The sequence below is a fragment of the Excalfactoria chinensis genome, chromosome 1 (assembly GCF_039878825.1).
Source record: "Excalfactoria chinensis isolate bCotChi1 chromosome 1, bCotChi1.hap2, whole genome shotgun sequence".
In the NCBI taxonomy this organism is placed as follows: domain Eukaryota; kingdom Metazoa; phylum Chordata; class Aves; order Galliformes; family Phasianidae; genus Excalfactoria; species Excalfactoria chinensis.
In genome coordinates this window covers 99052518-99308086 of record NC_092825.1, presented here as the reverse complement: position 1 = coordinate 99308086, position 255569 = coordinate 99052518, and the positions used below count along the sequence as shown (strand labels likewise).

At 44.0% G+C, this 255569-nt stretch overlaps 3 protein-coding genes across 10 annotated transcripts; 2 read left to right on the top strand and 1 right to left on the bottom strand.

Moving 5' to 3' along the window:
- Window positions 1-16857: 16857 nt before the first annotated feature.
- Window positions 16858-59859, top strand: SCAF4 (SR-related CTD associated factor 4). 3 transcript variants are annotated; one of them, XM_072340631.1, is made up of 21 exons: window positions 16866-17134; window positions 27918-28001; window positions 28611-28655; window positions 29670-29831; window positions 30855-30990; window positions 32973-33112; window positions 33579-33755; window positions 34093-34199; window positions 34702-34749; window positions 35857-35968; window positions 36294-36461; window positions 37725-37810; window positions 38645-38835; window positions 40743-40843; window positions 41699-41812; window positions 42504-42660; window positions 43984-44138; window positions 49522-49684; window positions 49809-49889; window positions 49989-50177; window positions 57381-59859. In XM_072340631.1, the coding sequence occupies exons 1-21, from the start codon at window positions 17105-17107 to the stop codon at window positions 58220-58222; spliced, it is 3288 nt and encodes a 1095-aa protein (XP_072196732.1). In that variant the 5' UTR covers window positions 16866-17104; the 3' UTR covers window positions 58223-59859. The 3 variants fall into 3 exon arrangements, with proteins under 3 accessions (XP_072196745.1, XP_072196732.1, XP_072196739.1); XM_072340638.1 differs by having other exon boundaries at window positions 16965-17134; window positions 37725-37798; XM_072340644.1 differs by lacking the exon at window positions 34702-34749 and having other exon boundaries at window positions 16858-17134.
- Window positions 59860-61288: 1429 nt separating this feature from the next.
- SOD1 (superoxide dismutase 1) lies at window positions 61289-65969 on the bottom strand. Its single transcript, XM_072340650.1, has 5 exons — window positions 65778-65969; window positions 65229-65322; window positions 64687-64756; window positions 62466-62580; window positions 61289-61859 (listed from the first exon to the last, which is right to left on the bottom strand). Exons 1-5 carry the CDS (start codon window positions 65850-65852, stop codon window positions 61749-61751), a joined length of 465 nt encoding a protein of 154 aa, XP_072196751.1. The 5' UTR covers window positions 65853-65969; the 3' UTR covers window positions 61289-61748.
- A 14447-nt stretch (window positions 65970-80416) lies between these two features.
- On the top strand, window positions 80417-250435 carry TIAM1 (TIAM Rac1 associated GEF 1). 6 transcript variants are annotated; one of them, XM_072327268.1, is made up of 28 exons: window positions 80417-80524; window positions 108773-109033; window positions 124383-124435; window positions 169289-170268; window positions 183795-184242; window positions 186483-186655; window positions 190477-190701; window positions 192126-192311; window positions 194839-194985; window positions 196905-196979; window positions 198019-198189; window positions 203945-204049; window positions 207313-207394; window positions 212418-212504; window positions 215967-216191; window positions 226525-226628; window positions 234426-234605; window positions 235038-235106; window positions 235412-235537; window positions 237680-237788; window positions 239901-240080; window positions 240191-240309; window positions 242016-242124; window positions 243231-243289; window positions 244142-244244; window positions 245006-245093; window positions 245912-246084; window positions 248020-250429. In XM_072327268.1, the coding sequence occupies exons 4-28, from the start codon at window positions 169300-169302 to the stop codon at window positions 248490-248492; spliced, it is 4785 nt and encodes a 1594-aa protein (XP_072183369.1). In that variant the 5' UTR covers window positions 80417-80524; window positions 108773-109033; window positions 124383-124435; window positions 169289-169299; the 3' UTR covers window positions 248493-250429. The 6 variants fall into 6 exon arrangements, with proteins under 6 accessions (XP_072183369.1, XP_072183378.1, XP_072183360.1 ...); XM_072327277.1 differs by lacking the exon at window positions 80417-80524 and adding an exon at window positions 164319-164497; XM_072327284.1 differs by lacking the exons at window positions 80417-80524; window positions 108773-109033; window positions 124383-124435 and adding exons at window positions 137314-137428; window positions 164319-164497.
- Window positions 250436-255569: the final 5134 nt, after the last annotated feature.

The following is a 255569-nucleotide window of genomic DNA, read 5'->3' as shown; positions in this document are numbered from 1 at the left end:
CAGAGAGGTTGTGGATGCCCCATCCCTGGAGGTGTTCAAGGCCAGGTTGGATGGGGCCCTGGGCAGCCTGGCCTAGTATTAGATATGGAGGTTGGTGGCCCTGCCTGCAGCAGGGAATGTGGAGCTTCATGATCCTTGAGATTCCTTCCAACACAAGCCCTTCTATGATTCTGTTTCTTTGATTCTGTGATTTGCTTTTTCCTTCTCCATGGACAAAGACATCAAGCTGCCTTTATGTAGCCAGATAAGCTCAAAGAACTTTGCTGTGCTTCTTCCTTTAAGTGAGGTGCTGGAACAAGCCAAGTTAAAGACAGGACTTTACATAGAGCAACTCTGTGCTTCTCAGCTGTGGCATGGGGCTTCTCAGTTCCTAGTAGATGCAGGTTCCCATAGGCTAAAGATATATTAGGTATGCAGCCTGTGAACCACACAAGACTTCATCTCTGAAAGATAAAAAAGGAGTGACACATCTCCCCGATGGCACGGTGTGTGAAGGAAAAGCAAAACAAGTTCAGACTGCCACCATTCTAACTGCTGGTCACACAGATCGCACCATAAACCTGCAATCAATACAAACCTTAGTATAGTTCATGTAAATTAGAATTTGGATAACCTCACGTATTTAGTCAGTTTTAAAATGTTGGCAAGAATACAGTCTTGTACTGAGCAACAAAAATTCATCTTGATGAAAACATTAATTTTCCGAGTGTCTTCCTTTGTATACAGAGAAACTTCAAGACTACTGCAAATCTCACCTGCAGGCCATGGGTTGTGCCACTCTGTATGCCACTTTCAAACTTCAGAGTTGGGCAGTCCAATTAGGAAGTGCTCATTTTCTCAAAGGTAAATACACTGATATATATTCAGGGCTTGACACAGTCCTGAAATATTTCCAATGTGATACTAGTTTATATGAAGAAAAACACAAGTTGTGAATCCTGTTGGTATGATTTTACCTAAATGGGACTCGCTTGTTAGAAACTGGGAAACTTTAAACAGTTCTCAATTAGCATAAGTAATTGGTATGGTTCTACTTTTAACTAACAAAGAGAAAGGGGTGCACACTGCTCTGTGAACATGAAAATAAGCATGAGACCAATTCCCAATTTCTTTATGAGATTCATGTTTTAGTAGGACAGCTTACGCAAGTAAGGAGAAAATCTTGCTTTTGAACCTTGCTCTAGAGTTCTTTGAGCACTGAAAGGCTGCAGCAGGTGTAGAGGAAGAAATAACATAAGGACAGACCTGACGATACTGCACAGGAAACGAAAGGCTGCACTGAGCATAGATGAATGGAGGTGAACTTGGAAGAATGTCTGATTTTGAGTGGAAACAGGTGACTATGCAGAGTCAGAGGCTCTGCAAGAGGTTGCATCTATGGTACTTGGGACTTTCTAACAGGTTTTTTACATTTACTGATTCCTCCCTGATTGTAAATCTATGACAAAAGCCTCCAGGAGTTAATCAGTACCTGTTTGCCACCCTCCATTTAGTCTACAGGTATTTCAGTCAATAGGAAATGCAGCTGGATTCCAGGCTTGCAGTATTTTCCTTTGTATACTTACGAGAAGGACTAGCTAACTGAACTGAAGAAAAAAATAATAATAAAAGAAGAGAGAGAAGAAATGCATTTCTCTGTTACTCTGAAATATTTAAAGTTTTAATTAGGGCTTTCTGTTTAATGATTCAGTGCTGGTTTAATCCTGAACGCCCTATCCCAGTTTGTTGTTACGGAAGTGGCTGTGATGTGCTTTCTTTCTGGGACCAAAGAAGAGCAGTGAAGGAGTGTTCACAACACTTGGTCACACATAAGGAACCCTAGCAGCACAGGCAGCAAAAATCTGACGGGGTCCTTTCAGTGAATCTATTTACTATAAACTGCCCGTGAAGTAAAATTATTTTATTTTCCTTGCAAATGTTAACTTGCAGACAGCCTGCATGCATAGAGATTGTTTAGGGAAAAAAAAATACCAGACACATAGCGTGCTGGCCACTGTTCTTCTTGCACAGACTCTCAGGGGACAAGTTAACCATAAGCCTCACTGCCAGAGCCTCAGGCACAGCTCTGAGCAAACAGATGGGCCTTACATCGTGCCCCAAAGGTCAGCGGACCTCGGCTCTGCTAGGCCGCTGGGAGAAGTAAATTCCTGAGCTGAGGATGTTTCACAAGGAAAGCAGAGCTTACACTCTCCAGATGTGAACATTCGGGGTGTGCTGGCAGGAGTGCTCTGGCTGCTCTCAGCTGTCAAGATAGAGTTTGGAGGAGGAGAGGAGGAAATTCCTCGGGCAGCCCCAGTCCCAGCCGTGCCATTTCACTGGTCCGAAGGGGTCATTGCAAATCCACAGGCCCAGAATCGGTGCAGGAAGCAGTGCCTGGAAAGAAACATAGCATGAAGGCAGTGTTTATTTAATGAGAAACTTCCTCTTGATAGTGTAGCTCATACATGGTATTCTGGTTAATTCTTTTGTAAATCATCTGGAAGTTTCCTGCAGTATATACATTTTCTCTGTTAGCCTTGTTCTTTTGGTTTTCCTTAGGAAAGTTTGTGGACTCTGTGCAAACTCCTCTCCTTTCAGGGCTTACTCATGTCCCACTCACATCTCAGCCCACAACAGAATCCCTACAGTGCCCTTGAAAGTACACAGAGTGTTTGCTGCTGTTTATGTTCAGGTTATTGCTCTTCCCTTGCACAGTTTTCTCAGAAGCACTAGCTATGAGCTATAATGATGTTTCAGGAAAAGAACACAAAAAATGCAAAGCTCTGGGACAAGGTGTCCAACATCCCCCTCCGAAGGACAGAAAATGATGCTGGTGAATGAACCTTTCTCACTGGACTCTGCTGCACCATCCCTCATGGGTGCCCAGAAATCATGAACATGAATCATGCTAGCTCATACTTTCCTCTCCTTTAACATATAACTCGTTTTATTTTCTCACCCTTATTTCCTGACTTTCCCATCCCTGCAGGCTTCCAAATCTTTGTTTTCTGATCTGGTCCTCCACACTCAATGCCAACATTTGCATCATATTTTTCTGTTTTCCGGCACATCCATCTTCATCATCATCTTTCCCCTTTTCTGCAAAGCCTTCCTTTCTCCCCCTCCAGTTCCTCTTAGTTACCAGTCCTCCATACTCCCATTCTTCCTCCAGCTCAGAGCCCAGCAAGGGGGGTGGGACCACCAAGACCAGCAGTGAAGATGCTCAGTGCCTGGTTCCTGCTGGAAAGTAGGGCGAATGCCACCGATTTGTGTTTCACATGGTTCCCATTTGTCATTGTTAGTCCTTCCTTGCTCATTAGATAATTTTCATCCATGCCACCTTCCTTTTCTAATCATCCTTGCATGCTTGAATTGCCACTACATCATTCAGATGCATCTTTGATCTCCTCAGCATGACTTTATGTTCCTTTCTGCAGGTAGGATGGTTATTGCTGTGCCCTTTCATGCCTTCATGTTCGCTTTTTAAATCTAAAAGCAAAGTACATTGCTATGTTGCATTTAACAAGCTATACTTAAAAAGCATAATTCAAATACCTGCATTCAATATTATTTTGTGTTGAATTAAATGCATGAAAAAAATATATATTGGAAAGAAGAGTGAAAAACAAAAGATGGAGAAAAATCAAGAAATAAGTCAAGACATTTGCTTTTTTCACACAGAAAAGCTGGCCAGAACTAGCAGCATGAGTCTCTCTTGCTGGAACATTTCTATACATTCCTTTTTGATATTGTATTCAGACTTTTTGAGTTAAATTTAAACACGATAGCTCCAATGTGAACCAATAACCATTTCTTAGTTCATTCGTTTACGTGTTGTTTTATGAGCCTTTATTGTTTAGGTAAATATCAAACATCTCTGCCTGAAAGGTCTAGGTATGCAAATGCTTCAATAGTAAGATCTAAATGCACACATTTATTACGTTTTATAAATACCAGATACATATTTAGACACAGTTGCTTTATTGCTTTTTTAACTGCACTTGAAAAACGTGGCTGTAAAGCTGCAGATCTATCCATCTTTGGAAGTCTTGGTATCATTCAGACCATGCTACTCCCCGCTTGCTCTTAACTTGAATGAAACCAAGAGATAAGGTGACTCAGGCACTGGGTAGATAGTTCTGCCTATCAAAAATAACATCTTATTTAAGGTGTGGCTCATAAAAATAAGTAGGAGTAAAGAAAAACATAAATGTTGAAGTATCAGAATATTCTGCACTCACGTAACCCCATCTGGAAAACTGCATCTGGTTCTGCTCTCCACAGCTCAAGATTAAGCGGGTAATGTTGAGAAAATTCTGAGGAGAGCTATGAGAGTGACTGAAGATCTAAATACTTGTAGTACACTTCTCAGTGGAAGGACTCAGCCCTTTTAAGCCTGCTAAAGGAGACAGTGATTTCTCATGGTCTCTATTTCCAAGAAGAAACAATGTATGCTCACTGACAAAACTATAATTCACTGACAAAACTATAATGAGATCCAGTGGTTAGGAGCTGAATCTAGACAAATTTAAGCTATAAAGATGCATGTTTTTAACAGTGAGGGTAATTAACCTCTACAGCAACCTAGTGAGGTGTTACAGCAAGTTCTCTTTCTTTGGAACTTTCAAAATCACAATCAGATGCTTTTCCTAAAAGACTTTCTAACAGGAAGAAGCCTGATGCTGTGTGTCAAACAGGAAGGTGGGCTGGAGCACCACAGTAGCCCATCCGGTGTTACAATCCACAAACTGGAATTGCTCCTTTGTAATGAAGAAGATTTTCTGGGAAGAAGCGGGAGGAAGCTCTGCCTTTGGAATTACAAGTTATGTTGCTGGGAGAGTGTCAGTAGAAAAGGTGAAGCAAGGCACTGCTCATAGGAAGAGATGCTATCTTTTACTCAATCAACCAGTACAGTTTGATTGGCTTTCACTGGATTGCTTGGAGTTTTTTCTAGCTATATGCATTCATCCAATACAGTACTCTATCTTCTGACAAACCCAGTATCACTTTTCATAGATGATTGAATGTTGACTAGTCACAAGATAGTCAGTAGGAAATTCAAAGGGAGAGCTAAGCAGGCTTACAGTGAGGATGAGAAGCATCTCATTAGACATAAGACGTGAAAGGGACAAAGCTGTGTTTAGGCAAAAACTGACAGATTTAAATACATAGTGACTAGGTACACAGTCAAAATCCAGAAATGCTTGGTTTCTGCTATTGAGTTCCTGAGTGTGTAAGGAATTTAGTGCAAAATGTTAGAAAAGTGACGATGACTCAACTGCTTCGTCTTCATTTCAATCTGTTATATCCATCTCGTAGGAAATAAGAGCCCTAAACTCTGAAAACCTTGTGCTCCTCTACTTTTTACTTACATGTATTTTGTAAGGCATTGGAAGGAGCCTGGTAAATTAGCTGGTTTATCTGCTCCCCCTCTTGGTCAAGGAAGTGAAATCGCACATCTCCTGAGATGGAGTGACTTCTGTAGTACAACCCATGTGAGCATGACAAAGTGTTAGTTGCGTGTGCAGTTACACAATAAATGATTTACCAAAAAACTAACTATAGATGGCTGCATCTAACATAGAGAACAACCCTTTTGTTTGTTTGTTTCTTTGAATGGTAGACCTTTCCCAAACCTGCAGTACATTGTTTGAAACTCCTAACCCTTCAGAACTGAGACTATCACAACTTAAAATTACCACTATAGCCATATGTAACAAGCTCAATTTTGTATGAATGTTCAGTTGAAGGACTGGGGAACCCTAAGCTGCTTTCTGGCACTTAAAAGGATCTGAGATAGGAAAACTAAGTGTTGACTGCCCAGACACGCTTCTTACCATAAGCGTGTTTCTGATGCCAATAAATCTGCAAGCCCCTCAATGAAAACAGTGTTTTACTGTGCCAAACAGTCAAAGTGAGCATGAAAACCCAATCAGCTGGCTGACAGTGAAGATTATGCAGCAGGAAGATTACAATGAAAAACCTAGTTATTAAGTGCATTGCAGAATTCTGAATCACTTACAACTATGATATAATAAATGTGTTCCTTTTGTGGAGAGCCTGTTTGCTGAAACACAGTAATACAGGATAAGGAATAAAACAAAAACAAAATAAGAAAAAAAATATTCACCTCGAAATAAATAGTTTTACGTGGATCAAAGTCACGCACAAATATATTTAAAGCATAATATTCAGAATGAGTCAATTCTTGCAAAAGCTCATTTCTAGAAGCAACCCTACTGATATATCAATATGAAGGCCAATGGCATCTCAGCTTGTAACAGAAACAGTGCAGCCAGCAGTAGCAGGGAGGTGATTGCCTCTCTGTACATCACATTGCCACATGAGGTGTTGAAGAGCGTAAATGTAGTACTTAGGGACATGGCCTAGTGGGCAATATTGGTAGTAGATGGACGGTTGGAATAGATGATCTTAGGGGTCTTTTCCAACCTTAATGATTCCATAATTCTATGTTTCTATAGTATTCATATATATGGATTAGTGCTTAGGAGAGTTAAGATGTATGGGGTCTCAACAGACATGTTTTGTCCTATCAGTCAAGCCTGGCAGCTCCAACCAAACAAAAATGTGCACAAAGATCATAATGACATGAGCTTCATTTCCTTAGTATCCTAAGGAAAGAGAAACAAAACAAAACAAAAGCTAACAAATGTCATGCTAATTCAGAGCTTAATGTGTGCGTCTTCACCATAAATGCAAAACGTATTTCATTTCCAGCTGATCAATTTCCAAATGGTGTCAATACCAAAAATACAGAACAGTTCTAAGAATCCTTCCAAGATGTCAGAAATAATTCCTTCTGAAGTATGTCTCAATCACTACATTCAAGTAAAATATCTAAATAAAGCTCTTATTTAGAACTACGTGTTCAACATCAATACGTTTCTAACTATATTTTTGTGCTTACAAGACATATTTCCTAGAATCCACTATAAACTTATGTACGTTGTTACAGCATACCTCAGACTTGTAGATGCAGACTAATTATAGGGAAACAGAATAAAGTAATGAATACATCAGAAAATACATTGGTTTCAATGTACATTTCTCATCACAAAGAAAGCCACAATCTTCTTTTCATTAGGAAAATGAAGCACTTGCATGCCTGCATGCAGGACAAGGACCACACTGATGAAGGCAGCGTGACTGCAATTAACTTGTCAGTGGAGTTTTTGCAAAGATATTAAAGTTAAAAGACAGAAGTGATCAATTTATTCTTGTTTAACTTTAGGATAACATATTTTACATATTATGCTTCTACTTATACATCCGCTTACTGGCACGTCAATAGAAAGTAATGTAGCGATCTCTAATAAGTTATTCACTTTACATCTTTTAAGAATGCCCCTTAGTTACGCTACAGAATACATAGAACACCTTGAGAGGCACAGGGAGTACCACAGAGTCATAAAAAATGTCATTAAGGTTGGAAAAGAGCACTAAGTGCAACCACCAACCCACTACCATCAACTCAGGTTTGCATACTACTTCTCCATACCAAATCACACACTGTGTGTCTCAGAGGCAAAACTTAGGTGAGGAGGAGGAGGCTGGCTGTGAATGGCCACATTACTAGCTTTGGATGGCACTAATTCCTGCATATTAATATCATCCAAAGAAAGGTCAGTCACTATTAGTGTTTCATCTCCTAGCAACAGTAGAGCGTGTGCAGAAAACAAAGTACTGCCAGACTATATAGCTACAGCAAGCTCTTAGAAGGCAAAATATTACACATACACAATGAGTCTGTATGGTAACAGAAAAAAATAGAGAAATGTTGCTGCTCTTTTTAACATGAAATTAAAACAGAAAAATCCTGAAAAACTCGAGTGACTTAGTTTCCCTGTGATGCAGGAAAATTTGGGGCTCAAAAATGTTGACCCTCCAGCAGTTTTACCTTAAGTTGCCCTGCTGTCTTCCCTCCTTTTGCTACCTCTGCCATTTGCAGTAAAGCTAAGAGAGGCCTGCCTCTCTGCTTTACACTCACTGCTGTCATGGTGGGTGTGTATTCCTACAAACAGAAACTGTAGGTATCTGGATGTCTCAAGGAAGAATAAATCCACTGCTTAATTTTCACTTCCCAGATCACAGTTATCTAATAAAGCAGGCCTGTTCTGTACATGTTGGCCACTCAAGAATACCAATAGACTACCCAGGAGCTGTGCTAGTTGGCAGCTAATCTGTTCACATCATGGCCTTCTTGATGGTGCTTGTGTAATTAATAGGACACTGCTCAACTATTGATAGATCTTATTCTCAGAAGAGTCTGAAAGTCTCGCGAGACAAAATTATGCCTTCCAAACTGCAGGAATCTATCTGGGGAGGTGGCACTGGGAAATGTAAAAAGGGTCCTTGCCTTGGATATCTGTCACGCTTCCCTGGGCACAGAAACATCACATCACATGGCCATCAAGTTATACTGCCACCATTCTACTACTTGTCTGCAGAAAAATGAAGGGTTTCCACCAGACCCAACTAACACTCTGCATGAGTGCTAACTTCACATGCACACAACGTGATTTGTGTGTTAAAGAGCCTATGTATGTTTTGTAGGAGGCTATGCAATTAGCTGAAAAATTCACCTCAACAGAATATTGCTGTTTCAATAGACTTAATTTCAGTTAATGAATTCAGCAGCTGCTTTTAAGCTCTACTCAGTGAAATGTAAATACAACTCATATCACATTAAGGAGAGTCAAATATACACTGGTATGTACTGATGCTTCATATTTTAATATTTTGCAATGGAGTACATACAGTCCTTTACTTCACAAATGATGACCCCTTTAAAATTGTCAGAGGGAGTAATTAATTTACCCGAGAGGAACTGTCTGTCACCTATATTTTATGGAGAGGTTGCCAGGACTGAGAGACTGAGTAGTAACTTGAGGACTCTTTAGCATGGCTACAAAAGGATACCTGGTCTCCTGGATGCCAGAGAACCCTAACCTCCACATCTCCATTACATACAGTGCAGGCTGCTATAGCAGCCACTTCTTTGTAGTATTTGAGTTTTTCAGAGTAGCAAGTCAAACCATATTCCCACCATGTCATTTCTTTCTCTCCGTTTAAGTAGTGGAAGAGTCACACACACAGAGTAACATTTATTTTGGCAGTGTTCTTTTGGATAACTAGGTGTAGTTGAAATGACTATTTCTATTTTGGCAAAAAAACAGTGAGTTTTGCAAATGAAGTAACAGTTGAGCTGTACATGGTCACAGAAGGCACTGTATTGCACATGAATTTAGTAGCAGGTACACTAACACTGCCAAGTTCTGACTGAATCCTATGACCTGTGCAGTTGGACAGAACAAAACAGCAGTAAAAAGCTCATTTGTCACTGCCAAACACACCCATCCAGTCAAAGTACTGAGACCTGGTTTACACACACACACACACCACCACCACCACCACCACCACCAACAACAACACTAAAAGAAAACATGCAACATAGATTACTACTGTGCCTCATTCCAACTAAGACCTTGCTTGGGATCATCAGTGAGCCAGGACTCCAGCACTTGCACTGCAACCTCCCAGAAGCTGATTTGGACACAGCCAGCCAGCCCACCCATAGTGCTTCTCACACTTCTTCCTGCTTTCTCAGATCATGATCTTTTATCTCCTGCCAGTGGTCAAGTATTTGACACTGGCATACAGCTGACAACAAACATGTTTTTCAACTGCTTTCCTTTTCCTTTTCCAGTCTGTTGATTACAGTTTTCAAACCTCCTAAGGCCTAGGAGCCCTTTCAATTGCTTGGGGACTTAGTACTTGGATGTGGCTCTTCAAAGGGGTTCCACATGGTTTAATTCTGGGGTTCCACTTGGCTTAATTTGGCATTGAATCACAGAAACTAACCCCATAGCCAGTTGATAATTCATCTTCTGAAATAATCTTTCTGCACGTCACAGAAAACAAGCTGGCTGTTAGTGGCTGTGGTGCAATATATATGCAAAATATGGGTTCTCCTGAGTTGTTTAGCTATTATTCATGGGCTGGGTAAGCTTGGAGGCAAATTGGCACTCTCCGTTACAGTGCTTATTACTTTCAAACAGAACAAAGCAAAAGGTATGAAAGTGAATTCTAAAAATAAAGCAGTGATAAAATTGTTAGGGGGAAGAAGGTTATGATGGACAGCAGGTGATAGGGGCAGTAGGTCACAAGGGGTGTTGGTGTGAACTGACATCAGTGAGCCCCTGACAGACCCTGATAAAAGGTTTATTCAAAGAGCAGGGATATGGGGAGGTGGGTCACAACCCTGTGAGACTGCCACAGGCAGAAGTCCAGGGATTCCATTGCACCATGCAGAGCAGGTGAGACAAGCCACTCTGATACCTGCACTGTGGGGTCCCATGATCCTCACAAAAATACACTGACAGCTCTGGGAAGCTGCCTAGATGGGTTATGACAACTTTATATCCTTCTCCTGCTCTGGCCCATCTCCTAAGTGCAACTTCAGTTGGAAACTGTTTTTAGGCTCTTCTAAATTCTCCTTAAATAACAATAACAAGCAAGATTTGCTTGATGGCTGCTTTCTGAATTCAGTGGCAAATCAGATCCTTATTGCTGAATAAGGAAATAAGACGTTTCCAAGTGCAGTAACAAGTTCCTGGACTTTGTTCTTAATTTGTGTTCTGCTACACGATCAAAGTCATCTTTTATCTTGTGAGTTACCATTTGCCTAGGACACCTACTGAGAAGTGTGAGCAACAATACTTGTGAACATGTTCTCTGTGCAGACAGTATGCAGTGTTGTGACCACGTATACAGATGTATACATGCCTTAACCCTTCATTCAGGCCTGTGTGCAATCATTTATACTTGGATAAATGTCAACAGCACCTCATGCATAAGGTCAGACATAAGGCCATGCAGATGAAGTACCAAAATCTATAACTATATTTAAAAAATAACAACAGCAACACAAAACAAAAACAAACAAACAAACAAACCCAAACCAATAACACAGATTCGTGCTAAGTGCACGACAAAACAAAAACAGACGCTTTAACTCCTTCTTAGTGTGTACATAAGTGCCATCTTCTGGCCACAACAGGGACTGTAGAAGCAGTGGTAAAACGGATTGTCAAATCATAGGGACGAACATCCCGAGTTGGAAGGTGCCCATATGGACCACCAAGTTCAACTCCGAGCTCCACACAGCACCTCCCGAAGTTCAAATCCTGTATCTGACAGTGTTGTCCAAACTCTCCTTGAACTCCAGCACTGGGGGCCGTGCCCACAGCCCTGTGCATCCCGTTCCATGCCCACCGCCCTGTGGTGCAGCCCCTTTCCCTGCCCCCCATCTTCCCCTCCCCTGGCACAGCTCCATGCCGTTCCCTCTGGCCCTGTCGCTGTCACACAGAGCAGAGCTCAGCGCTGCCCCTCCGCTCCCTGTGAGGGGCTGCAGCCGCCATCAGGCCTCCCCTCAGCTCCGCTGCTCTGCACTTAGCACACCCATGGACAACACTCTCCAGCTGACTGCTGGGCCTGGTGCACTCGGATTAAATCTGCCATCAGACAAACTGTCAGATCCCTCTCCGTGAGGCTTTGCAGCCCCTCAGCCCCCACTCTGTGCACACAGCCAGGTTTACCCCATCCCAGAGGCAGACTGGCACTTATTCCTGTTCAACTCCATGTGGTCTGTGATTGCCCAGCACTCCCATTTGTCCAGGTCACCCTTTGAGGCCACTCTAGCTTGAGGTGATAGAGCTCCTCTAATTTTGTGTTGCTGAGTTTTAACCAACACACCTCCAAGTCCTACATCCAAGTGTTTTATGAAGTCATTAACAAGAACCGGCCCTAAAATGGGGCCCTGATGGAACCCCCACTAGTGGCCAGCTGTCAGTCTGATGTAATCCCATCTACTACAACCTTTTGAGCCCCACCCATCAGCCAGCTGTTCGCTCATTCACTCACTCACATTGCTTTTGTCTAGCTGTCCAGGAGCATAATGTGAGAAACAGTATTGAAATATTTGCAGAAATCCAAAAAGGTTACATCTGCTGGCTTACCACGGTCAACTAGGTTGGTAATCTTATATAAAAAGGTTGGCCATTTAGTCGATTAAACAAAACTTTCCCCTTGTGGACCTGCGCTGGCTGTGACCAATGACTGAATTGTTTTTCAGGCATTTCTCAATAACACCCAGAATAATCTTCTCCATGACTTTACCGGGCACTGAAGTGAGACAGGCAGGCCTGTAATTACCAGTGTAATCTCTCTTTCCTTTCTTGAAACAATAAAAATCCAGTGAATAGAAAGAACGATTTGCTCTAAAGTTAGTAGTGGAGATAGAACGAATGCATATGGATTTAATGTGAAGAAATTCCACCTGGATGTTCTTCCTATAGTTCAAGCTGCCATGTTCACAAGCATCCTTCCAATGTTGTTAGACTGGGAAGGCATAAAAGCAAGGCTCTGCTTTTAGAAAGATCTTAACTAATGTTGTTTGCCTCAGTTGGAAGCAGCTGCAACGGGTGCCCCAGAACCCTGTCTTCCCTAAACCAACACAATGAAGCCCAAAAAGTAGATGTAACAAAAAGGGATTGTGTCACTGGTACTTCTCAACAGTATCAGAGAAATGTGTTCAAATCTTTTAGGGCACTTCAGCAGAATTTCACAGAGCCTGGTGTTTTTGTTACCCAGTATTGTGTTGCTGGACTGCAGAAGCAACAGAAAACCCTAACACAAATAGGTACTCGAAGCAAGTACATCTCAGCAAGAAATACAATTCCTTTCCAGATAAACAAGAACAGTGTTTTGCTGCTTCTTGTTGGGGACTGGAGGAAGAAACACTTTTAAGTCAAATTTTTCTTAAAATGTGTAAAGAAATAGGACCAGAAGGCTGCCAGAGAAGGAAGCAGAGGCTGTACTACTGGTAAATGAATTCACATTTCCAAACCTGTTGTTGCTATTGGCTTACATACATGCCTAGAAGCTCGGAATGTTGGCTGTCCTAGAATTGCCACAGTGTTGAGTTTTTCAGTTTGTTCTTTTTCCAAATAAATGATCCATTAATAAAAATAGTGACTATAATTCCTAAGAAGAGATTCACTTTCAACTGTTTCAACAAGTTTCTGAAAGCACCGAATCATTTATTTTAATGTGACAACCTGAACACATTTGTTACAAACATTTGTTCTCAGAAACCCTATACTGTCCCAGACAAACCATTAAATAATGACATATAATGCATATTTATGTGTGTTTCCTTTCCCTTTAACTATAAATTCTGCATTTTCTCATCCTCTCCTAAAACACAGCTAAACACTGAATTTTCCAAGAGAACCCATCCATCTTTGTTTAATGGTTCTTAGTTTCACTAGTCCTTGTGCCTCTGATGAACAGCAGAACAACAGTACAACAGAATTTCTACAGAAGGAAGCAATTTCTGACATCTTTTGATCTTCAGTTTTACACCTACAATAAAATGTTGTCTAGCTTCATCACCTTGCCAGCCTGCACATCATAATAGAAGAGGCTAGTGAAAAAACTGTGGAGGAGCAAAGTTTGGAAATCTGTTCATACGTGTCTGCTGGCAAAAGCAAAATAAGTCCAGATTCCACAGAAAACATAAGTGGTAGATTGTCTTATACCAAGTTAATACTCTATCCCATAGGCTTTCATGTGAAAAACCTTCATTTATTTAACAAGAAGTCACACAGAGATCTTGCAAGGCAAGCTCATTATTATTACCTTGTTAAACAACTTGGAATCTTCATTAATACTGGGCTAATATTCAAGATCTACTGGAGGTTGTAGAGACCAGCTCTCAACCATTTACAGGATTTCTAGGTTGAAATTAAGGACCGTGAACTATACACAGATACTCACAATGTACCCAAACCTTATGCACGCTGATTCACCCCAGTAAGGAGGCAAGTAAAACACTGCCTGTGCCATGAGGCCAAAAGGCCCTTAGGAACAGATCCAATACAGTCTGCCTGTCAATATTAATCAAGTTTACAAATAGTAAAAGAGCAAAATATCAACATCAAGAAACACTGACTCAAGTATGCAGACACAGTGACAGCCCTACAAGCCTAATCCTTACAGAGCACAGATAAACCATAAGGGGGATACATTCTCTTCCCTCAAGGACCTGTTGATTTCAGGGATCTGATTTCAGTGTGGCTTATATTTGGAGCCAACATTTGGAGAACAAGGAAATAGCTCCTTGTGATGAGAGGGAGCTACAGTAATATATTGAACATAGCAAGAAGATCAGTGTTGTCCTTCTGTAGAATACAAGACTTCAGGAAATTCTGATCAAATCAGTAGTCGATAACCTAAATTATATCATCAGGTTAGAGATTGATAATGGACAAAAATGCAAAGTAGTAACTAATTCTTATTGAATGAGTTGGAGTAACACAGTCAGACACAGACAAATATTACATTTTGCATGGACAATTGGTGTCAATCATTTTGACAGTAACAATGCAGAATGCTAGTAATTTAGGAGACAGAGCAAAGCTGGGCTCCTTAACACTTTGAAAGATCAAAATAATACTACCACAAGAAAAAGAACTGTATCATTATGTAAAACTCTGAATTCTCAAGCTAACTTAAATTCAGTTAAACTTGAGCTTCCTTTTGTGTAGAATAACGAGGACTATACTGAATTCAAAACATTTCAGATCAACAGCCTTGAATAGGACACCATCTGATGAAATTTATGCGCAAAAGACAGAAAGAATCATCACATCAAGCAACCATAATTTGTCCTCAACAGCAATTTCCATACGTTGTTGTACACGCTTATTGCCCATCTGTCAAAAACAAGAGTAAGCTGAACATAACTAAACTCACACATCAACACAAATCAAAACTGCTAAACTTACTTAAGACACACGGAATTATACAGAACAATATTTAAAATCATATATTATATAAACAGTGCTATGAAATACTCTGTGAGTCATGTCTGACTGCATGGTCCTTGAGGCAAGAATCATTCTTTATACTGTATAAATATATAATACAATGCTAGACATCATGCACCATGTATTTGTACAATGCCTACTGTTGTTATAAAAGCAGTTTAAATAATAAAGCTGCTGTAAGTTGAAGTATCCACAAGTGTAAAACCGACAAAGGCATAATCAAAAGAATGTATTTTTTATTAAAAAATTACAGAATTGTCTCTTTTGTCTCTATAGGTATTCATAACACAAGCAATGGTAAATTTTACTTCAAAATTACTAAGCCTATTATCTCTGTGAAGCAGATCTGCTTTGAACAACAGTCTGGGTTTTACTGGACTAAGTCTAAACCCTGAGACATTAACCTGCTTTACCCTTTCCTACCCCCAAATCCTAACACCCAGCCCCTAAGGAATCCAAGTTTCACTCTGAGCAAATGAAAGGAGCCAAGGATACTTCTACAGAATCCAACGATTTCTCTATACTGTAAGCAGAACTGGGACTATGTTATAGCACAGAGAAACCAAAACAGATTTTAACTTGGTGGTGGAATGAGCATGGAGCTCAGCATTGCAAGGTAAGAACTAACACAGTGGGCACATTCAGCACAAGGCACTGCAGCTACCAGTGCTTGTACTAGGCACTTTTGAAACGCACTGAAGTATACCCAGACTCTTCTTCCCCTGAGGATTACAAAAGCCAATTATGCATGAAGTCTGATTATTAACACACCACAAAAGTAGGTGTTTTATAAAGAAGATACGTGACAAGACAATGCCAAACACATAAATAGTCATGAGGAAACCTGAAAGTATTTAAGACTCCGTTTTAGAGGAGCCACCTCTAGAACCTCTACTGATATCCTCTGAAAGGCAATGTAAGCAGTTCTAATAGGCAAAAGAATTAGAAAATCCAATGTTACTTTCCAGAACCACTTGATCTGAAAATAATTTGCCAGTTCCATCTCATTCACGCACTCTTTCTAAGCCAAGAAGTTCCAAAGTGATCATTCTTACTTCCTGAACTCCTGCAACCTTGGGTCCCATTGCTTTAACCAGAGTAGAGCTCAGCTGCCCCAGTGGAGGAGCTGCAGGCCAACCATGAGGCCTCCCCACAGCCTCCTCTGCTCTGGGTTGCGTACACCAAGGGATCTCAGCCACTCCTCACACCTCTTCTCCACTCTTCATCATCTTCAAAACTCTCCTTTGGACACTGTCTCGTAGTTTCATATCCTGCTTATATTGTTGAAACCAAAACCTGCACACGATGCTCAAGGTGACATAGAACCAGCACAGAGCAGAGCAGGACAACTCCTTTCCTCTCTCAGAAAGCCTATTTTAGAGATTTCTCTGAGTAAGAGCTGTACCCAAACACTTGTTTTACACATCTCATCATCTGAGAAACAAGAGGTCTTATTCCTGTGTCAGCTTCCTTAACTTGAATTTTAAGACTTGTTTTTAAAGAAGTGCAATTTCTGGACAACCATCTATTGAAGGAGGGGAGAGGAGACTCTTCAAGGCTATTTGCATTTGATTAACAACTGCAATGCAAGGCACAGCTCATTTGCAGAACAGTAAATAAAGCCAACTACACTCTGTGATGTCTGTAACACCCTTTAATAGGTGCCGCAGACAGTCAGCATCCTTGAAATCCCGCATTTTGCAGGATAAACGCGTTCTTCTCTCAAACTCCAGCTCGCATCGACCCGATCGTCCCCCTACGACGACTCTCAGCTCGCCTCAGCGAAGAGAGAAAAATCACCGCCCGGCCCGGCAACGCGCCGCCATTTCCCCTCCCCGGGGGCGGGGCGGCGCTGACATGGCGGGGCGCTGGGACTCACCCGGCCCCGGGTCACGTGACGCCACAGTCGCGCGCGTTCCCCCCCCCCCCACCCGCCCCGTTCTCTCCTGTGGGTGGCGCGGGGCCGGGAGGCCTGCGCGATCCCAGGGTGCTGTGCGCGGCGTGGGCTCCGCCATCCCGCTGGGAGAGACGGCCTGCGCCGGGATCCTGCCAGCGAGACGCCGCGGACAGAAAGAGAGCGAGCGAGGCAGGCAGGGAGAAGAGAGAGCGTCGGCCTCCGCCGTCGCCGCCAAACGGCCATGTCCGCGCGCAGCCCCTGAGCGGTACCGAGCCGCCCCTCCCCCGCGCGGACGCCCGCCTCAGCCGCCGCCAACATGGAGGCCGTGAACGCCTTCAACCAGGAGGTGGGAACGCGGGGCGGCGGGGACTGCGGGCACCAGGGGGTCACCGCGGCCGCCATCGCCTCACCCCCGCCCCCAGCGCTCGGCTTCCGGCTGTGGGCCGCGCGGGCCCGGCGCGGAGGCCTACGCTGGGGAAGGGCCCGGGCCTGCTGAGCTCAGCCTGCGGCATGAGGCCTGCCTGGGGTGGGGGGTACGGCGGGGCTCCTCGGGAAGATGGAGGCGGCGGGGGCTCGGCGGTTGTAACGGCCTGGAACGCGGACCAGGCGGGGTGGAAGGGAGGTCCGGGGGCTATTCTCAGCCTCTCTAGTGGCTTCCTCGTCCCGGGAGCCTTGTAGCGAGGCGTGCCCGGAGCGGGCCGGTGGTTGAGGGGAAGGAAGGGAATGAGAGACGTGTTTGGGAGCGCGGGGCGCTGCCATGTGAACGGCGGCGAGAGAGGCGGGACGTTGGACGGAGAGGGAACGGAGCGAGGGTGCCCGACTCTGCGTGGGGCTGGGGCTGGAGGAGCCGTCCGGCGCTAACCCTACCCAGCTCCCCGCAGGCAGGTGGGAGAGGGGTGAGTGTCCAGCTCTTGACACGCAGGGAGGCCCTCCTTTCTTTTGATCCCTTCATCAGCCAATCAGAATTTGAAACAAGATGGGCAACGGCTGCTTTTTTCGCATCACGTATTGAAAAAGAAACATCCAACTTGTATTTTATAAAGTTTTTGACACGTGGCTTGAAACGATTCTTACACTGAGTTCAGTTTAATGATTTGGCTTTTTCAGGTCATGTACGGGCTACAGAACAGTCACACTTTCATGCAGATAATGATTTAAAACTAAGTTAGAACCCATTCTGGCATGTTTAATGCGTTTTGATGGCTGCTGTGTGCGTTTGCTGAGCAGAAAGAGGAAAAATGGCAGGCCGCTCTCATGTGATGAAGTCATGCTGTGTAAAGTTCACTCCCTGCAACTGCTTGTCGCGTGCATGCACAACTGAAAACCTGAGCTTCCTTAAGAAAATACAAAAGCTCCAAGTGAGAGGCTGGATCTGTCCTGTTAACAGGGATTTGTTTTTCTTCTTCTTTTATTTGTGTCTCTTATGGCTGCATGTTACATTGTTTTGAACCAGACGCATGAAAGGGTACAAAACAACCTCCCCAAACACATAAGAATACACTGGTGCATTCTGCATTAATGCAGAAGACAGAAATACTCTTACCTGACTACACAGAAATAAAAGCAGTCATCTGCTAGAACTTCTACTTGGTTTGCTTCAGTACTTTGCTACCTGATACACTTAATTGTACGGACATTGCTTAGTGTTCCCCATACAAAAAATAAAACACTTCATTTCTTGCTGATCTGGTGCTGAAAGCATGTGTGACTTCAGAGTGTTTTGATACAGTCAGAAGTATTGCATGGTATTCTGGTGACTGTAAGCTGAAGTGCATTAAACCACTGGATTTCATTTGAGTGTGAGTTACGGGGAAGAAATACAATTGTTAATATCCCTGTCCTGTGGTCATTTGTATGTCTGAGTAGTTCCTTGGGACTGCCTAGCATAAAGTTAGCGTGTTGATAGGTTTGGGATTTGTGTCATAACTGTGCTGTCCTTAGAAGGTATACCTGTGATAGCAGTTAAGAACGTAGAGGTCTTAAGCTGTTCTGTTAGCTTTACAAAGTGCGTTGCCTGGATCTGTGCACAAAACCCAACGCATATGAAGTTTTGAAACACTTCAGCTTTTCTCAGGAGGGGAAGATGGTGTATCTTTCAGTTGTGTAGCATTCTATTTCTGATCTTTCACAGGGAGAGTGGAGAAAGAGAGCTCTTTTACAAATGGTGTCCATGTTATTTGCACAGTAGTAGGGCAGGGTGGTGACTGTGAGAGCTCATCTTGTCCTTAAGATTGTCTTAAAATGTATAGACATGTTAAGGACTACAGAGGTATCTGCATCTGCTGATTGAATAGAAAATTGATTTATTGAGAGTAAATAGCTTCAACAAGGAAGATTGGGGTTATCCCAGTCTACCCTTTAGATCAAGAATTGCTCAGCGTACTGGCTGACAGCTGTACAGTACTACTGTAGAAAGAGAACTGGGGTTTTGTGATGGCAAATCTAACTTTGGCAGCAGTGAGTTTTGTTCTGGACTTCCCATGTATGCCAGGGCTGTGCTGTCTCTTCTGGTGTGGAGGTGGCAGCTGTCATTTCCTCAGCCATCTACATGTACAAGGAACACGACTTGCTGCTTCAGGTGACTGTATGATCATTTGGGAGTTCCAGTTTCTCTCGGGAGTTCCAGTTTTGACCTATGGGTTCTGACTGTATATGATCATGTTGCAGCAAAGTAACAAGTTCCTGCCTGTCAGCTAATTGTGATAACTGTGTGATCTTAACTGCCCATCTGAATTGGGAGGTGAGACTTTAAATATAGAGGTCTGAGCTAACACGTTCTACTTAGCAATTGTGGCGGGCTATGGAAGAACACTTAGGTTAATTTGGCTCTGGTGACGGGTGGTACCTTAGACGAGTTGCATAATTGGATCATGTTTGACTGCGTTGCCCACTCCTTTAAGTCCTGTTTTTTCTACCTATATTCTGACTGCAAGTTTGCTCTTAAATGTGCCTCTTTGAAATTCTCGTTTTTCTGAAGAAACAGGCGCATTTTTTTTTTCTATTCACTAAACATATTTACTGCTTTATTTTTATCCAGCTGCGCTCTGAGCAGATATTACTAACTGAATATGTAGGGTTTGACACTTATGTGATGTAGTATATTCTCCCTGAGGAAATTATTTCAAACTATATCTTGAGGGAAGGACTTACAATTTGTGTATTGTTTGGTGCACTTGGTTTGTTACATTAACTATTCATACAGTGTAAATAAATCACAACATGTAATTCGATAATGGCGCAAAACTTAGATGCGCCTTGAAGGAAGGAAGGAAATACTATTCCAGAACAAAAATACCCCGCATGTTTACAATTTGTAAAGTTTTTAAGCCTTGTTATGTTTTAATGTAGGGAAGGTATATTTTCTTTTTGTTGACCTGAAAAATCTGAGGGATGGCTTAAAGGTTATAAAAGCCTGAGACCAGAAATGAGGACTTCTGTACAGTCTGCCTGGAAGTGGAAACAAATTGGGTTTGCTGTTTTGTAATCTTACCTTTCTGTGTAGTAATGCAGCATGTCAATTTAATCATATGTCTCAGGTTGACAGTAGATAATCTGTACCATTAAAACAGTTGATATCTCCCTACATCACAAGTAGAACAGATATTTTGTAGGCTGTTTATTTAAAGTTACAGCTGCAGCTTCATTGCCATTTATCCATATTGAGTGAACCAGTCAATCGTTTTTTTGCTCTATATAGCTGTTTTTTTACTAAGGGTCGACTGCATTTTGCTTGTTGTATTATGTAGGTTGCTCTGAAAGTAATACCTCGTATTTATTTCCATGGAAACTACAGTAGATACAGACAGAACAGTAACACTATTTGATAGAACAAATTCATAGCTACAAAACTGTGCTCGGTGTAGTCACCACACTTAACTGTGCTTTTTCACTAGTGATGAGCACAAGCCTGCATCCTATGCTTGCAAAAAGCAAAGCCAAACAAAAAACATGCGCCAAAGGAGGTAAACCACTGTTGCTGTCGCCAGTGCTGAGATGCACCACTTGTACCTCATTGTGCTCACATCCGTTGTTGGGTCTCCAGAAATGTTCAGAAAGCATCAGTGATGTCAGTGGGTGCCATATCTGTCTTCATGGGAGGAGTTTATGACCCACCTTTCCTTTACGTACACCTACATGTTAGATATGACTTTGTCAGTCCGCCCCTTTGTTGCCATCTGCCATGTGACAACAAAATGTAACTGAATATTGTCAGGAAAGTTCAACCTCTACTGCCAGAGCGCTGCCATCTGCCTCTAGTGTCATGGACCAACGTCATGAAATGGGAGGCATTACTTCCAGAGCAGTCTTTCTACAATCCGTCCCCTAATCTCTCAGTCCTTCTCTTTGTTGTTTTGTTCTTGCTAGCAAGTTTCAGATCCTTCTGTAGAGAGAGTGGCATTCAGAGGTTTTTGATAAAGGAAACACAGGTAATCTGTACTCTCTGCTCCCCGTTCTTCCCCTTCCCACTACAAGGCCTATAAATAGAGTTTAGCAGGATATCCTTCACAGCAGTTCTTCAACAATTCACCGAAACTCACAAATCTCACTTAGATTCCCTTGGATATATGGCAAAACAACAAGAACACAACAGTGGTGCCTTTGTCAGAGGAAAGATACATCACAATCTGCATATTAGTGCCCTTTGTTTCCTTCAGAAAACAGTGAGACTGGTTGCAGATGCCTAAAATCTCTCCCAGGAGGCACTGTGAGGGTGTATTTTTAAGTGAGTGCTGCCTCCCACGTGTCCTGGGAGAGTTGCTCAAGCAGCATCTCTACTAGTGTTTGGGTGGTGTAGGGAAGGATAAGAGAGTGCTGCTGAAGTTTCAGACTGAATTTAGTAATTCTTTACTCTGTGAAGACTGAAATTGCAGAAGTAGCGTGAGCCCTTTTGGGACAGAAGTTGCTTTATCGCTGCGTTCCCATTAATTAACAGGTCATCATCATTATGATAGTGAAAAAACTGTGTGCTTCTTCTAGACTGAACTGTTTCCAGGAACGTGGATAGCTCTGGAGTCCTATGAGAGATTCTTGGTAAGAGAAGAAATGAGGTGAGAAGCTTTTCAGGAAGCGTTTCTGCTGGATTCATGAGTGTAACACTGACCGTAGGAGGCAGATGAGTTTCAAAAACATTTGTGTAGGAAACAAAGTTCTGGTCCTGGTGCTTTTGTGCTCTCATTTTAATTTGTTCTAGGGAGAAAAATCTTTACCAAGTGATTCTGAATTTGTAAATAGTCCTTATAGGCCTCAGAAATGGCTCAGTGGATCAAGTACTCTTTTTCACTGAGGTGTCTGGTCAAATTGAAATCTCAATGTGTTTTCCAAAGCCTTGAGTTTTTGTGGTGATCTTTTGCAGCACCTTGGTGTGTTTCACAGTTGATGGCCAAGAACTTCAGATCCTCATCAGAGGATCAGTGTAAGTCTTAGCAGCAAAAGCTTTGGGGCACACATTATCTTCCTGCCTTTCCTAGCAGATCAAGGAAGAATGGAGATGTAAAAGAAGAAAGGAAGCAGTGAGTTTCACTGGGAAAGGAAAATACAGCTTAACAGTTTTCTTATACCTGTGTGTACATCAGGCTTAAAAATCCGTTCTTGCATTAATAGTACAGTGCTTTTGTTAACAAAACAGCATGCTGTTGGTGCATGATAGTCACACCTTCTGTTATCCTTTCCTCCTCTTTTTCCTTAAGTACATGAACAGATTGCTGCAATGATACCTATATAAATGGCTTGCAGTTTGGCTTTTTTCTTATGTACTTCCAAATGCATAAATGTATTTAAAAAATGAGTGAATATGCAGAATATTGACTGTCATTCGTGTATATGAAGCCCTGCTTAAATAAATGCCCCTGGACACATGAGACTTCCTGAAATTGTTAAGGGCTTGTTAGATTACTGTATGAACACTGTAGAGAGAAGATTGAATGAGGGTGTTGTAACAGTGATCTGAGTGCTCAGTGCCCACTAAACACTGCTTTTCTTTCGGTATGTTATGCATCAGCCCTGTTCCTTTTCTGTAGGTTTTATTTAATGTGTGTATAAAACAGCCGTATCTCTCTATTGGCAAATAGAGATCTCTTTATAGCACAAGAAGCTTAAGCAGGAGAGTAAAGGCAGCAAAGTAAGTTCATTGCTTCGTGTGTCAAGTACAAGATACAGGAAAAAGTCATAAGCCTAATCATTTTCCTTCTGTGCCAATGGGATAAGTCTCATGGATGTCACTGTCTCTCTTCTTTCCTAGTACTTTCAGTGTTTGGAAATGTAGGTGCTACCTTCTTCCTCTGGCTGTTTGCCTTAGAGTATAATAAAATGATCCAGAGATACCTACAGAAATCAAATAGAACTGCTTGACCACTTCAGGACTAACCAAAAGTTATTGGTGGCATTACTGAAATGGGTCCTTAGTGCTCTCAGTCATGGGACATCAACCACCCCTCTAGGAAACCTGTTCCAGTGTCTGGCCACCATCATAGTGAAGAAATTTCTGTCATGTCAAGTTGAGCCTCCTGTTGAACAGCTCCGTACCATTCCAACATGCCTAGCCATCAATGACCGGGATGAAGAGATCATTGCTCCCCTCTCTGCAGGTTGCTACAGAGATCATGGGGTTGCCTCTTAACCTCCTCTTCTCCAAACTGGACAACCCAAGCGCCCTCAGCCTCTCTTCACAGGACATGCCTTCAGGCCCCATTTACCTGTTCTGCTGCCCTCCTCTGGATGCATCCAAGTACCTTTTTATACTGTGGAGCCCAGAACTGCACACAGTATTCAAAGTGAGGCCCCAACAATGTTAAATACAGGAGGAGAATAGCCTCTTTGGCTGTGCTGTGTTTCATGCACCCCAGGGTGCAATTTGTCCTCTTGGCAGCCGATGCATTCTGCTGACTTGTGCTGAGCCTTCTCTCACCAGTACCCCCAGTTCCTCCTGTGCTGAGTTGCTCCAGCAACTCATCTCCCAGTCTGTGCCTGCATCCACCATCATCCCTCCCTCATGCAGCACTCAGCATTTCTCTGTGTTGAACTTCCTGTTGTTCTGTGCCTGGTGCCCCAGTCTATCTAAATAATTCTGCAAGACCTCTTGTCCCTCCAGATGTCTCTTTGCTCTCTTCTTTCATGCACATGCTACTGCATGATTTTGCTTTCCTTTTAATAATAATAAAACTGATAGCGTTCCCACATTTCGTCTCTCTTGTTTTTAAGACATTCTGTGCCCATGTGTGCTGTCTTTAGGGTTCAAGGGTAAGGCTGTGGGTGAACTTGAAAGTAGCCATTCTTTCCTGTGCTTCCAAACCTCGTCATTTCTGCTTCTTGTAAAACAGACCCTCAAAGGGCGTGAAATGGAAGAAGGGAGCAATGAATAATCTGCTTTTTTGGAAGACTAAAGCTTGTCATCCAGTCCTTTTCCCGTTACCCACCTTGCCCAGGGCTTTGGTATGGACTGAAGCAGGTGCTACAGTTCGAATTGGAAGGCTATGTTATTTCCCTCATTTATCTCCTATTGTGTGTTTTCTATAGTACTTCTGTATTTTCCATTGATCTTTGGGGATGATTACTTGCTTACTCATTAAGTAGCATGTGGTACCTTTGGTCTCCCATTTAATATCTGGTAAGGGTTAAAGACCATTTCAGTGCTGTTATTTACTTGCATTTATTAGCCTGACAATGAGTGAGTGATTCTCTTCCCTTTGAGATTCTTTACTTCAAAGGTACAAAAAAGGATTGGGGTCTAGTTGAATGTACGCAGATGTTCAGTCCAGTGCCTGTGTACCTCATGATTTCTCCTTCTAGTAGTGAAAATTTGCAAGGATCTAGTAACGTATTTTAGATTTACTCTTCTTTTCAACATGGTTTTGACACATGTAACTATGGTAATGAAAACTTAATAAAAATCAGTTTCACAATAGTCATTTGGTTTTGTAACGTCTCAGGAAAATCTAGAAAAGGCAACAATGATTTGGTGTGCCATTCAAAAAGTTAGCAATGGGGTGAGTGTGGAGATATTTAATGCATGTATGTTTATATATGTGGAAATAGTTTCATCTTAATTCGTGGATGTTTCAGCTGTAGTCGATCCTCCTGAGTTGCACTCTGGAAGTATCTGCATGTACTGACCTCGTGGCTTTTACTGTGTTTTTGTTGCTGTTGCACAGAATGCTATCTGTAGCAGCAAATGAACAATTTAGAGTCATCTGCTCTGTCCTGTTCTTCCCAAGCTCCTGTTTGTTCCTGCCTTATTAGCCTCAGATCCAGCCTCTCATGTTCTTTAATTAATGACTTCTTCAAGCTACCATATTCTTTATTGCACTCTCCCTGGCTACTTCATCTAGCTTGTTTCCCTTCTTGCCCTCCAGCTGTTTTGCTTTCCTTCTATTTTCTTTTTTCCCCAGTTATAAAGTCACTCCTGGGATACATTTTTCAGGCACCTTTTTTTTTCTTTTTTGGCTGTAACTTGTTCTTATCTGCCTTGCTAAGAGCTCCTCAGTTTCCTGATTCTCTCCTTCTCGCCCATTGTGTTGCTGAAGTGCTGCTTCACACTGGCTGCTTTGTTCTTGTGTGGAGCTGGCTCCTTTATCTGCAGGGCCAGTTGCTTCCTGGTGTCTCCCATTAAGGGCATAGAGTACCTGTCTTAAAAGGCTGGATCCTTTTTGCCTGCTGTACTTCATGTTTGAAGCCTTTCGGTGTCTTATTTGTGGGTACCGTGGTTGGTTGGTTTGTTTTTTGGATCCATTACATCTCAAAACAGATTTTCCTCAGCTTTAAGGTTAGCATTGACTTTGTCCGCCATGAGTCATTGCACTCATGCTAAAGAAATAATTCAGGATCAAACTCATACTTTTTTGAAAGAACAAGTTGACTCACAGGCACATCTGGTGTGTGTCTTACAGCTTGAATGACTTAAAAATCAAATATATGGTATTGCTACTTGCCTTTCATGGAGATTATAATGAAAAGTCATCATCTCAGCTTGGTGTTGGAAAGGTTATCTGGATATCACTCACTTTTTCTTGTTTGATTCTTGCTTTATCCTTTATTAGTGCAAAGCTCACATTTTGGTTTGCTGAATGCGCTATTGACGCTTCGCTTGCCTTCAGGCAGTTGGCGGTAATGTTGTTTTTATCTTCTGCATAAACATGCCTACATTTTTTTGCCTTAACTAAGACAGAAAGGCACATCAATGTAAGTTGGTCACTTCCAAAACATCTTGGAACTTTCAACTCATAGAAAAAAAATAAATCAATTTTTAAATGACTTTATATCTACCGCTATACTGTCAAATGGAGATACTTTCGTTCTCTTCTTTGTTTTGTGGTGGGCAATTTATTACATTTATTTATTATTTTGTTTTAAATTATAATGCCATGACAATATAAGGATTCTGCTATTAGTAAGCCATAACTTAAGTAGCAAGTTAAGTTTATGGGAAGAATAGAAAATACTTAGGTGCTCTGCTCCACTGAATACTATGAGGTATGATATAGGAGGCATAATAGCGAAGTACCGGAACATCTTGGCTTCTATTTCTGCCTGGCAGATGGGAAGAAGATTGGAAAAAAACTGTTTTGACAAGCCAATGTGAATTGTGTTTCCAGGTGTACAGGCCAGCAGGATAGAAGTATTTGCACACACCTTAAAAACGTGGAGTAGCATTTGGTGTAGTTTCTAGGATTGGCCATTTTTATGATGTGAAATTACAACAGCAGTGTATGGAGTACGTAGGGTTCACTGTAGATCCGGAGTCTGGTCTGGAAGGGGGTGAAATATGCATGGGATTTTGGTGTGACAGGTGTGTGCAGTGCCTGCTTCTGAGTGCCTGACTGTAGAACTGCTACTGGAAAGCAAATCTTCACATTTGTTATTTCCTTATTCTTTTAAAATGCTCTTCACGCATCAGGTTATGATAGGAAAATCAAACCGTTGGGGTAGTACTGGGGATCTGAGAGCTTAGTGCTCTTTCCTCAGTGCTGTGTGCTGCCATCGTGGATGTGTTATTGGCTCTGACAATTCTACATGCACATTTTAGTTTCTGTCAGTTTCTGAAGTGTGAATTGAGTACTTTTCAGGATCATGGTTAACACTGTGAGACAGTGGCATAAACTCTCAATGCCTGGAAACTGTTTCGTGATGGAACGAGACAAAAGTTGTACTGATGCAGTTTGTGAACATAAAGTTTGTTTGGAGTTTCACTTGTGGATAGAAAGAGATCTACGTCCTATGTGTACTGTATCTATTTTGAATATAGCATAGGCTTTCTGCGAATTCAGACTTAAAAAATAATAATAATTCATATTTAAATCTAGTACTGCAGGACCCTTTTGTTTTGTGCTTAATGATCTTAACTGAACTCAAGACTCTTAACTTTTTAAACGATGGCAGCTTTTTGATACAGAGTATTCTATGTATTAGAGGCTATAAGGCTATGCTTAAATTATTTTAAGTCGAGGCAGGTTCATGTTGTCATCTATAAAGACCAGTCACTTCTGAAAGCTTTGTCCTTGAGGAAATGATTTTTCCACTTGGTATATGAGTTTGGAGAACAGCGCAGAGCATTCTCTGCAACAGTTGTTGCAATTAAATTTAATAATAATATGGTATGTTTGTAGCAAGCCAAATATCTCTGTTAAAGACACTTGCAGCGTTTATATATAGCAGGATAATTTTGAAACTTTGTGCTGATTTGATAGCCTTGATGGATGAAAGTTGGCATACTTTTAAGCAAATTATTTTAAGATGAAAGGATTATGTCAGTCTGTAGGGGTGTCCTAACGATTCTGTTTCTGAAGGAGGTATTTGGGCTAGTTTAAATCAAGGTACAGGTAATTCTGCTGTATGTATTTATTTTTGTGAAATAGTTATTGCACCCTAAGTTAAATACCTGTGTTTAGACACAAATAAGACATTGACAGAAGCCTCATCAAAATCTTGTAAATTTCTACATATGTGTTAGTTCAGAAGGAAGTCAGCTTTGAACTTTGCCTAGAACGGTCTGCTTGGTTGTACCATTGTTTCACGGGCCAACTAGCATCATAGTGATACATAATGCAGAACTTCTGCAGTCAGTCGTTTGTAGGAAGTGTTGTTAACTACTTAAACCTCAGCATACATTTTTAATATTTGTTTTTGTTTCTGTTCAGCTCTTTTCACTGATGGAGATGAAACCTCCTATTTCCCGAGCAAAAATGATTCTCATCACAAAAGCCGCCATTAAAGCTATTAAGGTAAAGTACAACAGAAGGAAAATGAAACTGTAATACAAGCAATCTGTTATTATTTTGATTCCAAGTAAGTGCATCAGTGGGTTTGCCAGTCTTAGCTTCATGGATGTTTTATTTTAGTTGGCATTAAGAATGTTATTTAGAAACAGGTGGGTGGTGAACATCAGCTCGTGGTTTTAGACTAGTAACATAATGCCGGCTTCGTTTTTTCAGTTACTGCTTTTTAATGCCACCCACTATGGTGTTATGATTTCTATGTAATAAAATTTTAAACATTGCAGCGTGCAGAAACATCATAACATATTAATACATACTGAAATTGCTCATAAAATAAATCCAGAAAGTTCTCACTAATAGTCTAAAAGCAGTATGTTTTGTGTACACGTTGAAACGCTTCTGACAGAAAGGATGGCTTGTGTCCATCTGATCTACGCTTGACATCTTTTTCTCCATTAGCTGTACAGCTTAATAAGCACTGACATGCATTTTTCTTGAGTACGACTACAATATTTTGTGAGTAGTCCATACTATGTGGTCATGAGCATTAAGAGTTAAAAACCTTGTACAGTGGTGCCATTGTTAAGTTAATGGATTTATGTATTTCTTCTCCAGCTCTACAAGCACGTTGTCCAGATTGTAGAGAAGTTTATCAAAAAGGTAATTAAAAAAAGACCATGAAAAATACTATCTGCATCTTGTTACTACTGGTGTTATTCAGAAATCGAAGGACTGTTTTGTTAAGATTGTATGTATTTTTTATCTCTTTGATAAAATCCTGGTAATGTCCTTATTTGAACTTTCGTGCTATGTTAGGAAGGGATAGAAAAAAATGAAGTGTAAAATTCCCCCCTCTGTAGTTTCCAGGTGTTGTTGATGTTCAGACCGATTTTCAGTGTTGTGGTTGAACCCAGCAGGTGGTTCAGCACCATGCCATTATTTACTCACTCCCCTCTTTCCTAGTGGGATGGAGGAGAGAACAGGATAAAAAAAGAAAGTTGAACTCATGGATTTATAGAAAAAAATGTACTGAGATAGAGGGGGAAAAAAAAGAGGGGAAAAAGGATAATTGCTGTTACATACATGTGTATATAAAAATTGTATTTTATAGATGTATATTTTGTTGTATGCACACACAACCCTGTCTTGCATTTCTGTAAAAATGTTCGTGGTTCCTTTCTCTAACTTGATGAAAATACTACATTGCCTAGAAAGTTACTGTTATGTAAATTGAAAGTGCTTTTTATATTAAGGTTCTTAAACCTTTTCATACCTACTGGTCATTTTAGCTCATTAGTGATGCGTGATACCAACTTCTTTTGTTGGTGTAAAATTGAGCTTTTTGTGGAAATTTGCATTTGAGCATAGTATTATTTTTCCCTCTTTGTTGTCCTTGATAACGGTTACTTATTGTTGAATGTATTTCACTTTTTGTTTTCATACAGAAGATATTAAAAATTTGCAAAAGGGTAATTTTTTTTGACAGTGATGTTTGATTTTATACCATCTGTGGTTTTCTCTGGAGCTCATGTAATTCTAGAAACAAATGTTTGTGTTGGGCTTTTTTTTTCCTACTCTACTATACTGTTAAAGTGTAGATTTCTTATAGGAAAGTAATGAAAGATTGTTACCATGTTATCATCAATGTATAACAGAAAATTGTTTTGTTTTCAGTGCAAACCAGAATATAAAGTCCCTGGATTGTATGTTATTGACTCTATTGTTCGTCAGTCTCGTCACCAGTTTGGAACGGATAAGGATGTCTTTGGGCCAAGATTCTCTAAAAATATTACTGCCACATTCCAGTATTTGTATCTCTGTCCATCCGAAGACAAGGTACAACTGTGATTTCTTAAGTGTTGTGAATTGGTAACACTATTACTTTGACATTTCCATATACAAGTGAGCTAATTTGGTGATACTTGATGTCCTTGTGAATATTACTATATGAGATAGTCATAGAATCGTTAGGGTTGGAAAAGACCTGTGAGATCACCGAGGCCAACCCCATCCAACCCACCATGCTCACTGACCACATCCCCTATATGGCACACCTCCCTGGCAGCCCATACCAATGCACTGTCAGTAAGACATACTGAGAAAGATATCAGCAGTAACAGTTAAATGGAAGTTATAGCTAAATGAAATACTTCTGTCTGAATTCATCAGTTCTATTCTGTGTATACAGACGTGTGAATAGTGTGTGTGTGTGACCCTGCCAAAACTTATCTTCTTGAGACTTCTTCACGGCAACTTACTAGTGAAGGTGGTGTCTCCCACAGAAGGAAAGTGTTAGAAGTGCCAGAGCTGTAATCAGTGAAGGTTCTGTTCATTTTCTAAGACTTTCAGAGTGATGTTTGTCAAGGCCAAAGATGATGCTGTCCTAAAATTGTTTTTCAGACCAAAATCTTGTTCAAAGATAATAATTGTAAGTTTCTATCTAATGGATAGTATCGTAGAAAACATTTTGTGAAATTGTTTTATCATTTAGCTTTAAATTCCTGCAGCAATCAGTGATTTTTCTATCTGCTTTCCTGGTCTTTTGAATAATGATGGAGTAGGATTTTCAATCGTCAGTGTAAGATTGGTTGGATCAGTAGAAGAAAATTTGAACAGTCTTTGCTAACTTTAGAACTTTATTCTAGTATTTCATTCTAGTTTTATGGCTAACCTCTTCATGGCTTTTTCTAGCTCATCTTCATTTTTCCTGTCTATCTTATCACATTTGTCTGCCCAATTCTGTTGTACTCCTCTGTTGTTACATCTGTTCTTCTCAATCCTTAAAAAAATAGAATAAAAATGGGGTTGGTGTATTAGGAAAGCTATATTTAGTATTGATGTCTGCTTTTGTTTTAACAGAGTAAAATAGTCCGTGTCCTGAACCTTTGGCAGAAAAATGGTGTCTTCAAAATTGAAATCATTCAGCCACTTTTAGACATGGCAGCAGGAACTAGTACAGCTGCTCCAGTGACAGAAAATGCTACTAATAATGAAGGTATGAATGACATGAGTGATAGCATTGGTGGACAAAGGGAGGGCAATTGCTGTCATCTACCCAGACTTCTGCAAGGCATTAGCTGTGGTCCCCCACCACGTCCTTATGTCTGAATTGGGAAGAAATGGATTTGAAGGGTGGACTATTTAGTGGATAAGGAATTGACTGGAAGGTCACAGCCTGAATTTTTACTGACCATTTTTATGCTATGTGAAATGCTGGTAGTGAGGTTACTGAATTGTGGAGGAGAAAATGCATACCACAGTTCTCTTCCTCTGGAAGGCCTTCTTTTTGAGCTTCTGTGTTTGTCTTTGCTCTGCTAGACTTTGTTGCACTCGCCTATGTTGCGAGTGAAGTGTGATGGCAGACGACAAAATAAGGATGCACAGGAGCATTAATAGAGTCTCCTCCAGTGGTGATATGGAAAGTTTATCTATTGATAGTCTATACATGGCAAGGTGGGGGGTGAGCATCTTTGCATCTGAACACAAGTGCAGACTGGTGGTTATACAATTTCATTCTGATATGACAGTTGAGTGACACTATTTTTACTGTCTGTTTCATCACTGGCTGCCAACATTTTTTGCCTGAATATTCCTTCTGATTTTAGTCAGATTATTCACATGCACCTGAGGGGATAATTTGGCCCTGAAATAAACTTATTAATGATTAATATAGATATATTATGAAAGAAAATCTGTTTCACTCATAATGATACAGCCTATTTAGCCAAAAAAGGAGGAAAATAAATGCAAATTTTACTCCCTTGAGTAAACAGATATCATTCCGAATATATACAGGAAGTAATTTGGGAGTGGAGTTATATTTCAAAACAATGCAGTATTTTAGCATCTGTGTGCTGGGAAAGTATTATTCAGCGTGTTTGCATCGGCTTGCTGCGCATCAACATTGCAGTAATTTAAACTGCAAATAGATGAATGGGTTTAAATAAATTGGTGTTGTGAAGCAAGAATATTTGCTCAGTTTCTCAAACCAAACAATATTTATGTGAGTTTTTTTGTTTGTTTGTTTTTGTTTTTTAACTTTATTCTATTGAACAGTTTCACAGTATTCCAATGAAATTTATTTGCTGGAGAATAGTTACTTGCTCACGGCATGGAGAAGCTGGTGGCATTGCTTCTATTTACACTGTAATTTAAAGCAAAGAGAATGGGAAAGCTGCATGTATAGACTGAGCTAATAGCATGTCTTAAAATGTGATTGTGGTTTTAGTAGGGCTCAGTGGAAATAAGTCTTTTTCTGGCAGAGTTAGGATGTGGTGATTTGTACAGTACGAGGTGGGATTTATCAGGCAGATGCAGGTTTGGCTTTTGCTTATGCAAGAGTGGCATGTGAACAAGCCTTGCCAAAGGAATGAGATGCTTATGAAATAAATAGAAACCTTTAATTATTACCAGACTTCTCAGCAGTAGTTCAGTTAATGCTAGAAAATATATTCTGTTGTCTCTAGTTCATGTATTTCAAGTTAAATGAAGGAATATGATTATAAAAATTCAGCTTCTCTTAAAGTGAACCGTTAGACGATTTGTTTGAAATATTCATTAAAAAGTATGAGTGTAGATTTTCAGGCTTTGAAAATGGAACTCTGATTTTGAGAGTACTGATGTGCATTGCTTGACACTGTGTTGAGTGATAGTCTTTCTTTTAACTATCCTGCAATTGTAAATACCTAAACATCATGTTATCATCTAAAATACTGTGCTGGGATCACTTTCAGATAGTCTATCTATCTAAAAATTTCTGCACTATAGTAATGTAAGCAATGAATGGAGCCAGTCATAGGAAGAAAGGAATAGAATGTGCAATTGGTGTAGTTAATATGGGAGTTCAGACTTGCTTCTTGTGTTAAATAAGCTAGTGTGGATAGACAGTTGTTTTGGGGAGGTGGATGTGTGCAATGAAGAGTATAGTGAATGTTTTGGAGTAACGTAGTTCTTTCTCCATTCCAACGGAACTCATAGGTTCGCCACCCCCTCCAGCAAAGGTTGCTTCTGAGCCCCCTCAAGTCACTGCTAACTCAGTACCTACTATGCCGCAGTTGCCCAGTTCTGATGCCTTTGCAGCTGTAGCTCAGTTGTTTCAAACAACGCAAGGACAACAGGTAACCTGTTTGTATGCAAACTGGGGGAACTGGGGAAACGGTAGCATCAATATCCTTATTTCAAGCAAAATAAGAGACACCCCTGTATTAAGACAGTATTTGAATAGTGTGTGACCTTTCTAACCAGAAATCGTGGTATTTGAGGAAAATTCAGTTGTGTGTTACTAAAGAATTAGTTCTTAATAAAGTCATGAAATGTAGAAACTAGATTTAATGTATAAAATATTGAGATTTAATGTTGGTACGTGTGATTAAAAAGTTGCACTGTTGGAAGACTTGAATACTTGAATCTTAGGATGTGCTGGATTTTGTCACTGAAGTATTTTAAACTAATTCATAATTCAGTCGTGCTATTGGTGATGATCATCTTGTGCTGTAGTCTGATTTGATACAGAATTTATACCCTACAATTCTTCTCATGCTGTATAAAATATATTTATTTAACGCTATATATGTTTTTCTGTAGCTTCAGCAAATTCTTCAGACTTTTCAGCAGCCTCAAAAAGCTCAGTCTCCGGTCATAGACAACACTGTGATGGCTCAGGTTCAAGCTATTACTGCTCAGTTGAAAACTACAGCATCACAACCGCCAGAACAAAAAGCTGTTTTTCCACAACCTGAGCAAAAAACATCATTTGACAAAGTACGTTTTCTTTTGTTCCTTGTATATAGTATCATCAATTCAGCAGAAGGCTGCTTAATGGATATTTCAGCATCTTTGACTTGTTAGGGGGAGAGTGGCACAAGCTGTGTTTCTTTCTTTTGATCAGTTGTCCTCCCATTTTTATAGCCTTTGCATTTTCTAAAACTTAATAAAATTGGTTTTGATCAGCTGACTTAATTTCAATATATTTGTCCTGCTTCTAACCTTTAATTCCATAGTAGTTAGTTGTATAGGAAGACAAAAGTCTTAAGGACATCTTGTTTTCCAGTTGTGTAAACTATTGAAAAAATATCTGACTCAGTATCAATTCTTTTAGAAGCTGCTAGATCGGTTTGACTATGATGATGAGCCAGAAGCAGTGGAAGACTCAAAGAAAGAAGATTCAGCTCCTTCTCCTTCCGTTTCCGTTTCTCAGCCTGCCTTGTGAGTTTTCTTCGTCATAATAAACGAAATTATTTGTTATAAAATATCTTTCATTTTCAAAGCTTACTAAAATTCCAAGTTATCAGTCTTTCGCTTTCAGCAGTCAAAAGTTAATATATTGTTGTTAATGCTTTCTGTTCCTTACTTTGGTGATTCATTGTAGATTTTGCATGTGGCATCACTGATTGAGGAATGTGTTTAGTAGAAAAAAGCTCAGTCTTGGTTTCAGGATGAATTCTCTGCTTTTTCTTGCACTACTGAGTGTGTCACAGCATTGTTAGTAATGATTTGAATTGCTTTGCCATCTGGGGGGAAAAAGAGCTATTCTAAACATGGTAATAATGTTATGTATTAACTACTAAAAAAATTAAGTTTGGCTTTGCAGCTTTAAGATAGCAAAGTCTGAATACCCATGCAAACTAACTCAGGCTCCTCCTTCTCTTTTGATGTGCGTTTTGGTGAAGTCTTGAACTACATGATCACATACTAGTTTTTCCCACAGGACCTCTCTCTCATTCAGTGCACAGGCTGGATGGTGCTCAATACCTGGGTTAGTCAATATTTCTTCTTTCCCCTGCTTCAGTGTGTGGCCTCATGTTTTTCTTTCTGTATATGCCAACAAAACCCTGCTCTAAAAAACAGCATCACTAACATTGTCGTTAATTTTTTTACTGTGTTTATCACTTTAAGCACTTTAATGTTATGTATATTAGTTAATTAAAATGCCTTTTGAATAAGTTGGCAGAGTTTTCCCTATAATGCAGATAGGATCTCTGCAGTACAGAAATATTTTAGGTAGGTCCAGTGCCTGCTACTTGTGTACACCTAACCTAGAGGTCATTGGGCTAGGCTTTTCAGCATGTTTGTATTCTATGTGTAACACTTCTAAGCCTCTGCCCTTATTACCTTATAGTTGTGTAAAGTGCTTCTGAAAACTGGGTTCCAGTAGTCTCATTTTGGGCACACAGAATCAGAAGTATTCTATACGATTTGTCCAGGATCATGTGTAAGAATTATGTCATGCCCATGTTTTAAAATACAACAAAGTTCACATCACCATGAACTTTCTCTATCTTCCTGAAATCCTATTTGGTTTTGTACACAAACTGTATCCTATAAACAGGTTGAATTAACTGCACATACGTCATTAATTCCGTGAGCACTGTCCATTCTGTGTGTTGAATCAGGAAGTGGATGGCATCACTCTGATCCTTGTGTGCATACACATTCCTGTCTCCTCTGCCCTAAATTCTATGCAAAGTACATTTTTTTTCCAGTGGAAGTATGGCTGCTATCTGCTGTACACCCACAAATTGGAAAAGAGGATAATTAAGCTAAGGCAGACAAGTTTAATGAAAAATTTACGTAATCTTTGGGCCTTAGTAAGGCCGTATTAGTACAGGGGAAGAAAGAGGCTAACTTTTATGTAGCATTTCCTCAAATATAAAAGGGCTGCTCTTATAATGGAGAAAAGGAAGACAGTTTTTATTCTTGTTGGCTTTGTTCTTACTTTCTAGAGTGAAAATAGTATCATAATATAATTTTGTTGTCAAAGTTTAAAGCAAGAATGTGTAAACGTACGTAGAAATATGTGAAAGAAAAACAAAGAAGTCTGTATGTCTACTGACTTGTCTCACCAAAATATTATTGTTTTTAGTGGATTTGCAGGAGAAGGTTTACAACAACAGCCAGTATTTCCTCAGCTCCCAAATATGGATCCTTTTCAACAACGAATGATGGGAATGCAACAGGATCCAATGCGCCATCAGGTAACTTAAGGGTTTGTTTAATTGCTTCTTCATCTGTTACGTCTTATGTTTTGTCATTTTCTTTGATGAAGGGGCAAAGAAGTCACGCTTCTGTTAGTGAAAAGTGAATGTGAATTAATCTTCCAACAGTTCTGGAAAATATAATTTTGTTGTCTGTTCTAGTCAAGAATTGGAGAATTTTATATATGACCTACTTCATCTTTCTCAGGCTTCTGGTCTTCTGTTGTGACTTCAGAACAGAGAGACAGTTTTACTTCTAGCAGACTAGAAAAGCTAATATAATTTTTTCCTAACTGGAGGTATTTGTGTATTTTGTTCTTCCAAGGTCCCACTTCCTCCTAACGGACAAATGCCAGGTTTTGGTCTCCTTCCTACCCCTCAGTTTCCACCCATGGCTCAGCCTGTGATTCCACCAACAGCTCCTGTGCAGCAAACTTTTCAGACTCCTTTCCCTGTGCAGAGTGAATCGCACATGCAAAAAACACATCAGCAGGTGAGAACCCTCTGTAATAATGAAGTTCTTAACTTACAACACTCTAATACTTGTCCTTACTCATGTTAGGTAAAGGAGATTTCTGTCTAGAGGTGGCTATGAGGGTTGCTTATCTGAGAGAAATTTGGATAGCAGTAGTGCTACATGATGAGTTTGGTATTTCAGGAATCTAGCAAAAACAGCATACGTGTACGGTATGTTTCTCTGAGAGATTTGGGTTTGTGTTTTGTTGGCTGTCTTTTTGCTTCTCCTCATTTCTTTTTTTCCTGTTCATGCTTCAAGAGTTCTAACGATGCAGTCCCATTTGGGAGAGAAACCACTTGAAAAATGTAATTTTTAGAGACTCTGTAGATCTCGCAAATAGAGAAAATGAATTCAGAAGTCTGTAGAAGTTCTAATAAATAAATGCAAATTATATGTCTACACCTCCCCTGCTTTGAAGATAGGGAAGATACTGCTGGAAAATGAGGAAATAATACCAAGCTGTACTTCTGCGTGTCTTGCGACACAACAAGTTCTATAAGTAATTCTTGCTTACCACTTGGAGTAAAGGGATAATTCTCAAGATAATCATCATAGCTTGCTAGTCTTGGGTGTGTTGATTCAGTAAATTCTAAGAGGTTACCAGGTTACTTTTTAAGATGTTCCCTGCCAGGCTTGCATCATGAAGGCTATTTGAAGTTTAAGCAGGATGCAGTATCTTTGGGAATGGGAAGGTATAGAGGACTTAAAGTGGAAAGGAAGAGCTGTGCTGAGGATTGTTTTTTTTTTTCTTTATACACATGCATTTTAAGCATGTTCTTACATTTTGAGTATTGTTTTGGTGTCTTTATATATGACTTCAAGTACTCTCCTGTAACATCATGGGGAAAAGTTTTCCAACAGGTGTTACGTTACCTGTAAATTTGAACATAGAGTAGAATCGGCTGACTGACCTTATCATATTCTTTGGGCATCTGTACATTGCTGAAAGGAACAAAAATGTGGAAAAAAAACAGTTTACACATTGAAGATGTGAAATTTTCCCAGATTATTTTTCTGTGTTTTCACAGTGATCCTGTTAAATTTATTTACTATCAGAGTTTGTCTGTTGGTGACTACACTAGTGGTGAAGGGTCTGAGATGAATTGCATTCCGTTTTAATTTCACATACATGACTATTCAGTATAATTTTAATGCCCTTACATAACTCAGTCTAGGCACAAAATGAAATGAAATAATTGCAATGCTCACCCCTAACATCAGTCAAACTTAATTTTTTAGAACATGGAAGTGGAACAGCCACCTATTCAAGAAAGAAAACGACATGTTTCTGACAACAGAAAGTCAAGATCAAGGTCTGCATCAAGGTAAAATAGTGGAATCTCACTAGATTTGGTGAGGTAATATGTCAAGTATTAGATTTGACATGTAAGTGTATCGTGTCCAAAAATGTGGAAGTGTTTTATGCATTCTGAGTGCTGAGAAGTGTAAGGCTGATAGGAGCTCAGAGAATCTTTTTCTGTGCTGCCAGATCTGCTGTATGGGGTTGGAATTTCTGTGAGACAGCAATAAATAGCTTGGAGGCAAGATAATTCCTCAAACTGTTGCTGGAGTTTGTTTTCAGTGCCATAGAACTTGGAAGTCTTTATTACCCATACTTTGTATTGGCTTTGTGAGTGCCCTACTCAGCATGCTTACTTTTGAGGCTACTTCTTGGAAGTGCCTATTTGCTGCATTGGTTGAATTCCATTAGCAAATGCCAAAAGACATTTAGCAGCAGAATCCTTTTTTGACTTAATTTCAGGATTACTTAAAAGAAATTGCTGTGTTTGTTTCCACGTGTGGACAGCACTTGTGAAATTTCTTGGTAGAGGCAAATCCCTCAAAGATTATAAGGGCCTTCTTCTTTCCCCTTGTGGAAAGGCAATAAGGACAAACAAAGAAGACCTTTCCAAATTAAGACTTCTCAGGGAAGTCCCATGTATAAGTAGAGCTTAATATTGAATGTACTTCCATGTAGAGGTAATGACAAGCAGGTAATGCCTGTCACAGGGCCAGAATTTTCCACATCTGAGCATATCTGGCTCTGGTACATCACTGAACTCATGCCTGGTTACTTAAATTGATATATGAAGTAGTTATTCATCTGTAAATGTGTGGGTCAGAAAGACTGAAGGTAAATTGTTTCTGGTTTAAACCAGGTCACCTAAAAGGAGACGTTCAAGGTCTGGCTCCCGCTCACGAAGGTCACGTCATCGTCGGTCTCGGTCACGATCCAGGGATAGACGCCGACACTCTCCTAAGTCTCGATCACAAGAAAGACGTGAACGTGAGAGGGAGAGAGAACGCAGGTCAAAAGGCCTTCCTCAGATCAAATCAGAAACAGTTAGTGGTAAGTTCTCCTTTTCTGTTTGATGTTGCTGTAACCTTGAAAATTCTCATAGTAACCTTTTTCAGATGCTCAAGATCTCCATGGTTCACGCACGGATATATTTTTTTTCATGTGTGTCCAGTATTTTCTTTACTGAATTTTAGAAGCTGTAGAGTTGAGGATTCTGTAGTAGATACTATGCCTATATAAAATGGAATATTAGCTGGACAAACCTGGTTATTTTAGTAAAATTGCAAATGGCTGAAGAAGCTACTCTGCTTAGACTTGTTTGTTTAACTTAATGTTGACCAATCCATTTATCTTATATTGTACATCTTTCCCAAAAACGCACCAGAGGTGGCTCAACTAAGATGTGAAGAGTCGTATCTTAGCTCCTCCCTCTTGGCTCCTTGGTCAGATGTAGGCAATAGGTGGCTTATTGTTACTTAGAGTATTTTATCTGATTCCAATCCATCTTCTCCACTCTGTCTTTTTTTCTTGTTCTTGATGCTATTTGATATGCTCTCCAAGACTCATCCATACAAAGGAGAAAAAACTTATACTGCATTATTTTTCTGAACTATTTTATTTTGCCCATAAGGGGCAGTTGGGCCTTCTTGGAATAACTCTGAAGTCAGAAATATTTTGTTTGTAGAACAGAAAAAAAAAAATCTTAAACACTGTGTTCTTCCTTTCTTCAAGACGTACAAAGTAAGGCAAGTTGAACAGGAGGGGGCTGAGCACATGATTATGGTTTTTACTAGTGTTGTGCATCTCTCAGATCTGAATGGGAGCTTTGACCTGGAAACACGTAGGCTAATGTTATTCCTGAAGTATCTTGGCTATGTGGAAGTTCACAGACAATATCTAGTAGCTGTCTTCTAAATATTCTTGGAGGCATCAAATAGAATTAAAGTGTTCTTTTTGACATAAAAGGGATGAAATATAAGAATCTGTAACGAGTCAAAACCTTGTGTATGACAATAACATTAAAGTGCCGCATAGAGTCAATAGATATTATTTTAAAGGATTTAATGGCAATGTTGTAAGATACCATTTTGCCAACCAGATTGCTAACCTAAAAAGCATTATATGACAATTTTGTATCACACAGAGGGAAAGTGTAGGTGAGTACTGAATGTTGCTGTAGTACTCTTGAAATGTGTTTCTTTATGCTCCTCTGCTGCTTTATTACCTTGAAGAATGAAGCAAAATAAGCACATTGCTTGCTTTTCTCCAGGGGCTGGGGAGGAAGCTTCTGTTGGTTAATTTTTCACTTAGCCGTTAAGAGATATGAGAGTGAATTGGTTGCTAAAGAGGGTAAAAATTCCACTGCTTGTGGTAGTTTGTCACAGCATTCTGGAGGAAAACCTCCACAGCTGCGAGTGTATCACTGTAAATAAGTATCACTGTAAATAACAGTCGCGTTGCTGGTTAAGTACCATCCATAACTTGGGATGCCGGCCCAAAGCCAGAGTTTCATGCTAAGCAGCATGAGTTACCTTGTTGTGAAATATTCATAGCAGGTGTGAGGATATTTCATGGAGCAGTCTTAGCAACAAAGCATATTTTTCCTTTTTATAATTATTTGCAGAGCTTACACTCATCAGAATTTGTAAGTCATCTTAATAGAGGTTAACTGAGCAGCTTTTGAGTGTGTGCATCCTAACAGTGGTTTTGGTGCTGTGGTTAATTCAGCTCTGGGCAGGCAGAGAAAGAGACCTTTCAAATACTCCTAAAGATAATATCTTATACTAGTATAAGATATATAGTAGTATACTATATAGTAAACTACTTATATATACAGTATACTACTATACCTTTGGATGTTATAACTGACTATTTTAGCACAACTGTTATGACATTTTGGCTTGTGAAATCTGTATTTCCAAGCATTCTTACAGTCTTTGTTAACTCTTTGATTGTAGTTTGTAGTACTACGCTTTGGGTAGGTCAACTTGACAAAAGGACTACGCAACAGGATGTTGGAAGTCTCTTGGAGGAGTTTGGCCCAATAGAATCAATAAATGTAAGTATAAATGGTACAGTGCAAACCTAGGCTTCAAAAAAGCTTTTCAGATTGTTTCAGGTTAGCCTTATATTTAATACATTACAAACATTGAAAGGCTGTCATTTCCTTTGTGATTGTGTTTTCTGATGTGAAAACTCAATCCATTTGGCCTCTGTTTTGGAAAGATAAAAGGCAGTTGCTTACTATTTAGGGTATTAAAAACACCTTTGGGATAATGAAAACTCCCATTTTCATAAAACCCTTTTACTAGAGGGAATGGAATAAGAAAGAGTCATCAAGTTCCTTGTCTGTTCTCTTGTCGTTTTGGGCATAAGCATAGAAAACAAGCATTATATGGCTGTTGTAAGGATGAATATGTATATCTATCAATCATATATGTGTGTGTGTGTATATATATATATATATATGATTGTGGAATTTTATTTAAATAGAATATTTGACTGATTTTCTTGCTATTCTCAAATTTTGTAAAGCAGAATCAAAGCCTTTTTTTCCTCAAATTCTTTGCACATAATCAGAATGATTAGAAAACTGTAGATAAAACAGTGTGAAGGTACAGATGACTATGTGTGGTATTTGGAATAAAGCAGAGGTATTGGTGTTTCATATTTCTTCCAATAGATAAGTAATTCTGAGGCCATAGTGCTTCTGTGTTCATGTCCTCACGTTTATTAGAAGCATTTATTTCTGGAAGGAGATGCTGGTTGTTTTAGCCTTTTAAAGTAACATTCTCATTCAAACCTAGTAACACTTTTTTAACACCAATTCATGTTCCAATTTTCTGTAATTTAATGTTTGTATGTTGCTACCTGGTTACCGTTAACACATCTTTTTTTCTTAAAATACAAACAGATGATACCACCGAGAGGATGTGCCTATATTGTAATGGTTCACAGGCAAGACGCTTATCGTGCCCTACAAAAACTGAGCAGAGGCAACTTCAAAGTCAATCAAAAATCTATAAAGGTACTTCTTGGATAATGTCAAACTGTTGCAATTACTGTAATTCTTTTTTATCTATTCTAGATTTGTTGATATTTCAGACTTCTGTATAGTCTGGATGTGGTATTCTGTAAATTTATGTGAATGAACCACTTTATTATTATGTATTCTGCCTTTTCTGTCATTTGATTAAAGGAACTTGTGTCAGTTTCTTTGCAGAACTGCCAGTAGCTGTATAACGGGTGTGGTTGAGTAAATGGTTTTCTTCTGGTCATTCTGGTGGACAGTAACTGTGGTTTTCTTGCTGCTGCTTAATTGCCTTATTTATAATTAAACACAGTTACAATTCTACAAAGAGTACTAATAATTAAGGAAGAACACACTCATTAGTCAGGTTTTTCCTTTTGTGGAATATCATATTTGAGAGTGATGCTGTCTCCTGATGGGAAATAAAATTAATTATAATGAATGGGGAACACTGGAAAAAGCTGCCTGTATGCTTGTTTGCAGATCATGTGCCAGAGTCAAGCAGAGACATGAGAACTAATTGTGCCTTAAATAAAACCCTCCTATTTTCAGAGTGTTTCCCTGCTGTTTTAGTTAGAATATACTGGTTTGCTTTGTAGCCTCTTCCTGGATGTGCTATTTTGTCATAACTGATAATTTAAACCATTAAAATGACAACAGTACTAACTGCGTATGTTTCTTCCTCAAGATTGCGTGGGCTTTGAATAAAGGAATAAAGCCAGATTACAAGCAGTATTGGGATGTAGAATTAGGTGTTACTTACATACCATGGGACAAAGTGAAGCCTGAAGATCTTGAAAGCTTCTGTGAAGGCGGAATGTTGGACAATGAAACTCTTAGTCCGGGTAAAGTATTGCTACTTCTTTAAATGCTTTTTAAGAAGTTGTCCTTTATACTGATAGGGTGAAATCGGTATGGCTGACTTTCCTGACTCTGAGGTGCATATAAAGTGCTTGAAATGGCTGAGAAGTGTAGGATGTGCAAACCATGGATGAGAGATAGTTTGCAGGCAGTTAATAGCAGTCCCCATCAGAGGTTAAGTATCTGGATTACCAGAGATTGATCTGAAGTTGCACTTGGACACCAGAGAATCTGTGAGTTGCTTGGACATTGCCACTGATAGTAATCAATGTTGGAAGTGCTCAGCAGTCCCTGATTCCCCTCTGGGATTGTGTGAGCTACCTGGAGCAAAGGAGCTTGTCTTTGGAGAAGATGTATAGGAACTGATCTGACAGCAACTTTATAATTTCCTTTATAAAGTGCCTTTTGTTTTCATACTCAGAATCAGTTCCATTACTGAATCTTGTACTTATCTTGACCTCAATGGAAATCTTGTTGTTTTATTGTAAGCATCCTGGGCTTCTGTGATTGTATTAAGAAAATTATACCTTCTCAGTATCAACAATTTCAGTCACTGACAGGTTCAAAATCGGCACCAGAATTGCTAGTCTGCTGGCTGTTGTGATTTCTAAAAGTAGCATTAAATGAAAACAATACTTAAAAGATTTATTGAAATTGCCTTAGACGACCGTGTTGGTTTTAACAGTGCAACCGTTGTGTGGTGTTACACCTAACAACTGAAATGTTACTTCAGGTTTATGTCATTGTGTCAAATAAGCCCTCAGTTTAGATAGTTACTACTTTAAATAGCTTTCATGATAAATAGGCGTGAGTGGTGTTTTAAATTGAAGTCTTGACTGATTTTAAACACAACCTCAGGTGTTCCAGTGTTCTCTTTCTCATAATACCTGTTCTCCAATCCCTTTTTTCTGCTTCACTGTCTTTTCCTAAGAAGTACAGGCAAGCGAGTAACCCGAAACAGCCTTACTGGTTTTGTTAATGTGTTAGAACCTGTGAATGTTGACAGTGCAAGGAACTGTGAGGTACAATGAATAACTGATAAAATGAATAAACTTAGTTGCCATTTTTCAGTGATTTGCTGTAGTTGTGCTCAAAAACACTTTGATGGTTTCTTTTTCCTAGAAATGTGTTAAAACGTCTCATATCTCTGCGTTTCATGGCTCTTCTCATTTTCCAAGAAATGGTTGTAGTTAGGTCATCTCTGTTAACATCACAAAGCCTATGGATCTTACAAGGTAATATTCGACTACTTGTCAGCTTTTTCAGAACTGATGCATATATGTTGTTGGTTTCTTCTTTTTCTATAGAGTGGAAGGGGATTCCCAAGAAGGCTGAAAATGAAGTAGCTCAGAATGGTGGTGCAGAAGCTATGCATAACGAACCAGTGTCACCTATACCTAAAGCTTTGCCTGTTCCAATTCCTGTGCCCATGCCTGCGCCAATTACAGTACCTCCTCCGCAGGTGAGAGTTGTTTCCCATTTACTGTAGGTAACTGAACAAAAACTTGAATAGTTATTCAGCGTGGCAATACATACATTAACAGAAGGGAGAAAATATGGTGGATTATGACTAGATCATCTTGTGTGTGTGTCCCTTCTTGTTGTGCCTGCTTAAAAGCAATACCTGACTCTCTTTACTTAGAGGAGCAACACAGTCTAGTAGGAGAATGTCCCTTTTCTGCTGAGTTGCAGTGGGAATGGAGGACTTGTAAACCATAACATCCATTAAGGTTTGGATTGTGTTTTGTGCCCAGCAGGAACAGGGAGTCTGGTTTGCTCTTCTTGAAGAAGGATGTAGTTTGCATGTACTAGGACGGCCCTGGGAACTGAATCGGCATGTGCTTGGTGGGAATGATGGAGAATTTGCTCCAAAACCTCACTGTTGCCTTAATACTAATATAGACAAGAGCATGTGTGTCTGTCAAATGCATACCTCTAATACTTATTGTTGCAACCTAGATAAATTATTCCAGCAGTTTATTAATAGGATGAAGTACATCCATTCTCTTTTATGACTGCATTTTTTGTGTGTGTTTTCCAGATTAGTTTTTCTTACTACTGATTTAACTCAGCTACAGATGTAAAATAGCATATTGCTGTTGTGTTGTTCATATTGTGTATGCTCTCTTTGAACAGCCCTTGGGATTTCCATGTGAAAAAATTCATATTCTGCCCTTGTTGTTAGAGTGGTTCTTTAGTCAGAATTGATGTTTGTTTGTTAAGAGGATGCTGTTGGAAACTTGCCACTAGTTTAAGTAGCATGTGTTAACAGTTATTCCCTTCAGTGCTTTACAGTCTATTTCTTCTAGCTTTACTTATTGACAGAGGAGTGTTACTAGCTGTATAGTAGTAGTTTACTTCCTATCACTGTTGATAGTATGCTTTCTTCCGAATGGGAGGAAGTTTGACTAAAACTACTTTAAATCTTGAGAAATGTTATGGGCTGCAACATGGCAGACCCTCAGAGAAGGCCAAGAACTCATGTTATTTGAAGATGTGTGTAATTTACCAGTTACTTGATTAGAGAACATAAGTGTGCTGAGTTCTGTGTTGTTTTGACACAAAATTTCTTAAATGCTCCAAGACATTCTTAGTAAATGAATATATGACTTAAATCTCATATTTCAGAAAGATTTAATAGCCATTAGCAGTAATCAGCTTTAATTAGAATTATCTGTATCAAACACTATTGTTTTTTTTTTGTATTTCCTTTAAATCTATGCTGGAAAAGGAAGTGTAAAGAAAAAGCCACGCAGTTCTAGAATATGAGTGTGTCATGGTAGTTCATTTACACCTCACAAGCTTCAGTGTTCTTTACCATGGCGAAGATACTTGCACCTTTACGAATTCAGGCTAGGACTGAAGAACTGTTTTTGGCCTTCACCTCTGCTGCATTTGCTTTGAACTGTTCTTCAGGCTGTATTATACTTAACAATTCATCTGTCTTTCAAGCAAGCCTTAAAATTAAAACAATCAATTTGTAAACAGTTCTAAAAACTTACTAAAGTTCAGCTGTGATGATAGTAGTGAGGTTAGTGGTAAAAGTAATGTGTTTAGGACTTAAAGGTGCGGGGAGGCTTTTAAGAATGTTTGTTAGCTGTTTCTGTCCAGCCTGGAAATGCACATCAACATAGTGGTACTCAGATGCTCAATTGGTCTGATAGGTTGTGCTCCTTTTAGCCAGGGAAAGCACCCAGTCCACCCTTGTTGCTTTGATCAGAAAAGCAGATTTGATTCCTGTGTTACATCAGAACAGGTTTGATGCATTGTCTTTATTTTGGGCTGTGGTAATGAAATGCAGGGCAGCCTGGTAGATACACCCAAACAACTCTGGCGGAGTAATTCCCATACCTTATCTTCCCCTTTTCTCACTCAATCCTCTTTTTGGTTATAGTCATTGCTCTTTTTCTCTGCCCTAGGGTTGCAAGGACTATAGGCTAATTGATTCTCTATGTTGGTCCCTGATCTACATCTTATAGATGCAGATCTGCAACTTCTGATGCCGCTACCTAAGTAATACTAAATCCTTTATGCTGTTCTAGGGAATTGTTCCTTATGCAACATCGGCTTTGCCAAAGGCCTGTTCCCTCTAAGATTCCTCTTTCTGATTGTGAAGCATGGTTGTTGTTTACAAAGTAACCAACTTCATGTCCAGCCATTCCTTATGGCACTGCTGGTAATTTTTGCCAGCCTCTCATGCTGTTACCTGTTGTGTCCAGCAGCTTCTCGTGCTATCCAGTAGTATCTTCTATCCTGGTTACTGAGCTCAACTTGAGGCCAGGGCCTGGTTAGCAGCTCTGTACTCTGCCTGCAGCCCTAACATTGTCCCACTAAATCACTGGGATCTGAAGGAGCTTCATCACTCCTTTCTCTGCTAGAACCCAAACAGGCCTCGTGTGCGTGGGCTATGCACGTAGAAGCCCTGCTGTGATGGATGTTGCCTGTGAGGGGTATACTGTGGCCTTCTGCCGTCAGTATCACTGAAACCCATTAATGTACATAGTAGTAGACTACTTAAAACCAGCAGTGTATTTTATGAGTAGGTAGCCCCCATAGGTAAGTTTAGTTGTTTGGCCTGATAGCACACGCAGCATTTTTTGGCTACAGTATCCCGGGTTGCTGGCAAGATAGGTGGAATATTGTTGTGTTGTGCCCCTGGCCTGAGCCCCTTTCTTGCATGTAGATTCAGATCCTTGAGATGTTGCTGAATCTGGTCCCACTCCTGCAGGTCTGAGTAATCCACCTCAGTGGTCCACTTTGAGGGTAGGGTCTTGTTTATTTTTGAGTCATGTTGCGGTGTTGAAGATGAATTCTACTGTCAACAGCCAAGAGAGAGAGTTGTGTTAGTTAATAGCACTTGTGATACCAGTTGTGTTATGCATTCCTTAATAATTGGTGTTCCATTTTCTTAGCAAAGCTTGGTGGTTCCCTACCAAAACTGCCATTCTTTTACAGTGAAGAATGGCTCAGACTATGCTAGGGTGATAAACTGAAGTTTATTGTGGCTGTCCTTGCTGTAATTTTCCCAGTCCAGACTGAATGCATTTTCTTTACTTAATGGGTTGCCATCCAGAAACCACAATCCAAAATGTGCATACCTCCCTAATTTCCTGGCATGGTACCAAGTACCACATGCTCCTCCTCCCTACAACTAGGTGGGTTTTGAATAGCTCCTCCATCATACATCATCCTTTACATTGAAACTGGCAGGCTTCTCTTTGCCTGTCTTCCCAATGGAGACTCCAAGTGCTCCTAAACAGATACTTATTTGTCTAGGAGCATGGATGTAGCTTGTGCTGGGCTGGTGTGCTGGGCTCTCCTTCATTTCTCAGCCTGAGAGGTGTACTTTAAAAAACAGTTGTATCTGGACACAAACTAAACCCCAAGGCATGTTTGTTGAGATGCAGCATGATCTGTGTTACTGCTATTGGGGGCTCAGTCACTCCAGTTTCTAATGCTGTGAATAAAATACCATTTTTTCCTCCCATTAGTAAGAGGTTTCCTATGTAGCATTTGTTACTCTTTATTTGTTCCTGTCCATTGGCTATTGTTAAGAAATTGTTCAGCAGTCCTCTGTCATTCTTGTCTCTCAGTGTTTATTAGCCAGTGGTTCCATCTCTTTAACAGAGAAACATTTAAATTACATATGGTGTTTTTGCACAGTTTTCTACCACCTTTGGGTTTTTGTTTTTTTTGTGTGTGCGTGTGTTTTTGCTTAAGGATTTTTGCCATGTTACATAAAATCATGTTTTAGAGGGTTAATTTTTTGAGGAGGAGGGGAATAAGTAGAACAGTTAAGCTTTAATAATTAGGTGTGAATATCCTCTAGTATCTACCTAAATGATTTTCCTTTGATGTTACTTTTGTTCGCCTTCAGTCACAATTTTATTATTCTTAACCCTTCTGAAGCCATTCACAGAGTTTTCTGAGCCTTTCACTGCATTTACCTTTACCTTGCTCCATTCCTTCAGTTAAGTACATATGTTATATAAACACATTTGTGCAGTCAGCAGTTGTGTTACAGTGCCTATAAACAATTTTTTTCAAGTTGTTTTTTTTCTGCAGGAGTGCCTGCAAACAAACAAAAGGACCTACAAAGACTTAAGTCATTATGGTTTTGGAGTACTTTTGCTATACCTTTAATAATGATCGAATGCAAGCACCTCTAGAATTACTCCATCCTCATGTTCATTTAAGTAATATCAACCCTCTATGTTATTCCTGAGTTGTGCTTGTTTACCCATTCAGTGTTGGCCTCGGAAGGTCCTACAACCTAGCAGATCCCCAGTAGAAGTTTCTGGTTATCTGTGCAGTTTACCTGTTGTTCATGTAATATACTCTATACCACCTGCACAGTCCAACCAGCTATCCTACATGGGACTACCTGTAACTTTTGTCAACCTCTCAAGTATTTTCTGGCTGGTGTTTTCTCCTGTCACGTGCAGTGGTGTCTCAGGTCCCGTTCATTTAACTTAACTTCAAGCCAGGGCTTAATCAGCACATTACTGTAAAATAAAAATAATTAATTAAAAAGTGTCTCTTCTATATTGAAGCTTGATAATCAGTTAATTCGGGTCTCATAATAAGTTGATTTAATAATTCCAATAGTAAAAGTTCTAATGTGCTTCAGCTCACCAACAGCTGAGAAGTCTGAAGTGCTATTAGCTGCCTGGCAACTTTAAACATCTTTGCAGGTTTAAGACTATTTTACTTAGTTCACTTCAGTGTTCAGCTCTGAGAATAAAATAAAAAAGGCTTTCCCCTTTACACCATAAATATGTAAGGTAGGATGGATGGGCCTTTGTGTACAAGTTCTGAAGTTTGATGCAGGCAGGTTAGTTATGGTTGCTTAACTACACAGCTCTCCTTCACTTCAGTAGTCAAATGTAAAATGCAAAACATATTTTGATTTTCCTTTTGATTCCTTCACATCAGCTGTAGCTTTTATAGTAAATTCATTTATATACAAACTCAGGTAGCAAAATGGAAAAAAAAAAAAAATAGGAAGGCTTTTAATTGATTCCCATTTGTAGTTTAATAGTGCTTTGTGCCAGATGGCAAAATGAATTTCAGCTACTGTGTAAAATGACTTGTCATCACGCATTAATAATGATTTAGCACAGGGAATCATTTTGTTTTATTTAAGAGCGGAAGCAAATGAGATCAGAGTTGATACTTTTAAGTTGTAGTCCTTTGCTGTTACGTAAGCCACCTTGCTGCAGTGTGATCTAAGGTAGCTTAAACTGTTTTAGTTTAACAGTCTAAACACGGAAGAGAGTCTTCATCTGAACAAGGAGTAATGCATTCAGTCTTGAGATGACACGGTTCCCCTTTTTTTTCCTTAGGTTCCACCGCATCCGTCAGGTCCTCCTGTGGTTGGTGCACTCCAGCCACCTGCTTTCACAGCGCCTTTAGGAATTCCGCCTCCTGGATTTGCTCCTGGAGTGCCACCGCCACCACCTCCTCCATTTTTACGACCTGGTTTCAACCCAATGCATTTGCCTCCAGGTATATTTGTAGGGGTGTTAAGTATTTCTTCTAACCTTCTACCAAGTAATAGCATTTGCCATATAAACAGCACGTCTACGTGTTGGCAAATGGTGTGTAGTGTTAATGCATAGGTTTCTTATAGGTTTTCTTCCTCCTGGACCACCACCACCTATAACTCCTCCAGTATCTGTTCCTCACACTCCAGCAGTAAACATCCCAAACTGTAAGTGCTTAAATTCTGAGCAAGCAGCGGTAGAAGGAAGCTACCATGCAAGCAGAAAAGCTGACTTATTTTTTAATATGTCACTGCGTTGTTCCTTAGCTACAGCAGCTGGAGTAAATGAAGACACTACGAAAGATGCATCTGTAGGAAATCCCATCCCAACAGTGGTTTCTGGATCCAGAGGGAATGCTGAAACTACTGATAGTTCCAAAATATATGCGACCGTTCCGCCTCCTGTAGCACCTACTAATGTACCTGCTCCTGTCACCCAAGCTATTCCGCATCTTGGTAAGTTCAGTTTGTGTATATTCTTCTGTTTTATTGTTCTCTGAATTTATAGTACAATTTTGATTTTGCTACTGATGTAGTTAATTGGGAAGCAGAGCAGATTTCTTAAAACTGTTGAAATTTCTGTCCTTTTTGGCTTTGAGATATTTATAAATATCTGATCTTACAAGAAGCAGTGGAACTTTATTAGTCAGGATTTCATTTATAAACAAAGAAAAAAGCCAAAACATTTAACTTAGAGGACAGAGTGCCATGTTGTCTCCTTTAACAAATGGAGGTTTTTACAACATAGAAAATGAATTAAAAACATTGGTATGGCACATGAGCTGAGTTTTAGACTCAACTATTACATGCATAGAGGTTACGAGAAATTTATCTTCACAGGAGAACAGTATTATTTTAGTGTATTTTTTTTTAAGTCTATGAAAATATGGTATGCTTTTTATGTATGGAATGAATGATTTTAATAAAATGGTTAAAAAAAAAACAACTACAAAGAACAAGTTTTATTCAGTCCTGTCTGTAGATTTTGAAACCTCCTACTGAGCTGTTACCTTAGAAGTGTCTCTTCGTGTATCACTGTCAAAAATACATACACTCAGAAAACATTTCCTACTGAGGTTGTTGTATTTATGGTATTTTAGATCTCTAACAGAGAGCCTGACAAGCAAACAGGACATACCATTCTAAGTGTTTTTCTGTCCAGAAGTGTGCAGTGCATACTGCAAAACAGCAAACATTGCCTCCCTGAATTCTTAACAGCTCTTTCACATTTGAAGACTACACTTTCCAGTTGTGAGTAGGGATTGTTGGATGCTTCATGTTAGGAACTCCAAATAAGAGCTTTAGAAAGGGATTTTTCAAAAACCGAAGTGCCTCTTCTCTCTGAAAATCACTCTTTTTTAAAAGCAAATACCTCAAACCAGTGGCCGAATGTTTATAATAGAGTACGGAAGGGTGCTGTATAAGAAATAAATATCTTCCCCTCTTAATGACCAAATTAAATTTGTAGCAATTGTAACACGGTATTACCAATAAGCTTCAATTACTGTTGAAGTTTTGCGGTGTCTTTGTACGGCATAGCTGGAACTTGTTATTCCAAGCCAGTATGCCTGCACTTTGCTGTATCACCGTACACAGAACAAAAGCATTTTTTAAAGAAGGTTGAAGTAAATGAAACACTTGTGTCCATCACTTGGGTGGTATCTTTCTTATTCTTAGAAATTCAAGGAAGCTGAATTTAATTAATCTGAGACTGAAGAATTTGGCTTTATTTCTGTTAGCTGTTAACTGACAAAGATGTCCATGGGGTCAGAGTGAGTTCTCTCAACTGTTGGTCTCATCAACAGGGAGATAGAAGTTTTCTTCTTTTTCTGAGGTTGTCTGCTCGTGTGTTAAGACAGACTTAAAAAGTAGACTTGAGATAATAGTTAAGAGATCAGCGTTTCTTTAAGTAATGCATTTTATGTTAATGAACGTCTTATATCAAGAAGCTAGAGAGTCAAGGAGTTAGGTGAAGTCCTTCCATCTTGACATTTTGGAGTTAAGGGGAGCTATTCATCATCACGTATATGATACAAGAAAATAAGTTTCAGTCTTTTTTGCTTTTGAGTCTTTTCAGTAAGTTAACACCAGTGAAACACTTGTGTTAAAACCACCTCAATTCACTTAACAACGGAGCATAATTCTACATGTGGGAGTCCAGATGCAGTCTCCCTGTGAGCTAGAAGAAAACAGTAATCCCAGTCCCAGAGCCCAGAACTGGCAAGCCTGACAGTTGTAATGCATAGCCATAGTGTGCAGTCTTGTACAGTCTAGAAGCAAATGACCTGGATGAAGTAAGTGAGCAGGTACAGCATCACCCTCAGTTAGCCTTGGGGAAAGTGCAGGTGAGGGGAGTCATGCTTCAGACTAATGGAACTTGTGTTTGCAAGCATATGGCTTAGCAATTTGAATATACGACTGATCGTGTGACTAGTTTCTCATGGAGTCCTCTTAAACTGCTCCTTATTGTGCCTGTGATGGGGCTCTCCAAGCTGAGACAAAGAAGTGGAAGAAAGATTTGCTTGACAGCACCATGAAGTATGTCATGAGGACTGCTTGGGGAAGTAGGGGTAAAGGGGCTTGAGTAGTTTAACAAGAAGAACGAAGAGAAGGTCTTCGAATATTTGGGCAGGATAGAAGAACTTACCTCAGCAAAACTGAATTCGAGGAATGAAGATTGCTTTGAAGAGACTCTCAAATCTAAATTCAGTAACCTCGCTTGAGAATACCTTATATAGACTGTACAAATACAGGAACTCTTTTCTAAGTTTTGTAACTTGAGAATGGAGCTTATCTGTTTGGTTTTCCTGTGGAAGATATGTTACAAAGTCATTCCAAATGGATGATTGTAAGATTTCATATGCTTTCTTAGTATTGTAAGTTACATTCTGTTTCACCTCCGCTAATTTCATTTGTTCCTCTAATGTAATTCTTTCATCGCTTCCAACAAAGACGTGTTTGTGCTTCAGTGAGGTGATCTCTTGTGGACATTGTCTGCTGGGTTGCTTTTTTTTTTTGTGTTTATTTCTTAAAAAAAAAAACAACAACAACAAACCAAACACAAAAAAGGACCTTCAGGTTGTTTGGATTTAGTTCTATCCTTGGTCATATTCACTGTTGTTACAGCTTCTCGTTCTTGACTGGAACAAGATTATCCAGATTGTTACTGGCTTTGTGAGTGTCCTCATGTGTCACTTTTAAAATGGTCTGCCAAGCAGGTATTTTTAGACTCCTTTTACATGTACGTTCTGCAGAAAGTGACAGGCTTTATATCATTTCTGATTTGCCAACTTGTTCTTCCCGTTGAGCAAATGCTGTAATATGGATCAGTAATAAATTGCTGTTGAGATGCTGTGTTTCAAGTATTCAGATTGTGATCTCTTATCTTGATTAAACGCACCATATTGCAGTTGGTAGGTTTTTGTCTAATGCTCTCTTTACCAAAATTTCCACAATGATAATTATGTATTATCAGAGAATAATACACCATAGATTTCAATGAGACTGGTATTCATTTCCTATTAATACATGCTGAACCACAGTTCTTTGCTCCCTCGCTAGTTTGCAGTCCTATCCAGTAACCACACGGTCTTTTTGTAGCCTGCATTAAATTGTAAAAGACAGTGCATCGTTTTCTCATCTGAGTATTATCTATTACAAAGTGCAAATGGGGACTAAGGGGGTAGGAGCATTTCCATAGTACAGGTTATGAACAATGGTAAGCCCAGTATATTTCCAAAATTCTTATGTTTGCCCATTTTAAAAGCATAACACTGCATGCTTGCTCATGATATGTATATGAACGTTATGTTTCTAATACTACTGAATGGGAATTTGGAGGTAAGGGAACACATCGATTCTCAAGTGCCATTGCTGGAATTCATTTTTGCCTTGATGAACCCCTTGTCCTGGATCACTGTAGAGTTTATGTTGTATCAAGTGGGAATTGTAGAAGTCTTAACACTGGTAACCAACGCTATAAATGTACATAGTTGGGCTCTTGCTTCCTTCTTAAAGCATCTTTAAGTGAACAGGGGCAAGCTCCTGCTGGCTTCAGTGATGGGCACTAACTGCTGAAAAATGTTGGCATTTATAGCAAGCTCTTTAGGGCGTGAAGCAATATTAAGATTCTTAAATTTAGGCTTCTTTAAGTTCTTGATCTGCTCTTAAAGTGTTCTTCATGAAACACCAGAAAAGGACACAAGACTTGGAACTTTGTGTTTGGTACCTCTTCCAAGAATTCCCTGGTAGTATGTGATGTTCTAGTTTTAATGTGCAGCGTTGCCCGCTGGAGAATGGTGGAAGAATTAATGTGTCATGCAGAACTGTGGAACGTAAGCATCAGCCTCATCCTGAAACCCTTAGTTTGATCTTCTGCTGCATTCCTAAGCTTTTGACTTTGTGTTCTCACGTGTACTTCTGTCCAAGTTGACGGAGTTGTATATGAAGCAAGGTGTTAAATGCAGAAAATGCTGTTCCTCCATTTGCTTTCCTGTAACAACACGTATGAGAAGCAATTTAACAATTGTAAGATACTGTCATCTTATGGAGCAGAGTTCAGTTGAAAGAAAAAAAGCCACACAACTAATGGGCTGCCACACTCCTTTCCCATGTTAGCGTTTTTAACACTGGCAATTATCACAAGGGAATGTGTCCAGCCAGAAGAGAAGATGATCAAGAACAGGATTACAGTGCCACAGCAGTCTGGCTTTTTACCTGACGGTCAGTATAGTAAGGATGCCTGCTGTGAGCTCTCTGGATAGAAAACACTCCTTCAGGACAGCTGTGGCATTTGGGCTGTTCTTTATGAGTAAAGTGAAAGCAGCACGATTTTGATAGCGGGTGGTTGTGAGAACATTCAGATGGTTGGGGTTGTCCTCATAGGAGTTCTTCATATTAAAGGCTTCTCAAGTGCTGATGGCCTTTCCTTGTGCATTACTGGTAAAAGTCACAAAAAAATGTGAAAGCAAACTGTATTTTTACACATTTGAACAGAATTAATGCTTAGGTGTAAGGTCTGAGGATGATGTATCACCAGCAATAAAAGCCGTGTCTTGTAATAAGCGCCATGGGTGAGGCAGCTTAAGCAGAGGAAGCAGCCAGTGAAAGGGATAACTGGAGTGCCATATCTGTAAGCAAGAAGACCAGGCTGCCTTCAAAAATGTTTACAGGCATGAGACTGGGGCAGATAAATTCTGTCACTGGTATGAGGTGTGAGATGGTCATTAAATACCTTAACTGCTTATCGAAGAGCTGCTGCATCCCTCTTCAGGCTTGATAAACTATATACATTTTGCACACTCTCTTTCCTTATGTAAAGCAGCAAAAGGCTCTAAATTTTCTCAGGCATTGCACGTGACCTGTGCTGCTAATTTTGCTGAATGTTTTCATTTAAATTGGGGGTATTTCTGAGCAGCTTTTTTGGAGTAAATTTTTAACTAGTGCCTGATTTGTCAGCACAAAGTAGAAATTAACAGTGCTTTCTGCAGTATATTCCAGCCTGGAAAGGTGAGGGGGTTTATATAAAACAAAAAGTGCGTGGCTACACTAATGGTGCAGTCTGGATTGGAAGAGAATGACTTTCCAGGCACCATCGTGCTGCTTCCATGCGTTGTGTAGAAATATGGCCAAGAAATTGAATGGCGGGTATTGTTTAAGTAAAAAAGCTTATCTCACTTGCCTTGTGCAGCCACAGCCCTCACTTCATCTGCTGCTGTAGAGCAGGAAGATGCCCGTCATCTTCTCCAGCCCATTACATCTTAGTAATCTTTCTGCCTTATTTTTAAATTTCTGTGGAAGAACTTATTAAAAATATCCCTGAATCTCAAAACTCAGCAAAACAAGTTTCTTGGAAGGCACCATTAGCCATGCGTCTGTCTTGCCAGATGGGGAGGACTGAGCCTAGGAGGAGCTCAGACAAGGCGACAGAGGTAGCCCTGGTTATGAGCCTGAGGGGGAAGGGGCTGCTTATCTTGGGAAAGGAAAAACCTTGGGAATTAAAAAAACAAGCTGTTGCTGGTGGATCATTGCTTTCAAAGAGTGTCATCTTTCAAGCCGGGTCTTAAAAGTGGCTCCTTGGAGGGGAAGGTAAGGTGGCACCATGGACTGGAAGAACATGCGTCTCTCTGCTCCCTGAGGTTTACTCATCAGCAAAACCTAGTTTCCTTCTATCACCAATATGAAGTGCATGGAAAGGTTTCTCTTTAGACATGTCCTTAGTGGAAGAAGCAATGTGGCAACAGGGCACAAGTTCTGCAGAAAGCTCAGGCTTAGCTGGGCTGCAGATGCTAAAGGAATGAGCTGTGATGTCCAACTGGAAGGTGGGATGTCTGCACAACAGCACGTCTGCTCCATTTTGCTTAAGATGCTGTTTTCAGCGTGACGATGCCAAGTTTCTCATTTCAATGTTAATTTTCGTGGCTGGTTGGCATTTTAGTTTCGCCCAGGGGCAGTAGTTACAAACTTACACGTAAGCTGCATTCTGACATTTCATTTTTATTCATGTGTAGGGAAATACAACAGTTTTAATTTAGTTTACTTTAAAAATGTCTGCGTATCTGCTCCCTCGGATGGCTGGAGCTTATTTGCAGGTAAATTCCTCTTGAGTAGAAATGCCTGGGGCTGATGGATCCAGTGTGGAAGGCAGAGGGCATGAGCCAATGGTGTGGGTTGAACACTTGCATGACAAGCTGCACACACTTAATGGTGCAAAGCACCCGTCTACCCCTCATACCCTTTAGCTTTTGGCCACAGCTCCTTGTGTTGGTGTCAGCTGGCTTTGAGAGGTTCCTCTTAGGAAGATGGTGCTGAAACCAGGACTCCGGTACTCCAGAAGGAAAAGGAAAAATGGAAAATAGTTGACACTGGACATGTATTATGATTCTATCCTCCTCTAGTGCTAGTGGGGTCAGCTCTCTGCCCAAGGCTGGGGGTTGGAATGGCGTGGACTTTGAGAATCCCTCCAACCCAAGCCATTCTATGATTCTGCAAAAGATAAAAAGCCGTCAGAAAAAAAGAAACCCAGGAACTGCCTGTTGCATTTCCTTTTAGTTTTACGTTGCAAAACTAAACTTGTGTTAGCTATTTTCTTGGGAAGGGTAGATGGAACTGCATAGCTCCCAGCTCCTTACCCAGCCCTGCTGTGGGCTCAGCTCCCCATCACTTACTGCTCCCCATCACTTACTGCTGTCTGCTGCCTTTTCTGCACTCGGAAATCTTGCTGATAACCCATTTCAGACATTTTAGCCAGATGTGCCTTAACAGTGCTTATCATAAAGGAGAAGGGTTCTAGAGCTAGCTGAGGTAGCACGTGTCTGTATTGTGGATGCCTATGAAGCGTAACCCATTAGGGAGGCGTTTGGTCAGCAGCCAAAGCAAGGCACGGAGTTGGAGTCAGGGCACTCAGACCTGCAAGTGGTGCAGCCATGAGGAGAAGTGAATCACCGCTGTCTGTCTCAACAGTAATTATTATTTGTAGCACAAAAGAAACCCGTGCTGAAGGACGGAGCTCTCTGGACGGCGTGCAAACCGGCATGAGACACCTTGCGGACGGCTCTCCCCACTCACCATTTCTGCATTACTCATTTCAGGAGACTTATCGGAATGTTTTATAAACACCGTTACTTTATTTTAATTTGTGTTTTTGTTTCTTTGCTTCAGGCACCCAAGGAGTCGCACCACCCCCTCCGGCTCCTGTTGTTGGCTTGCAGACTCCATCCACTGGCCTCCTGGGCGCCCGGCCGGGCTTGATACCGTTGCAGCGACCGCCAGGAATGCCACCACCTCCTCTGCAGCGCTTCCCCATGATGCCACCGCGACACATGCCGCCCCACATGATGCACAGAGGGCCCCCACCAGGCCCGGGGGGCTTTGGGATGCCTCCTCCCCATGGAATGAAAACGCCCTTCCCTCCACCGGGCCATTTTGTGAGGCCCGGGGGGATGCCGGGAAGCGGAGGGCCCAGCGGACCCGAGGAGAACAGAGACGGGAGGCAGTTCAGGAACGACAGGCAGACGTTCACCCCTAATAGAGACCAGGAGAGGTTTGGAAGGAGATCTTTTGGCAATCGGGTAGAAAATGACCGCGAGCGCTACGGCAACCGTAACGACGACCGAGATCACGAGCGGCTTGGTAATCGAGACAGGAGAGAATGGGGGAGAAGGAGCCCCGAGCGTGATAGGCACAGGGACATGGAGGACAGGAACAGACGGTCCAGTGGACATCGAGACAGAGAGAGAGATTCTAGAGATAGGGAGTCTCGCAGAGACAAGGAAGAAAGCCGAGGAAAGGAAAAAGCCGAGGTGACAGACAGGGCGGATGGTGAGAAAAACCACGAATCTCATAGCGGCAAAATGGAAGACGCAGACATTGTTTCAGAACTTGCTAAAGGAGAGTCTGAACCTTCGGGCGTAAAGCCTGTGGAAGAGTTAACATCTGAGGCTACCTCATCCGTGGAACAAGCTGAAAAGGATCTGAGCGCGGTCGCGGAGGCTCCTCGCTAGGGACTGGAATCTCTCAGCCGAGGACAGGGACATTTGTCGGAGTGTAGAGCTTTAGAGTTGTACAGTCTGCTGTATTATACTTGCTTCTGCTTCTATCAGCCCCTCGGTAGTTGGCGGGGAACTGTAAGCAATTTGATTGCTTCCCTTCTATTTAAAATAGCCACGACGTAACACAAAAAAATACTGAAGATATGATTAAAATATTACCCATTTTTTGCTGTAACTTTTTTAAAGTTTTGACTTTAAAAAGTTTACAAATCAGAAGTAGAAGTGCTTTCTATTTTTTTTTTCTTTCTTTTTTTTTTTTTTTAATTTAAGAAAAGGTAACGGTGAAAAGCTCCTCGAAACAATAGGGATGTGTTTTTAATAAACTCTATTTTCGTAACAAACTTTTAACGTGTGCTATTCTTCCTACACTGCACTGAAGTGGAGAAGGATTGTCCAACATCTTAAGTTTGAACTGCTGACCGCTGTACGGGAGTCTAAATTAGACTGTGCTGTTTCTGTTTGTTAAAAGGAATCCATCTGTTTGCGTAGCTCTTCACGGAAGCCGGTTTTTATTTGTAATAGTCACCTTGAGTTTTAGCTTGCTGCATTTTAATGATCTGCCTGACCGTAGGAGGGGAAGGTTAGTTTGGAAATGTGAATTGCGGTGTTCTGCTCGGTGTTTGCAATGCGATCCAGGCGGTTTTTGTTTCTTCTTTCCCCCCTCCGCTCCAAGTGGTTCTGTGGCCAACGCCATCCTCGTCAGACTTGAGGGGACGCCTTCAGTCATCCCTGGGCGACTCAGTGAGGTAATGAAGCTGTGTAGTGGGCCGGGAACGGCACCGCTTCACTGACGGCCGTTTGGAAAGTGGGGTGAAAGAGAAATCAAAGACACCACAACACAGCGTGCAATGCAAAGCCTGTTTTTATTGAAGCGGGGCTGGGGGTCGGTGGGGAACTGAGAGACCGCTGGAGGGTTTTAACGTGCTGCCTGTTTGTTCTTACAAACCCAGGCTGCTACTGCTGTCTGTGTTAACAATGTGTACTTCCTGTAAGCCTGCAAGAGGTAGGTCTTAAGTTCTGAGCCGCCGAGCGTTGTACCTGTCGGACTGATGGAAACATAATGCTTGTTCTTGTGTTTGTCAAAGTTTTACCATCTTCTCTCCGGGTTACTTAAAGAATTTGGTCAGATTTTAACAGGGCAAATCCTGCTTCCTCGCGGTTGGCCCTTTGGGTGCAAACAGTCTTGAGAGACTGCCGAGCAGCCAGAGCCCCAACACATCCGTGCTGAATCGGTCTCCGATCAGCCCACGCACTGAACGCGAGGCTCAGGCTGCACCAGGCGTTCAATTGAACCTCGTTATGCTCTGAAAGCATAGTGGAAAAACTGTATGAATCCTGTGCATATTTCATTTTTTTTTCCTCCTTGCTAGAGGCGTGTTCTGCTTTTCAAGTTGTTTTTCATTTTTCCCCTAAGCGAGGGCAGCTGCTTTCTTACATCAGTACTTTTCCACAGCTGCTCTGTGGCAGAGGAACTTCTTTTCTGGGGCAGGGAGAGGGGAGGGAACGCAAATGTGGAGTTCTGAACTGGGAAGAGGACATATATTTTTATGTTCTTGCAATAGCAGAATAAAGAGAGAGAAAAAAAACAACCTGTTGACATACTTGTAGTGAACTCAGCTTCCATGTGTTACAACTTGCGTCCTTAATGTCTGTTTCACACTGGGCCGGCAGAACTGAACTCTTTCCACCCACAGCCAGACAGCAGTGTTGTGTTCCACACCGTCTTAATAAGAACAGCTGTAATTCTGTATGGAGGTAGGATTTTCTTTCTTTAAATGAATCCGCTTTTATCGAGAGATTTAAGGCAAGAATGAAAGAAATGGAAGGTTAAGGTGCCCCATCAGATACTTCTGCCAACAAAGGCAAAGGCATCCAAACATGAAAGTCTGCTGCCAGAGAATCAGGGTTCAGTGCCGAGGGCTGCTGAGCAGTGGAGCTGCCAGAGCTTTCATCCTGTGCTGCTCACCCTGCTGTTGTCATGCACCTGCTGCTTTCCCCCCCCACTCAGGGAATGGGGAGACAACATAGCCATCCTCTAAGCTTCTAACTGCAAGTAACTGCAAGGAGGTTGTGGTGGTATCATACATATTCAAAGTGTTGTAAGATCCTCAATGCCTAAGAGGCAAGTTAAAAGGTATACCTACTATCTTACTTCAGCTGCAGCTTAGTGAGAGTACAGGCCAACCCACCAAAAGAGGTACAGGTGGGTACAGGCTGCACACACACCTGCTTGCCACCTGCAATGCTTAGTGTTTTTATGGTCTTGCTATTCTGGAAGCCATTCCATTTGTAACATGCTACACCAGAACTGGGGTGGCACTGGAAGTACAACCAACCACTTCCATGGGTATCACTTATGTACAAGATATAAGGAATGTCGATACAAGCCCTTGTTAAATTTCATAGGTTTCTCTATTAAGACTTTGAGATCTGTGTCTACAAGGTACATACAAGAAAAGGCAAAAGCTGGCACAATCACAGTGATTCCACCACTGACAAAACCCAAATACAGCACTCCTGCCTCTGCATACGCATTTTATTCTAGACTTTCTCATAGGGAGAAACCTCTGTAGAGCTTGAAGGCGATGTCCTCACCAAAGCACCCAGTCTGCCGCTGAACACCAGCCCCACATTCTCACCACAGGGAGGTTTCTGCATCTGCCCACAAGAACCCAGCCCCTAATGCAAGGCCACACGATGACACAAGGATGCACGCTGCAAACAGACCACCTCGCACACTTCAGGACCACACTTCCATCACCCAACACTTACGACACTTCACAGCAAGAGGCTAATCCTGTAAGGAAGCATAAGGGCTGGGCTATGGGGAGGGTGTCAAGTTATCACTACACGATGTGGAACACTTAGAGGGATGCGCTGACAGAGCAAAGCAGCAGTTCCAAGGTTGTTGCCTCAATGCCATTTGTTGGATGCTATCAGTGTCTTGTAGACTACTGACATGAAGTCCAAACCTTATGAAATCAGCTGGTAGAGTTTGAAGAGACCGCAAGACCAACATACGTTTTGCCCAGCAAGTTTATTACTCATGTTTGAAACATACAGTGCTGCAAACTGCCTACTGCTATTTGGTGAGAAGCCCTGCTAGAGCTCCTAAGATTCCTCAGCTTCTAAATCCCATACTACAGGAGCAGCTTTGGTGTTCAGCACGTGATCCCTACCAACCATCTTCCATTACACAGAACAGGAGTTTCAGTTAGTGAAGACTGCACTTCAAATGGTAACAGCAGATGCTTTAGCAGAAGACTACAGAGATTTTTCCATTATTAACACTTCAATTGCAATATACATAATACAAAATTATGTCAGTGTTCACCAGTTAAACTGATACTCGAGAACGCAGAGTAGTCATGAGATTAAGTGATATATCTTTTGCTTGCACAAGGAAGAGCAAGTACAGCGATCACAATGAAATACAGCTCGTTTCCCGCTGCAGTCTTAAGCATTTCAGGTACAACAGTTAGCACTTGGCTATTCCAATTACACCACAAGCTAAACGAGGTCCAGCATTTCCAGTTAGTTTGCTCTCATTATCTCCCCCTCTACCCAGGTCATCACATTTTGCATGGACCTAGAAGAGAATTGAAGATACCTTAATTCACGTTATTGCATTTTTCACTACACACATACTAGCAGTGACTGCTAGCTACCAGTCAGGCCTCACAGCATAGAAAGCGCCCGTTCTGTAGTGCTGAATGCCAAACTGATACACACACTGAGAACTGAGGACTAGACTTGCCCATAAAGATGCATCACTGAACTGCACCTTCAGTCGTATTTAAACTGGAAGTCAGCAGAGCCCCCAAATTCAGAAAGTTCTCATTACTCCAAGAGCAAACTGGGACTCCCAGTTTAACCTGAAGATGTAGCATCCCAGCCACAGCATTACATATCATGTTACAGACCTCCCTGCTACCTGACTATCAGAGCAGCACACTATCGCCATGTCTTCCACTGATTGCATTTGTGCCAGACTAGCGGTTCCCAACTCAGCTTGCTTTAATCACACAGCCAGAAGCAAACAAAGTTACCCTCAACAAGGCCAGCAGAAAATTAAGATCTCATAGTAACCAAGTGTCACTACATCAAAAACCTTACGCTGAATCTTGTATATCAAACCAGCAGGAACTAAACCCACTGCTCTTTAAAGCCCCTAGGTTGACAGCAGGGCACTTACCACCATGGTACGGCCAATGATGCAGTGTGGTCCGGTAAGAGAAATAACAGAATCTTCTATGTCCACTTCTGCCACTCCACCCTTAGCAGTCACATTGCCGAGGTCACCCACGTGCCTGCACAGAAAAGCAGAGAAACTCAGAAAGTCTGGTTAAATTGAAAGCCCTGACAGACAGCCTACACAACACGATGCCCAGTTACCACACTCCAGTACTCCACCATCTTATTTTACACAGTACACTCATCTTCATTTACCCCCAGCTGTGGATTTTAACTCCTTCAGTTCAAGACAGGATTAAAATCCAATTCAAGGTAGAACCTGAAATACGAAGGCTGACCCACTTGTGGGAAAGGAATGCCATTATCGCTTAGCAAGCTAAATAAACAGTGCCCAGCTCTCTTAAGAACTAACAGTTCCTCCATGCTGATGGAGCCTACATCCCTCTGCTCAGAAGGAAAATCTTAAACTAATCTCTTAACCTTTCCTGTACATGCAAGGCATGACATAAACTCTACTACTTTTACTGTATATCACAAATCAGCTATTCCACTAACAGCTGCTGGCTTTAGGCTTAAACAGGATTAGTAAAAGCAGTTTGATAAGGGATAGGTCAAAGGGGGGTACATTAAACGTTGGCTAAGTTCTAACCAGTGTAGGAATGAGTGTTCAAGTCTGCCTGGCATTCCCCCATATTGATAACATTATGCTCTACTTCAGCTCAGGTGGGAGCTCTCCACTAGAATTTATCCTCATTCAGCTCAGTGTTTGCAGAACATTTGGACACGCTGGCGTTTTGCTCCCTACACAAATACCCCAAACACACCACTCATCTGAAGCCGATTGATGGAGCCTCAAACACCAGCTTGTCCCTAAACCCATCCATGCTCACAGGGTAAGCAGCTCTGCCAGCTACCTGCCAACTACCAACAGAGAGTGCTGACTTGGTATTTTTAACTCAGTCCTAGAGAATAAGGACAAGGGCAGTTTCCCCTTTAGGTGTTTACTTGATTTAAAGCTTCTAGGAAATTTTAGTACAACTGGCTTCAACTCCAGCCTTACAGAAGCATGGCCTAGTTCTCATACGTTCACAGAGAGTCCCCAGCCTATAGCTGCTTGAGCAGGCAGGTTACATTAGAAGCAGGATTTGACAGAGAATCAATAGAAGCAACACTGCTCGTGTAACTGTGACCTTTAGCATTAGAGTGCTTGGCTGCCGGTGAAGCCCTTCAGCTACCATTTCACACTGCTTTCATCCAGACAGCTATCACTCTACTTACTTCATCTGGCAAGCAACTGATCAATAATAGAAGCTGCAGGTACAGGCAAAGTACCTAAAAACTGGACCAACACTGCCAGATTAATCATAGTGCTTGTCCAGAACCTACCTCTGAATGAGCAAGTCACCTTTTAGACTTGCACAAGAGCTAAAGACCAGCACGATAGCAGCACCTTCCCAGTTTCAGAACCTAGCAAGCATATTACTGAAACCAACTGCTCAGTAGCCTCAGACACCACACAGACACCTCAGACATTAAGGATCCCCCAAAGGTAACTGGGCCATTTAACTACTTCTCAGGAAGAATTCAGTCTCAGCTTCCTCTGACAGAAGACTTTGAAGCAAGCACAGAGGCATTCAGTGCAAACAGACCAGTACTTACAGCCAGCACACAACCCCTACAGAATACATCCCATAGGCAGCACGGTACCTAAGGTAAGAGGTTAAGAAAAACCCAGCACACCAAATGAACAGCCACTGCGCCAGGCACTCAATGTTGTGACCATCCTGCAGTCTCCCCAAAGCCCCAGTGAGGATCCTTACAGACCACAACAAGCCTACACACAGCTCAACACATGACAGTTTAGGGCCTCTGCTGTCAATAGCTAGCTCCAAAAGAGAAGCAAGGCACCAGAGTTATTAGTACATGACCTTCCTTCCCCTTCTCTCTTATCTCCTAATGAACATTCACTAACAGCCCTTATTATTTCCTCTTCACCGTAGACTATGATAAGACCAGAGTGCCAAAGACTACATTTTGCACACACTCTTGGAGCCAGGGTATCTAAAGCGTAAAGTACCTTGCTAACTGACCTCCAAGTCCTGCTGGAATTGCTAGTTTTCCTCTACCCTAGCAATTAAGTCACACATCAGCCTCTCAAGATGAAAGCTGAGCTTATACAACTACTGCACTGCATAGTATTAGGTCAGGCCCATTACACTCACCTATCTGCATCTTTTGGTCCGCCATGCTGCTTGCCTTCAGGATTGAAGTGAGCACCTGCACTGGTACACCCTGAAAAAGAACAACCACCGAAAGTAGATTCGTCACAATAAGCAGTTAAAGTTGGTGCTTATACTGCACATGAACTTAGTTCTCCTACAGCGAGAGGGAGTTAAAAATCATTAATGATGAAACAGCTACTCTCCAGCTAGATCTATAAACAAACATTAATCTAAATTCAACAAATCCAGATGACTCATTTGAGAATAGTCTTTGCCAGATGAAAGTATCCCCATTTCTTAACACCAGGTTAAAAACTAGGTCAAAAGAAGTACTCAGGTCAGTGTCTGATATACCAGACCTTGAAGAGTAGCCTAAATGTGTTCAAAGAATGTTGTAAGAATCGGTTCCTTAGGAATCACAGTTTCTTCGAACAAATGTGCAGCCATAGAACATACGCATGCTGGAGATGGCTGCTGCTGTGACACTAGGAGCAGCTCCTTGCAGCTGGATAATCACACTGCAGCTTGGACAGGCATCTCACCATTTGTGTTGTCCCCAAATTCATGGACATGGAAGCCGTGATCTCCATCAGACAAGCCAGTAATTTTACCAGTAACCTTTACTGGTCCGCTACCCTGTAACACAAAGAGCTGATTACTACTGACACCACTAGAGCATCAAAGAGCCTCATTACAAGCAAAGCTTGTAATGAAAGCCAATAAAAGAAGTCAGCTACCAATGCAAAATAGCCTGAGCTGGAAGGGAGCCCCAAGAAGCCTACCCAAATATCAGAACATGAGTGTTGTCCAAACACCCCTTGAACTCCAGCACTGAGGGCCGTGCCCACAGCCCAGTGCATCCCGTTCCATGCCCACCACCCTGCGGTGCAGCCCCTTTCCTTACCACAAAGCTACCCCAACCCAACCTGGGGCTCTCCCACCCCTCCCTATGCGGTCGCACGGCAGCAGCCCGGCCCCGCTCTCAGCCCGGCCCGGCCCCGCTCTCTCTGACGCCCTCCCGCCCCGCGCGATGACTCAGCACCGCTGCCGGACGGAGTACGGACAGAGCCCCACCCGCCGCCGGGCCTTGCCTGCTGCTGGAAGTGGATGACCCCCTCCACGGGCCCGTCCCCCTTCATCACGCATACGGCCTTCAGCGTCGCCATGTTCCCTCAGCAGCCGGAGAGGGCGCGCAGAAATACTCCCGCCTACAAGGACCCGAGGGCTAACGGGTTCGCCTCTCCCGCGGGGCTTATATAGCGCACCCGTCAGCGCCGCGGCCAATCACAGCGCGCTCTCTGGTCTTCTCGCGCAATTACAGCGCGAGGTCCTGTCAATCAAGACGAACGGTGGGCGTTGCGGAGGGAGAGCCAATCAGCGGTGCGATCTCCTGAGCCAATGGGCAAGCGAGCCACCTCCAACGGTCGGGGCCGCGCGGGGGTGTGGCGGTAGGGGCGGTTGTGTAACCGCTGTTGTCCGTCATTGTTGCGCTCTGGTAGTGCGCGCTCCGTCCCATGGCCGTTATCTGCCCCGGTTACTTACCTCAGGTTCCTCAGACCCCGCGTTGCGTGGCTGGACGGACTGTGGTGGGGAGAGCTCAGCGTGACCTTCCAGTACTTGAAGGGAGTGTATAAACAGGAGGAGTGAATGGCTGTTTGTAAGAGTGGATAGCAATAGGACAAGGAGGATGGCTTTAAACTGAGACAGGGGAGGTTTAGGTTAGATATTAGGAGGAAGTTTTTCACTCAGAGGGTGGTGATGCACTGGAACAGGTTGCCCAAGGAGGCTGTGGATGCCCCCATCCCTGGAGGCATTCAAGGCCAGGCTGGATGTGGCTCTGGGCAGCCTGGGCTGCTGGTTGGAGACCCTGCACATAGCAGGGGGTTGGAACTGGATGATCACTGTGGTCCTTTTCAACACAGGCCATTGTATGATTGTGTGACTAGCTCAGGAGTGGGGATAGTCATGAAAGAAGGCTTGTGGGTTGAGATAAGGATGGTGGGAGAGCCTGCCAGTTAGACTCAGGCAAAGCACACTTGGTGTGAGGAGAGTTGTTATTTGTGGTCTACTGATAACAGACTAGAGCAGTGAGAACTAGAAGCAAATATTATTATATATATACTATATTATCTGACATTCCAACATCATATTTAGTAAACTACTTTTCTCCCTTAGCTCGCTGCTGCTGTTTTTTAATTCAGGCCCATCTCCCTGCCTTTCCTCTTTTCCTCCTTCCCACTCTTCTAGAGCAGGGGTCCGTGGGTCCCTCACCTCATTAATCATAGAACTGCACCCAAAACCAGCACAACAACAACAATGACAAATCCACAGAGAAAAAAAAAATACACGGAGAGTTTTTATCTGAGAGAGAGTGCTTGCTTAATCCTGGAAAGAATCCTGGACCGCTTCCTATCTGGGAAGCATCTTGGCATCATGAGTGGTTCAGCTCCCTGCAGTTTGTTCCTGATGCTCCTGGAGAGTGGAGGCTCAGCAAATTAGCAGTGAGCAAACGAGTTTGTGTGCACGGCACAACATCCTGAATGCTTACTAGATCAAAAGGAAAGATGTCAGTGCCCGCAGGACAAATGTAATTTGTTTTCTTTTTTAATGATTTGGAAACATGGTAGGATAGCAGTGACAATATTTTCTGTCATTCCTAACTTCTGTCATTATCTGTTTTTTGGTTTTGTTTTGTTTTGTTTTGTTTTCCGATGCCCTCTCATGAAGGGGGACATCTTCAGTGCTGCACCATAGTGCTTTCTCTTATGTTTAGGCCAGATTCCAAATCCAGTTCTTTTTAACAAACAGCTTTATTCCTTCCTTCCTGCAGTTAAATGTTCAAGTTCTGTCCATCTTCATGTCTCCACATGAATATAGAATCATCATAGAATCAGGGCTTGGGTTGGAAGGGGCCTCAAAGCCCATCCACCCCCAACTGGTGGGCAGGGCTGCCCCCCACCAGCTCAGGCTGCCCAGGGCCCCATCCAACCTGGCCTTGAGTGCCTTCAAGGATGGGGCACCACAGCTTCTATGGGCAGCTGTGCCAGCGCCTCACCGCCCTCTCAGTGAGAAATTTCCCCAAGATCTATCTAAATCTCCCTTCTTTCAGTCTAAAACTGTTCCCCTTTATCCTATTATTAATAATAGCCTGTGTAAAAGGTTGATTTCCCTCCTGCTTTTAAGCTCCCTTTAGGTACTGAAAGGTGGCAGTGAGGTCTCCTTGGAGCCTTCCATTCTCCAGGCTGGGCAAGTCTGGCTCCCTCAGCCTTTTTTTGTAGGACAAACATATGGCAAGGAACCAGATATGATAGGCCTTTTAATATGTCAAGTAAGTTGATTCTAAGAACTTATTTCAGAGATCACATAAGGCATTGACAACAGTTACACGTGGGAAAAGCCTGAACTCTGAGATACCTGATGACTAAGTTAGACAGAAGGCAACTAACAATGATACTAGGAGACAGCATGGTGGAAGGCTAGTCAGCAGTGGAAGGCTAAAGAAGAGAGGCAGATTTAGAGAGCTAATGGACAAGAGTTTGTGTGGCACATAAGAAATAGATCAGTAATCTAATATAGGTCATGGCCTCACCTTTCGGTGCAATTTCTATTACCCTTTTCTTTCACTAGTACAATAAAATAGTATTAGCTTACAGGTGTGTTCTTTCTCAAGAGACTTATACAAGAAGATAGGGAAAGGTTTTTGTTTTGCTCTCTCCCACATACTTGCTTGTAGCTAATTTACTTTCTCACATCTCACTGTTAGGCAACAGAGTTTGTGGGGAAAAGAAACCAACAAAACAAAACACCACAAAGAAGCTGAACAGGGTACTTGGTAGCAATAACTTATTCTACTGTTTGACTTAGCAGTGCCAAAGGAGAGAGCAAGTGCTGTGCTAACCTTTGATAGCATGAATTGCAGTGTGATCTGCAAGATCTGACCCATGTGAGAAGGAATGTGTTATTTCTTACAACTCTGTTTGCCAGCTCCCTTTGCCCCATAACATAGTTGGCAGAAGCTTAGACCTTAGGCCTGGATGCATTCTTATAGGTAAAATGGTGATAGTGAGAGCTGACTTGGAGCTCAGGGCAGGTGAAGAGAGTACAAGGGATCAGACTTAGGGCTTTGCCTGTTCACACCATCCTGCAGTTGCCTGCAAGGCACGTCTGTTCTAGCAGGGAATTGAAGCAGTGATGATCAAAAAGGTTGCTCACACTGCGTAGTGGGAGACACAGATATTTCTGAAGGGCTAGGATCCACGGGAGCCTTGGTTATTTCCTAATTTGCTTGCTTAAAGGGCAAGTTAATTAACTGTTGTGTAATGTAGGTTAATAGAAATCTAACCTACATAGGAACTTATCAACTTCAATGCAAAATGTGCATAGAAACAAAAAATCCCAAGCCCTTATGTACTGTACGAATGTGGCATATATTGAGTGTTAAGCCCCTCCAACAGGCCAACGTGCATTCTGATTAGGATTTTACATGGATTAAAAAATGAGAGGCATTTTTAGGGTTGAAATTCCCATGGCAGCCATTACCTCTGGTACACTGTGCAAATGTAGTTGTTTTACTTGGGGTGACTCTCATGGGGAAATGCAGAGTGAAACTAAGACTGTAATAGGTGTCATTCCAGATCTCCTGAGCTTTTTCACATAGGTGCTCACCCATCATGATCGTTGTCCATGAATCTATATTGATGTTTTTATGTTTATGTACTTATATTAAGAAAAACAAATAGAAACAACATGGATTTTGATGAATGATCCTATCTGTAGGCCAGTAAGGACCCTGAATGCGTGACTGCAGGTGAGCAAAGTACAGGTGTGCCCACCCCAGCATGCAGGGAAGCAGACAGTTGTCTACTCTGCAACCTCTGGCTCTAAGGGTAAAGAATGCCAGTGGGGCTGGGTCAGATTGCTTCCTCCTGCTCCTGATTCTTCTCACCTCATTCTTCCCACTCCACAAAGATGATGAGCAGTGGTTTCCCAGTGCTGTAATAGGCAGGTTGCATGGTCTTTTCATTTATAGGCTCTCTGTGAAAAGGAGAAGCTGCATTTCCAGTGTTGATGTGACCTTGTGCTGTGGCACCAATGAGGATTTGCAACATCTGGGAATCATGTAGTGAACAGAGCACGCAATATACATATGTTTTTGCAGGCTTACTCAGAAAGGAGAGTGCTGTACTGCATCTGGATTGTTATTCTGCACTGTGAAAAGTCTGGAAAAGGCTTGTGGCTCGTTGTTTGTTCTCCCTTGGGATCCCATGGCCTAGATGCTGGAATCTCCTAGTATATAATGTGTGCTCTGTCACTGAGTTCAGCTGTCCAGCACTGATGTCTTAACTCCATCTGTGATATTTCAGGATACCTCCTCTGGCCTCTAGCTGCTCCTGAAGGGGTCCCGGAGCTGCTGTCCCTTACCCTTAAGGCATTCCATTGCATCTCAAAAAGCACTGAACACCAAACCCCAAGCTTTTGCTTTGTCTTGGAGAAGACATCGTGTGTCATTCAAGACTTTCCATTTGATTACATGTGGGTAATGGCACTTGCCTGCCTCTAAGGGACGCTGGGAGAGGTAATTAAGTCAGTCAGTGTTTGTAGAGCATTATGAAGTTAACAAGTGCAATTATTAAAAGTTATTTCACTAGAAACTTTGTGATGGTGGCTCCCTAGTGAACAGCCTGCCAATTAAGTGGTGGTTGTGCTGATAACCGAAACATTTGTGTAATTAAAGTAGTGCCAGCTTGGAAATCCTTTAAATGGAGCACACATGATTCAAAATAACACTTGCTTTCAATGGCTGAACCGAGGTAATCTGCTATAGTCTGTGACTCTCCATTGCTATACCAGCTGAGCAACTCTGAAACATGACACTCAGAGGGGAGGTTGTGTAAGAGCTGACCAAGACCTTTGTACCCAGTGCAGAGCTTGTCGCTGCAAGTCACTGCAGCCATTCACAGGCACTGGTGCTATTCAAGATCCGTCTGCTGATACACTGCTTTTTTATTTTTCCAGGACAGAAGGCTGAGTGCAGACAAGGTGGAGGGCTGCTGCTGGGATTACTACAGCAAAATGAGACCCTACAGGGTCAGGTTTGCTGCTCTCACAGGAACGTTCTGGCATGACCAACGTTGGGCAGAGCAAAGTCCAGTGAGTCCTTCACCCTGATTATGGCAAACAGCCGTGCCTCCGAGTCACTTCTCCAGCCTCATCAGCTCCTCCATCATGGCCTGCACTTATTGGGCCTTTGCGTAGAAGCCTGTGCCATTTCATACATTACATGGTATAAAAAGAATGGCCTTGTAAGGATTTCATTTAAAGCATACAAAAAGAAATGCCTAATCTTATATTTTTAGCTAGGAGTTGCTCTGTGAGGAGAAGCCCTTGGAGTTGTAGTTAAACTTTTAATGTCACTTGATACAAAGTTGATTTTGAATCCTGACCCAGAGGAGCATATACTTAGAAGTGGTTTCCCGGGCAGTTTCATACAGATGTATTTTTCGGTGCTTCCTGTCACAAACTGTTTGGCGCTGTTTAATATTTACATTTGGGTACCACAGAGGTGTCAGTGTACCAAACAATGAAGCTTTTAATTCATTTCTTTATTTTGCTCAACTCATCCGTGCTGGGTAATCATCTGGTTCAGTACAAAAGCACAATGAGAATGCTCATTAATATCCAATTACAACCTACCTAAATGCTATGGGAGGTGGTGGTGGGGGGGTAAACTATGACTTTCTGCAGTGGGAAATCAAACTTGCCAAACGTGTTGGAATACATCTAGGCAGGTCTCCAAGATAACAAAGATGTGTTTGATTAAGAGCTGTAAAGGCATGATTTATTCTCCCACAAGACACAAGGTGATCAGGGAGTGACTGAGTTCCTTTACAGATCAGACACACAACTCAGCGAGCATGGGTTCATGTGGCAGTCAGTGAAAAGAGACTCCCGGGTGCTATTTTAATAACAAATAATTAATAAGTGGGAACACGGCTGCAAAACCCATTAGCCAGGTAATGCAGTTGCTATAGTGCTGCATAATGAATATTTATGTGATCACCTTTGCATCCATCAGGATCTTTTTTTCCACAGATCAGTAAACATCTCCTGCTTGCCAAAAGCACAAAGTGCACCACAGGACGAGGCCCACAGACTTTGCACCCAGCACTTGTGCAGGGGCAGCGTCAGCTCTCTGGGTTTCTACGATCCAGAATGCTTTCACAAAATGTGGTCAGAGCAGATATACAAGTTCCTGGCTGGGACTCAGGCATTAAGACTGTTGGTTTTGGTGGACAGAAAAAGTCCCCTTCTGTTCATTTATAAGCTGTTTGAGACTTTGAAAAGCCAGCCCGTGGCTCTGTCCCGGGGCCAAGCCTCGTAGCTGTTCTGGAACAGCCTACAGCATCCGCTGAAACCCGTGCCTGTGTTGAACTGCATCCAGCGCTGTCAGCACACACCACAGCTCGCTGGCATTGAGGACTTGCAGTGGGCACGTGGGCCTGGCAGGACGATCCCTGTATGCTTCCTGAGCTGGAGTGATTTAAGCCTCCTGGCATGCGGCCCACTGCATCACGTGGCTGTGAAACACACAGATACGCCGGTGTGCCTGCAGCTGCAGAGAAAGAAGAGGCTGCTGCAGCCAGCTGCTGGAGATTAGCACCCGTTCCTAACTACACGTGTAGTTAGTGCCTAATCCTGACCTGTCAGTAAGGTCTGGGCTAACGTGCACATATTTAACAGCTGGGATTTCTGAGCCAGAAAATCTGAAGCCTGGATCACTCTGACTATAACCTGGCTAAGGAGTAATGCCACGCGATGCCGTGCCACGTAGTCTGTGGGGCAGCAGCAGTCTTTGCTTATCATATGGAATGAGCTGCTCAGTGTAGGCAGGTGCATTGCAGCCAGACACAGCTTCAGACCCACGGACTATGAATTTTTCCATCCTTGTGGGATGTTTTCAGGACAAACATTGGTGCTGATAGGATCAAGAGGAAAAAATGCAGTGTGAATGATTATAAAGCCGTGCATGGGTTGGAGGTGGGAGCTGGTATCTGTTCTGGTGACTTCAGAGCTTATTAGCAATGACAAGTGTGCTGGCCACTGGATGGCATCATTGGTACAGGTTTCCTGTGACAGATTGTGCCTTTCACAATTACCATCACTAAAATACTTGAAAATATGTCTTCCTTTTTTAGCTAAACTAGCCAAAAATGTGTAATTTTCAAGACCAAGAAGCGTACAGAACAGGGACATTGGTTAGTTTCTATAGACACGTGACTCCCTGTGCCCTCTTGTGGACGTTTTACCATCTTCATCCTTCTTTAGAAAGCCCAGAGGCAGGAGAAGAAATGTCGGCTGTGCCTTATAAACCAGCTCACCAGCTTTACTAAAACGGCCACAAGTCTTTGGAGGCGATCCCTGCATCCACCTGCCAGGCACTCAGACCTAAGGATTAGGAGACACTTGAACGCCAGGCGAAGTTTTACGTGTTATGCTTAATTCCCTGTTGAATGTCAATGAAAAAAAAAGGACCTAAAAGGAACATTTTGTGAAGGTGTTCCTTGCTCTATTAAACAAGAACTGTTGTGGTAGAGTCCCCGTTGCTCTCATCCCTTTACCTAACTGACATGCTTGCTGCTTAATCCTGTCTTATATGGGTTCCAACCTCTGATCATCTGGAAAAGTGGGATTTGGTTAAGACCTCATATTGCCTGTTTTATATGCTTGATAACTCGAAGGTATGTGTATGAGGGATCTGAGGAAGCAAATGGTACAAATGATTTTGGTTCATCCCTTGGACAAAAATTAATTCTCCCTTTTCTAAGTAGGTTTGTGATTTGGAAATCCTTATGAATCTTTGGCTACATGACAATAGAAACTGTGAAAAAAAGTCTCCTTTCTTATCTCACAATGTCTAGAGAGGATAGTTTTCTGAATGAGAGGATATGCTGAAAACAAGGTATTTGTAAAGAGATCAGAAAGCCTTCAAGTTAGTACAGAGGATTGCTCTCATTCCTGTGGGAATACAGGGATCTTTGTGTGGCATCTTGTATCAGACTGTAATAAAACAAGGGGTGTAAGACTTGCCTGTGGGGAAGAAAACCTCCATTAGAGAACATGGAAGCAACCTGCCATGTTCACATAGTCTGCTTGGGGAAAAAAGGATTTTAAACTGAATGGCACAGAGACGCATAATGTCTCTGTCAGCATCTTCACTAAAGATGTCAGGATGTGATCTCTGGCCCTTTAGAGATGTGGGGACTGTGGCAGTTCCAAGAAGCAGAATCCCCCTGCATGCATGAAGTAGCAATTTCAGTTCAGACAACACCTGGCTCCTCCAGCAGCATTTCCCTATTATACAGGCTGCTAAACAATTCACCATCCTTCCAAAATGAAAGGAAGATGCTGACAGCACAGTCAAGTTAATCCCATAACGGGATTTAGTCATGAGGAGGTGCAGAGGTGGCACCAGTGCCTAACTAACACTGCAGTGGCCGGATCCCAGAAGGAGCATCCAAGCTTTTAGCTTCCCCCTGCTCTGCCAGATACTTCAAGAGCAGTGCTAATGGCTTGGCCAGATGCAGTATGCTTGGCAAAGAGCCACTTTGTGCCTTCCACCTCCAGCACCCCAATTGTATGTTGTCCAAGTAGGCGGAAAATAAATGCCCATCACGGACAAACCATTTGCTGGAATTGGAGGGCAGAGTGGCTTATTACTCACATCAGCCAGGCAGAGTTGAGTTATGGACGACTGCTGAAGCAATTGTGTAATAGAAATAATGGGACCAATAAACACAAATCAATAGGCACAATCATTCAGCAACACCTAACACCCGCTGCTCCCCTCTGAAGTGGGACTTAACATCCATCACAGCAGACAAGGGCAGAATGGATGGATACGCTCGCAACTCAGACAGTTCTCTTCTGCTGAGCTGCCCAAGATTGCCCTGGGAAATTGCCTTACAATGAAGCATCTCAGAGGCCAGGGTCCAAAGGGAAAACTCAAAAAAGCCAGAATTCTGCGAAGTCAAGATGCCCCATTTTAATGTCATCCTGGAGGACACACGTCCGCTGAAGCAAACCAGCATGGCCCCACACTGCTCAAGGGCAGCGTATGCTTCTGTCCAGAAAACGTTGCTACCTCTGTCAAGCAGTAAGAACAAAAAACCAAACAAAAGAGTTCCGCCTGCCATCTGCTTTTTCTGCTTTATCTTCTGAGTTTTACAACACTATGTCGGCTTGTGAGAGTCTTTGCAGGATAGCACTTCCTCCCTGGCTTCCTTGAGAAGATAGTAGGTGTGAAGGGAGAGTAGGGAGTAAGTTCAAGCTTTGGATTCCTGACTATCTTCACTAAGTAGTTATTAGGTCATTGCCTGCGTGGTACGCCTGCTGTCAGAGCAGGCTACCCATAGCCGGGCACAGGAGTTGTGCCTAGAAGTGCTGTTCAGCAGCTAAGCTAGGAATTAGTTCTTTTTCCATCCAGCAGCAATAAGCACAGCCTGAGGTGACAGTGAAGACTGTGAGATCTTCCTCCCTTTTGGGGCTGGAGCCACCCAGGCTTTGACTGTGGCAGGCTCTCCTGCCTCTGGTACAGGCCAAGGCCTTGTCATGTTCAGAGCAGCAGTCTTCTTCCACGGCCCCATAAACCCTGATCTCTTTTCTCCCCCTGCCAGCACTTATTCAGAGCAGTTTGCAATAGGGATCCAACCCTGCGCTTTCCCACAGTGGCTAAGATCCTCATAATTTCTGTGGCATGCAAATGCAAGAAGTTGTCTCTTCTGTTGCCTCATCCTTCACCTTTCAGCGTATCTTAACCATGCCTCAAACCCCTTTCAGGACCGTGTCCTTCCAAAGAGCCTGGAGGTGTAAATGTCAACTGTTCGTCACATGCAGTAGCTGAACTGCCAAACCATTTGTTAAGCTGTATTTTAAACTGCAGAAGGTAAACCCAAGTTCTTGGTTGATTTTGTGAAGTGCCATAAAAAAACCCAGTGGGTTTCTCAAACCTGCAATGCCTGCGGCACCATGGTTAGCAGGAGTAAAAACGGCATAGGTTTGCAGTGTCTCTTGTTTATTTGGAGGAGAGGTAGTGACCTCATCAGTGACTACCTACAGAAACAGTGATGCTAAGTATGGCTTAAATATAAACAGATGCAAAGCACTTGGAGCCACCATCCTGCCCCCTGCCTCCATTTCTTCCCTACTCCACATCTACATGCACATGGGAGAAGATGGTCCGTAGCAACTCTGACTGCAGCTTTTGCCCTCCATACTGTCAACTCCAGAGGAGCAGAACGCTGGGAATGCTTGCCACTCCTTTCTTCCCCATGGCAAGCATGGCATGGGCACCACTACTCTAACCAACTGTTAAGTAAAAGCTTGTTTCTCTTTGGCATTAATATTTCAAATAGTCTGCAGGAAAATTGCCTTTCTGTGAAGAGCAGGTATCAGAAAAACCTTAAATCTTTGAGGAAGAAAAGCCCCAGGCTAATGGCTAAGACAGGCAGGGCTGGAGGTATTCACTCCCCATCCTTTCATAAGCAGCTGTGTGCTTCTCTGAATCTTGAGGTCCTGACACACTGTGGGGTGAAGTGTGAGTAATTCTCCATAAACATGCTTTTGCTGTAAATGTGCTTGAGAAAAGCAAATTGATTTGACAATACTGGGGACAGGAGGCCAGTCTTGAAGGCTGGGTAAGGTTTGTCTACAAACAGCAGGGCTGTCTGCCCCTTCCCCCTGTTATTCTACAGGGAATGGGTGTGTTTCCCCATGTAGGCCTTCCAGGGAGTGGGCTGGCCAGCAGGTCCAATGGACTACAAAACTATGTCCATAAGTAGCTCTGGGAGCATGCTTGTTTCCATGGCTTGGAGGTTGGAGCCAACCTCAGTAACTGGGAAGAAAAAGTGCAACAAGCAATGCTGCTGAAGCACGTGGGCTGGAGAGTTCATTCCCTGCCTCCTCAGGCTGCAAGGAGAGAGCAAAGCTGTGTCCTTTGTGCCTAAGGGATTGTTGTCCAACCAAGGCGCTGATAGGTGTCATCATAACCCTGCGTGGTGCTTCTTGTTGGGTATTCACCCAGCTCAGCTAGTGCTGGGTTTACATCCAGGGGGAGGCCTGTCACAGGCGTTGCCCCCCAGGGGTCTGACTTGAGATAAGTACCCTCTAACATCTTTATCAATGACACAGGCAGTGGGATCAAGCGTAACCTCATCAAGTTTGCTGATGACACCAAGCTGAGTGGCGTTGTTGATACAACAGTAGGAAGAGATGCCATCCAGAGATACCTGGACAGGCTTGAGGAGTGGAAACACATGAATCTAATGAGTTCCAACAAGGCTGAGTGCAAGGTGTTGCACTTTGGCTCATGACAACCACAGGTATGTGTACAGACTGGGAGAAAAACTCATTGAGAGCAGCCCTGTGGAGGACCTGGGGCTTTGAAAAGCTGGACAGCACAAGAAAGATGTGGAGCTGCTGGAGAGGGTCTAGAGGAGGATGAGCAGGGGGCTGGAGCACCACTCCTGAAGAAAGGCAGAGGGAGATGTTCAGCCTCAGCAAGAAAAAGCTATGGGGAAATGATTAGATTATGTTAGGAAGAAACATTGCACTCAGAGTGGTGAGGTGCTGCCCATAGAAGCTGTGGTGCCCCATCCCTGGAGGCGCTCAAGGCCAGGTTGGATGGGGCCCTGGGCAGCCTGAGCTGGTCAGAAGCAGCCCTGCTCACGGCAGGGGTTGGGGCTGGGTGGGTTTTGAGGCCCTTTGCAGCCCAAACCCTTCTGTGATTCGATGAAATGAGAGCTGCCAGAGTGATAACGTTTCCCTGCCGCCACCACCAGATGATGCTCCTGAGCAAGCTATCAGAAGATCCGAAGGCTGCGTTTGTACGAACACACATACCTGCAGGCTGACTAATGGCATTATGGAGATAAAATGGCTTGAAAACCCATTCTTATTAATCATACAGGTATTTCTTAGACATCATCACTGCTAGTGCCTCTCTGGAATTACTGAGCTGAGCTCTTGCCGAGGTACTGCCAAAAAGGTGATTCCTTCCATGCAGCTGAAGATCCGCAGCCACCAGTGCAGAGGGGATGCAGCACCCCCCCACACACACAGCAGAATGCTCCTCTCCGTGCACCCCTGCCTTAGGAGAAATGGCATGGGGGACTGAAAGCTGCTGTTTCTTAATAGTGTTGGCTGATCTAGTGAAAACGTTTGACAACTTCCCAATACCGAACCAAACGTCCTTTTCCTACAAATACCAGATCTGTGGGATTAGGCAATGCTTTCATCAATTGCAATGGCACTTCAAGTGTTTCTTGGCTTCTTTCTGTTTTCTTGACCTCCCTGCTGTCTGCTTTCATGATGTCCCCGTGATGTCTTTCATCGAGCAAAAGCCAGCCATGAAGGGCTGGGACCAAACCCTGCTGGTTTTGGATGGCCACAAGGGCAAATGTCCCCTCTAGGATTTATCTAAGGACAGTAGATGACTGCCTGTGACCTAAATCAGGGCCGAGGCCAGTTCTCTAGCACTAATGTAATGCCACAGATTTTGCTTAGGTTTACACGTGTGGGTTAAGCTAATCCAATGAGAAAGAACTATTTTCAGTGATGGTCCTTTTTTATTACCCCCCCCCCCCCCTCATATAAGCTTTTCAGTAATGCATCCTTTATCCAGAAATTAGCAATGACATTGAAAGAAACCCTTTAATACCATCAAATGACAACAAATCCCGGATTGGAAACCAGAGCTATTACCTTCCCAATACATTTACTTACGGCATAAGCAATCATACCCCAGGGAAAACTTCGGCTCTGCCATTAGCCAAAGTACTCTGATGTTACAGATCGCTTCCCTTGCAACTGGAGGTGAGCACAGATAATAGCATTATTCAAAGAGAGGCTAAGGTGGGCAGTAATTCATCAAGCGCACCTCAGCTTTTACATAATCCTAAAGGTATGAACTGCAAGGTTGTGTTTGCTTTCTTTTTTCCTTCCTTTTCTGCGTGAGCTACTCCTGGGTGCCCCGTGTATCATTTGTGCCAATAGCAATGACAATTTTGCAGCTCAGCCATTCATAAAGCCAGACAGAATCTTCATAAGAGGATCCCTTATTTGTGTTGAATTATCTGAAAACAAAGTTTCCCCGTGTTGGACAAATGGCTTATAGCAAGGAGAGTTTTCTTTTCCGTCCCTCATTCTGAATCCTTTTAAATTTTTCAGGAGGAAAGCGAACTTTTTGTGCACACAATTACTGCGAGCCAAAAATAACAACCTTTAAATTAGCAGGGAGTAGGTGGAGGGGTACACATAGCACACCAGCTTGCCATAACAGTCTGGATATATAAATGAAGAGATAGGACTTGACATGCAGAATAACTAGAGCTGTCAGATGACTAATGGGTTTCACTCACTACAGACCGAGGCCATGGAAAAGTTGCTAATGAAGTGGGATTACTTAAAAATATGCCTCCATTAGCTAACACGAGTCCCAGCCACACAGCCAGGTCTGCGGAGATGCAGCTGTCTGCCCACACCCGCCTTGCCAAGGGGATTTCAGCCTCTGGCCCGTATCCCGCACGGTGCCAGTGTCGGCAGAGCAGAGCAGTGTGTGGGGTCCAGGAGCTGGTCCAGTGGGAGCAGCCCCTGCCTCCCTTAGACGCCTGAAGCTGTCTGTGCTGTGTCTGATGGCAAACATCTCCAACAAGCCAATCCCTCCAGCCCGCCTTGTGCCAGCCTCCTGGGCAGCTGCTGGAAGACTCAGCAGCACTGAAGCAGGACCACGCTGGTATCTGCAATGGTGTGACAGGCTGCCCAAAGGAGGCTGTGGATGCCCCATCCCTGGAGGCATTCAAGGCCAGGCTGGATGCAGCTCTGGGCAGCCTGATCTGCTGGTTGGCAACTCTGCACAGTGCAGGGGGGTTGAAACTGGATGGTGGTCCTTTGCAACCCAGGCCATTCTGTGATTCTATGAATCTATGACATGACAGCATTGCTCTGGCAGACCTGATTGGTTTACTGTCATGTGCCCAGTAGGACACAGAGACAAGGGTTGGAGCTCATGGTGTGCGAGGTGTCACAGAAGGTGTGACATCTCCAGCCTTGAAGTTGGAGGCAGATCCCTGCACGACCTACCTGATACTGAAATTAGGTTTGCTCACTTTCCTGAGTTACAATCCCAACTGCGCCACCTGTGCTCCGTGAAGTAACAGAGTTCTTCTGCCACTCTGCCAGGCTCAGCCCTCCTGAAAACGCCTCCACTTCCCTCTTTATTCTCTCCCTCTGGCTCATTTTGAGGCAGCCCTCTCTGAACTGCTTTGTTTGCCGCGTGGGGTGGCACCCACAACCTCGCTGGGCAACCAACGCCTGTTCCAGCGTCCCCCCCCCAAAATCCTCCTGGGGTTGGTGAGGCCCCGCCGCGCGCCTCATGGGCCGGGGCTGGAGCCGTGGGCCGGGCCGGGAGCGCGGAGCCGCTTTTGTGGCGGGCGGGCGGGCGGCGCGTGGCCTCGCGGTTGCCGCCCGCCCCCCGGGGAAGCGGCCCCTCCCCTCCCACCTGGGCGCCGCGTGGGCCATTGTCACACAACATTCCAACTCCGAACGCCCCGCTGCTCGCCGCCGCCGCCTCCCATTGGCTCGTTCGGCTCGGATTGACCGGCCGAAGGACCAATGGCCGCCGGTCTCCAAGGCGCCCGCTGGCGCCGCCCCTCGCAGCGCTGGCAGTAACAATATGGCAGCGGCGCCTATTGGTGGCGGCGCGCTCTGAGCGGAGGGCGCCCGGCGGCGGCGGGCAGCGGCTCCCGGGGCGGGCGGCGGCAGCGGCGGTGCCGAGTCCGGGCAGGTGAGTGCGGGCGGGTTGCGCCCTCGCCCCGGGGCACGGCGCCGCGCCGCGCTCTCGGCCTGGCGGCTGAGAGCCCCCCGCCGCCTACAGCGCTGGGGGGCCCGGGCGGGCCGCGCTTCCGCACCATCAGCGGTGGGCGAGCGGGTGGGCGCCCGGTCGAGGCCCCGCTTTTGTTCTCGGTTCGTCCCGGTTGTGCCGTCCTCGAGTATCGCGGCTCCCAGGTGTCGCCCCGCCGCCGGGCTGCCCGCGTGCGCGGCGCTAACGGACGCACGGAGCGGTGCGGGATGTGTCGGGGTGAACGGGAGCGGGAGACGCGGGGCCGCGTTTGGGGGGGAGTCGGCGGAGAGCGGGCGGCCGTGCCGCACCGCGCTCGGGTGCGCGTGGGTATGAATGAGGAGCAGCCGCCAGGCGTGAGGTGATGGTGGCTCATCGGGCGCCCCATCCGCGGTCAGAGCATCTCCTCCTCTCCCCGCGCCGTCAAACGGCTTCTGTCAGTTTCAGCGACGTCTCCGCGCGGCGGGATAAATGACGGGACAAGGGCGTGCGGGGCACCTTCTCCCCGGCAGCCCCCGTCGGGCACCGCGGGTCACGCTGAGCCCCGCGGGACGGTCCCGGGGGGTGCGGGTGACCTTGGGGAGCGCCGCGGCTTTCGTTCAGCTTTCGCATCGGCTCTCCTCTTAGACCTCGAGCTCTTCGGCTGGGGCCGCTCCGTGCGCGGGCTGCGGGAAGAGCCGCTGTACGGCTTCGGGATGGAAGGGACCTCAGCCACGGTGCCCGTTGTTGGCTTTGCGCGTGTGCTGGGGCGGCCGTGGCACGCTGCGATGCCTGCTGCAACGGGTAACACGCGGCTCAAGAGGGACACGGAAAGCTCCGTCCCACTCGGTGTCCCGTGCTCTTGGTACGGCGTGATGCGGAAAGGAAACGTTTAAAGAGGGGGTTCTCCCCAATGAGCACTTAATTGGTAACCTCTTTGTCACCGTGTTCTTGCTTTAATGACCCGGTCATATTTTGGAGCCTCTAAACAAACACAGTACTCGTTGCCTTTCAGGGTAATTGGCTTTGAGTGCTGTCCCTTCATAAACCGAAGCAAGGCTGCCTGCCATTTGCCTTAAAAGAAACAAGACGTGCTGCTGTTCTTAATGGCCCTTTTGGCCAGGTTTGTGCGAGTCCAACTCAGCATCTCCCTGGCGATGGACCTGGCCTTGCTTGGGAGAGTGTGGACCTCAATGGAGGGGGTTGTGTGGTCATTCCATGGCTGGGAACGTTGGGAAGACCTTGTGATGTATAGTTGGATGGGAGCGTTGGTGCAGTACAGTCCCCACCGGGGTACCAACAGAACCTGTTAGACACCGGTGCTGTGTGCGCCTCGTACAAAGTTCTCAAGCTGTAGTGAGCGGTGTGGTATAAATAGAAACGCAAGAGATTTTAGCCACAGAATTCAAAGTTATGGTTTCCACAGCAACCGGCACTCAGGCCGTTGTCTACGTATGCAATATTTTCCTTATTTATTTATTTATTTCCCCCCCTTTTGAGCCCCTGGCATTCCCATCTCCTTCATCTGATGGGTCACGGTCCGGATGGTAGGTCCGTGGTGACCATTAGGATGTAATGCTTGCTCTTAAGTCTTTGTCACCCGAGCGTCGTGGTGTTGCTGACGTGTTTTCGTTTATAGCCAGGGGGTTGATGTATAGACGTGGTTGTGTCCAAGTTACAGTTTCCAGAGCAACCGAAGGTTTACATCGTGGAAGGCTGTTGTCTAAAACATGAAGCGTCGTATTAAATTCTCCCTTCTTAAATTCTGTATTTGTAAGCTACTGTCAGAAACGCAGCTGGGCTTATCTGAGAATACATGTAAAAACCTTAAATGACCAAGCAGATCTTCCTCAGATGTGTACTTCTGCGGTGAGAATGGGAGATCTCAGCCCCTGAAGTAGTAATTACCCTTAGAGTTACAGCGTAAGGCACTTTAGTTAAGGGGGAAACAAAAAAGGTGGAATGGAAGTACTATCTCATCTGTATCTACAACCGGAGCTAATGACAAAAGTGCGGTTGGGCAAGGAGTAAAAGGGCTGATGTAGGCTGAAAGCAAACATGAAATGAAGGGTTGTTATGGCTGGAGAACTGCTCCTGCGAGTGCCGGGGGCCTGGGATCCCCCCGTGTCTGGGAGCAGTTGGGCAGACTGCGGTGCCGGAGGCTGTTTAATATATTTATTATCTCTTTGGCTGCTGCTTCATGTGAAACTGGGTCTCTCTTGCAGTTTCACAGATGGTTTTGCTCTGAGCAGTAATGCCAAAGACCTTCAGCGTCAAAACAGGTCACTTTCCCATTATAACTCAATTTGAGCCCGGCGTTACTTTCAGAAGAAGTTGATGCATCTGCACTGTGGGTTTTCTCCTTGCTCTGTGAAGAATTTTCTAAGTAATGGGAATGTTGTTCCCTTAGAAATTGCTCTACTGGATAGTGGGGATTGGTTTGTGCAGTGATGCCGTAAAATGGTTTGCAGGTTGCCTGGGAATCTGAGACGGGAGGCTTTAAGTGTTGGCTTGCTCAAAAAGGAATTGCAACCAGAAGGTCTCCAGGGTCTCCCTTTCTATTACTGTTAGTAACCTTCCAGCCTAATGTTTTTCTTTATTTACTTTATGTATATAAACATATAGATGAATGTTCCATTGATGCTGCCGCCTGTAATAGCGTTGTCAGCAGCCTATGGCTTTTGCTTAATAAAATGGAGGAACGATTCTTCTCTTGCGAGATGGTTTTTAAATGAAACTTAAGCCCGAACCTTTGTGGTCTTTGGTGCGCTGCCCAGAGTATAGAAACAAAATGATTGGAACGGCAGCTGCTGAGTGCTCCAAGTAAATTGAAATACCTGGAACTTCTTACAAAGGTGGGGAGTTTGTTTTCTCTGTAGTCAGCCCAGCCTTTGTGATATTGCACAGGGAAGGATTTTGGATGGCGTGCAGAGGAGCAGGCTGTCCTCTGTAGTTATATCCTACCTCCGTGGCAAGCAGTGCTGCGTGGGAAAGCAGAGTGCTGACAACACAGCAGGAGAAGAGCTAGAGTTGTTGCTGGAGTAAACACTCCAATTTGCTTGCACGCTCGGAAGCTACCAGTGCATGCCATGCTATCAGCTTAATTGGCTAAGCCTTGCTTAATAAAGGTGCTGGGCTTCTGCATTGTGAAGGAGCATCTATCTTGGCAACAGTGCATGTAGTTTTATTTTTCTCCAGTGCACAATATAAACACACCTTTTTGTTGACCTTCTCCATTAATTTTGGTGGCTAAAGCCAAGTCTTCAAAGCAACTGGGCATCTGCAAGCTGGCACAAAATCCCCAATCCATTAACATTACAGCAGGCTTGTGTTAAGAACTTCTTGTCTGAGAGATGCAGGCACTGGAGGGATGAGACTGTGTGCCTGAGGGCTGACCTGGTTAGATGTTAGGGGCGAATTCTCTCCTCAGAGGGCGGTGAGGCGCTGGCACAGCTGCCCATAGAAGCTGTGGTGCCCCATCCCTGGAGGAGCTCAAGGCCAGGTTGGATGGAGCCCTGGGCAGCCTGAGCTGGTGGGGAGCAGCCCTGCCCATGGCAGGGGTTGGGGTGGGTGGGCTCTGAGGTCCCTTCCAACCCAAACCATTCTATGATCTGATTCTTTGGCTGCAAAAAGTGGCACAGAGGAGGAGAAAGGCAAGATGGAAGAAGAAAGGCAAGGGGTTACGTCTGCAGATAAATGATGAGGAGAGATGATGGCCTGTTCCAGCGTGTGGGATGTCGCACGCTCTCATGTAAGCCTAGTAAGCTTTTCTGAAAACAACTGTTTAGCCTTAAGGTTGGGAAACATAACAGCAATCTTCTGTATTTTGAGTTTTGCAGTCCACGCTGCAGCAATATGCATATTTGGAACATGTTGTGTTTAAAAGATGGCTTGAGAAACATTTGGCCACAGTTGCCTTCTGCATCAGAGAACTGTATGGCTTCGCATTATTCAGCATGTCTTCATGTTGAATCATTTTTTCCCTTTCACGTGCTTTGTTCCTAAGATTAGAAACAGCTTTTTTTTTCCCTCGTGGATAAATCATTTAAACACCTGAACTGATCACACGCATGCATCTGAGCTCAGAACAGTCACGAATCTCTCTGTTTTCTTTTTTTCCTTATTCAGAGACTGACTTTTCTGAAGAAGATGCAAAGCACCTGAAAATAGCTTCATCACGGAAGCATCAAGCATCACTGTAACATGATTGCTATCGCGTCATGGATGCTGGCAGTGTACTTCCGCCTCCCTGTAAGCCACGTCTCATGAGGCAGTCAGGGGCTTATTGATGGCTGCTTTGCACGGATAAAGGGTGTGCATTTCTGAAGGGCAAGGCTGTCTTTCCCTTCGCAGAATGATGGCAGGGAGGGTTTGGGGTATGCCCCGATGGCTGCCCCATTCCCCTTTCATTGGTGGGGGCAGATTTGCCCCCTATCGATGTGGAGGGCAGAGGGGCTGCAGCAGCGTTTCCTGCTTTCTGGGAAAAGGCTCTTTTCATTTCAGAACATGTTTTCAAAAAGGAGCTGCTCTTTTGCTCTCCCCAGGTAAAGCAACACGTGCTCCATGGCCTGCCTGGGAGAGCTGCAACCCAGCTGCCGAAGGAAAGGAGGCTTTTTCCCCAATGCTGGACCCTGTCTCATCCCGCACCCCCATCAGTCTGTGCTCTGCTGTTTCATCTCAGCCTGGCTGACGCTAGCACTGTGGGATGGCTGGAGCTTCCTCTCCCTTTGTTGTAGAAGTACTCTTAGGAACTACCTTTGTAGAGCAACTGCATATCTCTAGGCTAAAGCTGAACCGCAGCTGGAAAACATCGCTCACTGAAAACATCTGAAGATTGAAGACCTCATGCCAGAAAGCTGTGGCCTAGTGCTTTGTCCATGACGTGCTGCTTTATCAGTGTTAGTCAGCCAGAACATGAATACCTTGATCTTCTTTATCGCATCCCTCTTTACACATAGAGGAAAAACAGGGAGAAAATGTGCGATGCTGTTAGAAGAGATCCGCTGTGAGTTTTGACTTTCTTTTTGCAGTATTTTGTACAGCAGCCCGCCTGGACCCTCTGGATTTGCAATCATGTCAACCCTGCGTCTGGCTCTCCACCCTCTGACGAGCGATGTGCTGCCAGGCATCGGGCTTTCGGCACATGTGAGCAGTTCCTGCTCGGGGTGCAGGTCCTGCTTGGCTGTCAGGCCCATCCATTACAGCAGCAGCATCTTTGTTGTTTGGAATGACTTCTTGCCTTAATCCATCACTCTTGGTTCCCTTTCTTCTTCCAAAGCAAATTGTGTGCCTGCTGTTACCTGCTGCCTCAGTGTGGGGTGGGCGCAGTCCCTTAGTGATCCCATGCAGCGGGGCTGTCCCTCCATACACCAGGCCAGCAGCTCATGAGATGGTTGCATTAGCTCCTCGAGTGGCTTTGTTTTGTGCTTATCAACAACGTATGGCAAAGCCTTTGGAATACTGCACACTGAGTTTCTGGAGAGTGTTGGTGCTCTTTGAAAATGTTATTTTAAAGCCTTAATTCACGCCCTGTCTGTTTTTATCTACATCTACATAACTCATGTGAGGTCTCTATGCCTTGCTTGTTCCTTCACTGTGGACCTGCCCTGGTGTTTGGGTAGCACAGCTGGCTGACACAATTTCAGAGCCAGTTTTAGAACCGGTATCCACTAACAAACAAAATCAGCCTCCCCTCAAAAAAAAAAGCCCCAAAGCCTCAAACCACTGGTATGACTGGCTCTAATTTATTTTTCCCTTTGTGTTACATACCTTTGCCATAGTACTGTTAAAGGGGGAGGTGGGAGCTGGCTTCTGATGGGAAGGATTTGGGATCTGCTGTGCAGCAATGTGGAGCGCTGTCAGTGACCAGGCTGTGTGACAGAGAGCAAAAACAGGTTAAGCATCTTCCCATAGTGACTCGGATTCCCTGAACTATTAGGCAAGATAAGCGAGAGGGGCAAAAAATAAAGCACAAAACCATACAGAAAAGTGAACTGCTAGAGAAGTATTTTGAGGTGAGGCTGTTGCTGGGAGAGGGGGGATGCTGAAGTGCGATGTATGGGCTGTGGGAAGGAAAACATTTCTTTGGTGTGTGATGGTGAGAAAACCTGTTGCGCTCCTACGGCAGAGGATGGCAAAATGAGCTTCTGTTTACTCTATGCTCCCTGCATGGTGAGCGTTCAAATTGCACATGTACGTGTGCTAAGTGTACGTGTTGCATTAATGGAAAACTGCACCTAAATCCTAGCAGACTTGTTGCTAGCAAAATACGTTTCCACACTTGGCTGTTGTTGTCTCCTGGGAAAGTCATACGAGTCGGATTAATTTAATGGCAGGACTGCTAGTTAATGAAGTCAGTGGGATCGGGATTTCGCCTCGTGATTCAGAAAACTTAGTTTGTTCTGTTGCTTTAGGCCGTGCAGTTGTAAAGACGTGATTGCTTCATGCTCTCATTTTGCAAAGGGTAGTGACTGAGGAAACCTGAGCTGACACAGTTACCTGCCAAAATAATTAAGTGCAGTGCTAAATGAGTATAAAAAGACAGGACAAGTGAGTTGCTTTGTACAAATACCCTTCTTTTCTTTTTTCTTTGAGGCTTGCTTAGATATGTAGTTCTGTCAAAAAGGGGAGCATTTAGTATGAATGGTTCTGCTGCTTAATATCAGCTGGGAAGAACCTGCTGAGGGTTGGCGTGGGAACGTATGCAATCTCGAGATAAACTGATTGCATTTCATCTTTTCTGTGTGTAGCCTTCCCTCATACTGCCAATGGGAGTTCAATAACTAATGAACAGAACGTTTCATTAAGCGTGCATGAAGCCCAGAATAGTTAAGAACTGCCTCTTTGGGACGCCCTTTCTATATTAGCTCCTCACTTGGGGTGTGCATTCTTGTTGTCTGTTCTTGTTTGCTTGCTTTTAAAGATGCCAGTGAAGATGGTAGGACTGTTGCATCCATTCTCATATTTCCCTTTGGAGAGCACTTGCTACGGTAAGACCGTTCTTTATGTATTTTGCCTTTGGTAGCAATTACTGTTGCTTGCAGTTGTGGCTTCCAGTTTGGAACAAAGCTGTTTTGTGTGTCTAGTGAGTAATAATTGTTGATAAAGTTGGGGACCTCTCACTGTGGCTAGGATGCGAATTATACCAATTGCTACCGAGCTCAAATTATAGGTTTGTAATTTTTGCTTCAGGGCTTGTCACGCTGGAATATTCTCCCCCCTGTTAATAAACTAAGAAAGAAATCAGTGTTAAAGGTCTTTCTCAGACCTATTATGTGAGACATAGAGCTGAAGCGTCTCGAATACTGCCTAGATTCCCATCTTTACTGCTGTCTGCTGGGGTAGGCTGGGGTTTGCACCAGCAAGCTGAGCCCACAGTGTTAAATAGCTTTGGTGGATGGGGCCTTGGCAGTGAGTCCTTCTTCCTCGTACCTTTAAATAAGGTAATTGATGCTACCCGAGAATTTTTCAGTTTATTTTTCTTGCTTAAATTTTCATGAGGAGGAGGGCATGAGAATAGATGTCTTGTTAACAAACGTCCAGGAATGCTGCTTGCCCAGGAATGATTAGGAGATTAAGTCATGGATTAATTGCAGTTATTCATCTGGAACCCTCCTGATGTGTGTAGACACAAGGCACTCATCCTTTCTGAAAGGCGACTGTGAGAGTAGGGATGTGTTGTGTTGTGCTACAGAGAATCGTCTGCTGGCAATTCACACTGCCATCCATGCTTCGCAATGAAAACAGTTCAGCTTTCAACTCGTATTTCATGGCTGCTGGTGGCAAGAGTTGCAGTCACGCACTCTGTAGAGAACCAGATGAGACGGGTGTTAATAGAGTCACAGAATGGTTTGGGATGGAAGGGAGCTCAAAGATCCAACCCCTGCTGGTGGCTGCCCCCCACCAGCTCAGCTGCCCAGGGCTCCATCCAACCTGGCCTTGGGGCGCCTCCAGTGATGGGGCACCACAGCTATGGGCAGCTGTGCCAGCACCTCACCGCCCTCTCAGTGAAAAATTTCATCCATCATTTAAGCTAAATCTTTCCTCTTTTAGCTTAGAGTCATTCTCCTTTTCCCATTGTTATCAGACCATATAGAAAGTCCATCTCCCTCCCGAATATAAGCTCTGTTAAGTACTGGAAGGCCACAGTTAGGTCTCCCTGGAGCCTTCTCCAGGCTGAACAAGCCCAGTGCTTTGCTTTGCCCCTGCTAATGGTGGTGGTAGCTGAAGGTTTCTGGTCAGTCCGTGGCCCTGACCAGGCTAGCCAGTAGCTAGCCAAGATGAGCCTTGCTCAGGTGCTGTCTGGCTGCCTCCATCCATCTCCAGCATAGCCACAGTTGAAGGAAGAGAGAATTGTGGATTCAGCACAAGAGAAGTTTTACCTCAGTGCTACTTTGGGCTTCAGTGTTTCAACCCATTGCACAAATAGAGGTGTTTTCCTTAAACAGCTGCAGCTGCTTTGTAGTAGTTTGTGGTTGGGACATGTGATGCATTTTTAGGATTCCTGGGAGATATTTTTTGTGGTTTTTTTATTTTTTTTTCCCCTTTCTTTTTTTAGTGTATTATGGTGATGCTTAGAAATTCATATGGGGTTTCTGGTGGCTTGCCATACAAGCAGAAAGGCAGGAGCCTTGTGCTGAATAGTGTGGTGTAAGGGATTTCATGTCCTTGTGAAGTGCGTTCCAGGGCACAGGAGACTGCATCCTCCAATGCAGCGGTACCCAAGTGCTGATTCCCCTCTTACTTAATTTCTGATGGGCTGCACCGCTTTTTGTGATGACTGCATGCAGTTCTCTCCAGAGAATGTGAACTTGAAATCTGGCAGCTCGCTGTTACACATCATACGTACGTACAGGTATAGGTTATATGCAGGGCTCATGCTGGGCTGAGAAAAGGCCTGGGGAGAGAAAAGCAGACTGCATCGCTGACCGTGTCCACATTGTGGGTGTAGCTTTTTTGCGCCTTGGGACAGGGGTGAATTAATTTCCATGTTAAAGGCCCCGTGTAGCTGCAGAGGGCTGAGCACAGCTTTCTGCAGGCAGCTGTCGGGGCATGTGATTGTGAGGCACTTGGACTCGGTAGATGCATTGCTCACTTCAGCTTGCTCAGGCCGTCTGTGGTTAACACGAGCATTTCTGGGTGCTCCAAGCTTATGGGAAGGAGGAAAAAGAATCACTAAATGTTTATGGAGTGTTATGACTTCAAAGATACGCTGACTGGTGGTTCCCCGAGGGAACTCAGTATCTTTTCTATTGCTGTTCACTGGAAGGCTGTAACTAGGCCTGGTGCGGGGAGGCAGAGGGAGATGCCTGTTTGGATGTACCTCTGAGGCTGTATGAGGAGGGGGTGTATACCTGATGTAGCCCCTTGAGGGGCCTGGGTGGTCAGAGTTATGCTGGTGCTGGGCCCTTATGGTTCATTTCTGGGTTTAGACCTTTTTCCTTGTCTGTTTGTCCTTAACAATAAATTAATAAAATACAAAACACATCTCTGCTCTTTGTATTTTAATGCTGATAAATGCCCTTATCTCTTCTTAGTCTGGGAAGAGAACGGCTGGGGGCTCCTCCTGCGTTACCCACAGGTCTGTATGGGGCTGGTGTACCAGATAAGTGCAGACCACTGCTGGATGGAAAAGCAGGTCATAAAATCTTAGAATCACAGAATGGCTGCAGTTGGAAGGGACCTCAGAGATCATCTCATTCCAAACCCCTGCTACGGACAGGACTGCCACCCAGCAGATCAGGCACTAGGTTGAGCTGCCCAGTGCCCCATCCAGTCTGTCCTTAGCGAGTGCTCTTCTTGCTGCTGGGCGCCTGAAACACTGGTGAGGCGAGCTTGTGCATTTGCTTATTCACTGTTGAGCAGCCAGGTTTCTGCTGCCATTCTGGCCCTGGCCCTTCTAGTTCATTTTCTTAATCTGGACTGTTAGCTCAGACATGAAATATGGGCTTGTCTGGATAATATCTTCCTTCTCTTTGTCTAGGATTGTTCCATTCAAATGGAGCAGTCCTACAAGTTTAATGACTTTCATTTTTTTTTTTTTTTTTGTCAGCATTTTGCCTGTTGCTTGTTTTGCCCTGAAGTGGGAGCAGCTGAAAAGATGACTGCACCTTGTTATTAAAAACAAAGCTGTCAGCTTGGTGCAGCTGTAGAAGCAAGTTCCTAACTTCTGCAGAGCACCCAAATCTCCTTGAAATGTGGGATGATAAGGAAGCGACTGTGTTTCAGGTGGCTCTGTTCCCCATCTTGTGCTGCTGGAAGGGCTTGGGTCTCACCCAGCTTGTTGTGTTTCACCTTGGAGTGGGAGGAAAGAAACAACAGCGGTGACACTGGGGTGCCATACCATAAACAGAAAAGATCTTTATTTCTAGAATGATCTGTGCAGAGGCTGGCAATGGTAGCAAGAACACAGTTTTGCTGCTTGTTGAGGTCCCTCGGGATCCACGGCAGCTGAAATCCTCACCAAATTCCCTGTGGAAAGTGAGGACACCCCGATGGGAATCGTCATGTGCAGTGGGAATGGCCATGCTCCAAGTGCCTCTGGAGAGCTGCCTGCTGCAAACGCTTAAGGTCTGCAGAGTCAGTGAGCAGACAAGCTGCGGTCTGCAAGGAGGTCACTTTTGTGATGGATGCAAGAGAGAAGAGCTCATGCATGCTGCTTCCTGGCAAGCACATGAGGGAGTGAGGAGCAAAGTAATGCAAATGGTCCTGGGTTAGGGATTCTTCTGCTTGAGGTTGTAGACCCAAAGAGCAGTAAGAGCAGCACCTCCCTGGTGCTGTGGTATTTGCACACGCATACAGACTACCGCAGGAGAGAGGGACCTATTGATTCTGCTATCTTCTGGGCCACATTATCTTGTGTTTTGGAGCTGGAAAGCCTCTTGCTGTGTATCAGTTCCTCTCTCATTTGGGAAGGGCTCGTCAAAGTGTTTTCTCAGCATCCAGCTGCAGGCACAGGGAGTCTGTCAGCATTCTTGCTGGGTGGGTGTCTTCTGGAGGCATCCGCATTATGCGACCCTGTTTATACATGGAGCCAATTCTCAGCTGCAGGGATGCTGAATAGACCTGCAGCTGCTGAGAGCGTGTCCTGGGCTGGCACGAGAGGGAGAAACGATGGATGTGACGAGGATACAACACAGTGTCTGTGACAGTCTCCCATTAAGGCTGGTGGCTGTCTTATTCAAAGCATACGTACCTTCTCTCAAGCAGAAGCTATCTTGTGTACTTTTCAACAAAGCACTAAGAATTGTGAAGCATTTTTGAAAGTTACCTAGGAATGGTTGCTGTGTTGGAAATCGGATTGTTTCTTTTTCCAGAACTAGCATGTTTGTTATCTGATCTGTGATGCTGAGCATCGCTTTCCACATCACTCAGTTGTTTTCTTGCTCTCTGCTGTTGGTTCTGCCTTGGTGTTGGAACTGCTTCCTTTTGAGAGCTGTGCCAAAAATTGCTTTGAGCTGAAACTGCAGTAGGAGAGGACTGGGTCTGCAGTCTGTAGGAGTTAGCGAGAGAAGTCTGGTAGCTTAATTGTGAAGAGTGAGGTTGGTGAGCCTGAGCTGCGTGGAGGAGATGAGGCAGCTGTTTGTGGCACAGGCAGAACACCGTGCCTGGCAGAGCCTGCATTCTGCTTGTTCTCGTGTGTGGCTGCCATTATCATCACTTTAATAAATGTGGGTGAGCCAAAATGTTTATGCCATCAAAGTGTCCGATGCAAATGCACAGTCTCCTCTTGACGCACGCTTCCTTCCTTCCCCTGAGTACTTTAAAGCTGCCTTGAGATGGTGGGAGGAATTACATGTGAAACAGCCTTTATCTTTCAAGAGAAGGTGCCTGAACCTGTTTTTACTTTGGGGCAGATAGTCTGCCTTCTCCTTTTATCCCGTGAAAGACCAGCTTTTCTTCTTTCTGTTTGCAGGATGCTTTGGGCTTTCCCTTTGCTTGGTGGTGTCACAAGCCATGCAAAATAGGAAGACGCCGTAAGTGTCGCAAAGGAGAGGGATGCATGTGGGTTGTTGGTTTATTTGTTTTTTCCATTCTCTCCAATTGACCGTGGCAAGTAAATAAATCTCAGATCTGTAGCAGTATCTGCCCGCTAAATGCCTGCCTGTCTTGTTTTAGCAGGAGGTGCTCCCTTCCCTCCTGACTGCACCCCATTTGTTAATTGCTTTGCTTCCAGGGATTCCTGGTGCTCCTTCCCTTCCCTCTCAACCTTTGGATCCTCATTTAAGTAGACTCAGTTTTCTCCCTTCTCCTGCCAAGTGCTGAAAGCTAAGTGCCACAGGAATCACCTCTCTTTCTTGAGACATTGAAACTGACTGCATTTCTGAAAGAATTGGGAAGTGCCAGGATTTGCTCTGTTTCCCAGAGCTAATGGAGCATATTTCTTGTATGCACTATAACATATTTCAAGACTGGCTTGATTTCTGTTGTGACTTGGTATATGCGACTAGTATATTGAGATGGAAGGTCTGGCTGTGCCCATAGACCTTAATGCTTTGCTGGGGACACACTGTTCCTTGCCAGTTTAAGCTGCAGGCTGAAGTCATGGTGTGCAGTGCCATAAAACAAGCCCTGGCTCCCATGTGAGCAGGCGGGACAGGAGATATCAGTGGAGTTCCACCCACTGGCCAGCAAACCTTAAATCTCATCTTTCAAGTTAGATGCAGCGGCATCCCTCATCAGAAGGTAGTTTCCTTTAATATTCTTTCCTTAGCAGAGCAGTTCTGCCTTTCTAAGCTTTTTAAGCTATTGAATCAGTTTCTCTTTCGTTAACCTGTGCCGATGTTTTCTGTATCTGAGATACTCAGATACTTGCTGTTAAAATGTTGGGTCTCCCGTTCCTGTTTCATTTACAGCCATGGTGCAGTGCAGGGGCATTGCTGAGGAGGCTTTGTGCAGAAGTAGCCTCTGCTGTAGACAAGTCATTGAAATGCAAAAGGGAAGATTTTGGTGTAACTTTTTAAAGAGTAAGGTAAAGCTTTCAGAAATCTGTAAGAGAATTCGGACTCCGGTACCTTTCCATCCACCTGCACAGCTGAAGCTGCAGTGGCATCAGAGTGGTGTTCAGGTCCTGGGTTTCTTGCTTTAAATTCCTCCAAGGCTTGTTCTGCTGTTTGGGTCTGTTTTCATCTCGTTACCAGAGGCTGCTGCCACTTTAGGCTGTTTGTGCTCAGGTTGTAATACCCGCTTGCACTCCAAAGGCCTGAAGTAAACCTGCTGCTGCTTTGGTCAAGTAGCTTCTTTGGCTGTTTTTGGAGCTGAATGTAGAGTGGCACGCTCTCCGTGCTTGTTTGTGTTAGAGCGGGGTCAGGCTTGTGGCCTGAGGGCCCCACGTGGTTAAGAGCTGTGCACAAAGTAGCCCCTCCATCATATTTAACACACACAAGTATTAGTGACAGCTGATACCTGTGATGTTTCTGTTCCAGGTCAGTGCCTGGAAAGCCAAGTGCAGCCTTTGCCTGGCCTGCAGCCCTCGTGGGGTTGTACGGCCCCATTGCTGGGGTGTTGCTATTCCAGACAGCCTCTTGTGGTGCTCAGGGCCTCGTCCACAGCAGGAATGGGTTTTGTTTTTCCTGCCATTTGTTGGCAACGCATCTGGTGGTCGCACCACTTCTGTGGATGTAGTCTTGGAAAGAGGCCGTTGAGCGTTCTTAAAGCAGCTAATTAAGTATGAATTTAAGCTTATCTGTATGAAGCTCGCCAGCCTCGCCGTAATAGGATTGTTTGGGCTCGCTTTAATTGTGCTGCTCTAAGTCCCGTGTGTGCTGTAATGAAAGCTAGTGCTCAGGAGGGAGCATGGCCGGGGCTTGTTCTTGCAGCCCTAGCTGGTCTGAATGGCTCCGCACTGTGGATGACCCCCATCAGGAGCGATGAGAATAGTCCTTAATGAATATTTACATCCGGAGTTACTCATGCACAGAGTGTTTCTTTTCATTTATTTATTTCATTCAGTGTTAGGAGCAGAAGGGTTGGACGCTCGGAAGAGCAGGGGAAGCCCTGAATGAAGGCCGCTCGCGTGCATTCATCACAATGGCCTTAAGTAAATGGTATGCGGTTGTGGGATGAGTTTATTTATTTTCTCTCTGGGACTTCTCCTTCATTCAGGATGTTTCCTTTTAGCAAAGAATTGATGGATTTTACGTGGCCTCCAAGGAATTATTTTAAGCAGCAGGTTGCTCTTTCCTTTTTCCCTTTAGAAGAAGTTTGCGCAGAAATAGCGGGACACATCTTTGGCGTGCGTTCTTGCTGTTGCTCAGTTTTGCATCTCGGTTGTGGCTTTATGGATCTGCTGTTTCCCTGCCTTCCTAGGCAGCAGCAGTTCCCTACTGAAGCAAGGCAGATGATGGAGAACTGCAGCAGCGTGCAGTGCTCGTGGCGAGAGCTGACCTTCTCTACACTGCCAGGCCTTTGTAGGGCTGGAGAGATGTCCTCCTAGCTTTCAGATTTCCAAGTAATGAGATCAATACAGTTTCCAGGTCAGAAGGAAAGGAGGCCTTGTGTGACAGAAGAAACTTCCAGCTTTGTCACTGGGAGGAGAAGCCACCTGGTGCTGTGTCTGGCATCACTGAAAATGTGAGTTTGAGCTGGGCTAGGCACCAGGCTTGAGAACAGGAAGCAGCTGTGCAGTGGAGGCTCACATAGGCAGAAAGCATGCTGGTGTTGGGTTGGTTGCTGACCAAGGTGGGGGGCATCTCCATGGGAGGGAAGCCAGTGTCAGCTGCCTCGTGGGTCTTATGGCTATCCCAAAGCACAGTCATAAATTAGAGGGGGAAAAATTGTAAGCTCCACATATTCTACTGCTGAACACTTTACTGTGATAGTATTTGACTTTAATGGCTTAGTTTAAGCCTTGGCTTCTGAGTTCCTTTTAAATCACGTGTATTGCTGGAACTGGTTTGCAATATTTATAGAGTTTTGCCACTGAATTCACTGTGTGAGGGAGGGAGTCCCTTTCTTTTTCCACCGTGGATGAATTGCTGTGATATTGGTTCTCCTTTTTGCGGAAGAAGGCTTGCTTCAAAAGGCTAAAAATATAAATTATCTGATCTTGTACTTGAGTGGGTAATACTGCTTAAAAATTAATGAAATAAAATAGCCTGGATGATGATTTCTCTTCTGATGTGAAGTTTTACATTTTCTTTTGCTTCTTAATTGCCCATGGAGCTTTCTTCTTAGCTCTCCCTGTATCTGTCTGATTTTTTTCCTTGTCTCTTTCCTTCCCCTTCCCTTGGATCCCGGTGCTCGTAGTTGGGTTGGCAGTGTGCTCTGCCAGTGTGGGCATTGGTCTCAGTGATCCGACTCGTCTAGTTGCTGACGTGTTTGATACGGCTCCACAAGTTTGATGTTTGTTCCAATAGCCCCAGGCACCCCGGGATGCTTCAGCTGCATGGAAACAAAGCTGAAGTAAAAAGTTTTTATACTCAGAGATGGCTTTCTACACGGGAACAGCCATATCCAGCCTCTTTGGCTGCAATGGCACAAGCAGCTGTGCTGCCTCACTGGGATGGGCACAGGACCAAAAGCCACACAAGGAGCATCCCAGTAGCAGCCCAGGGACCTCATAGCTCCTTCTGGGAGTGTGCAGTACCCAGCACTGGGCCTCCCTGCTCTTCTTTCATGCACAGGCAGAGGTTTCTCCCCAGGCAGCAGTGAGGATGGGGCAGGAATGGATTTTACTCTGCTACAGTGTTTTATCACACTGTCACAGTGTTTATTTCCCGTGGGCAAAAGCAAATGATAAATACCTTTCAGACTGCAAAAAAGCATTAATTGCCTTCGCATGTTCTTCTCCATGACTGGGCTCTGTTTGAAAAGCCCCTCTCTGGTGTTTTCCATTGCCTGTGTTTGTTTGTGGATGAGGTCAGAATTATATAATTAAAAGAAACACGTTTTCCAGCAAAATGATTTCCCTTAAATAAGTAATGTCTGCAGCGGTGTGAAAATATGTAATTAGTATTTTTCTTGAGTTCTTGTTCTTCTTCGAAGCATTTTTATACGCTGTGCCTAATTGGGAATTTCCAGTGTCATTCTGTGTAATTGTTTTGTGGTCATTGCCTGCTCTGGTTTGGGAATGCTCATTAGAGGACAAGCGCTTGATCCCCAGCTGAGGAGTGGCACTTATGGAGCCTTATGTGCTCTGTGTTATATTTGTTGAAGGTGGTTTGCAGGACGTGGCTTTACTTTTTGCATCCCATTGCTGACAAAAGCGACGCTGATAAAGAAATTGCCTTTTTCAAGCCTGTTGTACTCGAGTGCTTCTTGTACACACTACTTAGCAACAGTAGGTTGCTTGGGTTTTGGCTTTCTGATTTTGAAGGCAGTTTTGCTGTGAACCATTTCCTTCTGGGGGCCCGTATTCAACACTCGATGCTCCTGCTTGGATGGCAGCGCTATTGCATCACCCAGACTAGGCAGAGGGCTCACCGGGTCTCTGAGCGAGCAGGAGCTCATGTGGATGGGATTAACTGGTATTAAGAGAAACAACAAATGTGCAAACAAAATCTGGGTGTTCTTCCTGCCACTCGTTTCCTGCACATCCCAAAGGCTTATGCTGGGTCATGGCAAGCTGGAGGGCTGCAAGGCTGGTCCGTGAGTGTCTGTGCTTGGCAGTATCCTATCAGGTCTTTGGGTTTATGTGGTAAGAGTGGAGGATGTGTGGTGTTTTACCAATGTGGAGTTGTATTTAAATTTATTTAGTGGCTGTGACTCTTGGGGTCTTCAACAGTAGAAATGTTTGCAAGCAAGAATACCAGACTTTTTGGAAGGTCTTTTTGCTTTCATCATTGTTGCAATGGGGTACACCTTGCATATGTGTCCATGGCTCAGGCAAGCCCAAAGGTTGGAAACCCATGCCTTATGGTGTATGCTTCAGTTTCTTTTCACTCTTAGAACTGGAGAATCATAGACTGTCCCAAGTTGGAAGGGACCCACAAGGATCACTAAGTCCAACTCAGGGCTCCACAGAGCACCACCCAAAAATCAGACTGTATATCGGAGGGCATTGTCCAGACATCTCTTGAACTCCATCAGCTTGGGGCTGTGGCCGTTGTCCTGGGCAGCCTGTTCCACTTACCTCTTCACTTTATGGCATCAATCTGAGCCACCTCACAAACAAAATCACACTGTTCAGTCCAGTGGTACAGATCTAAGCTCCTTTGGAAACTACACTGAAACATCAGTCACCATTCTGTTGAGATTTGGGCATCTGCTTAACTCTTACGCTCACGGTGCGTAAATATAGACTGTACGTAAATATGTGATGCATGTTCTTTGGTCTGTGTGAGACCTGAGCTATCAGATGCAGTATGGAACAACTCCAATTGAAATGGAAAAAGTGGCTGTGTTTTCATTATATGTAATAGATATGTTAGAGGAAACAAACCACAGGTTTAAAAACTCGAATATTCCAAAATAGTCCAGTTTTTTGGCCCTCACTTGTATACCTCTGTGTGTGTATCTGCAGGCATTTTGGAAGTGCTCCTTCTGAGCTGTGTTTATGGAACAGCTACCCACTGGGGGCCTGCAGAGCTGAAGCACAGGCTCTGACAGCCTGCAAGATGTGGGTCCTTAGCTGAGGTTGTGCATCCTTAGTATGTCAGTGGCAGAAGGGGACTTACCAGTTGGTTGGATTCGCCAAGACGGTGGGTTCACAGCACAGCAACGGGTGCCTGAGGAGGAGAGACCAGACGGAGTGGTTCTTCTTGTTCCTGCTATCCACATTCCCCATCTTCTCAGCGCCTGCTTTCTCAGCAGCCAGCACACTGTGCTGTTACCTAGCTCCATGGTTTTGCCTTGCCAAGGGAAGAGCTGATCCCAAGGGGCTTAGTGAGGAGCCTCTTGCTGTGTGTCGTGCCAGTGTGGACAATGGCAGCCTTCAGCCAGATGTGAGGGTGCCTGGGGGTGAGGACACAGCACTAAAACTTTCCTGTAGTTCACATGTAATTATACTTGGCCGTGCAGAATCAAAGGGGTTTCATGTTTTAACCTTGTCTTCATCACAGCCATTGCCCTTCCTGCAATCTGGCTGCCTGGCTGGGTAGTGGTGTCCTCGGACACGTCTGTTTGCCAACCTCTTTGTATAACTGTATGCTTCCACGCTTCCTAGCACGGTGTCAGCCTGAATATCCTTTTGCAACCAAGCAAAACACTAGGTTAGTATAAGGGAGGAAAGATCCTTTTGCTCTTGTAGGTTTTGCTGCTATCTGCATCAATGGGCTGTCAAGGATGGGAAGAAGTTGTTTTTGAATCTGTCATCATTCTCGTTGCTCGTTCCGATGCTGCTTTGCCATCGGAACAAAAAGCAAAATAGCTTTCTAGAATGTTTCCCTTCTGAATTGATGAGGCAGTGCTCGTTGCTGTAGGACGTGTTACAGCGGGACTGGATTCTGCGATGGCATTGATGTGCAGCTTGCTCAGCCCTGCTCCCTGCCTCACTCTCAGTCCCTCCAGTGAATTGCACCTTGTGTTCAGCACAGGGCCATCTGCTTCCCTGTATGTTCTCTCTTTTGCTGCATCCTGATTTGAATGGAAAGGTGAGTCTCCATGCATATTGACAAGGAGCAGTTCTTTTGTGTTTATATCGGCCTGTTTTCCAGCTGAGGAGCCAAGTGAGAAAGAAATGCTGGGTTTCCTGCAGGTGTGCTTGTATTGGCAGGTCAGGGAGATTATTGGACACAGCTGAGGGCACTTGAGTTTGGGGATTAGCTTGGCACCTGAGATGGGAAGGTTTCCTGTGGCTGCGTCTGAGCAGCTTGTCAGCGATGCTGAAATTTATGCTGTGACCTAAAGCTGCTGTGAGATAAATCCCCCAACAGTTCCTCTCAATTTGTGCAGAGAGCTGTCGCTATTCTCTGTTTTTCTGCTCTGTCTCATTTTATATCGTAAATGATAATTTAAATTCCACATTTGCAGACCTCAATTATGAATAAAAATAATTTGTATGAATTTTATAGCCAAAGTGTGATGGATTAATGGCCCTCTGGATGCATGGATCTACTTCACCTGAGGACGCTGAGCACAAAAGCAGCTGTATCAGCTCTCCACACTGTTCCACGTGTGTTCCTGTGCCACGGCGCTGAAGGGGGATGAGGAACATAGAATCATTAAGACTGGAGAAGACCACTAAGATGGTTCAGCCCAACCACCAGCCCACCCCCACCATGCCCACTGCCCACGTCCCTCAGTGCCACATCCACACGGCTCTTGAACACCTCCAGGGACGGTGACTGCACCACCTCCCTGTGCAGCCTGTGCCACTGCAGCACTGCTCTTACTGAGAAGAAATTGTTCAAAACAACCAACCTGAACCTCCCCTGGTGCAACTTGAGGCCATTCCCTTTCTTTTATCGCTGTTACCTGGGAGAAGAGGCCAGCCCCCACCTCACCACAGTCTCCTCTCAGGTGGCTGTAGAGAGCAATGAGGTCTCCTCTGAGCCTTCTTTTCTCCAGGCTGAGCAACCTGAGCTCCCTCAGCTGCTCCCCCTCAGACCTGTGCTCCAGAACCCTCACAGCTCCATTGCCTTTCTCTGGACATGTTCCAAAGGCGTGTCTTTCTTACATTGAGGGGTCCAAAACTTAGCACAGCACTCAAGGTGTGGCCTGACCAGTGCCGAATGCAGAGGGATGATCGCCTTGCTGCTCCTGCTGGCTGCACTGTTTCTGATATAAGCCAAGATGTCTTAGGCCTTCCCTGTTACACTGCTAGGTGCCTGTCCCCTGGCACCCTGGGGAGGTGTCACCGTCTGCATACACTTACCTGTCTGTGTGCGGTGGGCATGAGAGGGAAGAGAAGGAAGTGCTGGTCTTAAGCAGCAGTGCCTGCTTAGTGCCTGCTTGCATGGGCTCATGGGGCAGGGGAGCAACACAGCACAGTCCCAGTGCACAGGCAGAGTATGGAGCCAAAGACAGGTTTTGTACTTGAGGACCAAAAGGGGTTTGTTTTCTTTTCCTAGAAGCTGTGCTCGCAAAAGTGAACAGCGAGCAGTCCGGCTCCCAGCAGTTTCATTTGGCAAGTTTTCCTACCCGATCATCTCTAGCTCTCGCTCTGCAGAACTGGTGGAAGCGCTGTTTTTTTTTAATCCCATCCGCTTTGTTGGAGTCACTAGTTCTGCATTCCTGGCTTGTCACCTCTCCTGCTCTGCGGGTGCTTATCTCACACTGGGCGGTGGCGGGTCTTGGGATGCGGCGTGGCATTGTGCAAGGTCTGTCTGTCTGGAGGGCAGATTGCCATAAACCGGCTTCAGTATTTTTCATGAAACAATCCTCTACTTCAGGGGTCAGCTGGAGGTGATGGTGTCGTGTTGCCTGGAATGACGGACGAGGCAGTGACAATCTGTAAGCAGCATAACTTAGTTGAGTGTCACTGAGCGGGATAAATGGTTCACTCAGACCCAACACTAGCAGGGAAGGGAGGCTGGGTTAAGGCTATAAGCCCTTTATAGCAAACCACCAGAAACAGTCTGAACAGAAGTGGTCAAATTGCTTTTGGGGCCCCTGGCTTTATGTGACTTCTTCACGCTTGGTCATTTCCCAGCTAATAATATTACTGTAATTCCTTCACGAGGTTATGTAGAAAGCACCTCGAGTACTGTGTCCAGTTTTGGGCCCCTCACTGCAAGAAAGACATCAAGGCCCTGGAACGTGTTCAGAGGAGGACAACAAAGCTGGTGAGGGGTCTGGAGCACAGGCTGTATGAGGAGAGGCTAAAGGAGCTGGGATTGTTCAGCCTGGAGAAGAGGAGACTCAGGGGGGACCTTATTGCTTTCTGTAACTACCTGAAGGGAGGTTGTGGTGAGATGGGGGTTGGCTTCTCTCGTGTAACTCATGACACGACTAGAGGGAATGGCTTCAAGCTGCACCAGGGGAGGTTCAGGCTGGACGTTAGGAAGTGCTACTTAGCTGAAAGAGTGGTCAGGCACTGGAATGGGCTGCCCAAGGAGGTGGTGGAGTTACCGACCCTGGAGGTGTTCAAGGAACATTTGGATGTTGTGTTGAGGAACATGGTTTAGTGAGGGCTATTGGTGATGGGTGAGTGGTTGGACTGGGTGATCCTGTGGGTCTTTACCAACCTTGGTGGTTCTATGATTTGCAAAGCTGAGCGTGCAGGTAGTGTATGATGCTCAGGAGGGTGACACAACTTCCCCATCGGTCCTGCCACCCCAGGGCCACCCAGCAGTGAGGGATGCTGGCTCAGGACACCCACATCCTTCCTGCCCCCTGGTGATGTTGTGTGTCCAGCTGGAGCCCTGCTGGTTGGGTGCTTTGCTCTGTTTTACCCCTCTGGCCTCTGCTGGTGGTTTTTGTGCCTGCTCACACTGCTGCTTGTTGCGTTAGGCTGGCCTTACAGTTTAAATAAAGGCCATAATTGCATCAATGTATAGAATGGGCGCAGTTCTGAAGGCAGGATACGTTCAGCTGCTTTAGCCTTCACTCTGGCACGTAGCCACAGCCTCGGTCAGATGCTTTATGAACCTAATCATAAAGGTCTAATTTACACTAGTAGGTTTTATTAAAAAAAAAAAAAAAGAAAAAGGAAAAAAAGGAAAGGTCAGGTGGCGGGCAGCAGAAAAAGCAGAACTTCGGCGCTTTCCTGTCTGCATATTCCTCCCTAATCCTGAAACTTTTCCAGTTCCTTGACAATTAGCGTGGCTGTTCACTCGTTCTTCTGTTTAAATCTGGAGTGTTTTTGTGTCTGATTTCTACAGGATGAAACCCAAGTTTCTGTAAGTGTACTTACCACAGTGGCTGTTAATGAGATGATGAAAATACCACAATGAGGAGGCCATAATTCTCTGAGATGACATAGTACAGTGGCTCTTTTTTTGAAGTGTTTTACAAAAATGGGGAAAAGGAAAAGTAGACCTGTGACTTTTGGCTTTCTAGTACATAAGGGAGCTTATAAGCAAAAAAGGGACTGACTTTTAACATGGCCTGATGGTGATATGACAAGGGGGAATGGCTTTAAAATAAAAGAGAGGAAATTTAGGTTAGATGTTGGAAGGAAATCCTTTCCCCAGAGGGCGGTGAGGCGCTGGCACAGCTGCCAGAGAAGCTGTGGTGCCCCGTCCCTGGAGGCACTCAAGGCCAGGTTGGATGGGGCCCTGGGCAGCCTGAGCTGGTGGGGGGCAGCCCTGCCCATGGCAGGAGTTTGAGTGGGTGGGCTTTGAGCTCCCTTCCATCCCAAACCATTCTGTGACTGTGAAGTGCTGGATTCTCCATCCTCACATGGCCACCCCCTTCCCACCAGAGCTCACGTGCTAGGACAAAACCCCTGAGCAGAGATCCCTGCAAGCTCTGGGGAGAGTGCTTGGCAGCAACACATTTGTACAAAACTGTATCTGATTATTTCTGCCCTCTGCTTGATTGATTCTACCTGATTATTTCTCATCATATTCTACAGAAAGCTCTGGCACTTCTGGCTGGGAGAGTAATTATGTTCCCATCAGCTTCCTAAGAACAGTGTGTTTTCGCCTAATAAAACTCTGTTTCTAAAATCTCCTGCCTGCATGGTGCTGCTGGTATCCTGGATATCCTCTGTGAGTTGCAGGCTCAGTTTGGATTGCATTCTTTTGGGCTTGCCATAACCTGGGGGCTAGTAGACCAGGAAAATGGCTCTGGGTTCAAGTGGGTTGCAATTACTGTGGCTTCAAGAAATGTTGCTCCTCACCTCCGACTTCTCATGCTGGGGACAGGTGGTGTGTGCAGGAACTCGTTCAAAGCAAGAGGCAATTAAGTGTGTAAGGGGCTGCAGTGGTATAGGGGCTTCTTTAAGGGCTTTTGATTCACAGCAAAGTGGTGTTGGATGCTATTATGTCAATTACGTTTTAGGTCAAGGCATCAGTTGAGTCTCCCTTGATCCCAGATCTGTCGCAGCAGTCTCGGTACTCACTTTGTTGACTTATGGCCATTTCTAAACTAGCTTTAAAAAGTATCTGGAACAAAAATGGGTTGCTTAGCAACATACTCCAGCCTGGGACTGCCTAAGAATGGGTCAGTGATTAACAGTTATGTACAATCAAGGTTAAAAATGCAGAGCAGACTACAGCACTGTGCTCCGGCAACTGACATAGTTCAACATTACGATGCTTGGATTTATGGTGGTGATGAGTAAATTTACACTACTTGTTATCCTGACCTCACCAACGAGATGACTCAAGACTTCAATTTTGTGAAATTGAACCGAAGTCTCCTTTCTTTGCCAGTGTATTACAAGAGAAGGATTAGATGGTCATCAGCTGAGTAACACTGGCGTCACATATATTTCACGTGCAGTTCTTCCCAGGGCTCTGGGCCTTCCCTTGGCTGTACAGATTCCCATGTGGATGGAAATGGATCTGCATGAGGGAGTGGAAATTATGGAGGGTAGCTATAGAGCAGAAGTGTGGGGAGGGAAGAGAAGGCAGTTTTCTGGTTCTAGTCACCTTACTGCATGTTGAGATATTGTTCTTCCAGACAAGAAAGTGACAAATGCCACATAAGCCTGATGAATATATTTTTCTGAGCTTTATTTTGGCAACATGAACATTTTCTTAAGTCCTTGGTGGTGCTTTGCTTTCTGGAGAAAGATACCCTTGGCAGCCCTTTCTCCTTTCACAGAGTAGAGAAGGAGGTGACTTGACTGTGATTTCATTTACCTCAGTAAATGTCCCAGTACCTATCACTTCTGTAGGTACATTGAGTGAGAACACTGATCACTAAAGCAGCACTCTATCCCTTAGATGTTTTTATAACTCTGGCAATGAAATCAAGCTTGTTTTGCCAAGTCATTTGCTTTTATTATCTAATCAATTTCTAAGGGCTCTTGCATATTCGCTCTTTTCTGTTTGTTTAATTAACCCTTCTTTTTAGCCTTGTCCCACCCCAGTTGTTTAGCCAAACTTGGGAAATAAAAGATCAACTGAGAGTGCCTCTTCAGCAGCTCCCAAGAAGGGCTGACCATCTAATCCTTCTCTTTCCTGAAGGTAATTTGTACCCCCTGAGGACTCATCTTCCATCTCTCTCCAAAGCTGAAGGACTCATGGGCAAGAGGGCAGCTCTTTTCCTTCACTTCCTTGACTTTTTTCCTGCTTTTTCTCGACAGGCTCCTCCTGTCCTCGTGTTGTAGCATTGACTTGGAACATCTTCTGAATCTTGATGTCACTCTGAAGTCTACTAACAACAGCAAGGCTATGCCCAGTCTTGATAGTTTATATGAATTGATCTGCTCTTCCAGGGGGATCTTTCCTTCCTTCCTGGCTTCTTGATTAGCCTCTTCATTTCTGCCTTCTGCGGCTTTTCCTGGTCTTCCTTCCACCTCAGAGGCAGGAGGCTACATAGGGAGTGCTGCCTGGAGGTGGCCTACACATGGAGATTGGATTTATGCTCTGGAGCATGCAGAAATCTCACTGCCCACTGAGGCTGGCAGCAATCACCTCTCTTCCCTCCATGGGCAGCAGCAAGTTGCTTGGTTTTGCTTCATGGGAAGAGACAGGACTTTTAAACCAACAAAATCCAGCTTTATAGGAGAGAAACTGTCTGGAGAGAAACAACTGGCTGTTGTTGCAGCTGCCTGCCATGTCTGTAGTCTGTGGGTGCTGGGAATGGAAGATCTGCTGCTTTGTTACCTGTGCCTGTAGCATGGTTGAGAGCCAGTGTGAGCATTCTGCCTTTCCCTGCTTGCAGTGGGGAAGACCTGGGAGCAGTGGTGGTGGCAGAGAACCCCCGCACTGCTTTTAGCCTGCTGTGCCTAGACTGGAGAATCATTAAAGTTGGTAAAGACTTCTGAGGTCATCCGGTCCAATCACCAACCCATCACCACCATGCCCACTGAATCTTCCTCAGCCAGGAGGGAGGACAGGCTGAACATTGAATTATCTCTTATTTCCAGAGTGTTTCTGCACCTTGGAGAGTTCAGCAGGCCATTCTGTGTGCTGGTTTCCGACACTGGAAAAGCTGGAGGAGTGCTCGTGGTTACGTTCATGTTGCTTCTGGCTCTCATGGCGTTCGCTTTTGCAAAAATAAAATGGTTTTAATGTGCTTGGCATGTGAGCTTTGATTGGAAATGAATGCTGTCAGCTATATTAAAAAGACAATAAATTACATTGAAAACATGAGTTGGTTTCGAGGAACAGCACCAGAGCTATGCCGTAAATTGGGTAAGAGCCCAAATCATTCAACATGCCAACATTTGTCCCCCGTGCTCCATGTCCCACGCTTGGCAGTGCGGTGTTGTCAGTTGGTCTTTCCTTCTCGGGCTGCTGCCTCCCGCTGCTGTATGTGCTCATTAAAAGCAGTGGGCTTTGATGGGCAAGGGGGAGATGGGAAGTGTAGCAAGGAGTGAGTTCTGATGGATAGAGGTGGATGAAAGCTGGCCTGACACATTCCTGCATTCGAGATTTATAGTCTAATCGTTCTCTGCTTGCGCAGCAGGGGCTGAGCCAGCATGTCGTTATTTACATACAGGGAACATTAAACAGCCCCCTCACCCTTTAAACCGTATGCGAGCATAAAATCCAACAACCACTGCTGAGTAACGGGTAGCTGCAGAGGGTGAGGATAAAAATATAGCAGAAACAAACACCATGAGAAACAATTACTGCAAGAAGTAGTGTGGCATTGGTATGTTATTTGCCTGTGTCAAAGTGGAAGGGTGGCCCTGTAAACCTGTGTACCTTTCCTTGCTTCTGGTTAACACTAAGTGTCCTGCACGCGTGTGGGAGGTTTGCTTTGTCTCCTGTCCGTCTGCAGCAACATTTGTGATGCTATAAGGAGCTCGAGGAAGACATGGCATACTGGTCTCTTCATCTCCTTTAGGAATCAGTCCTGCAAGCACTAGGATTAATTTATCTGATGCTGAGGCTCGCCGCTTGTGGTTGCCTGAACTGTGATGGTGTCAGCCGTGCCAGTGTGGGCATCTCGGGTTTGGCATTGTTCCTGTGGATGCTTGGCAGCTCCTGTGGCTGTGGCCGGGCTGCTGCCTGCTCTCTTGTCCTTTTCCATTGCTTACGTTAAGTGTGCAGTAGAACCTGCAAATAATTTCCTAATATAGGATAAGCATCCCCTAATGAGACTATGCCGTGAAGCCATGCTTATCCCTCAGACAGGTTCTGGTGCCAGGTGTAGGTACTGTGGTCTCAGCATGTGAGTCAGATACAGCGGTGTAGCGGTAATTGAGAGAAGTATTCAGGTGTATGTTCAGCCACTGTTGCTTTGCTGCTGGAATCCTCTTGGTACTGATGGTGGCAGGCCCCAGCAGAGCAGCTCTTATCATAGAATCACGGAATGGTTTGGGTTGGAAGGGACCTCAGAGCCCACTCACCCCAAGCCCTGCCATGGGCAGGGCTGCCCCCCACCAGCTCAGGCTGCCCAGGGCCCCATCCAACCTGGCTTTGATTTTTGGGGTAAGAAAAGCTTGTTCTTATGGTACAGGGGGTTAAGAAACTGATTTTGTATCACAGACCTAAAACACCATTTCCTTTCTGTGGCGTTTAGCAAAGATGTCCTTGACGTCTCTCTCATCATTTTAACTCCAGGACTCCCAAGCTCTGAATGGAAGGCAATGAAGATGCGGATGGTGGGAGGCTTAAAACATTTTTGTTCTTAAATCCTCACTGTTTTTAAGTAGGATTTTAGAAATCAACTGTATTTTAATTTGGTTTGTCAAAGCATAATTACTGCAAATGAGGTAAGAAACTAATTTAAATATAGCAAGTGTAGTGGAGAATCCAATTTTCAGAAGTCAGTAGAAATATAATTGGAGTCATTAAGTGCTGACTTCAGTAATTAAGAGTCGGCTTTTGACGTTCCAGGCTTGTGTTGCTAATTGCCCATGAAGAGGATAGAAAAATATTTTGTTTCCTGCAAAATAGGTTGCTCTCTGTATGGGGCTTCAGCAGCTTTGTGTTTGGTTGGGTCAGGTGGGCAGGTTGGATGGGGCCCTGGGCAGCCTGAGCTGGTGGGGGGCAGCCCTGTGCATGGCAGGGGTTGGGGCTGCGTGGGCTTTGAGCTCCCTTCCAACCCAAACCATTCTGTGACTCTATGACAGTGCAGCCTCTACAGGTCTTCCCTTGTCCAGAGGATCCTAGGTGCTCTCAGACATCTTGCCACAGTGCTGGGTCTGGCCATGCTCAGCAATGGATTTGGTGGAGTTGCAAACAGCCATGACAGTGTTCCTGTCAGCACCTGAGATCTCTAGCTCCATGTTTTAGTTGCACTCACTTCTTTAGGTGTGTGAGAAGAGCACTTTGTGTAACCAGAAATCCCTTTTTGCAGTTGCGATGCCCTGCACAATCATTTCCCTTCATTCCCTGGGGGGGTATGACCTTAAAGCGGAAAGGGCAGGTTCTTGTGTTCACTTCTGTGCTCCAATAAGTGCATCCTCTGGAAAGCACCTTCTGGTTGTGCAATTGAGATGTGCACTGCAAGGGAGCCTTGCAGAGCTGCCCTGCAACCTGGCCACAGCCAGGCTGGCACCCAATCTCTGGGCATCCCTTCTTTGCCTCTCTGCAGCCAGCCAGCAGTTCAGCTGTGCTGTGAGCTGGGCTGCCTGCAGCTCACTCAGCTCCCCACGCATGGACACCCAGCTAAGCTTCCGCTCGCAGCAACAGATTAAGGGAATAATGAGGATACGCTTTGCTCTAGACATAATTTCTGCCCTGTTTTTGTTTTGGTTTTGGTTTTCTTCCCCATTTCCTTTTGTTTTATTTCTTTAGACAGCCTATGCTGCTGCCTAATTGGATTACTAGGTCGTTACCTATTGGCCACGGACCGTGCAGAATTGGGACCGGTCCCAGAGGCTTAGTGCTTTGGGGAGCTGCTGGAGGCTGGCAGCCTGCTGAGCTGACACGCTCCCATGGGACCTCAGCAGAAAAAATGGCATTTCCCACAGAACTGCATAATGGCCGCGCGGAGGAGCTGATCTGTGCCTCTGCTTCACCTGGCTCCTTAGCTCCGGGAGAGCTGGGGAGAAAGGCTTTGTTTCCAACTAGGGCTGGCTGTCGTCTGGAAAATACATCTTAATGTGAAGCCTTGAGTGCAGTTCAGGTGTTTGCGTATGGGAGATGAACAGCTCTTACTTAAAAAGTGCTTTGTATCTTAAACAAAACACCTCCTTGCAGTTTCCATGGTAAGCTCTCCTTCGTGATTGAATAACAGTCATAAATGGTTACATAAAACACAAGCGGAACGCCACACCGAAGCTGGAGGCTGCACGTGTCAGCTCTGTGTTTGCTCTTCCTACAGGGGAGAGCGCTGGCATCTCACGGCAAGCTAATTGGAGCTTCAGCTGCGTGCCTCTGGGTTGTCCACGAGCTTCCTTCTGCCCGTCCTAAGTAAGGAGAAGCAGCAGGAGGAACAGCCAGGGCCAGATGGGACTGCATGGAGGGAGAACCGGAGACTCTGCCTGCAAGGTGCCTCTGTGCAGGTGGTGATGCTGAACTCTCTGGAGCTGCCGTGTTCACCTAGAACTTGTTAAACCTGTGGAAAAGAAGATATCTTGCCAAGGTGAGTACAATTGCAGGTTGCCTACATACTGGCAGGCTGGACTGGAGGTGTGAGCATCGCGATGGGTGGCCCGTCACTGTGGCGTCTTTTTGTAGCCTGGTCCCATGCCTTGGGCTGACAGTGAGCTTACCCTCAGATAGAAGATTTAGGGCTTTTCCCATGGCTGTCACCAACCCTTGTGGTGCCTGTGATCTGATCAAGTGGTCCCCACTTCACTGTCGCTGCCATTGTGCCAAGGTCTTGGTGAGGGTGGGATGTAGGCAAGAGGTCTGTAGGCTTGGGGTCAATACATAAGCCCCTACCCCTACTCTGCAGGGAAAGGAAGACTAGGGAAGGCAGGGGAAGAGCATAGACAGCATTATTACTGTCCATCCCTGGCCTCCTGCTGCTCTTCTGGCCCAGCAGTGGCTGTTGTGGTGTGGAGGGGGCTTCAAGGCTGACTGGGGGCTCTAGGGGGCATCACCGTGTCAACTCCCAGCTTGGAAGTGTGTCAACCTCACTTGTTTCTTGTGCCATACAGAGGATGGTGTGTGGCTTCTCAGGGATGCTCCTGGCCCCGGACATGTCCCAAATAAGAGGGACCGTGCTTTCTCATTTTTAAATCTCTCTTTTCTGCTTTTCCCTGGGGCTTTTGTTAACTGTGATGCTGTTAATGCAAAATGAAGGCATGGAAATTTCATATTGTAGCAGTTAATCTGCCCTCCCTAATATTTTCCAGTTGTAAATTGCCAGTGCTAACAGGTACGTGCTGTTGCAACCGAGCAGCTGATCCTGCCAGGAGGCAGTGGCTGTTGTGTTTGGTTGTTACCGCCTCTTGGGAAGCTGTAACACTCCCTGCCCAAGCACAGCACTGTGATTAGTTTAACAGGGAGTTTCCAATTATTAGTTAGATGTATTTTTGCTAGATTTATTTTATGAGAAAAGGTGTTAGATGGTCACAGGACAGCCGTTGCAAAGTTCCAGGCTTTGGCTGGCTCTCTACAACACGTGAGAGTTGCTGTTCCCATCTGCCCCCCATTTGCTGGCTGTAGCCATCGGGAGTGTTTGGATTAAAATGTTTTGGGGAGGGAGAATAAAGGAGAAGCTAAGCGCATTTCCTACCCTAGATTTTAGGAGTCACTTAAGGGAGTACGCGCGGATGAGCAAGGGCAGGGGCGAATTGCAAACTGCACTTACTGCACTCGTCTGGGGATTTTAACCCCGTAGTTTGTGTCGTGAAAGCTGTGCTTTTCTTAAGAAAGAGCAATAAAAGCCAACAAGCTTAAAGACCCAGATTAATTTAGAAACTGCAGCGGGGGAGGTGAGCTGGAGGCAGAAGCGCGGTGACTCTGGCTGACCTCTCCATCAACTCCTCCAAACAGCGGGAGCTGCCTGAGCCGTGGTGGGACCGCAGTGTCCCCAGGATGCTGTGGCTCTGCACTGTGCTGCTGCGGTGCTTCTGAAGGAGCGGTGCCAGGATCTGTCCTGAAAACGCCAAGCGGTGCTTTTGTGCAACTTGAAGAAGTTGGCTGGCTGCTGTACGCGCTCTCTGACGCGACTCAGTGGCTGTTATGAAGGATTTAATTATCCTGATGACCCACAGTAACAGAAGGAACAGGCCTGTTCTTGCCGAGCCACCGTAGTGTGCATGGTTATTCCATTTCCCTCTTTCCTTTTCCTCTCTCCTCTCCAGCTACAAAGTGAAAGATGATGCCTGTGTTCCTCTTTCCCAGGCTGGTGCGTACGATGGTTCCTATGATCTTTGTTTATACAGATCTAGGGTAGATTAAAGCTCCTTTTAACATTGTGGTGCTTGTCAGGAGGCTGGGTAAGCCTTTGGATACATCTCACTGAAAACACTTCAGACCTCCTGGTAGCTTCCATCCTCCTTCCCTAATCGCACGTTTGTAAGGCTGTTTGTTTTGTACAGCCTCACCAACCCCTGCTCTAGGAGAATTTTAACCATTTGCATGCTTTGTTAAAGCTACAGCTTCTAACATTACATAGATGGAACAAGACTTTATTAACATACTCTGTGTGTGCACAGTACACTTTAGAGGGTTTGAGTGGCATTTTTGGATAGCTGCAGAAACTCCAGAGTGCCTTACTTTTGTGCTTTGCCTCCACACGCTACAGGGAACTGCTGGAGTTTGCACAGCAGAATGAACTGTGTATATGTGGAATTACCAGCTGTATGTGATTGGCGAGGAAAATCCCACATACAAAGCAGTCCCATTTGAGGGGGTCATAGGGAGGTGGCTGGAAGAGCACAAAACCTCGTGAGCGTTGCTGTGGCTGATAAGGATTTGAAGGCAGCTACAGTTGGAGCCCTGAAGAGTTGGGCTGGTTCCTTATCTTTATGTACCATGGCACTCCATCAAGTGAGAGTTAATTTTCCATTTCCTGAGTGAAGGAACAAAAGGAGGACTGCTGTTAGAGCCCTGGGCTGCTGAGAAGCTCTGCACATTCAGCAGAAATGGGGAGGCCTCGCTTTCTGGTTTACTGTGCTGTCCCCAGCCATTCCTGCCTCCATGTCTGGGCTTCAGCCTTGGTGGCTGCTTTGTGCTCAGCATCCTCCTGAGTGGGGGCACGGAGTGCAGCAGTCATGTCCAACTCTGGTACCTTAATGAGTTTCATTTAGCAACACTTAAATCTCTCATCACTTTAAATTTTTTTTTATTTCAGGAATCGAAATGGAGGAGAAGACGACGATAATTTAGATTTAATGTCAGGTTTTACTGGGAGCGTTATTTGTTACCGGTGAAGTGCACTTAAGTTCTGAATAAATCCTAGTAGGCACTTTTCATTTGACTGTATGGCCTAAGTAAGATTATTATATAAGCCTCTTCTCAACAGTTTTAAAGCCTAATTAAATATTCTCTCTTCTCAGTTGTAGAGGAGATATTATTTTAATTACAGAAGCTTTCTTCTGGCATGCAAAGCACTCTTCTACCGAGAAGAGTTTGGCAATTTCCTAGATTTGATATGCACGCTTTTGTGTAATCTCAGTTGAGTTCAGCAGAAAGTTGACCAGGAGATACGGCGCTCAAGTGTAAATTATACAGTCTTTTCCTGTTTGTGTCATCCAGAGCTGGTGTGTCTTAACATCAGCGTGCGAGTTTTCATTCTTCATTGTTAGTGAAGAAAATGGAAAGTAATTTTATGACTGCCTCCTCTCTTTGTCCTCACTTTACCATCTTTGCCATCTGTTAACCTTCAAAAGATATTCCTGTGGCCGAAAGCTTACAACTGGAATAGAAAAACTGCCCCGGTCTTTTATAACGTATGTAAAACTATCCAGATGTGTAACAGGTTGATGTGAACTGGGGCTCCAGTGACTTTGAAAATGAGACGACGACCAGGCATGCAGCTCCCAGAAAACCAATCAGCGGGCTATTTGTGGCTTTGTTAAACATCTGGAATTATTTCCAGATTTTGCAGGAGACTTAGTGCGCAGTTGAGGGCGAATTGCTTCATTTCTGTCTGTCTCATTTACTCCCTCGTGTAGAAGACAAATAAAACTGATGGGAGATGGTTGTACGAACAAATGTTTATTGTTCAGCAGTGGTATGGGCTGCATAAGGTACTGCTTAGGTGTAGTTAATCCCGCCTTGCGGCAGCAGGATGCCTTGTACAACCTTCTGAAACTTCTTTCTAGCCTGTGATCTAGGCTCCGTTGGCTCAGAGCAACCAGGCATGTTTCATGTAGGAGTTTGGCTGATGGAAGCCCTAACCATGATTCTATGTAGCTCGGAATTTCAATGGCTTCTCACATTACCCCAGTTAGTCATTCCTTGTCTTAATTTTTCCTCCTCTCCTGAATTGCAAACCAGATTCTTCTTGGTGGATGGTGTGTATCATTACTAGAATTTGCCCTGGCAACCAGATGGGTTTCCAGAAATAACTCACCCATTGTTGCAGAGCATCTCTGAACCTCGGGATGTTATACTGCAATCTCTCTTAGTGGCTTAAGGCTGTCGTTTTGTTTCTAATGACTGAACAAAAATAAACCGTACCATGAGTAGACTTGACTTTGTGTGCAGAGCAATGCTATTTGAGACACGAGAGAAATTCCTGCAATGTTTACACGCCGAAGAAAAACGCCTTTGAAGCCAAAATATTTCTTCTGCGTATCCACGCGCATGATTTTGTTTACAGCTCGTTATCTGAACAGTCATCTGCTCAGTGAGCACCTGGTCTTGAGAGAGGCCTAGTGCCTGGGTAGGTGGTGCCATGTTTGAAGTTATCTGTGTAAGAGGCTGCTCTTGGGCCTTTAGCCCAACTATCTGGAGCTACCTGCAGGAGTGGGATGGCCAGGTAATGAGGTCTTTCCTTTCTCAGAATGGGGATATCGGAAGTTTTTGCTGCTGTTAGTTGTTGGGGTTTATGTGTGTGTGTGTGTGTGTGTGTGTGCGTGCTAGTCTGGGAAATAAATTTAAGATACTTCTGGACTGTGGGCATTTTCTAGTTTCAGAGTGGTACAAATCCAATATCTGGGATATCTCATCCCTAGTGCTGCAGGAGGATGAGGATGTACAGAGATGCGTTCAGTTGCTGATGGTCTCATTGTGGCAATGCTGCTCGCTGTGATTATCTTGTCATTGCTTTTGGAGAGCATTCTGCAGCCTGACATCTTGTTATACTCCCTTTCCTGCTTATCAGCAGAAGCTCTTGGTATCTTTTTCTCTAGCTATCTCCTCAATATCCTTTACACTTCATATATTTTTAAAACCCTCTCCCTCATCTGCTTTTCCTTTTAATCTCAATGCAAACTCAAAATGAGGAACCCTGGATAACTTGGCATCAGCCCCATGTTTTATGCATCTATTTTAATTGCAGCTAGATTGAAAACCTAAATTCTTCCTTATAAAACATGAAGATACCAAAAACTTCACCGTGTTTGGGTTAAAAACTGAATTTTTGACAGAAGGGAAGTGAAGAGATGAGGAGCATTTCCTTGGCAGTGGTGGGGGCTCGGCTGGGAGGTGGGAGTCCAGTTGGGTTGCTGCTTAGCCTTCCCCAGGACAAGGCCCCGATCCCCACAGGTCTGCAGGCACTGGATCGGTGGGGTCTCTTGGAAAGAAGCTTTTATAGACTGCCAAGGAGGCAGCTAGTTCTCTGGACACTTTGCTTCAAGGCCTCCTTGGCTTTCTCTGATATGAACTGTGAACGTGAATTTCATGGTGTGAAAGGATGTCAGTCGGGGACTGCACCAAAGGCTTGGACCAAAAGCCTGGTGAAGTCAATGGAAGATTCCTAAACTGTTGTTGATGGACTCCGTTTTGTGTCCAGAATGGCTTTATGTTGTCTAGCTTCTAGGTGATACAAAGACTGTTGAGTTTAATGCCTCTATTTCCCTTAAATGAGGTCAGGGTGGGTCAGAGCAGTGTTTACTGGTAGTTGCTAAGGGAGGGAGACATAGATGTAGTACTCAAGGATTTTGCTTCTGATGTGATCGAGCTGTACCATGCAAGATTTCCTTACTCCTGCCTTTGCAAAACTGAAGTGTTTCTTAAATGCCATGTGCTTGTTTGTCTTGGTTTATTCCTTTGTAATTCAGAACTGAATTAAAACAGTGGTAGGTAACTCAGTATAAATATGTGCTGACATGCAAGATGTAGGTTCTCGAGGGACCAGAAGTTTCATAGATTGTTAGTATGGAAAATGGAGAACTGCTAGGATTAAAGAGAGACGTCAGACATTGATTTGCTTGTGTGGATGTGGGAGAGAAGGGACAATAAGATGTAATATTTTCTCTGAGTTACAGAGAGAGAGCCTTTCATTATCTGCATTCTCTGGAGTTTTCTATATTCCTCAGCATATTTTTGCCATATGTGTTTAGTTTCCAGAAGTTTATATACATTATCTGCTTTTCGTTCCAAACAATGTAACATTTATTACTAGTTTCATGAGTTGTTGTTTCAGGGGGGGGGAAAAAAAAGTCTGCCTAGATCTGCCTGTAACTTTGATTTCTGTTCTGGCACCCTACCACGTGCAATATATACCATCTGCACCAAGGAGGATGATAAAAAATATGCCTATCAACCAAGTCTTTTGTATAGTTGTCTCAGTCTCATTCACAGCGATGCACATGGTTTCGAGGAGGGTCACCAATAGTTCGCTGTTGGTGAGCAAGATGGCTTTTAACTGCTAACCCATCCCCGTATAGTAGCAAGGGATGATCTTAGAGGTCTGTCCAACCTCTATGATTCTATGATTCATTCCCAAGGCAGGGGGGAGCACACCAAAAGTGCAGTGGCAAGGAAGTCTAAAGGGGGATCACACAAGGAAGCTTCTTGATAGCAAATTATTTTGCTTACTGTTCATGTCCTTTGCAACCTTAACGAACAATGGATAGAAAGACTGGACATAATTATAATTACATGGAGGAATCAGTGCGGTGCTGTAACATTGTTTTCTCTGCTCACCCTCTCCTTCTTGAATTACTTATGCTTGATTGTTACAATTGATTGCAATTGTGAGAGCTAATTTTAGTGCATACATTTTGTAATGGAAGCCTGCCAACTGTTTGTGTAGTGGAAGGCAACAACGACGCAGAACTTGATATAGGATATATTTCTCTCTTTCTCCAACCAAATGTTGGCAACTGTTTCATAGACTTATTCACATACACATATATATATGCATATATATAACACGTCTGTATATATATACAAATACATGTATGGACAGTATATATAGCCAAAGAAGAAGAAAATGTAGCCAACTCCCTGTGAAAAGCAGAAGAGCAACTTAAATAACTGTGATGAGTTTTAGGAACCAGCTGAATTTAATGCTGTTGAGAAAGCGATCATTTCCTTAGATACAGAACAAATACTAAAAGCAATTGAGTTTGATCTTAAACTTTACATGATGGAAAAGAGGACAAATAGCATTCCAACCTTAAGAAAAAAAATCCAATATGTTTAGTTTATGAAATTGAAGATAAGCATATGGGTATATAAATCTGGGCCCTTAGAAAATGTCATGGCAGTTTCCCTAGCAGCCTGGTCCAGTTTCCAAGAAGTTCATTGTCAGAACTTGCAGGAAGAGTAGATTTTAGTTGCCACAGAATAGGCAGCAAAGGTTTATTCTTAAGTGAATTCTAACTCAAGGATGAATTTGCTTTCCATGTCCTGGTTTCATACATCCTAGATTCAAGATACAGTAATTATCAAGGCTGTTTTCCAGGGCCTTTTCTTTCACATGCCAAAGAGAAGAAAGAAATTTTAAGTGGTTAAGAGGGTGTGAAGAGCGCAGATGGGTTGGTTGGGCTTTTAAGGCTTTTAGGGATGATTCTTCTATGGATTGAAAAGCGTAACTTAAAAAAGAAAGGTCATCTGGCAGATTAGTTTTGGTTACTCAAATTATTATGTGAGCTCATTGGTAAGGTAAGATACACAAACTAACTGCAACTCATGTCACCTTTCTCCCACAGCTTTTGGTGTCTCCTCTCATTCTGTCATTCTAGTTATGATTGTTTAAAAACAAGTTACAAGTTGAAGCTCCTATTGTACAAACATTGATCTTGGTCATCCTCCTGGAGTTATTCACAGATGTTAAGCCTTGGCAAAGTCATGGCCAAGTATGACGGGTGGAGGATCTACGTTCTTGAATCAACTCTTTCTTCTGTCTTCATTTTGGGGATTTTTAGTTCAACTCGGTGCCATATGGGGTTTACTTAAGGAGACAGTGTGTCTCTGTAAAAGCGTCTTTAAAAGGGATAGAACAGTTTAAATATGTTCCAGAGAATTAATTAAAATGTCTTTCAATTGAAAGGAAACAAGACCTTTTTTTTTTCCCCTCCAAAATAAAGCTCCAGCCCTGTGAAACGCTTTGCATCCATTACAAAAGGCACTTCAGTACATGTTTCTAAAATGGGGAATGAGCAAACTGCATCTGCTAGGTGTGGGAGTGACATTTCAAAATCCCACTGACAGTTGAATTCTCAAACTAAACATCATCTTGCTCCGTCCTGGTGCTAAGTGAGTAACTTCCTGCTTTCCAGAAGTGAAACTGTCCCCTCAGAGGGGTGAAATTCACCCAAGGAAAGCGCTGGTAGAAACCCTCTGGTAGGACAGAGTCCTCAGTTCTCTACCACAGTACATTTTCATTTCTGATGGAAACTTTAGAGCTCCTTATTCTTAACATGGTAACAGTGTGAGGCAGGGCTCCTGGGTTTAGTTAGGAGTATTTGGGAAAGCCACCTTTGTCTGCTCTGAAATAAAGGTGGCCATATGCCTGTCTACAGTTCATCCCATCCAGTGTTGGGCAGCTCCTGCCTCTTTCCTTGTGGCTATCAGAAACACCTCGTTTAAGTGATGTATGTACACGGTTATCCCTGCTTGTCTTATCAGAAATGGCTGAAGAAGGGGAAAAGTATGGCATTTCTTGAACCATGGGGGCTTTCACTGTAGTTTTATACTTCAAAGTATATATTCAAAGAATGATAAAATAAAAGGAGTAAGTGATGCTATAGTGATGTTCCTCAGTCATAGTTACCTACTTATTTTCATCACAGTTTTCATTGTTGAATCACTTGGTGCATCACGGAAGCAGACTTTTGATGTCGTATCTGTTCTAATGGGAATGGATTGTGACCTCTTTGAGAAGTGAAATGTCACAGTGAAGTTCACACTGTGGAGCTGCTGCAGAGCCAGGAAGAAGGCCTCTACTGTAGGCTGTCAGATGAACAGTGCCATTCCCAGTTTCAGTTTTCTGTTATTTTGCTTTCAGAAAGATTGCAGGATCAGACAGTTGTGTGGGCTTGAGAACTCTCTGGTCCCACCTCCCTCTCAGAAAGCATTTACAAGCATTTATATATATATACGTGTATATGTGTATGTATATGTGAACAGTAATCTGATGCAGGAGCATCATGCGTATTGCTGCTGTGTTTCGCATTGTTGACCATGTTATGAAAGAATTTATTTGTCACGTTAGTCTAGCAGTAATTTACTCAGTCCTTCAGTCCTATGTAAACTTAGATCTCACCTTCCTATCACAAAGAGAGCAACGACATAGAATCACAGAATCATTAAGGTTAGAAAATACCTCTAAGATCACCCAGTCCAACTGTCAGCCCATCCCCACCATGCCCACTGCCCACATCCCTCAGTGCCACATCCACACGGCTCTTGAACACCTCCAGGGACCGTGACTGCAGCACCTCCCTGAGCAGCTTGTTCCATTAATGGGAAGAAGGTGCCTGGGATACTGTTGCAAGGAGCGAGTTTGAAGGAAGTGAAAGGCTGGATGGGCAGGTAGAATATAATTTTGGCAAGGTAATACAGTAGCCAGAGCTGTGGATAGAACCACGAGCAGTAATGAAAGAGATCTAGTGACATCAGAGAAGATGATCTGAAGGGAAAACCGGAGATGCATGCTGATAGAGGGCTGCTGTCTTTGATGTATCTAACATGTGGATCCATGGAAGCTCGAGGGGAGAAGAATGGCAGCGAACAGCTGCACCTGCTGCTCCTTGTCTGGCAATCCTTGGGCATCCGTTAGCTTCTTTGTGAGGGGATCTGCAAAAGCTGCATGTGACAAGAAGCTCATGTTGGTACAAGCACAGATATAGTTGTTTAGCTGGGAGGCATGTCTGCAAGGGCTGCCCTTGCTGTGGAAAACCATGTATAGAGCAGAAATCAGAGGTGAAGACCTTGGTCTTCTGTGGTGTGCATGACAGCAGTCATAGCACGCTGCATCTTGTTTCCTTTGGGGGCCTCATGTACTTCTGTTTGAGCTGTGACATCACTCTGGTGCTGGGGGATGCAAAGCTGGCATCTCTGGGAGAGGTGGTGCTTGGTCCTACTAAATATTAGTGGGTTTTTCCCCTCCTGAGGTTTTCATGTTTCTTAACTTCACAGTGGTTAAATACCACAGCACAGTCATTAGCTGAGGATGAGCAGGGAGGATGGAGTCGGTTATGGCCAGAGTGACTGGTGGATGTGGCAGGCAGCAGCACCACGCTGTGTGCCGTGCTATATGCCGTGCCATATGCCATGTACTATGTGGAGCTGTAGTGACAGTTGTGCCTGGGGCTGCTGGGGGGCTGCTAGTTGTCAGTAGTACTCTCATGGTTGGAAAATCTAGCTCAGCAACACAAGCTGGGATTATGCGTAGGAACCTTGTTACCTTTTCTTATAGGGCAACACTGTTAGTGAAATAAGGCTTGGTTAGCTGACATGGCTCACTGCAGGGTGGGTTGCTGCATTTACAGGACAAGATGTGATGTTCCCCTTGGGTGCTTCAGCCAAACTTGCAATCTGCCTCAGAGGCTTACTGGGAAAAACACAGAAGAAACTGTTCTGATCAGCACCGTGGTGATGGTGCATGGCTCAGTCTGACTGCAGTGTGCTCCCTGTTTGGGCTTTACTTTTCAGAAGAAAATGGAATTGCTTGCTGGAGAAGTCAAAGTGGATTTTATTGAGTTATTTATTTTTTCACGCTCCAAGCCTGAGATGATGCTGAAGGGAATGATATCATCCCTCTTCTTCCTCTGCCGGGCCCTGTGTGCCTCTGCCTTGCTGGTGTCTGCCCCAGTGTTTTCAGGCCACAGGGCTGAACAGGGAACTGCTGTCATCAGATGTGTTTTCAGGCACTGACTTGACTTGCATGTGGGTGCAGCAGTGCTGGGGTGGCATGAGGGAGTCGAGGGGATGTGTGATCTTGATTAGAATGAATAGTGGAAGCGTACCTGTGTGACACACCTTCTGCCCTTCAGGTTTAATGCCAGTGTCAATGTTCGGCTGCTGGAGTGATTGGTGCAGAAAAAACACCTTTGCAAAGCCCACTTGTCTCAATCCTTCCTTTCTTTGTGTATTTATACCAGGCAGCACTTCTGTGCTGTGCAGCAGGCAGAGCACTGGCACAGGTTGCCCAGAGGCTGTGGAGTCTTCTCCTTGGAGGTCTTCAAAATCTAAGTGGACATAGCCCTGGGCACCCTGCTCTGGATGTCTCTTCTGCAGCAGAGGTTAGGCCAGGTGGACGCAAAGAGCCCTGCTGACATCAGCTGCTCTATGATCTTGTGTTACAGTCAGTGCTTTTGAAGTATAGCTACCTCAAGGCAAATCAGAAGCATCTGCAGGCGTAACTATTACTTAGTAGTGGTAAGTAAAGGGTGGATTTCTAGGGAGAGCTGCTTGTTCCATGGGCTGTTCCTTGGGCTGCAACATCAGAAGTGCTGAGAGCTGTGCATTGAGAAAGCCGGGCTGATATTCTCACGGAGATAGGGCTGTCTCCCCTGTGAATGCTGCATAACCAGGGCTTCAACTTACTAATAGTGACTTAACTATGAGCAGTCAAGAATGTGTTGGAGGTGTAATATGAGAAGAAATGGGATGAGGTAAGAGACAAGTCTTGGGCAATAGCACAGGAGGGGATACCACAGTAAAAAAAAAGGGAGGAATTCCCTAGCAGATGAGTGACAAAACAACATTAAAACAGGTTTTTGGTATTGGATGCAGGAGATGATGATTCAGTAAATGTAAACATGTATTGTGGGAGTTTGGCCTGTAGGAACACTGTGCTTGGAATAAATGGAATGGGAATATTTTAGCTCTTTTTTTTATGGAAGAGAACTGTATGGTGTCTCAGTTTGCTGACAGAAGCCATGAGTTTGCATGAATAGTATTGGGCACAAAAAAGCATGGGTAGCTGGCCATGTCTGGAAGGTAAGATGGTCAATGTGGTGTGGTGTGTCAGAGTAAGAGGTGGGAGAGAGCAGGACAGGGTGATTCCCCCACTAGCAATGTGGTAAGCTGGTGTAGTTTTACCCTAGCACCCTATCCCCACACTTTGAGGCAAGTCTCTGAAACATAGAATTGCTTTTTTTTCCCATCTCTGTACATAGTTCTTCTCTTTGCTTCTCCCGTCCCTTTGCTAGCTCTGCTCCTGGAATCTCCTATGCTGGCCACTGTGCTCTAGGCTGGCTCCTTTCCCTTCAGCTCACGTGGCTCTCGCTGCCGCCACTTCTGAAGTGTCCCCAGTCCCTACAAGTGTGACAGGAGTTCTTGTGCCCTGCCTTCCTTGGATGCAGGTTGCACGAACCCCTGGCTTGCACAAGTTGTCTTTTTGATAGAGTCGCTTAGAAACAGGACACTGGGGAAATACCATGACCAACTCTTTCCAGTGCATGCCATAGGGGTGACTGCTAGAAACTGAGCTAGTAGTCTTGACTGTGTAGTGCAGCCTACGTGACAGTTTATTTATTTATTTATTTATTCCAGATTTGCAGCAAGATAGGGAGGAGCATTTGGATGTGACCTGTCTATAGCTTAAGATAATTTCTGCACTGGCAAACACGCAAAGAGATAAAGCAATGGAGAGCTCAGGGCTAAATCTCCTCCGTACAAATGCTAGGAGCATATGTAATAGGATTGTTGAATTGGAGTTACATGTTTGCAGGGATAAGTACAGTATGGTGATACAGTACTGTCACAGCCATTCTAAAGCAGAAAGAAAGACAGGGATTTACAGCGGTTGTTGGGGATTCTTGGGTTTCACTGTAGAATTCTAGAGTAACAAAAGAATAGAAAAGGCTTTTGTGGATGAGATGAAACAGATCTCTGAGATGGCTGGAGCCGTGACTGAGGGCAATCTCAGATGGAGGAAGCAGGAATGCTCCGACCTTACTGCATTAAGGTATCAAAGATTATTTTTACACAACATACACAGAGAAGTAAAGTGTGTGTAGATCTTCCAGCAGAACTGTGAAGGAACAGGGGCAGAGCCCTGGCAGCTGGAAGCAGCTCACTTGCTCTTGCTCTTGCTTGTGCCCAGCACAGGGGAAGCTGTGAGAGGGGCCAGCGTCACTTTCTCAGGCTCTGCCAGGCAGGTGGAAAGTGAGCTTTGTAGTGGGAAGCCTTGGGTATCAATGCACATTTTGATCCTTACAGAGTGACCAGTGCTGCCCTTAATTAGGATGACCATCATTGTACTTTCAGACCTCCAAACTAACATCCTTTGTGTGTGTGTAGTACTGCTGATATAAGTTTGGACAAAAGAAAGGCTGCTAGAGTGGGCCTACAATTGAGCTGGTGTTGCTGTGTGTGTCTCATGGTGTGTGGCTCAGGGCTGGCTATGGATGTGCTTTCTGAAGGCAGGAGGACAGCGTGTACATGAAGGTCATCACCACATGACACCTCCTGTGCTTTTAAGGGGTTGCAGCAAGGGCATGGCCATGGGGTAGGGCTGTTGGGACTTGGCAAGTGGTCTTCTGAGAGCAGCAGAGGCTGCAGTAGTGCAATGTACGTGTTCCCACTAGTGCTTGGGCTGGGATGATTATAAGGAAAAGCACAGAGACCTCATAGAATCATTTATTTTGGCAAAGGCCTCTAAGATGATCCAGTCTAACCACCAGCCCACCCCCACCATGCCCACTGCCCACATCCTTCCATGCCACATCCACACAGCTCTTGCACTCCACTGCTCCCCTAGGCAACCTGTTCTTTCAATAAGAAAACAACAAGGAGGGCTTTTCTAGGCTCTTCTTACAGAGGTGGCTACAGATTTTTCTTTTTTTTCCCTTCTTCCTTGTTCCCTACACCCATGAAAATCTCCATCCACGCTGATGACTGCCATGACCACTACAGTGCAGCTGCCGGGTGAGGATGCAGCGTGGCCCATTTCAAACCTCTGCTCAGCCTTGCTCCTGCTGCTGCAGGCAGCGTTGTGTCCAGGGGGCTGCCACGAGAAGCCTGCCCGCTTTATTTTTAGTTCAGTTTAGGGGATTGCTACATTTCCTTGCTGTTTGTTGCTGCGGTTGCTAATCCTGTGGGCAGATTGATCGCTTCCTTGTATTCTTGGCTTTTATTTTGTTTACTTTATTGGTGAAAATTGTCTTTTTGTATGTGCTGTTGTGTTGGTTTTTTTTGCCCCCACTTTTCACTCAGTGCCAGCACTGGCATGAATAAATGGGAAGATGCCACAAGTTAACTGCAGGTTACCAGAGCCTCTAACTGTGGCCTGGAGAAGGCTGAAACCCAGCCCTGTGCCCTCCAGCTGTGGCAGGAGAAGGTTTCCTTGTGGGAGCAGGTCTGCCCTCAGCAGTTCCCTCCACTCTTTCTGGCTAAGTTGCTGTTTGCCCGCAGCCAGCGCGTTGTTAACTAGCAGAAGACCGTTCACGTTGAATTATGAATACATAAAACAGCAGTGGGATTTAATGAGGCAGCTATTCAGAAAGCAGGTGCTTCCTTTCTGGGTTTAAGTTACCAAATTCATCAGGGCATTTCAACTTTGTGCAGTTTAAATTCCCTGCTCCTGAAGAACAAAGTCATTTTCTCAGCTTTGGAGGCTGACATCTGCTTGCAGAGATTAACTGTGTTCCTATAGCAGCTGGCACAGATTTTCTTTGTGGAGGGGATGTATGGAACAGAGCATTAAGCCCCAGTACAAGTTGCCGCACTCAGATGGAAATTGCTCTGCAGGTTTTGAAGAAGGTGCATTTATCAGAGGGATGCCTGGTGGTGTTACATCACCTGTGGGTTTGGGACGGGTTTGAAAGGGCTGACTGCGCTGCGTGCAGCCGAATGGTCCTGATGGGAGGTCCTGTGCTCTGCTTATAAGCCACAGGGGCTTATTCCGCAACGCGGAGAACAACCATTTTAAATAAAGAGCCATCAGCCAGCACTTGCATGGAGCTGTGTTTGCGGATGGAGTGAAGTCAGTCGGTCAGGGGGAGTGACCCCAGTCTGTCTGGGCTGGGTGACTGCTCGGGAAGCCGTCCGTCAGCCACACTTTGACTCACCGAACAGCATGTGGCGATAATATTAGCTGGGCATAGGTGACCTCTTACTGCTCTAGCTGGATGAGTGTTTTACAGCCTTATTCTTAATTTACCGCTTTATACCTAAGTCAGTGCTTTCTGTTTATTGCTTTTTGAGAGCCAGTCTAAACCACGCTTGGCCTCCTAATTTAATGTTACTGACAGCGTGCCATCCAAAGCCAAGCTTTTTATAAAACTCCAGATCAATAGAAATGCTACAATTAATTAAACCCGAGTCCAGTGGAAAGAGCTGCTTTTAAACAAGGGAATGTTCCCTGCAGGACTTGCAAACTCAGATCCTGCAGCCGTGAGCGCCTGGAGTGAGCCGACTGGAAACAAAAGTGGAACCGACTTAATTGGGTTTTGTGGCTCTGGCAAAGTATAAAGAGCAACAAATAGCGAGAAGCAATTTGGATTTGAATTATTTTCTCCCCTACGTTAATAGGTCGAGGTGATGTTAGTAATAAAAATCTGGCTGGCTCTTTGGCTGCCAGAATTTGGCAGAGGTCTGTTGCAGGTAATGAGGGTCATGCAGATTAACACCAGCTGCGCGTCTGGCCGGGTGTTTGAAGCTGACCTGTTAATCTTTCTTTTCCATTCCAGGATCTACAGAGGACAACAAATGTTTCCCAGCCTTCCTACTGTAACACCCTGATGTGAGTAACAACCGTGGTGGTTTGTTGGTTTGGGTTTATTTTGTAAATAAACTTTCTTGAATATCCATTTGCAGCTGCTGCTCACCCCTCTTTTGTTCTGTCTGTTCCTTTCTCAGTCCCAGGGCAGCCCTCCATAGCCTGCAGAAGGGAGCGAGTGGTGTCTTAGAAATAAGAATGTGAAAACTTCTCTGTAATAAGAAATATAAAGCACAGTGAAATGTTTACGTGAAAAATCATGTCAGCAGCTGCGTCTTTTATCAAGGAATATATATTCAGAAATGTTTATACAGAAACGTGACAGCATTAAATCTGGGTTGTTGGTCACTAATCTTTGCAAAGATACAAAGCCGGCTAAGAAAAATAAAAACATTCCCCTGAGGCAGCTCGGAACTTACAATATATGGAAGACCCAAGCAGTTAAAAGCTCTTATCCTGCCCTTATTCTCCTCCACACTTCCTCCGTGTGGTCACTCCAAATTGCTGCCAGCTGGCCTATTTGTCATGTGTGTTTGTTTGTACTGCCTCTAATTTCTGACCTTTCAAAGAGACAGACAAAATCTGTGGCTTATGCAAATCTTTGAATTTACGGCCAGCCCAGCCTACTAGCGGGAAGGAAAAATACAGCGAGTTTGAACCGCACAAGGGAACAGATTCAATTCTGAAGTGCCTCTTTATTGACCATGGACCCTAAATTGTGTATAAATGAGTTGGAGCCTTGCCTCCTCTGCCTGCGGTTTTCTTACCTCTCTGTTGCCTTCTCCCCTTATTGCAGAGGGCACCGTAGGCTCCTTCCAAGCTACGTTCAGCCTGACAACTATGCCCTGGTTTGTTTGTTGCAGGGTTCCAAGATTTTCAAGTGAGAGGTTTTATAGTGTGGCATGTTTATAAAGACGAAAACAGAACGGTGTGTGTGTGTGTGGGGGGGATATAAAGACTGCATTGTAGAGAAAGAAGAGTGAAACTAGAAGACTGATCTGTCATCAAACAGAATGCCCCAGTGCGTGGACAAATGGTAAGACAGGCAGCCTGGGTGATATTTCCAGTTTCCCTGGAGTGGAAGTTTATACATGCAGTTTATAGTGGATAATGGAATGTTATGAAATGTTGTATCTTTTTATGAGGAATATGTTAATTCTGCCAGTGTGATAATCCTGAGGCTCCAACCCACAGCAAGGCTGATATTTATGTTATGAAGAGATGTGCAGACATTTATTGGGGTATAGACTGACAGTGCATGTAAAAATACAACAACAAAAAAACAACCCCAAAAAATCACCGAGAAAAATTGCTTTTTCATTCTCTTTTTCTTTCTCTCCCATTCCATCACATCAAATAACAATTAATGCCGAAGGGATGGCTGCTCTGAAAGGTGCTGCACTATTTTGTGATTCATGGCAAACCCAAAAGTTAATTTCTTCTTTTTGTGTGTGTGTGTGTGTATGTGGGGTGGGGGATACCACGTGCGGCGGTCAGACCAAGGGGTTGATCCAGTATATAAACCATATGTAGCTCACGCTGTAGGTTTGCTCTGGTGTGCTTTGCTGCAGCGTGGTGGAGGCACAGCTCCCAGACAGAGCTGTCCTTTTAATCAGGGGCACTGACAGCCAACATTGTTTCCCGAGGCTTTGGCTTCACATGAAACTCAAGGGCTATCAATGAGGAGTTTGCCTCTGGCTAGAGGGGAAGGTCTCCCTCCTCTGCAGCCCCCTGGCAATATTAAAACAGAATGATGTGCACGTCTTGCCACGTTCACAAGCAGAGCTGCCTTACATTATGAGAGGCTTGGAGTAGTCCTGTAGTTGGTGGGGGAGGGTGTTGCAGGGCTGACATAGGGTATATGGGAAGGGAGGAGTAGGAAGGGCATGCACATCCTTTCCCTTTTTGTGGGGAAGGGTTGGTTCAGATAGCATGAAATTACAGCCTCAGTCATATTAACACCTAAATATGTTGATTTTGACTCAAGGCCCAGTCTGGAGACATTGCATTTAATGAAGGTGCTATGAAGATCTTGCTGGCTTTCATTTCCTGAGGTGGCTCTGGGTCACTCATGCTGTGGGATCACCTAATGGGAAGGTTGCAGGAGACATTTGGCCTTCCATGGTTTTTATTCTGCTTTTGCAGGGCTTTCTCCAGGGCATTCCTCTGTGGCTGAAGCAGTAGGCTCCCCTTTCGTGCAGCTGACGGGTATGCTATGAGGCCCATCCTGTGTCCCTAACGTGGGTGGAGAGATGTATGATCACAACCTCTGTGCTGGCCTGACCTTGTCTGGTCTCCAGATAGCTCAGCTGGTTTTTGCTGAGCTCCAAAATGGGGAACGTGATCATTTAAGTCTGAAGAATTCCCTTATCTGCTAATTGTAGCTACAGTGGGGGGAAACTGGCCCTAGTTGTAGAAGTGATTTCTTCAAGTGCAGCATTCTTGGCATGCATAAGCTTGTGGTATCTGATTACTGTTTTTCAGCAAGTAACGCAACTGATTAAATCAAACTATTGTACTGCTCTGCAGCATCTTCCTGTGTTCTTCCTGCTACTACCCCATTTATTGCCAGGTTAATACATACTCATTACTGTTGATACCATGCTGCTGTATATTAATTAATCACATATTTATGGGAAGGGAAATAAGAATAGATTTGGGAGGAGAAATAATTTGGGTCACACAGGCTCTTGCAGAGAAGCATCTGTCCTAAAACACTGACATCTCCCAGAGCTTTGTAGAGCTGATACATGGAGGGTTTTTGAGACAGTACACCCTTGTCAAGCAGCTGAAGTCTTGCTTGTGGTTGGCTATGGAGGATATCCCAGGATATGGAGGATTGTTTATGATGAATGTATGGCATTTTATGGTTATAAACTCCTCTAAACGTTCATTTTAAGATATCATTTCATCTCTTTCTCTCTCTATTTTTATTTTATTTTTTTAAATTGAACCAGGTTTTTAAGAGACATTTAGAAATACAAAGATAAATGCCAAGGATAAATAAAACAATCCAGAAGCCAAACTCCTGTTTAAAATGGTAGATAACCAGTCAGCAGTGGATAGGAAATGACTGGGAATAAATGGTTGCGTAGCTTATCATGCAATTCCTATGTTTATAAATTATTTTTATAATATGAGGAGGCCCTTTTTGGATGCAGGAGTTGGACTCAGTGAGTCCTTATGAGTCCTTTCCAACTTGGGATATTGTATGATTCTGTGACTTAGGGCAGGCAGTACTGCAGTCAGGCTTCCAAATGTTGAATTTAATCACAAGCCAGTCTCTAATGTTCAAGAAAGAAGCAGATACTGAAAAGCCTCAAATAGAAGGAACAGGAGGGACTTTACAAGGAAAAAAAAATCAAAAGGAAGTTCAGATGAGGAAAATTAATCAGCAGTTCTGAAATGATTATGATTGTCAGAGAACAAGGTTTTTGCCAGCGTAAGAGAGCCGGTCTCTGCCCTTGAGCTTGCTTAAGCAGTTAATCTGTGTATGAACTCTAAGTCTTAGAGATCACTCAAAGGATATTAATCATCCCTGAGCATTTAAAAACATACATTTGTGCAAGTAAGACAGTAGAGGTCGAGTGGCAGTGGGGTAGCTGCAGGCTCAGGTCGGCTTTTAACTGCAGGTCTTCCAAAGGTGAGTGTGTAACATCATGCATGTGTACCTACATTTGCATTGCCACTGAGTGTTGTCAGTGGTCTGTGATTACCTGGGAGCTGGCTTGCAGGAGCAGAGCCTGTGTTTGAATATTGCAGGCCATTTACTTTGCCTGTTTTGTAACCTTCTTCCAGCTAGGAGCTTGGAACCAGATTTGGAGAGACTTTCTTTTAGATTTACTGGTATCAAGAATAAGTCAAAGACTTCAGACTGCAGTTCAGAGGAGACATTTCATGCTTTTTTCCTGATCTTTTTCTTCACCTCCTTCCATTGCCTTCTAACCATGAGAAAGAGCCAACACTTAAACAGTGTTTCCTGGTCATGCTTCTCAGTTTCTTGTTTTCTTAACAGGGGGAGTCTGAACAATTTCCTGTAATGCTGAAGCTTTCCAAAGTAAAATGTGCCAGTGGTGTTTCTAAATACTGTCCTATCTTAGCATGTCTCCGACATGCTTTGCTCTTGGCCTCCACGCTATGTATGGAAGTCCTCCAAATTTGTTCTGCTATGGGGTGGGAGTGAGGGTGTAGATAGGGCAGACAGTTGTGCTCTCATCCCACTGCCACTGGAAAGTGCTACACAACCTCTGTTGCAAGTCAGTGTCTCTCAGATAAGTGGCTCTCATAGGTAAGTCTAAGCAGAGACTTGTGTGCCCTCATTTCAGCTGGACTGAAGCAGTGTGGGGTGCTGTGGCTGGCCCTGGAGCTAGGTTGGAAGGCAAGACTGGCAGCTGATCTGTAAGGAGGCAGGCATTTTCACAGTGAAGATCTGCATATTTTCAGACAAAACTGTTAGTGATTCAATTGATGAACACTGTACATGGCCATAGTGTGGGCACCATTAGAATGGGTACAGCGCTTGACGGTAATTGTAGACAGTGACAAGCTATGCCTCGAAGCTATTGGTTTGCTCATTGTGAGGAGCACGGGGCAGGCAAACAAATAGGCAGTAATCTATGAGATACTGTGTCACTGCAGTGAACAAGATGAGTATAAAAAGAAAAAATATAAAAATAGCACTTAATGCCTGATAAAATTGCCTTTCAATTAAATACTAGATAGGAGGTTTTATAAGGGGGAAAAAGTAGTTCGGACAAGTTAAATGGAAAGGTAGGAAAAGGGAAAGCACTGAGACATAAAACTGGCAGATCTTAAATCTCAGAGATGTTTGGGGGATGGCAGATCCAGCTGTGAGATTTAGAACTTTGAGTTGCCGTGTGGAAGTCAGCAGTGCTTACCCTCTAAGCAGAGTCTGAAGGTAAGGTCTCTGCTCAGGTTGGCGAGCTTTGCAGAGGCTATTTGTAAAGACTGTCAGGACTGGGCTCTGATTCTTGTTTAGACCTCAGATATGGTGGGGTTCACATCATACTGGGGTTTCTTTTCTTTGCGGTGACACTGAGGGGAGTTTGTTTACCATCTGGCTGTGAAGGTGGAAAAGAGAAGACAAAAAAAGAAGAAAGAAATAGAGCTTGTTTTCTAAAAATGAGAACGCACACAGACAACTAGCATCTTTTATTATTATGCATTGCATCTAAAATAGATGCAGGTCTGCCTACTTTCTTAACATGCATCTGACAGAAAGTAATAGCACCCATTTACATTTCTGTACCATTTCTTTCTGTGAGGGTCTTGGAGTACTTCACAGGGGGGACCAGACAACAAGAAACAATGCCTTTAGCCTGCATCTACCTCATCATATGGTCTGCTACAACTGGCAAAGCTGGGGCCGTGGGGCAGCGGTGGGAGCTTTCTGAGCTGGCCTTGTTGCCTGCTTTGGGTGGTGTGGGCAGCTGCAGAAGAGCATCCTTAATTTCAGAGTACTGTTGTAGAGAGCTCAGAGAAGCAAAGTGCCTGTGGGCACCTCTGGGACTGTTTTTCCATCCATCCTGTATGCTGGGTGCTTCTCTTCCATGGTTTTCCAAATCCCATTGCCTGACAGTGAGTGGTTGTTGAGAAGCTGGCTTGGCTTTGAGTGTGCTCATCACCCCTAGTGAGGGTTGGAGGTAGGGGGTGGCAAAAAGGAGAGTGCAGATGGCATCACTGTTGCTGTTGTAGTCTCCTTAAAGTATTTAGAATCACCAAATACGATTATTTTATTCAGTAAATGGGCATTTTAAAAAAGGTTATGTTGGGAGGCTTGTTCCTGTCATGCTAGTTATGTTTGTGGAAGTTTACAGTCACTGTTTTTAGTTTCATACCCAGTTTGCCTCCTGGCTACGCCTGGAAAGGGGATCTAGGAAAGGGGAAGCTGCTCAGGGTTGTTTACTTTGGATCTATTGTGGGTAGTGTGGTTTACCCCCCTCCCCCCCCCCCCGGGTTCCTGTCCCTCTTCTCCCAGCTCATGACAGTGAGCCATTGCTGGAGGTGGGGCAGAAGCTGCCATTAGGCAGCATCATGGATTTTGGTGGGTTTAAACCAGCTGCGACATTTTAATTAATTATTTTGGTACTGTTGAGCTTTATACTGAGCTGGTATCAATGACAGTACCAGGGCATCAACCGTAACTGCCTCTGCTCAAGGTCTGTGGCCGTGAGCAAACCACTTGCTCTCTGCTTGGCCATGTAGTGAGTAGGGATAATACTTGCCTCACAGGGGTATTATGAAAGTTAATTTGCTAATTATTTATAAAGCACAGTGGGATGCTACTTCAGCTCTACACAGTGTTATGTTAACATCTAATTAGTTATTCCTTATGATGCTTCGTTTTCTTTCTGCTATAAATATTGGCCTAATACAGGGACAACTCTGCCTGTCATCTTGGTGACTCAGATGGAAAAAGCAAGCTGGAATGAATAAACAGGATTTGGTTTGTAAATGATTTCTGTTTCTATTTCCCCTTCTGTGCCATCTTACCCATAAAAATGACACTGTTGTGATTAGGGTTTTTCAGCAGTCGTATTCAGTGCAGAAGTTGAGTTGCATACAGAGCAGGTGGGGCCCAACTCCTTCCATTTTACCAGGGCATGAAGATGCACAGCCGGTGATGCCTTGTGACACGGGGTTTTCTCTCTGTGCAGTTCAAACACAGGCATATGGCATGTGCCATACAGTAGTAGTGCACTGAATTACAGTCACTTGGGAATTTACACCAGGCAAAATAAGGTGAACGTCTGCCTGAATGACCATGAACTTTCCTGCTGGACAGCTTGCTGCAATGCCTATTTCCATCAGCAGGTCCATTTTGACAGAAGAAGTCATCACTTGTATAGAAATGTCAGCCTTCAGCAACCTTCTTGCTTCTCTTGGGCCTTCCCATTCCTCCTACCTTGCTTATGTTCACCTTCTCGGAGCTTAGGTGAAAACCAGTTAAGAGTTTTGGGATGGAGAGAGCTGTACATACTGGGAGTGCTGAGCCATCCCGCTGTGGGCCCCAGGAAAGGTGTCTAGAGACCTTGGGCTGAAATCTACTGCCCTGAGATCTCTGCCATTGCTTTCAGTGGGGTCTGAACCATGATTTGGGATTCCAAGATGCCTTTTTCTTTTTGCTCTTCTCCTCTAAGCTTGTCTTTTCGTCTTCCCTTGTTTGTGTTTGCATCCTATATTGTGTTGCTTTATTTCAAATTGTGAGTACCAAGAGTAACATCTTTACTTTGGCCAGGGCTATAATGAAGTTTCACATGTCAGTGTACTGATTTTTTGCTCTGAAAATAAATACATCAAAGATCTCTGAGCTTTATGTCACAGGTTTTACCTGCCTTTGGGTAGCTTAGGGCCCCTTTGAAGACATGAATGTCCTGTATGCTTAATACTTCAGTGTGGTGAATCGAAAAGCTTGTGAGTCCTATTTTTAGTGTTGAAAAATGTTGACAACTAATGTAAACCTACGCTATCCATCACCTGGCAGCATTGTCACCGTTGTACAGCTTGTCACTCATTTTGAACTGATTTTTTTCCAATAAAAGTGAAACCATTGGCAGTGATGTGGTCAATGTCAGATTGTACCAAGAAGATGACAGCAGCTACTGTGTAGTTTCTTTCAAAGAAATGAGAGATGTTAGTATTATATATCTTGAGTGTGCCTCCTTGATCCCAGTCATTGAAAAAGGAAGCGATCCCATTGCATTAAGCTCCTGCAGTATTGCTGTGCCACAATGACAGTTGTGGACTGACCAGGCTGCAGCAAGCTCTGAGGGTATCTCATGCACCATGTGAGCTCTGCTGGGGCTGGGGGGCTGCAGAAGCTTGCAGCAGCCTTGGGTACGTGTGTGCATGCACTTCTCTGTGAATTCAGGACAGCTTCACAACTTTTGTTGTCTTGAGGCTGGATGACTAAAAGCAGGCCTCTATGATAGATAGGGATCCTGTATGCTTGAGGGGAACTTATAAGGAGGATGAGGAACGATTTTTTACAGTCTAAGACTGATAGGACAAGAGGGGAGATTTAGGTTAGATGTTAGGAGGAAATTTTCTCCTCAGAGGGCAATGAGATGCTGGTACAGCTGCCCATAGAAGCTGTGGTTCCCCATTCCTGGAGGCACTCAAGGCCAGGTTGGATGGGGCCCTGAGAAGCCTGAGCTGGTGGGGGGCAGTCCTGCCCACTACAGTGGGTTGGAACTCGTCATTCTTTAAGGTCCCTTCCAATCCAAACTACTCCATGGTACAATTCTATATGTGAGGTTGTGTGCTAACTTGTATGCATCTGGATGACTCCGGTAAAGACTGCTCCTCCCTTTGAATGCGAGGTGACTTGTGCTGAGTTCTGGCGAGAGATTTCCCTGAGCACACTCTGCAGAGTCAGTGTGAGAACTGTAAGCAACAAGTGGCACAATGAAATACAAATCTTCAGTTCTAACTTTTCGTTGCTCCAAAGGTATCAGTCCATGCCTATTCATAGTGGTTTTGCAGGCAAGTGTGCTGGCTGATTGCCACCATCCCCTCCCTGTAGCTCGTTAGAAACCTTTCAGCTACCTTTGCCGTGTAACAACCGGGATCAATTTTCCCATGAGTTGATATATATGCTTACCTCTTCAAAGGAAAAAAAATACCCTGTAGTTCATTAGCTTACTTTTGTAGAGGCTGAAAGTGAACTGTTTGTGGCTGAACAATACTTGTCTTTGACTGTTCTGTTCCTAATCCCAAATAGAAACTTGAGGCTGAGAAACTTGCTCTGATAAAGGGGAGTATGGATGCATTCAATCTAGTATAAATCTTCACGGTGTTAAAATTCTTTAATCAGCAAGGGTTGGTCTGCAGTTTTTTTGGATGAAGCAAAGACAGGTGGCGTTAAGCATCAGTTTGAGAAGGTAAGAGTGATTCTGATGGTAATGCATGGTTTTCCATCAGTGCCCTTGTGAGAGATTCTGCATCACAGAGATCCAGTTCAAGAGTGGAGGCTTTAAAAAACAATTAATGAAGCCTGTGTTGACTTTCCATCTCAATTCATCATCGAATAAAAGGTGGCTCAGACCAAACTGTGTCCTCACCTAGACAATGACAACCTTTTGCTTTAGTAGTAGTCTTGGTCATAGCTCCTTCTGGATGTATGAGGCACATGGGTACTGGTGTGGGTGTTACTTTCAGGACAGGGGTGTTACTGGAGTGGAGCCCCCCTGTGCATGGTTTTGGCCACAAGTGTCCATTATTCACAAGGATATACATGAAGCAACTTGAACTCTGAAGCCCAGGCTGTGTTTATAGGGCTGTAGTTTGCAGTGTTTTGTGAAAAAGGAATGTAATACCACAGCCAAGTGTGTCAGGGTGCCTCGCTTGCACCACTGGCTCGGTCTGTGGCTATGGGATGTTTGGAGCACCACCAAAACTGGAGCAGGCTGTCAGCATCTCAGTGCACAGCCTGTTGTCGTTCTTGGCAGATTATAATTGCCTGCTCGGCCCTGGGTTGTGTCCTGAATGTGCTTGACCAGAGGGCTGACAAAAGCAGGTAATAGTCAGGACCAGGACACTGTTCTCTGTGGTTTCCCACATTAGAAACTCCACCATTGCCATCAAGGTCTTGAAAAGAGGTCTGCGAGGCTCCAGTTGTCTGCAGGATGGATACAGAGCCTTTCTGTAGACAGGACGCTTCTTCAAGGCCATCTGTTTGCACCAGTGGAAAATACAGCTGATACAATCATGAATTTTTGAAGCGCCTCGGCTTTGTAAGGTAACCCATAGTTACAGAGATACGGTCTGCGTAGCCCTGATGCTCCTCATATCATACTGCTTTGCTCTGTGAGTCACTGTACTGAAGCTACTCCCAACCATTTCTCTGCCCAAAGTGATAATCCATTGTTAAAATGATATTAACTCATGTGTGCTAATTAGCGGGTGTGCCTGGGTGTGAGAAGCCAAGGACGTTTATTAGGTCTGATGAAGATACCTTTACTCAGGGTTCGGACTCACATCTGCTGGGAAAGTGTCTCCTCTCCTTCCACAGCTAAGGAAGTGCTGTCTTGCAGTGATGTCTCCAGCTGATGTGGGCCTTGGTACGCTGGGGATATCTTTCTCCTCAGTAGAAGGGGACTCAAGGAGGGCAAGAGACTCCCAGTAAGGCTGTCGGGAGTTTATTTTTTGTGATGATGGAAAGAAAAGGACTTTTCCTATCTATACTATCTTCATTTGGCTAAGAAAACAAGGAGAAGTGTAACCGTCTCTCATGTCAACAGCATGTCATCTTCTGGACAGAGGCTTGCAGGGCTTAGCTGGTGAGCTGGTGGCCACTCCTCTCTCACTCTGCTGGATGTGATGGCCCCTCTGGCTGGCCAGCTCGGCAGCCTGTCTTTGGCCCAAAATATGCTAAGTTGCCTCCAAACAGGTTTTGGTAGGTCTTTGCTAATAGCATGGGAGCACCACGGTTTATACAAGCTAGTGTGTGCGTCTGGGAGAAAGCCCACATCAAAAGGCGTGTATTGAAATGGCTTAGCGGGGTTGACAGCATGGCTGGGCCTGGAAACGCCTGTTCTCCCAGGGCTGGCGGGCCTGAACCAACAGGCTGCAGTGGGGTGTTGCCAGCTGGCTGCTCCCTATCCTACCTGCGCCTCTTGCCTCACTCTGGTAATCTCTGGGGCCTCTGTGGGACGTGTTCCTCGGCCAGGTTTTGGAGAAGGGTCATCCTTTTTGCACTGGATCATGATGGGGAGGTGAAATTATTGCTTTTGATCTTCCTGCACCAGTTTAATATTCACCGGTGGCCAGGCTGACTGGTTGTTGCCTTGTTTGCATGAAGGCAGTTCCTGGGGTGGAAGGCAAACACATCTAGCCAGCGTTCTGGGGGGACCCTGGGCTGGTTGAGGACTTGCTGTAGGTAACCAGGAGCCAGCAGGAGAAGGTGTCACAAAGCGTAACAAAATGCAAATCCATTTAAGGCTTGCAGCAAAAGGGTGTGCCTCGTTTGGTCTTTCTGAGACGAAAAACACTTCAGACAATCACTTTCAATCTCACATCGTAAGCATACATGCTTCTTCTTTGGGACTTGAAAGTAATGGCTTTGTATCTCAGGGAGCTTGTGTGTATGCATGCGTGTGTATATGTACACACCAGTTTCCACGTAACAGAGAAGCCATTTTGGTGCTGGTGACTAAGTGCAGAGGGCATGGGAGCTCCCAACATGGTTTTGCCTTTCTGGCTGTTCAAATGCTTTGAAGACGGTGAGTGTTTGCTGTGCCCTGCTGAACCTGGAGCAGGTGGGAGCAGCCCTCATCTGAATCACTCCCAACTTGCCAAACCTGCTCGCTAGCCTGCTTGGGATTTGTTGTTGCCCTCCCTGAGCACTTCAGGAGTCAGCTTGCTCCCCTGGTCTGCCTGTGGTTTTTTTTTCCTCCTGGCTGGCCCACAGATGTTTGGCTTTACTCTTTCTGTGCTCAAATTAGCTGTAAGGCTGGGGTTTGGTCTTTCCATTACTTTCTTTTCCAAGCACGCGTTCAGTCCCATCCCTCCCTCAGCGCTTTCTGCTGTTGCAATGGAGGACTGCCCTGCTCGGCAGGAGTGCCTGCAGCCACGGGGGGACCCGGTGGTTTCTGAGCGTGGGCAGATACATCGGAAAGATCTGACTCTGCCAGTACTTAGATGTGAAGTTAAACAAAGCCTGCTGTTTGAAGTGGACTGTTCTGCAAGTAAACTCAGCTTACATGTGTGCCTATTTCCGATAATGGGGCGTATAAGAAGGATTGTGCCGAATCACATCACTTTGTCCAGCTGCCTCAGCTTGGCTGTTCCCAACAAGTCTTTTCTCCTCCCATCCTGTCCTCCCGCATCCATTGCACCCTAGCATGGGGAGCCCCATAGCTCTGTGTTGGTTGCAGCTGAACAAAAGCATGGAAGAGCTGGGGTCTTGCACTTAGCTTTTGTAGCTTCTTCTTCTTCTTTCCGTAATAATTTTGTCCTTCACCCAATTTGTGGTTACTTCTGGGTTGCAGAGGCCAGAACTTCTAGCATACGGTGAGTGCTCTGTATTTCTGAAGCATTGCACCGAGCTGTGATGAATTTGTTGTTTAATTCGGTGATTTCGGTTTGTATAAAATACTGACTGCGTTGTCTGCTTCATTCCAAGAATAGTTTGATAACTGTTTTTCTTCTTCCTTATAATTGAGCACAGAGTCAAAGTAGGGGAAGCTGGTGGATAAATACAACAGTTTAGGGTTTGTATTTATGTTTCTTTTTTGGAAGCAGCCATTAGAAAATCCTGATTTTGGGGAGTGTGCTGATCCAATTGGAATTCAGAAACAGCTCCATTAAAGCAGTGAACTCAGAAACATCCAATCCGTGTGCACTTTTTGAATCTCTTCAGTTCTTGATTCTGCAAGCACTTTTGCACCGGCGGGCAGCCAAACGTGGGACGCTTAGACATACATGTATTCCCAGAGAAATACCCGAGGAGAGATCTTGCAGTACATAGGAGAGTCGAGGACAACAACGAGAAGTGCAGAATAGGTCGGAAGGTTTTGAGTTGTCCTTTGAGAATGCATGCAGACCCTGGGCAGGGCACAGCGTAGCAAAGTTACAGAGGGGACTGTGGCACTGTGGTCACAGGCATGAGTTGCCACTGTCGGCAGGCTGGGTGTTGTAATTACGGGTTGCCCTTACGCTTTGTCACACCGGTGAGTTAAAGCCACCCTGGAGGGGAGTCCTCGGGAGCTGGGATTTCGGGAGCCAGCAGCTGAGTGGCAGCAGTTCCCACCAGCCAGCGCCCGGGGAGCGCTGTGAGAAGGATTACAGGGAGAGGGAGGGAGGGAGGGATGGCGAGAGCCCAAGCCTTCAAACACACCCAATGGGCCCATCTCATCTTCGCATGAAACTTCGTGAGTTACACCCACTCTGAAGCAGAAGGGGAATGAAACGCTGACGCTTCCTCCTTTCTGTTATTGGCAGCCAGCGCTTGTGAAATACAACAGGCAAAGATGTTTGTCCTATTGATGATGAACGGTAAGCTGATTTTCAGCAGCACAAACTTCTGCTGGGGGCCGGGTTGGGGACAGCAGTTAAGCTCAGGCTGTGAAATGTGTCTGTGGGATGTTGTTATTGTGCAGTCTGAAATGCAGCATGTCCGGGAGCCTCTGTGAGGCTTTCCTCTCTCAGCTTGCATCTTTTCCCAGTGTGGATGGAGGTGTTTCTTTCTCTAAACCATGTTTAATGGGATCGTCAGGCACTGTTTGCTTTTGCAGGGCTTGTGCTGCTCGCAGGTATGGACACACCGCGCTTTTGTTGCAGGCAGGGAGAACTCAGAGTGATTGAATGGGAGCCAGGTATTTAGGAGCTAAATTCCCTCAGAGGGAAAATGTAGTATCTTGTTACTTGTTCAAGATGCTTCTCTTCTCCAGCTGTCTGGCTGTATTTTTGGTAATTACAGGTTGCCATGCTCTGTAATTGTTCAAAATGAGCCCTGCAAAAGGTTTCAACTTGAATTGAGCTCTGTTATGTGTTTCTGTGAGGTATTGAAAGCTGAAACATTCTGAATGGTGATGCTGCAGCACCCCTAAATCAGGTGAGGAGGGGGGTCTGAGGGGTCTCGCGCTTGGCCACGTCCTGACAATGCTGCAAAAGCAGGCTGCGTGAGGCTGTCCTGCATCAAGTTGCTCACTTATTCTGGTTACTGCTCAGCTTACGAAGTTGTTCCGTAAACCAGTCGCTATCTTTAAATCTAAATTGCTTAATTCTTGTGTTGGTGACAGGAAATGTGGGCACCCTGGCCATGCAGTTACAGTGACTAAGACAGCATTCAGAACCGGCCCAGCCCTGGGGCTGTCTGTGCGGCACCACACTGCGACCCTAACCCACTGCCATTGGGATGCTAGGTGCTTCCTGATGGAAGGACTGGGGTTCAGATCTGATTCACAGCTTATCGTCTCTGAGGATTTTTCCTGTGCGGAGGCAAAGTGTACCGCGTCTGTTTTTGGCAGAACAGTCATGCTGTAGCTGTTTTAAATGTTAGAGCTTTAATTGTTTCATTTAATGTGCCAGAAACCCATTGTCAAGGCAGCTATTAATTCCTCTGACGGGGTTTTGGTATTCCAGGGGTGACTGAAGTGTTCGTTTGCTATTGGTGTTCTGGAGCTGAAGGAGCAGGTCCGTGGGTGTCAGTGGGCTGCTTGTTTTTCTCCAGTCCTTTCAGAGGCAGAAGTGATCTGTGTGCTACAAGAAACGGGGGGCAAATCACTGTGTTAATCATGGCAAATGGCGCTAAGGGACCAAGAGCAGAAGTGTGGCGTGCCTGCTCGCACCTCCTCAAGGAACTCGCTCTTGAAAGGATGCCCGTATGTTTGCAAGAGGGTTCCAACTTGTTTTGAAGCAGAACCACTTTGTTTTTCCAGAATGTATGTTGGGATTATATCTGCCAAGCCACAGATTTGCATCATTCAAGCATTTGCTTTAGCTTTGTGCTTTTGCTCCAGGAAATCAGTGATGGGGTTCCTGCTGGCTTCAGCATAGGGCAGGCATTGCTTCTGCACCAATGCAGCCTGGGGGAGTACAGGGGTGGGAGCAAGCCAGCTGGATATTGGTCTTCTGAGCAGACACAGCTGACTTTCAACATAGCTACTCATCAGTTTGGACATTAGGAAAAGTTCAGGTTGGACACAAATTAGGTTGGATATTAGGAAGGATTTCTTCTCAGCAAGAGCAGTGCTGCAGTGGCACAGGCTGCCCAGGGAGGTGGTGCAGTCACCATCCCTGGAGGTGTTCAAGAGCCGTGTGGATGTGGCACTGAGGGATGTGGGCAGTGGGCATGGTGGGGGTGGGCTGGTGGTTGGACTGGGTGACTCTATTGCAGCAGAACTCTTTGGCACTGCCCTTAGCTTTGACATTGGCTAACTAGGTAGTGCTGGTCTCTGTCACTGCAAAGAAATAAAGGGTCTTTGGTGGTGAGGGAGGAGATCACCAGAAGAGAATAACTGCTCCGTAACAATTTTTTAAGAGAGCAAAATCAAATGCAAACGAAATCTTGGTGTCAAATCTTTGAAAGAATTTAGCAAGAAAGAGGGCTACTCTCTGCTGATTTGTATTTCTCGGTATTATTTTGTTAAACTGGAGACTGTGTGGTGTGTTCCAGTGAGTTTTATGGAACAGTAATCCATTGCTAGATGAGGGGAATACATTATTTATAGATAAGAGTGTTTTAACATCCTGGTGTGGGGTTGTTTGAGAAGGTCAGGATTCAGAGTGCTGGAAATGGGATTAGCCCAGCTGTGCTGCAGACAGTGCAGAAGGAGAGGAAAAGAGGAAGTTATCAAGTAAATATTTATGTTTTTCTTGTGCCTTACAAGACATAAGTCACATCAGATTGAAGGGTTTCTGGAACCAAAACGTAGTTTTCTCCTTATGGGTCGCAACATTTCAAGTCTTCATTGAATCGTAAACAAACACCAGCATCCTTTTCTCCTAACTCAGCAGGCTGTCTCTCTGCTGCCTGTTTGCTTTCTCCGTGGGATGGTGTCAAAAGACTGGAGGAGCAGAGAGCATCTGTGATAATATCAACCCCCCTTCCTTCCTGGGGGAAGCAAGCATTCTGTGTGTGTGCACAGGCTCTGGAAATGCAGCCCCCTGGCCAGCACTGAGAGACTTGTAGGCAAATGGGCGTTGGGTTGATTCACTGCAACGCGCTTCTAATATAATTGGTTTTTCAAGCTCCCAGTGAATTAGGCTTTCAGCAAGACATGGAATACCGTGTTCTCAGGTAGCTGAAAATGTTCTTGGAAAGCCAGGCGTGCAAGTGATCCCATAGTGAGGTGTGGGGTGGTTGTTGAAGGCTGGCTCACGGAGCACTAGCAGTGTCTTCTGATGCATTTTCGACTGTTGTTGTCTGGAGCTGGTCTTTGTTATAGAGTAAGTAAGAGCTCAAACTCAGTGTTGTTAATAGAGTTTAACAAATTGCCAGGCTTCAGCTGAGTAACTGCGTGTGTGCAGTTAGGATTACAGCGCATGTGCCACGGTGTGACTTTAGCAAGAGAGATGTAAGATTAAATTGCACTGCCTTGTATTGCCACGGGTGTAACTGAGTTACAGTGAGTGAGCAGCAGCTCTGTAAGTAAGCTGGAGTAACTGGCTTGGGCCTGACTGCACATCAGTGCGCATGCACCAGCGGTGCTGTAGTGCTTCCAGAGTGCTTGCGGAAAAGGGCATTTCAAGAGTGGTTCGGGTCTGTCAGAAGATCAGGCATACAAATTGCTTGGGAACATAGGGAGGTTCATATGTTGGCAGCCAATGTAGATATGCAGTGTAGATAAGGTGAGGGTGCTGGTGGCAGAGGTGGTACTGGTGACTGTTGGGTTTTCCTCTGAAGAGATAGAAGAGGCAAAAGCATTCTGAAGAAAATGTCCTGAGACATCTAAGTGGAGGCAAAGGCTCCTTTTTGCATAAGAAGAGAGGATGGCTGGGGGATGTACAAGTTAGGGCTGTGCCCAGCACTAGGGCAGGAGCTGGGGTCAGGTCCTGGACACACATCGTGGCCAGCATTGGTTGATAGGTGCATTTCTTGCACATCAACTGATGTACCTAGTTGAAATCAACTAAAGTAATTTTAATGATCTACGTGGGGATGTGCTAGATATTGTTAACCCCCCCACCCCCAATTCAGTGTGTCCAGTGACATTAACTGCCTGGCATAATCATCCCAACTTGAAATTAGCAAACGTGACCAGTCAATCAGAAGGTGAAAACATGTATCCATATAATGACTAGTGTTTGGTGGGCATTGTGTCTGGGATGGGCCAGGAATACTGGAGGTGTTGTCAATCCTGTGCTTGGCAGCCAGGCAGACCCCATGCAGTGGCTGCTTGTGAGCTTTGTCTCCTGTTCCTGGGCTGCGGAGGGTCCCTCTGTGTGTGCCACAAGCTGAGCCACTTGAAGCCACTGCCACTGCCCTGGGGGTGTGACTTGCTCCACTGGGGTCCTGTCTGGGGAGCTGTGAGAGCTGCAGATTTATTCCATGAATTAAAGCAGTTACTGCAAACATTTGCTGGGTGTCTGATGAATTTCAGTGGAAGTGGTGAGTAATAACGTGCCAAAGGTTGCTTTGCTCCGAAGTAACTAATGTGTTATTTTTTCTCTAAACTGTGACAAAGGATCCTATTTCCCTGTGCAACGCCACCGTCAGAATTACCACCTTGTTTATTTCTTTCTTTAAGTGAGAGGCAAGTTGCCTTTTTCTTGACTTTCATGGCATCCCTGAGTAGAGTTAGCAAGGGGCTGCTGTGAGAGGTGTGAAGCACTAACAGTGCACGGGGTCTTGGTGTGAGATTCGAGGCAGAACCCAGAACTGAGTGCAGTTAGAAGTTGGGAGACAAAACTTCTGATAAAGAAGCTAACGGGAGTCGTTTTCTTTCCGCTTTTGTCTTTTCAAGGCAAACTAATCTTAATGCTTCAGTAACATTGGAATGATTTCTTGGTAATCTGTTATTCTTTTTTTTTTTCAGGAGAGAGGTATATTTTTTTGTATTTTGTCATGGAGTGAAAAATTACTATAATTTACCAGCCTGTTTTTTTTTTTTTTCTTTTTAAATTTGGGAAGTCATAGCAGTTGATGTGTTCCATCAAGCTGTCATTCCTGGAGGCATAGGAATTGAATGCCTGACATCTCAGCTCTTGTTTACTGTTTAGAACAGATCCTTATACTTGACACGGTTACCTAAGCATACCTTGAAGTTTAGAATGTATTTTTTTAAAGAGAAATTAAGAGGAACAAGAGGGTGTTTTGGTTTTTTTTGAGCAAGAGTAGAGGCGGACAGTTGCTTTGGGCCACCCAGAATTGGTAGATCTACACAAAGACTGTGAGGCCATTTGGGGTCCGTGAGGAGCATAGAAGACTGCAGCATGTTGTGTAGTTGGTTTCTGTTTATGCTTCTGGACAAGAGAAAAGTAAGAAATCAAGACTTTTTGAAAGCATGACTTTGAAAGTAAGAGAGTCTGCAGGGCAGGATGTGCTGGGGATGTGTCTTTGGGATAAGCAAGCAGGACTGTTTTTAAGTAGGCTTTGCAGGGACATCCTTCCTAATCTTGTTGGGGCTCTCAGCACTTCACAGCTGAAGAGGCTTCATGTTTCAGAGAATCTTATGGCTGACCCCACTGGGAGTCCCCACTCCATTTCCAGGGAAATGGTAACTCTGTGAAACCTCATGCAAAGTGACATTAATGGGGTGTTTGGCAGGCTTGATGCCAGCCGCATGTGGTTGGTAGCCCATCAGGCAATTGGGAACTGGGGTGATGGCCCCATGTTGGAGTTGGAGGGCAGCAGGCAAGAGAAAAGGCAGGGAGGTGCTGGCAGTGAAAAGACTGTGGGAAGGGCAAAGATTTAGGACAGGGGATGGAGAGGTGAAGGAGGGAGCTAGAAACAAGGATTTGGCTCTGTACTGAACATACTGGTGGGCTGGAGTCTTGTTAGGTTCTATAGGACCAGAGGTAATGGCATCAACTTCTGCCAGGGGAGGTTCAGGTTGGATTTTAGGAACAATTTCTTCTCAGAAAGAGTAGTAATGCATTGGAACAGGTTACCTAGGGAGGTAGTGGAGTTATCCCTGGAGGTGTTCAAGGACCATGTAGGTGTGGCACTGAGGGAAATGGTCAGTGGGCGCAGTGGGAGTGGGCTGACAAGATGGACTAGATGCTTCTAGTAAAATCTTTTCCAACCATAGCGGTTTTATGATTCCATGGTTTTAGGTTGGTTAATCCTGGAAGACAGGAGGCTAAGCCAATTGATGCCTGCTGAAAGCCTCTTGAATGGTGTGGTGTGGTTCCCCCAGAGCATTGGGTGGCATTGGACGCTTTGCTGCTCTAGGCACAGTGTAGCTCCACCTCTGCCAGCACCAAACAGTTGATGGACACAAGATGATGGACAGGCCAAATCTACAACAGTAAGGAAAACAGCTTCAGCTCTGTGTGAACTGGATCAAGCATCACATATGTGACAGTAAGGCAGGTGGAAAGTCAGATTTTAGTTCACATTGGAGCTTTGAGATGCAATCACAGCATCAGCACGACAAGGTCTGTGGTAAATCTCAGGAGGTGAGTTGGGTAGATGGTATCTTGGAAGAGAGACGTGTCTCCTGTGTGTGTAAAACACAGATACGGCAACCTGCGAAATGTATAGGAAGTGTGTCAGTGGAGTATGCTATTTTTGCATAATTCAGCAACACTGAATGTTGGAGAAATGTGTCTTGTGAAAGTAAGCAGTGAAGTGCTGTAACAAATGCTTGTTTGGTGCCGAGCACAAATGTGAAGGAAAAAAAAGGTGGAAGTCTTCGAGGACTAGCGAAAGGAGCCCATATAAACAACAGTTCTCCTACAGGGAGTTTCTGGGCAGACAAAATTGCAAATAAATCTATTAAGAGAAAAAATATCCTATATGCTAAAATCTGTAGAGTTACAGAGATGGGCAGTCCTGAAAGCCTTAGTACACTGCAGCATTTGGTTGACAGAACAGCAGAGAGCTCTGAAGTGGCTCTCCAAGGGTGTCACCTCATTCTTTGGAGAATAGCTTTCCTTCTGGGGGTGTTGGCGGGGGCTGTTGGTAGCTTGGGGTTTGGGGTTTGCTTTTCACTGTAGTGTCGTTTGGGGATGTAGAGTCCTGTGCTTTTAGGAAGATTTGCAACATTTTCATGATATTTATTGGATATGCTTTGCATATTTGCAGTGCATTTTCCCCTCGGTTGTTTTAGCCTAGAGGTGTCTTCCGGAAGAGCAACAAGAAGCCCAAGATCTTCTCTTTGAAGTCAGTTTTGGGTTCTGGTGACCTCATTTCCAAGATATAGGCGTGCCTTCCAACCTCCCTAAGGACTTGTACTTTAGTATGGGGCCCTGGGCTTGCTGGCTTTGTGGGGCTGCATGTTGCTTGCCATCACAGCCTACTCCACCTTTGCTTGTTCCTGCTGTGTTTGGTCTAAGTCTACTGGCTGACTGTCCTGTTTCTGAAACACTGTCTTAGCCAGTGCTGCCTGAGATTGCTGGATACCCCTCATCCAGCTTGGGCTTTCCTCTGCTCAGCATGCTGCAGAGAACAGCTAGCCACCCTTAGCTTGCCTGTAATTTAGACAAGATGACAGGCAAGCTGTAGATAGCCAGTTTTTTAAGAGCAGTTTTGAACCTGCTCATCAGAGTGAACATCTCCAACTTTAAATGCATCAGGACCGGCCAGCTGCAGAGAGCTATTTCTGTGCAGGAATCCCTTTAATGTTTAATGCACTTTGCTAATTAAGCCCCACGATGAGTCACTTAAGGGAGTAGCATCAGATTTTCAAAACCTCTGCCCACCTGTTGCTTCCTCTGGCTTCTTTGTGGCATGCCGAAGTCCAGAATCAATCGGAGAGAGAAGTAAAACAAATCCAAGAGAAGGTTTTGGCACCGTGTTAATACTGATGGGAAGGAATGTGGGATTACAGCATTTTCAGCACGTATTAAAAGTTAAACTTTCATTGAATTCTCTGAAAAACGGAGTGTTTAAATATGTGAGAATAAAAGCTCTTAGAACATTTTATTCCTCTCAGAGCTACTGATTCATTCTGTAAATGACGGTAAAATTTCTTGCCTCGCTGCAATCTGCAGAAGGGCGTTAGTCATGTCTTAGTGTCGCCCAGCATTTGGTACAGAAGGCAGAGATGGCATCTTCATGCCTTCTTAATGGTGCTTGCTTTTCATTATCCTCGTGGCGCTGAGAGGTACCAAAACGTGTCGATACGAGTTTCTTAGCAATGTTCTCAGGAGGTCTCAGAAATGAATCAAGTTGTCCAGCCTCATTCAGCCTCTCTGAAGGCTTCACTTGCTTGTGTTCTCAGCTCCCCTCTAGAAGGGCACTGAGTTCACCAGTGCCCAGGGCTGGAGCCACCCTCCAGGCTTTCCCGCAGCCGAGCGAGGCAGAGATTTGGGATTATTGACAAATGAAATTAATTTGTTACGACTAAAGCTGGACCAAATTTCACGTTTAGAGTCTCTCCTAGTAAAACTGTCAGAGCAATAAGCGGATTATCTTCTTCCGACCTCCTTTTTTTAAACCAAATAGATGAATGCTGGAGGCCAGGGATTCATATTCCATCATGCCTGACCTACAATTTATTGCAGCATTACCTCAAAGTAATTGAGTGGGTCCTACAGGTCTGTGTATCAGGCTAATTTTGGTTGTCTCTTAAGGAGCTGCATACGATTCCTTTCAATTAATTTTGGAGAGGCTTTTTATGTGAGCTAAAACGATGTTGTGTTTTTTCTGATGCCCTGATGAAATTGTGCAGTGCTGAGCACAGTCCCTCCTATCTAACTGGGTATTTGTCATCAGCACTTCATCTGCTCAAGTACCTCACCTGTATAAATGGATTTATTCTCACTTAATTTCAGTCGCATAGGAAAGCATTTGCTCCATCTGCAAAAGGAGATTTGAGACGCAGGGAGATTTAAGATTCTTGCCTGTGAATCCATGGAATTAAATTGGAGAGCAGAGCCCTAGTCTCGTCCCTTAGCTGTAAGACGCAACCTTCACTTAAGCTTCACAACTAAATAAACTAATAAACCTGTCAGCATGGGTGCTGCACTCTGAGATTCTTAGCTTGCAATGGAACAGAATCCTCTGGAATTTCAAAGTTTAGGAAGAAGGGGGCAACAGCTTTAAGCCAAATGCCCCTCTTTGCAGAACACCCCACGTGGCAGTTCTAAAATCTTTCTGAATAGGAGAAAATAAGCAACAGTGCAAAGCGTAAGGAAAACAACAGGAGCGTGAACACGGCTGATATAAGTGCTGCAGGTTATTCCATCAGGCTAATGACAGAAAATAGGTCTGCCTGATGGGACAGCCTTGCATTGTGTTGCTGGGTTTATTCAGCGGCACAGAGTGTGATCTGAAGTGCTACCTGTTAGCGTTAGCTGATCACAAATTTGAAGACTCGAGGTTTCTGATTGTTTCTGGATGGATGTGATTATCTCAACAGCTACACTTGAAAGCCATTATTTTATTTTCATCATGACATTGCAGTTAACGCTAAAAGGATTAAAACAGAAATGTACGTGAAGAACTTGATCCCTTAGAGTATGAGGCACACAGATTGCACGCCTGAGCTGGGTTATCGTGATTTGATACAGAAATTGAATGCTGGGGTTGTTGGTTTTTTTTTTGACTGAGTGATCAGTTATGCTTCCAGCTTGATGCAGACCAGTGCAGCTGCCCTTTTTCTTTGGGCTGTCATCAGAGGTGTGTATGCACATTTGGCTCAGCAAGCTCATCAAGATGTGATCCTGGGGGATGCTCAAAGAGCTGAATCCCTCTGGAGACACCTGGAGGCCCGTGGGCTCCCCAGCTGGGTTACGCTGTTTATGATGAGGTTTCCCTTGTCTCATTTGGTGTGGTTAGTTGTGGAAACACCTCTGTGCTCATAACAGCTTTGTTGAAGAGGACGTGTTGCTGTAAGTCAGGTTGGATGGGTCTCTGAGCAACCTTATCTAGCTGTAGATGTCCCTGTTCTTTGCAGGGAGACTGTAGTAGATGACCTTTAATGGTCCCTACCAACTCAAATAAGTAAGTGTCCATGTACAAAATCTCAGTAGAATGGACCATCATTGTTTTGTTGCCAAAAAGGTGGCATGATGACCAGAGCTTAGGTCTCCCCACTCCTCTCCCACTGGCTGGAAAACTCTGGGATGTGCACCAGAGCCCCTCTGGGGTATGAGGTCCAGCAGTGGCCATGTGTGGCATGTGGATGATGGGACTCTTGGCCCTGCAAGTGCAGAAGAAAAGGTAGCTAAGGGTGTTATCTTCTGCAGCAGCAAATTAAGCTGAGCACCGAATCACCGACTGCCTGCAGCCGTCCATGCTGGTCTTTAGTGGAAGTTATTGCCCCTGCAGTGGTGGTGGTGATGAAATATTTGGTCTCTGTAAGCCCAAATTAAAATCAGAGCAGCACACTTGGGTGTGCCCATGGTGATCCTTTCAGCCACCACACCCTGACCAGCCTGCCCTTTGTGTTTACAATCCCTTGCTACAGCTAAAATGATTGAGATCGAGTCACAAAACAACACAATGTAGGAGTGAGGAGAAAGGATGAAATACTGCATTCTCACATATTTGCTTTAGGAGAAGTCATGTTCTGAACTTCATCTGAACAATGTTCCTATAGATGTTATGATAAGGGTGGTGAGACACTGGCACAGGTTGCCCAGGCAGGGTGCATTCAAGTGCATTTTTTAGTAAGAGAGCGCTGAAAATCTTCTAAATGCAACTCTTCGCTAGTCCAGCATGAAACCGTTTTAATTTAAAACCCACAAATGTTTCTGGGTTTCCATAACAGTTATTACTTTTTAATTATTTATGTCATTTTTCCTCATTAAAAATGGAATTATTAGTATCCTGGATCTAAATCTGATTCTGCTCACAATTAGACTTTTTACATGGGTTGGTGTGTAAAATCACTTCCTGGCTTATGTCATGAAAAGCACTGCAACTACCTTTGAAAAAATGGGATGATTATTGCATCAGTGTTACTCCATCTATAGGGATTTGAAGACATTGGTAGGATGTCAAGGTTTTACTGTAGGTTAGTCTAACAAACAAAACATTAATGCATTTAAGTCTGATGGGACATCAATCACAGCTTCATGATCAGACTAGTTCAGTATGTCATGTTTGGTATAGTGCTGTCTGAATTTAAATTTATAGGTAGTTGTCATGATACTGAATGTGATTTGTCCTCATCAGTTTTACTCCATATGCATATTCATAGACTGACAGACTCATAGAAAGGCTAAGATTGGAATGGACCTTAAATATCATCAAGTTCTAACCTCTGCCATGGGCCGGGCTGCTCCCCCACCAGCTCAGGCTGCCCAGGGTCCCATCCAACCTGGCCTTGAGCACCTCCAGGGATGGGGCATCACAGCTTCTATGGGCAGCTGTGCCAGTACCTCTCTGCCCTTTGAGGCAAGAGCTTCCTTCTAGCACCTAACCTTAATCTCCTCTCTTTCAGTTAAAAGCCATTCCCCCTCGTACTATCGCTTCTCAACCCCTCTCCCAGTGTTAACAGCCTGTACTTTTGTGCAGAGGCTTTCAGCATCTCCTTTAGTGCATCCCCAGGAGTGTTGCAGTGAAGGTGTGGAGCCCTGGGAAGAAGCTTGCAGGCTGCAAGCTGCAGAGAAGCCATGGATGAGCCTTCCCAGAATCAGAACCCAGACTGAAGGTTCCCCTCTGCTGCTAATCAGCCCCCAGCTCAGCACCCCCAGGACAAGTTGCTGAGGTATCTGAGCACGTGGGCTGGAGTTATCACCCCACGGCATGAGCTAGGCTGGCGTTGTTGTTTCACACTGTCGCACAAGAATGTGCTTTGTGACTTACATCCTCTCTGTAGAAATTTATCAACACGTTACACTTGGCACAGCAAAGGAACCAAGAAAATGAACAATGTTTTGCTTTCTTATTGCAGCTTAGTACCAAGAACTGCACTTAGCGTTGTTCAGTTCTGTTATTTAATGCTTGTTCTTTTAACCGGCCTGAATAAGAAAAGAAGCACAACTGAAACATCTTATTTATCTGTTCACAGCACATCACATTCTTCTCCTGAATATTTCCCTCAAGCTCCATTAATCAATTAATTGGGCAAAATCACACACAAAAAGATCACAAAAGGAGACCACAAAAACTTGTTTTCTGTTTCATTTTGATGGATATTGTCTTAAATGGTGCATGTGCAAGAAAATGTGTAAGTAGCGTTCTTATGGGATCTACAATTCATAGTTTAATTTGGGATGAAGTTACTGTCTGACAGGTTAAACTGAGAGCTTTTCTCATCTCCATTAATCTTCATCTGAACGTTCACTAAAAAACAGCACAGGGATGGCTTCATTGCCATACATTGCTAGCAATCCTTCCTTTGCATTGATCCGTGCTTCAAGCTGCTCGTGTCAGTTATGGGTTAACTCTGTCTGGAATTCTGCATAATTTTTTAATCTTGTTTCTATTTAATAAAGTTACTTGTCAGGGTGGTAGCTGAGATAAAGACCCTGATGTTGCTTTGTGGGACAGTGCTTAAATTCATCCTCTAAGTATTCATGTAAAAACATCCCTTGAGTCAGGCTAGAGCCAATTGCATTAAGCCAATGCTGAGCTTCTTTTCAGGTCTCATTTTATGGCATTGAAATATCTTCCTTGCAAGTGGACATTAGATTTCTGTGGGGAAAAGAACATTTATTCTGGAAAACTCACACAAACAAATTAGAATTGGCAAGCAGAACGCTGCTGTGTTTTCCCTTCTTGCTAAAGGTTCCAGTAAGAAGGTCTCTCGACGATACAGCAATATCCCAGAATACAGGCTTTGTAGGAAGAAGCTGGAATCCAAAGCAGGGCCGTACCTTTTCCTTTTGAAGCAGCATCCCACCTATGTTTGCATTTTCTGCATTTTTCATCTTGTATTGACAGAGACACATCAGGATATGTTTGCTGAAAACAAAGCAGTCAAGGAATAAAGTCTTTTGCTCTATTGTTCCCCAGACTGGTGACGGGCTTTTTTTTCTTCCCCTAAGCCTGTTAGGCCGGGCTTTAAAAAAGCACACACAAAACCCAAACAATGCAGCAAAACCAAAAGCGCCAGAGCAGGTGTTGCTCACTTGTTGAGACAAGCAGAGACTCATTTCCTTTTCAAAACGTGGTCGGGACTCAGGCTGAAGGAGGAAGATCAAAACAGAATCGCCAAGCGTAAATTAAAAACATTGGATCGCGCTATAAAATCTTGTGTTTAAATGTAGCGTTGCGAAGACAGAACGGTGCTGGGCTACTGTGCGTGCATATAAATCCTCTTACAGAGCCTTCCTAGAGTTTTTCCAGCATTCTTGCTCGTTACTGAGGTTAATTACAACCCATTTCATTTCTCCTCCCATTCTGATATTCCCAATCTCATTAGCTGCTTTTCCTAATGTTCTGCTTTTTTTTTACTGCTTCTGCACAAAGCCGTGTCTCGCGATAAGCACCGGGTTTTATGAATGGCTCGGAGAGATATTCTTGTATTTTTCAGCAGTTGGCAGCGCTGCCTGTGTGCCATAGTCAGGTTCCTCTTGGGGAGGTCTGTACCTGTCAGCCCTGGCACCCGGTGTTGATTGGGCCATCATCCACTTGGGATTTCCTACATTAGGCTGTGCAGCAGCTACTAAGAAATGCCTGTAGCATGTTGCATTCATAAAATCACAGAACGGTTTGGGTTGGAAGGGGTCTCAAAGCCCACCCAGCCCCTGCCATGTGCAGGGCTGCCCCCCACCAGCTCAGGCTGCAGGACCCCATCCAACCTGGCCTTGTGAGCCACCAGGGATGGGGCACCACAGCTTCTCTGGGCAGCCATGCCAGCGCCTCACCTCCCTCTGAGGAAAAAGCTTCCCCCTGACATCTAACCTAAATTTCTTCTCTTTAATTTAAAGCCATTCCCCCTTGTCATATTAGTGTTAGTGTAAGAAGTCAGTCCCTTTCCTGCTTGTAAGCTCCCTTCAAGTACTGGAAAGCTACAATGAGATCTCCTTGGAGCCTTCCCTTCTCTGAGCTAGACAAGCCCAACTCCCTCTGGACTTGCTTTAACTGCTTAGCATCCCTCTAGTGCTGGGGGCCCCAGGCCTAGATGCAATACTCCGGATGGAACCTCACGAGAGCAGAGCAGAAGGGGACAATCCCCTCCCTCTCTCTCCCTGCTGTCCACCCCTCTTTTGGTGCAGTCCAGGACACTGTTGGCCTTCCAGGCTGAGAGTGCACATATGCATTCTTTGGGCTCCTTAGCCTCTGGTGAGAGAAGAGTCCCAAACAAACAGCCTGTCGCTCCCAGCAGACCATAGGAGCAGAGGCCTTGAGCAGGATGTGTCACTTCTAGTGGAGAAGCCACGACCACTGCTATCCGGAGCTTATTATGTTCCCTCCTGTAAACAAACCATTGCATGCCTTTTTTTCTCCCTTTCAGTTACACATTCACATTTCACCAGGGAGTTTTTCCTAGTGTGTATGGAAGCTTCTGCCTAGTTTGTTGGTGGGGCTGGAGGAGGCTGTTTGCCTTTAAAAGTTCACAGTGGCCATTGTGTGAAATATTTTGCAAGTTACGTCGCGATGGGAAAAGTACATGCAGGGCAGACTCTGCAAGCCGGAGCAGAAAGGTGCCCTGCAAAAGTGATTATACATTCCTTTTCATGTTTTTTTAAGAGGCAGGGAATAAGTTGAGGCGTGTTAAAACCTGTATGAAAAGTGATAATCGAGTGCCTTCCTCCTTTCCCACAGCTGGGTGTAGATAAGACACACCAAACTTAATGCCTGGTTTCTTTTGTTCGTAAACCTTTCCCACTAAGGGTGCTGCATATTCTAGTGTTGGAGGTTTGATGAAGGTGCTCTGCAGAAGTTCTGTGGGGCTCTATTCTGGACATCTGGCTTTGTCACCATCCTGGGAGCTGCGATGTGCCACTGAGCTGCCATGGGTCCCAGCTGGTGGTCGTGAGGGCTTTCCTCTCAACCACATCTGTCCTATGGCATGGGCCTGCACCGAGAGCCCCTGCCTCCTCCTTTCTCTCTACCTAGCACTATCAATAGGGCTTTGCAGCATAGAACAGAGCTCGGTGTGAGTGGTGGTGGTGGGAACTGGCCTCAAAGTGCTGTTGCATCTGTCGCGGCCTGTAGTTTATTTGTTTCATTTCCAGAGCGTTGCAAGCAAGGCTGGTTTAAATTAGGTCTCCCTTGTGGTCTGCTGTGCTGATAAGTGGTCAGAGGAAACGATATCTCATAAATGAAATGACGCGGTGGGATTTCGGGTGGTTCGTGGAGTACTGTGACTCTTATTTTTAACATGAGGTGGCTCCTCAAATGTTATTATCTTTTAAAGGGATTCTCTGCGTATGTCCATAATTATTAATCTCCTAATTAAACATGAAACGAGCCCTGAAACGTAGTGGATCTGTTTGGAGCAAACAAAATCAACTTTCTGTATCTTTTATAAATACAAGCCTCCAGAACAGATGAACCAAGAGAAAACCCACAGAAATGTCACAGTTGATGGGTTTGTTGTTTGCCATGCTATGTAAGATTACAGAAATACTAGTAGCTAATTGCAGCCTTGCAGATGTCACCAGCAGGACAGTACAGTGGTTGCTACAGTGTATGAGAGAGGCTGGAGGTAAGGTGCTTTTCCTCCACTCTGTGCTGTCCTCCTTTGGCTCTTGGTCATTTAAAGCAGTGATCATTTCTTTACAGAATCACACAAGGGCTTGGGTTGGAGGGGACTTAAGAGAGCATCCAGTTCCAACCCCTGCCATGGACAGGGTTGCTGCCTTTCAGATCAGGCACTGTATCAGGTTGCCCAGAGTTCCTCTTGTCAAGGGACACGTGAGCTTGACTGCATTTTGGATACCCTGCCTCAATGTAGCCACTGTGGGCATATTTGATCTTTTTACCTTTCCTTTTTGGTGTGAGGCAGAGAAGAAGTGAACAGCTGCAGTGGAGAAACCGAGGAGGCTGGGCTGACATCATGTGCACGTGTCTCCTTAAGCCTCCCTGCCTCTTTGGGGGACTGCTGAATTATTTCACACTGATTTCTTTGGGCTTTTGGGTGCAGAAGTGCTCAGCAGAGCTGCTCATGTCTGCAGGCAGACAGGCTGGGTTGCTCATGTGGCGACTTGCTCCACATGAGGCTGATATGCATGAGCTCAACAGCTTCCTTTTGAAGAAAAAAGCCGGTGTCAGCAGTGTGGAGGGAGACACTTCTTCCCCTGACAGACCTGAGGTTCCTGCCCACCCTTGGCGCAGCCAGAAGCTGGCACCTTTGTAGGCTGGAAATAATCACTTGTAGCATCTCAGGAAAGAGAGCTCAGCATTGCAACATCTAAGTACTGCCTTCCCTCCTCAGAAAGCTGAAAGCATCCAGGTTGATTTAGGAAGGAAAAAAGCCATCACACTGATAAGTACAGGTGTGAGAGCACGGTGCAGCAAGGCCATAGAGGTGTTAACAGCACATTGCTGCCATGGTGCACCGTGCGGCATCGTTACAGCAGCATAGAGCCTTCATCATGCGGATGGCGCTTACGGCAGCAAAACTGCACTTGGCTGGAATAGCTTATGCTAAGCTTGTTTTTCTTTGGGGAGAAAAAAAAGTGTTACTATAAGCTGTGTCACAATGCTGCTCATATAACTGTATTGCAGTGGCCTCTGCAAGCGTAGTCGGAGGTCTTGCTCTAGCAAATTTTTGACTGACATATCTGCGCTGGCAAATAGATTTGTAGCTTGGATTTCTGCACGGCACAGAGCTGTCTTTCCTCCTTTAATATAAAGAAAATCGCTTTTTGATGAAGATTTTATATGCATTGTGTGAGGAGTGGCTGAGGCCCCTCAGTGTGTCCAGCACTGAGCAGAGGAGCTGAGGGGTGGCCTGATGGCGGCTGCAGCTCCTCAGAGGGAGCAGAGGGGCAGCGCTGAGCTCTGCTCTGTGTGACAGCGACAGGGCCCGAGGGAACGGCATGGAGCTGTGCCAGGGGAGGGGCAGCTGGGGGGCAGGGAAAGGGGCTGCACCACAGGGCGGTGGGCATGGAACGGGATGCACAGGGCTGTGGGCACGGCCCCCAGTGCTGGAGTTCAAGGAGCGTTTGAACAGTGCTCTCAGACATTAGATTTGATTTTGGGGGGTGCTCTGTGGAGCCCAGAGTTGGACTTGGTGGTCATCCTTGTGGGTCCCTTCCAGTTTGGGATGCTCCATGGCTCCATGGTTGAAAAATTGAAATGATGAAATGCAAAGCTTTGGCTTTTATTTTCTTCCTCTTCTTTTAATTTAGATACGTTGTTTCTGAAAGTGGTGGAAAAGGGCAAATAAACAAGTGGAGGAGGGGTTTGCATTGGAAACATTGTGATTTCACAGCTGCTTACTGTAAGGGATGTGGAGCCCATCAGTGGGCAAGTTGATCATTAAAGGTGGGAAGACTGTCTCTGGTGGCAGAACTTCCGCGGGCCTCCAGAGCACTGACAGGGCAGGCTTGCTGCCTTCCAAAAGGAGAGGCAAAGGCTGATGCAGCACTGCAATGTGAAGGAATCTTTGTTGAACCTGATGATAAAGGTGTCTTTCACGTCTGTCAAAAATAGCACGAGGGGCTTCCATTAAAAATTCCCTTTAAAACAGCCATAGCCTTTGTCTTTGAGGTATGTTGATGTGCTATTAAAGCAAGTTCATTGTCCTGCTGTAGGCCTGTTGGATCGGCATGGTGATGTGACGAGGCTATGACTGGCTGAGGAGCAAAAGGCATGGCAGTCACCTTCCCCGGTGGCTTTGGCACTGCAGGGAGGAAACTTGGCTTACAGGAGGCCTAATGTTTGGGCTCCGTGATACTATTTTTAACACCTGTTTCACTAAAACTCTCTTTGTCCAAGAACACAGTGGGATCTTTCTCTGTGCTGCTGCTTTTTGCATTACAGAGGCTCCAGCATGCCTATGGGTCCTGTGTGCATACCCACAAAACCAGTGCTAAGAAAGTGGGGGAGAAGAGTGGTCACTTCTGCAGTTCAGAGACCTCTTCCTTTATCAGGCAGGTGCCATTTATGGGAATTCAGGAGCAGTTGTGAGCTCAGGTGGGCTGAATAATTCACTTGTAGCTTGGACATAGGTGAATATGATCAGTATGCTCACGAATACATGATGTGTGCATTTTTACCACAACTTTTATTTTCATATGGGCTGGGAATGATGCCACAGAAAATATCAGTAGCTTTCTCAGCTACTAAAATCATCTACCACTCTGTAAATTTAAAGGGGAAGCTAGGTGTTTTCTTTTAGGACTATTTTGGGCCTCATACCAATATGAAGCACTGAAATGAGGGAATGACGCCTAGTGCTACTGAAATTATAAAGTGCCGTGTAGATTTATGGCATCTTCATTTGATGGTGTGGCTGATATTTCTCCAGGCCGGCATTTTTGAAGAGGCTCAGCTATTGTTTCATTAAACATTTGCATTTCTAATATGTACTTTAGAATTCCTTAAAAATAATAAGTAAATCCCACTTATGTACATTATATTTTAGCACCGTGTAGTGTTTCATTTACGTGACTATACCCTGTAGTAACATCTACAGGTAAGACAAATATTCTTCTAATAAGGACTAAGGCAGAATGTATTAACGACCTTCTCTTGTAAGAAAGCACTGAAGCAGAGCTGACAGTAAGTAGTTTTCCACCAATACTCCGGTTGGGCTTCGGTCAGGCAGGCTCTGTAGCACCCTCTCTAATAGCAATACCTGGTGACTTTCCAGTAATGTTTCACCTCGGGGTAGGAGATCCATTTTTCTTTTTTGGTGAAAGGTTTATTCACTGAAATGTGGTTTGTGAATCTGGGACAGCTGAGGAACTCTGGAAGCAGTTATAACTTGCGGAGGGCTGCATTCAGACAGTGCTGCATCGCTGGAGCTTGCAGATGGAGTCAGGTGCTGAGCGATTTCTATTCACACGCAGCTTTCTGTCCTGTACCCAAGAGGATGCCACTCCTCCATGACAGGGAAGATCCAGATGGGAGTCCTCTGCCTGGGGAGCCTAAAATCTTAATTTTCTACTGTGGGAGGCACCTCCACACAAGGCTGTCTTAAGGCACTACATTTTAGGCATGATAGGGTGGCGCTAGGACAGTTGTCATCTGTTTATCTTGTAATTAGTTGCTTACGCTTGTCATAGAGTATTTAGTGAGGCACTAAGAGAAAGTGGGAACCTGATGCTGGAAAATTCCCACGCGGGATTTGGAACCCATGTTCCAAATCTCCTTGCTCTTTATTTAGTGATGTTTTTGAATTGTTTTCAGAGGAAGAAGAAAACAGAAGCTCCTTTTGACAGTCTGTTGCATGTTTGGAGGAGCTCAAAGGTACGAAACCTGCATTTGACCATCCTTCACTGCTGGCTTTCCACTGATTGCAAGTAACTTATGCATGCCAGCTGCAACATTGTTCCTGCACGAGCCATACTTTGCAAAGCCATAGGAGAACTTGGAAAACTGTCATGAATACATTTATTTGAATTGACTGTTCATGTTACCCTTTTCTGCCTGTGAACACAGATCCTGTCCTCATGCGGCCTTTTTGTTTCGCTATATGAAGCAATCATCTTGTTTTAACCCTCAGAAGGAAGCTCCGGGCTTCATTGTATCTGCTTTGCTTTTGTTGAAGGTATCCTTCCCTTTATTGGGCTTTGCCATGGATGGTGAAGACTGCAAGCGTTATTCTGGATGAGGTGGATGGCTTCTACAGGAGCATTCACTGTTGTTTCAACTGGGAAAACGTGTTGGGCATTTTTTGACTACATCTGCTTTTTTATCACTATTATATCACATAAGTGATGTGATCTGATGATCAATATGAGACCAAATATCTCTTTTGTGTTGTGACTTTCTCAGTGTCATCAGCACAAGTTAGGAGTGTGTTCTTTTCTTCGCATGTCATCATTGGAAGCATTGAAAAACCTTGTCCCTTGAGTCAGATAATTCTCCTTCCAGCACAACCACTTTGTTAAGTTTCTTACTCATACTGTTATTCCTATGCTAGTCTTTGTCACCTTCATCTTAGCCAGTGCTTTCCCAGAAAGACATCTTCTCCTCACTCCTCCACTATAAAGTGGCTTATCCTGTTGGAGGAAGAGATCGGATGAGCGTGCCACAATCCGTGTGGCATTTTACTCATTTCCCACTTCTTGCTGTGCTGTTCCTCCGCCTCTCAGACGTGTTCCCCAGCTTCGCACGTGGTTGAGGCTTGGCAGATGGCTGTATCATTTCTTGGATCACTTGTTCCCCAGTCCCAGGCAGGATCCTGATCTGCAGGTTTTAATATAAAAATTATTGTACTTAAACCTGTGGTTTCTTGTACCACTTCTCTCATAGTTTTGGGATGCAGATTAAAAACTCCTGCTGACTGGCACATTTTAAATCCTTTCAATTTAGCTCCCCAGATACCTCAGATGTGGTATTCACACACTTCACTCCCCCGTGCCCTTAGTGAAAATTAAGTCAGAGCATTCACTTTCTTTTGAAGCCAGGTTCAGAGCTGGCTGGTTTCACATTCCATCATGATGCTGCCTTACCCTGCTTCATAGTTTGGCCTTTCCTTCTCAGAAATGTTCACCATCATCCCTGGCCCCACACACGGTGGGCTCTGAGCTCTCCCTGAGATGTCTCCCAAGAGGTCAGGGCTCCCTGTAGGTTTTGCCCCCTCTGAACTGAGGAGGCAGCTCCTGAGGCGAGGACTTCAGTACCGGGTGCTCCTTCAGTGGGGTAGAGCTGGGCTATCAAGAGATGTGTGATATTTGAGTTGTAACTAAAACCGGTAAGCCCAGTAAGTGTACTGCAGTGCGAGTGCATTTCAGTGATGGCGTTTGAGTGATCAGGTTCTGTCAGGACGTACCAGATAAAATCTGCATGCTTAATTTAACTCTGACAGCGGCAAGCTAGTGCAGACCAGCTGAGTTTTGCATGAACGTTTCTGTACGCATGGTGTTGAAATGGTAGGGGTTTGTTCTATGGTAATGCCAGGCTGTGGAACCTGCTCTGGAGTGCTTGATATCATCTCATTAGACAAAACCAGAAGCCATGTAGTCATAAGTGTGCTGACAACAACAAATGCTTTCAGTGGCATCTGAATCGTGCTAAATTCTGACCTAAATGTAGGAGCTCACTAGTGCCAGGACTTCCACAAGGCATGCTGCCTTGCTATGTGTTCAGTTTTGGGCCCCTCACTATGAGAAAGTTATTGAGGCCCTGGAGCATGTCCAGAGAAGGGCAGCGAAGCTGTGAGGGGGCTGGGGCACAAGTCTGATGGAGAGTGGCTGCAGGAACTGGGTTTGTTCAGTCTGGAGGAGGCTCAGGGGAGACCTCATTGCACTCTACAGCCACCTGAAGGGAGGTTGTGGTGAGGTGGGAGTCAGCCTCTTCTTTCAGGTATTAGCCATAGAATGAGAAAGAATGGTCTCAGCTTTCATCAGGGGAGGTTCGGGTTGGATATTAGGAAGGATTTCTTCTCAGCAAGAGCAGTGCTGCAGTAGCACAGGCTGCCCAGGGAGGTGGTGCAGTCACCATCCCTGGAGGTGTTGAAGAGCCGTGTGGATGTGGCACTGAGGGACGTGGGCAGTGGGCATGGTGGGGGTGGGCTGGTAGTTGGACTGGGTGATGTTAGAGGTCTTCGCGAACCTTAACGATTCTATGATTCTATTCTTTTATTCCAGCAACTTAAAAATACATCCTCTTCTTTAATCCCCATCCTTGTTGTACTCTTACTGGTCCCTTTGCAGAAGTTCTAACTTTTCTGCTGATTCTACAGCTTACCTTGCCGTGCTGCTCTACCTCGGTGAGGTTCTTCATTCTCCGTCAGAGAAGTCTGGTGAAAATGTGAGAGCTGCTCTCATCACGAGCTCGCCTGAGTTTAATTTGCTCTGTGTTTTTCCTTAGACCTCTGGAATCCCTCCTTGGTACTTAAGTTGGGGTATCTAAAATTAGATACTTGTGTTCGTATCTCAGGCACCATCTTAATGATCTGTGTGAGGTCTTTGGCATTGCTTGAAAATCAGATTACTTACCTATGTGTTTAAACGAGGGTATATACTAAATGCTTCCTCTCCAATTTCCACCCCCCCACTCCAATTATTGGCCTTAATTTTTTTCTTCCACAATGTTTTTATCCTTCACATCCTGCCTGCTATGGCTCCCCACTCACTCAAGCCAAGGATTTTGATTTTTATTACTTGAGATTGTCACTCTGGGTGGTTTGGCAGCATCTGTCCAATGCGAATACACTGCTACACCCACTTGATGGCTTGTCTCCTGCTCTGAACATTTTCTTGTTACTTCTAAATACGTGTTTGTTTTTCTTTTAAAGCATTTGGCACACCTTGTCCTCATTGTGCATCAGCAGTTCTCTGTTCCATTGGCACCAACGGAAAGAGCATTTCAGTCAAAGTGTAATAACAATAATGTACAACCTTAAGGTAAATAAACAAGCCACGCTTTACTTTTATTTCAGTTGCATTTGGGGAATTCTTTTCCTTTTTCATGTAGTTGTTCCAGCTTTAGCTCCTGTTCTCATTCTCCCTCCACGGAGGCCAGGCCAATTCCTGCTGCCCTGCAGCTCTATGTGCCACCAATACAGCCCCAAGGCAGGCTGTAAACCCATCCCCCACTTCCCAGCACCCTGTGCGCAAGCTGCTGTTAGCCTGCCCCACGGCTCCAGGGAGTTGCCCTCTTGGCTTCCCATAGATTTGCTTATGTCTGATGATCTGAAATTAGAATCCTTTCCCTGCTCTGCCCTTTTCTTTCAACGTGTAAATCCTTGCAGATTTCCCGTAGGGAAGAGAGGGGGATTTTCCCACCATTAAAAATAAAAGGAAAGGGAAGGAGAAAGACTGAAGACTCATAAGATACTTGGAAAAGTGATTAGAAAACAAACAAACCTGCAACTGGGTCAGTTATTTGCATCCTCTAGTAGAAATATAGAAACCCTGAATAGGGAGCTTCCCCTTGGGCTGGCTGCCCGTTCTGTTCATGCGTTATCAAGGTGCTCTGTCAGTGCCGTGCTTCTGATTTTGTCTTCTTTAGCTGTGATTTGGGGATGATTGCCGCTTATACAGAGATTGTGGGTCTCCTGACAGACCTTCCTCTCTCTTTCTTTTTTTGTCCCTTCCTTAGAAATTCTCATAGGTGTGGTGCTACAGCTGGAGGAACAAGGCTTCCCACATCTCTTCATTATGAATTCTGTACAAAGAGAATGTGGGTTTATTTTTCTTTCCCCTCCTCTTCATCTGGAGCAATCACACGGCATTGTTCTCCTAACTATGACAGATGCAAAAGGTGCATGTTAGTGAGGTGGTTATGAAGAGTTTGTGCAGTTCCAACACTGCTGGTCAGTTCTAGCTGATGTGCGGACATCCCTCCCAGCCTTGTCTGGGTGGTCGTCATCATCTGACTACTGATTCATGAGATCTTTTTGACACGTAACATGAGCAGTAGTTGGTTTAAAATTCATTTTCCTCACAAACAAAAGGTTTATATGGCATTTTATATTAAGAAAACACAAAGAGGAGTATATTTGACTTAAACTACTTTAAAAGAAGTCAATCACAGAAAGCCATCTCAAAGATCTGGGCTTAGAGAAGACTCCCTTCCTTCCTTCCTTCCTTCCTTCCTTCCTTCCTTCCTTCCTTCCTTCCTTCCTTCCTTCCTTCCTTCCTTCCTTCCTGCCTGCCTGCCTTCCTGCCTGCCTTCCTGCCTTCCTTTCTACCTTTCTTACTGCCTGTATTCCTCCCTCCTTGTCTCCCTCCTTTCCATCCACCTATCCAATGAGTCATCCAGTCCATCTACCCACCCATCCATCCATCCATCCATCCATCCATCCATCCATCCATCCATCCATCCATCCATCCATCCATCCATCCATCCATTATCTGTCCATCCATCTCCTGTTGCTTGCTGTGTTTTGTTTTGCCAAGGGAAGCTCTGAAATACAGGATGAGAACTGTCAGGGCAGCAGGACCCTGGAGCACTCTAGAGCATTTACCTTTTTCTCAGGGTAGATGCTACCATTGATTTTGGCAGCAATTCATATTAACAAGTGGTAATAAAGGCTAACAAAATATGGCCTCCGGTTACAAGTAAAGTGATTCTCCATTTCAGTAGGCAGGATCGAACACTGAAGCTACAGTGGTTTAGAATAGGATTTGATAGTGGGTGGAGAATGCAGCCCAAAGGTACAGATTAATATTAAATATTTTCTATTTGAAATGACTGCTGTTTCCTGTCTATATATATATCCATCCTGGTGGCTTCACAAAGCTGGATGAAGATATGTGGAATGACTAACTGATCTCACATTTGCAGTTGCATTTTGAATCTGACATAAAAAACAACAAAACAAAACAAAACAAAACCCACCCATTATAAAATAGAAAAGTAAAAATAGAATTGAAGGGGAGCTGTTGTTCTTCTAGCCAGCTTGTTGTGTTTGCTGGACAAGGAGATATACTTGCATGCTAATTTTTCTTTGCTGGACAGGAAGGGTTCTGCTTTCAAAAGGAGGCTTTTAGAAAGCTGTAGCTTTCATATTTTTCATCCATTAAAGCTCATGTTGAGTGTCTGCAAACAGAAAGAAAGCAAGTGTGCTGTTTTTTTCCTCCTTTGGCATTGTAAAATCATCATATGAAAGCCAAACCTCTCTTTGCTGTACCTAGAATCACAGGTAGCAGATGTGATGAATAACTAGGTACTCCTTTAATGTATTCTTCTTCCTTACTATTCTCTCATTTAATCCATTCATCGTGGCTTGCTGCGAGCTCCCTCAGTTTGAACTGACTTACGCTGCTGTGTTCTGAGCCCTGTGGGAACTCCTTGGCCTGATTTTTCAAGGCACTGTTTTGTGGCTGTGAAATAAATACAGCTGTGCTACTTCCAAGACTTGAAAGAACAAGAGAAGTTGCACTGATATATGTAGGCATTGGCATACACGCATGCACAGATGCATCAGAGATGTGTATAGATGTGTGTTTGTGCATGAACGTCTGCATGAAGCGGCTTGAAGACTGAATATTTGGTCTTGAGCACAGATTGAAACTCTTCCTTTGATGATTCTTTTTTAACGAGGTGGGCTGTTCCAAGCATGCATGCTTGCAGCTGTCTGTCAGCTCTGAGAGTGGCTGCTGTGAGATACCAGTGATCTGAGCATGCAGTTAGCTGCTCCTCAATTAGGCTCTGCTCACATAGCAAGCATCCAAGAACACCTAAAGCAAATCCTGCAAGGGAGGGCTCTGTGCTGGGAAGCAAGCTGTAACAAACCATTTTGCTTCCTTTTCTCCTGATGGAGGAATGCATACATCCCTTTTTGCCTCAAGGACTTTCCTTTAGCCATTGCCTTGTGTGAGGGGGGTCTGCATCCCAGGCTCCACACTGAAGGACCCCCAGAGCTACTGAGCAGGAGAACTGGGGCTGCTGGGGTGAAGTATGGAGTGTGAAGATGAGGACTGTTGCACATTAATGACAGGCAAAGAGAAGTATGAAAACCTGATGTTTTCCTTGAGAGGTGCAGCTTGGTTTCATTTGATAAAGTCTCTCTAAATTGTAGAAGTTAATAGGAACAATCATTTTCTGAAAGGAATCCTTATCTTCTGAAGGAATCGTTCTTGCAAAGGATGTTGCCAGCCCTTCAGACACACTAGAGCATAGTGCAAATTTGGATCACTCAGCTTCCAGTTGCAGGCCTCAACTTTGGATCTTTTCACCTATTTAGCAAACAAGTCAATTCATTTAAATTTTGATGTAGAGCATGAGTAGAAGCAGAGGATAATTTGCACTGGAGGAGCAAAGCAGTGTGTGGAGCAGGGCATATTGTGGCTAGTTTCTTGCAGAAGTGAGCAGAGTTGGCTTCAGGCTGGAGCATATCTTTCTGACCGATTTACAGACTCCTCAAAAACCACTTCATGATGGAAAACCTGATATATGCTCAGCCACATCTGTATTTTTCCTCTTTTGGACACGTTTTCTGTGGTCGTAGCAGACAGATCTGAAAAAAAGATTATCACAAATCCTATTTCTTTGGAGGTGAGGAATGTACTTCACAGGATTATCCGTCATGCGGTGGATGCAGGTGGAAAGCCTCTTGCCTGCAGGACCTTGTTTGTCAGCAAGATTCCTGTCTTATAAACTATTGGCAGCTGGCATGATAATGAGTCCATTTCAATATAAATGAGCTTCATTTTATTAATTTCTGTCAGCTCCTGAGCAATGCATGAACCGCTTTTCAGACAGAACTCAACCAACAGCTTGGGGGGAGAGGGGGAGGTGGGGAACAGAGAGGGGAACATGAAGGAGGAAAAAGAGAATGAGAATGTTTTTAATTTGGAAGGGAGCCGATGACGCTCATTTCTTTTGAGATCCCAGCCAAGTGGGGATCACAGTTTCCCCACCAGATAGCTGTAATAACCTGATAGGCATCGGTAATCTCATCCAAAGCTTTTTGTTTTGTTTTTCTTGTGCCTTTTGGAGGTATCTATAACTTGTACAACTGGGCTTGTGGCATTTTGTTGGCACTATTGCAGGGCCATGGAGGAGCAGCGGTGTGACAAGAGCTGTTGTGGGCAGAGCCCTGACTACTCTAGTGGGCCCGCAGTGCCTCACAGGACCGGGCCCTGCATGGCTCCCAGTGGTACCAGGCCAAGAAATTGCCTGGGTTTGTGCAAAAGCACCTGTGTGACTTCAGGACTGTTCTTATGACCAGTCTGAGGTCTAGGTAGGCACAGGCTGTCTCTTGTATCTGTGCTTTTATGGGTGCAGTTAACCCCAAGAGCCTTTCGCCATGCACAAAATCACGTTAACGCTCTGCTGTACGCTTCTGATTTGTCCTTGGAAAATGTTAATGAAGTCACTGCTGGGATTACTACCCTTGTCATAAATTAGGCAGTCGGCACAGAGTCATTTTTTCTGGGGTCTCTTAGTTTCAGGCCTTTCTTGGGTGGTTTGCCTCCAGAGGCCGAGCCTGCATCCCTCTGAGGGTGCCTTTGTGAGAGGCCATGTTTGGAGCCCTGTCCCAGCTGCAGGCACAGGTGTGTTCTCTGCCCTGACTGCTCCTTTGCAGGGCACCTTCAGTTCATCAGGGAATTGTATTGCAAAAAGCATCAGGATGGGGAGCTCTGCAGATTGGGCTCAGGGCATCTGGTTGGGCTTTTCGTTTATTCTGCTCTCATCGGATTGTATAATTCAAATTGAAACACAGCATTTGCATGCTGTATTGAATGATGTTTCCTAGGTAAGTGATGATAATAGGACTTGGCAGAATGTGTCCTCCTGTATGGCCATTCCTGCTAACCCTTTGTCTGATTTTTGTTGTTTTTTTTTTTCTCCCCTCTTTCTCCCCAGGTTTTTGGCATATAGTCATAGACTCTGACGAGGGAGTAATGGAGGCGCTGAGTGGCAGGTGCTGACAGCTTCTGCAATCCCAGTAACTGTTCATTTTGGTATCATTTGCAATTCTATACCTCTAAATGCCACAGTTCTCTTGGGGAAGGTTGCGCTGGATACCAGTATTGCCTTGGAAGGTACATGTGTGTCCATACATTTTCTTGAGGAGTTTGCTGTGTTTTTATAATGGTTCGTGGGAGGGGAAAAATTGGATAAGCTGCATGTGGTTTATGGTTACACCCATTTAGCAATACAAAAGCATTTGAATTGCTATCAAGCAGCTACTGATGACATCCCTTCCTCTCTCTCTCCTCCTCTGATTTGAATCGCCTGCGGGGCCTTTTTGGAGTCCATCCCATGCTTTAACGTATGCGAGAATGGCTTACAAAAGAGCAATGGCTAGTTAAAAGGTTCTTATTTGAAAACAATTAAATATGCTGTTGGAGTTTCTGGGAAACTCAAAAGGCATAGCGTGGAATTTCAGTCCCCTTCTTGCACATGTTAATTACAGTAAAATATGTATGTTCGCACTTGGTTATTAGCCTTGTACATTTTCCTGTGTGGTTCTTGTGAGTTCAGTAAAAATCTTTGTCATCGGCTGGAAGATTTGCGCAGAAGTTTATTTCAGTAGAACCATTGCTCACCGTGGATTTAATCATTGTTCTGGTTCTCACAACCTTCAAGCTTCGCTCCAGGAGAAAAAATACAGATTTGTCACCAGGGCCTCCTACTAGAATCTAAATTTAAATTGGCAATCTGTTGTCTTGCGAGGTGCTTCAAATTTGGTTGAAAGTTAATAATATGTCAGATTTTCTCCTGGAATCGAAAGGCCCAACTTTTTGGAATCTGGGGAGTTAGTAACTTAGGTTTAATTTAAGCAAATATTTTAACTTTGTAATATTTCTGAGGAGTACTTAATATTGGGGAGAAGGGAAGAGAAACAAGAATTCCAGTTTTGAAAAGAAATGTGTTCTTAGATGGGACCATCATCAGTGGTCATTTGGAATGTGATCTTCTTTATCTGTAACCATTTTCTATGACTCATCCGGCAAAGACTCAGCAGTTCAGCTAGAGTTCAACCAGTCCGTCTATGGTAGTTGATAGAAGGAGCATTGTTTTTTCTAAAGATTGGCTGCAGAATTTTTGTTCTCCTTGCTGATATCCTAGTGTTGATATCACAGTCACATATTGAGTCTTTGTTTTCCGTGATAAAAAGAATAAAAAAGAAATCCTTACTGTCTATTGGTGTGCAGTAGACAGGCCTTCCTGATCCTTCCTGAACTTCCATGATTTTTATGTTTTTCCTCTTCTGAACCAGGACGGAACAGATCTTGTAGGAGCAGTTGCCCCTCGAGGATGCAGATGAACAAGTTGCAGCCCCTTGTTTGCTTCACTTGGGTTGCAGATACAGATCTTGATCATCTGCTTCTTTGGCAAGTGACTGAGTCACTGAGCTGGTATCTCCTCTGGGAGACGTGCCTGTCTCCCTGCTTTGGTTTTCGTGTTTCTTCCTCATGGAATGGAAAAGCCTTTCATCAAAACCGATCTATTCCCACAAAGAGTTTGGGTTTTGATGAATCAACATTTTCTGCTGAAAAATTTCCAACTGGTTCTGCTTGTGATAATGGTCTGTGTGCACTAATCTCTGCTGCTTTTGGAGAATAATTCAGAACAGATTTTTGACACGTCGCAATCCTTGGCCATGCTTGACAGTCCTGTTTAAAGCATCAAGACATGTCACACTTGATTTATGTAGTGTCCTGTGGGTACCTCAGTAGGTCTTTAATGGTCACCTTTGGATTCAGGCGGGCGAGCTAACAAGGGGAGCCTTTGTCCTATCAGCGTTTACGTGCAAGTCCCATTAATATGACTCATTTTCTTAATTTGATACAGATTTTTTTCATTGAGTGTGCTAAATTCGGTTAAGCTGTAGACAGGCAGCATCTGGCAGTTGTGGCTGGAGCAGTTGGAGGCGTTTCTGCCCTAGGGTGTCTGCTGCTGCCCCAGGAGGGGGGGGGGCTGAGGCTCCCTTCCCCTGCCTCGCTCCTGCTAGCTGAGGACACTGCATCTGCACCACAGCTGCCCCTGCCACCATGTTCCCCCTTCTCTGGCTCCTGCATCGCTCTGCAGCCATGCCGCCTGTCCTTGCTGTGTCCCCAGGCAGGCTTCCTCGTGCTGGTGCTGGTGCGTGCGCGTTCAGCTCATGAGCTCTGCAAAACTAAACTTTTAAAAGTAGTCTTTTGTTTTTCTTCTCAGTTTAATTTTTCCCGTTTTGGTGAACTTGTTTGCAAGATCCTATAAACACCTGAACTGGTTTGGATCGACTAGTGGAAATATACAGTGGGACCTGCAGCGTATAGGTGGGGAAGACGGAGGGATTGGGGTAAGGCTTCAGAAGTTGCCCTCCCTGGGTACAGGAGCGAGCTCTGGGCTAATCACCTGGATAGATAGCTGTCTGCAGGATTTGCAAAGGCATCCTCATCTAAAGCGCCAATATCTGGAATTAAAAAGGGACAGCTATTTACTTTGAAGTCTGGCACTTCTCGCAGGTATCTAGCAGATACTTCTCATTGTGTGAAATTACTCAGTAAACATTCCTGTAGCCGGCTGCGTTTGTGGAGGAAAGATTTCCCTCCTTTCTGGAGAGCCTTTTCTGGCTGGGGAAGCAGCCTGGGCTGCTGCTTCTTTTTGGTTTGGTATCATTCTGCCTGGTGTGCATGGATTCTACGTCAAGGTGGTGGCACAGTGCTCTTTTCTGCAGCACAGTGTTTTCATCAGCAAGTGTGCCTGGCTGTGCAGTGCGCTAGGAACACCCCTGCCCTTCTGCAGCTCCATATCAAAAGGTAAAGAGCCTCTCATTTAATTTTTTCATGGTTTCAAGAGAACTTTTAGAACTGCTTTTTCTCCTTAAATAGATACTGAAGTGATGGTTTCATTGCTGGAGATGGGGGAAAAATGTCTACATGCTCTGATGTGCTTTGCAGCCAGTAGAAATCCTGTCAAATGAGAGTATGGTTAGTGAGAATTTCAGAATCAAAGCAGCTAAAAGCATTACCCCAGGAGAATTTCTTTTGCAAGAGGGGGAGTGTTGTGGTCTGGCTTTAGGCATCAGTGTGGGAAACAAAATGCAGGTTTTGTGCTCTAAAGTGCTTCAAAAGTAGCCAGCTGACATTCTTTTTTTCTGTCCAGTCCATATCAAAGGTCTGTAGCTTCTAAGGAATAATGAACCCTGCCTGGGGATTTATAATGCCGTCACTTTTATTTTTCACATTCAAACCTACTCTCTGTTCAGCACATTTATTTTTCTAAACGATGCATGATAACCAAGTCTCATGACAGTCAATGGGAGTTCAGCCATTACATTCAGTAGACGCAGGGTATTTCCTGGTATGGTTTCCTTGGCACGTGAGTATATTTACTTTAGATACGGAAATGTCCAGATATTTCTGGAGGAGCCTGTTGCTCTAGCACAGAGCAGACTTTCAGCCTCAGATGCAACCTGCTTAGCTGGGCAGAAATATTAAGTAGTGTCATCCTCTGTTTTCAGAAATGTTACTATATAAGCTCAGTTCCACCCTACGTGACCAGAGCAGCCTACGGCAGAACTGCTGTGCCCACGTTTAACGCAGTCACTTCATTGCTTTTGCTGTATTTTATGTAGGGTTAATTTGGTTTCGTGCAATAGTGATACTGTGCATTTAGATAGTGAGGGAGCACACATGGGCACATTCAGCCAGTGAACCCTGGGCTCAATACTCATTCACAAGTCCTGTTTAAGAAGAAGAAATTGCCTGGTGAAATTAAAACCTCCAGAATATTTTACTGTCAGAACAGAGTTCTTTTTTTCAACCTAGACTAATAGAAGTACCTTAAAATGAGGAAGCTTTGTCTTGGAATTTCTGTTAAAGATTAATGGACTGTTTATCTAAATATAATTGTCTTATGTCTAATTCAGGATCCCTCCTATTTAATTTTGAATGGCCACGTACTTTAGCATTTACTTTTCTTGCTCTTCTTCTTGCTCTTTGGTCAAAAGGAGCCAATACTACTAAAAAAATATTTCTGACATTTGTTGAGTGAAATCACAGATCTCAATGTGTTTTCCAAGGCTGAATCCAGATCATGACTCCCATCTGCTCGATGGGAAACCTGTTTCAGGGAGGGGCACACACAACTTAATAATGCAGGAGGCTGGATATGGAGAAGGGGGCAGAAACCCAGTCCCTATCTTCCAGCTCAATTTTCTCTTTGCTAGATCAAAGTGCTTAGATCTAGCTATCTGCTTCAGAGTGAGTAGGAAGGAAAGGTTATTTTTGTATAGTCTGAGTCACTCGTGATAATGTATTTTTCATAATACAGCCTTCTTGTGTGGGGATCTTTGTACCTGATTAACGTTGCTCTGTTTTTTTGTTCCAGAAATCAAACCTATCATTAGCTTGCAAACGACTAGTTGAATTTGTACTTTGCTGTTTGGTGCTTCAACTTGTGGTTCCTAGGAAAAAAGAAAAAAAAGAGTGAAATCTCAAATAAAGATGTTTGTCCTTCTGCTTTTTGGTATCTCGTTGCACTCAGATAAGCAATTGTGCCTATCTGCTTGTTGATTTTTTGAGTTTATAGTGTTGGCTAGGATTGTGAAGGATTAGCTAATACCAATAGCTAAGTGAGTGTGTGTGTAGCTGAGTCTGATAGCGTACTTTCTGATAAACTGGCTCCAGTCCATACTGAATCAAGGTTCAATCCTTCCCTCTTCTATGCTCATCGTTCACCCTGGCATAGCAATGACCTGTACTGATTTATCTGATTTGCAACTGTAAGTTGCTGGTACAATTGCCAGCTCCCTTAATTAATTGTTGAATTGTTGGATTACTGTAACCACTGCTACAGCAAACCTTGCTGACTTTAATAGCCCCTGATCTTTCCCCTTGCAGACTGTGAAGCCATGGGAAACGCGGAAAGCCAAAACGTAGAGCATGCCTTCTATGGAGAAAAGCACGCCAGCCTGGGCCGCAAGCACACATCACGTTCACTTCGCCTCTCCAATAAAGCTTCTCGCCGGACCCGACACGCTTCTTCTGGCAAAATTATCCACAGGAACTCAGAGGTGAGCACCCGCTCCAGCAGCACCCCCAGTATCCCCCAGTCTTTGGCAGAGAACGGTCTGGAGCCCTTCACCCAGGAGGCCAACCTCGAGGACTTTGGGAGCCCAATCTGGGTGGACCGTGTGGACATGGGCTTGCGGCCCGTCTCCTACCACACCGACTCCTCCGTTACGCCCAGCATGGACAGCAGCACTGTGCTCACCGCAGCCTCTGTTCAGAGCATGCCCGACTCGGAGGAGAGCCGGCTCTATGGAGAGGAACCGCCATTCCTGGCTGAGGGTGACGGGAGGCTGCGCCGGTACGCGGCAAATGGGACGAGGTTTGTGGAGACAGCCAGCTTCAAGAAGAAGCGCTCCAAATCAGCCGACATCTGGCGGGAGGACAGCCTGGAATTTTCGCTTTCTGACCTCAGCCAGGAGCATTTGACAAGCAATGAGGAAATTCTGGGTTTGGCCGAAGAGAAGGACGTTGAGACGGCCCGGGGAACAGAGGCTGAGTGCAGCCCCCAGCAGCTGGTTGGCTGCCAGCGTGCTAACTCCATGAGTGACTTGTACTCCCCCAAAGCCCCAAGCGCTACAATAAATGGGGGCCCACGCAATGCTTTCGGAGGGTACTGCCGGAATTTAGTGTCTGACATCCCGGACATTGGCAGCCATAAGATGGCATCTGGTGCTGCCGAGGATGTGCCTTCCTACAGTAACTACAACACGCTGCCCTGCAGGAAGTCCCATTGCCTTTCAGAAGGAGCCGCCAACCCACAGATGAGCCATAGTAACAGCATGCAGGGCAGGAGGGCGAAAACTACTCAGGTAAGGCCATCTTTTTCTCTATAAAAGGGGAAGCATGTGGCATTTGCCACGCTGTTTCTGTAGATAAAGGTATTCCAGGTTCCTCCAGGCTCTGTTTTTGTTCAACACCTCCATTCCAGGAAGCAGTGACAGGGGACTGCGTCCAGGTGAGAGCTGAACTAAGCAGTCTCAGGAGGTGGCTTCAACATGTCAGTGCAGTGTTCCTTCTCTGAAGCTCTATTTGAGCCTTTTCTACTCTATGCAGTCTCTGGAGAAGACTGCCAGTAAAGAAAGATCTTCCTGTGTATTTTACAGAGCTGACAGTGCCTTTTTCTTTCAGGGTAGCTGCCAAAACTGATCACTCTGCCTGGGAGCTCACACACATTGCTTCTCCCCTCTCTGCCCCCTCGCCCCCTCCTGCATGCACACACACATGCACTCCTCATGGTTGAAAGCAAAGGAGAAATCCGTGAGCATTTCCCCTCTGCTTCATCATAAATGCTTGCTGGGCTGAAATTTCACTCTTTTTAATTAATGGTGTTCACATCTGTGCAAAACATTACCGAGAAACACTGGTCTCCCCTTGGAGGAGACTGCCAGTGCTGAGAGCTGCTTTGCTCACCAGCTCCAGACTGAAGAATGAAGGGGGGGTATGTGGAGGAGACACTGCTTCTAGCCTGGGAGGACGTCATACCCATCATCCATTAACAGGCAGCAAGGAGCCAAGATGAGCTTCTCTATCTGCTGCCCCTCCTGCCCTCCAGACAGCATTAGTGTGACCTTTGCTTTGATGGCTCCTGTTGGGTCTGCGTTGCGTTTTGTCCTTCTTTGCTGTGTTCTGCCTGGTTGAGGTACCCAGTGCTGCCTGCTGATGCAAACTGCTATTCTGTAAGGGGCAGTCTGCACTTAGAGGGGGGTGGAGAAAGGACTTTCAAATCCTGACCACCTGTACAACTCACGTGTGGCAAACACTTTGTAGGAATGCTGCACTTGTTTTAACTTCATTTGGTTTGCTTGCTGGGCCTTCTCGGAACAGAGCTCCATCTGCTTCATGGCAGAGGCTCTCTGGCATTTTTCAATGTCAGCTATTTTCTAGCTGTGGGCATCTGCTCAGAAAAATGGCTGAGGGGCACAGACAAAGCAGTCTGACCGCACAGGTCAGAGCTGTGTGCTAGATTGCACGCTTCAGTGGCTCCTCTGATTTTATTGCATGTTCTCGTACAGATGCCGTGCAGCATACGCACTGTACCGCGTGACCCAGAAAAAAGAAAAAGCAGCATGTTGCAAAAAAGCATCAAGGTTGGAGGCCAGCAGGCTTGTGTCTTGCCACCGGGCTGAGCTTTCAGCAGGACACTGATGTTAGAGAGAAAGAGATGAAGCTCAACAACGGGAGTAAGGTGACAGCGTGCTGCAGCGTAGGTGTGGGGCTGCCTCTGTGCAGAGGGCTGTAGGAAGGCAAGAGAACCCACCCCCCAGCAGCTGGAGGGAGGATGTCTGCTGGCACCAACTTGTGAGAGCTGATGGGAAGGGGTTGCTGAGTGACTTACCGGCTGTGCTTGATCTGTGGGGATATGCTGCTTCTAAATATAAAGATGACACGCTAAAACAGATGCTGCAGCGTCCCACAACAGCAGCTTTGTACTTCCAAATCAGCTCTTTATTTTATTTTTGGAGGTGTTTTTACAGTGGGAGCGCGGAAGCCCTTTGGTGCAGGCAGTGCAGGATAAAAAGCAAGAGGAGAACAACAACAAAAGCAAGATGTTATTTGGAAGCCCTGAACGTAACAGCTTTCATGAAGATTGTTAGGTGCAGTGCTGCCTGCAGCCCTCTTTCAAGTGTATTTAAGAATAGGGGAGCAATGTCACTGGTGATAAGTAAAGCACTTATTTTTCTTCTGGGTGTCTATCCTGCTATTGAGAAAATTCCTTTGAGGCACTTAGTGAAAGTCATGAATTTGCAAACCATGTTCAGCTATACCCAAGGAAATGGCTTTGTGGGATGGTTTCACTAGATGCATCTCTTGAGCCTGGAGTCAGACAGTGGCTATGAGGAGGCTCAGCACTGATCATTACCACAAATAAAATCAACAGAATTAAAGCTTTAGAAGGGTCTATATTCCTTCCAAGCCTTTAATCCTAGCAGCATGCAGTAAGTATAAGATACTTGTCAGTGGTGAAGTCATGTTAGACCCAACCTCCCTTTAGCAAGTATGGGACGGTGTCTGTCATTATGTGTTTGATGTGTTTAAGTGAAAAGGAAGTCCAAATTTGCACATAAAATAAAAGGATGGGTTCCCCGGTAAAGCTCATTAAGTGGCTTTGGATAGGGTGAGAAGAGGGAAGCTACCAGCCTGTCCTTACCCCGTGTCCCTGGTCTGAAAATATCCCAGTGCTTCACTCATACGACATCACTAGGGTGAAGAGGGAGTGTGATGGTTACCCCAGCATACAGGTGGGAGCTGAGGTGTAGATCTGATGGCCTTACTGCCTCGATGTTATTGTGCTCCTTGGCACTGCACTCGCCTGTGCCTATTGGTGCTTGAGCACAACCTGGGGAATTTTGTTTCCCTCTGCTTTCAGTGCTTTTTTAGTGGGCTTCACATCCTTAGTTGACCCCCTTATCAGTGGCTTTCAGTTTTTGTGGTGTGCTGACCAGAGCTGCTGGAAAACAAGCTCAGTTGTATCATAGAATGGACGTGCTGGAATCACAGCTCTAGGGAATTTGGTGTAATGCCTTATCCATTGCTTTTCTGGAACTACGTGGCTTCCATTAAAGGTAGAGAAAAAGAAAATCTCTTCCTTCCAAATTTAAACCTTAAATTGAACTGTGGGAGTCACTTTCCACTAATTGAGAGGGAAAGCCTTTTAATACTGGAGAGACAATTACATTCAATATATGCTAGCGATGAATATTCACAGAGTGGCTTTGGGGCTCCCACGCAGCAGTTCTGTTTTTTGTAACATTTTAACATCAAGGGTTTAGATCTACTGAAGCGAGACTTCCCGTAGAGCTCTGCTGGGATCCTGGTTTGGCTTTTGGAGCTGATGCGATGTAGGTGGAAAAAGCTTAATTGGCTGACATTTTCACCCATTTCTGCTTGAAGAGAAACAACCTCCTGTTGGATACAGCTTGTTCTGGCCGTGGGCTGTGAGATCCCCAGGATCCTACAGCCGACTTGTTGGGATCTGAATTTCTGTGAAATGGCTCTGTTGCGTCCTGCTCGCAGCTAAACATCTGCGTGCTGGAGATTCCTTCCTCCTCTGGGAGGATGTTCATGGGGAACTGTAACCTCATACTCCCCTGCTGTTGAGAGCCCTAATCAGAGTCTCAGGGTGGAATTATGGAAGGGAAGCCTTGAGATATGGCTTTGTGCCATTTCCAAGCCCATCTTCTGTTCCCCTCTGGACAATTTCTGGCTGCTCTTTTCCCTAGATCACTGTACGGGTGTATCCAGGGCATGAACTTATAGCATTTCAAACTCTGCTAGGAGAGCTGTTGGCTGAAGGCATCCTGCATGTGCAGAAGATGTTTTGATCCTATGACAAAAGTTACTTGCTAGGCCATGGCAATGGCAGCATGGGCCTGCCCTGCTGGCTCCTAGCTCTGGCCCCATAGATTCCATTCCTCCCTGTATGGTTTTCATGATAGTAAAGGTGGTGGTGATGGTAGTTGCCACTGAAGCCAGAGACCTCCTTGGGCTTTCAGCACTGGTACTTGTTTTGTAGTTAAAACACTAGGAGTGGAAGCTATGGGTATATTGTCTTTTTTGTTAAGGTATTTTACAAGCTGCATGGTATGTCTCCTGTGTGCACCGTGATCCAAACAGAAATGCCAAAGCATTTCTTCTTGCTGGACCACTTATGCATTAAAACATTAGCCTCGATCCTCTCTGGAGGCTCGTTCCTCTCAGCTTTATAGTACAGCTTATGATTTCTTACCGCAAGCTCAGTTAACATTACAATAGTGCAGTCCAGGTTTATCACATAACTTTTGAGAAGGACTAGCAAGATGTTCTTCAACTCTGCAGGGAAAGCAAATGTTTTTTACAGCATCCTCAGTCCAACATTTGTTGTGAACTGAACAAGGGGCTGAGGAACAAACTTCCTCTCTGACTTGGAAGCTGGGAGCGCTTCAGTGCCAGTGCCGGACTATGTCCTTGGCGCATTAAATCCCCCCTTGTAAAGAGTTTTGTATTTATTGCTATTTTTAGGCCTCTTTAGGTTGCCTGAAGGAATTTGGGATTTCAAGTCTTAACAAAAAATAAAAATAAAAATCCTGTGTAGAGTTTTGCAGAATATGCAGGGGATAAAACCCAAGTTTTAGTGGAAATTAATTCAGGATATATGCAGAAACCAGCCTAAAAATAATTCAGAGTATCTTTGCAGCTGATATTATTATTATTTTTACCATCTCGGGGAGTTTTATGACAGGTTATATAGTATTTCATTACATTCTGCAGGATGGCTAAACTCCAGAGAGATGATATTTTTTTCTGTTTAAGTCGTGTGAAACTCCTTCACAAATGGTTTTGCGGTAGAGAATATATAGCCTCAAAATGTAGGAGGACCACAGTGGGTCAAGCTCCCTTCAGCCCGGTATCTTCTTCCCCAGATCCTCAGTGCTCAGGAAAAGAAAGAAGGAAGCTGGGAGAGTACAGAGTGAACTTTCCTTGAGGGCATTTTCCCTGATCCCAGAAAACTAGCAATCCAAGGCTTCCTGAGCGAGGAATGCATCCAACACTGTCAAATTGACCTGTCCCCCATGAGTTCCTTTGTTTGAAATCATTTTCTGCTTTTGGCTTTCCCTGCATCCTGTTCACTCTCTACATAACATTTCTGACCTTAGAGCCTCTCCTGTTATGGCCCTCCTTGGTCATCACTTTTCTGAATGGAATTTCTCCAGCAGTTGAAGCTCTGTTCCTATTAAAGTAACTCTGGACATTTCAGCCTGGAGTTTGGAAAACAACATCGCTGTTTGCAATGTAAATGCGATTCTTAATCAAATTGACCCAAATAATTTTATATTAGTCATTCGACTCCACATAGAGTCAAAGACAGACAGACTGGCTGTGGTGAAGTTGTGTATCATTAAATTGTAATTAATGACACATAGTTTAATAAATGCCTAAAAGTAAGATGTTACTGTTTTCCTGTTGGAGTGTATATCTTAGTGATCTTAGTGTTTTGAGACCCTGTTTGTGCAGTCCTGTGGTGCTTTCCAGGCTGACGTGGTTCCAGAAGTCTGAGGTACAGCCTGAGCCACAACTCAAAGCTCAGAACGGCAGAGGTCCTTGAATTGGATGGTTGAGCTTAGGTAATTCAGTGGGCTGACTCCCACCACAGCACACTGCTCTGCCAGCAACGCTGACAAAGCACCCCATTAGAAAACAGCATCTCTTTTCTCAGCTGCTAGGCACAGGGCACCAACTTAAAGAAAGTGGTGGGATTAGGACTGGGAGGAAAGAGGTAGCCACTGCTTTTGGGGGAAGCGCAAGTTTATGTCAGCATAGGCAGCCTGTGAATCCACATTGCTGATCCTGCTGATTCCCCGTGCAGGGCATGCAACAATGCTGTAGGTCTCAGTGCCTCTGGATGACCAGACCCATTTTACTCAATCAAATGGGCTTCAGACCTGACCTGCCACTGCCAGATGGATGACATTAGCACAGGTATTGCCTGTTCAGGATATTTTAAAGCAAACAACAGGTACACCCTTCAGAGCATGCAACTCTGCCCCAGTGTTGTCAAAGAAAGGAGCATGTGAAAATGAGTGTTTTGGTCTCTGTTGGCAAATATTTTGGTGCTCTTTCAAAGATTTTAATTTGTTTTTCTTTCTTGGCTCTTGGTCTGAAGCCAATGGAAAGCAAATTAGCAGTCCTGATATCTGATCTAGCTCCATTCAGCCATTCTTTTTTTAAACAGCAGGACTTTGTCATTTAAACATTTGAAGAGCTTGCACCGCTGGCTGTAACTGTATGCTCTGTAAAACTACATATACTGCACATTTTTAGTTTCAAGTACTTTTCCACTTAAAAATCACAGTCAGGTTGCCCCAGCTGCCTGTTTGTTGGACCGTACTTACTTGGATGGACCCTTTCCAATCCTGTGCTTCTTTGCAGCATTTCCTTTCGGAGTGCTTCAGCACGTGATCCTATCACTAGTCATCGTCCCGGGTGGCAGACATTTCCCTGCTCTCTCAAGTTACGTGGTTGTTCAGGTGGACACCTCCCAGACGATGCGTTTCAATTTCAAGCTGCTATTCTAGCAGCTTTCTCTCTTTCCCTCTTCTGCTCCCTCTGCTGCATTTTACAGGAAGAATTGCCTCTTCTTGGCACCAAGTGAACAAAAAGTAACCTAACCCTGTATTTTACTTCGAGGATTTTGGCTAGGCATGTTGCCATTTATTTAACTCGAGCGCAGTTAGGCTGCTTGCATTAGTTTATGGTTAGCTCAATCCCTCTAGAAACTTTCTTCACATGGGTGGTCCACTGGGATGAAAGCAAGGTAAGTTTTGGGGGGTCCTCAGCATATCGTTTGAGACCAGAGGGATTAAACAATGTGGTGTTCAAGAGCTGTGAGACTTCCTCCCACTGCTGGGTGATGGAAAGTGGGCTTCCACCCCAAACCTGTGCAGGTGTCAGATGCTGCATTGAAAGGTTCTGCGTGCCGGGACCACACCGTGAGAGGCTTTGCTGCATTATGGGTTGATTCTTATTCATGGTATTATGTGCTTTATAATAGTCAGTGCTGAAGCCAGGCAAAAGTTGTTTTGCTCGTGTCCCGTGGTAGTGCTTTGTACTGCTTCCTGCTAAGGGGTCTGTTGTCCTTTAAATGTGCATTATCTCACAAGCTTGGATTTCTCTCATGTTATTAAAAAGTAAAATTGAAACATCCTCCCTTTTCCCCCATTCCCAATACTTTAGCTTTTAGGGAAGTGAAACTCAACTCGCTGTCGAAATATAAGGCATCTAAATCAGCTAAGAAAATTTAGGCTAAAACGGGGAAAGCATGGTGGACTACAGTGATGATCTTTCTAGAAGGGCCCAAATATTGAGTGGAAAGTATCTGTGGGGTCTGTGAACCAAGAATGTACTCAACCTCTGTGTTGGAGGCACCGAGCTAACACGATAGCCTAATGTAGAGAGGAGGAGCCATGTATAAAACTGAGGCAATGGTCATATATAGTCAGTCAGAGTACTCTTCTTTTGGAAATTTTTATTAAATTTAATTTAAGAGAACCATGTTCAAAACCTGCTTGCTTGTAGAACTACTCCAAGCTCCTTTAATAACATATATAATGTTTAATACTATTACTGGTTTTAATTTTGACCCTTTCAGACACCTGAACAACTACTGTGTGACTGCACAGAGGTAAAGACGCAGATGTAGGAACTATAACTTTTTCTACACGTCAGATGTTCTTTGAGTTCCTAGAAGTAACAACCTCCGCATCTCAGTCTGGTATCCACACAGAGATTACAGCTGGCTTGTAACAGTGCCTCATCAGACTTGGGGACCCTCCTTGAAGTGTAGACAAGACCCAAACAATCCAGTAAAAAACTGCCATTTGCCCATAGTGATTTGTGGCTCTCAGTTTATTTCTCTAAAGCCTGCTGGAAGTCCAGTTCCTCTTGGCTAATTCTCTTGTAGTATTGTCTCGTTGTATATAGACAGTGTGTTAGAAACAGAGTTCAGAATTGTATTCCTCCAGATAGAATAAGCTTTGGAGTCATTTCTATGTTTCTCAGTTGCAACTTTAAACCCATTTCTCCCACTCGGCTTTTAATTGAAATATATGATTTACCTTTTCTTTCTGACTCTTTTCAAGACGAGTAAGTCTGCTAATGTATTTATTACTGGGTGTTCAAGTAACTCTGGAGAATTAAGTTCATTTTGATTTGGAGCACGCTGTACCTTAACAGAACTCTTTAACCAACAAATGAGTTACCACTGAAAAGAAAGGCAAAGCAGTATCAGGACAACCTTTTTCTACATGGGAGTTTCAAAGAGACACCAGACACATAAAAGCATGCAAACCATCAGGTTGCTTAGCCATTCTATTTTAAACATATTCTATGGTGCTTGCGTAACTAGCAACCAGACAGGTTGTGTGCAATTTCAGGATGTTGCTGAATGTCAACGCCTTATTGCTCTGTTGCTCAACAGAACGGGGAGCAGAGTATTTGTGTCCTCCTGGAGGGAGCCCCTTCCAAGAAAAAAAACGGGCAGTCACGTTTTACCAAGCAGCACTTTCAATCTGATGGTTAATTCAGAAGAAAGTATTATCCACAAAAGGAACTTCGTATTAGAGGAGTCAAAGGTTTCCTATTAAATGAGTCCAGTGCGCCTAAAGTGTTCATGAATCGCTGCTGCCAGTTAAGCAAGAGAAAGTGATTCAGCAAACCATTTTGATAGTGCATGTAACAGTGCTACTGCTGGGGAGTTTGATAAGTGCCTACTTGCAGTAAACACTCTGCATGTGTCCAGTCATGAACCAGAAAACTGGATAAGGCTACACCCACCCAGTGGTCTCTTGCTAGCAGAGGCCAGTACCAAATGGCTTCAAAAAGAGAACGAAGACTCTTGGAACCTGCCCCAAAACCTTTTGCTCATTGAAGGCAGATGTTTTTGTTTGTTTTCTTTTTTCCAAAGCAGAAGTTTTTTTTAATTCTATATCTTTTAAATCTATCAGTAATTTTTTAACAACTGTGACCACGGGGGACGTGTAGAGATGCTCATTGCATGAGTATTCAGAAGTAGGTTGCTCATATTTTCACTAATACTTTACCCGATCTCTGCATTTGATTTGGGCTGTGATAATTCCACTTCATTACACTTGAATGCTATTAAGCCTGTTTTAGCCATTCTGGCACGTGGCCTTCTTGCTGGGCCTCATTTCATTGTTGTTATTAACAATGACAGCATTCAGTCTGTCTCTGGTTTTTAATTCGGTGGTGCATTGCTCTGACATGGAGCATTCCACCTTTCCCCCTCCCTTTCTCTTGATTAATCTCTGTTGAACTTCTTTTCACTGTCTTAGGACATTCACAACCGTTGTGATAGCCCTGTCAGCATAAGAAATGGTACCTCTGCTCCATCATCTTCAGCCACTCAGGGATCCAGGATACTAGTGGAAGCTGTGCTCACTGACTCCCCATTTAAGCACTTGCATAGGGCAGCACAGATCCTGCTTAGTTCTCTCCTTCAGCCAGGGGTCATTCTGCTACTTTCTCCCTGCTTTCCTCAGGGCAATCTTATATCAAAGGGACAAAGCCCCTGTTTATTCAGGTTGTCATCATGGACTAAGACCTATTCTGTTTGCAATCGCAGGAATTGCCATTCCCACGACTTCCCTGATCTCTCTGTCTCAGAGGAAATACACTTTCTTTGCTACATATTTTGTACTTTCTGTGACCAATTTAATGATTTCCACCTCCCCCTTGCTTTGCCCTCTCGTCCTCCCAGGCTCAGAGCTAGGTAAACAGCAGGGGAAAGGCTAAGTGGGGCTGCACAGATTTTAGTTGCAGTCTTGCATTTGGTTTATGTGGTAATCTCTCTGGGCAAAATTATTCCTCCGCGTGGAAACAGCTGTTTGCCAAGCTGAAAATACAAAACACAATGTCTCTGGTGAGGTGCAAAATATTGGGCTCAGTGTCCTGAATCTTAGACTAAGTGGAATAAAACTTTTGTTTTTCTAAGTAAGGAAAAAAAAATGGAGCCCCTCGATATTAATAATTAGAAGTCCAGAGTCATTTAGTGGTAATTGCTTTTATTCTGGGTGTAAAGTCCCAAGCTCCAGGCTTCAGAAATGTGCGTTCTGCCATCTTCAGCTGTATCCCAGCTCCTGTGATGTGCCTGGCACATGCCAGTCTGCATCCTGATGGAGAGCAGCAGAAAACCTGGGCAGGAGCCAGGGAGGTGAGTAATGAGGGCTGAGCTGTCTGTAGTTAACTGTCAGCCTCGAGAAGCTTTACCTGGAACTGCTGTCAGGGAGTGAAACATCTGTTTCATTAGCAAGCCTCTGCGGCACATCTCATCATGGACACGGAGCAGTAGTAAGTCATCCTCAGAGGAGATGTGGCCATCGCCTCCGGGGCTCTTGGAGAAACTGAGCAGGAAATGTGAATAACTTTTAAATTGGTCTCATCAAGGTTACACAATGCTTACTTCACATCTGGGCACTAGCCTGTGGTGGCCATATCAGCAGGTACTTCAAAGGCTGAACCCCAAAGCTGGGGCCTGTGTCCACATCAGCCTCATAGGCTCTGTTGTAGGCATCCTCATTTGGAAGTTTATGGCAGTAATTCTGTGCCCCCAGTGATGTGCTAATCAAACCCTGCTACGGTTTGCTGCTAGTCTTGGGAATATTTCCTGTTCATCCTCAGCACATTTCTGCAGCAGCACAATACTAAACCTCTGTGCTTTCTGCTGAACTCTTAATTGAATGCCCTTCAGTGTGCAGATTATAGCGCTGTGAGATGGCCACAGCAGATGCAATCTGATTCTTGAGAGCTTTTCATACCCTCTGATGAGAACTAGCTGACATTACAGCAGGAACTCAGAAGTCAAAGACCTGTGTAATGAATGCTCTTAACCCTACTAACCCATAGAGCAATCATCTCATACAGAAGACTTCCTAAAGCGCTAATCTCAGTGAATGCTACATTTCATAATTCATGAGCATGAACAATATTAGCAGGCTGTAAGCTTTGAACCATTCTGACCTTTGTGTACCCAGACCCTCCTCCCACCAAATCTCCTGAATCTGTTGGTTAGAAATGTTTGATACGGGGTGTTTCAGAGAGGGAAAGGGAGTGCAGCAGGCACAGGAAGGTTAGGGGCAAGACTGAAGCATGAGACTAAAAATACCTTTTGACCCATCCAGCATGTCACTTGCACTGTGGTAACGTATAAAGACTTCTGCAGTGTTTGCTAGAATTTAAGCTCATGAGCCTATCTAACATTCGCTCTGGCTTTTCCATCCTCACCGTTTGTGTTAATTTAATAAATAATAGGCTGTTATCCCCTTATGTCAGTTATTTAATACAGTGCCTATTTATGGATTGGGAAACTGAGGCGAATGACACCGTGTCTCATCAAGGGTACACAGGAAGACTGCGTCATGCTGGGCACGAGGAATTTTGAGAGCCTGCATTGCAGCACTCTGCTTAAGCACCTCTGGGTATGCTTCTGCCTTTGAAAGAATTATCTGGATCTGCTAAGGAGCACCAACAAAGTTTTGTGTTGCCTGCCTTGGCTGGCTGTATGACAGATCTCAGCTCCTTCACGTTGGTCATTTAAGTAACTCATTTTTTTTTTAAACCAAGCAATGCTAGCGAGATATGTTTTATAAGGTTCCAGTAGGTGCAATTTTGAAATACACTGTACTTTTTTTATACACGCGGATAAAACAATACAGGACTGACTGCATATTTCCTAAGTCATTTACTAAAATAAAAGTCTGAACAACCTCAAATAATTTTCGTTGCTACAGTTGCATGATGTTCCCTGCAAAATGCAGATTTGTTTATGCTACACCAGTGACACACTTTTTCCCTTTAAAAAAATTTACAGAGGAAGAAGGCCCCAGAAAGGAAATGCAAAATGCAGTCATTTAGTTTGACTGACTGTCGCAGTAAGTATGAGGGGTCTGGTTCAGTTCTTCGGCACCCTGTTGTTACACTGAGTTAGCTGTGTTGGCACAGGGGCAGTGCCTCAGGTGTATGTGTGTAGAGCACCCATTCCAGTCCTGGCTCCCAGACATGTGGGGTCTTATACGGAGTACTGTCATCAGAAGTTGCACCATCCAGCTTTTTGTGATGGTGCGCAAAAATTCACTCGCAGCAGTGTTTTGTAAACAGTGGTTTCTGAGCAGCACCCGTTTCCCTCTGTAGATATCCCTCATTTGCAGCACTGAAAGAAATGGGAGGATAAGTGGATTCCAAAAAGCAAGTGCATTGGAACAGCAGGAGAAAATGTCTGGTTGTGAAAACAGCTCCGTACGGGCAGATGACTGCATTTACGGGAAGCCCTGCTCAAATCATTCACATGCAGTGGGTGTAGAGGAATACTGGCCTGTCCAGAACAGCTTGTCTGTCACTACGTGTTGCATTAAATTACCAGACTGACTAGGGTAACTGTGCTCATTGAGTGGGGAAGGAAGTGGTTATTCTTCCAGCTGGACTCCAGGTCTCCCTGGAGAAATAGTGTTTATAAAGAATGAGCCCATCCGTTACAAATTAATGCCTTCTAAGTTAGTCAAATTCAGAAACACCCCTCCCCTCCAGCTGAAGTTTCCTCATCCAGCTCTTGCTCACAGGAGAAAGAGTTCAGGCAGAGCTTGGTGGAGGGTTTCTTAGTTTCTGCACAGTTGCTTTTGGATACTTAGACGACTTCTGCTCAAGTCAACACCTAGAAGTTTGTTCTCTCCCTCTCTCAAGTTTAATAATACAATCTGCTTCCTCTTTGCAGTTTCCTATTTATTAATTTTTTTAATCCTGTAAGTTAAGGACTGGTCTCTTTTGTAGAAACAGTAGAAGCTGAAATTCCCGTTGTTTTGGTTGTATTTCTCACTTTGCATCTTCTTTCTCTTTTCCCTCTTCTCCCAAGTATCAAACACAGGGTTTGTCTCCACTTACAGGGCTCAAAAGCTGCCACCAAAGCATCTCTACATGCTGAAATGATAGTAGTTAGGCCATTGTTTTTCATTTGGGCTGCTTGTCCCTTGGCTGTGAAACTGCTATGAATTCCTTGACAGTGCTCCTTTGGGTAGTTGCCATGCTGCACTGGACAGGCTGAACCAGCAGTGCACCACCTTTCAAAACATGACTTCGGTCATTTGTTTCCTTTCTTGCTCAAGCCAGCCATATTCATACCTCTTCTGATCTTTCAGCTGAGAGTTCTTGGGGACCAGAATCTGTCTTCTCTTGTGGGTCTTTGCAGGGTCTATCACAACAACGTTCTGGCCCATTATCAGAGTTTGGGATGTAGAAATAACACCAAACAGGAATAATTTCAGATGCATTAACTTCTTAGCAGAAAGAAAATGCACTTTCGCAGTTATATAATTTCCAAATGACAGTCCTGGGATGTCTAAAATATATCTTCGTCTGTAGGTGTGAAGGTACAATACCAATGTTTTCTTTTCAAAATGCGTAGGTTGATTGCTGCTTTTCTCGACAGTGCAGTTTTTGCTGCCATATGTTCTCCTTTTGCAAAACCTTCAGTGCTGTTAACTTAGCCTAATGTAAACAAATGATGCTCTGTGTTGTATTCCAAAATGCCACGGCCGAAAAGACACCACCTGAAATTGTATCTGTAGGTTTGGTCTTAAACTGTGCTAAGTTCTGCCTGCTGTAACTTTTCTTCCAGGCTTTTGTCTTCAGAAGAAAGATATGGGGATATTCCAGTGCCAGACAAACTAGGAATGTGAAGAAGTGTAGTTTGTCTGGTGAATTTCTGGTTCTCTTTGGGTCTCCTGAAGGCCAAGCTCAACCAGGTAACACTTAGCATGCTCTTTGTCTCATGCCGTTTCTCTCTTACAACCAGGATGTCAACGTGGGTGAAGGGAGCGAGTTCACTGACAGTGGGATTGAGGGAGCAGCCACCGACACTGACCTCCTTTCCAGACGCTCCAATGCCACCAACTCAAGCTACTCACCAACAGCCAGTCGGGCTTTCATCGGCAGTGACAGCGGGAGCAGCTCCACGGGCGATGGGCTTCGCCAGGGGGTGTATGAGAACTTCCGCCGGGAGCTGGAGATGAGCACTACCAACAGTGAGAACATGGAGGAGGCTGGCTCTGCCCTCAGTGATGAGCAGAGCAGTGGCACTCTCAGCTCCCCAGGGCAGTCTGACATCCTCCTGACCGCTGCCCAGGGTACGGTACGGAAAGCTGGTGCTCTGGCAGTGAAAAACTTTCTGGTGCACAAAAAGAATAAGAAAGTGGAGTCGGCCACGCGCAGGAAGTGGAAGCACTACTGGGTTTCCCTGAAAGGTACAGAGCAAACGTGAAAGTGTTCATTTGAATTCCACATTGACCCTCGGCATGGGTGTTAAAGCAGTTGAATATACCACTAGACCAGTCTCTTTAAAAAAGCTGCCATGAACTTCTGGGTATTTAGTAGCAAGATTGAGGAAATGGTCCTGATTTTTCAAGGACGGTTTTATTTGATAGCTGTTGTTGTGCTTGCATTATGGCATGTGAGTAGTCAAAAGATACATGACTGTGCTGCATTGAAGCAGGGTTCATACTTGGGGGTCTTGGTGCCATAATCTGGGATGGCTTCTCTGTTGCCTAGGTGTTTGCCTTTAAGAGGCATGACTAGGGCTTGCTGGTGGACCAAGTACCTGTGAGCAGCCAGCATGCTCCTGATAATGCAGGTTTCTAGTGAAGATGGTGGCTGTTGACATGTGTTCATCTGTGGGGTCTACTGTACATTCCCGTTTCGCTTTGTACCATTTGTGCCTTGCTCTCTGAGGCCTCTATCTGCTTCAAGGATAGTAATGCCCAGTGAGTTACAACACATTGGTAGCATGGTTAGGAAGCTGTGGGTTGGTTGGCAAGGCTGGCTTGTGACTTAGGAGACCGTCACTCCTCTGTGGCATAGTGGTGACCAGTCACCCAGCCAGCACCCAGCCTCCTTGCTGGCCTCCTCGGCTTCCCAGGCCTCACAGCTTTCTCTCTGTGAATTTTTGCAGGGGTGTTCCATTCTTGCTGTCTGAGCACTTGAAACATAAAGGAAGCAGCAAAACATGGGAGCTGGCTTCCCAAAGCAGCTTCTTGTTGATTTTTGTGCAACAAAATGGGAAGCAAAGCCTGCAGTACTGGGCCAGACCTTTTTCCCCTCAGCTGTGGCCAAAGTGGTCTGCTCTTTGGAGGAGGCAGAGCAGCAGTCTGTATCTCCTGCTATGGATGGGGCTACCTGAAAAGCTTTGGTTAAAGCCCTGTCCTTCCCACAGAGCACTTGCAGTGCTGTTTTAAAACCAAGGAGAAAGGCATGGCCCAGCTTTTCCTTGCAGTAGTTGAAGAGGCTGGGAAAACAAAAGAGGAGAGGCCTAGGTTGAGAGGGCAGGGGGAAGCCCTGATCTGCTGGGAGTGGCCCCAAGGCAGGAAGGTCTTGCTGTGAAGAGCAGGCACACAAAGGGCCATCTGGGAGGAGAAAGGGGAAGGATGAGCAGAGAGGAGATGTTATTTTAAAGTGCTTTGACTCAAGTGGAGTGTTTGCTCCTTAGATTGCTGTGCCTTAATAATGTTAGTATTTAAACAGGGCTTTGAAGTTAACAGCTGCAATTGTTTGTCTGCAAATAGTTTTCTGAGTGGCTGGGTAACAGGGCATCACTTCACACCAAGGGCTGTTTCCAGTGAAGAGAAACAATGCACCAGTTTCAGTTTTAAACAACTGGAGATGGTATGAGGAGGTGGGAGGAAGAGGAGACCCTACAGTTGCAGATTTGCTATAACTTTCCTTTTTTTTCCCCCAGAGAATTGTAACGATTATTCTGTAAAACCAGCAGGTTCTTTGCCGTCATCAGCTCAAATGCTTTTTTGTTTTTGTCCATATCACCGTGAGTCACAGCTGAAATGTTGCAGGGGAATAAGGATTTTGGTTTTGCGTGTGTGTACTTCAGTCTTTCAGCAAGCACAGTTCATTCCAGTCCATTTTTCCTTCCAGTTATTCATCTGCATGCAGTAATTAAGCAGCCTGATCTTTGCCTTGGAGGGACTGCAGTAGCCAGCAGCTGCAGGAGGCTGAGGCGGAGGTGTGCCACAGGCTCTTGGTTGATCGGCAGGGCTGGCAGCTGGCTGCCACTGCTGGAGGGGCTGTGCTCCCAGGCCTGCATCTTCCTTTTGGTTCCCTTGGAAGGTCTGGTTGGCTGTAGAGGACTCCCCCACAGGGATTTATAATGACGGGTCTCATCCAGGGCTGTGTTTTACCGCCTGTGACTTTCCTTGCTTATATCTGCAGCTGTTTAAGCAGTCACAGGGTGAACAAAATGGCTCTGCTGGGATACAGCTGGGTGTACTGCACTGTTGGAGGTGTGTAGGGCCAGCTGGGCTGCTGCTAACACTTTCTGCCACAGGGCTGAAAACCTAAACAAGCCCTGGCAAATCCTTTCTCACCCCTTTGACAGTTTGATGGATGATTTACAGTCTCAAGTTTTAGCTCTGAATAGATGCAGGGTGGCTGTTGCATTTAAATGTGTTGCTCGCTAATATCTGTTTCTCTCTTTTAGGATGCACGTTGTTTTTTTATGAGACTGATGGCCGATCTGGCATTGACCACAACAGCATCCCGAAGCATGCCGTCTGGGTGGAAAACAGCATAGTGCAAGCGGTGCCTGAACACCCCAAGAAGGACTTTGTTTTCTGTCTCAGCAATTCTCTTGGGGACGCTTTTCTCTTTCAGGTTGGTTTGGGACCAAGGTTTTACAGATATGTTATCCTTTTTGTTCCACCGACAAAGAAGGGAATCTTAGCTCTGGTTCAAATCAATGGAAAAATCCTGCTGACTCCAGTGGGTTTATGATTTTCCTCTGGCGGTGCAAGAGGAAGGACATGATATATTTTCTAAAGGCCACTCAAGAGACCTAGCACCACATGTAAATCTCTGTCAGATCTGTTGTTTTTATTGCCTGGCAGGATCCTCTGGATGGATGTTTGATGCAAAGTAAGAATTAAGAAAAAAATTGACATCCTGTTAAAACTACACATTTTGCATTGCTTTGTTATAGTGTACCTACAGATGAGGACAGTTACTAGATAGGAGATGCAGTAGTGCCTTAACTGTGACACTTCTCTGTGTCTTGAAAGAGGTGAATATTAAAGGTAGGACCTTGTGGAGTAGCTAGACTGGTTTACATGACCAAGTCCTTGGAACTCGTGATGCGTTTTTCATTTCTGATGGCTGTGCAGAATTCAGGCATCAGTCAAAATTGTACTGTTCACTAAAAAGGATTATTATTTATATTTTCTAAATTAGAAAACAGAAATGTCTGAATATCGCAGAATAAATATCCAGAACGTATGTTAAAGATCAAGCATCAGTTGATGTATTTCACTAGAAGATACTGAATCTTTTTGATAACTACTGCTTTCTTGAGTGACTTTCTGGGGAGGCATTCTGGCTTCTTATCAAAATTTGTCACTAGTCATGGTGTGATCCTCTTATTGGTAAGTACCAACCTACATTGAGGTGGTGCCATTTTCTCCTCTTAGGATTCAGTTCTCTTAACTGAAGTAATTGCTTATTTATATGTTTCATTTCCCTTTCCAGTGATGGTGTATTCAGAATTTCTTGCTTTCTTAAACCAGAAATTACTCTGTCATAACCTCACCCCCGCCCCACAATAGTCCAGAGCACACCTTTATAATTATACTGTAGGTCCTTTTTGCTGTCCTAAACAACTAGATTCTCAGACTAGTACAAAGTAAAACAACTTCACTGACTCAAAGGTGGTGCTGACTTCCATCTTGAAGAGACTATCTGATCGCAAACTTAAACCAGCAGATTTTTTCTTCTCTGCTGCCTCACTTTGATATTTTTTCTTCACCTCAGGGTAGAATACTGCACTGCCCCCCTTATATTTCATGCCTTTCTGGGAGAGGGTAAATGTATTTTGCCTCCTGGAGAGCTTCATCTGGGAGGAAAGCATGGTACTTGTGGTCTCAGCATGTATTTGAAAGACCATCAAGCACCACCTCCTCTTGGTCCACTAATACAAATTATTTTCCTTTTAAAGGAAAACCTTAATTCTCATAAAATTAATGCCAGTAGATGTAAAATAGTGAAAAGGTCACATGCAGCACATTTCTTTTGTGATAACATAGGGCATTATTTGTTAAAAACCCTGTGTCATTATGCCATGGGTAGATTTTCATGTAACTTTGTAGTAAATAGCAAAAGTGAGCCTTTTCAGATGAAAAGCAATAATTTCTAATTGCCTTGTGGCAGGAGAAATTTTTACTTGACATCTCCTCTGTCAGGGAACTCATGCAACTCTAATGGAGCAGAAGCAGAAGAGAAAGAAGGGATGGATTTGGGTAGATCAGCCATAGTGGTAGAAACAAAGTGCTAATGACTGTGTGCAGAGCAGCCCAAGTATGCATATGGCTGTTCAAGTTAAGGGTTACTTAACTACTAATGTCATACATATATATCCCCACCTAATACATTGCTGTAGTAGTGATATTGTTGAGAAGACACCACAGACTTAAGTAAGACTATTTTCAGTCCTATGGAGACTGTATACTTAGGGAGAAAAAAATAGGGTTACTTTGTGATGCGTACAGATATTGGACATCTTGTAACAAGCCTTCCCACTGCATTGCACCTAGAGACATCACATACCTCCTACACTATAATTCCTTGCTCAGTCAGTTCTTATCATGCCTACACAAATCCATTACTTGTAGATGTCACATGTATTTTCCAGGAGCTCAGAGCAACTTGTGACACCACATACTTATGCAACAGATGTTTGCAGCTTGTTTATGTGGTCCTTTCCACCGAGAAGCAGAGTGACTCCCTGTGCTTATGTCTCTACCAGGAGGGTCTTGAACTCTTAAGATCCTTTCCAGATTCCTTTTCTTGTTAACTCCTCCCCAGAATCCCAGATGAAACCTGAATCTAAAAATGGAATAAAATAAAAAGGTGACCTCTTGCTGATATAATTTTATAGGAACCAACAAAACATAAAATCTCATTACAAGTCCAGTGGTACCCTCTCCTACAGGAGGTGGTAGGTTTCACCGCCTGATGAAGGCAACATGAATCCTGTTCTGCAATTTCTCTGCTTTCAGCAGAAAACTCCTCAGCCATGAGGACTTCTCAGCATGCCTTCTGTAGTAGCAGTAAGACACTGCAAGCCTGCAACTATGAATGAGGGCCTGTTAGTAGTACTATCTGGTAAGGGAACCTACCCAATTTTAGCAGTCTGCTTTGTAGAATGCCTACTAAAGACGGGAAAAACAGCAGTAGAAAAGCTGTCTTTTTTGGTGTGGACCCTGTCTTTTCTTTGGACTCCTGACCTGATCTAATGAAGGTGATTTCATTCTGAGAAATGTGTGCTTCACCTTTTTCAATCCCACAAGAGTTTTGGGAGCACTGACCTGAAGTCTGGTCTGTACCTGAGTGATTACCAGAGTTGTTCTTCTATGGGAATCTTTCCTTGGCACCAGGAAGCCGCAGCCTTAGCTGTTATTTGTGATTGCAAGTAGAGCAGTAGGATGACCTTCTTCATCTTTGCTGGCAACTGGAGAAGTCATACTGTGCTGTCTATTTATAAAGCGAGTATCATCAGAAAATTTAATGAGAACAAGGTGGTTTGGCACCTTGCTACCTTTTCAACCATGAGCCAAATACCGGCGTGATTACTGCTAAAGGCTGGCACTCAGAGCAAGTCCGCTGCTACCCTGACTTGGCTGTAAATTTTGTTTTACAATGTACTGTAAAAAGGAGTGAGGTTTTGTAAGAAGACTGAAAAGATTTATGTTTTATTTTGAAAGTCTAGAAAAGGAATGCTTTGAAGTGGGTTTTGTTGGTTGTTTTTTTTTCTGTGTCAAAAGCCTCTAATCAGAAATGCCCTCTTCCAGGAAAACATACTGATGTCCCATGGCCCAGCCTAATACTTCCCCTTTTTTGCCAGCTGTCCTACACAAGCTTGGGAAGTGACAGTGCCGGGGCCATAAAACTTATGATGAGCTTGCTTTAAATAGTAATAGGGCAATCTTCACAGAGTTTTGAGATCTCCAGAAGTGGAAAGCTTCGTTTGCATCATAATATAGCTAGTAATAGACATCATGGTCAAGTTTTATGCCATTAATTTATTATTAACTGTTGTGTGCCAAAAAAGCTTTCCATACTGTGAAGAGCACAGAGGCTGCTGCATTATTTGCCTTGGGGAACTGAGAGTTTAGAAAATGTTATTAAATGACGAGCTACATATTCTGGCAACATTGTATTGAACAAGGAACATTTCGAAGAACTTACTGGGAAACACTGTACAGCTACATAGATATATGTGTAATTTTAGGTGCTGAATGCCTAGTGTTGTGCTAAAAATGACCTGATTAAGTATGATGGTTCTTTATTACTTCTCTCGTAAGTGGATTTAAGGCTTTGATTCTCACGATCAAAGGGAAACAAAACTCCTTGGAATTGCGTTTGTAAATCTCCAATCAATTGTAAAGAGGATTTTGACTTCTTTTTTCCTCTTTCCCTCTCTTCAGACCTCTAGCCAGACCGAACTCGAGAACTGGATCACTGCAATCCATTCAGCTTGTGCAACTGCAGTTGCAAGGCAGCATCACAAAGAGGACACTGTCAAGCTCCTGAAAACAGAGATAAAAAAGCTGGAGCAGAAGATCGATATGGATGAGAAGATGAAGAAAATGGGTGAAATGCAGCTGTCCTCAGTAACAGACTCCAAGAAGAAGAAGACCATACTGGATCAAGTAATCTTGCTTGCTTATCTGAAATGGGGCCCTGGAAAATGTTTAAGGCCTTCTTCACTTTAGTGGCACCTCTGTCTGTTCCCACTCTGCTGCATGTGTATGCTGGCAGAGCTCCCCTGAGTAGATAGGATGTGTGTGAGTGTAGTGCCAGCAACCCAAGTTGCACCATTTCTCCACCCAACATGCTCTAAGCTACAGCACAGGCTCTCTCCTCTTGATCTTCATGCAAAGGATTTTGCTAGCTGCATGGAGATTAGTGAGAGCTTTAGGGGAGGAAAGAGGCTACCGGAATATTGTGGGGAAGAGGCAGCAGGATGCTGTAGCAAGATCTGGTTGTACACCAGCAAATCCTGCTGCCACCATTGTCTTCAGCATAGAAAAGAATGACTCTTGAACCAGCAGATGGGATGAAGAAGCCATCCCTGGTTTCTTCTAGTTACAAGGATCTGCCCCGATCTCTTGGCTGAAACCCTCACCACAAGTCTTTCTGACTTCAAGTGGACAATACAGTTGCATTTGAGAAGCAGAGAGCCTAGAGCAGATGTCTCTCCTACTGTTGCAGTGGCGCATTATTTTAGGAAACTAACATATGGTGCCTACTTCATTAGTTTGTAGCTCTTTTACCACTGCTGCCAAATGTGCCTCTGATGCAAACTGTAGGGAGTGGCTGGGGCCACAACGTGCTAAACTGAAGGGATTTGTACTCTTAGAAACTTGTGGGAAGAGCTGAGAGAGGAGATGCTTGCTAATGTTCAAAGGGCTCCACTCAAAGGTTGTCAATCACAGTGAGAGGGCAAAGCAGTCTCTCCTTTGACGTAGAGGAGTTTTTCTAAACACTTTGAAACTGTTTCCTATCAGCAATTTGAATTATTTAATTCCTCACATAGGCTGATTACAGTGCTCCTCTACTGATAACATTAATTATTCCCAATGTACTACACTTCTTCAAATATAGCGAGCTCCATTTGTGCTTACAGCAGTGCTACTGCGGCTGTTTTGGGGTTCTCTGTGAAACTGGGTGGTTTTTGGTCTTTTTTCTTAGATGCCCTTGATGCATGAAAGAAGCCTCTTAAGGGAATGCTCAGTAGAGAATCCTGGAATACAAAGAAAATTAAAACTGGAATGTTAATGCTATTAATTAGCATTGTATCAAAGGGGCGATTGTCCCAGGGGAAAGCTTCTGCCTTGAACACTGAAAAAATGTTTTACATCTAATGAAGAGTTCTTAAAAATTGTTTTTTTATCCCTTTTGGGATTAAGAGCGTAGGGAAGAGTGAATCGAGGTTTCTTTCCTTTGAAAATGAGATCAGTGATGGTGAAAAATACATTTTGCTGGGAACAGTGGACATTTTTCAAGGTATTTACTACTCTGTTCTTCATCTCTCCACTTCTCCTGCACCTTACTCAATCTTTTCTGTGTACAGATTTTTGTTTGGGAACAGAATCTTGAACAGTTCCAGATGGATCTATTTCGGTACCGCTGTTACTTGGCTAGTCTCCAAGGAGGGGAGCTCCCAAACCCTAAAAGACTGCTTGCTTTTGCCAGCCGTCCAACTAAAGTTGCAATGGGCCGTCTTGGAATCTTTTCAGTCTCCTCGTTCCATGCACTGGTAAGTTTGGACAGAGGCCAGGGGTCATCTTTGCCAACCTGAAAATCTCTTCACGTGCCCATCCCAAAAATCACACTGACAAAGAGCAGTCTGTATCTGTGAGGTGAGCCCTGACCTTAGCTAGCAGACTGCTCTGTTTCCTGAAAGATATGTGTGTCCTGGATGTAAAACTAACAAGCAGGTGCTTGCAAGCCACGGTGTTATGAAAGTGGAAGAACCATGTTTAATTTCCAGCTTTGCACACTGAACATGCTTTCTAGAAACAGGACTTCCTGTCACGAAGAGCAAGCTCATCTCTGATGTCTGTGTTCATGGGCTTGATCCAAAAACCCTGTGAGGTCAATGAGAGTCTTTCTGAGGCTCTCAGCATGTGTTGGCTTAGACTGTCTTGGGCATGGCTTACTTTCTACCATATGGATGAAGCTACTGACCAATTAGTCTAATATCCTGTCTCTAGTGATCAACACCTCATACTCCACATGGAAGGGGAAATGTTCTTCTCTGCTCTTTATGGTGTGACATATTTAAAATGGTTGTTAAAATGTAAATAATGTAACAACCCAGATTTTAAAAATACAGGGAAATGCATTGTGAAATGGTGGGGTCTTTAATGAATTTCAGTCATACTCCTGTAGTTTCGTCTTGGGCTCCTGGAGCTTCAGAGAAATAGCTGAACTCCACTGTTGTCTTGTATATGTCAGCTGTACCCTTCAATTGAAGCCAGAGCTGTAATTCAGTCAGGGGCGTTTTATTCTTTTATACATGAAAAGATTAGCGTCATCATCTTGTTAATTGCTGGTGGATTTATGTTTTTTTTTTTTTTAAGTGGTGGGCTGTAATTTACATTTGTGCTTATTTTTTTTTTGCATCTAGCAAAGCGCTGTTAGCCTGAAAAACAATCTGCTTCTTCATGCTGGTGTCTCTTGAGAGCCAAGTGAAAAAAACAAATGTTTTGAATATGTTGTATTGGGGAAGACACGTGTTCACTTTTACTTCATGTCCCCCATTGCCCTCATGGATATGGTGCCCTGAGTTTCAGGCTCCAGCTGGATGCTGTGTGGTGATAGCACCACATCTCTGGCTCACTTGATGTTCCTCACTGAGTTAGGCAGAGGATGGGCTAAGCCTTCCTGCACAGTGTCCCAAGTACAGCTAAGAAATGTCTCACAAGGCCAGGCTGTGGAAAAAGCTGTTATTTCAAGTTCTCCTTTTCCTTGGTTTCTCAGTGTTCCTGAACAAGAAACACCATTACTCACACAGTGACGGTTCCCTGGGTACACAAGCCAGCTTTCTGTTATTCCTGTCTTTATATAGGTTTTTGTATCTGATGCACCCAAACAACCAGTTTCTCAGCTCCTTAGCTTGGGGCATCACTGAGAGGTTTGGCTGTTCCAGCTAGGGATGTTGCGTTTTGGGTGTGGGAATGGAGTACAAAGGCATTCCAGGAAGTGCCTGGCCAAGTTTGCAGGGTAGGTCTGTCTGTCTGTCTAGCTTTGCCTTTTGCTACTGTTTGTACCTGCCATCTTCTACCACTCCCTTTTTCACAAGAGAGGTGCTCACTGTCCTGATTCCAGCTATGGGTGGGAAATCTGCTTAAACTTTGGCCTAAGTGCAGCACCTCTGGCTAAGATTGCAGTAATTTCTACCAGAGCTTCCTTATTTGGGTAACGCTCCCCAAATATTTGGTCTCAGTAAAAGCAAATAGCTTTCCCTTCCATCTGTTTTTCAAGTATCTGAGCAGTTAACACTTCTCTAATGGAAAGGATAATTTCTTGTGCTTTGCTCACTCCTTCAGATGTTGTGTATCTTTAAGGAAGTGTAGGTTTTAAACACCATGACCTATTTGCAGGCCTTTACCTGGCCTTGTAAAAGTTATGAATCAGTTCCAGGATTCCCAGAGTGCTTTCACAGGAAGGAGAAAATAGAAGTTTTTGAAATCTCAGGCTTTCATAGAATCAAGGAATCACAGAATGGTTTGGGTTGGAGGGGACTTTAAAGATCATCAGGCTCCAACCCGCTGCCATGGGCAGGGCTGCCCCCCACCAGCTCAGGCTGCCCAGGGCCCCATCCATCCTGGCCTTGAGCACCTCCAGGGATGGAGCACCACAGCTTCTCTGGGCAGCTGTGCCAGAGCCTCAACGCCCTCTGAAGGCTTTACGTGTCCAGCTTTGAAACCTCCTTGGAAAATAAAATGAAACAAACAAACAAACAAACACAAAACACTTTCACTGGTGTTGAGGTTTTGTTCTGGGTTGAGAAGAAAGCTGCTTTAAAACACCTCAGATTGAATGCCAAAAAACATGTGATGCTGTCCATAATAATTTTTAATTCTTGATGTTGGAAGAAATGAGTTAAATTTCACTGAGAAGGAGGTAGCCTGGCAGAAGCAAGACTGTCCCTGTTGTGAGCACTCACTGTTATTAAAGCCTTTACCTTTTCTGTAAGGATATTCCACTGTTAGATTATGTAAGCAGTGGTGCGGTGGGATGCTGCAACCTTTGATTGTGAAACCATGTGGCACTGACAGGTGGCGGCTCGCACAGGGGAGTCTGGAGTGAGGAGAAGAACGCAAGCCATGTCCAGATCTGCCAGTAAACGGAGAAGCAGGTTTTCTTCTCTCTGGGGGCTGGATACTACCTCGAAGAAAAAACAAGGGAGGCCAAGCATTAATCAGGTAAGCATGTGGGAGTTTGTGACACAGTTGGTTTCAAGCTGACTTGTTATCATGCAGAATGTAGCTCATGCAAAGAGTCACACCAAGCACTTACATATCCAACCTATAAACTTGTCTGCTTAATTTTTCACGGTGTGTAGCTGTCACGTTCCACATCCTCTTCACAAATCAGGAACTAATTACAGATAAGTGTACCGCAGCATCCTGAAATGCAATTTGGAGCTCATACCCTTCTTTGCTGATTAGGTTGCATTACTGCTGTTGCTTTTTTGCTGCTTCTGCTTGTGCCAGGAATAGTTCCCCAGAACTCAATAGTGAGGCAACAATATAAAAGAAAGACAGTTCTGGTAAACAAAATAAATAATTAATTAAAAAATGGAGACTTCTTTGTTTCCTTAAATTAAAAGTATGGGTTTGTAAAATGTTTTGAATGTAGCTAAGTTTGGGGAAAACTTTGTGAAGTAAGAAGAAGGTTTGTATTTAGGAGAGTCAGTCACTGTTTTGCTTTGCACTTTTAAAAAGCAAGAGCTGAAACCTGTCACTCCTCAGATGTTTCTAGAAAACGTGCCTTGGTGTGGTAGGAAGGTACTTCCCTGTTATTCTTTCCAAGCATCCCTAATTACAGCTTTCAAATTTTTGAGAGCCATACCTCATCTAATTGCTAGAAATGTTGGCTTTTCTTCTCTTTCTCTCACTTTCTGAGGTGGGGGAAAGGCTTGGGACACGTTTTGTTCCGTGCACTGTGATTACTTCTTCCTTCTTTCAAGGCAGCAGTGGGTGTTTGTTTTGTTGAGCAGGGGATTAGTGCTGGAAGATTGTTTAGCTTTGTTTTTAGTAAGACATTAGAAGTTCACTTAGTCTGTAGTGCCTGAGCTCTGGGTTTTTCTGAGAAGCACCAGATGCTCTGTGAGCACATTCTCAATTCTTCACGCTGGTGCTGAGGCATCCATGTTGCTTTGGACTTATTTTCCCCATGTCAAGCACAATCTCTTGTCCTTAGCTAGGATCCTGCCTGTGATATGTCCTCAGCGCTGTGTTTTTGCTGAGCTCATCCTTTTTCTTTCGGTGGGGATAGATGCATTCCTCATGCTTCCTCCCCATGCCCATCCTCACGCCCAAAACTCCATTACTCCCAGGCACGAGGAGGGATTTTGTTCCAGGTTAAAGAACAGTCACAATGGAGAAAGTCAGAGAAAAAGTGGAGTTTTGAGAAAATGTGGGAAAGTCTAAATGTAACGTCTGAATGTATTTCCCCTGCTCATATGTGGTAGCGTGCAGCTGTTTGCAAAGCTGAAGCAGTGAGCTCTAAATTCTTAAAGTGGAGTGACTCGGTCCTGCTTCATTTTAGGCATAGTACACTTAACAGTCAAACCCAGCAACTCGAACATAAACCTGTGGTGACTCAGAGCTATAAAACTTCAGCTTTCCAGTTTTGAGCTTAAGTTTCAGTTGTAGTAACAACCTTGTTCCTCCCCCCACCCCCAACTCAGCTGCCAGGTAATTTAGAGCCATGCACAGGGCAGGCTGTGTTTTGCAGGTGTTTTGTCTAGTGCCCTTCTAGTACAGTATTGGTGCAGCCACCCAGCTGTGCACAAAAGGAGATAAAAGGTGTTTAGCTGTGCAGTGTAAGCCAGTGACGGAGCACTAAACAGAGCTGACATCTGATCTTTCAGTGTGGTGCCCAGTCACCAGCTTGTCCAGCGTTCCCCATCTTTTCTAATAAGCTGATGTTTTGTTTTCATTTTCTGTGTTTTTGAGATGAATGTTTTTATTTTTCAGTTTGATTTGTATGTTGAGTATTAGATAACACTGTTCATTGCCAACCTTTGCGGCAGATCAGTCATGTCAGGCTCTAGTCTGTCCTGCACAAGGAGCAGATGTACGCTTGTGTTTTGAAACAGAGTTGCTCTGTTCCTCAGGTGTTTGGCGAAGGAGTCGATTCGGTAAAGAAATCTCTCGAAGGAATCTTTGACGATACAGTCCCGGATGGCAAGGTAAAAAACACCAGCTCTCCAACTGCCTCCTTTCCATTCACAGCTTAAATGCAGCATTGGCTTTGGGACACAAGGAGACACAGAGCCCCTGGGAGAGGAGCAGAGAGCAGCCTCTGTGTGTTGTAGGTCTGGTGGCTGTTCTGCAATTGGTCTGAGCTGATTGCTTGTCATCAAAACTGTTTGCAGTGCATGTCATCCTGAGCGCAGAGGATGTGCCAGACCCAGAAGGGTATCAGCATTGCACACCGGGGATGTGCCTGCCCACAGGAGGAGCAGTCATTGCTGGGTCTGGGAAATGGCTCATTGTAGTAGTGGCCATATGGGGTTTTCATAATTTAGGGTTACTGCAGCTATGAAACACAGGGTTTCTCTGTTTTATTTTCACGTTCTTCTGCAAGCTTTTGCATTTGCTGAAACAATTACAACTGCTTTCTTTTTCCCCAGAGAAAGCTGGCTATAAAACAGCATTAAGACAGTGCTAAGGGGCACATTCTTCATGTAGTGAATATGGATTTAGCTGCGTGAGCCCACTTGAAGCAAATGGGAATTTTGCAGCCCCATCACTTCATGGAGATTTATAGCTTATAGTCTAACTTGGGTGTACAATAGACAGGAAATTCAAAATAAGTGCTAAGATTTGCTACTTTGCCATTTCTGGGTGTAGGAAATGTAACACATCAGTTTTATTGGCCTTGGAATGGTTTACTGGGAGATGAAGTGCATTGAAGTTTTAATTTCAAAACTCTTTTTATCACTCTCGTTTTTTTCTTGCATTCCTAGCATTCTCAGTAGCCATAGGGTGAAATCCCAGGATACACACATTGCACCAGTTTAGCTGTGTGGGTGGTTTGGGGAGGCACGCTTTACATTGCTCAGGTAGAACTGCAAAGTTTTCCAGTCCAGGCAAGCCCTCAGTCTAGGTTTATGAATAAAATGTCTCTACTATAAGAGGGCTTTTTTATACAGCATGTAATGTTTCTTACGCGGTGAAGAAGATCTTATTTGGCTCCTCTAGTCATAATGGATTTTGTCTGCTTAGAGGGAGAAAGAAGTGGCACTGAGCAGCGTCCATCAGCACAATCCTGACTGTGATATTTGGGTTCATGAGTACTTCACGCCGTCTTGGTTCTGCCTGCCGAACAACCAGCCTGCTCTGACAGTCATCCGCCCAGGGGACACCACTCGAGATGTGCTGGAGATGATTTGCAAGGTAAAGGCTGCCAGTGTGCCCTGGAGCAGGGCAAATGTCTGCAACTAGGAGCCCTGTCATCTCAGCCCTTTCAGTTGAACCTCGTAGTGGTTTTCTCCTATGCCAGTGCTCAGACTGCTCTGTGTTTGAGTGATCAGCCATATGTTAGATGAAAAACGTGAATTACACTGAATTGTGCAGGAAAATCATGCTAATGAAACTGGAAGAAAAGTTCTTACAGTTGGAATTAGATTTGTCTTGAGAAGGTGGGTTGAACTTTGCCTTTTCCATTCTGGTCCCTTTGCATGTCTCCAAATTGCCTTCACACCCTCTGGTGCCTTTCAGCTGCCCACCCACCTCCTATCCTTGCACTGGAGGTCAAGCTGTGTGCAGGACCCTTCTCTCTCCCCTGCCCTTCTTCCCCAGCCTGCTTCCTTTCACTGCATCCAGTCTCCAAGCTTTCCCATCACCTGTTCCCTCTGTTGCCAGATGGAAGATCCCACCTATTCTCACGTGTCAGGTTGCCCTGTTTCCAGGTGCCGTTCCTCCTTCCTTCTCCCTGCCACTTACTCCCTTCTGACTGGCGTGGGAGAGAAAACAGCAGTGCCAGGAGTAGGCACCAGTGCTTGCTGCCTGCACTGCGGAGACAAACTTGCCTCGTGTAGGTGGTGGGAGGGAAGGGAGAGGAAAGCTTTCATCTGCAGAAAAACCACCTGAATTTCTTTGCCAGATGAAATATCAGAGCCATTTGGGCATTAAAAACAGTTGCATCTCAGCAGAGAAGTTTAAAGCTTTGACAAATTAAATACAAGCTTTCAGTTCTGGCATCCGCACAATGTATGTTTTCCACTAACCAGCTGACTGCAATCTAGACCCAACTCATGTCATGTGCTGCTTTGAAAAATGAGCCCTCTTGTACAACAACAACAGCAAAAGAAAAGAAAACATTTATTGGTATCAGGAGCTTAACTTTGGGGACTTTCAGAACATGTTGCATGTGCTTCTAAAGAGAAGGATGGTGAGAGAAAGGCGTTTGTTTGGGATAATGATACAGTGTGTTCATCTCTCTGCCAGGTGCACTGTTAAAGGTGGCTACAGCTTGTGAAAGCTCCTCATTGTATTTGGGAAAAAAATGACATTTTTGGGGAGAGACATAATAGGGAAGTTGGATGACACATTATTAGTAATGATTTATTATTAGGACTTCTATTTTCCTTTCGGTAAGAGTGAATAACTCAGTGGACCACATTCTTAGCTGGAGTAAACTGGTGTAGCTCCATTGGTTTCAGTGTTGTCCTGCTGAGGATGTGGTTTCTCACTGTGTTTTTTATTCTGGTGGGAGGTGTTGTGTAAGGAAATGGGGGGGTGGGTGAGTGTTTGTTTGAAGAACTGTTTCTTATCTGCTTCGTTCCTTTCTGTCAGAGTTTTCAGCCTGGAAAGCACTGATGGATGCCTTCTTTTCTATCACATTTAATAATCAATCTCTTTCTTCTGTCTCTTGCATTCAGCTCATTTTTTCCCTTTTAATATCTGATCCACATCATTTCACATCAGTTTGCCATCTGCCATCTGAGAACCAGTCAAGTTCTGGTATAGTAAACGTTTCAAGATCTACATTTCATATAAGCCTCTTCATGTTTGTAGATGCGGTTAAGTCTATTTGTGCTATTAAACTGAGCTTGATTATTCTATCAGAGAACATTAAGTGCACTCAAGTCATTGTAGAAAATGTCTTCTTACACTAACATTGCTGCTTGTTATTATACAGCAAGTTAGGTTTTGGATGCTGCTTTGTGACATTTCTATGATTCAAGATTGGTGGGAGTTAAGTCTAAAGCACATTTTAAAGTGGTTTCTCGAAGATTTCTCCTAAGATTTAACTAATAGCATCACTCGGAAGGCAGGAAATGTCAGTATATATGCATTAAATTGTTTCGTATGGATAATAGCTATTGGTGTGAACGTGTATGTATGTATTACTAAAATTTGCATAATGATAGGTCTTAAAATTGAGTAGAAATACACATGGTACATATGGATGTAGGCAGAAGCACTATGGAGAGAATAACACCAAAAATTGAGCATAGAAGACTACATGGCATTTAGTCTTTTGACTGAAGTAGAAAAAAAGTGAGCTGCAAGAAACCTTCTATATTCTCACTGTTTATCTTTTTGAAAGGGACGAGTAGCAGATTTTCCCTAGGCCTTTGGTTCTGTGCTTAAATTCTCTGAGGACTGACTTAAGTCTGATGCTCTGTGGGCTTGCTTTGATTTTGAGCTGGTGTTTTCCAGCCAAAAAAGACTTGGGCCACACAAGTGTGAAGCTGGAGTAATACGGTGGCCTCACCAGCGTGTTTCCATGATGCTGTAACTTCAGTGCTAACTCAGTCTCTCACAGAAAGCTGAAAAAATACACCCTTTCTTGGATGTCTTGGTCCTAAGCTAAGGCAGAAGACGTGGAGAGGAAGAATGAAATCAGCTGTTTTGGACATGTCTCAGGTCAGGCTGAGTGGTCCTCTGGAAGCGCTGTCCACTCTTTCAGTAGAGGGGTGCCAAAATGGATGAATAGTTCAGGTTGGGTGCTGACCCACTGCACCACTCAGAGCTTTTTGAATTGTTTCCCACCCTAGACTGTAATTTCTTCTTCAAGAGCACATCAGTTAACCTGTCAGGTTGGGCTTTAAATTGGGTTAGCTGCTTAATTTAGTCCATATATAGCCAGAATTATTAGGAGAGAAATAAATAAACCAAGATGCTTATTTGCTTTGCTAAAGGTGTTTTGGGTGGTCTTGAAAGGATATTAGTAATACTAAAGCTGCACTGTTTCTGCTCCCACCTCCCTGCATATGGCTGCAGCTAGGCCAGCAACAGAAAAAAAAGTGGGTTAAGAGCATGGCTTTCAGGGCAGACTGCCTGTTTCCACTTCAAGATGATCTTTCCTTTCGCTTCAGTGGACAATTGTGCCTCTGTCTGAAAGAGTTTAACTGATGTAAGATTCTGATGTATACATGGCATTGCTGCAGTTTACGTATTTTAACTAACTAAATGTTATGGCTCATGTGCTGCGCCACTACAGCCTTAATGGTGATGACTTGCATTTCCTGATGCTGGGGGTGGGGAGAGAGATTGCACTGCAGTAGATGAATGGCATCCATCCATCACAGCCAATGGTGTTTCTTGTTCAAAGTGAGTGCCTCAAAATGTTTATCCATTTATCCAAGGGCAGTGCCTTACACTGGAATGGGTCAGAGCCTTGGTGTGGCATTTGTCATGTTGTGGTGGCTCCCTCATGCTCCCTCAAATGGCCTGTATAATCTTCTTGCAAGCAAATCTCCCTTCAGAGACCAGTGGGTGTGAGTCCAGAGGCACTGTCAACTCTGCACCTGTAGCAAAGCCAGCAGCAGCCCTTTCATGGACCACTGGAATTAGAAGATCAAGCCACCCACTTGCAGCGAAGGCTCTTCTGTTGAGGTGGTATCAGGACAGGGGTTGAGGCAGGAAGATGTGAGTGCAGCCTGCGGCCTTTCTGCTCCCAAATGCCTCGAGGCCCTGGGCTGGGTCCATCCTTCTGCAGAAGGTTGTGATTCCTGCTGGCCTTCTGACTTGGGCACGCCGAGGAGTGTTGCTTCAGATGTCTGCTGCAGTGGGAAGGTGGTTGGAGGTGGAAGTAACAAAAATACACAGCATTGCGTAGGGGGCTCTTGCCAAACCCTGGGCTTTATGGAGTCACACGTAATTATACAGCCTCAGTTTGACCAACCTAGCATCTGCTGGGTGGCTCTCACTTGGCCATACCTGAAGCTGTATGAAATGCAGAAGGCATATGAGATCTTAAGCACAGGAGACCATACAGTTCAGTGGTAGGAGCAGACTCTTAGGTTGCCTTGTTACTTTGGTCCTAGTCCAATCCTTGAGGTTGGACTAGGTGATTTTAGTGGACTTTTTCAACCTTAATGAGTCTGGTTATGATTCTGGTTAATTTTTCTGCTAGTATGGTTTTTCCATGTAGCACTTTTACCCATTAACCACTTAAAAGACTCAAGAAAGCATTTCACAGCCTTTCAGGGAGCCTTATCACAGGCTTTTTGCTTCACTTTTCATTTGTACTATCTGTGCTTTTATGTCTCCTCTCTGTTTTTGTTTAATTTGTGTGCGTGGTGCTCTTCAGTTTGTGTCTAGGGGAAGCACATTAATTGGGCCAGAAACTAATCTAGGATTCCTCTGTCTCATTTCTGGACTGCTACAACCAATTCTGCTTCCCTTGAGTTTCTGAAGTGTTTATATGGATGTGCAGATAAGAGGAAAACTAGGAAAAAGAAATAAATAGGAAAAATGGTTAGTAAACAATGAGCAAAGCTTGTGAAATGTGTATCAAAAAAGAAAACAGGGAGAGAGTATGAAGCTCACCTATATTCAATTCTTTATATTTGGCCATTTGATAGATTTCAAGTTGCTTATTTAATTAAGTGGGTGTTTGCAACAGAGTTTACTCCATTTCGGATATTTAGTTTACTGTAAGGACAATGCATTTTTTGAATTGGGCGTATCTGAATGCAGCAATACAGCAATAAATGTCTTTTATTTTTGTATTGGTCTGTGTTTTGTTTCACTGATTAATCCAGACCTTCACAAACATCCCCTGTCCTTCGAATACTTATGGAAGGGTTTTCTGGATCAAGGTGCAATCTTCTCCACAGGTCACTTGGTGTACATTACTCATAATCTGTACTGTGTCATCAGTCAGTTGAATCTCAGTGTGTCATCATCTTGGCTTGAGATGGATAAGTGAGCCTTTCAAAAACAGTAGTCTGACACATAACCAGCAGGAAATAATGACATTCTTCCATAAATTTTCAGATGAGCCACTGTGCAACCTAGGAAATTTTGGTAATTTGCTGATAAAAGATGAAAAGGCAGACTTACAAAAGCTTATAATAATGGGATTTCTAAAGCGACGGTGAGGTGAATTTACCTCCTGTATTTCTGAATCACTTCTGGGTTTTTCACTGGCTTTAGTCAACAGTTTATGGACTTTGAAAGTAACTTCTGAATGACGTTCTTTGTGTTTATCATCATTCTAAATGTGTTTTGATTACACACTGCATTAAGCTCTGCTTAAATTGAACTTATTAATCGTGCTGAGAGAAGGTCATTAACATCTCCCAGACCAAATGCCATATCCTCAGCTAATTATGACTAATTCATTAAAATGGTGTGACCTGTTTCCACTAGGATGCAGTCCAGTATAGAACTCACAGCGTCTTTAGCTCCTTTGAAGCCAGCTTACCCTGTGTTGTTTTTAACTGAGAGGATGCGTGTATATGTGTATTTATACAGCATACATACTTGCTAAATTATGAAGATGCTAAAAAACCAACCAACCAAAAAAAAATCAGAGAAAAAAACTTTCCTGTTACATTTTTCTGTTAGCAGAATATTTGTTTTCCTTCCCGCAGTTTTAAATGCACTTTGTATACATGCTCCAATTCCTTTCTTTAATAGCGTTTGCTTATTTCTGCAATAGCATGAGATGAAGCAGAACTGCAAAAAAACAGGATTGAAGAGGCTGGTCAGAATAGTAGCACTGCCCTTAAACTCTTACTTCTGGGGAAGAGGAGAAGGTTCAGATTCCTGTTCAAGTTAGGAGAACATGGGTCTCTTATGACAGATGGTGCTGGGGCACTTTTTCTTTCTGTGAATGTCACGCGATTTTCTGATTAGAGATAATGTGAGCCATTGCTCTTGTCTTACAAAGCCTCTTCTCCATTTCTTGCAGACACACCAGCTGGATCACTCTGCTCACTACCTGCGTCTTAAATTCCTGATTGAAAACCAGATGCAGTTTTATGTACCAAAGCAAGAGGAGGATATCTACGAACTGGTAATGCTACCTCCTAAGCAAGATTAGATGACACTGTGTGGAACACCGTTAATTAGTGTTCATCTGGTATTTGTAATACGCAGTTACGCTTTTTAACTTGCAATTACGGAGCTGTGCAGGCCATTGCAATTGGCCTGCAGTAAGGTAATTCCTCCAAACATTTCATCTTGAGGAGAGAGCTGGTGTTCCACTTACGTTTGTGCACTTACATGTCTGTGTGGAAGAGAGAAGGAACAGCCACTGGTAATGGGGTGAAGGTCAAGATGATGTACATTTAAGCTTAATTTCTCTCAAGGCTGCCTTTTCCTCTTGTTTATATTTTCCTTGTTTAAAGACGTACTGCTAAAACCTCAGTGCTTCTTGTTCAGATCACTTTGATTTTTTTAAGGGAGAAAGTGAGTGTGCAAGTTCTTTTTTGTCGTTTTGGTGGTTTTCTTATTTTTGAATGGGAAGGGAAATGTTGAGGTTAAAAAGCTGAGTGAAAATATACATTCCTAATTGCTTCATTTGGAGGTCTTCATATCCTGAATCTCTAAAGCAGACTTCAAAGGAATTTTGAAATCAGACATTAAAAAAACAGACCAAACAGAATTAGTGTCATGCCTGGGCTCTGTGATTTTGCACATGCATGCTGTAAAGCTTTTCAAAGACCCTTTTATTGGTGGCTGTTTTATTTATAAAAAGTAAAGCTTTGCTGGTTGTGAATGCTTTTATTCGTTTACTAAAGAACATATACGGTTTGCCATTATCATAGTTAAAAAAAGAATGCTGAGAAAGTACTAAAAGTGGGAAGTAAAACGTAGCTGTGAAAGATAAAGACTCAGAGGAGACAGATTTTGGCTTTCATTGCATGGAAGGGCCTTGACTTTTTTATGTGAAGGGGATATGGGATTGACACAGTCATCAGTTATTGTTTGTTTTGAGGAAAGATGAAATTAAACTGAAACTATACGGTCAGTAGCACTATGTGTGCGCTGAAAGATTACAGCACAGATAGGATCGTACCTAATGTAGTGCTGTTAAAGCATTGTGCGTTTGTGTGTGTGCCTGTGTGCTTGTTTCATGAGAAAATGTGAGTTACTTTTATTCAGGTGGTAAATGAGATGATTCTCTTGCAGCGTGATAAAAGTAATGGCTCTATTTCTGTGGTCGCCCAAATAGTGTTTATAACAGACTAGTGCTGATGTCATCTTGCCAGAGCTATCTTGCCCCTACTAAAATGCTTTTAAAATACATTACTGTGGGAAAGGTAATTTCTTAGGATGATAATCTTTTTTTCTTGAAGAATATAACAGATGATTTAAGTAAGAAGCTGAGATTAAACAACCATATTGCATTCCTTTTCCAAAACATTCACGGTGATGCTTTTTGTTCTGACACAGCCTTTCAAAAATTCATGTGCTTGGTTTATTATGTGTTAGAACAGTTACTAAGGGCTAGGGGGACAGCTATTTAGCATTACTTGCTGCACCAGGCAGTTTGAGCACCTTTTATTGTAAGTGAAGTGTTGGAATGTTTGGGCTGGAGCTTGACATGCCAGACTCCTTGCTCTGGGTAGGATTTTGATGACACTTTCAGATGGAAGGAGGAGACTGGGGGCCCCTCTGAAAATCCCACTGGTAGGTTAGGGAGAGGCTGGAGGCATTGGGGAAAGGTGCTGTGACAGGACCAGAAGTGTTAGAGGAAAAAATGCAAGCAGGTGAAGGGCTTGAGGAAATGAAGGTAATGATGAATACCCCCACACTGCAATGAAAAGCACCAGGGGCAGCAAAGGGATTGAAGTGGATGGAGGGGGCGGCACTGCCCTTGAATGCTAAATTCTTCTTGGGATGGCTGCAGAGTTCAGGCAACTTTTGTTCTGAAAACAATGCAATTTTCACTTGTTTTTTGCCTTCTCTTTTTCAAATGTTTACTAAAATCTGGTTGAGATTTTGTGAATGTCATTTGACTCATGTTCAAATGTTGAATAATATGTTCCTATCTTTGAAAGCTGCATTTTAAAAGTACTGCTAGCATGGCATCCTCATTGAATTTTACATTTATCTTGCTGTACACAACCACATAAATGGGTATTCATCTGTTCCATAATGCTTCGTATTTGCATTAAACAGATGAGTAAGTGTTGGTAGAAGCAGGAGAGCAACCTTTCCTAATGAGTTACTTTACTTTTTTAAGGGAATGGATTCAATGCTTCAGTCCAAACACTAATGGCACTTAATTTCAAAACATCACTTAATTACTGTGGTTGCTTTTTTACAGCCTTAACTGCATTGACAGAGTTAATATTGACCTGTGAGCTCTCATTCTTCTGCGGGTATGATTTTTTCCAAAGGTGGTTTTTCCAAAGGTGGAAGGAAGGTTTGTTACTGAAGTTCTGGCCTGTGCTATGTGAAAAACAGCTTCAAACTTAAGCACAGACCACGGCTTTCGGTATGGCTTTGGGAAAGCTAGGGCTGACTCCCAAGAGAGACTGACTATCTGAAAAAATGGAATTTCCCTACCTGTGTCGGTGTGACGGGCCCCAGCACCACCTCATTTGTTAGGAGCTGAGCAGCAGGGCTGAGATACAAGAGTAAGTAGCAGGAAATGAAAGATTTAAAAGAGTAATTCGTGTTACTGACAGTGTAAGCAGAGTACAGGGCTGCAGCTGGGGGACTGCTCAGCTTCTGAAAGGCAGAGTGAATCACATGGAGTGTGCTTGGATACTGCCCAGAGGTGTGAATTGGTGCTTCTCTCCCAGGAAGGATGTTAATGACGATTTCAAAGGCTCGGGTAGAAATAAACATTAATGTGTGAAAGGTGAGAAAGGGACTGCATTTAAAATCCAATCATCTTCTAACAGTTGAGAAATGTTTTTAAGATAGGAACTCTCTACTTTTAGAATTCTAGTGCTATAAAATAATTGAATTCCTGCAACGTCTTAATGTAAATAATATCCATGCTTAACATTAAATGATAACTTAAGTACAGAAGGAGGAATGGAAGTTCTTTTTCCCATGCACTCAAAATTGTACTGATGGAGTGAAATAGGTGTATTATTACTTTCACGTGTGCTGTAGCAAAGTACTACTTATTCCTTTTTAGTTTCCAACACTCAAACATAGCAACAAAACTACTGTTTTGTACATATGGCGAACTGATAGGTAATGACCACGGTCTGTTTCTCCCTCCTCCTGAGAAAGAAGTGTGTTCAATATGATTACAGTTAATGTGTTCTCCCACAGTAACTTATCTTTGTGTGTGTGTGTTTTTCTTTTGTTCAGCTCTATAAAGAAATAGAAATCTGTCAGAAAATTACGCAGCATATTCAGATAGAGAAGTCTGATACGTCCTCTGATATTTATGGTAAGTTTCTCTCCTTTTGTTTTTGTCTTCCTACCAAGTCGGTTCTAGTGTGTATATTTGCCATTGATTGACACACCTGAGAGGCCTGTTGAGCAAAATAAGGAGAGCACATCTGATTCCTGTGCCGTCTACAGAAAGCTCATTCCCCTGCCCTGAAGCAGGGTTGTTTCACATGTAACACGCTGAACACGTTTCTTTGCTGGTGCTCAAGTTGTAGGATATGGAGCTCTTTGATGAGAGCTACGGTGGCATTTGGAATGAATGTTTTCTTGTGTTTGTAGTTTCTCAAAGCACCACATACGGATGTTGTGGGACTGAGTGCTGGCGGGAAGCAGCATCCTTTGCTGGTTGTCACATTTACAAGAATGCCTGCATTGCGGTGTTCACAGGGACCCTGCCATGGGACTGGGGCTTGGGAAAGGGCTGCCGACACAGACTGATGGTGGGCTCTCCCCCTCTTCAGCCCTCCCTCTCCCAGTGCCCCTGGCTATGCAGGGACAGAGCCAGGAGTATTGCTGTGGGTGGGAGGCCCCTCCAATTCTGTGGCTGGGCAGCTGGCGTAGGAGAGCCTCCTTGGCCCCTTTCCCTGGCTGCTGTAGATCTACAGGGTGGGTCCCCACCTTTCCCTGTTGTTCCCAGGCTGGGAGAGCCTGGCCCCAGTGCAGGTTCTCCCGAAGCCCCTGCGAACTCCTGGAGCTGAAATCCAACATGTCGTATAGATCTGGATGGAAGTAGAGGAAGTCCTCCCTGTGTAATTTCAGCAGAATTCCCAATCTTTATGTGTGTGGGGGGGTGGTCTTATTATCTCTTCAGTATTTGAAGTTGCAGACCTCCAGCCTGGCAAGTCTGCCCTTTGGTCTAGCAATTACAGTTCTGTAGTGTTTTTGAACATTATTTGAGCAACCTACCCTGCGGGAAGTCAATCTGCATCTTTTTACTGTTTATCTAAATATTGTGCTTTAATGACTAGAATAATTCCAAATCCCCGAACTGCTTATTATACAGCTGCGGGCCTTCTGAATATTGAGCTCTGCTACAAAGCAATGGTGCCGACTGTGGTTTGAATACTGACGGCCTGAGTAAGAAATATGAACTAGCACAGCAATGACCCGAGATTAAATAATTACACTGTGGCTGAAAGCACTGCAAGAACTAGGGGTATTGTGGCATTTCCCGTTTCTCTTTTCCCTTTCCCCTTTTCTCTTTCTGTTTTCTGTGATAGATGGGAAAGACAATGAGGTGCACTGTCACGTCCTATGAAAGGGAATCAGCTGTGTGAGACACGGGATGTATCTGGTCAGCAGCTCTGACCCTGCAGAGAGCAAATGCTCAGTGCACTCCCAAAAAAGCTGAGTTTGCCCTCACTGAAAGAAAATGGCAAACTTGCTTTGACTTTAGATGGTTGCAGGATTTCTGTAGTCTGCATGTGTCTCAGAAACAGTACTATATGGTCACTCAGTGACAAGTGTGTACCGAAATACTTGCATGCAGGAGAGCAGAGGAGGGTAAAATAGCTTTGTTGGCCCTTTCTTGGTGCTGGGCTAGGCTGTGTTTCATTCTGCAATCCATTCCAGTTCTGTATTGTGAATTGTGTAGGAGTTTTTAGTCCTTTTAGTCTCTGTATGGAATTAGTGTTGCCTATACACGCTTTTACAAACCAGAAAGTAAACCAAAATCACTTTCATGAGCTATGGCTATGCAAAGATCAGAACTTTATAGTTGCAGCATAGATTCTTTTTAACAGGGTTGCTTATTGTTTCTTTCTATTGCTTTTGTTTTGAAAGAAGTCTTAAATCAATAACATGGCTGTAATGTCTCTAATCATCTCTGCTTAGGTCCTTCAATGAGAAGGTTTACATATCATGTTGGCTCTTAGGCAGCCGGGCAAAACAAGAAGCTCAGCCCCTGTTTACCAAGTGCTAAGTACGGGGTCAGGAGCCAGCACCACAGCTGAACATCTGTGGTGTTGAGGGATTTCTCCTTCTCTTGATTGCTTTTTTTTTCTTCTGTGCAGCTTCATTCAACCCTTCTCATACTTTCTGCAAATTTTTAGAGCAAATGTCCAAATCCCCCATGCCTCGATTCCTCCAGAAGAACTGGAAAAGTCTTCATGAATATGAGAAGAAAACTAGTGAGGTTGTGAAAATAGTGCCTTTTACCTGTTGCTGTTCCTAGTATTCCAGCTATTTCAACAGTAATGTTTGTAAATCACCTTGAATTTTCAAGATACTTCACGAGCAGCTGTTACTTAATCCTGACAAGGTGGACTTGGAGCTGTTATCTCCACTTAGCAGACATAGCATCAAAGGCGGGAGGATGAAATGCTTTCACAAAGGGTGCAATTAGACTGGTCAATCCAGCTCACTAACCTAGCAGAAAGGTAAAATAATAAGTGAACAGCTGTACGCTGGCTTTACAAGCTGTTTACAGCCAGGTGAGAGATCCTGGTGCCGGCAAGGTGGCAGAGCTGCTTCTGCAGGTATTATCAGGCTCTTGGAGCAGCTTTGCCCTCGTGTTTCAGTAAACCTTGAGTTCAAGTGACATCAAGAAGATAGGGCACAGCATTTCAGGGAAGGCTCATCTGGGGGGCACTTCGTAGTGCTTCTGATTGCTGATGTGTTTGCAATAAGAGACATTCCTGAAGAGTCTAGCCATTGTGTTGGCCCTTGCTTTCATTACATCTGCTAACTGGTTGCTGTTGCTGTGCTGTCATGGCATATCCATACTTGACTCTTCCACTAGTACCAGCCTCTTCATAGAAGGCTGTGTGGGCAGAAATCAGGGAGCATTCCCACTAAGAACCCACTGCTTCCAGCCTTTGTGTGCATCAGGAGCATCCCTATACTAATCCTTCTTTAGCGACTATCCCATGGGGTGGGGTTTTTTTTGGAAGCGGGTTTGTTCTGGTATTGTGCTGTTTTGGCATGACTGTTTTTCACTTTTCAATGCTGACTTTTGTTCTCCTGTCATCAAAACTTTTCAGTGAAGAAAAAGCTCTGTCAGGGTCACCGCTCATCTCTTAACACCTGTGTTTCAGGGTCCATGCACAGTTTGATAATAATCTTTTTGGCAGTGTTGCCAGCTTATGCAATCACTGTCACTTCCACCCACTCCTGCCTTTCCTCTCCTGCAGTGCTAATACACGTGTTTGTATGGAGCACCTGGAAAGTCAATCCAGACAAAAGCTGTGTATTTGTACCATGCCCGTATACAAGCTAGACATACATACATATGCAAGCATGTATGTGTGTGTTCCCTGCTCCACTTTGCTGCATGGCTGTGAAAGCAGTGGCAGCAGCACTGGAGTGGGACAGGTGTGCTCTTCCAAATTGTTTACTGTGGCAACTGATCTCTGTTTATCCGTCCCTGGAGTATGGTCACACACCCTGTCTGCGGGGGGGTTAAGTAGACTTGTGAGATGGTCATTCTGAGGCTGCTGGTTGCCCGTCTCTTATCTCTTAAAGCTGATGACAGCGTGTGTAATGGCTCCTTACATACATTCTGCTAGTAATTATTGCTCTGGCTGAATTGAAATGCAACTACATAAGCTCACAGCCCTGACAGATTGGACAAGGAAGCTGCTCATGGAGAAGAGGGGAGCTTCAGACAGGCTGGATATCTTCTCCAAGTTAGCTACAAGAACATGAGATGCATTGTTTTAACTGTATGGTAGTTGGAGTGAAGGCAGTACAGCAGAACAGCATTTCAGTTGCAAAATGGTAATTGTTTTAATAGCTGATCATTTGTGCTGACTCAAACAGCAGCCTCGGGTACGTGCCACCATGCTTGTGGTTTAGGTTTTCCAGGTAGGCTTTGTAGTGATGACAATCAATAGCTACAATTTTTTTTTACATCTGCTTTTTTGTTTAGTTAAGAGTTTCTCTCTGCCAAAGCTAGCGTGTTGAGTGAGCCTCACAAAGTTTGCTTTATTCAGGCTGAGGAACCCAGTAAGCCACAAAGGGCCATATGCTGCTAGCTTCCAGGCTGACACATTCTTCCCCCTCTTTTTCTTTTAAAATGATATATAGAAAAAATGACTTCTCGTCCATAACCATCAGCTTGAAGGGAGTCCTAAAGTCAGAATGGGCTCCCAGCACACCTGCTTCCTCTTGGCTGGTGGCTCCGTGTCAAACAAGCACCACTCCCCCTAGAGATTTGCAAATGTTTTTCTAGTTGGAAGAAGATAGAGCAAATGGTTGCCTGTACCCATTTAGGGAGCAATGAAGTTTCAGAAAGGCAAATGTTCAGCTTTAGATAACTCAACATTAAATAAGCAAGACCTGTTTAACTAAACACATTGTATTTACTTTACACATTATTATCTTACACAATGTCAAACGCAAATGGCAAGAAAATCACCAAAACCAAATGTAACAGTACCGTTTGCACTGTTAAAATCAAGACTTTGTCGGTACCTCCATTATGAGGTTGTTCTGTGGGTCTCCAGTGCAGCTATAAAATGTATGTTGAAACTTGGCAAGAAACACAGATCATGTCAGGAGAAACTGAGAAAAGAACGGGGGGAAGGAAAGGCAACATTTCTACAAACTTTGAGAAGCAGAAGTTGACTCTAGCAGGCATTGCTGTGTATTGTATGGGTTAAGGATGGCATGTCAGCCATAACTGTCGGCTTCTTGGCTTTTGTTGGTTTGGCTCACAAACCACAGCTCTTGTACAGCTTTTGTCTGCAAACAGTGAACTTCTTGAAATGACCTTTGAGAAGAGAATTTGAAGCGTGTTCCAATACTTTGCAGCTGTGGTATACTTAAATAAAACTGTAAATGATTTATGTATAAACTTAGAAAATCAGGTTTTTTTTTGTTTTTTTTTTTTCTTTTTTTTTTTCTTAAAGGTGCTTTTTCACTTTTCAGCATTTGTAAAGGTTTAAGAAAAGGAGGAAAGGAAAAGTTTGCGACTGCTTTGTCAAGAACAGGCATAACACCGCCTTCCCTGTAGTGTATGTTGTGAGGAAACACTGGAGCTGCCTAGTTCTTTCTAACCATGTAACTGGGTATCTCCCTAGGTTTCTCTCTGTCCTCTGTGGAAGAAGAAGGGATTCGTCGCCTGTATGTGAATGGTGTCAAAGAGACAGGCCTAGCTTTCAAGAAAGGTAAAAGATGTTTTAAATTTACATTTGCTGTTGTTTGTTTAATCCTGGTGTAGACCATGAGACTGTTGGGATGGGAATTCTTCAAACACAACAAACTCAGGATTCCAGTCCAAAAGAGATGGTGCTCTTTTTGTCAAGAACTTGAGGTAAAAGGTGCTTGGTTGCTCTGCCTTTAGGATCAGCTGTGCTGTTTAGTCAACTTCAGTTTTGAGTTACTACATACATAGGAGGGTTCTCTGCAGCTGGAAAGAAGACCAGGGGCCCTTTCAAGTCAGTCACTGCAAAATGAACAAGTACAGTAGAAACTATCCTGTTATCCTCTGTGTCTAGGACTGTTGCCTGTAATAAAATTTGTTCCCAGCCTTTTCAGGAAGCATAAAAGCAACAGAAAACTGCAGACAAAACTAAGTTGTTAGGCTCATCCCAGCACAGAGCAGGAGCCATAGAATTGCCTGAGTTGGAAGGGACCTTTAAAAGCCATCTGGTCCAACCCTCCTGCGAAGAACAGGGACACTTACAGCTTAGTCAGTTACTCAGAGCCCCATCCAGCCTGACTTTGAGTGTCTCCAGGGATGGGGCATCCACCACCTTTCTGGACAGCCTGGTGCCAGTGCCTCACCACCATGGTTCCACCATACCTTACCCAAGCTGAAGTTAACCCTGACAAGACCATGCCCTTTCTGCTTTTTCCTGTTCATTGCTCTCTCCAGTGTGCTAGCAGTGTTGCTCCTACAGTTACAGGAGGAGCTTGTCAGGGAGACTAGCAAATTTTAGAGAGTGATACAGGGAACAAGAAGAGTAGGAAGACACTCACCTTATCATAGCCCATTAGTACACCAAGTCCTCGGAAACACCTTCAGAGTTTTCATTGCAGAGTGGTTTTTTGGTAGTTCATAGCTTAACTGCTTGCAGTTTCTGAAATCAATGGGAGTTGTTCTCCCCCAAACTGGAGCTGACTGCTTGAGCTCACTGTCTTGCTCAAAAAGTGCCATTGCAGAAGCATTTGACTGGTTTTCTGACCCACTAGTAAATGTATTTGGCATGTACATAATGTAAGTAGCGAAAGTAGCAGAGGGGAAGGACTGAAGCTGAGAGAGGCCTGGGGGGAGCAGTTTTGGCTGCAGGGGTCCTGGAGTTTTGCTCAGTTGTAGCCTCTAACTTTACCTGAAGGAAACTACCTGGGGGGGTTCTGGAGGCTTCTGCATGTCAGTAAAGCCTGAGAAGGCCATTTTTCTCTTCACTCCACCTCAGCCCCACACAGCAGGTAGTAATTCCCTGTTGGATGGGATGGAGATTCTGCCAACAGCCCTGAACAAGAGCTTGAGGTCAGCATTCTGCCAGCCTGCACTAGGGAAGTAAACCTCTGTGGGCTTCCTGTGGAGAACAAAGAGAAAATGAGGAGGAGGCTGGGGGTACAGCAACGGGGCTTTCTTGCTTTGCCTTCAGGAAATGTTTGAATGGCAGTTTAAGTGTATACGTGGATACACACTGCCTCCTGTGGGTCTGAAGTGCTAAAACATGCTTTCAGTGATAAATTGCTTTTCATAATAGAGATAAAAAGCCAATTCTGTATTGACAGTATCTGGCAGGATATTATGAGAAGATATGCATAGTTAGCAGAGAGGAAAGCTCTCTCTTCCTCCCATTATTTACATTTATGCTTGCATTTGACTGCACTTCCTATAATAAAATTAACAAAAGGAGTTACAATATTTCCTTTTCAATCTTTTTTTCCAAATGGAAAGCTCTTAATTTTATTTTCTCCTAATTCTTTTTATGATTATTTTTCCTGTTGCTATGCATGAGCTGGGCCATTTTTGGAATGCTTGATTGTACGGAGCTATACATCGTGCTTCATCCCAAATGATACAAAACAAGAATTATAAGGAGTAAATGAAGCCCCAGATGTGATGTTTATGGTTACAGGCATATTAATGTGCTACTATTATGAGACAGCATCACTAAGTAGAATAAGTGAAATAATGCAAAATGCTTGACTTGCTTTGTTTTGTCCTCATTTCAAATACGATTTTATGGTCCATTTACTTGGAAGCTATTTTATCTATTTCATCTTATTCTTTCTGAAACTGGGCTCTGTGCTACAGTTTCTGGGCACAATTACATGCATTTAAGAGGGATCTCAATTTTCCTGCAGAAGGCTGAAGCCCTTTAGCCTCTTTCCTTCCACCACATTTCTTTTGCAAATGAAGATAGGTAATCTTTCCAGGAGGATGGTTGCAACTTGCAGCTCAAGCTTATAGAGTTGGACCTCTTATTGTGGCTTAAGGGTGAACATGGAAGCTGCAAGGGCAGGTCAGATAGCATAGGTCACCTGCAAGGAGCAGCTCTTTTGACCTGGTAAATTCCAGCTTTCCACCCCATAAGAACAAGAGTGGTGAGCGGGATGCCACAGCAGTCCCTTTGGTGGCCATTGCAGAGTGCACTTTTCCATATTCTCCAGGGCAGATGCCTGCAGGGAACTGCAGCCATCACCCTCAGTGATGAATTCAGTCCTGACGACTGACCTATTCAAGGCTGACTGACCCTGGAAGTTTTGGGGTTTAAATCCTGGCCCAGCCCACTGTTGACGTTTTTGGGAAGGCCAAGGGGAAGGTAGGTCTTCTGCTGGACCCCAGAGGGCTGCAATTTGTCTGTCACATTTCTCCATCACCCTGACGCTAGTGGGAATCAGCTGCTTCCTCTGCAGATCCCCTTTTCCCTTCAGTGCTGGGGCTATAGATAGCTCCTGAAATTAGATTGAAAGGAATACGGCTAACTTATGGCTAAAATTTGCCTTTGTAGATCTATATGTTGAGATGTTATTCAGATAGGGACAGAGAGGAGGCTGTCTGAAGTCCTATACAGGTTGAGTGCAAAATGTTATCTTTGCTCTTATGTGCATCAGTAGGCGACCACTTTGTATAAAAGCATGTGCTTGTACAGAAGATTAAAAGCAAAATTCAAACCTGTCCAGCAGCACAGCTGGTGTAACAGTTCTGGGAGGTTAGCTGAACTGCTCGTTGAGAGCCCCTGCTCCCCAGAGCAGAGGGATGGACTCAGCTCACATCACTTCACCAGTCCTTCCTCTGTCCTGTGAGGAGAGCTTCAAGGTCTGCCTCTGTCCTTAAACGTGCACCTATGCATGAGGAATATGTTTAGTACAATGGCTTGATGCACAGCAGCTGTCCCTTTGCAGAGTGACGTGAAGAAAGACAGAATATGTTCCTTTTGGTACCTTGTGAGGAACTTCATGGGCATTACATGCTTATGGATACTGGAATACCAGCCTAACAACAGATCTGTGTAAAGTCCATCCAATTTCAATATCATTTGCAGTCACATACATTTATTTAATGTCTAGACATAGCACTGTCTGGCACTTCATAAATACTGAGCTGAGCTCCTTGATGTGTGTGAGTGGTGTCACTGTGCAAGTCTTACCTGTTCCTTTTTATGTTTCAGGCCTGAAAGCTGGTGATGAAATTGTGGAGATTAACAAGAAAGCTGCTGAAGATCTGGACTCAGCTTTGCTGAAAGATGTCCTCATTCAGCCTTCACTGTGTCTTACTGTGCGTACCTATCCTGAGATAGAGGAAGGACAAAGATTAATGCAGCCACCACCACGTCGCCTGGAAAACCCATCTGACTTGAGTGACAGCACACAGGTGTTTTCTGGAAGCAACCAAGGTACTGGATTCAACGTAGGAATTATCAGGAGAAGGATTGATGTTTCCAGTAGGCTGTTGCAGTCCCATTGATTGCTGTCTGTAACTTCTGTGATGAAAGTGAGAAGAGTTACAGTCTGAGTGCACTGGGTAGATAATAAATGAGATCTGGAAACTGTAAGGTATAATCTGCATTAGCAGTGAAAGATGACTGTATACACAGTTAGACTGTGAAATATGTCATCCCTGCATGCGTGTCTCACCTGTGCATCCAGCATGTCACACACCTACCTGACTGCTCACTTACTTCTGAGGTATCTTTACCTCAGGATTTTGCCCTCAGGTGTATGGATAGCAGAGAAGGAAGAGGGAATAAGCGTTAATCTTCTCTGGGATCAGCCGTGAGCCCCATGTATTTGATGAGACACATGAATAACTTGCAGGGACAGTTCAAAACCCCTCGAGGTAGAGCTTGGTGTTAAGAGTCAGATGTACTTACCTGCTCCCACAGCACTTTGAGGTGGGAAGGGGCACATCTGCACATCACTGTGATGCTCAGAGAACTGAACTGAACAGCAGACAGTTAACCTCCAGAAGATGTAAACTGTTTGCTAGTAGTTTGGCTTCCTAAACTAGGTGAAGACAAACAGAGAAGTGGCTGTTGGAGAGCAGGACCACACCTTGGGCAGTTACTAGCCACTGTGGGTCTAAGACAGCAGTGCTGAGAGTTGCACTGGGTTAGCAGGAAAGCTCTTACACCATGTCTCTTTGTACTTGTGTGTTTCTAAACGTCCTGCCTATTTCAAAAGATAAGAGGATTTAATATATATATATATATTTTAATAATTTAAAAATCAGGAAAAATGTGTGAAGTGGCCAAAACCAAGTAGTTTTTGGATAACCCAGTCTATTCAGAGCTGAGGCAAATTTTGGCTTCCAGTCAAAAGTAAATGGTTTCTGAATATGTCAAAGTATTTAGTATTTGCCCCAGAGTACAGGTTTCACAAACGTCTAAATAATTGTTCTGACATCTGTGAAATGGTTTTGTTTTGGGCATTTGAAGCAGGAGGGGCTGTTCTTGCATTTCTTTGGGACTCAGGTCAGTCTTCAGCCTTCTCCCAGGATGTTTACTCTGATAGCTGTAGTCACTCAGTGCAGGGATTTCTTTGGTGGGCCTGGGTGCACACCTGAGCTCACCCAGAAGGTATGTGAGTGCAGTAGTGTGATGCTGAACAGGAATAAACAAGCCACAGTGAGAGCTTGTTTGCTTGGATCCAGGATCAAGCTGATTCATCTCTGCCTGCTAAGTATCAGGTGGGTAGAGCCTGCCTGCTCATCATTTCTGGGTGCTGCTCTGTTCTGCTGAAACTATTTACTGAAAGGGATCTAGCAAAAAATGTCCTTGTTCTTATAACAGGAATACAGAGTGAGGATGGTGAAAAATAGACCCCAAGTGTGACTTCTGAGAGGGTGATATTCATAGCAAGTAGAATAGCACAAACAAGAAGGCTTAACATCAGCTTTTTGTGAATACCTCTAAAGATAGGGATAAAATCAGCCTCATGGAAGATGTGGGATAAATCCCCCAAGGCAGTTAAAATTGAACCATTTCAGAAGGACTGTCTTCCTTGTTAATTTTCACTGGACTTTTTCGAGTTAAGAGCTCTGTGTTCAAAAATCAACTCGTGTGCTCACGTTGTAAATGTTAGTAGCTGGCCACCAGATGTCCCCATTTCCTACATAACGCTGCATCTTTGTGGCCCATCATTCTAACTTTACCTATGCTTTTGCAGTGAAATCCCAGCTGACTGCACTTACCTCTTGGAGTTCTGCCCTTTGTGCAAAGAACTGGAAGCTGAGTCTTTTGTATTTATACAACGTGTCGATTTCTAAGCCAGAGGAGTAGTACTTAGTAACACAGGGTCTCAGTAGGTGATCTCATTAAGCAGCTTGACACTCTGTGTTATTATTATTTTTTCTAATATTTAGGTCATGAAGGGGTCCTTTTTCTTTCTGAGAGTCAAGATAGTGTGTGATTTGCCAACTGGCATTTTCGTATTGCCCAGTAATAAAGCTGTGGGCGCTGTATGGAATGAAGACATAGGGCATGGCTGATGAACACGTCTCAGCAACACCAGACCACCTGCCTCTGCTGCTTTGTAGATACCACCTCCTTTGTGCTGCACTCAGTTTGAGTACTCTCTGTGCTCTTTTCTAAGTGTTTCCCAAGTCAGGTTTTTGTCTTGGTGGTGTGGAATGTCTCCTTCTTTCCCATGTCTTGCAGTGAGTGTTTAAACTCCTTGGTACTCCAGATGCCTTTGTCTTTGATATCTCTCTAAGGCTGAGGCATAGCTTCAGGGCTTCTTTCTCCATTCAGGTGTCTCTTGGTACAGCTGTCAAGCACTGGAACAATCTTCTTAGGACAGTGGTCGTGGCATTGAGCTGTTGGTGTTCAAGGAGTGCTCAGTGCTCATATGGACAGTGCTCAGACATATGGTCTGATTTTTGGGTGGTGCTTTGTGGAGCCTGGAGTTGGACTCAATGATCATTATGGATCCCTTCCAACTCGGGATGTGCTATGATTTGATGATTACTTTTGGTGTGCTGCAGCCAGTTCCTTTGATTTTTCTTTCACCTGACAGGCACCAACGAAGCCAGAGCTCTCCTGACATTTGCTTCCCTTCAAAATGCATCATATGTTAAGGTGGCAGTCGCCTTCATCCATCCTCAGAGTGGCAGAAATGCTTGTTTAACCAAAAGAAGCAGCAAAGTAGTTCATCAGCAGATGTGCAGGTGTTTATGGCAGCTTCTGAAAGCACTGTAATTGCCATATGAAATATGCCTCTGAAGAATGACATTAAGACAGCGTTTAAAGCTAAACAACGCCAATGCTTTAATTTGGAATGACTTACCCTGGGGTGGGAATGAAAGCAATGATCTGCATCCAGCTTTGCGATTTGGAGGCAGGTGTTTTGATCTTCTTCTATCAATTTCTCTCTACTTAGGTTTTAATAGAATGCAGTGTTTTATTGAAGCCTTTATTCTTCTGCCTCAGTGCTTTTTCATTTTTATTTTTTTTCTTATCTTTTAGCCTAAAACTGGATTCATTTGAAACTAAAAAAAAAGATTGATGCTTTGATTTGGGGGATTGTAGCTGCACCTTAGATTTTAGGTCTCTTCTCTGCAGCTTCTTGCAGAGAGCGTTCAAGTATGAAATACCCACTGACCCGTTTATTTGTATCCTTGTTGATTGCTGGCAGTTTGGCTGGCTGGGCAAATCAGCTCCATTATTCTAAGCCTTATTTATAGCATGCAGATTTTTCCTTCAGTTCTGAACTAGTATAACCTTCATTTCAGCAGGGGAGTGAAGTATTACTGGGCCAGCATGCTAGCAGGTATAAATCACTGGCAGACCCCATCCATTTCACAGAAACTCACAGTCTAATTGGCTGATCTTGCTGATGTCCTGTCATGATTGTCTTCTCTGCTGCAGTTCTTTATATCCTGGGAAGTCAGCAAAGGGCAGAGCTTTTGTTTGAGGCATGACATGTTGGATGTTTTCAATAGAAAATATTGTGTTATAAGTTTGTTCTTTTTTTAAGGAAACTTTGCTATTGGCTTCCAGGAGCAAAGCCTGCATGTGTTTCAACCTTGACCTTGATGAATTGCCTACCAGTTGGTTTGTTAAGTGCAGTGTGACTTAGGGCTGCTTTATTACCTAAAACTGCCTTGTATGCACAGAGGTTGGGGCTGGAGCCTGCAAATCAACTCTGTGGCAGCTGTTACTTCATTGTGTTGTCTTATGAGGGAATTCTTTGAATGACCTTGGATTTTGCACCTCTAATTGTTGTAAAAATATCATCTTCAATATGATGTATACTTTCCCCTAGGAATTCACATTGTGTCAGCCTTGCCGAACCACAGGTTTTCTTCCATTCATCTATTGATATTTTTCCCAGCTGTCAATCTTTTCTCCTAATGCAACCTGCATAGGTCCAATGAAGGAGCAGCAGCTCCAGTTCTGCCTGGAGCCTCACAACATGTTTTCCTTATTGTCTAAAGTGATTAGTGAGAGCTCTCCTGTTCCCATAGGAAGTGGTTTGTGTCCACTCAATCCAGACATTGGGAGTTTAGGTGCTGGAAACGCAGGGTCACATCTCTTCCAAATCAATGAAGCATAAAGGAGATATTTTGTTATTAGAGGGGCTCTGGAATTTGGGAAGGGAGTGGGATGTGTTATCTGTGTTTGTGTTCTCCCCACCATTAACTATGTTTTTTTAATCTGGAGTGGACTTTTTGAGGCTTAGGCTATGTATGCTCCTGTATTATTGTGTTTCTAGAGGAGGACACAAAGATGATCAGAGGGCTGGAGCACCTCTCCTATGAACAGTGACTGAGGGAGCTGGGCTTTTTTGGTCTGGAGTAGAGAAATTTCTGGAGAGATCTCCTTGTGACCTTTCAGTACTCGAAGGGAACTTATTAAGCAGGAGCGAGGTGGACTTTTTACATGGACAAATAGTGATGGAACAGTGAAGAATGGCTATAAACTAAAAGAGAGGAGTTTTAAGTTAAAATGTTAGGAAGAAATCTTTTCTTCAGAGTGCAGTGAGGCGCTGGCACAGCTGCCCTGAGAAGCTGTGGTGCCCCATCCCTGGAGGTGCTCAAGGCCAGGTTGGATGGGGCCCTGGATAGCCTGAGCTGGTGGGGGGGCAGCCCTGCCCATGGCAGGGGGTAGGGCTTTGAGGTTCCTTCCAGCCCAAGCTGGTCTGTGATTTTATGATTCTGTAACAATGGAGACCTCTAGTACGAATGATAACTCCACAGGGGTGACTGAGAGCCAAATCACAGTGCAGAATGTAACTGCTAAATAAATAAATAAATAAATAAATATGCCCCTGTTTTGAATGAGTATATCAGTCTTATAGATAAGAGGCAGCTAGGCATTTTTAAGTAGTCTATTATTGTGTCATTTAGTAAGCAGGAGAACTTGAGGCTAAAGTTAATTCTGTGAAGAAAATGGCATAAAAATGAAGCAAACTTGCATTATGCTGTCAGAATTGCTGTTGTTTTTCATTCCATCCTTGTGTTGCCGCAGTTCCCCTCAGGCTAAGTAATTTTGATTTCAGAACAAGCTGAGATGAAAAGTAACCTTAATTTCTTCTGGGTTATTTTTCTTGAGAAAACAACTTATTTTGTATCTTTTGTATTTTTTGTAATGTGTTCAACAACCACTGTTAGCATTGAGAACGTAACAGTTTCAGAGGCATTAACTTCAGCAGTGAGTTCGGTCCCTGTGTATAATCAAGCAGAGATGTGCAAAACTGTTGACAAAAGACGGGCTTTTTCAAACCCTTAGAAGCAAAAGCCTATGGAAGTTGTCCCAGTCAGAACTGTGTTTAGAGGACTCGTTCCTTCCTGGCTCTTCAGAAGTCTGCCTGAGCTGCTGTTAAAATAAGTGTTGTGGCTGTTAGCATGTTTAGTTTTTGGATTTTGAGATCTTCCCATGTTAGCTTCAGTAAGCAAACCTCCTTCATCACCAGCAGGTTTGTAATTTGAATATTCTTGCTGTGTCGTCACTCCCTCTGCTGGCTCTGTGTACCGTAGACTGAGTGTATTTTATAATTGCAACGTCTCTGGTTTCCAGGGTCTCTGAGCATATGTCTCATTTCTGTGAATGTTCCTGTTTGTTTGAAAGAAGCAACTAAAGCGTGGTGTGAGTGTTTCAGCAGGCAGCTGAACTGGGGAGGGTAAAAAGCAACTGAAGCAGGGAAGGCTTCGCTGAATCTGAATTTTCTCTAAGAAGAGTGATTGAACTGAATAATATTCAGCATAGGATTTTTTTTTTTTGGTGCTTGTGCAATCTAGCTGAAATGGAATGGGATGCAATAGAGTTCTGGCAAAAGGAAGAGAGATTTGTGGGGCTTTCTCTGCAGCTCTCCAGAAAAGGTGGGTTTTTCTAGTTGCTCCTGTGAGTTCTTTGGTCACCATTTCTTTCTGCGTAGAGGAATGCAGTTCCACACTGCTGCTACATATGTACTTCCATGTTGGACACCACTGTGTCAGACTGCCCCTCTGCTGCCATCTGTCACACAGCAACAACATGTAATGGGATGCTGGCTGAAATGCTGAGCCTCTACTGCCATACCACCACCATCATCTGCCTTTGATGTCATGGGCCAATATGATCAAATAGGAGGCAGTACTTTTGGAGCAGCCGCCCTAAATGAAAAAATCAGTTACTTCCATTCATCTCATTGTCTGGCAGCTGTATCCACGTAACTTGGGTGTGAGGGGAAGATATAAATATGTAAATAGGGCATGGCAAAGCTTATGGTTTATGAAGCCATACCCTTACTAAATGACTTCCTTTTTAACTTCCAAGCTTCTCTCTGTTCAAAGCACTACCTTGTTCTTTGCGCGTGCCAGCACCTCAGTTTTATCCCAACCTGAACATAGCAAAGAGTTCCCTTTGTGGTTCAGTCTCAACTGGGGACCTGGTTCAGGCCTGAGCTAGTGCCAGATCTGCCTTCCTGGGTGACCACCCAGTGTCTGCTGTTTCCCAGTTGCCTTCCCAATGCCTTAGCCATAGGATGTCATTTGTGTCCACTGCAGGGAACAGCTGAGGCCCTTTAGAGTCTCCATCACAGAGCAGAGGAGCTGAAGGGAGGCCTGACAGCAGCTGCAGCTCCTCACAGGGAGCAAAGGGGCAGCTCTGAGCTCTGCTCTGTGTGACAGGGGACAGGGCCCGAGGGAACGGCATGGAGCTGTGCCAGGGGAGGGATAGGTAGACTACATTCAGTATTGCCAGCAGAAATAGAGCATCAAGATATGAGAATTATGGACATGGAGGGTTTTCTAATTTCTGTGCTGCTTTCTGTGACTCAGAAAGTCAGAAGGATGACACTTCTGTGCTTTGCACCGCTGCTGACAAAGCTTGGCTAGGAATGTTTATTTCCATTGCATTAAAAAAAATCATTAGTTGTCTGGCTCCATGAACTAGGTTGTAAGAGCAGTATCAGATATTGAAGAATTCTCATTAAAACCTCAGATGATAGCAGCCTGGCAAATGAGAAACAACAGTCATAGGTTGTCGTACTTAAGCTTTACTCATGTAAAGGCATTTAAGTCCCAGCACCTCTGCTCTGGTGATATAAGACTTCCTTTCATTTTGTTAATTCGAGCCATAAGTAGAAGTTATTTAACAGGCATGAGTCATAATGTCATGGATATTACACTGCCAAGTCAACCTGGGTGCACTTGTGACCTCCATCTGTGCTTGTGGCACATGGATTTGACCCCTTTTCCAGGTGCTTCTTGGATTTCCCTTTCTAATTTGTTAATGTTAAGTGAAGCCCACATGTTTTTGTTCCAAACAAATGCTTGTTGTTGGGCAGCCTTCAGGTGTTACAGGAGGAAGTGATCGCATTGTCCTCTGAGCTATTTGCAGAGCTAAATAAAGGTTTACAAAGCAAAAATAGAATGATGTAATGAACCTAACAGAATTGGGACAGTAAGTGGAAGGTATTAATTAGAAGGCTGTTGCAGGAATCTGCAGTGGTATTGAACTGATTGCCCGTGTTTAACAACCAGCAGATTCCTGCTAAAGTTAACACTGGCTGTGGCAGCTTAAGACATTAGAAATATCCTAAGTACATCTACTGTGTGACTGCTCATTAAGACAGAAGTGAAAGACTGCTTTCGACTGGGTAGAAGTGTTTACATTGCAGGAAACAGATTAAGAGTTGTTGTAGTACACAGGAAAAGAAAAACTGATAGCTTGAAAGCCAAACTCTAAAGCAAACATTATTTGCCTTGGCGTGGGGGTAAGAAACGGCTGTAGAATGTGTTTCATGCAGCTTATAATGGGAAACTAGTAGTGAACACAGACTGCCCAAACCAAATTATGGCAAATATCATATTTTACTCTTATTTTTTAATGGATACTGTAAAGGTTTTGAGATTTTTTTTAGACATGAACAGACACAAAAAAGTTGATGGTCTTAAGATCCTGAAATTGTGAGCAGGTCCCAGAAAACAGCTTCTTACAGACAGAGCACTTCCCCAAATAGGTTTTACTTTGCCAAACATCTCCTATAAGCTCGTCTTTTTGAATGTTAAGGCATGTCTTTGGAAAGCTCAACTATGAACAACATTCTATATTCCTTTCATTTCATTTGATGTTCAGTTTAGATCTATCTCAGTATACAGGTATTTTCTGAATTTATAGACAGATTTTGGAATTCCATTTTTTCCAAGTTATTTCCTGACCCATTAAAGTGGAAATCTTGTACAAATATGCACGTGTTTTTCTAATGGTGGTTGGAACCTTGCAAGAAGAGAAGCTGAAAGTTGAGTACTGAAGAACTCAGGCCTAGATCTCAGTCTTGATGTAGAGAGCCTTATCTAGGAAGCATCTTGAGCCAATAAATATTATGTGCAAATGTAAAAACTGTGAAAGAAGAGCATTGGCTTTTCCACTGTGACAAAAGGGCTGCAGGATTGTTTTTCTTATTCAGTAAGGGAACACATTTCTTGGATACTGTTGTTTCTGTGCTGCGAGACATATTTCAGACCAGTACAAATATAAACAAATATACTAGACATGGTTAATCAGTTTCCTTTTTTAATCTTTTCAGCATCAGTGTTAGCTGAATAAAAAGACCATCCACACTATTCCGGCCTTTTAGGCCAAATCACTCTATATTTAGTGGCAGCATATCAGTGTAACAGATGCGTGTTATCATCACTGTGGCCTTTTTCCTTACAGCGTCGCTATCCAGTCAAATGCTCCTTATAGACAAATTTATGTGATTTACCTAAATTGAAATGTCCAATTAAAAATAGCAAGGAATGTGAGAGTCAGCATGGGACTAACATAGAAGTGGTGCTACATCTGATGTGCTATATTACTTTTAATCCTTGTAAAAAGCCTGTGTTTCAGCCTGGGACTGACTAAAAGAGGGCAGTTGCTGGACCTGTGAACTCAGGATTGCTTCTGTTTTTAGGGCTGGCAAACCAGAAAAGCACAAGGTTGCACAAAAATTTGTTCTGTAATAGAAAAGCATCAGTTTTCCTCTCCTATGTTTAAATGCTATATGCTAACAACAGCATTTTCCCCAAGAAAGGTGCTAATGTAGGCTGTTTAGTCTTGATTTAGAATGGATTTTGTGTGTTGTTACATCCTCTGGATTTTGGTTAGGTTTTTCTATGTTATATGAAGAATAAAGAAGATGGAATAAAGAGTATAACCCCTGGTGTAATGTTCACTGTTTTATTTGCATGTCAGGATGCAGGTAGGGAGAGGTACCCAGAAAACAGCCTTCCCAATCTGACCCCAGGAGTGGCACCACTGAAAAAACTCTTCCCTATGGGCTTTGAGGGAGGAAAATTAAAAGGAATTAGCATCTGGACTCACATTCTGGGAAGTCTCTGTATGCTGACTTGAAGCTCAGCCTAGGCATATAACTGAGCATACAGCTGAGTTTCCTAGCAGAGACATTCCATCAGTGCTTGTCCTAATTTGTGATGTCTTTTTTCCCATGAAAGCTAGTTATGGCATGGTAATGCTGCTTCTTACAGCTGTTTAAGTTGCAGAGTGAGTTCCTGGGAAAAAAAATGGAACTTACATGCTTTGCCTGGGATTAGTTTTACCCATTCGTTTGTCACTTGCAGGTTAATACACTGTTTCTTTGCCAAATGTTGCAAAGCAGTTGTTATCTGTATCACAGAGCAGAAACAGTCTCCAGAAGAGCCTTAAGGCATACTGTGCTTAGTTGTTTCCAAGCACTGACACAGATGAAGTGGAATTTTCAGTTAGGGCAACAGGCTTCTAACAACTTCCAAAACAGGCTTTCTTTCCAACAAAATCAGTGTTGAAACTCAGTAGCACTTATATTACTGCACTTAAAATCACTAGGTTCTGCTTGCTCAAGGAAGGGCTGACCAAGGTCTTCTTCATGGCACTGTCCATCCATTCGCATACTAAAGTTTCCATTTGAAACCAGTGAGGTATAAATGCAGATAATTGCTTGCCAGCAAAGGATTGAATCATAATTGCAAGAATTTCAGTGTGGCATTTTAGCCTTATCTCTGAATCAGCCTTTTTAGTTTCCAGCTAAATAGTATGCCTGGCCATAACCTGTTTGGTCTTTTTACCTGTGGTTGAATGTGGTCCCTTTTGTAAACCAAGGTAGTCTTTCAGGTCAGTGAGTGCCTCTGGCATAATGTCAGTTGGCGTATGCTTGCATGCAGGTTGAGGCCAGGCTGTCTGTGGGAGATCTGTATCTGTTGCACACAACTCGTTAAATTTTCTGGACATTATGTTTGGCTTTTGACACACATCTCAATTTCATCAGGGCACTCGCTTTGTGGCGACCCGGACAGCTCTGTTGAGACAGCACCAGAGGAGGCAGAAGCTCAAGACTTGGAGTCATCCGATGAGGCCGATAAGACGAGCAAGGTGAGAAGTTTTCATTTTCACATGCCTAAGAGCGAAAGCACAGCATGCTCACGGCTGATGTGCTGACTTCACAGCTACACACAATAAGAACGTCTTTAACGTCTTTCCTAGGAAAATGGTAATCTTACTTTTGAGGTCTTTCTGGATGATGCTGAATGTAACGGGTTACTGCTTTCATTATGGCACTTCACCATCTCTTGAACAAGACTTGGACCCTTTTTCTGGGGGTGGAACATGACTATCTTGTGACAGTATTCCCATGTGTTTTTAAAAGAGCTGGTTTATCATCTTCACCAGAGCTGGACCAGAAGATCAGGTGGACTATTATGATTTCTTACCCTTTCTTGATTTCTAGGCACAGGAGGATTGTAAGTTAAGCAGTATTTCCTTAAATCAGTAGCATAGTGCACGTGCTAGTTTTTAAATGCAGGCTAATTATAACCAATCTACCTTAAATTGAAGCATAACTCTCCAATTACAGCTAAGAGGTTGTGCAAATGGATTACTAATTGCTGCATATTAGGGAGTGGGTTTCACAGCAGTTGGTAGTTTGCTTTAGGCTGGTGTTGGGGAGCTTCACACAATGTTATCTGTGATGATTAGTGGCTTTTGAGGCAGAATCAAGTGAGATTATTTTAAAGGCACTGATTGTTTTTAGGTATATCGTGAGTAAGTGATGGTGAGATTTTATAGCTAATTTTCTGCAGAACTAATGATCTAAAGAGAATGAGATCTTGCTTGGTCTGTACGATGATTATTCTTAGCTCTTGTTTTAGCTACAGTGTATTACAGAGAGTCCTAAATTGGTCCCAGTTCTATGCTACTGGCTTACTGTAGGAAAAGGAAAAGACCCTGGCCTCTGGTTTCCTGTTCTCTTATGTCACTCCAGCCTGTAGTTCTGGCTTTGATAGCCAGACAGTGGAAGTCAGATAACAGAAAACATTCTTCTGCATGAAATATATGTAGAGCTTGCAGGCAGAGAAGGAGGTTATTCTTAACATTTCGCTTCCAGGTTTTGCTGCAGAACTTTTTCTTGTAAGTACAAAAAATTTCTTCTCAAGTAAGTGAAGTGTTTGGTGATACTTCTCTATTTTTAACTGTAAGTGTGTGGGAATTTCACGTGCGCTATGAAGAGTCTCTTCTGTTTAGCACTGAAGCTGTGGAAGAACACCGAGCATACATAGCACATAGCTACTTGTGGAATAAGTGTTTTTGCTGTGTTTCGTGTTGCTTTCTGTTTCTGAGCTGGGCCAGGCTATGGGACTCCATTTTGTATTTTGCTTTCTGGATCTTCAAAGCTGTAATTGCCTGAAGCGAGACGTAGGGATTACATGATTAGCTCTGTGGGTCGGCAGATCTAGTTAAACTGAAAAATGTGTGCTAGCGGCTCTAATACTTAATATTCATATAATGGAAGAGTAACTTGTGACTCTAACAAGCCCGAGCTTCCGATGAGAGGGAAATCCATCCTTCTGTAAATGTAGTGTTAACTTCCCATCGGTGCATGTTTTCTTTTAAAAATCGGAAATATGTCTTGTGTTGTTTATGTGCTGCAATTAGGAGGAAATACAAAACTAATACCCAACCAAAAAAAGGTTAAATCCACGGGAGGGTTTTCCTAATCCTTTTCCTTTCTGTGTGCTTGGAAAAGCTGATCTGCTTGGGCTGTGAGGAATCTGTGGTGTGTTTTCCTCCATGGAAAATCAGTACCTGGCTGGTACCATGAGGGTAACAGCAAAGGTGTTTTCCTTCCCGTAGACTGCTGACTGTTCCCATGGACATAGGATTACAGAGCAGAAGATTAAGCTGGTGTCCTCAGTGCTGTTTTATGCAGGTTATTTTTGTACATGGGAAGTGAAACGCTGCATTCCTGCTGCTGGGAGGGGCACGCTCCTTGTATCACCTTTGCCACCACAGCTTCTAGGCTCCCTTAGATGGTGGAGTGACAGAGAGAATTTGTGATCCCTTATGTACTGCCCATCTTGGCAAAAGCAGGGCAGGAGTGCTGTTATCCATTCACCCCTTGACGGTAGAGGAAATCCAGTTGAGCTATGCTGGAACGTCCTGGCTAAATGCTCAGTTCCCCATCCTTCAGCACAGATGCAGCATTAGCAACTGAAGATCTTAAAATAGTGCTTGGGTTGCTTTGTGCCTTGCAATAGCACGATTCTGAGACAAGGCTTAATCCTGCAAACATCTACACTCCACGGTGGTCTGCTGGTGCCTGTGTTCTGCTGAGGAGGAGAGCTGCCGGCTCTTCCAAGGAAATTTTCCAGCTTGCCAGCTAGCAGAGAGATTCTAGATGGGAGTTAATAATTCATGGGAAAAGGAGAGGAACACAGTGCTGCGGCTGTCCTTCATGTGTTCTTGTAGCACATGCTAGGTAGGCTTTTTATGAAGGTAAGCAGTGTGAAATCCTACCAAAAGCTGTGCTTGGGTCCCTCCTGCCTTACTGTTTGCTTTACCATGTTGGTGATACGTGGGTGAGTAACACAGGAGGTACCTGAATGTGGCTCATCTCCTCCTTTTCCCTTCCAGCTGTCTCTTTCCCTTCCCCCAGCCTGGCATGTGTGCACGTGGGTGTGTGTTTGCTCCGTACAGGTGTATTTGTTTCATAATCTGCAAAAGCCTCCAAGCTGTTGGTGGCGGCGGATTTGGAGAGTGTACCCATAGCTTTAAGGATTCCTCCCTTTTCTGAAAATCCTGTTTCCTCTGCATCCTACAGACCCAGTAACATGGAATATAATTCTTTTGTTATCCTCAAATGAGCTGTTATAAACAAAAATGTCTGTAAAGCTGTTCCTGATAACTTACTTTGGAAATAGGTTTGTAGTATTTTGAGGCATTTACAGCGCAGTGGTATGGGATAGCCATTGTTCTCTGAGCTTGCTGCCTATCCAATTTCATGACGTCTTCTATTTATCAACCTGCCCTCTTGGGTTTTAATCTTTGTAAACACCAGCGAGCATCCCTTTAAGGGATGCAGCCAACAGTGGCCTGAGTTGTGCTCCTGGTTGCTTCTTCCTTAGGGTGCACTCCTTACTTTCTCACTCTCAGTTTTGTGTGGGAGCCAGCGCTGGAGGTGAGAGCAGGGAAGGAATAGCAGGGAGAGGAAAGCCACCTCTTCAGGCTTGTTTTCATCCACCATGTGAACTGAAGTTTCAGGCTTTGTGTGGAAACTAGGTGATTCTTCTCTATCAGTCAGCAGAATACTGGAAACCTTTCAGAGCACAGTAATTAAGTCTCAAACAGTTACTTGCCTCTGTAGTGACCTATTTTGGCCCTTTAAATATCGTAGAATAAATTAAGGTTTTAAGGAGGTGCCTTGAGAACTGGGTATATGTGTTAAGCACTTAATGCTGCAGGTCGCCAAAAGCTAAGACGTGTTATGGAACATCACAAGATGAGTCTTTGTGTGTATTTTTTTTTTCCTATAACGGTCCTCTGAAATTGATAGGGATGTTTGAAAAGCAAAAGCAAACAAACTGGTAATCAGTTATAATATTGCAGGACATCCGTTTCTCCTTGTTTTTAATTTAAGGCATCTGCCACTTGAAACTGGTGCTAATTACCCTGCAGCACTTGTGCTCTGGGGAGTGTGCTGTGATGCCTGTGTGTGTGTGTGTACATGTTCACACTACTTATATTTTTTCAAAGAAAATAGGTCGTTGTATCCGTGCAACATTGTTGAGGACCAGAATTATTAAATCACAAAACCTTCAGTGTGCTGCAATAGATGTGAAAGGATTAAAATGGGGATTTGAGGGGTAGGTTTGCCAGCAGCATAACTGGCTTTTTAAAGTTCCTTTAATTCTCTGCCTCTGTCCCTTCAGATGTTTAATATTCTTAGGCAGTGCAGTTCGTAGCCAATTGGCTCATGCTCCGCCACAGGCAAGAGACATTTATATTCCAGGGCTGCCTTCACCTCCCCTTTGCTGCATTTCAGCCTTTCTGCTGAAATTATCCTCTACATGTTTCCATGAAAAGCAGCATTACATCTTCAGCTGCGACTCCTGGGCTGCCCTTAATTCCAGCTGATGTGGTGAGTGAATGAGGCCCACGGCAAACGACACACGAGGAAAGGCTCTGCCTGGCTAAATACGGTCACTGCCCCTTCTTGTTAAAGCGTGGCCATCTTCTGCGTGTCTCAAGTGAGGATCTCTCTCTGGAGTGGGAGAGCATTTTGGATCAGCTGAATATGTGGAGAGCCGGGATTTTTCTCACAGCTGAGGCTGGAAGCACGGAGTGACAGTGCTGCCAGCACTGCCTTCCTGGCGATGTCGGCTCTGCGGAGAGTTAACCGTAAACTCAAGAACGAAAGCTCTGTGGGATCTGGAGACTCTCTGTACCGCATGCTGTATTTGGTGAGCAAATCTACTGCTAGTCTAAGGAATTAGCAGCTAGACAAATTTCCGTGCTGTTTTAATTGTAAGGTTATAGATTCGAGGCTGAGCTGTTATGCGTATACCCTGCAGAGGTGTTTTGTTATTGTGCAGTGTCATTAATGGTTCTGCCTGTGCATGAGAGAGTGCAGTTTGCCTGAGTTTTGTTTGGGAGATCAGTATTGCTTCAAGTTTGCTGTGTGGTGCAGAGCAGAGGTGTTGCATGCAGACTGAGAAGGCATTCTGTTTGATGTGTGTTCTATAAGGTGAGCACAAGAGGAGATGGCAGTCCGCTTCCACAACTGTAGGGCAGGCAGCCAAACCTCCGGTCTGTGGTCAGTGTTAACATGCCCAGTGAGTTAAGGACTTGCCCATCCTCCATCAGAAGGATGTGAGCTTAGCTCTTCTGCTGCATCCCCTGCAGAGGAGGGGTTAATGCACTGGAAAAGCAAACCTTGCCTTGCAGCCCTGCTGTGCAAAAAGTCCATCTCATGTCAAGCTTGCTGGATGGGACTGCTGGCAGGATTGTGCCTAAAGTAATTGCACTAATTCTGGAGATGCTGTTCAGTAGCAGCTGGCAAACAGAGCTGGTGTAGGTAGACAAAAGGATCTGTTCCTGTTCCAGGCCTTACCTGTCCTGTCAATTTTCTCCAGGAAAATGGGGACAGAGGTGTTTTTGTTTGTACTGGTTGAGAGTTTTAAGCTAACAGCTGTGTTCTGAACATCTCTGGGTCCAACATGCACCTGCTTTCTGTCTAGCAGTTGATTTTTAAACATGAGGTAGAAAGGAATGTGTTCTGAAATGGAACAGTTTGTTCAGTGAACAAGCAAGGGGGCAGGTTTGTGAAGATAAACGTGCTAGAGACTTTGTCTGCCTGGAGAGTACAAGATGAATGGTACTTGTGGAGTGGAAATGAGCAATTGATGCAAGGCATGGAAGCGGCAGGGCAGAAGTCAGAGTTGCTGCGGGCTGGAGCAGGCACCGGGTGAAGTCAGCAAACATTTTACAGAGCCTGCACACGTGGAGACAAAGCTTTTACAAGTCTCTGGACTTCCTTTGCGACCCACTGGTGTAAGCACTCCCTCAAGATCAGAACCTGTGCCTGTATGACAGTTATCCAGTTCTCAGCCACTTGCTAGTGTTCTGCTGGTGTTTCATAGTCTTAAGTGGATTTGCACTCTCTTTTTCTGGGTGATCCATCTTTCCCTGCAGTTTAATGCACGCGAATGCACAGCGCAGTGAGCTGTCTGCAGGCTGTCACACTCAAACTGCTGAAAACACTTGGGGTTTTGTGGAGTTTGATTCTATAGCATGTTCTATATACTGCAACTATTTTTAGTTGCATGCTTGACTCTCAAAATAAAATACCACTGGGTGTCACTTCCTCAAATTATTTTTTCAAGGATTTCTGAGGAAAACCTGACCTATTCTGGGTCTCTGCAGGCTTTCATTCACCTCTGCTAGCTGTCAGTCCTTTGTCCCTTCTTAGCAGAGCAGGTAACTGAGCTGTTGCTTTTTCACGCTGCCACAGAAGCCAGGCTTTAACCTACTGTACTTTTTAGATTTGAAGCTCTTGAGATCGAGATTGTGTGCATTGAAACGTATTGCAAACTTAACCTCAAGGTTTGGGCTTGCTTTGTACTTATGAGTCTGGCAAGCATAGAGAGAAATAAATGGAATAACACTGACTAATAAATCTGACACTCACTGACATGTTCTGTTACCAGAAGCTAAATTAGTTAGAAATGAACTGACTTGACTCACTGCTTTTTTTATTTTAGTATTTTTTTTAACCACTCTTTTCCTTTCTGCCTGATCTGAGCTTGAAACTCATATTGAAGATAAATATTTTCCCTGTGAGCAACCATGTCCAAGATGCATTTTTATATAGACAGTCAACTACTGTTAGCTAATTGCTTACAGTTGTGTAACAAGCATCTTTACTGAGATGCCTTGCAGTGAGACACTTAGGTGAGCATTTACAGCCATAAGACACCTTCAGGGAAAGTGTTTGATGATTGGGTATTAGGAAGAACTTCTCAGCAAGAGCATTGATGCAGTGGCACAGGCTGCCCAGGGAGGTGGTGCAGTCACCGTCCCTGGAGGTGTTCAATATCTGTGTGGATGTAGCACTGAGGGACGTGGACAGTGGGCATGGTGGGGATGGACTGATGGTTGGACTGGATAATCTTAGAGGTCTAAAGTGGTTAATATTCCTCTTGAGCTTCATGGCCTACTGGTCTTGCCAGTGATGTGTGAGCAAGTAATGCAGCTTAACAAATGCAGAGATTTTTTGGCACTGAGTCATCACAAGGTTTGGGGTGTTTTAGGTAGTTCAGGTTCCTGATGCTGCTGTTGGTACTGCTGGTAGGAGTGATCTCCCAGTGGGCAGGGCTCTGTCTCCAAACTGTGAGGTGATGGTGTGCTTTTTTTTTCTTTCTTTCTTTTTCTCTCCCCTTTCCTCGCATGTTTCCTGTTTGAACAGGATAATTTGGCTTAAGTCATTTCAGCCTGGACTTTGGGGGATATAGAGGTAGTGCCAGGAAGTCTCTAAATCTGGTTTAAGATTAAACACAGAAGGTTAAAGAGGTGTGATCAAGTAAAGAAGCTCTTTTCCCTACTGTGCCCTCAGTGGGTCTTGGGGATGGAAGGAGATAGGGTGTGCTGCTGTACTGGTAATCCTAGAAGCCTGGGACTGTCGTCATTGACACCAGAGACTGTACCTGGTCCAAACTTTGCAGTGAAATGAAAGATGCAAGCGGGTGATCTAAGGAGAAGTGGTGAAGGGAGGGTAATTCTCCTTATATAGAGACATAATTAAACATTAAAGAAACCAGTGAGATGTAGCGGCTCTGAAAAACCTGATGCATAAGGAGGAAATATACCCTATAGGTGTGTTTCCAGACTCAGAACAAAAACTCAGTTACTTTCCAGAAAGCTTTGAAGCCTGAGGTTTTGATCACTCCTCCCCCTGTAAAACATCTCTAAGGGCTTCTATCGCCATGTTGTCTCTCTGGCTGTATTGACTCAGCCATTTACTGGCCTGTTGCAAACTAGATTAGGGAACTCGCAAAGGACTTGGGTGTTTTGATGGCACTATCATTTTTAGTTCTCACTTCTCAGGCCCTTTTGTTTGTTTCATTTGTAAATGCTAGACAAGCCTGTTAAAGTTCATGTTTATTTGAAACTGAGAAGGTTACCAGACAACACTTTAGATAACTTGGATTGTACAACTATTTTTCGTTTACCCTTAGACACTGAAAGAGAGGGTAGATATATATATGAAATAATGTGTGTACTTCTGGACTTTGGTGGCTGCAACTTCATAACTTCAAAGGCTTCTCAACTCCTTTGTTTGTGTAACTCCTGGCCTCAGTTATTACCGCTGGCCTTTCCTCTTTCTTGTTTTTAAAGAGTACAGAGCAGGTCGCTGCTTTCTGTCGCAGTCTTCATGAAATGAACCCTTCTGACTCAAGTGCTCATCCTCAGGAATTCACAGGACCCCAACTGGCCACCATGAGACAACTCACAGATGCAGACAAACTGCGAAAGGTCATCTGCGAACTTCTGGAAACAGAGCGCACCTACGTCAAAGTAGGGAATTCTGATATGTTGTCTCGGTCCGCTAATGGTTCTTCTTTTGGAAAGCTTTCTTAGCTGCTTCTCTACTTTAAGTCCTATTTTGTGCACGTATCTCTTATTGTATTCTACAATCTGTCGCTAGAATAGTAGTTTAAGCAAACCTCTGAAATAAGTAGGCATTCAAAATTGATAATGAGTAACTTTGAAATTTCTTTACTTGACTGAAATGCAAGGGAACAGTGGTCTGTGAAATCTTGTATTGATTTTCTTAGTGAACCCGTGTAAGTATCTCCTCTTACACAGTCATAGATTCAGTGAAATCTGACTCGTCTTATGTGTGGGGAGGAAAAATCCATACACTGGGAAAGCAGTGATCTTAGCCACTTCAATAAATATTCAGAGAGTTCAAGGAACCAACATGAGAATCTTTTTCTGAATTTTTAGGACCTGAACTGTCTAATGGAGAGATACCTGAAGCCTCTACAAAAAGAAACGTTCCTCACACCAGATGAGGTATGTTAACTGGTGCTTATCCTTTTTTTGTTAGTTAGCTTACATACATGCACCCCTCCACACCCCTAAATTTCCATGTCTCAGTGAGCTCTGTTAGAAATTTTGAATTCCTTTTCTTTTCAAATAGCTCATTGAGCAGAGTGTAAAGGTACAATAATGGATGGTTTGTGTTTTTTATTCTGCACATCACCCTGATTATACAACCGGACTGAAAATTGCTGACGTTCTAAAAGACATTATTTAGTTGCAAAGTGTTCTTAACAGTGATATTTTCAGCATGTTCCTTTTTTTTTTTCTCTTATTAGCTGGATGTTCTCTTTGGGAATCTGACTGAAATGGTAGCATTCCAGGTAGAGTTCCTGAAAACTCTTGAAGATGGAGTAAGGCTGGTTCCAGACCTGGAAAAGCTTGAAAAAGTTGAGCAATTTAAGGTAAACTCATTACTTGTTACGTAGGAGGAAGATTTTCAGTCAGAGGGTGGTGATGCACTGGAACAGGTTGCCCAAGGAGGCTGTGGATGCCCCATCCCTGGAGGCATTCAAGGCCAGGCGGGATGTGGCTCTGGGCAGCCTGGGCTGGTGGTGGTTGGTGACCCTGCACATAGCAGGGGGTTGAAACTGGATGATCATTGTGGTCCTTTTCAACCCAGGCCACTCTATGATTCTATGATTCTATCTACATTCAGAGTAGGCTCATACATTAATGTTATAATAAGTGATGAAATATACCTTAGTTGTCCTCTAACACTCTTTATTGTATTTGTTTTACTTACTGTCATGCTCCTTGTGAAAACCAGCATCTACTTAGATTTGAGATTGGTTGCTAGCTAATATTGAGGCTGTTGGAAGACCATCCTGCTACTACTTTGCTTCGTGTTACATTTAGCTGTACAGAGCACTAGAAGAATGTAACACCATGTGTTTAGAGATACTATTCTTGCTCTTCTGTCAGATTTCTTGTCTCAAGCTGTAAAGAAAAACTAGAAATGGAATATTACATAAGATCTTCGTTCTGACAAGTCTAATATAGCAGTTCAGAAGCCCACTGGGGCTATGGTACAGAATATAAATTGAGTTCTGCAGTTAGGCTTTTTGAGAATAGCAGAACTATGCAGCAACTGCTTCCAAGTATCGACACTTGTGCATGGAAGTTAGAAGTGTAAACTAAGGCCATATATATTTCATTAAAAAATGACAAAAGGATAAGGAAAATACAGAAATAGTTTGGGGTCTTCTGTAGTCCATGATATACTAGATTTCTGGCAAGTAGCTCAAACAGTTTTTTGTCTTTGGGGAACTTTTTCATGCTTAGACAGCTCACCTTCATAGAGGACAGAATGTTGTGATGAATAATAATAATTCTGCTGGGACTACACTTTGACTAACTTACAGCCGTGGGAGAACTGCTATAAAAAGTTGTCTTTGTGTGTGTTTCTGTGCTTCTTGATGTCAGGTATTCATTAAAAATCAGCATCAGTCATGAATGCTGCTAACCTGACTTTTGCTTTGTTGAAAATATGCCTTTAATGGAGAATGGAAACACACAGGCTTTCCCACTAAAAAAATAGAAAAGTTTAATCACTGTTTTTAGCTTAAGGAGAGAAATAAGGAAGAGTCCTCCTCATGCAGACAATTCTGTGCTGAGTAAGCTTATATCTATCTTTCTACATAAAATGTGTATCAGATTTGTTTTTCACTTCTGCCCTGTAGGCATGGTCTGAAAGTAGTAGCAAAATGGGATGTCTGGACTTGGTTTCAGTTCTGCAGTTTGCTTCCTTCTGCTGACTGTAGGCAAACGGCCTGTATGTTATCTCATCTCCTTCCACCCCACATTGTTGTTCCTTGGTGGGTGGTGGAGCAAAGGCTTGACTGTGACATAAACATCTGTATTATATTTGTACCATAACACTAACTTTCAGCAGAGTAGAGATCTTGCTTTTTTTGGGCAGTTCCTGCTTGCAGTTCCTCAGTGTCTGATCCATTGCAAATTTGGATACACCCAGTCCTTCCTATGGTGTCTGGCCACAAGATCATTTTAAGCTCAGGCATTTAAATATAGTTCTGGAGCTGTGAAGCTAGTTCCTCCTTAGTCAATGGTGTCTGCAGACCAGCCTGACTGGGAAAGCAGCTAATGTAATGTTAACCATGTCGCCTGCATCCAGGCTGGATTTCAGCAACAAGGCCGATCCTGTTTTCTGTTATGTGGTATGAAAACTGTCTAAAAATGCAGTATCTGTCATCTGAAAGCTAAATGAAAACCCTCCATCCCACTCCTGCATTTCTTTTCTTCCCCTGTGCCTCTACCCCATCGTAAGGTCAGGGAGGAAAATCCCATTCTCACTTCTCCCATCTGCCTTGCAAGGCATCTCTGTATTGTTTCTCTGACCTTTCTCTGCTGATGGAGGCTCCCATTTGGGAACCACAATTGATACCTAAGGCAGCATTTAGAAAAGCAGTGCTTTGGCACAACCCTCCTCGAAAGTCCCCTGTCTTCTAGCTAGCTTGACTTTAGATGACTTTCCACAAGGGAAAATAACTAACTGGTCTTTGCATGCTTTTCTTTTTAAATCCTAGAAAGTGCTGTTTTCCTTGGGTGGATCCTTCCTTTACTACGCCGACCGTTTCAAGCTGTACAGTGCCTTCTGTGCCAGCCACACGAAAGTCCCAAAAGTACTGGTGAAAGGTAGGAGCTTTGTGCTGGACAAACAGACCAGAGAGAGATGTGGCAGTGATGCACTGGTCTGGGCTGTCACGTATGCCTATATGGGTGATGAAATGTGGCTACTGCACACCAGTCCATGCAGAGATTTGTGAGGGAGCGTTGGGGGTGTGTGTGCAAGGTCGCCCTCTGTGAGTTCTTACAGTGACTGGGAAGTCATCTCATCTGGCCTGACAAGCTTACAGAGAGTTCTGTGCCATGGATGTTTGTGGACCACCGCTGATGTTGTCGTACCCAAGTAGCTCATTACAGGAGGCAGTTAACCTCACATGCGGTTTTTCCTCCACTTCTCCAACACATCAAATTTCCCCTCATTCATACAGGGAGTAAAAAGTCTCCATCTCTAGGCTTGTACTATTGGATCACTGTGTACTTTGGAACAGTGCATAGGTGATGACCTCTGTGGTTTCTTTTAGAGGGTGTGCAGTGAATCCATGCTCACGACAATTCCATTAAAGCTCCAGCAAATGTGGTTGAATGCTGACAGCTGCTAGGACTGTTTTTTAGAAGCTGTCTAAATATTTTAACTTCACCCTCTCTTCCTCCTCTTGTTTTCAATCCAATTTGCCTGAGAGGTTTCCATGTATAAATTCCTACCAGAGTTTGGCTTCCTGAGGTGGAGATAAATGAACTATGGTCTGGCATGTAGGCGGTCATGGGCCTCCTTGACTTGGAGGGATGTTTTTGTCTCGTGAAAGTGTTAATCTCTTAGAGTTAGCAGCGCTTCATGCAATTAATTTCTGGCTGAGATGTTAAATAAATGGATGGTTCCAATTGTAGGAGCAATGCCCTTAAGAAGGAAGCTCTTGTTTTTAAAGATGACCTGGATGTCTGTCAATACAAAGCTTATGTGGGCTGTTTGTTTGTTTTATTTCTGTTGTGCAGTTTTGTTTTTTTTTCATTTCTTCTTGTAAACTCTCATTAGCCTTGCTGCAAAAAACAGTTGGCAGCTCGGTGGAATGCATGAATAAATGACTTGTTGCTTATCACATTCATGCTTTCTTTTGCAATCCGTTTGACCTTACTGCTGAGAGCACAGAGTAGGTAGTTCTGGTTGTTTTGTTTTGTCGGTTTGTCATTGCTGACTATGTTTATGAACGAAAAATGGTTGTGTTTGAATTAAGACACAAACAGAACTTCAAATTTGATTCCAGATATAAATAAATCTCTTAAAAGGCCTAGGAGTGCATTTCAAGTATAAACTGGCGTCCTCAGCTGAGGTGCAGGTGGCTTTTGGATTTGACACTGAAGTTGCTTTATGGAAATCAGGTGACTGTCTGAGGGAGGAAGGAAAAATAAAACCAGACTACAGTCAACCAACCAACAAAACACCCAACCTCAGCAGGGATCGTGGCTCTCATAAAATCATTTGTGGGGATTATTTCTGCACTGAATAACTTGTATGTCTAAACATTTCATTTTATCTATGCATCGCTCTCTGTGCTTATGTTCTAGTAAAAGAAGGAACAGTCAAAATGGTATTTCTATAAATTCAGTAGCGGTAAGGTAGAAGAGATGATAGTTATCAGGTACCTGGGCTGCCTGCACTCTCAAAATGTGGTGTATAAATTTACTGCTTCCTGCCTCCTTATTATTCTTGGTTTATTTATCATTCTATTTTATTGTCTATTTATGCACCTTAAAAGAGATGAAAAAATAACCATACTTGCCGATATTGTGGGTTTGCCTGTCAGACTGGATGATCACTGTGACTTCTTACATTTTTCTGATTTGAGCCTTTTTTTAAAGGAAACAAGTGATTAAAAGGGGTTATGCTGCTCTAAAATAGTTGCAGGGCCAGAAATGCGGTGTAAGGTGAATACACACCGGGTACAGTGTATCCAGTCTTGGTACAGTGGGTTGCTTGATACTAACTCATAAATAGCTTCTCTGTGGCAAAGTGACAATAGCACAAAACCTGAAATGCGTAATTCCAGTAACACTGGAGTTTACCATCTGATAAATCTGCAGTTTCTTGCAAAATGTTTACAGATAAATTGACACTCAAAAAGTCACTTCCTTGGGACAGCTGTTGTGATTTTTGATTTATCCAATTGCTTCATTTTAATCTTTTAGCCAAGACAGATACTGCTTTCAAGGCATTTCTGGATGCTCAGAATCCCAGACGGCAGCACTCCTCCACCCTGGAGTCTTACCTCATCAAACCCATCCAGAGGATACTGAAATACCCTCTCCTGCTGAAGGAGCTCTTTGCTCTGACTGATGTTGACAGTGAAGAACATTATCACCTTGATGGTACGGAGCTAACCTACATTCTTCTTCCCTGTTTAACCTTCTCCTGCCCTTCCTCTCAGGGGTTTAAAAATAATTTTTATCTCTTTCCCCGTAATCTGTCTTTTCTTTAGTGGCCATAAAAACAATGAACAAAGTTGCCAGCCATATTAATGAAATGCAGAAAATCCATGAAGAGTATGGGGCAGTGTTTGACCAACTCATAGCAGAACAAACAGGAGAGAAAAAAGAGGTAACAAACAGTATTTGAATAAAATAGGTAGGCTGTTATTTTGGTGCCTGTAGTGCGAGTGTTACATTTTACCAAATAGTTATCTTTCCTTCTGCGTCATTGAAGTAGTTCCTGTGCAAAGAGGTAAATCCAATTAAAATAAATGTTTCTCTGTGTGCTGTTCAGTGAGTAGGACCACTGTAAAGAAGTGTGTTAATTCACCTTAATGGTTGTGCTTGGGTCAAAATCCCAGTTCAACTTTTTAATGTCTATATCTTGGCTTTCCTATTTATCTCTTTAATCACTTCAAAGAGATCAAAATGAGATCCAGTGTGTGAGAAGCTGCTGTTTCTGATTCAGAAAGTGTGTTAGTAGGCTTGATATATGAGAGTCCCGGACTTCAGTCCAGATTTTGCAGCGCTTTCTGAAACACCTGAAGGTTGAATGTGCTTGGTCTTGGGTGCAGAAACTTATGGGAGATGTGTTGAAATTTCAGACTGAGACCTGGATTGCCCATTTACTGAGTAGAATGTAGGCCTGCAGTCCAGCAGTGCCATGAAGGAGAGTAGTGTGAAGTAATGGGCAAGGTCAGGAGAGACTCAAGGAAAAGGTGGAGACATGGAGACATGCTGAAGCTGAGAGCTAGTGTGAGCTGTGGTATGGGTGAATGCTAGAGAGACATGACCATAAGAAGGAATGGTAGTAGGGTTTTGCCAACTACTGGGATGAAGATCAAGCCTAAGAGCTGCTGTGCAAATACAGGACACAAGTGTTTTGGTATTGAATGGTCCTGGGAAAGTTTTGGGTGAGCAACTTGTATAACAGCAGTGGGGAGAAGCATGAGGTGGGAGAGGGCAGACACCAGGTGCCCTTGGCAAAGCTGTGCTGATGCTGGAAAAGGGGAGTTGGGAGAATAGGTCAGAACCTCTGTTGACAGAACTGCTGTGGCTTGCTGTTAATCTGGGAGAGGAGACAACAAACATATCTTAGTGTTGCTCTTGTTGTCAGGGAGAGCTCAGGCTGTTTTGCTCAAGTTATCTGTGATATGCTTTTGCAAAAGCCAAACTTCACTGAGAGAAGTGTGGAGAAATGGTGTAAGATGGCCCCAAGACTGGAGGTTGCCCTTCAATTATCGCTTTGGAAGAAATCAAAAAGATCTGATTGCTGCAATGGCGTTAGCATGCATATCCCAGCAGTCGTTAAGAACTCTATTATTAGTCAATTGCCATCAAGGTGATTTTCACAAGTGAATGTCTGGGGGAAATCACGAACCATGACAAATCTGGGGGGGAAGTTACTGTGACTACTTCACCTGGTGCTATCCTTGAACTTTACCCCAAACTGTGTGTGTGTGAGTGTGTGAGGGTGTATGCTTAGATGTTCAAAGAGCATACCACAAAGCTGGTAAGAAGAAGGGTGGCAGAGGAGCAAACAAAAACGCAAGGGAAAGAGTTTATGTTTTTGTCATTTTGCCAGCCCTCACCTCCTACAAAACTTTGAGAGCCAGGCTGAGTCTGACTTCTCCTTATTTATGCCCTCCAATTAAAGATTTACCCGCATCTATTGCCATCTGTCAGGCTGTTTGCACGCACTCACAGTCATCTGGTTAAATAACTTATTCCAAGAATTTACTTATATTTTGTTTGTTTGTTTGTTTTAGAATTAAGTCCAGGAAAATTTTGGACTGAAATACACTGTTTCTTTGTGCTTGTGTTTGTGATTGACAGGTTGCAGACCTTTCCATGGGGGATTTGCTCTTGCATAACACAGTGATATGGCTTAATCCTCCTGCTTCACTAGGGAAATGGAAGAAGGAACCTGAGCTGGCAGCATTTGGTTTGTATCCTAGTAATTTTATGTCAGATGTGTGAGAAACTGTATCATGTTCCTTACCAGATATCTGTTGAAGGTAGTTGAACACTGTTTTCTGTAACACTGTCTGGATGTTAAAGCTGTACTTGTCTCTCTGCTGTAATGGTCAAATTCTGTTCTGTATTCACCTAAATCTGGTTAAAAAAAAAATGGAGGTGATTGCTATAATAGTGCAAGAGATTTTTAAACCCATATTCCAGGCTATATATTGTGAACTATGCAGAAGGGTATTTGCATCTGAAGAGATATACTTTGATAGTCTGATATATATTGGATGAGGTTAAGGCTTGATGAAACTTTGCCTTTTTTCTTCATGCCTTTTGCCAAAAACCTTTTGAGCATCTAAACTTCAGAGAATACTTAAATACTGCTTTGGAGTATAGTTTGTCTTCCTGAGAAGTACTGTTTCTTGGGTGGCCAGATGAGAAGTTGAAGATTCTGTTGGCGTAGATTTCAAGGTCTTTCCATTGCACTGAAGCATGATACGTTGCAAAGTTACTGGAGCGCTATTGGCAAATCATGTAGTTGTTACTTTCAGAGTTAAGTCAAGCTAAGCAGTACTTGTTAGGCTTTGTTTGTTCCTGAACTTCTTCATAAGCAATGGGTTTTTCTATTACTGTTTTCAGAAAGCTATGCAGGTTAGAAAGCCATTGATTTTGATTTTATTTTTGTTTTATACCAAATAGCTTATGAATGGAGAACCTTTCATCTTTGCTCTGAAGAGCATATAAAAATAGACTGCTTTGCTGTAAGCTGGGAAACCTGGTCATACCTTGAAGCTGAGTAGCCTTATGAAAGCTGCTGGGAATGTGCAGCAACTTTAAGTACTCCCAACAGCTTTAAACTGATGGAATAAAATGTCCAAAATTAAGCGTCCATGTAGTAATCTGTGCTAGGGTGCTAAAAGCTGTTGAGCTTGGGCTTTTTGGTAGGATGACTCATGCCTCCTTGACTCAGCTAAGGGCTGTCTGAAGAGCTGAAATATCTGTGTGCTTGGGCATATAGGAGACCTTTTCCCAACCTTATTTACTACATGGCTTTTGTTTTCTTTTTTTAACTTTCTTCTCCAGTGTTCAAAACTGCTGTGGTCCTTGTGTACAAGGATGGTTCCAAACAGAAGAAGAAACTTGTAAGTTGTGTGGACCATTTCTGTGCCACCGCGTACATTACATTCAGTAATCTAGATTTGCTTTCCATAAAGCTGTGCTTTCTGCTGGTCTCTTCATGTTGCTTACCACATCCACTCCATGCTGTGGAGTGGACTTTCATGGAGCAAGGTAGCACCCTGAGTGTGTCTCTTGTGTTTGGCTCTTCAATCGGTGTATAAGAATCAAATAGGAGAGCTGTCTGTCAACTTTCTTAGTGAAACACAATGCCTTTGCTTCACTCCTGGCTGTTAGTTTCTGATCATTTCAAATGCCACTGAACAAATGCTGGCTGCTCTTGGCAAATAAGGAGTGCCAGCACTATGTATCAACAGATACTTCTGGATTTAGAATTAGAATTTAAAGCTATACTTCACAGTGAACACATGACTTATTGCAACAGGGAACATATTTTATAATATTATAGGAAACACTTTGATTCCCTGTACAGCATAAACCAAAAGTGTGATCTGAAATGCTTGTCTTCTAAGTCATCTGGACACAGAATGACTTTGGAGTGACTAAAGCAATATCAGTGCAGGTTCATGAATGTATGTGCAATGGGAAGTCTAAGTATAGGATTAGTCTTAAATGATTTTTGAAGGCATTGACAAGAATTCATTGGTCTAATGGTTGCTTTTGTCTAGAGTTTAACAATATATATATATATATTTATATATAGCCATTTTGGTGTCTCTAGTTACTAAGATGATGTAGAGAAAAAAGAACTGCAACAAGTCTCTAGCTGGACATTTTCATTGCATATTAGTGACTACTGTGATATCTGAATATCCCAACGTATCTCATTTCTTAATGGTGTTTTGAAATTGTCCCAGGGAGGATCACATAGAGCTTCAATTTATGAAGAATGGGATCCGTTCCGCTTTCGTCACATGATACCTTTGGAAGCACTGCAGGTTCGAGCATTGGCAAGTGCAGGTAATGTTCCAGTTGCAAGAATTTGGTAATCCTTTTAATTTTTGTTTTGGGGATATTCATTGACAAACCGGTGTTTGTCCATAGTACATGTATGTACAGCTCTGGGGACCTGAGAATGGAATCCACAATCACAACATCAGTAGTAACCCTGGAGAGAAATGAAGGGGCAAAAAGCTCCAATTCTGTATTTTCACTTTGTCAGTTTTTTTTCTGGAGGCAATCATGTTTTAGAAAAACTGAACAAAGTTGCTCCTGGCTCTGGTTCATTTTGTTCCTCTTCTAGAGACTTGAAGGAAATCTCACAGCTGTGATACAACAGAGCTAGTTAATTCTTTCTGTTGTAGCAGATGACAAATGGCAGTGAAGGTTATTATTTAAGGCTTTGGCATTTTTGTAATATATTCTCCTGCTATATTAGTAGAAGTGGAAGGAACATTTAACTTAGCTGTCTGCAGCAGTTACACATCTAAGGTATGGCAGTGCTGGAATATATAGAGCACCTGAAAAGCCATTTTTTTCTGTTACTTTCATAGTACTGAGTGAGTGCATATGAAGCTTTACTAGAGTTTGGCCAATTTATGTGTCTGTTGTTTCATTAGCCACTTGCCTGCTACTGCTTTTCATGAATTAATATTATTTTCAACACATGATTTGTTGTCCCATGCAACCTTTAACAATTTTTCAGGGTTAAGGAGTAAATATTCTAACTGAATTTAAGCATGACAGTCTGTTGTATGAAGTTCTGTTTGCTTTTGCTTTAGATGCAGAGACCAATTCTGTATGTGAGATTGTCCACGTTAAATCTGAGTCTGAAGGCAGGCCAGAAAGAACGTTTCACCTTTGCTGTAGGTAAGTGTATTACCAAATCTTCCAATGGCAGCTGCATCCCTGGACCCCAGCTTGCCTGTATCATTCATCTAAGTCAGTCTGGGGACTGCCTGGGGGGAAAAGGAAGAAGAGCATGTTAGAACCTTTATGAAACTGCCTAGGATAGAGGCATATATTTGATCAACCTCATGCTTTCAGAGGAATGACCTTATTACACTTTTCCTTTCACAAATTTACATCCAATTGAACTCCCGGGCCTTTGTGCCAAGTAGCTGCTACCATGTCTTGTTCAGCTGGTACCTTTCATGCCAGCAACTTCCAACTACTGTCCTTAGGGCTTTAGTCTTTCCTTAGATGAATTTTGTCTGCCTTTGTTGTGGTGGTTGCCTTGCTGTGCTTTAGACTTCAGAGAACTTGCAAACATGCCAGGGTCCAACAGAGCTGATATCAAGCCAGGTCCCACTACTAGACAGTACAGATCTGCAGGACTTCTTGGTGTGTGATTGCAAGCTACAAACTGAGATTTAATTAGTCACCACAGGTCAGCTTGATGTTTATCAGACAAGGCAAAGTGTGTGGTTGGTTTTGGAGGAAAAGGAGTGCATGGCAAAATGATTTGTTAATAAAAAGTATATTTGTTTTCTTTGGTATCTGTTGCAATGACTGTAGATATGGCTTCACCTTGAAAATACTGCTTTAAATTGAGTCTTCTTGGGGGGAAATGTATGGCAGGCTGTTTGCGGTTTTAAATTACAGTACTGGTCATTAGTTATCTCATTTACAGTGAGCTCTTAGCAGTTTGCAAGAGGTAACTCTGCCTCTTGTATTCTCTCTTTCAGTTCACCGGAACACAGGAAGGACTTTCTGAAGGCAGTGCATTCGATTCTGAGGGATAAGCACAGAAGGCAGCTTCTTAAAACCGAAAGTTTGCCCTCGTCCCAGCAATATGTTCCTTTTGGTGGAAAAAGATTGTGTGCTCTAAAGGGCGCAAGGCCAGCCATGAACAGGGCAGGTACTGTAGGGCTACAGACTTTCAAGATCCCAGTAACCCCAGCACCGTTGTAGGATGTGGTGGTGTCTGATACTTGCACATTACTGTTGGCATTCTCTCTTGTGTAAAAACAACCCACACCTGCCGTTTTTCCATGCTTCACCTCTTCTGGAGGCTTAAGTTACCTCTATTTACCTTGCTTTGCACTCGAGGCTTAGCTTCAGAGCGGTCCTTCTGGCATGGAAGGGAGAAAAGGGATTCCTGTCGATACCAATTGGCTGTGCACTTTAATCTGGAAATGGGTCTCAACTGAAGAAAACAGAAGCCCACTGCATATTTTTTTAAACAAAAGCATGTACAGAATTTTTAAACTAACCCAAGCACTTTTAGAGTAAAATGCACAAGAAGGATGTGCATGAGGGATGTGGTTTGAAGAGACAGCTTGTCATGCCCTCCATTTTAGCCTTTTCAGCTTTATGGCTAAAGGCATGTGCTTCTACTTCTCGCACTTTGAGAGGCATACACTTGATATTCTTATTGTAATGGTCTGTCCTAAACCGTGGATTTTCCTTTTTCAGTTGACTTCAGGCAAAAGCAGTGAGAAAATCCCAGGGAAAAGCAGGTTTTCATTTTGAGAACGCTAGATGATGGAGGGAAGAAACACTTGCTTCCAACTGAAAAATACACGGCACCGCTACGTGTTTTGTTCTGGTCTGTTTTTTATTTTATTTTATTTTTTTTTTCTGCTCATTAGATCCAGCAGTGTAGATAATCAGGCTTTCTGTTCCTCTTCTGTAATGGGCAGGCCAGACCAATAGCATTTTTAGCAGCATGGCTTCTCTCTTGAAGTGATGTTAGCCATCTGCTTCGCAGACGCTCAAAATCATAAGCAAGAAGATTCGAGGGAAGGCCAAATTGCAGTGGTTTTAACAGTGCTCCTTCAGTCAGCCTGTGGGGCTGATGTATTGATGCCAAACCTTGTTTTATTTTGGCTTGTCAGTGCATTTGCGTGATGAAAATCTTTCAAAGTCCAGACCTTTTGCTATAGTTAAAATCTGCAACTGCTGAGCTGTTATCCTTTGTGCGTGTTTGGAGACTCAGGGATATTAAAATGAAACCCAGGCTCCCCAGGCTGCTAGAGTTTAATGAATACGTTCTGCAAGTGCTAAGGCGCTGTTGAGTGAAGAGAGACAAACTATAACTTCACAGTTCACCTGCTTGCAACGGAACTGAGTGCTGCATGTAAAGCACCGGGATCCTGCAGGATTCATCTCCTGCTTTTTTGTCTCACAAGCCTCTTAGGATGATGTTCCAACACAGAAGATGAGAATTTGCTGATTGGGCCATTTGCAAAAGCCAGTAGACCAGCTGGTGCTGAGTAAGGAACTTGTGAAAGGGTTTTTTTGGTTGTTGTTTTGTGTTTTTTTTTACCCTCTGTCCTAACAGGGAGCAAGTGGAGAAGAGGCTTGCACAGCTTGGATAGAAAACACGCCAAAAATAAAGCAACAATTCCAGCACCTTCACTACTGAGGTAGCTGTTTGGAAACCTGTAATGTTGCTCATACCCGAGACAAAGCAATTTCCCATATTGAAGTGTAAGGCTATCTGGAGTTTTGCTGTGCACTGACAGCAGGGTGCTTCTTGAAAGAAGCTGAGTTGAACAGATGCACTTTGTGCTGGCTGGCTGCCTACCACTTAGGAGGAACAGTAATTGTGTGCCATTATCCCAGCCATGGATCTGAGTAGCAGAAACCCCCTTTTCAGCTGGAGAGACACTTGTGCTGAGGAGCTGAGTGAAGCCCACAGGGAGGATGTGGAATGACTAGGTCATTCCTGGGAGTCTACCTGTTTTGTGCCTAGCGGTGTTAAATAAAGGGCCCTTGGAAGACTAACTTTTTAGAGAGAATTGTACCATGTGTAAAAAGCCTCTGGGGTTTTATCTTTGTGTGTGTACAGTGTCAGCCCCAAGCAAGTCTCTTGGGAGGAGGAGGCGGCGGCTGGCCCGAAACAGGTTTACCATTGACTCAGATGCCGTCTTCACAAGCAGCCCCGAAAAAGAGCCCCAGCAGCCCACGCACGGTGGGGACACTGACCGCTGGGTAGAGGAACAGTTTGACCTTGCTCAGTATGAGGAGCAGGAGGACATCAAGGAAACGGACATCCTCAGCGATGACGATGAGTACTGTGAGGCCATGAGAGGTGCCGTGGCCGACCGAGACCTTCGGGAGCGGCTGCAGGCAGCCTCCATCACGTGCCGCGGAGACCGCTCGCGCCCAGCCATGGACACGCATGCCTCCAGGATGACCCAGCTGAAGAAGCAGGCGGCCTTGACCGGCATCAACGGTGACGTGGAGGGCCACGGTGAGGAGGTCATCTGGGTCAGGCGTGAAGACTTCGTCCCGAGCAGGAAACTGAACACGGAGCTCTAAACCGGTCCCCTTCCCTGCCCAGATGCGTAGGTCTCCCCATCCTGCCCGCCCTCCCTCCCTCTCCTGGCACACTGCCGAGAGTGAGTCCCCATAGATTGCACACTTGCACACACCATTACGGCAGCTGAATTGGTCTGAAGCCATGCGGCCACACTTTAGGCAACTGTAAAACGCTCAAAACTTGGAACGGAATAACCTTAAGGTCCTGTCTTACGTTACCAAGGGCTTTCACACTATTTTATTTATTCTAACATAATCAGGGGCTGAAATTATGTATGGGGAGAATATAATCACTGGAAAACAAATTATTCTGGATGTCTTAACCTACGTACAGCAAACTAGCTAATACGATAGCACAACGAACAAAGGGTTTTGTAGCTGTAAAAAGTCAACCGTAGGTTCATCTCCTGAATGAGGAAACTGCCTTTTTATCGTGTACAGTCGCAGTATTCTTATTACTTTTCCCTCCTTAAATGTAAGAGAATATACATGTATTTTAAGGATTTGTGAGGAAAAGTTTGGGATTTCTGTTGTGTTAAGTCCTCTTGGTCTGTGGCTGGTCTAATTTAATGTCAATGTTGGAAGCTCTAGTTTTGCATAATGTTGTAAAGATGCCAAACTCTCTTAAGAGATCCAAACTTAACACTTGAAGAGATATTTTTTTGTATTTTACCTGAGATGCAGGGGCACAAAGGGATAAGAATTTTACAGTGTTAGCTTAGCTCCATGTCTAGGATACAAGGCTAGCTTTTTTGCAGAGGGTTAGGAATGGTGGGTTTTATATTAAAATATGAACTGGAAACTCTTATTTAGATATAACTTTCTTCAAGAAAAGGATTATTGTATATGTTTGAGGCTGGAGTTTAGTTAGATAATACAAAGAATAAAATGACATTACTGAATTATAGTGGAGCAAACTCATCCGTGGTGCAGCCTCGCACCACGATGATTTGTTTGGTCTGCTTTCTCTGACGCAGTTTGGGCTTAGGGGACAGGGAATTCATGGCCAAAAAAGCTGACCTCATCCATTCTCCTCCTGTGGGTGAAACCGGTGTATTTTCATTCCTTTATGAAAGCTTTTCCACTGCAATAGAATTTGAGCAATTTCTAAACCTCTTCAACATTTGAAACCTTTTATTTAAGCATCTAAAACAGGGTAAGAACGCGACTAAAATGGTTTTTAAGTGGACTTCCAAATGCAAAACACAAATAGCACTTTTTTCTTTTTTAAGATTCATATGGCTTTTCCCATTTCAGTTTCACCTATGAGGAAAAAAAAAAAAAACATAAAAAAAAACAAAAACCACGCAAAAAAAAAGGAAGATTATATGAAGTTTTCTTTTTTTTTTTTCTTTTTTGTTTTTGGTATCTATTGGTGTTTGACACATCAGTCGGTACTTTGAAAACCTGAGATTTTATAATAACTTGAGGATTATATTTTATAAAATCCACTCCGACTATATTTTAAAACACAACGAAAATTATTCCCCCCGGAAATCCATCGCTGTCTTTGTGTCCCACTTAGCACATCCCCCTCTCCTCCACCCCTTTCTGGTTTCTGGTGCACTATACTTGTTCTTATGAAAGCTTTCTCTCTTAACCTTTTGCTATCTTTTCTTTTCGTAAAAGCTTTAGAAAGGTTTCTATACCCTTTGTATGATCACATCATTGTTTTATATCATCGACTTGTCAGTTGTGTCCCAGCATACTAGAAAAGCGGAGGTTTTAGCTGTCCTATGCTGTACCCAGTGGAATACAGTCAGTTCTGGAATACTGGAAGGCTGGTACTGGGAAGGTACCGTTGTTCTTGTACATAAAGTCATGACATGTCTATGTCAAAGGTTCTTATATATTTCTTTTATAAGCTGAAAGAAGGTCTATTTTTATGTTTTTAGTTCTATGAATGGAACGTTGTAAATGCCTGTCAGAAATAAAATACTGGGAAAAAAAAAACAGTTGAAATAGTGGTATGTGTACATGTTCTCTGAGACAGGTGCCCTTTTCAGTGTAAGCAAGTAGGAAGCAAGTCCTACAGCAGCTGAAGCTGTGGGACCCACTCCTTGCCTTTGAAGCCTGTGGAGTCTCTTTACTTGTCGGGTTTCCACCGCTATTGCTGCATGCACTGGGTCTTGTGCAGATGTCCCTTTGGAATGGGTTCCTCCACCTGCAGCTCTTAGCAGAGCCCTCATCTCTGCTTTTCAGTGGAATGTGGGCTGTAGGGTAAAGAACTGCTCCCTTGACCACAGGTGCAGAACTTCAGTTTGCTTGTGAGTGAAAGCCAGGGCAATTTTGTTGGTCTCCCTTCTCTTTTATTGAAAACCCATTTTTATTTATTTATTTATTTTCTTCCCCCTGTAGAAGATCCAAGTCTGGAGCCTTGCCTATTAGAAAATGGAAAACCAGACGGGAACACCAAATGCTGGATGCAACCCAGTGTGACTTATTACAACGCAGTAAAATAGTGTATTCAAGTCTGCAACTAACAGCTCTTTCCCCCAAGTCTGTGAAACTACATCAACTTCCAACCAAACCTCAGAGCAAAGCATTCTAGTGCTTCTTTGTAAATTCACCTGAGAATGAAATGTGAACAAGTATGACGTTTCATTTTAACTGCCATAACCTTTTCTCAGATGCTCTCATGTTTACATATGTGTATTTTCTCCACAGTTTAGTTTCAGGATATTCCTGTGTGGAGCCAGGAGGTGGACTTGATGATCTTTGTGGATCCCTTCCAGTTCAGGTTGTTTTAGGATTCGGTGATTACTTAAAGTGCTTCCAACAACTGCCTTTAGCTTTCAGATACAAGGAGCCTTGTCCTACTTCAATAACATCATGCCTCGCTTCAGGAATTAACATTATGTAGTTAATTTATCTCATGTGAGGTCTTACATAAAAGGTTCGGTAGGTGGAAGGCGCAATGCTTTGGAGTAGTTCTTGCATTCTCACCTGCCAATCGCAATAGCTTGGGGAAGACGTTAAGGCCTGAACTGTGCAGACTTTATGTGGGTAGGACTCACTTCGTATTTTGCAGAAGTGCTGTTTTCCTTACTGTATGCATAACCAGCTAAATGGGTTTCTTTTTCAGTGATGATCACAAGAAATGGAAGTATGCATTTAAATAAGAGAGGCAGGGGGTACAGAATGCCCTTGTTATTAGAAGAGCCCTTCAGTTTAGTTGTGGCCAGTAGTAAATGGCCAAAAGCCTAGGCCAAAGCCTAAACACCGAAACCAGCCCATTTGGGGTGCTGAGTTTTAGTCCAGGTGTGAGGAACCACTATAAATAGGGGGCTGCTGTTCCCAGCAGATTGACAGAAGCTTCTCTGGCCCACGTGTGATACCCTGGCTCCACCATTTGTCATTGTCATAGAATCATAGAAATGTAGAATCATAGCATCACAGAGCAGCTGGGCAACCTCTGCCAATGCCTCAACACACTCTGAGGATTCAAATTTCTCCTCTTTCAGTGTAAAATCATTCCTCCTCGCACCATCGCTATCAAACCATGCAAAAAAGTCAGTCTTCCTTCTGTTTATAAGCTCTCCTCAAGTACTGGAAGACTGCAGTGAGGTCTCTCTGGAGCCTTCTTGTCTTCAGGCTGAACAAGCCAAGCTTCTTCAGCTTTGCTTCGTAGCAGAGTGGAATTAGGACTCCTCAAGCGCAAGCAGTTTGCTTTTGTGTGTAGATTCTGGCAGACTGGCCCTAGAAGGTGAGTTGGGGAGAGTAGGGAGCTGGTTTATTAGAAAACAAGTTTTTATTGCTGTTGTATCTTGAAGTGTTGTACAGCCCCTCGTTCTTGCCTGCAGTAGAAGAGCAGCAGCAGTCATCCGTGGGAAAAGGACAGGCATCCCATAGTACTGAGGTTTTGGAAGTGCTTTTCTTAACTCTTTTCACCGGTCAGATGTTATCGTCCTCTCTAGCAGACTTGCTCTGCTTGCACCTGCTTCAGAATGGCACAGGTAGTGTTTTGTTTCTGTGGTTATTATCTCTGCACATACTGTGCTGAGGATGTGACCCTGCTGCCTGTGTGCTGCTAGTTTTAATATGGCCAAATTAAATGGGGACAGAAGTGCTGCCTCTCCCACAGCTCCCATTCCCACTGTGGATCACTTGTGGCAATTTGCCGCTGGTTTTCTTTTCCCTTTAATTTTATTCTTCACAGTTGCTGAGAAACTCAGTTGAGCGGTAGACTCCTGTAATCTTTCCAATTAGAAGAGCTGTCATGCATGTAGATTGAGAACTGTCAGTGTGTCAGTGCTGCTGAATGATTCCAGCCCAGAACTTTGGAAGCCTGCTGTGGCTCTGCATTATTCTGGGAGAGGAAGAAGAGGGGAAAGAAAACATTTGAAAACTTGCTTCCTCTGTTTCTCTCTTCCTTTGGCCTCATCCTTTTAATAATACATAATACTGTGTTATACCTGGGCATGGGCTAGAGGAGCTCTTTGCAATAATGAGATCTTCTTATAGTAGCCTTAGGGCCTGGGTAAATTGTTCCTGGTTTAGGTTTGACAAATGAAGGCAGGTGGAGGAGTATACAAGGTCATGGAGCAAGCTTGTGAACTGCTTGTGGGAGGCAGAGCTGGATGGTGCTTCCTTTTCATTAATGCAAAGAGGTAATTAGATGTAGTAAGTAATAGCTTCTTGTGGCAGAGTGATGAAGAGGTGAAAAAAGTCACACTGACTGCCTGGAGTGCATGGAATTGTGTGTCCAGCAGGTACACCCAGTAATCCTCCTTCTGAAGCATCCAGCTTGCTTTCTCCTCTCAGCTCTTGTTTCCAATCAGTTTCATAACATGGAAGGAATGATGATGAGACAGGGAATAATTTTAACCAATGAAGTGTTTTCCATTTGACCTTCAAAATAAAACCATGGTTTCTGCAGCTGTTCACCTCTGTGCACTGACATTACAGGTGACACTGGCTGCACATAACCATGGGGGAATGCCTCAGTGCTCCTGAAAGAAGAACAAATTGTTCGTAGAACCTGGGCTGGGCCCTTCTTTGGGGGTTTGGAAGGATGGTGTGAAGAAAGCCTTCAGAGCCTGCTCTGGTCGCAGGGCTTGAGACCCTACTGAGGGCCCTTCCCATGAGCACTGTCCTATGGTCCTGACTCTCTTCTGCACCACTCCCAGTTAGTCAAACAGGAAAGATTTGTATTGTTTTCTTTTCAGACTGGGAATAAATGGAAAAACTTATCTTCAATTTTGCATCAAAAGATGACAATATTGTGATAGAACAAGTAGACAAGTTCCCAGGAGATGAAGCTTGCTAACAGCCTTCCATAAGAAGTGGCAGGAATGCAGATTTATGTGGGGAGGGGGTGAGGGGAAGAGCCAAAAATGGAGACCACAAGTCACTGTATCTTGGTCATCTCACCCCATTGAGGACTTCTTGGTGCTGAATTAAATGCATTTTCCTGGGACACCCAAAGTGCATTGGATGCAATACATGGCAGCAGTGGCTGATTGCCATTAATCCTTGGGACCTTTCTGCAGAAGCATCACTGGACTTTTACCGAAACTCTCTCTCTGGATACAAAATCACATTCTCTGCCATTCTGTCTTCTCCCAGTTGAAGCAAAATACCTGAAATGAAAACCTTAACTACTATATTTTAGTGGATCAGACTTACAAGTTCTATTTCCCCATCCCAGAGCCTGGGAGGTGGTCGAGGTGGGCACCCTGATATAACTGCAGCTCTGGTGAAGGAGGGATACCCTGGGAAGGGCTGAGTGCAGGGGACAGTAGAAGGTAGAGCCCAGTGCTTCAGGCAGTATCCACAAACACACCTGTAAGGAAGAAGTGGGCAAACATCTGTGATGATTCCCTAACTACACTCTGGCACCTATGCATTTGCAGGGACTTTCCGAATAGGATGCCACTAAAATGAGTGGAATTCAGTTGCCTAAATGCAGCTGCACAGTGCTGTTTCATGGTGTAGATTCATAAGGCACTCCATAAGACAGTGGCATCCCACAGACCCAAGGTCAATGCTGCTGCTTAGATCTCGTCAGCCACAACTACAGCAGCCATCCCAAGGGTACAAGACCCTGTCTGTGTTTGGAGGAAACAGTAGCTTCAGATGTCATCGCCTGCAGCCAGTTAATGTTTGCTGGTAGAAAGCATGCACACAAGCAGTGACAAGTGGCTGGTGCATGCCAGCTTGCTGTGCACTTTGCTGTGCCAGATCTGAAATCCTCCCCGCTGCTCTGGCATGGAAATAAAGTGCTACTGGGAGCCAGTTGTCTGCGTGACATGGGGAGAAGGAGGGAAAACTCCTCCTGCAACTGTGTATGCTGTGTGGGCAGGTAGATATCCGTAGCACTTCTGAGCATGGAGTAGTGTGTGCAGCCCTGGTAGGTACCGAGTGCTGCTCTGAGTCATGGGCCCACGTGCAGCTGTGGGCTGTGTGGTATGAGCCTCACCTTGAAAAAAGGTGCTGGGCAAAACTTGGCACCGACCAGAGCTGCTTTAGACACCACTCACAGCCAGATGCTCCTCATGCCCTGGCACTGTGCTGATATGGGATAGCTGCAGGAGCCATCTGCCTGTGGCCGCCATGTTGTGGGGGATGTGTTGATCTCTACCACACAGATGCAGGCTGACCCCTGTGCCAGAGGGCAGGCTCTGGCACTGCGTTTTAAATGCAATAGCATAGATGTGGTTCTAGAAGCATTCCTTTGGCTTCTCAGAGAAAAAAAAGCCCATCTCTTTGTGCAACCTCTGGGCTGGCCCAGTCTAGGCCTTGCTCCTTCATCTCCCCTCCCAAGCTGCAGGGCAGCTCTTGAGGCTGGCTGCAGGCCATGCCCAGCACAGTGCCTGTCTGCCTCCTGGGCCCTGCTCCAGCCCAGACATTTCTACCCTGCCTGTAGCATCCCAAGCTGATGAGAAACTGAGCTATCTGGGCTGTGCCTATTTGCTGGGGCGGTTAGTAAAACAACAGGTTGGAGCAGAGGCTCTGCGCAGCAACCAAGCCCTGCTCCTTTCGTTCTGCAGCCAGTGGAGGTCCCTCTTCCCCTGCAAATGCAGTGTTCATTTCCCGGTTGCTCTCTTCAGCTTTATTTAAAAGCCTGGGGATTAC

Coding starts and splice junctions, on each gene's coding strand:
- SOD1 (XM_072340650.1), bottom strand. CDS start 65,852: ATGGCGACGCTGAAGGCCGTATGCGTGATGAAGGGGGACGGGCCCGTG. Junction 64,757..65,228: donor ATTTGGGGACAACACAAATG/GTGAGATGCCTG, acceptor GTTCTTTTTCAG/GGTGTACCAGTGCAGGTGCT. Junction 61,860..62,465: donor TCATTGGCCGTACCATGGTG/GTAAGTGCCCTG, acceptor ATTCTCTTCTAG/GTCCATGCAAAATGTGATGA.
- TIAM1 (XM_072327259.1), top strand. CDS start 137,404: ATGTTTGTCCTATTGATGATGAACG. Junction 137,429..169,288: donor TGTCCTATTGATGATGAACG/GTAAGCTGATTT, acceptor TTCCCCTTGCAG/ACTGTGAAGCCATGGGAAAC. Junction 190,702..192,125: donor AGAAGACCATACTGGATCAA/GTAATCTTGCTT, acceptor TTCTGTGTACAG/ATTTTTGTTTGGGAACAGAA.
- SCAF4 (XM_072340631.1), top strand. CDS start 17,105: ATGGAGGCCGTGAACGCCTTCAACCAGGAG. Junction 17,135..27,917: donor TGAACGCCTTCAACCAGGAG/GTGGGAACGCGG, acceptor GTTTCTGTTCAG/CTCTTTTCACTGATGGAGAT. Junction 37,811..38,644: donor AGATCAAGGTCTGCATCAAG/GTAAAATAGTGG, acceptor GGTTTAAACCAG/GTCACCTAAAAGGAGACGTT.